Raw genomic sequence first — 225,620 nt, 5'->3', positions numbered from 1 at the left:
GGGGCTGAATTTTAATGCTGGTCCCCATTACAGTGGAAAAGGTATAGGAGGAGAAAAGTAGAAAAGATGTCAGAACTGAGGTCAGAAGGGCTGTGAGCACTTGCATCTCCAAGGCTGGGTAAGAGGATGTTAAATGAGACTTTTTCCCAAGGTCTCGAATTTCAGTTAAGGACAAAAATTGGCAAGCGTCTCTGTATGCTGCAGATTGGTGCAGATCATGAAAGCCTTGCTGAAGAGGGGCCCAAGCTTCTGCAAATGTCCCTCTTCCACAGGAGCCAGGGGTGATGGAGAAATTACTGGAGAGTGTGGCTTTCTTGAAAGGAGCTGTCAGAGCGCTGTGGGTCCTGAGGGAGGTGCACTAACAGACTCGGGGCTTGACGTGGGTCCCCTGGAGCTGGGCGAGCACAAGAGTCTGGGTGCCTGAGTCTCACCTAAAACGTCTCAAGGAGAGGGCCTGGCTGAGCTGCCTACCTGCACAGCCAAGAGAGCAATCTAGAAGGAAATGTGAGCAAGAGTGGATGCCCCTAGAGGCGAGTGGCCTGATGGGCCCACCCGACCAAGAGGAGCTCAGAGGGTGAGAAGGAGCCCGGGGCAAGGGTCTGTTAGAGTGGGCAGTCAGTCTCTGAGAACAGTCCCAAGAACTCACAGAAAAGGTGCCCTGGGAGAGAGCGAGCCAGCCTTCAGGCACAGGCCACTCAGAGGGCCCTGACCCAGATTATGACTTTACCAGCCGCAGAAATAAGACTTTGCCCTTTTCCCGTTTCTACCCCTCAACCCTCCCCGACACTACAAAGGTCATAAACAGCAGTATGGCTGAGTGGGGGCGAAGGGAGCAGAAACCGGAAGAAGAAACAAACCCACCACACCTGCCCCACCACACACGCTACAGGCTTCCACGCTTGGGGCGGGACTGAGCTGGGGCAGGCAGGATAGAGCTTAGTATTTTTATTTTAGACTGAAATGGACTTTTAAATACCTAAAAATTATTTTTTTTATTGTGAAATTTTTGGTGTATATTATTGTTTATCAGTCACCATGTTTAAGTGCATCCCTCCACCCCAGAGCCCCCTAGCCCCTGGTAACCACCAAACAGTTCTATCTGTGTGTGTGTTGGTTTATCTTCCACATATGCATGAAATCATGCACTGTTTGTCTCTCTCTTTCTAGCTTATTTCACTTATAATACCCTCCAGGTCCATCCATGTTGTTGCAAATAGGACGATTTTGTCTTTCTTTAGGGCTGAGTAGTATTCCATGGTATATATATACCACATCTTCTTTATCCAATCATCAGTCGAGGGACACTCGGGTGGCCTCCATGTCTTGGCTATAGTGAATAATGTTGCGGTGAACATAGGGGTGCATAAGCCTCTTTGGATTGTTGATTTCAGGTTCGTTGGGTAGATACCCAGTAGTGGGATAGCTGGATCATAAGGTATTTCTATTTTTAAAAATTAGTTTTTTTAACAGTTTTTAATAGTTATGAGTGACTAGGGAAAACCAAACAAAACCTGGTTATTCTTGAGATATCAACCTGGAGCAGAAAAGGAGGAGTCACCTAATGCATGTGCAGCCCTCTTCAGAAGCTGGTAGAGGTGGCTTGGCTCATCAGGAGAGGAAAAATCAAGGGACGTTCTGCACGAGTTCAGAGGGCCAGGCGTCCGGGTCCTATGTAACTCCATCCTCGTTTATACCACTTGTTAGGTGGCAGGGAGGAGTCTGAGATGGCATTTATTAAGATGAAGTTGGTGGCTGCCTTCACCTAGGGAGCAGCCCTGCTTCTGAGAACTCTGTCAGCTCATTAGAAAACCAGTCACTGCTACTAGTCTTTTCCTCCCATCTCAAGGCCAGGCTCTCTAAATGCAGAGTTTTTCTAAAAAATTTTTTTTTACTACAATCTACATCAAGAAATACATTTTACATCATGACCCAGTAAATACATACTCAGTTGAAACAGAAGTTTCACCCTACTTCTGTTGGGTGAAACAATACATACCCTACTGTGTGTACACACTCTGATATTTTCTCTTCTATTCCACTTTTTAAAAAATACAGGTCCTACTTATGGCCCTAGCACCACAGTTTGAAAAATGTGGTGTATTTCCCTACAATACTAGGGCGAGCAGGCAGTTGGGGGGTGAGGGCATTGGTACCAGCAATACTGGGACTGTGTGCTTATTTCCAACAACCCAAATGATGCTTCTAGCAAATGCTATCTTTCTTCCTGCTCTTAATCATTGTAAACCTGTATTAGGGTTCTCCAGAGAGACAGAACCAATAGGATGTATATATAGAGAGAAAGAGATTTATTATAAGGAAATGGCTCACGCAATTATGGAGGCTGACAAGTCCCAAGATTTGCAGTCAGCAAGCTGGAGACCCATGAGAGCGATGATGTAGTTCCAGTCCAGTCCGAAGGCCTGAGAACCAGGAGAGCTGATGGTGTTGTACAGTCCAAAGGCCAGCAAGCTTGAGACCCAGGAAGAGCCGATGCTTCAGTTTGAGTCCGAAGGCAGGAAAAAGCTGATGTCACAGTTCGAAGACAGGCAGGAAGAATTCTCTCTTACTTGGGAAAGGGTCAGCCTTTTTATTCTATTCAGGCCTTTAATGGACTGGATGAGGTCCACCAACTGGGGAGGGCAATTTGCTCAGTCTACCAATTCACATGTTAATCTCATCCAAGAAGGTCCTCACAGACACACCCAATATAGTGTGTGACCAAATATCTAGGCACCCATGGTCCAGTCAAGTTGACACATAAAATTAACCATCATGACACCCCCACCCCTTCCTCCCTAAATAAGGCACCAATCTTAGCTCCTACAAGACCCAGTTTAATTTAGACTTCAGTAGTAGGGAAACAGAAGAACCAAAAAAGAAATACAATTTCAAGAGCTCCGTAAATGCTTCTATAAAGGGTACAAGGTATATTTCAAAGTGTAGGTCCAACCTCAAAAAACTGTACTGCATTCTCTCAGCAGCAGGTCAGTTGGAGAAAGCACGAACAAAGTTATAGTAGTCGATCTTGTCTTCTCCGTGAGAGCACATCCTGATTAACTGCAGAGAGAGCAGAGAGAGCAGTGAGACAGACACGCAGGGCTGCCCTCTGCTTAACTGCAGCGCGCTTATTAATCATGATCCCCAGCCTTTGTACACCAGCTCCGAGTCTTTATATCCTCAGTTGAATTCTGAAATGATCCTGTGAAATGATCCTGTCAGACATCATCCCCATCTTACACTTTATGAAATCAAAGCTCAGATGGAGTGAGTGGCCTGCCCAGGATTTCAGGACTAACATTTGTATTTATAAGGACATTGTCATTTCCAAAGCACTTTTAATTTTTTTTATATTCAAATACAAGACTTTTCCACCCACTTTGTGCACAGTAAGACTCTTTAAAATAGCACGTTGCTGTTATCACAGCCTAATACCTAGTAGAAGAACCTAGTTATGTCACTGCTCAAACCACGTCCCCTGAAACTCTGCTGTGAGTGGTGGTAGACTGATCTGCTCTGGTGCCTTCATGACATGTGCAAATCCATCCCACCCACGCCTTTCCTTGCCGACTTCCCACTGATGGCAATTCCTCTCTCCCATATCAGGTCACAGATAGTACAAATGACTTAAAAATCAAAATCTGGGCATGCGGTCATTAGAAATTTGGGAAGCTAAATGGGTGTTTGGCCACGTGGACCAATACCTTTCTATCTGCCTCCCCCGCTCCTTGCTAATGTTCTGTCTACAACAAATTCTTGTCTCTACCCTAGTCACTCTAGGCCTACACAAAAGCCTTCTCTACATGAGTCTTAACTTCTGAACATTCTTTCTGCTCCAAGATCTTTAAGAAGGTCTACAGTAGCACCTCAGTGTTCTTAATCGGTGAGAATGTCTCAGTGGTAATAAGCCACAGTCGTTGGCAATTGTGGGAGAAACTTTGTTCTGACTTTTAGGGAAACCCTTTTTATAATAAAAAAGGCATGAAACGCCCTCTTCAACTCATTCAGTGAAAATTCTAGGAGGAGAATGTCTGTGTCGTTCCTCCGTGTGCAGCTGGCCATGTGTCCCTGGGCAGCGGTCATGCCCTCTTCCATGCTGGCCCTACTGATGGGCTGTGACAGGTGTCAAAGGCTGCCCGCCAACATGTTCAATCCAGCTGCCTTTGAGTCCCCCTTGGCAGCTGCCCCTCCATAATCACCTCTGCTGCCCTCCTTCTGCCCCGATATGTTCACCAGCCACTCTGTGCTGTCCAGCCCCACACCCCCTTAAAGAGATGCCCTGCAACAGCAACTAGAGAGGAACACCAGTGCTAGCGTCAAGGGGAAATACTATAATTGGGATAGACTAGGAGATCTGATTTCACCACCCTCGATCTTCCTCTGTTAAAACGAAATACACATGCAACTGCCTTCAGGAGAGAATGAACGGCACTCAGCCTCTGCGATCCACCCAGGAGTAACTCGAACTGACCTCCTTGATCAAGGAATCATCAACTGGGACGTTAAGAGAGTCACAGATTTTAAAGAACATCTCTTTGTCCACATATCCTGAAGCTTCCTTGTCATAAACTTGAAATGCCTCACGAATGCCGTCTTTGCATGGATGATCCTTCAGCTGCTTCTGGATTGTGTCTATTAATGCTTCCAGTTCTTGCACGCCTGGATCCACTTCAGTCTGCTTGCTGTAGAGAAAGGAAGAAAATGACTGGACAAGGTATTTATTCTTGACCTATCTTGGTGACCAAAGTTCTCACTTGGTGAAGTCGGGGAAGCTTCTAATGAGAAACAGCTTTGATGCTGAGCAGCCCAGTAACTGAACACTTGCCTGCAGGGGCTGGCTGATGGCTGACCCCCACATCAGGAAGGCCTGACTAGGGGCAGCTTTTGAACTGAAGCTCAGCCTCCCCTGCTGCCATCTGTTAAATCACTGCACCACAAGGAGCAAAATCCACCACCACCGCCGCCCGAGTTCCTTGTTTGTGGGGTCACACGACTGCCTGGTAATGCCATTGCAGACCTACATCCTCCATGTTACATCGTCTAAAAACAAATGTCTGAGTTTAAAAAATATTTAACTGTAACTCTGCAGTCAGGAATCTCTTGCATTTTTAACATCCCCTCTCCGATTTCACTCTGCATTTTGTGGAAGGCTATCTATGGAAGTTAAGAGACTGCCCCATGTGATGGGCTGAGAAGTTTAGGCCTAGTATTTACTGAAATGAATGGAGACTGGTAACCCCGAGCATTAGGAAGAGGGAGGTCTATCCCTGCAAATCACAACCAAGAGAAGCAGAAGCCTGATCTTTATTTCCTCTGAACATGAAGGTACAATTATAAAATTAAAGAATTTTAGAGCTGGAAAGGATTCTCTCATGTTTCATCCTCATAAATCCATTTGGGAACAAAATGAGGCCCAAATAAACTCAGTAAGCTCTCCTCCCTTTTTCAACGATGAGAAAACAGACTCAGTGACTTATCCCAGATCTCATGTCAGAGGCAAGACCAGAACAGACACCTCACTCGCGTTCTAACGTGTTCTCTCCAGTCCGCCCAACCACCTCTCAATGACCCCTCTCCTTCCATTCGTGCACAATACCAACGCACTAGTGCTTCTTTGTTCCTAGTTTTTCTTATACATAATATTTAAAACAGTTCACTGTTTCAAATAGCCTTTTCACTCATTTCCCTTTTTACCTGCTGGTGATTCTTGCTGGAGGAGGAATAAAGTGGTAACCTTTCAGGAACAATTTGGAAACATGAAGCAAAAGCCCAGCAAAGAATTTCAAATAATTTATCCTAAGGAAATAATCAGAAGTTGTATACAAAGACACATCTATAAAGCTATTTTGAGACAACCTAAATGTCCAAAAAATTGTCCAAAAATCAGGAATTGGTTAAATAATATACACTGCAATCAGGCAATATAATAACACAGCATTGACAATGTTGCAGAAACCGTAGAAAGATAAATTGTTAGTGAGAAAATTAAGGTGCACAACTGTGTGTAGAATGCTACCTTTTGTGTAAAAGTTGTGGAGGGAATGGGAATATCTATTTAAATTTGCTTATATTGTGCAAAGAAACTCTGAGAAGATATTCAAAAACCCATGAAAGAGGTAGTTACCTACAGAGAAGGGAGGATAACAAGTAGGCAGATGGAAGATGAGGTGGGAGCAAAGCTTTTCATTGGTCCCTTCATATATATATATAACCCACGTGAATATAACACCTACTCAAAAATTATCAGTGCCCCATAAAATATTTCACGATATCAGAAATGTTCATGATATACTATACAGTGAACAAAGCTGGTAAAATGTTATTACAGAATTATTTCATTTTATATACATATTAAAACAAAATATTAGAAGTAGTGATCTCTGGGTTATGGGATTTTAAGAAATATTTTTGCTTATTTCTATTTGTATTTCCTAAATTTGTACTCCCTTAATGTTTTTATTCTGGGCATGTATTACTTTTGTAGTAAGACAAAAACAACAAAAATTGTAATAAGACTCTCCAGTGTCAAAATGCTATCTGGCATTATTTATTATAGAAGCAGAATATGTTTATCTGATGGGTATAACTCCAACCATATACACTAAATTATGAATGACTGCCAGGGAGCTATTTTAGTGGCAGAAAGCAGTCAAACCTCAATGTTCCGTATCTCCCCAGGAGTTAGAGCCAGGGAGCATATAAATTTAAAATGTGATCATCCAATCATTTCGTGAAAGAGAAGATAACTCCTGTTCCCTGAAGAAGCCAGATACCCATACTGCTTCATACAACAGGGGACATGCCCGCGGCAATCTGCTGCCTTTGAGTAAGATGGAGTCAATTCAGAGAGAGCTTGCAACAGGTGGTACTAATGGAGACAGAGCTAGTTAAAGTTACAGCCCCCACACTATTGTGAGGCCCAAGCCACAGCCTGTTGTGGGGGAGAGCTGCAAGACCCAGGGTAAGGTTTGTTCCACAGGTTAACAAGGGAACACAGGGGCTGGCTGGTAATCCATAACAGGGACTACCAACTGAGAGAGGTGGCTGGATTCCCAACATGCTAGGTGCAGACTCCGTGAAGGCCCTCTAATGCCCCTCCTTTACTTTCCATAAACGCAAACGTGAATTTTATAGGGTGATTCGTCTCTCACAGGCAAGAGAGACGTCATGGTCTTCAGTCCACTCTTAGAATATTTTCCTACAAGCACTCGGGCAAAGCCCTCCGCTTAGCAAGAACTAAATGGAATTCACATATTTTCTTAAAAAGCAAACAATCTTGTTCTTTCTTTATTACAGTTTTTTTCTTTTGTTTTTGGTGGTGGGCAACTCTTTGATACCAACAATGTGCTAAAACTCTAAAGTGTGGCCATTTCGATCGCAGAGGTTCAGCGTCGACCCCTTGGCCTAACCTTATCCTTGATCCATAATCCAGGGCCTCCCCTTTGCCCCAGTGAAGGTAAAGCCACTCCCAGGACAGGCAGTCATTTGCCTAGAGCGCTTCAGGCAGTCAGGGAGCTGAATAAGAACATCCCCGATTTCTGGGTGCTTTTCTTTGGTGAGGCAGAACAAATTGTAGTTAAGAGTACGGGCTCTAGAATCTACCTGGTTCAAAATCTCAGCTTTGCCACTTAAAGACTGCATGATGTTGAGTAGATTCTTAACTGCTCTGTGCTTCAGCTTCCTTATCTGTAATACATTAGTTTTTAAGGGAAGCCACCTCATAAAGATTGTTGTGAGAATTAAATGAGTTATTACATATAAAGTACTTAATGCCTGACATAGCAGACACACACAAATGTTAGCTTTGAACAAAGTTCATTTGACAGTCCTAGTAGAAATAGTCATTCACTCATCTAACAACTATTAATTGAACATGTATGGCTCAATGCTAGCTTTAGAATAAACTGTTGAGTGTAACAAGGAACCTGTTTTTAGTAAGGATCCCTGCTCTCCAGAAGGGGAGTTAAGACACAGACTTTAAAATCGCTAACAGATGGGAGAAAAATGACCATTACCATTTTTTTTGTGTGTGTGTGAGAGAGATCAGCCCTGAGCTAACATCCATGGTAATCCTCCTCTTTTTTTTTGCTGAGGAAGACTGGCCCTGAGCTAACATCTATTGCCAATCCTCCTCCTTTTTTTTCCCCAAAGCCCCCCAGTAGATAGTTGTATGTCATAGTTGCACATCCTTCTAGTTGCTGTATGTGGGACGCGGCCTCAGCATGGCTGGAGAAGCGGTGCGTCGGTGTGCACCCGGGATCCGAACCCGGGCCGCCAGCCGCGGAGCGCGCGCACCCAACCACTAAGCCACCGGGCCGGCCCGACCATTACCATTTTAAGAGAGGTACAGAGGATGAGAGGATCAGGAAGGGCTGATCTAGGAGGTAGCATTTGACCTAGGCCTTGAAGGATGTGAGGGCTTAGACCTGTAGAACGAAATAAAGGAACTGCAGACAATGGGAACAGCCTGGAAAAGTCATGAAGAAAGGAATGCTTGAGGTTAATATAATAAACCTGTTTGTCTGGAGGGCAGAGTGTGCAGAAAGGTAAGCTAGAACTCTCAGTCAGATGGTCATTTGGAGCCACACTATGGAGGTTCTTGGATATCAGACTAAGAACTTTAGAATTTTGTTTTTAAGTGATGACAACCTCTTAAAAGTAATATAATCAAGAAATCAAAGAGAATCAAAAGGGAAATCAAAAAATATTTTGAAATAAACAAAAATGGAAATACAATATACCAAAACTTATAGGATGTAGCAAACACAGTTCCAAGAGGGAATTTTATAGTGATAAATGCCTACATTAAGAAAACAGATTTCAAATAAACAACCTAACTTTATATTTCAAGAAACTAGAAAAAGAAGGAAAAAACTAAGCCCAAAGTTAGCAGAAAAAAGGAAACAATAAAGATCAGAGCAGAAATAAATGAAATAGAGACAAGCAAAATGATAGAAAAGATCAACAAAACTAAGCTGTTTTTTTAAAAAGATAAACAAAATTGACAAACTTTTAGCTAGACTAATTAAGAAAAAAAGACAGAAGACTCAAAATCGGAAATGAAAGGGGAGACATTACAACTGACACCACAGAAATAGAAGGATCATAAGAGACAACTATGAACAATTATATATCAACAAATTGGATAACCTTGGAAAAAAGGATAAATTCCTAGACATGAACAAACAAAAAATTCCTAGAAACATACAACCTGCCAAGACTGAATCATGAAGAAATAGAAAATTTAAACAAATCAATAACAAGTAAGGAGATTGAATCAGTAATCAAAATTCTAACAACAAAAAAATACCCAGGACCAGATGGCTTCACTGGTGAATTCTACCAAACATTTAAAGAAGAATTAATACCAATCCTTCTCAAACTCTTCCAAAAAACTGAAGAGGAGGGAACACTCCCAAATTCATATTGCAAGGCCAGCACTACCCTGATACTAAAGCCAGACAAAGACACTACAGGCAAAGAAAATTACTGGTCAATATCCCTGGTGAACATAGATGCAAAAATCCTCAACAAAATACTAGCAAACCGAATTCAACAGAACATTAAAAGGATCACACACCACGATCAAGTGGGATTTATCCTTGGTATGCAAGGATGGGTCAACATACACAAACCAATATATGTGATACACCACATTAACAGAATGAAGGATAAAAATCATATAATCTCAATAGATACAGAAAAAGCATTTGACAAAATTCAACATCCTTCATGTAAAACTCTCAACAAATTAGGTATATAAGGAATGTACCTCAACATTATAAAGGCTACATATGACAAGCCCACAGCTAACAGCAAACCCAATAGTGAATAAAACAAGGATGCCCACTCCCGCCACTTCTATTCAACACAGACCTAGCAAGAGCAATTAGGCAAGACAAAGAAATATAAGGCACCCAAATAGGAAAGGAAGAAGTAGAATCATCTCTGTTTGCAGAGGACATGCTCTTATATATAGAAAACCCTAAAAACTCCACCAAAAACTGTTAGAACCAGACAACGAATTCAGTAAGGTTCCAGGATATAAAATCAAGGATATAAAATCAGTTGAAAGAGAAATTACGAAACTATCTGAAACAGAACTTAAGAAAACTTTTATTTGCAATAGCATCAAAAACAATAAAATACTTAGGAATAAATTTAACCCAGGAAGTGAAAGACCTGTACATTGAAAACTATAAGACATTGATGAAAGAAAATGAAGAAGACACAAATAAATCTTGTGTTCTTGGATTGTAAAAATTACTATCGTTAAAATGCACATACTATTCAAAGTGATCTACAATAGTATGTAGATTCAATGCAATCCCTGTCAAAATTCCAATGGCATTTTCCACAGAAATAGAAAAGAAATCCTAAAATTGATCTGGAACCACAGAAGATCCCAAATAGCCAAAGCAATCTTGAGAAAGAAGAACAAAGCTGGGAGTGTCACACTTTCTGATTTCAAATTACATTACAAAGCTACAATGATCAAAACAGGATGGTACCGGCCTAAAAACAGACACATAAACCAATGGAACAGAATAGACAGCCCAAAAATAAACTCACATATTATGGTCAACTAATCTTTGACAAGGTAGCCCAGGATACACAATGGGGACAGTAGAGTCTCTTCGATAAATGGTGCTGGGAAACTGGATATCCACATGCAAAAGAATGAAACTGGATCCCTATTTTATACAATTCACAAAAATTAACTCAAAATGGATTGAGGGCTTAACTGTAATACCTGAAACTGTAAAACTCCTAGAATAAAACATAGCAAAAAAGCTCCTTGACGTGGGTCTTGGCAATGATTTTTTAGATACAACACCCAAAGCACAGGCAACAAAAGCAAAAATAAACAAGTGGAACTATATCAAACTAAAAAGCTTCTGCACAGCAAAGTAAACAATCACCAAAATTAACAGTCAACCTACAGAACAGGAGAAAATATTTACAAACTGTTCTAGTCCATTCGGGCTGCTGTAACAAAACACCAGAGACTGGGTAGCTTATGAACACAGAATTTTATTTCTCACAGTTCTGGAGGCTGGAAAGAGCTCTCTTCCTGCTTCACACCAGCACCTTCTCACTGTGTCCTCACATGGTGGAAGGGGGCTTGCCAACTCTCTGGGGCCTCTTTTATTAAGGCGCTAATCCCATTCATGAGCGAGAGCTATGATCACCTCCCAAGGCCCCACCTCTTAATGCCATCACGTGAGGCATCAGGATTTCAACACATGAATTTTGGAGGTACACAAACATTCAGGCCATAGCCATATATCTGATAAGGGGTTAATATCTAAAATATATAAGGGACTCACACAACTCAACAGCAAAAAAACCCAAACAATCTGATGAAAAAATGGGCAAAACACCTGAGTAGACGTTTTTCCAAAGAGGACACACAAATGGTCAACAGGTACGTAAAAAGGTGCTCAACATCACTAACCATCAGGGAAATGCAAATCAAAACCACAATGAGATGTCACCTCACACCTGTTAGGATGGCTACTATCAAAAAAAACAAGAGAGGGGGCCGGACTGGTGGCGCAGCAGTTAAGTGCGTGTGCTCCGCTGCGGCGGCCCGGGGTTCGCCGGTTCGGATCCCAGGCGCGCACCAACGCACCGCTTGTAGAGCCATGCTGTGGCGGCGTCCTGTATAAAGTAGAGGAAAATGGGCACAGACGTTAGCCCAGGGCCAATCTTCCTCAGCAAAAAGAGGAGGATTGGCAACAGATGTTAGCTCAGGGCTAATCTTCCTCACACACACAAAAAAAAGGCAAGAAATAAGTTGTCCAGGATGTAGAAAAAAGGAACCCTGTACATTCCCACCAACAGTGGGAACTGATGCAACCATTATGGAAAACAGCCAAAAAATTAAAAATAGAGCTAACATATGATCCAGCAATCACACTTCTGAATATACATCTGATGGAAACAAAATTAGTATCTCAGACAGACATCTGCACCGTTCACTGCAGCATTACTCACAATAGCCAAGTATGGAAACAACCTAAATGTCCATCGACAGATGAAAAGATTTAAAAAAATGTGACACACACAGAGGAATATTATTCAGCCATAAAAACGAAGGAAATCCTGCCATTTGTGACGACATGGATGAACCTGAAGGACATTATGTTGAGTGAAATAGCCCAGATAGAGAAAGAGAAATACTGTATGATCTCACTTATATCTAAAAAAAATCAAACTCATAGAAACAGAGTAGAAGGATGGTTACCAGGGGCTAGGGTTTAGGGAAAAAGGGGAGATGTTGGTCAAAGGGTACAAACTTTCAGATATGAGATGAATAAGTTCTGGGGATACAATGTACAGCATGGTGACTACAGTTAATAATACTGTACTGTATACTTGAAATTTGCTAAGACAGTAGCTCTTAAGTTTTCCCTCCATACACACACAAAATTAAATGGTAACTATGTGAGATGATGGATGTGTTAATTAATTAATCATTTCACAAAGTATATCAAATCATCACATCGTACACTTTAAATATATACACTATTTGTCAATTACACCTCAATAAAACTGGGGGAGGAGGGAGTATGATGAATTCGGAGCCAATTTCGAATGGATGGCTGGTCTGGTAACAGTGTGTGACGTGGATTGAGGAGGAAAGAGAGTGGAGGTGGGAAGATGAATTAGGAGGCACTGTGGAAGCCTAGGCAAGCAGGCGTGGGAGTGTGGCAGGCACTGGTGGTTACCTGCCCAATATTCATCCTCTTCTTCTTCCTAATAGAGCCCTTCTTTTGTTTGGAGCAGCAATTAGGAGTGGCTGTGTGACACAGCCCAGACAATGAGATGTAAGCAGAATTTGCTAGGTGGGGCTTCTGGATAAGCCCTTCAAAAACAGGAAAGACATGGTGAGATTGGCTTTTCAGTCTTTTACCCTTTGTCCTTCCCCTTCTTCCCGCCTGGAATACAGACGCAATGCTGGACATGGAACACTCACTTTGTGGGCACAGAGTAAAAAGCATGAGGACAAAAACTACTTGCTAAGGACGTCTGAGGAGAGAGAGAGAAAAAGTCAGGGCTCTGCTGGCATCGTAAAGCCATCTCACCAGCCGGACTGCTTCCCTCCAGACACTGTGTTCCAGGAGAAACATAAAACTCCACTGGGTTGAGCTAATGGAAATTTGTTTCTGTTGTTATTGTTGTTGTTGTTATGTGCAGACAAATGCAACTCCTAACTGATTGAGTGCTTTAAATTAGGAAATGGTGGTGGGAATGAAAAGGAGAAGTCAGAGGCAAGAGATATTGTAGAATAAAGTAAAAGAAATTAGCAGCTTATTGAGTTGATGGAAAATAGAAGAGGTCAAAGGAATCTCCAAGGTTCAAATCAGGGTAAATGGAACTCTGATGTGATTAGGAGAAAGAGGCGCTAACAGTTACTGCTTGTCTCCTGCGTGCCAGACACCGTGCTGGCGCTTTACATATGTTATCACAGCTTGTTGTTACCACAACTCGATGAGGCAGATGAACAGGAAAAAGGAAGAGCAGGGGTGCCAGAAAGATGAAAACGACAATGGTTTCATTTTTAGTTGTGCCAAGTGTGAGGTACTGGTGACACAGCCAACAGGCAGACAGGCATCTAGGAATATTATCAGGAGAATGGTCAGGATGGAGAGCAACTTATTTAGCCACTCTGCAGGTAGATGAGATGAGATTTCAAGAGTTTAGAGAAAGCAAACAAGAGGACCAAAATCAGGACCCTGAGAAACACCAACCTGGGAGACAGAAGTAGGAAGAAGATACAAAACAAAGAACAGGCTTCCGGAGAAGCAGGAGGAGTATGCGAGACTCTGACTATTAGAACTCAAAAGAAAGGGTTTCAAAACGAAGGGGGTAAGGAGTGTTATATTATAGGTAGATCAAAAAGGCTAAACGCTAGGGGCCAGCCCAGTGGCGCAGCCGATAAGTTCACACACTACGCTTCGGTGGCTCAGGGTTTGTGGGTTCGGATCTCGGGCACAGACCTACACATGGCTCATCAAACCACGCTGTGGCGGCATCCCACATACAAGATAGAGGAAGATGGGGACAGATGTTAGCTCAGGGCCAATATTCCTCCAGCAAAAAGAGGAGGATTGGCAATGGATGTTAGCTCAGGGCCAATCTTCCTCACCAAAAAAAAAACCCCAAAAAGGCTAAACACTAGACCAGGGGGTTGGCAAACTTCAGCCCACAGGGCAAAGCCAGGCTGCTGCCTGTTTTTCTAAATAAAAGTTAATTGTAACACAGCCACACCCATTCATTTACACATTGTCTATGGCTGCTTTCACCCTAGGAGGGCAGAGTTGAGTAGTTACAACAGAGATGGTATGGCCCACAAAGCCTAAACTATTTACTACCCACCTCTTTACAAAAAACCTTGCCAACTCCTGCCCTAGACTGTGAGCTCCCTATTCTCTCATCCGTTTGCCTAAGCATTTATTAAGGTCTGGCACATGGTGCAAGCTCAGACGTCTGTTAAATTAATGAATAAATGACATGAGACCATTAGATTTGGAAACAATCGATGACCTTTAAGAAAGCAATTTACGAAGAGTGTTTGGATACGGGAGCGGTCAGAAAGGAGGCGGTTAGACACAAAATAGAAGATTTAGATTTGGAGAAATAGGAGCTACTCTTCTCCGACAAGAAGGTAAAGAGAAGATGAGTGACAGCACAGAAACGTTCTAAGGTGAAGAGTGGAAAACTGAAGCAGCTCGCATTGGACCCTTTGATCTTATATTTGACACCAACAGCAAGGTGAATATGGAGGAGCCCGAGGCTTAAAGGAAATGGAAGAAGAGATGAGAACAGTTGGAAATGTCTACATGGGAAAAGTGGCTGCAAGTGAAAAAGAGAGGATTAAAAGGATCACTGATCGGGGAGGAGGGTCCTCTTGAAGCTGCAGAGCACAAATAAGCTAACAGAACAAGAATAATATATATGAACCCATGCGTGTGTTTATGCTGCTCACATCCGTAGACTCCACGGAGAGGGCTGGATTTATGACCATTTGTTATCTGAAAGCCTGAGTTCAATATATTACAATGAGGACCCAAAAGAACTTCAGATGAAGTCAATACTCAATTACTCATGCACTATTTTAATTTTCTGGCTCAGAGAAAGAAAACAGCTAACCCCAAATTTCATCATCCTGTAATTGACACTTGATATAAAAAGTACTTAGGCCTGACAAGTACTTGGGATCCTCTTTCATTAATCTTAGAAATGATTAGTCAAATAAAGGATTTGTATTTCCTTAGAGTGGGATTCTTACCAGAGGGGAGGAGTTAGAAGCCAAAGACAGAATGGCTAGAAGATGGAAGGCATGACCCTTGGATCCACATCATCTTTGAGCATTTTCTCTCAGTCATCTTCTGACCCATTACAAGAGAGGGAAGGTGAGGATCAAAATAAGAATAGCAGTGGATCTCTTAACCCAGAACTTGAATTTCTCTTTGTTTTATTGGTATCTTATTCTAAGTGCCATAGTGCTATCTTTTCCTCATAACTAAGTCAGGGAAAAAAAAAAAAGATTCTACTGGTAGTATGCCAAAGCAAGCAGCTTTCCAGTGTTGCTGGTATTTGCACACATGGGGGAAAATTACAGGAAAAAAACTTATGAGAAGTACATGAATTAAATGTATGACCACGAATCTCAACTCAGCACTTAATGCTGCCCAGCCACCAAATTATGCTTCTCTAGTCCATTCGTCCTCCCACTTTCTGAGACACTGGCCATATTTAATCAGTCCTGAGACAACATTTTTTACATCTCTGGAATCAGGATGCATTTTTTAATTGATGGTATCAATTATAATTGTTGGTTTTTATTTCTTAGTAGATATAATCTGTATTTATTTTCATTTTATTTCTCTATTCATTTTATTTAATTTACATAGTCAATAGAATAGAGCATTTCACAACGTTTCCTCTCTCCTGAAACTTCCAACATCTCCCGTCTCATTCTTCCCACTGCAAACTTTCAACATCTCCCGTCTCATTCTTCCCACTGCAAACTTCCAACATCTCCCGTCTCATTCTTCCCACTGCACTACTACACTGAAAACAATGAAACAATCAGCAGGACCCCTCAGCCACATCCACCCCTACCAGCATCTGTACCCACACACTCTGCCTTCCTGCCTGTTACCACAGATCAAGGTTTCAAAGAGAAATCCCAGGACCCCTGGAGGTTCCCGAGACTCTTTGGGGGTCTTACAGTCAAAACTATTCTCATAATAATACTAAATCCTTCTTTGCTTTCTCACTTTTATTTTCTCACAAATGCACAGTAGAGTTTTCCAAAAGTTACATGATGAATGATATTGCAGAAGGCTCAGTATAGAAGCAGATGAAAATCCAGCTGTCTTCTATTAATAAAGTCAGCCATTAGAGAGATTTGAAAAATGTAAAACAATGCCACTCTTCTCACTAAATTTTTTTGTTTCGGAAAAAATAGTTATTTTTCATGAAAGTGATATTATTTGTATTAACATGAAATGAGTTTATTATTGCTTTTGAGAACATTAATAAATATTTTTAAATGTCTCACATATAATTTCTAACATGGTAAATATCAATAGATATAAACTACCTAAACAAAAACCCTTGGAGGTCCTCGATAATTTTTAGGAGTATAAAGGTGTCCTGAGATCAAACAGTTTGAGAACTACTGCCCGAGATGAATGACTGGTGCTTCTATCTAAAGCCATTCCTCCATTTGTGTACTAAACTCCATTCTCTCTCACATAGGCCACAAATCTCCCCTCTCTCTCACACATTTATCAACATTTCCCTCTCTACAGAATCATTCCTACTTACATAAAAATATGCTGTTATTTATTCTATCTTAAAAACAAATAAACAAAAAACCCTTCTCTTAACTCCACTTTCTCTGCCAGCTGCTGCCCCATTTTTCTGCTCCCTTTTGCACCAAACTTCCTCAAAAGAGTTGTCGATACATACTTCTGATCTCGAATTCCTCTCCTCCCATTCTCTTTTTTTTTTTTGAGGAAGATTGGCCCTGCGCTCACATCTGTTGCCAATTTTTTTTTTCTTTTTTCTCCCTAAAGCCTCCGTACATAGTTCTGTATCATAGTTCTAGAGTTGTAGCTCTTCTATATGGGATGCCGCCTCAGTATGGTTTGATGAGCTGTGAGTAGGTCCGCACCCAGGATCTGAACTGGCGAACCCTGGGGGCCGAAGCGGAGTGCGCAAACTCAACCACTGCGCCACTGGGCCAGTCCCCCATTCTCTCTTAAATCCACTCCCATCAGATTTTCCTACCCTCCCATTCCACTGAAACTCCTCATTAGGGTCCCCAACGCCCCCTACATTGCTAAATCCCCATTTGACACAATGCCCCATTCTGTCTTCCTTGATATACAGGCACTTCTCGCTTGGCACAGTTCCGACGTGCATGAATTTCAGTTACCACCGTTTGGTTAAATAACCCAGTCCCTCAACAACATGGTTCAAACTTCAGTTACCACAGTTGATTACCCGTGAGTAATTGCATCAAGTACAAATTCACTGTCAGGTTTTCGGTCCACTACCCTCTACATCAGTAACAGACGTGCATCACAATCCGTGACAGTCGTAACACTTCCTTCAAGTCTGTTGGTGATTGGTCGTGGGCGTCTGTTTTTCAGTTCACACAGAGAAAGCAAAGTGTGTAACTATGTTGCCTCCTTGTCTCTCAGTGATAAACTCACATGACATTTTATAAAAATGGATAACTGAATGAGGGAACTGGCCAACAAAGATGCAAGTGCGGCAAAGAAACAAAAAGTGATAACTCTAGAAGTGAAATTCGAATCAAACATAATGGAGTTAGAGAAGAAAGAGCCGACTGTGGGAATGCTGACACGGCTGCCGTCCAAGAGACTCTCGATGTGCAGCCAGAGGAACTCCGTGAAGGCCACTTATTGACATAAATGAGGAAAGGGATAGTAAAGAAAAGGTGAACATATTCCAGATGCCAAGAAAATACTGCCCATTAAAACAACTCTGAGATATTTCACTGTCATAAAGGAACTCGAGAAGACATTTCACAGCACTGAAAGTAAAAATATAAAATGTTGGAAGTTGATCCAAACTTAGAAAGGAATCTGACAGTTTACCAAGGCACAGAAAAGATGTTCACTCTGTATCATAAGTTATACGATGAGAAGAAGGCAAGCGCGGTTCAAACCACTCTTGAGCCGTTTTTTACAAAGAAATAAAACATTTTCATTTTCCATGTTGCCGATGTTTTAAATTACAGTGCACTGAATAAAAATTAGTTTTACTATTTTTTCATTTCCCTATAAATTTATAACCATCAGAGTCTTTTGGGTTTTGACAAAAATTTTTAAAGGTCACAGAACAACAGTAAATGTTCCTATGATTATTAAGATTGTCATTTTTATAGTCCCGCACTTCTGTGCAAAGGGAGGGCTGCCTGCACTCTCCTCATCTGGCTTCCAGGATACCACACCCCTTTGGTTGTCTTCCTGCTTACTAGCTATCCTTCTCGCTCTCCTCTTCTGAGCTCATGGTGTTGGAGGACGCCAGCGCTCAGTCCTTGGAGTTCTTCTCTCCTTTATCTACACTGACTCCCTTAGAGATCTCACCCAGTCCTGTGGCTTAAAATGTCCTCTATATGCCAACAACCCCCACACGTACATCTCCAGCCCAGACCTCTCGCCTGCACTCCAGGTTTATACATCCGACAGCCTGTTTGAGATCTCCACTTGGATGTCTAATAGGTGTGTTAAACCTAGTATATCCAAAACTGAAATCCTCCCCCCTCAAAAAAACCTCCTCTACCCACGATGCACTTCTTCCCCATCTCAGCTGATGGCAACTCCTTTCTTCTAGTTGCTCAGGCCAAAAACCTTGGAGTCATCCTTAACTACTCTCTCTCTCACACCCCCTGTATAAACTGCTGAAGTCTCATTGGCTCTACCTTCAAAACATATCCAAAATCAGACCACTTCTCCCCACCATCACCGATACCACCTGGGTCGACGCACCATCATCTCTTGCCTGGATTACTGCATGTTCTCCTAATGTCCCTCCTAATCTATTCTCAGCACAAAAGCCAGGGTAGTTCTTTAAAAACATGTCAGATCTTGCCACTCCTCTGCTCAGAACCCCCACAGTGGCTCTCCATTTCACTCAGAGAAAAGCCGACATCTTTCCAAAGACCTAGTAGGTCCCAGACAATCTGGCCCCTTGTTAATTTTCTCACTCCATCGCCTGCTCCCCTTCCTCTCACTCACTCCATTCCAGCCACTCTCCTCGGCCTACTTCTTGCCAGTGTTACTTGAGTATTCTAGGCACTACTTCTAGGCACGCTACTAGTCAGGGCCGTAGCAATCACCATTCCCCCTTCGTAGAAAGCTCTTCCTCCAGATATCCACACAGCTAACTACTCTACCTTTAAGTGTTTGCTCAATGTCACCTTCTCAAGTCTGACCACCTCTGCCAATCAACTGCAACCCACCACCACCCTCCAGAAACCCTTATCACCCTTATTTTCCTCCACTGTTCCATAGCACTCATCACCTAATATACTGTTCAATTTACCTGTGCTGTTTATTGGCTATCTCCTGCTCCTTAGAAGGTCAACTCCATGAGGGCGACAACTTGTTGTCTATTTTGTTTACTGATAAAAGCCCAAGGGCCTAGTGATAGTATATGACACATACTAGGCATTTAATAATTATTTGCTAAATAAATGAAGTTGAAAAAGTTCTACGTTGCTAGTTATTATATTGGACCCAGGGAACCTTCTGTATATGACTAATAGCTCCCACTTGGTGAGGGAAATCTGAAAATCTAAAATGTGATTGCCCATTCATTTGATCAAGAACTATTTCCTGAATATCTCATATGTGCCAAAGCCAGAATGGACCCTAGACGGTCAAACATACTTTTCCAATTCTGGTGCGGGAGGTTCTCGCTTTCGAACATGGTTCTGAACTGACAAGAGTGCTTCCGGTGAATACTGGGCAGCATTGCTTTCCATGTATTTCAAAACATAGTCGTCTGTATCAAGGATGACGAACCGGTGGCCAAACACTGAGGAGAGGGTAGAAATACATTTAGCTTGGTTATGTTTTTATCATGCAGTCAGGAGTAAAATAATACTGATCCTCCAATGACAAATTCACAGATATGCACTTGTGACCTAGATTAATGAACTTTCAAAAGCTCTCTAAAGTAATACGTAGTAGTATGCTTAGTGTTTAGGAAGCTCAGGCTCTATATTTATAGCCAACAAATGTGACCAATTTACAGTTTAATTGATAAGGAAGGAGACTAAGACACTGTACCCCTATACAAGATTAGGTTTATCTCAGCTGGAATGCAGCCCAGCTGCCTCCTACAAGGGTTAATTGAATTAAATTCCAAAGAAGAACCCATTCACTTGGCTAATAGGAAAGCCTAACCCGTGATCAGACCTACCCTCAATCACAGCACCAATGAAGAAGTCACTAGGGCTGTAGTAGACGGGGTTTTCCACCAATGAGTATGGTTTGACAACTTTAGTTCTGCCAAGGTACTTGCCCCCAATGATACCAGAATTGCGAACAGGAGGCTCAAAGATACTGATCATGTCGGTGGCCAGAAAATAAGAGAAGACAAATCGACGGTCTTTGTCTTCTGGGATGGGGGATTCCTAGAAAGGTGAAGAAAAGAGGATATTATGAAGGTACATGATCTATCCAGATGCTCCAAACTTAAATACCTACAGGGACTAGGTATATAATATAAACATGATCTATAAAGTATAAGATAAATGAACAGTATGGGGGGCCTCTGGTGGCTTGGAAAGGACATGCCCATCTAAAGGAGGCTGCCCCAATTCAACTCCAGTTGATTGTTGCTCTGCGGGAATGTAGGCCCAATGTTGCTACATCTTCCAATTTTTCATGAGAAGATAGAAATCTGGATTACTATATAAAATCTCTGATTTTAAAATGTTGACTTCAACTCTTTTAAAGCACCAGGTGGCCAAACAAAACACTTAAGTGAGCTACATTCTGCCCACAGGCTGCCAGTCTGAGACCTCTTAGCTGACACCATGTTCAACTTCGTGGACACTAAGATGATTATGCAAAGTTTAGTTCTTTAAACAAATCCATTTATATACATCATTTTAAAAAGGAAATTTAAGAAGGGAGGAATGAGTAATGTAACATTATAGAGTTGAAAGTGATTCTGAGAAACTATCTTGTAGACAAGTCACTTCCTAAATCAAATTACTGAAGAGTGATCACATAACCCTTAAGAAACAAATTCCAGATTGAACAAGTCTACATACAGACATGCTTATTCTTGACTAAAATCCTCTCACATCACAACTTCAGCACATATCTTTTCATTCAGACCATGGAATTATTTGTGTAATAATTTCTCGTTTATTAAAGAAAGTCATTGGGTTTCCTCTTAGCAAAATAATTTCCTCATACCATTCCCTTATCTAATAGTTTCCAAGACTTTTTTGATTGGACACCCTTATAATAAAAAAATTAGCAAAGATCCCCAATATAGTTAATAAAAATCAAATCACATCACTCCTCTGCTCTCAAACTTCCAGAGGATTCCCATCACACTTAGAATAAAACACCAAGTTCTGAGCAGGGCTACGGGCAGGGGTGTACTAAGGGGGTTGGGAGGATGTGGCAACGGCTCACCCTGGTAGGAGGGAGGATTTTAAAACTTAAAAAAATTTTTTTTACCTTTTTATTTTGAACTAAGTTTAGACTTACAGAAAAGTTGCATAAATAACAGAGAATTCTCATATGCCCCTCACCAAGCTTCCCCTAACATTAACGTCTCACATAACCATAGTATAATGATCAAACCCAGGAAAATAACAATAGTTCAATCCTATTAAATAAACTATTGCCCTTATTCAGATTTCACCTGTTTTTCACTTATGTGCTTTTTCTGTTTCAGGGTCCTATACAGGATCCCACACTGCAGTGAGTTGTTATTTCTCTTTAACCTCCTTCATGTGACAGTTCCTCAGTCTGCCCTTGTCTTCCATGACCTTGACACTTTTGAAGAGTACTGGTCAATTATTTTGTTGAATGTCCCTCATGCATCTCATTTTTGCATCTATGGCAATAACACCACAGAAAAAATAGCGTGTCCTTCTGAGTGCACATCAAGGAGTTCATGATATCAGTGTATCTTATTATTGGTACGTTGAGCTTGATCACTTGCCTAAGAAGACGGCTGCTGGGTTTCTCCCCTATAAAGTTACCATCTTTCCCTTTGCAGTTAAGATCTTGAGAGAGATACTCTGAAACTATGAAAATCTTGTTTCTCTTCAAAGGTTTGCCCACTAATCTTAGCATCCACTGATGGATCTTATCTGCAACAGTTATTGCTGTGGTGTGTGCTTAATGGTAGTTTTCTATTGCCCTCTTCTCTTCTACATTTATTAATTGAAATTCTACTATACGGAGGAGCTGTCTCTTTGGGGATGAGTATTTTATCACTGATGTTGTTTAGAATTACAGGCACATGATGACAATAAGAAGCAGATCAACTTTTAGTTGGTTTTATTTTCAAATTCTCTACAGGCTTGTTACCTACACCCCTTGTTACCTGCACCCTGGATGACTGCTCCCACCACCCCACCCCTCCGGCCTTATGCCACTGGCTGCGGCCTGAGCTGGCCTCCGAGCCCGTCTTCATTTCTGCCCCTCTACCCACATTCCTTGTACACCGCCTCTGCCTGGAATGCAGCTGCCTCGGATAGTCCCCTGGCCTGCTCCCTCGGTTATTCATTCTGGTCTCTGCCCGGCTGTGCCCTCCTTGGAGAGGCTCTCCCTGATCTTCCAATGTAAACAAGTCCCCATCCCCATCACTGTCTCCTGCTTTACCCAGCATGTGCTACTACCTGTCCCTTTAGGATCTATCTACTTATTAACTAGAAAGTCCACCATGAAGGCAGAGATTTGTCTGTCTTGTTTTCCACTGTACCCTTGATGCCTAGAATTATGCCAAGCTCAGAGTAGTTCTATAATATTTGTTGAATGAATGAATGCATAATTGAACATACGTTCTTCTATATAAATGTTTTGTGCATTACAAAGCATATATAAAAATATCAGGGCTATAAAATAAATGCACTCCTAATAAAATACAAACAGAGGCTATCATACATTCTTAATAAACCCCATCGATTACACCGTCTCGCATACTCCCTGGAAGGGTGTGCGTGCTGCTATAGAGATCACTGCTCGAGTCACGTTTCTTTTGCTCTTCTAAAGCCTCCTCGAGTTTCTCAGCTGGTGTTCCACTCCGAGCCCCAGATACTTTTACTTGGGCACCAATCGCCTACCTGGGTTTATATACTTTATTTCCTCGCAACACGCCCAGTGTTACCTGAACTTAATTTATATTTGTCTCTGGTCATTCCTCCAGCATATTCCCTTCTTTTGAATTTCCATCTTTTCTTCTGAAGTCCTCACCTTATTCCTAAGCCCTTTCCCCTTATTGTCAGACAACCTTTCTTTCATCCCAGAGCTTTTGTGATGAGCTGAATGAATACACCCTCTATTTCACCAAATAGGTCAGGGAAAAACCTTTGAAAATTACCACTACCAGAATATCACTTCTTTTTTCTTGCCCATAGGAAGATATCCACTGCTTCTTTATTAATAGTTCTATTGGTGTTCTTTTAAATATATCTTTCTACTGTGAACCATAACACACATAGAGAAAACTGCAAAAAAACACAAAATTTACAGTTCAAAGAATTTTCACAAAGCAAACTCATGTAACCACCACCCAGGTCCAGAAACAGAACACTGACGGCACCCAGAAAGCAGCCTCCCAATCATCCTATACCTCCCCCACCAAAAAAGCCATGATCTTGAGTTTCATGGTTTTGTTTAGTTTTACTACAAAGCAGGCATCCCTAAACAGCTTTGTTTTGCCTGTTTTTTTATCTTCATCTAAATGAAATTACATAATATGTATGTATTCTTTTGTGTCTGGATTCTTACATTCAAAACTATGTTTATGCAACTTAGCTTTATTTGTAGCTGTAGTTCCTTAATTTTCATTGCTGAACAGAATTCAAATCATTGCATATATGCCATAATTTATTTATCCAGTCTCCTATGGATGGACATTTTGGTCTATTTTTGGCTATCATGAATTATGCTGCTATGAACATTCTTATCTTTTGGTGCACACACAGTGTACCATTTTGGCACAATTTAGCGTACTTGACTATGCCAAACTGTTTTCCTAAGTGAGTGCGTCACTGAGAGTATGAGATTTCCAATTGTTCCATATTCTCACCAACACATTAATCATCCGGGTGGGTGAGTAGGGGCAATTCACTATGGTTATAATTTGTAGTTCCCTGATCACTAAAGAGGCTGAGCACCTGTTCATACATTTATCAGCCTTTTGGATATCCTCTTTTGTAAAATGCCTTTTCAAGTTTCTTGCTTAGTTTTAAAAATGATTTCAGAGTGTTCTTTACATATTCTTGATATGAGTTCTTGGTTGATTTCCTTAGTAACATCTTCTCCGACTCGGACCTCGCCTTTTTCACTCTCTTAATAGTGTTTTTTAAGGAAAAGAACTTTCCATTTTAATGCAGTCAAATTTACCCATTTTTAAAAGAATTCCTGCTTTTTGTGTCCTACTAAAGAAATCTTTCCCTACTACAAAGTTAAGATTATCTTATCATTAACAAGTTTTACTACTTTGCCTTTCACATGTAAATATTCTATCCACCCAGAATTGATTTTTATTTTTTGTGTGGGGGGTCAAGTTCTCTTCTTTTTTCCCATATGGATATCTAATTGTTCCGATGTCATTTACTGAAAAGACCTTCCTTTCCCAACCCCTCTGCAGTGCCATATTTGTCGTATATCTTAAGTGTGTGGGGGTCTGTTTCTGGGCTATTCTATTCCATTGGCCTAATTATCTATCTTTGCACTCATATGAGATTGTCTTAATTACTTTATGTGACTTTTTAATATACTGTGATATTTGGTTGAGCAAATCCACCAATCTTGTTCTCCAAGAGAGTCTTGGCTATCCTTGGTACTTTACATCCCACATAAATTATAGAATCAGTTTGTCAAGCTCTGCAAAAATAAAAACCCTTTGGGATTTTCACTGTAATTGCTTTGAATCCATAAATCAATTTGGGGCAAATATCTTTATAATACTGAATTTTCTAACCAGTGAACATGGTATGTCCCTTCACTTATTTAGGTCTTCTTTACTTTTCTCTCTATAATGTTTTGGGTATTACACACCTTTTGTTTGATTTATTCCTAGGAATTTAATATTTTTATGTATGGTAAACAGCATTTTTCTAACTTTATTTTCTGTTTGTTGCTGTTCGTACAATGACTCTGCTAACATGTAATGTAGATTCTCTCTGATTTTCTGCATAGAAAAGCATTCATTTTAGATAACGACAGTTTTCTTTCTTCCTTTTCAATCCCTATACCTTTTATTTCCCTTACTGTCTTACTGCTCTAGCTAAGGACCTCCAGGACAACGTTGAACAGAAGGGGTGACGGGGAGCAGTCTTGCTTTGTGCCTGATCTCAGAGGGCACACGTTCAGCACTTTATCACTAAGTATGCTGTCTGCAGATTTTTGGTAGATATCCTGTATCAGACTAAGGAATTTCCCTTTTATCCCCTATTTACTAAGAGTTTTGTTTTAAAACCATAATAGATGAATTTTATCAAATACTTTTCTGCACCTAATTTTTTTCTTTTATTGTTTCTGTTATAATTTTTCAAAACTGAAATAGTTTTGTTTATAGTTCTCTGAAATTCTCAATCTTATCCTTTATCTCCTAAACATAGTAAATATAGTTTTTTTTTAAGTTTGAGTTTGATCACACCAGTATTTGAAGCCCCTATGGATCTATTTCTATTGTCTGTTGTTTCGCCTCAGTTTCCTTCATATCCTCTTGCTCTTCCTCTGGACATTGTATTATTAATATCATGTTTTTGAATGAGTGCCATACATCGTATTTCTTTTCTTTTTTTTTTTGTTTTTTTGCTGAAGAGGAGTCACCCTGAGCTAACATCTGTTGCCAGTCCTCCTCTATTTTGTATGTGGGTCACCACTACAGCATGGCTGCCAATGAATGGTGTAGGTCCACGCCTGGGAATCAAACCCAGGCTGCTGAAGTGGAGTGTGCTGAACTTAACCACTAGGCCACGGGGCCAGCCCCAATACATCATATTTCTTAAATTGTTTGTAGAAGTAATTTGAAGCCTAGGATAATGCAATCTTCAGAGAATTTACATTTGCTTCTGCCAGATACCTGGGGGCATTAGTAATCCAGGATCATCTTAATCTGATTTCAGGAACTGTGATAATTCAGGGTCTAAGATAAATCAAAACCAGATGATAGTCCCTTCAAGGATTAGCCACTTACAGACTAAAGCACAGAGGGTTTACCAGGTGCTTCTGCCTTTGAAAGGCCCTAGATTCCAATGTTTGCCCTCAGAGAATGCCCTCAAACCAATGTTTGCCTTCTAGAAACAGCAAACATTCCCAGGGGAAAATGGCCCCATTTGCCAGGCTCGCCTCTCTGATTGTCAATATTCTCCTGGTTCTTGCTCAGTGATTCTTCACTTCTTTTTAGTTGTTCAGCACATTCCAGCAGTAGCAAATACACACACACACAACAGTTTTTCTAGTTGTCCTCAGCAAGAGGACTGATCCAAATTACCTAGTCTATCATTGCTAGAAATAGAAGTCGTCTACCTACTTTTCAACCTTTTGTGATACACCACATTTGCCTGGGTTATTTGTGAGTATAGAAGACTGCAGTCAATATACATGTATTCTCTCTCCTCATTTAGCAATATCTAACGTTATTCATAGAAATTTTTTTTTCCTCAGGAAGACTGGCTCTGAGCTAACATCTGTTGCCAATCCTTCTCTTTTTGCTGAGGAAGATTGGCCCTGAGCTAACATCTGTGCCCATCTTCCTCTCATAGAAATTTTTATAATCAATTATGTAACAATTTTCCCACGATTTTCAGGTAGGAAAACTAAGCTTATAATTATGTAGTTTACAAACTCATGTGAGTCCTTTTCCCTTTTTTAGCCTAAGCATTATACTGGTTCATGTTCAAAAGAACACTGGGTTGAGGATTCTCAGAGCTGCAGGAATAGGATTTTTTTCCAACTTCCTTCCTTGTGGTCACTCTTCATGTCACCTTCTTGAGGGCTATGGTAACTATTTTTCAGTAGTGAAAACTACTGTGATACTCTTTTCTCTACTGCTTCTCTCACATATAAGATGGCAGTATTAAAATTGCTTACACTGAATGTATTGTCATATTTCCAGAATTATATACACTGTAAAATAAAAATATACTCTTTAAAGACAAACACTGTATGACCTCTCTCATATGTGGAATATAAACTAACACATGGACAGAGATAATAGTTTGGTGGTTACCAGGGGAAAGGGATTTGGGGGGTGGGCTCAAGGGGTGAAGGGGCACATTTATATGGTGACTGACAAATAATAATGTACAACTGGAATCTCACAATGTTATAAACTATTATGACATCAATAAAAAAAAATGAAAAAAATATATATATATACTCTTTAACTTCAAAAAAAATGCTGAGGGGGCCAGCCTGGTGGCATAGCAGTTAAGTTCACGTGTTCCGCTTTCAGCAGCCCAGGGTTTGCTGGTTCGGATCCTAGGCGTGGACCTACTCACTGCTCATCAGGCCATGCTGAGGTGGTGTCCCATATATAAGAGCAACAATTCTACAACTATGATATACAACTATGTACTGGGGCTTTGGGGAGAAAAAGAAAAAAGAGGAAGATTGGCAACAGATCTTAGCGCAGGGCCAATCTTCCTTAAAAATGAAAAAAAAACCAGTGCTGGGTTGAAAGTCAGAAGGTTGAGTTTTAGTCCTGCCTCTGCCTAAGCAGCATTGAGACCTGGGGCAAGCCAATTAGCCTCTCTGATTCCTATGTTTTGAAACATAAAATGGGTATAATATTATATTACCTAATTCATGGATAGTGTATGTGTAAATAAATTCATTTACCCATTCAACCAACAGTTACTGAGTACCTACTAAGTCTAGAAAGACATGATCTCTGCCCTCAAGGAGTTTACAGTTACTACATCATAATTCAACAGGCCTCTTGAATTTTAATAGTAACTCAAAGAACTTAGTAATAATGCAAAACCTTCATTAATCAGAATTCTTATGGTATGGAATGTTCTAGTTGGCCTAGGGTTTGCTACAACTCCCTTTTTTTTTTTTTGTGAGGAGGATCAGCCCTGAGCTAACATCCATGCCAATCCTCCTTGTGCTGAGGAAGACCGGCCGTGAGCTAACATCTATTGCCAATCCTCCTCCTTTTTTTCCCTTTTTCTTCCCAAAGCCCCAGTAGATAGTTGTATGTCATAGCTGCACATCCTGCTAGTTGCTGTATGTGGAATGTCACCTCAGCATGGCCGGACAAGTGGTGTGTCGGTGCGCGCCTGGGATCTGAACCTGGGCCGCCAGTAGCGGAGCGCGTGCACTTAACCGCTAAGCCATGGGGCTGGCCCCTAGAACTTCCTTTTTATTTTAAGCTTTGTTCAACATCTTTCTGAAATTTATGAGTCAATTGTGTTTTCATTTAAGTTTTATTTTTTTCAAATACAAGCATATAGTTTGAAAAATCACCTGACCCACCCCTCCCCACTCCCAATTCCTATTGCCAGAAGGAACGTATTTCAATTTCTGCTGTTTATGTCCATATTTCTCAATAAAATGCTTATATTCCTATTTCTATATTTTTTCCATTTTTAGAGACATCATCCTTTGAACTCCTAGCAGTAATTTGCCTCAGGTAATTCAGCCAGTGAATGGAATACTCAGGATTTGAATTTATGTTTGTTTCTACACCCATGCTCTTAACCACTAGCCATATGACCTCTCAAAGGCAACATCCATTAAATCGGTATGATTCCATTTATTACATTTAATGAATATAAAGTGCATCAAGCTAGATATCACAGATAATGCTAAAAATTAGTAAGACGTCCCTACTGTCAAGGAAATCACAGTACACTGGAAAGGCATACAGCTATACAAATAATTTGAACATAAGTCAGGTTTTCACAACTGATTAATAAAAAAGGCAAAAATCTGTCAAAATTTGAGGGGTAGAGAACAGAGATTAATGATCTAAGGAATATTTTGGGGGGAGACAGGACTTGAGCTAGGTCTTGGTTCGGGGGCACCATACTTAATACTATCCAACCTGCCTCAAGGCTGGGTACTGAATCCAATGGTTAAGTAAATAGTTAACTCTTACAGCTATTATTCTACAGCTTACAGACAAAATAGACAACTGTGCACAGTACTGAGACAGGACAGAATCTTAGTACATAAAATTCATCCTCACCAGTGCAGCAAAGTAACGAAGCACTTTGTTATCATTCACAAGCATTTTAATAACATCTTTTCTCGGAGGTTTTGGAATGAGAGCAAAGCAATTCTGAGCAGAGTCTTCAACTAGTCCATAACCATTATAGGGAGGTAATTCCTGAAGAAATACAGGAAACAATAAGTAAAGCAGATGCTCTTTGTGTTAAACATTACATTAACAGTAACTAAGTTTCCTTTTAAAAAACATCTAGAAAATATTTATTCAAAAGCAATTTCCATATATACAAAGGTAGTCAGGAAAAATAACATACTGCATGTTCCGTTCCTCTTCATTTATAGACTTTACACCATGATCGCTGCTCACAGAAGTGACTAATGCTGCAAATGTAACCCTCAGGGCTACATCGAAACTATTGCTATGTCCACTGACCCCTTACTGCCGAGGCAGGGCCTGGCCCGACTCCCGGTCCCAATCCTGGCCCTTGTGGTCATCTAACATGGTGAAGCCCATGGGTCTGTCTGTGACTTCTTTGTGCTAGGGTGTGGGCCTCAACCTGGGAGATCTGGAAACTGTTTTCTCAGTTCACTCCAAGTGTGTATGTGTGTTGGAGTTGGGGGTGTGGGTCTGGACTTGATTCATGCTACTTTTTTCCTATTTACCTCCATATTTCTAATATTTTTATTTCTTGATTTTTGCCTCACAGAAGAGGGATGACAGCCACACTCCACTGAGAACTCAGGCCCCTTGTCCACCCAGGACTCTCCTTTCCTAGTGAAGGAGTAAACTCAAGGAACCAAATTTCAGATGCGAAGGTTATTTAGTGAGTTAGCAAGAAAGTAAAGGATGAGCTTATATTCTTCATCCAGGTTCCACGAAGAGCTGAAAGCATCACTCTAGGCCACTAGGATTTGTCTGTCTATAAACTTTAGATCAGAAGCTGTTTCCCCTTTCTCATCAATGCTGGGCAGACCGCAGCAGAGTTCTTCTCTGCCTCCTTTTCACCATGCTTTCTCAGCAAACTCAGCTCGCATCATGCTTTTCACTTGTAAATACCTTCCCCAAATCTGTTTATAAATTGTATTCAGGCACTTTAACAAATTAGTCTACACGATCCCTGGTCCATCTGTGACAGGGTACTCCCAGAAAAACCCGTGACTGCCGCGTTCATCCAAGGTGTAATGCTTGGAACACTGACCTTCACCCACTTCCTGGGGCTGTAGTTAATGTGTTCATCAAGGCTGGAACATGACTAGTGGATCCAGTCACTATGGAATATGACTAATTGGCTCCAAGTGCAAAACTACTGCTCAATGAATATACAAATTGCCGTGGACAGAGTGACCTTGGGCGAGACACCAAATACTAAGAAGCATTTGAGTTACTCTGGAGGCTAGGCAGAAATGTGCAGTGGTGGAATCTAAACTTGCTTTGCATCCACATCAATACACAAAGAGAGCAGCCCGGCTGGGGACGGGGGTGGAGGTTGAAGGATTCTGAACTAGGGAGGTAGCTGTAAGCCTCTAGCCTTCCTCTCAAATTCCTTTTGTGTTTCAACAGGCTTCTACTTGTTTTTCCTTAATCACACCTCATACCCCGTTTGAAATGAAGACCTTCCCATATGCCTGGAGTCTTGGCACCATGCTTCTTGTACTCCAAGCTACTGCCTGGGACCTGTTCTAAACTAGCTGAGTCACTCCTCTGACTGTGGACATTATCACTCCTAGATACACCTGCTCATATGACCCCCCAGTCAGAGTCTCTGCCCAGGCTTTCTTAACAAAGCAAGTACCTATGGGGCCTGAGAGCCCCATAATCCTCACGCACTGCTTTTAGGGGCCAGTTCCATAGCAGATAAGCTCTCCTAGTCCTGGCTGCTTCCTCTTCCCTACTAGCATGTCTCCAGATGGAGCCAGCCTGAGACAGAGCGCATCTGGCCATTGGATCCACGTTCATTTATTCCTGATCTAGCAGATCAGCCTGCCCTCTGAGTGTCACGATTCTCGAACTGAATATATCTGCCTCATATCCCCTTCTGTTCCTGACCGTCAGCTTTATCTAGCTGGCTCTAGCTCTGTCCCTCTAGACCCTGCCGCAGCTTCCCATCCCTGCCTTCCAACTGCGTTCTTCAGGGTTTACATGACTAAAGTCTAATGACTAAGGAGAGCTAAAAGGTATCTGCCGTTTGGTAAGTGGAGCTTTCCTACGCATTTCCAACAAAGACTTGCATGGACAGCCAGAGAGAATTTATTTGTAATAGAATTATTTGTTATTGAGAATATACTGAAAATAAACTGACCAAACACTGTCATTAATATGCCATATGTGTAAATGTAGAATTAGTTTTACTATCCAGAGTGACTGAAATAGGGCAAAACAAACAAACCAACACCTACAGCAGCTCTTCAGTTCTCTCTGCCCTCTATTCAAGCTTTCCCTCCTTTTTCTTTCTTTAGAAGACAGGTTAGGAGGAAAAAGATGATAGTAACGAGGATGGGGAACAGAGGTATTCCAGGACTCAAAAGCTTAGGCATAGAGGATAAGTTCGCATGCTCCGCGTCAGTGGACCGGGGTTCACAGGTTCAGATCTTGGGCACAGACCTAGGCACCACTTGTCAAGCCATGCTGTGGCAGGCGTCCCACATATAAAGTAGAGGAAGATGGGCACGGATGTTAGCCCAGGGCCAATCTTCCTCAGCAAAAAGAGGAGGATTGGGGGGCTGGCCCCGTGACGTAGCGGTTAAGTGCGTGTACTCCGCTGCTGGCGGCCTGGGTTCAGATCCTGGGTGCGCACCGAGGCACCGCTTGTCAAGCCATGCTATGGTGGCGTCCCATATAAAGTGGAGAAAGATGGGCACGGATGTTAGGCCAGGGCCAGTGTTCCTCAGCAAAAAGAGGAAGATTGGCATGGATGTTAGCTCAGGGCTGATCTTCCTCACCACAAAAAAAAAAAAAAAAAAAAGAGGAGGATTGGCAACAGATGTTAGCTCAGGGCTAATCTTTATCACTAAAAAGGAAAAAAAAAAAAAAAAAAAGATGGGCCACAGGTATTAACACCCTATTTTACACATGGGCAACAGACAAGGAAGCTGCATGAATTGCTCCTGACCCAAACAGGTATAAGAAGCATCAGTACTGTCAGTCCATGGAACTGTGCTGCCTTAATACTTTAGATACTTCTTGAATTTGCTGTGTAATGTGTAATTTTTTAAAACATGCAATTCTCATGTGAATCTCTCAAATATGTGGCTGAGCCACTCTGAAGACTCAAATTTATCAGATTACTATTTTGGTGCATTAAAAGCACCATAAACTTACTCTCAGATCAGAGTGGACTTTTGGGGTGCACAGAAGCGAAGTTTGTGGTTCGGTGTGACTCTAAGGAAAGCTATGTTGCAAGGAAAGAAAGCCATCTGCCAACATCTTCAATTAATCAGATTTTCTTTTGCTCCCAATCAGTTTTTATTTGAAAGGGTTTGATAAATAGGCAAGGAACAAGGAAATGCCCAAGGGATCTGAAATTTTAAAAGATGTCCTTTTTTTTTAATAAAGATGAAAAAAATTATAAAAGTAATACAAGGCTTGGTATAAAAAGAGAAACTAAAACCACAGAGAGCATAAAAAGAAAGATCCCTTGTCATCTCCCACTCCTCTCCCTACTCCCCACTCCCACACATTGAACTAACCACTGCTAACAGAATGGGCGGATCTTCCTCCGGGTCTCCTCCTCAGTGTGGAGAAGCAGATACTGTACCCAGTCATTTACGAAAGCAGAGACATATCACGTATACACATTCACTTCAAAATGTTATGGACATTTTTCCATGTTAAAATGCATAGACTTACTTCCTCTGTCCTCTAATTGTATGGATGGATATACTATAATTTATTCTGCCAATCTCCTTACACTTTATTATAAATAATGCTACAATACACATCCTCATACAAACCTTTTTATGGTCTCCAAACCAGATCTTCTGGTTCAAGAGATACGTAATATTTTACTTTGAAAAAATTAAAATGATGACAAACTGTCCTTCAGAAAGGTTTTTCTCATTGGCTCTCCTATTAGCAGTACATGAAAATGCCCAGTTCTTCACATCAGGGCAAACACTGGATACTGTGAGTCTTTTTAAATCAAATAGATCCAAAACCTCATTATTTTCACTTCTATTTCTTTGATTATCAGTTAAGTTGGGGGCCTTTTCATATGTTCATTAGCCATTTGTACTTCTTCTTTTGTGAACTGCTCATATGCTTTGTCCATTTTTTATTGGGCATTCAGATAAAAGACTTTTTTTTCCTTTTTCTTAAACTTCTAAATGAAAAGATTAATTCTCTCACTACACTCAGAACTAGTGTTCCATTACCTGTTTTACAGGAGGTGGCTCCTTCTTGCTCACATCAACACGTGGTAAATCGGAGATTCCAAACTTTTCTCTGTAATACTGTCGAGTAAATGGATCACAATCATAAATGAAGAAAGTTCTCCCGAGGATAGTGAGTGGTTTCCCCACGATGAAGTCTTTGGCAGTATACCATTCTGACACCTCTTGATCAGAGATTTCCAGCACACACTGAGGGAAGTTTTCTAACATAAGATAGTGGGGAGAGAGGAAAGAAAAAGGAATGAGGATGGGAAGAAAGACTGACACACAACAGCTGGGAATTCTTGAGAATATGAGGGAGGATGGTCTTTGGCTCTGGTCAAGAGTCAGGGACTCCTCACATTCCCAGCAGAACATAAGGCTGTGTATTTCCATCTGTTGGCAGGACACATGTCCTGTCAAATAATATCCCAGATGGCGTTTGTAAAGTCTCTCTCCCATATTCCGCTCAAACTATCACTACAGGTCACTAATCTTAGTAGAATTAACGCCTAGAAGAAATCATTGCAGGAGGAAACGATAAATGTCTTTCTATCAAGATAGAGTACGAGATCTAGGAGGGATCCAAGTCATTTAGTTCAACCTCCCACCCATTTATTCATTCATCCATCATTGGTGACCACATATACCATGCACTAGGCGTACTGCTAAATACTGAGATTACACTTAACAATATAGATAAAACTCGTGCCTTGATGGAGAAAACATTCTGTTTGGGGTGACAGATACTAAACAATTACACAAATAATGGTTTCCTTTCAATTGTGATCACTGCTCTTAGGACAGTCTGACCTAGTCCTGTGGCAGGAGGTGGGGACAGTCAGTGAGATGATTACAGCAATCCGTTTACTTGCGGAATCAACAGGTTTTCAAATGCAGACTCAACCTTGCATTTTGGAATAAATCCAATTTCGTCACGCTGTTCTATGAGAACCAAGGGTTCACTGGTTAAAGATTGCTTCCCTGCAGCCTGGCCTCCATGGAAACCATGAGGCAGTCAGGCTATTCTGGTAAAGTGTCACATTGTATAGTGATAATCAAAAAGCTTGGCCCCAGAACTCTGATCACAGAGGGCAGGATAGGTAGGCTGGTATTCTAACTGATAATGGCCAGGATGGAAAAATAGGCAAGGAGGCTAAGGTTCTGCTACATCAGACAAAAAGGCTTGAACTCCAGCCCTCGGTCATGCCAAGAGAAGGGCTGGTGTTTTCCTAATCAGGCATCTTAAAAGGCCTACAGACCACGGCTTCCTTCTCCCAGTGTCTAGTGCCTAACCCTGCTAGATCCCTTTGAGTCACTCCAGGCAGCAATGGGCAATGGGGGACACAGCTCGTGACTCCATGGGTTTCCCTCAGGAAACCATGTTCCAGGACATCTGTGTGTGTGTGTGTGTGTGTGTGTGTGTGTGTGTGTGTCAGGACGTGTGTGTGTGTTAGGATGTGTGTGTGTGGGTGTGTCAGGACATCTGTGTGTGTCAGGACATCTGTGTGTGTGTGTGTGTGTGTGTGTGCTGTCCAGCCATTCACTTTTGTTTGCTCAACAACTATGTTTTTCATATACTGCTAGATTTCATTTACTGATATTTTGTTTAGGTTTTTTGCATATATGTTCATGAGTGAGACTATACTTCTTTCTCGTGGTGTCTTTGGTTTTATTGGTCTTTTTTAATGAATGAATTAAATTCTTTTTCTTTTCTACGAAAGAGTTTGTATTGAGCTTGGAATTATCTATTCTTTAAATATTTGGCAAAACTCTGAAAAAATTATCTGGACGTGGTGTTTTCTTTACGGAGAATTTTTAAACTGATTTTATTTTTTATTAAAGACATCCGGTTTCTATTTCTAAAAATTTGCTCATTTCACCAAAGTTTTCAAATTTATTGGCAAAAAGTTGCTGGTATTATTTTCTGTTTAACCCCTATTGCATTTTTAAGTATGCCTCTTTCATTGTTAATATGGTGTATATGTGCCTTCTTTTTTTTCTACCTTGATAAATCTTGTCGATGGTTTGTCATTTTATTAGTCCTTTCAAAGAAACAACTTTTGATTTGACAAATCTTCTAGGTTACTTTTGTTTTCAATTTCACTATTTTCAAGCTCTTATTTTATTATTTCCTTCCTTTTACTTTCTTTAGATTTATTCTGTCATTCCTTTTCTAACTTTTCAAGAAAAATGCTTAGTTTATTTTTTCAGTCTTTCTTCTTTCTTAAATAAGCATTTAAGGCTACAAATCTTCCTCCAAGTACCACTTTATATGTATCTAAAAGAGAGAATTTTTACTATCATTTAGTTCTAAGTATTTTCTGATAGTATTTTTTTCACTCATGGAGTATTTAGAAATGTTTTTCAATTTCCAAATACATGACTTTTTTGATTTATATTTCCAAAATTGAATTCTAACTTTATTGTGTTTAAATCAGATAATATGGTATAAGATGTCCAGTCTTTAAAATTTGTTAAGACTCACCAGTTTTTACAAGTGTTCTATATTTGTGCTTGCAAAAACTGGGAATTCTCCCATTTTTGATGCACATATATCATCATGTATACATCAAAATGTTGACGCATATATATTCATTAAATCAATATTGGTAATTAAATTGTTCAAATTTTATATATATACACACTTATCAATTTATCTTTTTGATCTAACAATTATTAAAACAAAATGTTTTAATAACTCCCACTATTTTAATGGATTTGTCCATTTTCTTTGCATAATAGTGCTAAAAATTTTTGCTTTATATGTTTTGAAGCCATGTAATTAACTGCATTCAAGTTTAGAATTATCACATTTTCCCAGTAAATACAATTCTTGCAATATGTAATGATTCTCTTTATCTCTAGCAATGCTTTTTGCCCTAATGTCTATTTGCATTATGCTAATACAGCTTTCTCAGTCTCTTTTGTTATTTGCTTGTGCATCTTTTTTAACCTTTCTGTGTCCCTATATCTTAAGTATGTACTCAAAAATAACATTTTTCAAAATTTGTTGTTTTTTTAATCCTATCATCCCCTCCTATGCCATTATTGTAAATATATTTTAATTCTACCTTGATATTTTTTTACTCCCACAAATCCAACATTGTTCCTTTAGTTTGTATAGTCAATATGTATTTAGATTTACTCACACTTTGCTATTTTCTTTATTTATCACTTATATTGCAGATCTTACTTCTGGAATCATTTTCTTCCTACTAGAAATACACTCTAGAATTTTCCTGGAAAGGGTCTATTGTTAGTAAAATCTGTTTTGTTTGCCTGGAAATGTATTTCACCTTCTTCTTGAAAGATAGTTTCTCTAGGTATTAAATTCTCCTTTTTCTCAGCACTGTGAAGATATTATTACACTGTCTTCTAGTGACCACGGTTGCTACTGAGAAGTCAGTTGTCACTCTAACTGACATTCTGTCTGGGTAAACTTGTGCCTTGGGGCTGCTTTTATGATCCTTTTGAATTTGGTGTTTTTAACGTTTGACCATGATATCTAGGTATGAATGTATATTTTTACTACTTTATTGAGGTATAATTGACTACAATAAGTTGCACATATTTAGAGTGCACAATTTTGATGTTTGACATATGTATTTACCCAGAAAAAGGCAAGATCAAAGTAGGAAAGCCAGTCTAAAGGATAACTAACAGACTTTCAGAACCTAGTGCCTTGGGTTCAACAGCTGAGTAGAAGGCTTTTGATGAGCCAAATACTCTTCTTTTGACATTACTCATTGTATAGTGGTAACCTGCAATTACCTTCAACAAAGAAAGAACTTTTAGAATTCCTGACATTTTAACTCCATCCATCATAAAATTATCATTTTGATTCAGCTTAACTGCTTAAAACAAGACCCTGGCAGACAGAACTTTTGAAAGATACACCCATAATTTCCTATTACTGTCCAACACAAACTCTCTGCCCAGCCACTGTCTCTTGGATGCCCCCAAACATACCAAACTTGTTTCCAATTCCCAACCCTTGCTCTGGTTCTTCTCCTGAAAGTGCTCTTTCCTTTCGTTCTCTGCCATTCTAAATCTGGGTCCAATCCCGGCTCTGCCACAAGGACTTCTTCAGTCTGTCTAGCTCATCTCTCTTTTTCTGAGCGGTCTACATGACATAACTGATCACATAATCAGACCATGTGGTACACTGTGCTACTGTTTCACAGCTTCGTGTAGTTATATGACTTGTCTCCCCAGTCACTAGAAGTGACTGAAGGACAGGGATTCTTGGTCTGGGACTTACATTTTCATTTTATCCTCCACAGCACTAAGCAAGTGAAATAGCTCCCACAGCAGACATAACTCTTGTTTAACTGAATTTAATAAAAGTAATCCATTGGATAATGCCTTTGAGTCAATTAGATGCCACCTCTCTAACCCCCCAGTTCTAGAAAAAGGAATTACTTAGCTGATGGGAGCTTAGCCTTTTCCATCCTGCTACTGTATGACTAACAATAACTTTCACAAAAAGATGTTTCCTACCTCTTAAAGGACCCTACATGTCACCAGCCTGCCTCTCCATATAATTCCCATGAAAATTTCGTTAAAATCTGAGAAGTTATAGAAGAGGATGATTACATGTTGAAAACTTTGAACACGGGCCACATTGAGAAGGCAGAGACAAACATGGAACCCAAGATTTCAAGAGATTCAGTTTCAGTGACATTTTTTTTGCCACCCTGAATACATGCCCATTTTTTCTCTTAACCTTCTGTAAATCTAATGTTTTACATTTAGGTGGCAGAAATTTCAGGCTCATTTAAGCATTCTGGAAGGCCAACATTCGTTCATTAGTCCCAGTGTCGTGAACTCTAAGAAGGTGCTATAGGAGGCTGAGAGGAGGACATGGGAGTCAGCAGCCAGACCACAGTGAACTAGGGCACAGATCTAGTTGTTGCTATCTGAGAATGCAAGCTGTGTTAGCAATTATTCTCATTTCTCAAAAGAAGATATTTTTAATGTTAACTCTCTTAATTTTAAAATGATGACAATTTTTACTCCCTTTTCTCCTACTCGCCGGTCTCATTCTCCTCTCCATCACGTGCAACCACTCTAATGTGCAGCTTTTTGATGATATGTGTACCATGTATACTGTTTTGTGTGATTTCACTTTATGAAAATGTTATTACATTATACATCTCATTTTACTTATTTTTCCACACAGCACTATGATTCTAAGATGCATCCATTTGCTTTCTTGTACATTTTGCTTATTGCTTCTAAGTACTACATATCTATCAAGATATATCTTCACCACAATTTGTTTATCCACTCTCTCAATGACAGAAATCTCCAACTCCTTGCCCCCATATAGTAACACATTTTTCTTTAACACTGTGCAGGCCAAGCAATACATGTGGTAGGCTGAATTTAGCCTTGAGACCAACAATTTGTTTATAACCTCTAACTCAATTTGTTTATAACCTCTAAGACAAACCTCTTGCTCAATACTTGGAATATTTTATCTCCTAGTTCCAAAAAAATAAGAGTAAAAAGAAAAAAAAAATCAATGAAAGTATTTGCAGAGCTCTGTCAGTCAGCCATCCAAGCATGAGAGATGTCACTACATGCAACCAAGATGACATTTTTGTAACAGAAAATTCTTAAACTACTCAGTCCATAACTAAAGCAAGCCTGTTTCTCCCAGAGAAACACTGGTGGACGGCAGGGCTCAGGTGCACTTTGTTGCATTCGCACTCTCCAATCACTAGATACCAACAAGGAAAGAGCAGGTTGACACAATGGGGCTCCACCTCTGTGAGTCACAGACATGCCTTTTCCAATCTTAGGTTATCTCACAGAGAAACTTCCTATATAGGAAGTAGTTGAGGTGGGAAGCAAAGTCAGGAAGGCACATAAGGAAACGGTAAGCTCTATCTTTGGATGAAAACAAGCTTGTTTTAGAAAAGCATTAAAAATCTGATACTAAATTGCTTCAGTTCAGAAGCCTTGTCTTTCACACTGTAAATGGATCTCCCACTGCTATTTTGGTTTTGTTTCCTTGATTTGGGTATTAGTCATCTCCACCAGACCATTTCAGAGGCAAGCCTGGACTGAGAGACAAGTAAAGAAGGGAAATTATGGGAAAGCCATTTTTTGAGTACCTATAGGAACACAGCCAGAGCCCCCCAAGTGTCAATGGAATGACAACACTGATAAGTAACTCCTTTGAGATCCAGAAAATGTCTCAGTTAACAGAGGATAAACCGAATCAAACATACTTGCATTCTCCACCAAAACCTTGGGCACACGCTGGCGGTTCATCAGGAGTGGGAAGGGATCTCGCCCATTATTCCGTTCGTGGACCTCTCGAATTTCCACCGTATCATCCATAAGATAGTAATGAATGATGTAGGTCCGACATTCACCAAACATGCTATCTGTATCATCCCAGATTGCATAGAATCGAAGAACCTTTGAGGAATGCAAAGTAGTGACTTAAGTAAGAATTCTACAAGGGGAGAGTTTCACTTAGCTCCTTTGGCATTTTTATCAGTCAATGATGAAAAGATTAGCAGGAAATACTATGAAGTAATCTCAGATGGCAAAAAAACCCACAAAAATATCTGAAATTATATACCAGATGCCAATAGCTGGAGAGTATTAAATAATAGACATAAGTTTGTGCAAAGAAAGAAGAATTCACTTTGATCCAAAATATTAGTCACTGAAAGAGAAGCTGAATTAAGAGAATAATGAGTCCTTTATATACAGTGGTTTATACGTATTTATAAAGGCACATGTGAATGGCTTATATATAATTAATATGGAAAGAATTGTCATTTATTAATCAGGCTTTTTTTAGCTCCATCAATACACATCTTCTAGGAACAGTATCAACAACACAATCTTTAAATAAAATAATAACAGATGTATGATTGAAACCATGTCCTTAAAAGACCACATAAAACTTTCTGAACTAAAAGGAATTACATTTCTGAGAGAAGAAGAGCAGCAAAGAAGCATTGAGAGCGATCTCTCCATTTTCTCCTTCCCTTTAGTACAGAAGGGAGAACTCAAATCTGCCTCTACACGCCAGCCCACAAGAGGGAGGACAGGAAGGCTGGACAGATTTGGAAAATAACCAGAACATTCTGTTCTCACACATTAATATAAAATTTAACAAGGAAGCATTTGCAACGGGATTTCTGTGAAATTACTATTTTAATATTAGAAACCTACATATATGCAATAGCTTTGAAATTTCCCCATAATTCATTTAAGGTTTCCCAAAGGATTCTATGAGGTTAACTCATATTTGAGAAAAGAAATAGTCAGTTGGAAATGTAAAGTGAGAAGCAGATGTAGCTCAGAAATAGCTTTAAGACTGCAAGTTTGGTGGAACTCACAAGACTTCACTCCACAGTCTTCTCTGAATCTCTGATAAGAAACTCAGGCATTCCTATAGCTCTAACTGGAGAGGAAACCAGAAGGACAGCACTGGATCCAAACGTTAAGTTATAGATACAATGTTTCAAAACACATCTATCAAAATAGCTTGCTAATAAACACGTGCCACACTTGGAAACAAGGAAACCCACTGAGGTGCCTCGGTCACTTACTTGTTTGTCAAAGGTGAGAAACTGCTTGAGTTGATCAAAGTCCGATGGGGTGACATACTTACGAAGAGGCTGTTTCCGGAGTTCGGTGTAAGGATCGAGAGCCATCGTCTCTGGCGGATTGAGTTCAATTCCTTGACTTTCCAAAAAGACCTAAATAATTCAAAATTAATAAGGATCATCTTTCTTAAGTTTCTTAAAGTATTAACCGATGGTGTAAAAATAAGTGTAATAATAATTCCTATGTCATTGCCCAAGTTAGCCATTAGTTTGCAGCCTGAGCATATCTTAGCAGTACTAAGCCTCCAATTGACCCAACGCTACAATGCAGGTAATAATCAATAGTTACCCTAAGAATTCTATATTATAAAATTGTTAGGCAATGTGCTAAGCTATTGGAACACATAATGGTAACATAACTGGCTCCAAATATGAATTCAAATCAATGAAATTTGGTTAGGTGCCCAAGAACAGAGTGAGTCCTAGAACTGCTTACATACACACATCCAGAACCTAACTATAATTTCAAACAATATGTAATTCATATCAGCTATGGGGGCAAGCTGCACAATGGAAAAGTATAGCTGAAATCAAATTTCCAACTTTCTAACTCATTTAAAACAAGTATATGATCATCTCCCCCCCAAAAAAGAAAAGAAAGCATACCCACTGGTTATTTTAGAGCAGAAAATATTTTAGCAAAATAGAAAAGACAAATCAAGTTCTTGAATCTCACCAGAAAAAGTTAAGGAAAGCAACTGAACTTAACATAATCTTGCATTTTATTTTGCTAATTATGAATACAGTCGCCCCTCGGTATCCACGGGGGATTGGTTCCTGGACCCCAGAGGATACCAAAATCCGAGGACGCTCAAGTCCCTTATATAAAATGATGTACTATTTGCATATAACGTACACATATCCTCCCGTATACTTTAAATCATCTCTAGATTACTTATAATACCTAACACAATGTAAATGTTATGTAAATAGTTGTTATACTGTATATAATGACAACCATGTCATTCTGACATAATATCAGAATGTTAAGACAAGACATATATAAAGACAAGAATGTCATTCTGACATAATAATGACAAGAAAAAAAGTCTGTTCGTGTTCAGTACAGACACAACCATCATAGGCCTTTCAATCTGAGGTTGGTTGAATCCATGGATATAGAGGGCTGACTATAAATATAATATTATTCTCAGAGTCATTATCATCTTTCAATACAACTTCACATTTCTTCTTCTTAAAAGCACCACAATAAACTGTACCTTTTTTGATAATCAGAAAAGAACAGAACAATTTCACGGGATCCGTTTACATTCTGAAACTGGAAATTAACTTGAAATCTGGGTTTCTTTTGGGAATTGTGTGGTTTGCTTTCAGACAATTCAACAGAAAATAGCAGAACTCAGGGCCAAAATATTTGAGTTCTAGTATTAGCTCTGCTGCTAACTACCTTGTACTCTTAGTATTTAAAATTTTATTAGGCAGTCTCCAATATCCTTTCAATATTAAAATATTATGATCTTAACATCTATTAAAATTACCGAGCTAGAGATAATGACTGAAAATAAAATTCTCTTCTCCCTTGAGACGGTGTATTAGTGCAGCAGGATTGTTGACTGAGGTATTTAATGGGTGTTTTACTCCTTTCTGTTGCTTATAGCAGATAACCAGGCCTTTTGTTAACCTTACCTTGGGGATTTGGGCAGGAATGTGGACGCTTCCGGAAGTTGACTGTGCTTCCTGTCTCTTAAAAAAAGCCTAAACTCTTTGAAGAGATTATTCTAAAGTGACCCAGAAGGACAGGAGAGAAAGGAATGTCTTTGAGAGCAAGAAAAGAGAAAGGCGGAAACTTCCCCAGACTGGACTCAGAAGAACTCCACACGCACTCTGGAGGGGTGCTCGGAGCACACGTGCTCCAGTCAGGCACGTTCAGGCTCGGGTACTCAGAGTCCTGGTATCTTACCTAGCACCAAAGCATCAGGGAGGTGCCCTTGGTCACTGGACAACCTGGACCAAGGTTGTCCACTGGACCCTGCCCGTATGACCCCTTTAGGTCGGGAAGTGCCCTGCTTCCTTGTTCTTAGGGCTTGGAATCTTTGGCAAAGCTGAGGGTGAATAGAAAACCAGCCCTGTTGGATTGGGGCTCAAGTAGGTTTTAAGATATTTTTAGAAAACAAAACAATATTTCTTGCACATGTGCATTTGTGGAGTAGGAGTCACATCTGCTCTGCTAGTAGCAATACTTTAACAAACACAATAAATTCTAGATCTCTCATTTCTGGAGCTTTGCTTTTTTAATTCAGTTCCTTCTGTCTATAGGACCAAACATTTACTTGGAGCAGTGAGGAGGGGGTGAAAAGGGATCATGGTGGTGATATATTTGAATAGAGGTGGTTCCTGGTTCAAAACACACCATTAAACAGCTATCTTCCTTATCCACTCAGAGGTCCAGCCCTAAAGAAAACCACTAAATTAGATAAGATGTGTATAACAGTTATAGGAGCCAAGTTCTAACCTAACAATCAATTATTGAAAACATAATGCAATCTAATCATCAGTGCCTGAAATACACAGCTCTAGTCAATTACCAGTTATTAAAATACAGTTAATCATCATTATTCACAAATTCTGTGTTTACAAATTCGCCTGCTTGCTAAAATTTATTTGTAACCCCCAAAATCAATACTCGTGACACTTCTGTGGTCCTTCGCAGACCTGCGCGGAGTGGTGAAAATTTTGAGTTGCCAAGAGGCTGTGACATGTACTTACTGCCACTAAATTGTACACCTAAAAATGGTTAAAATGGTAAATTTTATGTTATATATATATTTTACCACAATAAAAAATTAAAAAGGCAGCTGTGATGTGCCTTAAGGAGAACATATGTGTTAGAGAAGCTTCACTCAGGCATGAGTCACGGTGCTGTTGGCCATGAGTTCAGTCTTAATGAATCAACAAGATATTTTATTTGTGTGTGTGTGTGTGTGTGTGTGTGTGTGTGTGTGAGAGGAAGATCAGCCCTGAGCTAACATCCAATGCCAATCCTCCTCTTTTTGCCAAGGAAGATTGGCCCTGGGCTAACATCTGTGCCCATATTCCTCTACTTTATATGGGACGCCGCCACAGCATGGCTTGACAAGCGGTGCATCGGTGCACACCCAGGATCTGAACCTGCAAACCCTTGGGGTCCCACAGCGGAGGGCGCACACTTAACCGCTGCACCACTGGGCTGGCCTCTCAATGAGACATTTTAAATATGGCATCTTTAAACAGAAACACATAAAACAATGTTATGTATTGATCAGGTGATGAAAATGTTGTGACCAGAGGCTTGTAGGAAACTAACCCTGTATTTCTCCTAGGAACAATGGTTCAGCATTTGCTAATTTGTGTTTGTGGTGACTTTATAGAACACAACTACCATGAATAATGAGAACTGACTGTAACTGGCTTAGATCAACTGCTCAGTGATCAACCTGCAAATCTTCAAATTGTCCCTAAAGACACAATTGTAAAAATAATTGTAATACCTTAAGTTTATATAACATTTTATAATTTCTCATTGTTGGTACAATTCTGAAACTGCCTATGATAACAAGGACCTACAAAACGAGAGATAAAAACATGCTTGAAGGAGATAATAGCTCAAATATGGTCCAGCACCTCTACCTTCTGTATTGTTTTTCTCTGCTGCTGTGGGATGCCATGGATGCTGTGGCTCCTTTCTTCACTTCCTAGAGGTCCCTATTCAAGTGTCATCTGCTCAGTGAGGCCTTCCCTGACCAGCCTTTATATACAGCACCCCCCTCCAACTGCCATCACCTTTATCTGTTTTAGTTTCACGCACAGCTCTTAACAGCATCTGATATATTACACATTTGTTGCTTACTGTTTATCTCCTCCAACCAGAATGTAATAACCTTTGTAAGGGCACGTCTTTATACCTGGCAACTAGAACAATGCCTGGCACGTAGTGACACTCAGTATTTACTAAATAAATTACTAAATGAAAAAAGTAAATGAGTGAGTTCATAGGAGCTCAGTGCATGGTAAAAATTAATCACATTTGGCATTACGTAACATGGGAATAAAGGGCATCAAGTAATTCAGAAACTATTTCTTTGCTTCTAGAAATTTTTTTTAAAGATAAATTTGGAATTGATTTCCTAATGCCTACATTTTGTGCTATAGAAAGGTCACCATCTCCTCTCTATCTCTCAGTATATATATGTACACTTAACTTTAAGAAAAGTTGTCAAAAATCCATATTTATGAAATAAAGAAAGTGGAGGGGTTTTCTCAATATAAAAAAGTGTTTTCCTTTAAAAATGGTTTTATTTCAGGAATTCTTTAGATACAAGTTTCCCTAGAACATAGCAAGTATGATTTACAGAAAAAATATAAATTGCATAAAAAATTTTTAGGCTCTACATAATACATGTGTATATGTGTATAACTTGTTTTGAAGGAATTTCTTAAAGCCAAAGTATGTTGCTAACAGGTAACTGTGATTTTGTAGGTCTGACTTGTATGTTCATACAGTTGAGTTCGACTTTAGTGGAGATTAAAGTTCTCTACTTTCTAAAATTTCTGAAAAAAAAAAATTTAGGCTCTCTCTACTAAGAGAAGTATTACTATTCTGTAAACTCAAACTTCAGATAAATCATCCAGTGCCTCTTCCACGTTACCACCCCATCCAGAGTGCTACCTCCCCTACTCTCTATTTCCACTGGCATGTGAACTGGTTTCTCATCAATTGATTCAGCTATGATGGGAGTTTAATTTTATTTGAATGGATATGTATCAATATCACTGTAAAAAAGATGATGTCACTACATAGTATTGGCACATATCAGTACATATACAAATACTAAATTAACCTACCAGTAATCCATATAGGACAGATTATCAGGGTCCTCCTCTTACCCTAATAAATGAAATGTATCCTTCCATAAATTAGAATGATGCCTCAGACACCACAACTTCTAAAAACATATACTATACCTGTGTGAATCGGTCACAGTCAACAACACGGAAAGTTTTGCCATAAATTGTAATGTCTATTCCTCGATTTAGGTCTTTCCAATGGTAATGGTCTCCCCGGTCATTCTTGGCTAGCCGCTGGCGTTTGATTAACTTGCCTTGAGGGATCCCAGAGTTTTCCACAACAGGCTCGATGACAGACATGCTGTCATCTTCTAGATAGTAGTAAATTTTCACTTGACGGATCCTATAGTGTTCCTCAGTTGACATAGGAACATCTTCTTGGAAATAGGCATCAAATTTCAGCACCTGTAACCCATAAGGGAGGGAGAAATCGCATTGTCTTAGTTTCTCACTCAAAAAATAATCAAGTACCCTCCTGTAAAGAGAACCACTCAGGGAGATTTGAACACTCATCATTCTCATCTTCTAAATTAAAAGTTGCCAAACTATAGTCCATAGGATAAATCTACCCCTGCCACCTGTATTTTTGTGACCTGCAAACTAAGAATGGTTTTGTACAAATTTAAATGGTTAAAAAAATCAAAAGAAGCATAAAATTTCACAACACATGGAAATTATATGAAATTATGTAAATAATTAACACATTTGCTAACGGCTGCTTTCCCATTATAAGGGCAGAGTTGAGTGGTTGTGATAGAGACCCTATGCCCTGCTGCTATGGACTGAATTGTGTCGCCCCAAATTTTATATGTTGAAGCCCTTACTCTCAGTGTGACTATATTTGGAGATGGGGTCTTTAGGAGGCAATTAAGTTTAAATGTGGTCTTAAGGATGGGGCCCTAATCCACTAGAACTGGTAGCTTTATAAGAAGAGGAAGAGAGACTCTCTCAGCACACATGCACCGAGGAAAGGCCATGTGATGACACAACAAGAAGGCAGCTGTCTGCAAACCAGGAAGAGAGCCCTCACCAGAAACCAAATCGGGGCTGGCCCCGTGGCTTAGCGGTTAAGTGCGCGCGCTCCGCTGCTGGCGGCCCGGGTTCGGGTCCCGGGCGCGCACCGACGCACCGCTTCTCCGGCCACGCTGAGGCCGCATCCCACATACAGCAACTGGAAGGATGTGCAGCTATGACATACAACTATCTACTGGGGCTTTGGGGGGAGAATAAATAAATAAAATCTTTAAAAAAAAAAAAAAAAAAAAAAAAGAAACCAAATCAGCAGGAACCTCAATATTGGACTTCTAATAAATCTCTACTGTTTAAGCCACCAGTCTGTGGTATTTTATTATGGCAGCTTGAGCAGACTAAGACAGCTGCAAAGCCCAGAATATTTACTATCTGGCCCTTTACAGAAAAAGTTTGCTGACCTCTGCTCTAAATACTCCGACTATATGTAGACTATTTACTGAAGGTGTTCCTTGATGAGATGGCTTAAAGATCTTAACTCTCTTAGCTTCACTTCCATGTCAAAAATCCCTCTTAGAATTTCTGGAAAGAGTAAGAGATTTGGACAATACTATGACTTCTGGTTTCAAAATGAAAATGAAGGCTCAAGTCCATTTCCTTAGAAGTGGAGTCCCTTGTAAATGCATATTAATGACATATTCATTATTAGAGACTTTATATAAATAACTCTCAAAGCATCAATCCACCACAGAATCTTTGGGTGGCATGTAAATACCCTCATTGTGCTCAGAAACATATATGACAGATAGAGCAAACCCTTGGTCCTCTGAGGTGCATCAGCATCAGCGTGAAGTCAAAATGGCCCATCTGTACATTTTAAAAAACATTTAAAATACCATAAAAAGCTTATGTTGACATGCTTTGGGATTTTTGAATTTCTGTTATTCTGTTTCTATTTTTAATGTTTTTTTTCTGGGAGAGAAAGTATTAGAACGATGTTTTAGGTAGGCAACAGTGTTAACCCAAACCTCTACTAGAATAAGAGGAACAAACCAAGCAGACCCTTTAGTGAAGACACAAATACCACCCAACGATGGGAAGATGAAACAATTTTATACATGAGTGCTGTTGCTAGAAAGGGATAGCGTCTATTGTGGAGGAACAGAATAGTTGCATAGGAGAAATATGAATATAATGGAGTAAAGGCCTTAAAACTCATAATAAAAAGAGAAAATGGATGAATGGAACGTTTAAAGAAGAAAAATAATATGGTAAAAGCAAAAGACAAAGATCATTTTAAAGTAACATTTTAGATCAACCGTCAAGAACTGAAAGTGGGGACATGATCAGTAACTCACATATGAAATGGTCCTTACTTGAGCCACAGGCTTATAAATATACAAAACGTTAGAGCCAAGAGCGATCAGCTAATTGAACCTCCCTCATTTGACAAAGGAGGAAATTGAGATTCAGGACGGTAGAGCGGCCTGCCTGAGGCCAAACAATGGGTCAGGGGCGTAGCCAGGACTGAAACTCAGTCTGTAGACTCACAGCCCAAAGTTCTCTCCACACACTTCACTAATTCTTAGATAACAGGTGCTAGAGTGGTTCAGAAAAGGAATCTGTGTGAATGAAAGCGGTCAGAGAAAGTTTAAGTTGAGGGGATGACAGGGGGTTCCAGGGCAGGGAACAACAGAAGCAGAGGAAGGAATGCCAGCAGCAGTATGCAGGCTATGACAGAGGAGGAAGGTGCTAGGCATGACCATCAGATTGAAAGCCCCTCCAATGGTCCAGGTCTGCGGTGATAAATCAGCAGCAATGGAAAAACAAAGGAAGGTTGACTGGATTAATAGTGAGAAAGTGGGAGCATGGAAGCCAGATGAGGTTTTGAGGAAAACACAGTGCTGGGGATATGGTGGTGATACTCATAGAAATGGAGACATCAAGGGGAAGATAATTTTAGTAGGGCAGATAGTGAGCTCACTTCTAGACTTCCTGAATTTAAGTGACAGCACAAGTTGATATTGCAGGGGGCAATTTGAGATAGAGGGCTGGGTTTTGGGAAAGAAGTCAATATTAGAGAAAAATCAGGATGACTCAAACATTTTGACTCGAGCAACTGAAAGGATGGAACTACTATCAAATTGATTTGGGGGAAACTGTGGTAAGCAGATTTGGGGGATGCGGAGACAAAATTAGGAGTTCGGTTTTGAACACATTTAGTTTGAGATCTCTATTAAACATTCAAGAGGAGATGTCAAATAGGCAATTACATATACCATCTAGATTTCAGGACACAACTCGTCATCATGTAAAGGACACATTTCAGGCCATGAGTTTGGACCAAAGGAGCAAGCAGAGACAGAGAACAAGACCAAAGACTGAGCCTTGGGGCACACTCATGCTCTCGGCTGTCTGTTTTCTAAGACTGGAGGGGATGAAAATGCCTCCAGGCATTGGCCTCAGATTGGGAGGCAGGGAGGAGATACACACACACACACACACACACACACACACACACACATTTTAAAGGCTCAAATAACCAGAATTTTTTGTATGCTATTCTTTTTAATTTAAATGACAATGAGTTACTTAAAAACAAACCTTCTAGACTATGCCATATGACCAGTACAGATGAATCCTAATCTCCTATCTTTGTGCACCTACAGTAGTGAATTGTGACCACATGATCATTTTGTAAAATCCAAAAAATTCCCTTTGAAGCAAAGAAAAATTAAATAATATACAGCTCAGTTTTTGCTTTTATTCACTTTAGTACATTCAGATTGTGTAGGGAAAAGAAGTAACTGATTATATATATGGTATATTTGGTACTTATCAAAGAAACTGACTATTCAATTAACTAGGGCGCTAAATTCTCAAGTTCTCTGATTACTTGGGAGTTTACTGTCTGACATAAACTGTACGTGGCAAAAATTTTGCCATTTAAAAATATAGATCAGTTTGTCCAATAAAGTACCTGGGTTTCCTCTGGCATATGATCTACACATATGGCTAAAACTACATGTTTTCAACATGTCATTCATATTATAGAGAGCCAAGCTAATATGTGAGGTCTCAGGTAAGGAATACTGTAACCCCAAAAGTACTTATTCATTTGATTTTTAATCTAAAAGGCATTTACCTATTTACTTATTAAGAATAGAATTAAGAGTTCTGCGCTCCTCCCACAAAGAAACGACTGGGAAAGAAGTTAATATGGGAAGCTCTTTAGCAAGTAGTTAGGATAACATTAGCTTTCCCAAAGAGAGTAACACCTTAATGTACTATGTAGAAAGAAAGAAAAAAATAATATTTAGATACTGTGCTTAAAACGTATTTTTCATGGAATTTTACAGCTGGATGAACTCCTAGTTATCATGTATCCTAAACTAAGGTTAGAGATGAGGAAACTAGAGATTGTGACTCCCCAAGGTCACAGCACTAGTTGGAAGAAGACTCAGAAATGGAATCCAGGTCTCTTGACCCCCAAGAAGTGCTCAGCATGCCACAACAAACACGGAAATATTCGCAATGACTTCAAGACTGAAGGGGAAGATGCCGGATGAATATTTTCATATCATATACCAGTATAAAAAGCCTAGTCACACTTTTTATTATTTTTTATTTTACTCTGTGTGTATGTGTGTGTTTTGCATGTTCGGCTTGTCATTTTTCAGCAGTGACACTGACAATAATTTTGTTAAGTAATGACTCATCTCATTTTTTCAACTAATGTTTATTGAGCACCAATCACAGAATAAACTAGATGAGTCCGTGCCCTCATGAGGCATGCAGTCAGGTGGGGCAGATAAACACTAAACAAGTCAGCAGTCCAAACTGTAATACAGGGCTATGAAGAAACCACAGAGAGAACAATGGGGAGGAACCTCTTTACAACGGTGGCCAGGAAAAGCTTCATGTAAGCCACCCTGAAAGATGAGACGGAGTCAGCTGCTCAAGGGCATTGGGAAAGCTATTCCAGGGAGGGTGAACAGCATGTGCAAAGGCCCTGAAGGAGGAGGAAAAAGTGCTACAATTTCAAGGAAATTAGGAAAATAAATCTAGTGTGATTGAAACACAGTGGGTGAGGAAAAGAAAGGCTCCAGACGAGGTTGGGGAAGGGAGGCCCAGATCCAGCAGGGCTGTGAGGCACCTGTAGAGTTGGACCTTAGTCCACATAAAATGGGAAAGTCACGGAAGTGTCTTAGGTCAGTATGCGACATAATCTGATATTTATTTTTAAAAGATAAATAGCTATTCTATGGAAAATAAATTAATAGTAATAGTGGAGATGGAAATAAGTGGACAGACGCATTATATATTTTAGAGGTAGAAATGACAGAGCTTGTTAATAAGATTGGATGGGGGTTGTGAGAGAAAAGAAGAATCAAGGATGACTTTCAAATTGGGGTTTGAGCAGGTAGGTAGACAGTGTTAACGTTTACTGTACTGGGCAAGAGAATCTGAAGGCATTTTCCCAGAGAAATGACATAATCAGAACTGTGCTTTGGGGGCTAAACCAAGCAGCAGAGCTGTTATGAGCATAATAAACAAGCATGAGACGAATATAACAGTTGGCAACACGTTAACAATTGACATATTGCTTGTCTGAACTATGGTAGTGGCAGAGGAAATGGAAGTGAGAGATACCTGACTTGACAACTCACTGAATGTGGGGAGCGAAGGGGAGAAAAAGTCAAAAACGGCTCAGGTTTCAAGCCTGGATTATCTGGAGGAACCATACAGACAGAGCGGATCTGTGGGGAAAGGTGATGAGCTGATAGAGACATACAGAACCTAAGGTGCCAACAGCTCATCAGGTGAAGACGTACCCTGGCAGGGGACAGAGGTCTGCAGTTTCACTGAGGTCAGAACTGGAAATAAATACTGATAGCTGTCTACCTTAAAGTGATACCTGAAACCACAAAAGTAGGTGAGCTCTCTCAAGAAGATGGTGTAAAGAATAAGAACAGAACCTTGGAAATGCTTATAGTTAAAAAGTGGGAGAAGGAAGGCAGGCCAGAGCAGGAGCAACCAGATGGAGAGAGAGAGGAAAACCAAGAGAGTGCAGGGGCGTGGGAGCAAAGGAAAAGCAGAGTGTCAAGAAGGAAGGGAGAATCAACAACAGCAGATGTTGCAAATAGGTCCAAGAGAATGCTAGCAAAGAAAACCTCTCTAGATCTGGCAGAAAGGACAACAATGTCCACCTAGGAAAAAGTAGTTTGGGGCTTGAGGGCAGCGATTGTAAGCGATTTGACAGTCGAGTGAGGAACAAAGTGCTGTTGCTTAAACGGGCCACAAGGTAGAAACGTTTTTAAAGACAAGATAACGTGACCCTAGGTAGAGAAGTAGTCACTAGAGTGTTTGAAATGGAAGTTAAAGATGAACAAGACAAAAGAAGAACCATATCAGGAACACAGACTGGGCAGTTAGCCTGGGAAACAGAATACAGTGGGTGACGATGAAGAGAACCAGATGTGAGCAAAGAGAAAAGACAAGGGCACTCACAGTAGATGTCCAGGTCTTTATCACCTGTGCAAGAAATGAAGTTATATTCTAAGGATGAAGAACAGTACAAAGAATGTCCAAATATGGACAAATATGTTGACAATTAAGTGGACCTCTGGGTATTCCTAAAAAATTTAAACTCTGATTTAATTCAGAAAAGCCATAATTCCTTTATTGCAAATAAAAAGCTTAGTTTCAAAACCATGCATTTAACTGCTCTCTGCCTCATTACCTATGGTAAGGATCATTTATCTAGAAATTGTGATGATACAAGTAAAATGAATAGGAAAATAAACATGTAAATATTCTTCTTCATGCCCACTATTCTTTAAAGAAACGAATTATGAATAATATTTTAAAAGTACAAATTAAGTAATAACAATTAGCACAAAATAATATAGGAAAACAAAAGATAGGAAGCCTATTTCCTATTGATGCACAATTTCTCCCTCTCTGAATTTCACTAATACTTTCTCACGGCACACACTACTGTCACTTTCTAGCTTATAATAGTTATTTGCTATTCTTTTCAGTAAACATTGAACCTACCAGGATTTATATCTTGATAAACTGTTAAATGCCTACCCTACTCCTGTCTTGTATTTTCACCCTTCTCTCTTATCTACTGATTTTGCAGTGCCTGTCACAGCTGTGAATAAACAAGAGAAACAAGAAAAAGGTAAAGAAACACTCAATCATGGAACTGATACCGTTTAGTGGAAGTTTAGGTTCAGCCTATGAATGGATATGCGAACGTGTTCCTATCAGATGAATTAACTGAGATGGGGAAGGGGGGATTATATGGATTCCACCTGAGACATTTAAAAATTTTAAAAATTAAGTGATTATTAATGTAAATGGCATAGTTCCACCAACAGATTATTTTGTACCTTCTAGCCTTTAGCTTCAATAGGTACTCAATAAAAGTTGACTAGCTGGATGAAAATGGTATAGACATTTAAAAAAATAATAAAATGAAAAGAGAAAGAAAATAGGCAAGGAGCAAATTAAGAAAGCTAACTTATAAAAACTGGTCAGTAGTTCTCAAGACCCAGTCATACAGAAAAATCATGTGGAAATTAGAATCGATGAGGGTTGGGGTGACACCTAAGTTTCTTAAAAGTCCCCCTAGGAATTCTGCTGCACGGCCAGGGTTAGGACTACCTCACCTTAGTGAAAAGAGGAGGCTTCTTGACAAGGAAAATCGAGCACCATGTGGAAATGTCAACAGAGGGAAATAAGGCGACTCACATCACAAAAGCATGGGGTAAATGAGACCCAAACAAAACGTTCCACTACCCTTTGGTCACGTGGTGCCAAACCGGAAATGTTCCCTGAAAAACAAAAACTTGTGGGGACAGCCTGGAGAAAACTGACAACAGATGGAGTTGTTGTCATGATGACATTCTGCATTTCTTAGAGATTAGGATCTGTCATCAATACAGGACATAGGACTTTCAAAAAGTAGAAGACACAGAGCAAGTAAACATAGAGTAATATGAACTCGAGAATTCAGAATTCATCCAATTTTGCTTTAAATGTATTTGGAAAATTTTTCAGTGAAGTCTATAGGGAATTGTTTACTGTAATTGGCTTCCTGACTAAAGAAAGCCTCTTTCAATCCTGAGTTCAGCTGTCTGTGACTAAGGGTTGAGGCATTTGAACAATTTTCTCCTCAGAGCACCATGGAAAACCTATGGTTTTCTGTTGACTTTTCTACAAAACAGTTGGCTCTCAGAAATCTGAATTCAAGGGGCACCCTAAAATCCCAGAAGATACCTTTTTGTCAAAAGCCACGTGAGCAGGAATGAACTCTGCAGGTGGGGCCTGCTTTGGTTGGCCATATGTCAGAACGGGGGCCTTATTGGCCAGCTCATCCAGCTCAGCCTGGGACAGCTGGTTGACTTGGAGCCGGTCCCCACCGATCCCAACTGTCGGACGTCGAACAACTGCATAGCCGTTCCTGTAGCTCAGTGTCTGGCTTCTATGAAATGCAGTTTTCTGAAGGAGAAAAGAAGTATGTCGATAATATTTTACAAATATTTGTCAGGCAAAAAAGCTAACTCTCAAAAATATTACAACTTAAATCTTTGCTTATAAACATCACAAACCTGATATGAAAAAGTTCACCTTAGACGGTTCTTGTATTTTAAACTAAAACACTTGGCTAGGAGCAAAGAGGGAAGCAACGGCCTGAGCTTAAAACAAAACTTAGAGCCCCGCTCCAGAATGCCCAACTGAATTACCAGCTCACTTTTCACGAGAAACTAAAATATTATCTCATCTAAACACTTAATTTTTCACTAGTCTTCCCATGTTTTTCATGTTATCTGGTGATCACAAACCATGGAACCTAGAAGATCTGGTTTTGTGAAATGAATTTCTACCTGAAATGAAAGGCCCTTCTTGTTACAGTGACCCTGATACATTCATACAACTCTTTGGAAAGCAAGTGGATGTTATATATTTAAAGTCTTAAACTCTGTAATTCCACCCCTGATCCTTTATTTTAAGGATATAATCCAAAATTATGAGAAAGAACAATACGCCTAAAGCCGACCATTATAATGTTAATTACAATAGTAAAACATGGGAAACAACGCAAAAGACAAACATACGAGTAAATGATGGAAAATTTACTCAAAGGATTATTATGCAGCCATTAAAATATTGGTTTTAAAGACCATGTGGCAATCTGGGGAAAATGTTCATGATTTAATAGGCCCAAAAAAGCAGCATATAAAATTATATGTGTACTATAATTACAAGCAAACATGTGCATGAAAAGAGATTAGATTTGGAGAATGTTCTCTGTCTGTATTACACATTTCTGAATTATGCTTTGTTTTTTTTTGTTTTTTTGTTTTTTTTACAATGAACATACTTTTATTGGTAATTGGAAAAAACAAAAGATTAAAAAAGTGGAAAGGAAATATTTTTGAGGGCTGAGGAGACTAAAATGGTGACATAGGAGACCCCAGCCTCCTCATCCCTCCACAAAGATCAATGATTGGACTGCTACCCATGAACAAAAACAGCTCTGGAAGAGCTCTAGAGGCCACTTTTAGAAGGTTTTAGCCACTCAAAGAAACAAAAAATCTGAGAATAATCCCACAAGGAGAGAAGGAAAACAGCTTCACTTGGCTTGCATCATCCCATCCCCCAAGCCAGCACTGTGCAGTGCCAACAGGAACTTCCCAGCTAGAAAGGGCTCCCCTTGCCCAGAAAGGAAAAGCAGGGTGAGCAACCCTCTTCTCCAGTCTTTTGGGGCACTGCACGAAGGTCCCACTTCAATTTCACCCCACCCAGATGGGCGAAGCTTAGGTGTCTAAAGCCAGCTGGGAACAAGGAAGAAAAGCAGGGGCTACTGGCAGCAGCCACTTAGTGGGAGTGACTGCGGTTCACAGAGACCTGGTCGGCAAACAAATCCAGCAGATTTTGCCACTGACCCAAAGCCAATGGCCATCATAGCCACAGCCACCGCACACCCCCCGCAGATTTCATCAGCTTTCGACCTAGAGGTATTCATGTTTGCCAACACCAGCCACCTGAGTCCCTCCTCACTCCCTCCCCTACCCTTGTCCCAGAGCCTGGGAACTCAGCCAGCTCAGGCCTTTGCAGCTGCTCAAGTGCAAGATACCAGCATAGATGCCCTCGCCCTGGCTGACCCCTACTGCTATGTGTGCACTTGGATCTAGCCCCTCCAGCTGTGCAACTGCACACAACCAGCCCAACCCCCATCACGGGCCTCCACTGCAGTGTGCATGCCCCGGGGGAGAGTGTGCAGCCACAGGAGAGCACACCGACAGCCAGGGCCTCTGCAGCTGCCAGTGAGCCCATAGTTGGCTCCAGCCCTTGCTGCCTGTTCTGGCCCCCACCATTATGAGTGTGTCTGCAATAGGCCCCCGTCATTACACAGGTAGCTGCAGCTGGCCGCTACAGCCAAATATGTGCATGCCACTGGCTCCAGTCACCACTACTGCTTGCCCTGGTCCCTAGCCGCTGGACTGGAGGTACAGCTGAAGACCTTAACAGCCCTTGCAATCACTGTGGATTCCACATAGTACTTGCCAAGGACCACACAGCTGTCAATGCTGTAGACCCCAGCAGTCTGAGCTGAAGAGACCTCATGGCCCCCACCCCCAACCCAGTGCTGCCACACACCGCTATACTTGGTGCCCTGCACCACTAGACCCAGGGTCACAGCACACTTCAGCGTGCTCCCACCCACAAGTGAAAGTCTTCCCTTACTGAAGGCAGTCTATAGAGTCTGGAAGAGGCGATGCTTCTTCAAATGCAAAGACACCTAAGCAAGAGATCACAAAGAATCAGGGAAACATGACTCCACTAAAAGAATACAGTAAACCTATAGTAACTGGCCCCAAAGAAATGGAGAATCAGGAATTGCTTGATAAAAAAATTCAAAGTAACTGTCCTATAGATGCTCAGGGAGCTGCAAGAGAACACAGATAAACAATTTAGTGATATCATGAAAATGATACAAGAACAAAAAGAGAAGTTCAACAAAGAGATAGAAAACATAAAAAAGAGTCAAACAGAAATTTTAGAGCTGAAGAATACAATGATTGAAGAATTCAATAGCAGCTTCAACAGAAAACTTGAACAAGCAGAAGAAAGAATCAGTGAGCCAGAAGACAAATCAATTGAAGTTATCCAAGCAGAGAAGCAAAAAGGAAAAGGAATGAAGAAAGCCTACAGGATTTACGGAATGCCAAGAAGAGAAATAATGTACGTATCATTGAAGTCTCAGAAGGAGCAAAGAGGGAGAAAGGAGTAGAATGCTTATTTAAAGAAATAATGGCTAAGAACTTCTGAAACCTGGGGAGGGATTTGGACATCCAAGTTCATGAAGCTAACAGGTCACCCCAAGATTTCAACCCAAAATGATCTTCTCCAAGACACATAATAATAAAACTGTCTAAAAATCAAAGACAGAGAGAAATTTAAAAGCAGTAAAAGGAAAAAAAAATTCTCTCACGCAAGGGAACCTCCTAAGGCTATCAGCGGATTTCTCAGCAGAGGCCTTGCAGGCCAAGAGAGAATGGGGCGACCTATTCCAAGTGCTGAAAGAAAGAAACTGCCAACAAAGAATACTTTACCCAGAAAAGCTGTCCTTCAGAAATGAAGGCAAGATAAAGACTTTCCCTAATAAACAAAAGCTAAAGGAATTCATCACCACTAACCCTGCCCTACAAGAAATGCTGAAAGAAGTTCTTCAAGCTGAAAGAAAAAGGTGTTAATTATTAACATGAAAATATACAACACACTGGTAAACATAAGCATAAAGTCAGATTCAGAACACCCTAATCCTGTAATACGGTGATGTGTTAACTACTTAGCTCTAGTGTAAAGCTTAAAGGACCAAAGTATTAAAAACAGCTACAGGGCCGGCCCTGTGGCTTGGTGGTTAAGTGCACGTGCTGCGATGCTGGTGGCCCGGGTTCGGATCCCGGGTGCGCATCGAGGCACCACTTCTCCGTCCATCCTGAGGCCGAGTCCCACATACAGCAACTAGAAGGATGTGCAGCTATGACATACAACTATCTACTGGGGCTTTGGGGGGAAAAAATAAAATAAATAAAAAAATAAAAAAAAATAAAAATAAAAATAAAAAAATAAAAATAAAAATAAAAACAGCTATAGCTTCAACAATTTGTTAATGGATACACAATATTAAAATATGGAAACGATGACATAAAAAACATACAGGGAGGGGAGTACAAGACCAGTTTTTGAATTGTTATCAGTGTAAAATACACACACACACACACACATGTTTTATGTAAGCCTCATCGTAACCATAAAGAAAAACCTACAGTAGTTTCACAAAAGATGAAGAGAAGAGAATCCAAGCATACCACTATGGAAAATTTATTCACAAAGGAAAGCAGCAAGAGAGGAAGAAAGAAACAAGGTAACTACAAAACAGCCAGAAAAACAATAAGATGGCATTAGGAAGTCCTTTATCTATCAATAATTACTCTAAATGTAAATGGATTGAATTCTCCAATCAAAATGCAAGCTGGATGGATTAAAAAAAACAAGACCCAAGTGTATGCTGCTTACAAGGGACTCACTTCAGGTTTAAGGACACACAGGCTGAAAGTGAAGGGATAGCAAAAGATATTCCATGCAAGTGGAAACAAAAAGAGAGCAGCAGTAGCTATACTTACATTAGACAAGATAGACTTTAAGCCAAAAACAATAAGAAGACACAAAGATGATCATTATATAATGATAAAGGGGTCAATTCATCAAGAAGATATAACAGTCATAATATATATGCACCCAACATCACAGCACCTAAATATATTAAGGAAATAGTAACAGATCAGAAGGGAAAAACAGACAACAAAATAATAATAGAAGGAGACTTCTGTACCCACTTTTAACAACGGATATCTCAGCCAGATAGAAAAGCAACAAGGAAACACTGAACTTGAACCATACTTTAGATCAAACAGACCTAACAGTCAAATATAGAATAATCCATCCAACAGCAGCAAAATACACATTCTTCTCTAGTACACACAGAACATTCTCCAAGATAGACCATATGATAGGTCACAAAACAAGTCTTAACAAATTTAATAAGACTGAAATCTTGTACCAAGTATCTTTTCTGACCACAGTGGTATGAAAACAGATATCAATAACAGGAATAAAGCTGGAAAATTCACAAATAAGTTAAAATTAAACAACACACTTGTGAACAACCAACAGGTCAAAGAAGAAATCAAAAGGGAAAAAAAAAATCTTGAAACAAACAAAAATGGAAGCACAACATACGAAAACCTATAGGATGCTGCAAAAGCAGTTCTAAGGGGGAATTTTAAGGTAATAAATGAGTGCATTAAGAAACAAGAAAGACCTTAAATAAACCACCGCACTTCAGACCTCAAAGAACTAGAAAAAGAACTAAGCCTAAAGTTAGGAGAAGGAAGAAAATAACAAAGATCAGAGCAGAAATAAATGAAATATAGACTAGAAAAATGATATAAAAGATCAATGAAACTAAGAGCTGGTGTTTTGAAAAGAAACAAAATTGACAAAACTTTAGCTAGACTATTTAAGAAAAAAAGAGAGAGGACTCAAAAAAAAAACAGAAATGAAAGAGGAGACATTACAATTGATACCACAGAAATACAAAGAATCAAGAGAGATTACTATGAACAAGTATATGCCAACAAACTGGATAACTTAGAAGAAATGGATAAATTCCTAGAAACATACAACCTACCAAGACTGAATCATGAAGAAACAGAAAATCTGCACAGATCAATAATGAGAAAAGAGACTGAATCAGTAACCAAAAACCTCCCAACAGAGAAAAGCCCAGGACCAGATAGTTTCACTGGTCAAATCTACCAAACATTTAAAGAACAATTAATGCCACTCCTTCTCAAACTTTTCCAAAAAACTGAAGAGGAGGGAATACTCCCAAACTCATTTTATGAGGCCACCATTACCCTGATATTAAAACCAGATAAGGACACAACCAGAAAAGAAAATCACCGACCAATATCCCTGATGAATATAGATGCAAAAATTATCAACAAAATATTAGCCAACTGAATTCCACAGCTCATTAAAAGGATCATACATCATGATCAAGTGGGATTTATCCCTAAGATGCAAGGATGGTTCAACATACATGAATCAATAAATGTAATATACCTATGTGTATGGTGATGGATGGTAATTAATCTTTGGGTGGTGAACATGATGTAATCTACACAGAAAACAAAATAAAATGATGTACATCTGAAATTTATATAATGTTATAAATCAATGTTACCTCAATAAAATAAAATAAATATGATATACCATATCAACAGAATGAAAGAAAAAAATCATATGATCATCTCAATAGATGCAGAAAAAGCATTTGACAAAATACAACATCCATTCATGATCAAAACTCTCAACAAATTGAGTACAGAAGGAACATATCTCAACATAGTAAAGGCCATATATGATAAGCCCACAGCTAACATCATACTCAGTGGTGAAAGGGTGAAAACTTTTCCTCTAAGATCAGGAATAAGACAAAGATGCCCACTGTCACCATTCCTATTCTACACAGTACTGGAATTCCTAGCCAGAGCAATAGGGCTAGAAAAAGAAATAAAAGACATGCAAATAGGAAGAGAAGAAGTAAAACTCTCTTTGTTTGCAGATATGATCCTACATTTAGAAAACTCTAGAGACTCCACCAAAGAACTGTTAGAACTAACCAACAAATTCAGAAAAGGTGCAAGATACAAAATCAACATACAGAAATTGGTTGCATTTCTATACCCTAACAATGAAATATCTGAAAAAGAAATAAAGAAAACAATCTCATTTACAATGGCATTGGAAATATAAATACTTTGGAATAAATTTAACCCAGGAGGTGAAAGACCTGTACACCAAAAACTACAAGACTTGGATGAAAGAAATTGAAGAGGACACAAACAAATGGAAAGATATCCCATGTTCATTGACTGGAAGAATTAATATTATTAAAATGTCCATACTACCCAAAGCCATCTATAGATTCAATGCAATCCCACCAAAATTCCAATGGCATTTTTCACAGAAAAAGAAAAAAAAAATCCTAAAATTTGTATGGAGCCACAAAAGACCCCAAATAGCCAAAGCAATCCTGAGGGAAAAAAAAAAACAAAGCTGGAGGCCTCAAACTTCGTGATTGCAAACTATACTATAAAGCTATAGCAATCAAAACGGTATGGTACTGGCATAAAAATAGACACATAGACCAATGGAACACAATCAAGAGGCCAGAAATAAACTCTTGCATATACAGTCAACTAATCTTCGACGAGTGAGCTAAAAATACACAACAGGGAAAGGATAGTCTCTTCAATAAATGGTGCTGGGAAAACTGGATAATCACATGTAGAAGAATGAAATTGGACCCCTATCTTATACCACTCACAAAAATTAACTCAAAATGAATTGGACTTAAACATAAAACCTGAAACTAAAACTCTTAGAAGAAAACATAGGGGAAGAGCTCCTTGACACGGTTCTCGGCAACAATTTTTTGGATATGACATCAAAAGCATATGAAAAAAAGCAAAAATAAATAAGTGGGACTATATCAAACTAAAAAGCTTCTGTACAGCAAAACAAATAATCAAGGGGCCAGCCTGGTGGCATAGCGGTTAAGTTGGCACGTTCCACTTCGGCGGCCCAGGGTTCGCCAGTTCGGATCCTAGGCGTGGACCTACTTACTGCTCATCAAGCCGTGCTGAGGTGGCGTCCCACACAGAAGAGCTACAACTCTACAACTATGATACACAACTATGTACTGGGGCTTTGGGGAGAAAAAAAAAACGAGGAAGATTGGCAACAGATGTTAGCCCAGGGCCAATCTTCATCAAACAAAACAAACAAACAAACAAACAATCAACAAAATGAAAAGGCAACCGATGGAATGGGAGAAAATATTTGCAAATGATATATCTGATAAGGGGTTAATATCCAAAATATATAAAGAACTCATACGACCCAACAGCAAAAAAACACAAACAATTCAATTGAAAAATGGGCAGAGGAACTAAATAGATATTTTTCCAAAGAAGACATATAAATGGCCAATAGGTACGTGAAAAGGTGTTTGACATCACTAATCATCAGGGCTGAGGTGACTTCTTCACTGGGTAACCTGGGTCACTTCAAGCTCCTTTTCTTCCACCTCTAAAGACAGAAGCAACATCAGCTGCTTCGTTTGCCTTCCTCGTTTTAGACAGAGATCTCTACCAACACTCAGCTATATGATCTTTATTGGTGGACCCTCATGAGCACCCAGGCAAGGCAACCTCAGGCCCCCATCCCCTTAGTCATTATGGTTCACCTTCTGAATGCCTTGAGAGTTATACATACCTAAGCTTTCAGTGACCATGATTTTCAAATTACAAATAAGGCAAATTGGTTAGCACTTGCCAGTGTATTTAAAATACGAGGGCCGGACCTGTGGTTTAGCGGTTGGGTGCACGCGCTCCGCTGCTGGCGGCCCGGGTTCGGATCCCGGGTGCGCACCGACGCACAGCTTCTCTGGCCATGCTGAGGCTGCGTCCCACATACAGCAACTAGAAGGATGTGAAGCTATGACATACAACTATCTACTGGGGCTTTGGGGGGAAAAAGATAAGTACATAAAATCTTTAACAAAAAATAAATAAATAAAATACGAAATATGTCCAATGCACAGTTCACCTTACTTGTAGTACAGCAATATATATTCTCAGAGACTGGCACTTCCAGTCCACACCTCTGTAACCCCTAAATCAACTCAACCCTGCCTTGTGGGTAACCCACACTCACCACCACCCAATGCTTAGGTTGCTCCTGCACAGGGCAGAAATGTGCCTACAACATTTTCTAAATTACATAAAACGGAAAAGTCCACTGAAGTGAAAAACCGATGATGCTGTGTTTTAATACAGGAATAACTATGAAGAAGAGATACAGAATCCAAATTCCCTCCCCAAACTTTGAATTTCAATTCATTCTCCCAAAGAAGATAAATTGACTACGTATTTTATCCTACCCTAAGGACCATGGAGAGAAACCTATAATTTAAATTATCAAACTATATAAATATCAATTATTATTGCCTCATCTATGATAATCAGCCTACTGAATCTCAATACTGATCTTCCAACATATATTTCAATACTCCGTTAGAATTAAAACAAATACTAAATAATTTTGTCAAGGGCTAAACTATGTCAGGAGAAAAAAAAAACAAGCATTTTTTTCCTCTTCCATTTTGTCTAGAGAACACAATTAAGAACACTTAAGGCAGGGCAGGAGCAAAACAAAATCTAAACAGGAATCTTTTACAAAAATGTTAGCGCGAAAAGAAGAGAGCTACGGGAAGGAAAAAAAAAACTCGTCAATCGTGGTTGAAGGAACTGGACGTAATTATTTCCTACAAAGCAGGGAAGGCTGGTTTCAGAGGAAGATGGGCAAGCGATGAAAGTCTAACTTTTGGAGAAACAGCAATTGAGACAAAAGATAAAACAAGAATGGGGAGAAAGTGGGACTAGATTGTAGAAAAGGCAGAAGTGCGGGACAGAAAAGGGATGGGGTTGGGCAGAAGCATAAACGAGAAGAGCGGAGACTGCGGGAAAGGACCTGGCAGGAAAGAAGAGAATGAGTGGAAATGATATGTAAGGCAGGAAAGGGAGCTGGGAAGGGGAAAGATTACCGGGTCCAGGAGTCAGAAGAGGAAGGAGGAGGGTGGGAACGATGGGCCGCCGGAGAGTGAGTGAGGTGGGGTTGTGGGAATGAGGATGAAGGTGCAGAGAGGCTGAGTGGGAGAAGGGGACGAAGATAGGGGCGGGGGTAGGGTTAAGGATGGAGCTGGGCAGAGAGGGGTAGGGTGTGGGAGACTGAGCTAGGGAGAGGACCTAGACAGTGCTTGGGAGTAAGGTGGGGAAAAGTGGTCTAGAGGGAGCAGAGGCAGGAGCTATAGGAGCAGAGGAGTAAGGAAGAACGCGGCTCGGAGGACGAGAAAGAGGTCAAAAGACTGCCCGGGTGGAGTGGAAACACTAGAGAGGGATGGAGTGGTGGGCAAAGGATGGGAGAGAGAGGATGAGGCTGGGTGGGGAGGACGACAGATGCGGCGGCGAAGAGAGAACAGGGTCGGGGCAGGGCGCGGGTTTGAAGGGAGCGAGGACAATCTCGGGTGCAGGAGAATGGAGGTGCACCGGCGGCCAGCCCTCCGAGGCCGCCCGGGCGTGGGGACAGGCGGGGGCTGGGCAGACAAGTCCTCACCGTGGAGTCCTTAAAGGACATGCCCGGGAGAAAGGGCAGGCCATGCACGGGGTTGGACACCATCGCAGCCGCTATAGCCGCCGCCACCTGGGCCGGGTTTAGTCCTCCGCGGTTGCCCGGGCGACGAGCCGCGTCCGCCGGCGCCCTGAAGCTCCATGGTAATACCAAACATCAGGAGGGCCCGCCAGGGGGCGGGGCCTGAGGCGCAGGCGTGACGAGTCTGCGCGTGCGCCGCCTGCGGGACTCCGCGTTCTCGCGGTAAGTGGCCCCCGGGAAAGGGGCGCGGCTAGTGGGCGTTGCGGGGCTGGCCCCGCCCTCCCCGCTCCAGTCGCTGGGACGGAGGAGCTCGTGGGCGGGGCGGGAGGAGGTGAAGGGAAAAGACTGCAGTCCTGGGGTCTGAGCGCGCCTTTAGACGAGTGGAGGTGGAGGGGACTTAGCTTCCTTCCCACCCCAGTCCTCGTCGCGCCCGGGCGGCGCCGTGAGCTCAGGCACGCTTCTCCCGGCTCTGGGAAGAAGGCCCCTGTCCCCGTTCACACTGAAGTGTGAATGGTTGATGTCTGTTAAAAGTGTGACCTGCCCGGGACCCGTGCGTTTTGGGGGCAGCGTCTGCGGGTTATTCCTGGTTGTATCTCCGTGGCTCAAGGATGTTCAATGAACTGATGCAACCATCTTGTCCCTAATGCTCCCACAGGCCCATTATGTTTTTTTCCACCTTCACCCTTTATTCTACGGGGAGTCGCTGCAGTTCTGCACCCTCTCAGTTCCTGTAGGCCGGGCCTTGCATATTGGCCTTAGGACGCTCAGTGTTTGTTGACTGAAGAGCTGCAGGGTGCTCATCGGAGTTCTCCTGCTCTCTAGTTTACACCTATCTGCAGCTGCCATGAAAAGATCTGCACCACAAGAGGAAACGCATCTCCTTCAAAGAGAGAAATAAGTCATAAGAAAGAACTAAATAAGTGAAGTGAAATATTGTCAGGATCATAGATATTCTCGCCTTTGGTGCTTTTTACAAAACTTGTTTAAATTATTATTACTTAAAAGAAATGTAATGCTGTTCCTGAAACATTTTCAGGGAAGAAATAAAAATGCTATCCATCAGCACTGAGGAACTTAAAAAGCAAGCAAAACCGAGGTGCCCCGACACTGGATTCGTTAGATCTGAAATGGGGCCCAGGAATCTGATTTTTGCTACAGCTGCTTCTGATGAGCCAGCTTAGGAACATGAGCGTAGCTGAGCCTGACACAGAAGGCAGATCTCGGTGTTGTGGGTCGTTTACTGCCAACACAGACAGCAGCTTTAGTTTTAGCGCTGCTTGTCAGAGCAAATCCCCCTGTTGGATTTCCCTAGTGGGCGTGGAGCTCAGGGGGCCCAGGACGGGAATCCACTGTTGGCATCTGAAGCAGTTATTGGTTGTCTGCCTACTGCACTCTGCCCAAAGTTTATTTTCTACTAACTCTTCCTCCCCCCTTACTACTTCTATTTCCCATTCTTGTCCATTTTATTATGTTTTTTACCTTTTTGAATTTTCTTTTTCTATTGGTATGTTACCTTAATGCAGGCATTGAATACATTTTTTTTTAAATCAATGAATTGATTCTAAATTGTTGAAGTTACTGAAAACTTTAAAAGTATCTGTCCATTGCATTATCTCTTAGCCACTGACCTAGGGTGGAAGCCAGCCACTGGGAGAATATTTCAAGATGGCAAGTTCAACTTTCGAAGAGAAGATGCTTCTCCCACTTCCCTCCACCTCATTGATGATGAGTACCCAGAATCACTGATGACTATAATCTTTGCTGACTCTTCATGATAACCTTAAACTCTTACCAGTTATATGATCCCTCCCTCCCCTCTCTCTTAATAAACGTAAATCCATGGCATTAGGATACACTTTGAAGAGCCCTCTGGACTAACTACATGGCTGCACTTGGATCTGTGTTGCCTGGGCTGGGTAGGGAAGGAGCCCACGGAGGCTGGTAAGGGTGAGTCACGCGTAAGCCTATTGTCCATCGTGGCATCTGTTTTTATTTGAGGAGTGCCCTCTGCTCAAATGCCTTTCTTTCCCAGAAGAGCACACTAGTTAAATGGTTAACAGAGTGTATTTTAACTACTTTCGGACCCTAGAAATGCATAGTGAAGAAAACTTCTCTTGTCTGTGGCCTCGTAAAAATGCCATCACGTCTAAGAAGGGGAAGCCAGGCAGTGTTGCATCAGTGCTAAAAAGCACAGGGACAGGTCTGCGAAGGAGGAGGAAAAAAAAAGGCAGGGCTTTGGAAAACTTCTTGGACCCTGAGAAGGTTTGGTGTAAGAAAAGAGTTTATATCCCATTTCTCCCAAACGTGACCGCTGTCGGAGGAAGAGGGAGAATCCCCCTCTGCCCTTTCCCTTAAGGTTCTTATGGCTGGCCAAATAATCAACAAGACAGGTTAGCAGGAGAAAATAATACCAAGTTTAATAACATGTATACATGGGAGAAAACTCAGAAATGAGCAGCTCGTCCCTCTGTCTAAGCTGAAAGTATTGTAGTTAAAGGGGTGGAAGGTGTTGGGGGTGGGTAGTGGTCTGGGATTTCAGAGGGGAATAAGACAATTCACATGGAGATAGAAATGCAAATGTTTGTCTAACAATTCTTTTCAGGGCCATCTATAGAGAATGTGGCCAGGGAGAGAGAGTTTTGATAAAAGGGGCTTGTTGCCTTTCCTGTTGTAACATCTATTTTACATTATCATTACAGCCATCATGATAATAACTCCTTCCTGAAACAGATCTTTTGTTTTAAATTCTTTAGGCAGTTTGGGAGGGGAAACTCAAATATTCTTCCTGAGTTTTCTGAGTCTTTATTGTCTTCAGCTCGAAATAATCCGCATACCAGAGTGGTGCTTCCTGGGGTAACTTGCCCTGAGCACCATCACCGCTCAGCATAGATTGCACCTCAGTCTGTCCTCACCATTTCCCACTTTGTGGAATATGTAAGAGAGAGCTGGAACGTGACCATCCCTGGCAGCTGAAGCAGAAAGTGCTATGGTTTGAAGGCTGTGCATTAAGCCTGGACTCAGAAGACCACAGAGACATTGCATGACCTTGGCGGATGTTTCAAAGCTTGAGGAATGGAAAAAATAGAAAGATCAGACTGCCCGCAGGCAAAGCCCAAAAGAGGGGGCCTCGTCGTGGATGAGGGCTCCCAGGGACTCCTGATGGGAGATGTCAGACAGTCTCCAAAAAGAAACGTCTCCTTTTTCAGCATTTTGCCCACATCTGGCTTTACCCAGAATTTGTTTTCAGTCCTGTGACATTCTTATTCTTCAGTGCCTAAAATCACAGGACAAATACCAAGCGGACGTGTGTCTCCTGGCTATTTCTGCAGTGATCTTGGTGCTCTGCTTCCCTCTGCTGGGTAAAAATGGTACAGCATGGTTTCTGGAAAACAAACCCAGTTAATATGCACTTGTAGGTTTGAAAGGGCTGGGGTGTGGCTAGCGTGGGAATATGGAGAGAAGACCCTGCAGGGGAGTGTTCCTCCGTCAGGGTGCTCTCTGCCATTCATTTTCATCACTGCTTGGTCTCTGGAATCTCTTTTCTAAGAAGAATGCGTGGTCAACCACTTTGATCTTTGTAAACTATGGAAAAAGGCGGGAGAAGTGTCCACAGTGGTTTCCAAGCAGATTCCAGAGCAGATTTAGGACCCACAGGAAATCTTCATTTGAAACAAAATCACACAATTTGGAATCAGACTATTTTAGTCTTGCCTTGGGCTCCTGCTAGGGCATTGAGAAAACTTGTGTTTCTGCTGCTTTTTCCTCCCTTAAGTGAGACCCATTCTGTGACTTGAGCTGATTCAGTTGGAATTCCCTTCCTCTGAAAAAGCCTATCAAACATTACTTCACAGAATTAGAGATTCCACAGGATGTAAGCTTCAGAGATAGGTTCATTGTTTTGTTCACTGCCATTTCCTAGCTTCCATCACGGTGCCTGGCACCTCATTAATACTCAGTGAACAGTTGTAAAATGACTGACCAAGTAAATGAATGAATGATGACTTGGAAATCACCCGGTAAAGTATTTTTCAAACTGCTAGTGGATCCCCATTAGTAGGTCTTAAAATCAACTAAATGGATTGTGACACCAATCAGAATTTAAAAAAAAAAAAAAGAAAGAAATAGAATATAAATTATCAGGATGCATCCCATGTTGTATGGGTAAAAATAATTTAGTGAGAAAATTTTCAAGACATATACATACACACCCACTCAAATTTCTTATCGTGGTCAGAGTCAAAAAACTTGGAAAGTGCTTGACACAATCCAGCCCACTCATTTTATTGATGAGAAATCCCCAGACCAAAAGAGATTAAAAAACCATCAGTTACTGACTGGTTCTCAGTGGAGTGCCTCAATCCTCCCACAGCTGGGAAGGATTTTCCTCCTTCAGCAGGTGAGGGATCATTGATCTCGGCATCCTGCTTGTCAGACATCTCTGGCCTAATAAGGCTTTTAACAGTATGGAGAAAGAGAAGTGTGACAGCGATGTGGCAGTAATATTGATTACAAATGTAGACAGGAAGTGAATCCATTAATTCAAGTAGTGGCAACCTTGAAACAATAAGGAAATGCCTTTGATACCTCCTTTCCTATCCCACATCTCAAACCTCTCTTCCTTCTCCCCTTTCATGTATGCGGCAGGGAACAGAAAATGAATTATCAGATTGGGGGACTTGACAGCCATATTCGTGTCCTTACTGTGTTATGAATATTTGTGTGAGCTTGGACGACTTACCTTCCTGAGCCTCTGTTTTTTTCATCTCTAAAATGAGAAGCCTGGGCTGGAATGAATGATCATTAATTGTTTTGGGGTCATGGGATCATTTTGAAAACCCAGTGAAAGCTATAGATCCTGTCTCCCCAAAATGCACATATTCACATGTAGAGATTTTTACTTATAATTTCATGGAGTTAGTGAGTGAGCTCCAGTGGGCCTAGGGTCTGAGGTCTAGAGGTCTGCCCTCTCTGAAATCTTATGGAATGAGAAGTCCATATCACAGTTCCCCAGAGGCAGAGCAATGTAGTGGTTGAGAGTATGGACTGTAGGAAGCTCTTCAGGACAGATGACCCTTTTTTCCCAACAAATGAATTGCAATTGGGGGTGGGGAGGAGTGAAGTGGTAGGGGAACCTACAAATTAAAAGAGACTTAAATAACAGGTCAACCAGTTGCAATGTGTGGGGCCTGTTGGGATCCTGAATCAAACAAATACACTTTAAAAATAGTGATGACATTTATGATGGGCCGGCCTGGTGGTGTAGTGGTTGGGTTCGCACGCCCAGCTTTGGGGCCCTGGGGTTCACGAGTTTGGATCCCGGGGACAGACCTACGCACCGCTTATCAAGCCATGCTGTGGCAGCGTCCCATATAAAGTAGAGGAAAATGGGCACAGATGTTAGCCCAGGGCAGTCTTCCTCAGCAGAAAAAGAGGAGGATTGGCAATAGATGTTAGCTCAGGGCTAATCTTCCTCACCAAAAAAAATTAATGATAATAATGATGCCACTTATGAGACCACTGGGAATTTGAACACTGGACATTTGATGATGTTATGGAATTGTTCTTCAATTTTTTAGATGTGGTAATGGTATTATGGTTTTGCAAAAAAAGTTTTCAGCTTTTAAAGATACATACCCAAGCGTGTATTAAGGAGAAAATGATAAGATACCTCAGATTTACTTCAAAATAATATGGGAAGGAGCAAATGAGTAGAGTTGTCGATGAAACTAGATTGCCCATGAGTAGATCATTGTTGACACGTTTACGTGGGAGTTCATTATACAATTCAGTCTACTGTTGTATATATTTGAAGTTTTCCATAATAAAAAAGTTAAAATTTTTTTAAAAGTGTGGACTCTGGAGCCAGATGGCCTAAGTGCAAGTCCCAATTTTATCACTGACCAGCTCTGTGACCCTGTGGAAGTGTCTTATCCTTTCCTTAGCTATAAACAGCGATCATAACCGCCAGTTCCTAAGGTTGTTGTGAGCATTAAATGAGTTAACATATATGAGCACTTACAATAGTGCCTGGTACATAGTGAGCGTCAATGACTGTTTGCTATTAGCATTGTCCGGGGGACCATTCTGAATGGACAGTTTGGAGTGCGACTGCGGACTGGAAAAATTATGGATGCTTACTTAGAGACAGAATAAGGAAAAAGAAGAGAGGTGGGGAGTGTGTTGGGCATTTTAAAGCCTGTGTAACGTCTAGAAAGTTTGGCATCTGTGACTTAAGTTTTTCTTCTTTACCCCTCCACCCCCCAAACTCTCTATAAACATCTCACACAGACACAGATATACACACAGACACACACACACACCCGAGATCCTTTTAGAGGGTAGGAGGGCCTCTAGACTCTCTTTGAGGTCTCTGTTACAGAAAATCACAAGGGTCCTCCTGGGTGCTATGGAAGATGCTGGGGGACTGGAGCTTCCCACGGAGCCACGGAGTTCTCCCCTGTTCCTTTGGGTCATCATCTCCTTTTTATCACCACTGGGATGAGAGAGCAGACAGTGAATTTGAAGCCTTTGCACCCAAGGGTGAAGGTGCTTGCAGATAGACGAGCCAGCTGTGAGGGCTGAGGAGTGGAGGCAAGGCCCTGGGTGGGAAGTTGGCAAGGCGGCCCAGGAGCACCTGCTTCAGCAGGGTAGCATCAGTGGGAAGCACATTTAACCACACTGAAACTGGCCATGCTGAATTTTTCCTCTGTATTTAACTTCCTACCACATTCATGCATGTGATAAGCTTCCCATCAGTATTTCCAATGAGTTTCCGCTAGAGACCAGCAAATCCCATTTCTCCCTTTAATGGAGTGCAGGTGGGGGGAGGATGGGGTCTTCATGTTCCATCTCTACCTGTGCTTGCCCAGCTGAGAGACTAAGAGCCACTGGTTAGGGCAAATTGTGTCAATTGAACAGAGAGGTAAAAACTGAGATTGGCCTAGGGTGGTGTATTAATTTCCTAGGGCTGCCATAACACAGTAGCACACCTGGGTGGCTTAAAACAACAGAAATTTATACTCTAACAGTTCTGGGGGCTAGAAGTCAGAAATCAATGTATGGATGAAGTCACACTCTCTCTCCTCGCTTCTGGTTGTTACCAGCAATCCTTGGCATTCCTTGGCTTGCAGTTGCCTAACTCCAGTCCCCACCTCCATTGTCACATGGTGTTCTTTCCTGTGTGTGTCTCTCTGCCTTTGAGTGGCCATATGTCTTCACATTCCCTCTGTGTCTCTCTCCTCTTCTCATGGGGACACCAGTCACATGGGATTAAGGGTCCACCCTACTCCAGTGCGACCTCCTAACTACTTACTCTGCAACGACCATTTCCAAATAAGGTCACTTTCTGAGGAACTGGGGGTTAGGACACCAAAATGTCTTTTTTGGAGACATAATTCAAGTCACAACAGATGGGAATCAAGAAGTAAAATAATGGGTGAGTGGAGTAGTGGGGCTTCTTCCGTAGGCTGAGAACACATGGGGACCATAGTGAAAAAGGACGGCACTGCCAGCCTATCTGGGTGGTCTGGATGCTGCGGGAAGGGTCTCTGCTGATGCCTCTGATAGTCTGTGACATGCAGACAGAGTGTGCCAGAGGGAATGTGGAGGAGAGCAAGAAATTCCCCCACCAAAACACACGCAGAACCTTGGGAAAATACAGCGCATCTTAATCTGTTATGAATGGAGAGAAATCCCTTCCAAGAGCAGAGACTCCCACCCTGGTGAGAAGCTTCTGGGAGCCCACGGAGAGGGAGGAGGCGTTTGTATAGAACCCACAGCACCCTGCTCAGCATTAAGTGATAGAACTAATAAAAACAACAATGATTGCCACTAGCACTTACTGAACACAAACTTTATGCTGAGGTGTTTTTTTCCACAGTAAAATTAGTCAGATTCCAAGATAATTTGTTCTTGTTTGAAAAAGAAAAAAACACTGAGTGGTGATGTTTTGCATGTTGCCATAGTTGTCTTTAAGAAATTGCTTTAGCCCAGAATAGTGCTCAAATTCACATTAATGGGGAATAGAGATATATTGAAGTCCTGAAGTTGAGGACAGATTCACTAGAGAAGTGTAGGGGAGTAATTTAAAGACAGTCAGTGGTTCTGAAAGCTGGTTTGAGCCCCTGGAGGTCTTTCGGGTGGTCACAGATGGCCTGAGTCTACCATTTGTAACATGACTAGGCCCACATTGGATTCTAGCATAAAATACATTTAAGAACCTCACCATTGGTACCACTTCCAGGCAACACCCTAAGGACTTTTGCTTGGCTGAAGTGTCTAGAAATGAAACAGGAACTGCATCTTTAGGTTTATTTCATTTATCAGGGGGAAAAAAATCCACATTACATTTCTCTCTCAATTCTATACTTCTTCTGGTTCACACAATTGGCAATGGGGAAGTTAGACCGAAGGACTTTCTACTTTCACTTTATTTTGGTGGTTAAGAATATAGACCCTGGATTCAAAGGCATGAGTTTCTGTGAGATTCCATTATTTAATAGCCAGGTAGTCTTGGGCAAATTTTCTTAATCTATCTACCGGTTTCCTCATTTATAAAATGGAGCAATAACGGTACCTACCTCACAGGGAATAATTTCACGATAACCTGGTTTCGTGTAGATCACAGGGAACGGAATTTGCTCTATTTTCTATAAGCAAGGTAATGTGCAATTGGGAAGTAGTCCATATAGATAAACAGCTGCCCTGAATTTCCCTGGGCAGAAATCTTCCCAGGCATGTTCCTTCCTGAAGTCACAGTAAAAGCCAAAGTCCTTACAAGGCTCTCACAATCTGTCATCTCCCACTGTCCCCTCTCTGTTTGTGCTGGCTTCCTGCTCTTCCTGCCATGCTCTGGCCTCAGGGCCTTGCACTTGTCACCTCCGCCTGGGAGAGGGACAGAGCTGGCTCCCTCACCTCTTTTGGGGGTCTTCCCCGATCCCGTTTAAAATTGCACACTCACTCCACCCCTCCGGCCTATCATTCTTCCTTGCTCTCCTTCTCTTTAGCACCATCACCTTCTAACATACGATATAATTTATTTGGCTCATTGTTTGTCCCACCCCCAACCTCCACCACCCAAATGTAAGCTCCCTAACGGCACGGACTTGTGTGTTTTGTCCATTGCTGTATCCCTGGTGCCTAGACCAGGGCCTGGCACCTGGTGGTGTTCAGTGTTTGTGGAGTGACTGTGGATGAATCTACATACTCACCAGTTCAACAGGCTAGGCCCTGCCTCCAGTGAAGGTCTTCCACAGTACTCTGAGAGGGCTTGATTCAGGAGAGGAATCTCAAAGAATTCTTTCAGCACCAGATAATGTATCACTGGCTTTGTTTCATGAGCCAGTATCTCAGCCACAGCATCATCAAATTACCCACATAATGTAATGTCAGAAGAGAGTGTAGTGTAACTATCTTGGTATTCCTGCAAACTGAGCCGAAGAGTGTTGATTTGGTACTTTATAGAATGAAAGTATCAGGTTGCTTAAAATTCCTAGTTCCCACTTTCTGGTTTTCAGGAAGCTTTATATGACACTGCTAATTTACCTATCATTGACAACATTTTGACATAGCCTTATTTTTCCCCCGAAGGCATTTATTTTAGTGATGGGTCCATGGATTATCTTTTCCCCTATTTTTCTGCCTTTTCTTTAATAAGCATATGTTACTTCAAAATGAGAAATAATCAGTGACATTTTTTGGACTTGCTACTAAGTCTGCATAAGTCTTTCATAAGGCAGAGAACCATTTTTTTTTAAATCCCATGTTCAAAGTCATATGACGTCAAAATCACTGGGAAAGCCAATTATTTGAAGAACAGACAATCCCACTGAAAGATGAGAGTGAGGGCTTACATGACCTTGGCAAGATTATCAATCCTAGATGAGTTTCTCATCCAAGGACTCAAAGGTATTTTCAAGAAGCCATGACTGGAGAGTGACATTTGACTTTATAATCCAGGCCACAAAGGGCCTGTAGCCAATGGAACTTTCGGGCTTCTGAGAAGACTATGAGGTGCAAAGAATGCTTTACTGGACATCCAAGGACATGGCAAGGTCACTTTAACCAGAAAAGAGAAGACACAACCCTGGCTATTCATGAGGTATTTAGGATCAAAAGTTTAAATGAGATTAGGTTAAAGTATACACAATGTGGAAAAGGGCTTCCCACGCTGTGAAGAGCTCTGCAAATATTTGTTGATTAGCTGAGCCCTGAATTTATCTGAAGGAAAAATGAATTTGAGTTTAAACATTACAACTAATTGTGTGACTCAGTCATTCTACTTTCTTAGTGTTTTTTCTAGTTTAATGGAGACCTTTTTGGCCCTGCCTCACACGATTATTTAGAAGCTCAAATGGATGTGGAAATGTTTGGAAAGCACAATGCACGATAAGATCTAAGGTGTTATCCTGTGGCCTTTGAGTTGGTCACGGCCTCCTGGAGTCTCCAATACAGCGCCTACCTCTTCCTATGAGAGTTATGTCAGGGAAGAAAAGCCCTTACCTTAGATAGATAGGATCCCGAAGTTAATATTTAAATTCTCTTTCTAATGCAATGATTTTCCTTCCACATTAAATTATTTCCATAAAAATTCCTTAAAGGATAAGATGGTTATTTTTTTGAAAAGGAGGCAGCCAGTGTGTGGCATGCCATTTCCAATTTACCAAATCAGGAACCTGTACTCAGGTTGGAACCCTACATCCCCTTCCCAGAAGGATGGGACTTTATGTACCTGGGCAGTCTATACTGCCTGTGGCAATACAGGGCTGCTGTGTCTGGATGTGTCAAGGATAGCCAAGACTGAATTAAAACACTAGAGGACATTGAAGATGGCTGGAGAAGCAGCAGCAGTAACCAGAAGGGTCAAGGAGCCGGCCCTAAGGTGACAGCCTTGCTGGTGGGGGAGATGTTTCTAGCCTGGGGGGAAGAGGGAGAACGCTCAATCCTTTGAAAATGTTCTAGCCCGAAGCAGGTCCCAGCCTCCCGTGGGTTTGGCAGGCCATCTGGCCCTCAGGCTGTGATTGGGACCAAGACCTGGAGAGGGGCACCTGTCCTGGCCCAAAGTGGGAAGATGTTGTCCTCGTTTGGCAGACTGCAGACTCTCCACGTCAGGTCCCTGTTTTTTTCCTTCACTGTGGCATCTCCAGATGCCAACATGGTGCCGGCCATAAATACTTGGTGCTCATCAATATTTGCTGAATCAATAACTGAAGAGTGGTTAAACTATTAACACTGACAACAGAAGCATGTGCCAACTGCCTAGGGCCAGTGCTGCCCATTAAAAAAAGGGTATGGGCAAGAGGGACATCCACAATCCTACCAGTGGAGCCTCAAGCCAGAGAAATGCTGTTTTCTTACATTATTGTGATAATATGATAGCCTGATGCTGGAGTAGCCCAGAGAATCACCTTTTTCACAGCTATTTAAATCTAACAGTTAAGGCTACAAAATTCTTTAGTTGATTGGCACCAAATCCTTTGGTCTATGACACTAGGAGTATTTATTCAACTAGATTGAAATCCTCAGAGAAATCAACTCCAGCTTTTGGGGGGGGGGCAATTTGATCTACGCACAAGTGGGAATTTGGGGGGGGTGTATTTTGGGGGTTTGGGTATGGAGATTTTTTAAGCTTTTATACTTTCCTACTTCTAGGTGGATATATCAAGTGTTCTGACCTCCTCCTCCTCCTGGCAACGTCTATCTAGATAAAACCTTTCTTTAAGATGAGCCTTGTCCAAGTAGCACTTGTCAAGGGCCTTGTCAAAGAAACAAGGTAGCTGTTGACAGTACAAGAATGCGTATACAAAATCTGTTTAATAGTCTTTCATGTAAGTAGATTTATATACACAGAAAATAGTTCCATTTTTTCTTTGCCAAGCCATCAAGCAAAACACTGGGACCAACACAATCGGTAGGCTGAGGCCTTGTGGACAATGGCTGCGCCCACTCTGAGGAAGACATGAGCGCCCTCTGGAGGGCCCACGTGAAACTACAGTGCAGCAACAGAAGAACCTGATGTTTTGAAGCATTAAGGTACAATTTGTGAACAAGTGGACAACAGTGGCGGGAATGAACTACCTTCATTCCGTGGCGTGAGCTCCTACGATTTCAAGCTTCCAGTAGAGGATTGAGATTATTGTTACTGACTGAGGTACTTTCAGCGGAGGTGGGAAATGACACTCTAACATCTGAAGAGTATTAACATCGGCTTGTTAGTAAGTACAGGGCAGGAAGTACTAGGCAAGAGGGGAAACAGGCAAATGTGTCCCCAGTCTGCTGTGTCCTGCTGTCCCCTCTCCCTACCCGGAACAGGGCCTCATACAAATCCATCAGAATCTGTATTCTCAAGAAGTAAATGACTGATAGTTTAGTTTTTTACAGAGGCATTTACATTTCAACAGATTGAAAGTCTTCTTTTAAAAAAAAGAGAGCGTGGGGCCAGCCCAGTGGCGTAGTGGTTAAATTCGTGCACTCTGCTTTAGCGCCCCAGGGTTCAGCGGTTCGGATCCCCAGCGTGGACCTATACACCACTCATCAAGCCATGCTGTGGTGGTGTCCCACATACAAAATAGAGGAAGATTGGCACAGATGTTAGCTCAGGGCTAATCCTCCTCACTAAAAATAAATAAATAAAAAATAAAAAGAAAGAGAGAGAACCAGCAGAATTTCCAGTAGATGTCAACTGTTGGAGGGGCTGTGGTGGAGTAAGATAATCATCTCCTTTATCAAAGACTTCATTATTCCTTTTAAACAAACTAGGTCTGTTCGTTACTGATACACTCATTTTAATGAAAATGTTTTAAAAGGAGTATGTGAGCTCTCAAAAGTCTGAGTAGTTAAAAATCTCTGCATCTCCTGTTCACATATCTCTAATGAGATACGGGTGTTTCTAGTGAGACAGTCTCCTACCTCAATGTCTCTCAAATACCTCTGGTGAAAAAACTTTTAAAAAAATTTCCAGTCACTTGAGGGACCAATACTTGTCTAAATTAAAATGAAAGTTTTATGGCAACATCTAACAGTTTGGTCTCTCTGTCAGTACTTGTCTTGTCACAGACCGTTGACAGCATGCAGGTTGGCATTGGTCTGTGGACTGCATTTGGGGATCACTGTCCTACTTCCTGTTTGCTCTCTTAAAAAACACCTGCCTTTGGCCTAAAGATCTCTGCCCACCATGACTACTATGGTTATATCCAAGAGCTTGACTTACATCTTCCTTCCAAGTTTTCCAAGAATATGATCTTTCAATCCACGATGATGAACATTTCAAAGACTTTCTAGTCCCCGTTTTACACTGACCCTCAACTTGCAATGTGTTTGCACAACTCCCCCATTCCCTTGTTTAGTTCGACCCAGTTCAGTTTTGCTGACTTTATTTGTGGTGAATTTGGCCTAGACACCAGAAGCTTGTGTAAGACACTTGGGTAGCACAGAAGTTCAGGTATTTGAGGATTAACAGCAGAAATCCATCTAGGAAAACTACGTAGCTGACAAGACATACACTTTCTCAATATAAAGATTATAGGAAAACTCCAGTTGAATATCTTTTTTTTTTGGCCAAAATACAGGCTGAAAGAGTCTTTCGGTTGACAAGCAATTCTGATTTTCTGAAATTTCTTTCATCCACTGGTTGGAAAGCTTTTTTCCTTATCCCAATAACCCAAAACTGAAAATCCCACATGGCCACATGTTAAGTAAAGTGTTTATATGTTTCCATTTATAAGGCACAAAACACACAAATCTCTCAGAGAATGCGAAAACAAATATTTGAAGACAATAAAGTACCGTGGTAAGAGAAGAGGTTCATCAAACTGGAGTGAAAACAAACCACTTCCCATTTTGGTCGATAGGGACCTTATACTGATAGGAAACGTGGCCTCTGAAAAGGCTTCCACGGTCCTTCTGTCAATGCAGCCCCCTTCACTGGATAGTGTGGAAGTCACTCCTCAGAGCAGGCTGCGTGGCCGGAAGACATCAATCGTTAAGTACCTCCTATCCCACAGAAGCTGCTGGACAATGATGTTCCAAGCAGACTATTCCACCTACAGCGTGCCCAGTTCACCATTTTACCCAAAGGAGCCTTCAGGGACCAACCCGCAGTGAGCACACAAGCTCGCCTGTCCTGGGGGTTGAGTATTTTAAGGGTTCTGCTCCAAGTTGAGGCACAACAGCCTGCCTGAGGACCCTGAACTGGGGTGGTTACAAGAGTCCTGCGTGGGGCAGCATCTATTTAAGAGGCTGGACCTTGGGTTCTTCTTGAAATAATCAGATCCCTAGAGGGACTTTCAGAACCAATTCACTCTACCAGGGGCTTTCTGAACATGCTGGTCAAAATCTGGAGAAGATTCCCTGGAGCCAGCCCCCAATCTCTTGGCCTGTGAGGCAGCCCTAAGAGATCTCAAGCAATCCCACAGTCCACAGCTATAAAAACAGAAGGGTCCCATGACACCAAACAGGGTCCACGCTTGTTGGTTGGGCCTCCTGGTGGCTCCTGGCATTGAACTTTCTAGTACCGTTTACATCAGTATTACATGAGAATAAGCTTCCTGAATGTCCATGTGGGTCCAAGCATTTCCTGGAAGTATGACTGCTCCATGGTCCTCTACATTACCAGGCAAGGTACAGATGGGAGTGAACAGCACTTTAGAGAAACAGCCAGGCAGACATCATCCTGAGAAAAGGGTCAGTGTTAGAGTGGGTGAGAGAGGAGGGATCAGAAATCAGGTGAACAGAGTAGTTCATCACGTCTAAGGGTTTCACTGAATCATCTTGAAGATTCTGACTTCTCCACCCTGGACAATATGAAATCCAAATGAAATATGGTCCTTGGGTCAATTTATTCAATTACCAAAGACCAGCATAGTAAGATGGCCATTCCAATATGGTGTGAACCAGCCATCTACCTACTTTTCAGTCCAATTCAGAATCCTACTAAATCTTCCGGCATGAAGATGGTTCTCCTTACTTCAGTGTTCCATGACTCTTAGCCAGGTCCTTTCCATTCCTGTGCCTTATAAGGCTAGGACCCAGAGGGAAAAGGAATACTCCTTTCATTAACAACAATAACAACAACAAAACTCTTGAATCCTTTGGCTTTCCAACGCCATAGTTCCAGCATATCCTTGGAAAAACGTATTAATTTAAAAGCCAACTCTTAAAAACAAAAAGTCAACTCCTATAGTCGTATCGAGTTTTCCCAAATCACGATGGGCTACCTCCACACCTTGTCCCACCTCCCAGCCTCAGGAATCTTTCTTGGTCAGTCTGGCCTTGACTTTGTGCCTCAGGAGGGCTGCGGTGGCAGCGCTGCAGGCAGCCAGAAAGAAGAAAGAGAGGCAGGCCATGTAGATGGACAGGGGACTGTGGCGCTGCAGGAAGATCTCCTGCCGCCCCTGGTAGTCCAGGAGGATGGCCTCCAGCTGGGAGAGTGTGCAGACAGACAGAAAGGCGTGGAAGATCTGATGCCCATGGCCCACAATGTCACAGGAACCCGGGAAGTACTTCTCAGGGACCGGGCAGGAGAAGAAGTAGGCGCTGACCAGGAAGAAGAGGATCTGGAGGGTGTGGTACCAGGCAGCTTGCTCCTGACAGCCAGCCAGGTGGCACAGGGCCACTCGGTGTGCCACAGGGCTGATGTCTAGGATGAAGGCCAGCCCTGCAGGCACCACTTGACAGATCTTCCTCATGACTGGGTAAGGCCTCCGGTAACGATACTTGGCATAGCAACAGCCAGCACAAGATAACCAGCCACAGAAGGCGGCTGCTGGCAAGAAGAAAAGCCAGAAGCGCTCGTACCAGGCCTGATCAGAGCTGTAGAAGAAGTGCACCAAGGCACTGCCGTACTGGTACACGCTCACGCCAATGTAGTCCACAAAGTAGAAGGTGTAGTGGGAGAGCTCTGACTTGGACTGCAGCAGGTGGGCCAGGAGGCTAAACGTGAGGTAAGTGATGGAGGACAGGATGTAGAGGAGCAGGGGCAGGGCGTGGGGAGAGGCCCACGGCAAGGCCTCAGCCTCAGCAAAGGCCCAGAATCGCAAGAGGACAGCCAGGGCCGCCAGCAAGTGGGTCCAGACATTGACCACCTCGTTGTGCTTCTGAAAGAGGCTGAAGAAGTAGTAGCGCCACTCGTGTCCCGTGGGGCGGTAGCCGGTGTGGATGTAAGGCTCCCGGAAGAGCTGCGGCACGTCTGTCTCCCGGACGGTGCAAGGCATCTTGGGAAGCCCATCCTCCAGGATCTTGGGCAGGCGGCGCAGCTGCTGCCCACTTACAGACAGCGTGCTCAGGCGCTCGAGGATGGCGGTGGTCATGGCTGAACAGCACGGCCAGACGGGGATGCAACCTACAGGAAGGAAAGTAACATGGGCAAAAATGCAGTGAGAGAGGGATGAGCTAAGACAGTGAAGGGGCTGTGGGTTTTTTTTTGTTTTTTTCTCATGAGGAAGATTGTCCCTGAGCTAACACCTGTGCCCATCTTCCTCTATTTTGTGTATGGGACGCCGCCATAGCATGGCTTGATGAGCAGTGTGTAGGTCTGTGCCCGGGATCCGAACCCTCAAACCCTGGGCTGCGGAATCAGAACACACTTAATCACTGCACCACCAGGCCGGCCCTGAGGGTTTTCTTAATGGAAAGTGGCTTTCCAGTGCATTAGGGGAGGCAGGGAGCTGCAGACAGCTTCTTTGAGCCTCATTTTGTTTTTCATCTGCAGAAAGATAGAGTTGGATCAAGATTCCTTACTACCCTAACATTCTGATTTTGTCTCCACTACCCACTACAGAGTGAGGCGGTCATAGCTTATAAAATGGGAATGTTAGCCACTCTCTTTTAATGATATCGAGAAGGTAAGTAAGGTTACCTTTAAAGCCTGTGGAGTTTTCTGGATGTTATCAAAATGTAATCATCAGACAGGCTCTAATAGTATGAAATATTATATTGAAATATAAAAATTATAAATATTGATATTACTAATGGTAGCCTACATTTCTTGAGCACCTCATCTTAAATTATCCACTAGTTTAACTGGTAACTTGAAAATCTGAGATAAGCAATGGTAACTTGAACCTCAAAGTAAAGACAGGCAAATGAGTCATCAGTTAGGTTGGTGTGAAGGAACTTTTGGGCCCCTCTCCCTGGTCTAACAGGTGAATCTAGCAGGAAAGCTGCATAGGCTTAAAGTCAGGACAGAAATCCATGCTGTCCTGTGAAGCAGCCATGCAGGCCATCCTAAGCCTGTGTAAGAATGACCCTGCAACCCCTCACCTCATGACTGAAGACGCCAAGTGGACAGATCCACAACAGGAAGAGACAAAGGGTACCTCCCTCTCACATTTCCTGGCTGCATTTCTTGGAGGTTGAGGGAAAAAGTAATGACCCTGGTTGTTGCCTCCTTCCACACATAGATAACACCAACATTACAAGTCTTGTTTGATATATAACCAAAAAGCTCTTGTTTATGTTATCTTTAAAGTATATGAATATTAGATGTGTAAGCTCTTTTTCTGCACATATACTGCTTTGTTAAAAAAAAGTATATAAACTGCATTCAGATCTGTAGACCTTAGAGCATTTCCTCAGAATAACTCTGTTGGACTGTTTCCCAGGACTTGAGTTCCTCACCTTGATTATTTGAATAAACTCCATTTAACCTTTATCCAGACTCTTTTTTTCAGTTGACACTGGTAAAGACCAATGCATATTCTGGGATATATTTTAAGAGTTAAACAAAATTAACATGTGGCCTAAATTTAACATAAAGTCTAATTGCAAAGATTGTGGCTTTCTGTTTGTTTGGTTTTGTTTTTAAATCATGCTCTAGAAAGTAAGTAGTTTTGGACTTGTTTCTCCTAGGTACCTAAATCTGTAATCAATGAATTTCAGGCCTCAAATGTTTAACTTACACTTGGAATTTGTGGATGACAGATGAGCCAGATGAGCACAGTGATTATTTTATAAAATAGCTGCAAAATTTCATGTGAAGTTACTGGGTAAAGGAATGGATTTTCCGCATATCTCCAGTTACCTTTTCTACTTCATACTTCGCAAACTCTTTTCCTCAAAAAGGTTCAAAACCTGATTTATCTAAATGGCCGCCTTCCTTCAGAGCCCTTCTGCTGGGAGAGAGATAGCAAGTGCTTCTCAGGGCACTGCTAATCTTAGTGAAGAAAATTTCACCTTCCTACCCACCCTGCTTAATCAATATTGAAAGAGAAAAAATACCTAATTACGTCTAAAATGTAGGGCATGAAAATTTTAAAAATGTGAAAAAAGTTCAGGGCGATCTGGAGTCAAGCCTGGTTTGCGCCATTTATGGGGTAACCTTTGGGAAGTTATAGAACTCGCTAAGCTTCAGTTCCTTCACCTGTAAAATGGGAGTAACAATTCCACCTATCATATGGGTGTTTGTGATGGTTAAATGAGAGAATCTAACATATAAAGTGCTTAGCACACTGCCTGGCCCAAGATAGGGGCTCAGTCAATGTTAAGCTCTGCTGTTATTTTTATTACTAGGAGGTGGGCCCTGTGCCGGGGGCACAAACACCGACAAGATATGCTCCCTGCCTTCCAGGAGGTCAGAGTCGACTGGCAGAGACAGACACGTGGGGAAATCATAACAAAAACGTGGGATGAGTGCTCCGTGGGAGGCGAGCACTGGTTCACAGGCAGGGTCTCTGCAAACACAACCAAAATAGAAGGTAGGGAAGGAGGGGTGTGCACGCCTCTCCAAGTGACTCCTGAACTGAGTCTTGAAGGAAAAGTCAGAATTCCTGAAAGAAGATGAGGGGGAAAGAGATCTCTAGGCAGACAGCAAGGCCAAAGAACACATGCCAAGATAAGGCCCTGGAAAGCCCGGAGCGCCGGAGGAGGTCGCACTGTGTGGTTCCAAGTAGAACACTGGCACCGGAGACATGAGCTCCAACCCTGAGCCCCACCATCGACAAGCCGAGGAACTCCAGCCTAGGCTTTGTCATCTGAGAAACAGACCCAATGATAAAGAGAAGCTGCCTCATGCGGCTGATGAGAGGACTCTAGAACGTAATGCCTGTAAAGTGTTTAACGAAGTCCTTGGTTTCATGTCTGCAGAATCATCTGCCACTATTAGGACCACCACTGGCGCGAGAGGTGGGGGTGGTTCCTGATTGGAGGATCTACTACCCTCTGCACCATGGACCTACGAGGTGGCTCCGGTAACAGCATATTGAGTCATTTGTTTAGCAAGCACCGACCAGTGGTTCCCGACCAGGAACGGGCCAGAGACTGGTGCTCAATGTAGGAATTAAAGACCCAAGAGAAATTTATTAAAGATTACAGAGTCAGTCAGAAAGACAGAATGAAGGAAGATGGGAGAGAAAGAAAATGGTCCTCAGAACATCTTAATTCATTTAGAAACAAACAAAAAGAAAAAGCTAAGCAGTGCTTCTGCAGTCAGCCAGCAGAGGGATCTGAGCGCCTGGGAGTTAAGCTCTGGATGGAGATTCCTCCACCTGACCTGCTGGCAGTTGGTGACCGAGCACAGCAGGGGTAAGGGGGTGGGGTGGGAACAGCTGGGGTAACTGGACCTAGGAACAGGTGGACCACTGCAGGGCTGGGCCTGGAACATGGGATGACGTTTCAAGTTGCCCTGTTGCTGTTGACTGAGAAGCATATAATCTGGGGGAGCTGGGCCTGTCAGAGTTCTGGGGAATTAAAGGGCTCCGTTCTTTAGATACAGACTTCTACCAACTCTTGTGAAGCAGAGAGAGAATCAGATGAAAATATCAGTCTGATTTTGTGGTTAGGGGAAACAGAGGTCAGTCCCTCGGGACATGAGCTATAGAAGAAGGAATCCCTAAAGACACTCCCCAGTGGGCCCCACCTGCATTGCATCTAAGATCAAGGGTGTTTCCATCCTCTCCGGGCACCTGAACCAATGAAGACAATTCTGCATCCAGAGTTAAATAACACATGACTGCACAATTTCTGCTCATCTTTATAGCCTCTAAAATAGGGTGCCTGGCACAATAGTAGGCTCTTATAAACCAACGACACAATTGAATTTCTAAAGACTAAAACCTTGGGTTTTGGTTGTCTAATGGTTGGAACTGAGCACAATTCAGACCTGGGGACCAACTGGCATCTGCCTGTTCTGAGGGAAAAAGGATAAATCATGACGCTGCCTTATTGTCAGTTTCCAGAAAACCCACGTCTGCGGAGCTCTGACCCCAGAGTTCCTCCAGTCCTCATGGCACCAACCTAATCTCAGGGCTTTATGTTGACAAGTCCTTTTCAGAAAATTATTTCCACTTCTCTCCTACTTATGGAAAATAAACTAGGAAGAGGTTTATAGAAGTAAGAAGCAGAGAGGGACAAGACCACAAGGATATTAACTTGAACTTCAATGGAAAAGGTGCACAGTAAAAAAAAAATGGCAGAATCATCATTTCTCCCGCAAACGAGGCCTCCTTTTTCAAGGACCTTTAAAATGCAGCCACACCAGTCTCAGAGTCTCCTTAATAACTCCATCCTCTGGAGTGTGTAGCCCGACACCCACAAAGGGACCTGGCAGTTCCAGGGATGTGACCACCATGGCCCCCAACTCACCCCCCTCAGCAATGAGGGGGCTGCAAAGACCTAGTTCCTCTATCTATGGGTGAAACGGACCTACATTTATTTCCCTTTGGAAGTGCAGGGTCATGGAAAATTCTAAACTAATGGTCAGAAAGAGAGGGGATTATTTCTCTGTCCTTTGCTTAGTAACTTCTCTTCCCCTGCCATAAAATTCTCCCTTCGTCCACGAGCAGCCACCATAGCCACAGCGATGATAATAAGTTATAATTCCGTTATCATCCTTAACTTCAGAAGTCGCTGTCTAGTGGGGTCCATCCCCCTAGACAGATCTTACTTTCTCCAAGTCAGAGTGGGCATTGCTTCCAGAAATCAGCTTCAAAGGGCCAGCTGTAAAGTCTGAAAGCCTGTTTTGGAGGAAACCACATATTGGCATCATGATGTTGGTGCAGGCACACACCTCCCAGTCCTCCCGGTGGCCGCTCTGAGTATGGGCCCCTCCGTCATTCCTGGCCTCTGTCCCCGTGCACTGCTCTATCAGCTGACAAAGATGGTATCTTAGAATGAGCTCCCTTGTACAGGGTACACTCCAACTCCCCTGCTGGGACAGCTGAAATGTAAATCTTCCTTAAGAATCCTCAAGAACTGGATAAGCTCAAGACAATAATTTTGATCAACGAGAGAGTTTTCAGAGCAAGGATTATCTTCTCAACAATATTCCAGGTCACAAAAGGCCACAGAGGAAAAATGAAATACGACTCCTTACCTCAAACAGCTTACAAGAAGCAGCAAACTTCATGAATCAACAGCCAACACCACCAGTCTGCACATAAAGTGTTAAGTAGAATGAAATACAAACAGGTCCCTACAGAGCAGAGCACGCTCAGGGCATGCTGGGGTAGCCGTGGGGAAAACAGGACTTGTGCTGGGCCTGGAAGGCCGGATGGGACTTAGACAAGTGAAGGAATGAGGAGTGGGGCATTCCAGGAAAGGGGCAAAGTATGAGCGTAGGAATGGTGTGGCCTCCTTGTGGGCCCCTGAGCAGAGGTGCTGTTGGGGAGGAATGAGGAAGCAAGTGGGGTGGGTGCCCGCAGCATTAGATAAGGAGTTTAGAATTTTTGATGTTGCAGAAGGAAGATGGGAGTCATTTCTCATCCCTGAAGCTTCAGCTCGTTCAATCCTTCTGTCACCTGAGCCCTGGGGGATTCACACCGCTGACCAATGCCTCCTTTCTTGGCTTAAGTGACACTACCCTCTCTGGTCTAGCCTGTTTTCTTCTCCCACCCCTCGTCAACTGTGGTGTGCCCGGGGTTCCACCACCTGCCCCCTTTTCTGCATCCATGATACCTCACACACGGGTACTTCTCCCATGCCCTTGGGTTCAGCTAGCATCTATATCAGATGATTCCTAAACATATGCCTCCAGACAGATCTTTCCAGGGGTTTGGATTCAAATATCCAACGGCTCTGGATTTGTCCAACCGAATATCCCACGGGCACTTGAAACTCAACATCTTTACACTTCTCCTCGGGCCCAGACTTAGCCTTCCCTGACATCTAATCAGTCATCTAGGCCTGCTGATTTTATCTCAACCTTTCTGGAATCCATTTGTCCTTTTCATTCCCACTGCTCTCCCTTAACTCAGGGCTTCAAAGTGACCTTATGTAGATGACGAAAACAGCAGTCTCATGACTGACGCTTCTTGCTCAAGTGATGGTTCCCCTGCCTCCCATGTCCCAGACCCTCACTTCATTCTCCAAACAACTTCAGGGGGTAGTTTAAAAATGGAAATCTGGGGGCTGGCCTGGTGGTGTAGAGGTTAAGTTTGCATGCTCCGCTTCGGTGGCCTGGAGTTCACGGGTTTGGATCCCAGGCACAGACCTACACACTACTTATTAAGCCATGCTGTGGTGGCATCCCATATACAAAATAGAGGAAGACTGGCAGAGATGTTAGCTCAGGGACAATCTTCCTCAAGCAAAAAGAGGAAGATTGGCAACAGATGGTAGCTCAGGGCCAATCTTCTACACACACACACACAAAAAAGGAAATCTGATCACCACTTCCCTCCTCAAATCCCTCAGTAGCTCACCATTATTTGTTTACAACACAAACTCTAAGTGCTTAACATGCAAACAGGCCCTTCTGTTGACCTCCTTCCTCTTCCAGCCTCCTCTCCCAGAGAGGTCTCATGCCCCCAGGTCACTTAGACGGCCTAGATTATAATACTGGGAGTTTTTCACAAGTGTCATACTCTCTATCTCCAGTGCAACCTCAGTACCCTCTGGCCCTGCAACCCCAGGTCATCAACACTCTGCCCAGGAGCCAGCTCTGCCAGGTAGCCTTTCTTACCCACAGACCAGGATTAGGGCTCTGCTCTTCGACCACCTACCCCGGCTTGCCTTCCCCAGCACACTTCTCTCCTGGGGCCCCATCACTGGTCTCCTCTGCTCATTTCCCCATTCCATTCGCAGCCAGCCCCTTTAGGGGCAAGGACAGTGCAGTGTGCAAGCTCCCAGGTCTAAAACGGTATGTGGCCTATAAAATAATCATACACCTAATAATTATTTACTGAATGAATAGTTCTCTGGGCCTGGACATATGGCACCAATTTCCTTCTGTTCAGCAAAGTCTGGCTGTTCACATTTGCCCTACTCAACTAGCTGTGTGGCTAGGCCCAAGACATTCAACTACTCAGTGTCATTTTCCCTATGGGAGGAGGTAACTTCCTGTCTCTCCACCTTTCAAGGAAAAAAGAGGATCGGGCTGGCCCTGTGGCTTAGCGGTTAAGTGCTGGCTCTCCGCTACTGGCGGCCCGGGTTCGGATCCCGGGTGCGCACTGGTGCACCGCTTCTCCAGCCATGCTGAGGCCGCGTCCCACAGATAGCAACTAGAAGGATGTGCAACTATGGCATACAACTATCTACTGGGGCTTTGGGGGGGAAAATAAATAAATAAAAAATTAAAAAAAAAAAGAGGATAAATAATAATAAAATGGGCAGTAGTTGGAAAGTACTTTGAAGAGGCAAAACATGCACAGTGCGGTACTAGTAATATCCGAACTAAACTCACAGAAGGATTATAACTTAGTAATATGTATATATATATTTTTTCTGCCTTATAATTTATGTTAATGCAATCTTTGAAAACCAAAAAGGAGTTTAACCATTTTTGGTTACGTTTCTGGGAATCCTCATAATACCTCCCCCAACTGCCTTGTAGAGAGTTTTAATTAGACTCAGATTATAATGGAATTGGAATTAAAAGTTCTATTTTAATATGAACTATTATTTAACTCTATTTTAATAACCTGAGTATGATATCTATACCATGAATTCAGTTAACGTTTGTAAGAAAGTGTTTTAAAATGTTACATCAGGCTTTGGATTATTTAGGGGTCTAATCTTAAAGTTTCATCTCAGGTGCTCCTTTAAAACTATTTAGAAAAAAATTAAAGATAATTACTCTAAGAAAAAATGGAGAGAGAAAAGCAGGGTAAAACCTATGTTCACGGCAATAATTTGACATTTTAGCCAAAAATTGTGTATTTAGATTTTCTTTTTAAAAAGAAATCACAACTAAAGTACTCATTTTTAAGGTTTGGCTTTGTTTACCTAGTTTTGACTGAGGAAAACTACCCAGAGTGCATTTCCTTTTCAGTAACGTTAAATAAAACAATGAAATGACATGTTTCTGGTGACTGTTGTGGTCCCCTGAAAACATAGTAAAAACTCATGTCACCTACCTATAAATAACCATTTAACTTGCCGAGAGGAGCTGTGTGGACGAGCAGAGCAGCATCTGGGCGTCTCCAGTCTCCCAGGAACAGATCTAACCGCGTATACCAGGTCTGCCCCTGCCCTCATGGCCCCTCGCAACCTCCTCCACCTGCTGGCTTCTCTCTCAGTGGGGGGCTGGGGTGAGGCGGCCACTGTTCCACTTTGAGTCCTCATTATCCCCTACAGGAACCTCTGTAGGATGGCAGAGGCCCTTCCTCTGGTCTCTACCTGTGTGTCTCCATGACCGTCCCCAACCATCCCCACCCTGGCCACTTTTATTTTGTGTTCCAGTAATTCTGCCATCCTCTTAGGCCTTTGTGCTTGTGTACGTGCCCACACCACTGATGCCCACTGGCCAACTCCTATTCATCCTTTATGTCCCAGCTCAAATTTCCCCTGTTGAAGCCTTCCCCCCAGGTTCTCCTTTGTCTATACTGCCATGGCACTAGTCCTCCATTACCGCACTCTCCTTACTGTATAGCTACAATGTCCTGGTTTATGTTATATGTCTCTCTGCTCACTAAGCTGTAAGATCCTTTGTCACCTACCACTGTGCCTAGCTCATAGGAGATGTTCCAATAAATGGTTGAATAAATAAGTAAATGGAATGAAAATGTCAGAATAATAATAACAACAAACACTTATATAGTATTTATCACATGCCCGACAGTGTTCTAGGTACTTTGCAAATATTAACTCATTTAAACTTCCCAACACCTGTCTGGCATTGGTACTATTATCATCATTCCCATTTTACAGGTGAGGAAACAGAAGCACAGAGAGATTAAGTAACTTGCCCAAGGCTACACAGTAAATCACAGAGCCAGGAGGTAACCCGAAGCAGTTGGCCCTAGAGCCTGGGCTCTTACCCATTATGCCCTCAAAAAATGCACTCTAAGACTAAACTCAAATATTTTTCGATGATATGCAACTTCAGATATGCCACTGCACCAACTGCTTTGCTCCATTAACAAAGATAATTTGCAACTGGCTTTACAAAAGCAATCAGGACTGCAAAGCTTCTCAGTTCTCTACCACGGAGTTTATCTGTCAATCAGATTCCAGTACTTTCCAAGAGAAGAAAACATGACTGCTACAAAATCTGAGTGGAATCTATCAGATAACCCAAGTGGGTCTGTAACCCAGATAAAAGTGATCATAAGCCCTAAGGGCCTCTTTCATTTTAAAGAGACATGTGAATCATTGTGGCCGGCTTTGCAGAAGTGGTGTGTTTCAGTCATAAACCTATAGGCTGAGGTCGCTTACCAGGGTGTTGGAGGAAAGCACACTGACACTGAGAAGAGTCACTGAATTCTGCTACACCTAAAGCATGCTATCTAATGTTAGCTCAGAGCCGGTCTTCCTCAGCAAAAAGAGGAGGATTAGCATGGATGTTAGCTCAGGGCTGATCTTCCTCACAAACAAAAAATAAAAATAAAAATAAAATAAAGCATGCTATCTAAAAAGCCTTTCCCTGATTAAAAAAGTAGAGAATTAAATAAAAAGCTCCATATTTGGGAAATGGACATAGTTTGGTACTGACGACATTTTATCTGGTGGCCGAACACAAGGTCTCCAGAGCAATGGTGTTCCCTGGTCTATTACAAGGACTCTGCTTGAACAGACCACAAACTTGGAAAAGCTGATTCCCAGGAAAAGCACTGGACCAGGAATTAGAAGTCCCCACTTGTAGTTCTAGCTCTACCACTAATTACAGCGTCAAGCCTCAGTGTCTTGTCCATAAAATCGGGGGTATAATCTCTACAAGCTCTAATACTGTGAAATTCTATAATTCATCTGGGTTATGTCTGCTTTGTACGGAAGATCACGCAGTGTGCTGAAATCACCAACAGGCAGGTCATGTGACATCACCTCGTGTCACTGTGTGTGGGGCTCACACAGATGGCAGGAAGGTGGCCTGCTGGTTGTTGGACAGAGAACAAACGAACAGCAGTTTCCATCAAAGAGGGCAAAAGAAATGCTTCCAGAATCCACAGAAACACAGCCTCACACATCACTGCATAACCGTAAATGGCTGAGAAGGAAGAGGGGCCAAAATGCCAACTCGGTGTCCAGTTATAGTTAAAGACTGGAACCGTGCTTTGAGCAGCCCTTGGTCTAACCAGAGACAGAGGTGGAGCTGCAAACAGCCTCCGATGCCTCCAGGGTCTCCACAGTCATCCATCAAGCGAGAGGCCGCTGGGCCTACACCGACCTTTGTAGCTACATCTGCCAACTATCTGACCACTGTTTATAAAATCATATTTTAAGGAGTAGCACTACCAGCAGAATCCTATTACTAGCAGAGATCATTTTAACATGAATTCAGATTTACCAACAGTCAACACATATCCTCCTCATATTCAAGAAAACCTAACAAGTATAAATAGCATCTCCATATCCAGAAATAGGAGATCTGATATAATAAATTATGATGAATCTATACAATAGATTACTATGCACCTATTTAAAATAATTATGTAGATATATTTACACATTGTTAAAGATGCACATGAAATATTCATGGGCTCCATTGTTTTTTTTTTGTTTTTTTTTTTAAAGATTTTATTTATTTTATTTTTTCCCCCCAAAGCCCCAGTAGATAGTTGTATGTCATAGCTGCACATCCTTCTAGTTGCTGTATGTGGGACTCGGCCTCAGGATGGACAGAGAAGTGGTGCCTCGATGCGCGCCCCGGATCAGAACTCGGGCCTCCAGCATCGCAGCGCGCGCACTTAACCACCAAGCCACAGGGCCGGCCCTCCATTGTTTTTTAACAATAGTCTCCCCTGCGCTTAGAACAGTGACTGACTAGCACATAGTAAATGCTTGACAAAGATTTGTTGAATAAATAAATAAAGATATTGTTACAAGGAAGAAGCAAATTACAAGTATGCATCCCATTTTTGTAAACATATACATATGGCACAGAAAAAGTATAGAATTCCACATCATCAAAACATTAATACAGATATTGCTAAGTGGTGGGATTATGGGGAAATTTTACTTTTTTTCTAGGTAGATACTATCATTTTAGTACTTTTTAACAATGAACATTTACTACTTTTCTAACTGGAAAAATGAAGTTATTGCTATTCTACAAATAGGAATGTTTGAGATAAATATGTAAAAATCAGTAAAACATGATTAATTAGTACAATGGATATTAAGATGCCCTCCCCCTCCAAAACACCCCAGCGTTATCAAGGAATACATACTTCTTTGCAATATTCTGTGGATTTTGAGCTCAACTAGTTAGCTAACCATACTAATAAAATTATTATTAGGAGTAACCTAGCTATATTTGCCATAATGTAAGCAAATGGGCATGGGTGGGGGTGAGTGGGGAAGGGGAAAAAAATACTTAACATCTACTGTTAAGGCAGCAGTCATGTTCTCTTAGATTGGGAAAGCCAGTCTACACAATATTGTCAAAAGACTTTCCCCACAGCACACAAACCCAAATGGCCTTAATAAGTGAGTCAATCCTTGACTATGTGCATACCTGGTGTGGCTGAACACTGCCTATAAAAGGGGTGAGGTACACCTGTGTGCCACAGATGTGCCAGGAGCACATGTCACCTTCTGGGCTCAGTGACCTCTCCACCTCTGCGGCTCCCCACCATATCGATAGAAGGAGAAAGAAGAGACAACCTTAATTTGCTGCTGTGCCCTGGGGAAGATGAGCAAAGCACACTTCCTCCAAATGCCTTTTTCTCTTTCTCCAGCTGGAACTCCCTAGCTGGGATTCCTGAATTTTCTTTGTTACTTCCAATACCTCCCACATCTCAACTTGAGCAAGACTGTTTTCAAAATGCATCATTGCAGACACAGAATGCACCTTCCACATGCAATAAAGAGGATCTGTGTTTAATTCTAGTGGGAGAATTCGGAGGAGCTGGGGACAGTTTAGAACACACTGAGCAGTCTGAGGTCAATCAATATGTTAGCTGGGTGTGATGATCATTTTTCTTCAGAGACTTCTTGTTTGGGTCAAGGTAATCTCTGCTGTCTGAAAGCCTGTTAATTAAAGCCTAGGCACAGAAGCCTCCCAGCAGTTCCCTTAAGAGCGTAACTACTGGCTTCATTAGCCGTGGTTTGGCTTCAGTTATGCAGCCTCCCAGCTTGATCCAGCCTTGCGCCTGCAGGAAGCTCCATCACCCATCCACAAACCTGCTGGGACCCGGGCCAGCCCAGGTGAACCCTGAAGAGAGCAGCAGATTTCCACTGGCAGGAAATCAATCTTGGAAATATACTTTGCAGAGCGGAAGAATCTGATAACAAATGAAGCCCGGGCTGGAGTACTATGTAAGGAATGCAGTTTCCCTAGCTATTAAAAGTTAACCCTTTTGCAGCTAATGCAAATACACTCTCCTGGTGTTCCCAAGACCCGGACTTTTTATTTGCTACCAAGAATCAAACAAGTCACTTCATTCTCAGTTTCTCTTTGGACCAGGCCTTAGTTCAATTCCACATTGGCCAGGAAGCCTTCTCTAGGCCATCTTGATTTCTTTTCTCCCTGAATGTTTATCTACCCATTCCACACACTTGGTGAGCAGAACATCTGGACTCATGTGTGTAGGGCCTTGTCTCTCCTACGTACTGGGTTGCCAGCTCCTTGAGACAGGAGCAGTGACTTACCCATCCTTTATTTCTCTCATCAGCAGCTACCAGAGTAAAGGTGCCCCAGAATGTGTCAACAGATACTTGTTCAAAGACAATGAAATAAGACTCTCCTTTGCTTTTAAAGGTAAAAGCGGTGCGATCTTAGATAATGAAAATGTGAGATATTTTTCAAAAGGAAACATTTGAGTTGGATGTTGTTTTCTGTGGGTGGTTGAGCTACATGATAGGTGTCCATAACAGTATTTAAATTGTTAATTGGATTTTCAATCACCAGCTCACTTTTGGTCTATCTCCTCCTACCATCGGTACTTTGTGCCCAAGAATGCCTAACAAAGATGCAGGAAATAGAGAGGCCAGGCAGAAGAAAAATAAAGTAAAATAACAGTGGAGCAGGAATTAGGAGACCTAGTTTTTTATTCTTGTTGCATAGACGAAGGCAGAACAGACTGTCCTGGGCCTCTGAATGAGCCACACACTTTGCATCGCCAATGTTAATTGACCCCTCCATGCCTGGCAAAGCCTGCTTCTCTCTCACATTCAGGCTCAGATATAACCTCCTCTGTGAAGTTTAGCAACAGCCTCAAGCAGAATTAATCATGTCCTGTTACACCTTCTTAGCATTATGTTGTAACTGGTTGTACATGCATCTTTCTTTGCATTAAATTGTGAAATTCATTGAGTTGCACAAGGAAATTGCTCAAGACATTTTTTAAAAACATTTTACTTTGTGTTACCTGATTGATTGTAAGAAGAATTAATGCATACAGAATTTCAGTGACCTATTCGAAGCCCTAAACCAAATCAGCCCTAAGGTATGGGCAGACCCAAGTGCTTCTGACATTCGTGTCCCAAGAGCCCAGCCACCTGTGTCTCAGAAAAAGAAAGTCCATCTAACATGAATGGAAAAGGGAGAGCGAGATGAGAAGTGAGTGCCTGTCTGCCTCTGAGCTGATGATGGACTAGGAGTTCCGGCTCACTGTAACATCCCAGTTATGTTATCCAGAGCCTCATCTCCCAGGACATTCCATGAGGGCTCTCCTAAGGGTACCCCTGAAGGCCCCTCTCTACTTCCCAGTGTGGCCTTTTCTACAATTTGGTTTTTTTTTGGTTTTAATTTTATTTATTTTTTCCCCCAAAGCCCCAGTAGATAGTTGTACGTCATAGCTCCACATCCTTCTAGTTGCTGCATGTGGGACGCGGCCTCAGCATGGCCGGAGAAGCGGTGCGTCGGTGCCCGCCCGGGATCCGAACCAGTGCCGCCAGCAGCAGAGCACGTGCACCTAACCGTGCACCTAACCGCTAAGCCACGGGGCCGGCCCCTTTTCTACAATTTGAAGTAGTAATTCCTAATCAGTAGCTGGTTTGGTTAAAAATCCTTAGTTTTTCCATAGAGGAGTTTCATTTGAGGAGCTAATCTACTCAGCTGAGATTAGTAACTGTGAGCTGCCACACAGCTCCCGCTATCATCTCCATACAGGACAACTGCCCACCGGCCTAGCCTGCAAGTCCTGCAAGGCAGTGATTATTTCTCTCTCAGGATTACTCTAGCTCCACGATCTCAGATTTGAAGTTCCCCTTCCTGATCACAACACTCCCGACCGCCACCTGTTCTATTTCCTCACCTCTGCTCCCACCTTCTGGGCTCCTCATATCCTCCGCTCCTCCAACTCTTCTTCTCTCTTAGTCCACCTGCCTCATTTGGCCCCACTGCCATCCCCAAACAAACCAGACTCAGTCCAGCCATCTCATTTCTACCCTGGCCAGCTCTCCTCACCCTCCACCCCGTCACTGGGTCGGCCCCCCTAGCCCCACCTTGATTACACCTAATTTCTCTTTTTTCTTCACAGGTACTACGTACTGCTTTGGAAAATCATAAAACATTATGAAGCCATTATGAATTCATGCCTTTTAACCCTCAACCAAGACTTCACTAGATCCATCTGGATGTCCCATCAGCAAGCCGGAATTCCTAGTCCATCATCAGCTCAGAGGCAGACAGGCACTCACTTCTCATCTCACTCTCCCTTTTCCATTCATGTTAGATGGACTTTCTTTTTCTGAGACACTTAAGCACTGTGTGTATAACCAGACTTCTCCCGCGGTACCTGGTTCTGTTACCGGTGTGACTAATCTCCCAGTCCCTAAGCCTTGAAATCAAAGTGGAATTTCTCCTTTTCTTCCTGCTTCTCTCAAATCCCAGGCATCAAACCCTTTTTTTTTCTTTTAATGGCAGCATATCCAAAGTCTATTCCTTCTTTTCACCTCCCCTGTAGGCTTATATACTGTCCCCGTTATACACAGTGGTAACCTCCTAATCGACTTTGCATCCTCCAATCTCTGGCTCCAGTTCCATCTTATTTGATTTGGCTGAAGTTCAGCTCTGATGATGACATGCTTCAAAGCTGCCAGGAGCCCTCTCCTCTCTGCCAACTAAAGCTCACACTCCTCAGACTCGTGGAGCCTTCCATGTCCTGGTCCTAATCTGCATCCTCAAACATCACCCACTGCTTGCTTTCACATGGAACAAAACAGAGTGAATAGAACAGAATACATCAGGGTGCGCCCCACACGTTAAGCAGAAGTGCTGTCATGAAACTCCTGGTTCCTAAATAAAATATATTTCTTACCAAGGGTCGTGTTAAAGCTTGAAAACCCCCGATCTGTACCATTTGCTATTCCTGAACTTGCCTTGTGACTTTCTGTTTCATTTTGAAATTATGAAATTCAAGTATACAGAAAAGTATAGAGGATTATACAACAAACAATTGTCATCTCTTAACATGTCATATTTACTTTAGATTTACAAATCTATATGTATATATATGTGTGTGTATTTGTGTATATATGAGTGTCTGTCTGTCTGTCTGTCAAACAGATACAATTGCAACCAAGCCTCCTGTGTCCATCCATTTCCTTCCCTCCCTCCCAGTAGCCGTCACTATACACTGAATTTGGTGTTTTTCATTCCCACTAATGTTTTCACGTGAAAACATTATGACACTATAAAATTATATAACTAAATGTAATGATATAATAAAAACATCATGAAATTAAGTAGGCATAAACAATATATATTGTTTTGTATATTTTTAACCTATATATAAAGTTTGTACCTAACATTCTGCAGCCTCCTTTCTTTCATTTAAGACACGTGTTGTGTTTTTTCCACATTAATTGTGACATGGTTCTCTAGTTGATTCAATTCTTTGCTGAATATTTTCCAAATTCCACAATTTATTTGTTCCTCCTCCTATGGTGGACACACAGGTCGTTTCCAGTTGTCTGCTGTGACAAACAAGGCTGCTGGGTAGTTCGTACACGTCTTCTTGGGTATATACCTGGAAGGGGATTCCTCTTTAGGTCTTTGTCCGGGCTGCTCCCTTTACCTGGAATGGCCTCCTCCCTATCTCTACCTCGGAAAACTTTATCCATCCCTGAAGGCAACTCTCAGATGCTGGTTCCTCCATGCCTTCCAATTCACCAGTCAAAGCAATATCCTCCATCCATCCTGCAACCTTCAGTTTGCACCACTTAAATGACACCGTCACTTATAACTCTGTCCTGTAGTTGTTTGCGTCCTTTTCTTATACCACTAGCAGCATATAAGTTTCTTACGGGCAAATACTACGTCATGTGGCATTAATTCCCTCTCCCTCCAACTTAGAGCCTAGCATATATATTTGCCCAGGCGACCCTCAATGAATGTCAGTTGAATCCATTGAGCTTTCGTTTTTTGGCTACTAAGTCCTGCTCTCACCATCTAATGACATATATCTGAGGACAACAGGATACACTTAATGGCTGCTACATTCCCAGGTGTTATCCCTTGGCCATGGGAGGAAAGAGAAGACTGTCTATCGTTGGCACTGTATGTTGGGAGAAACTGGAGGTCCCAGGGGATACCTTGAGCTTGATAAGCAGCCAGGGCTAAATGACCATCGGCAGCTGCTTATGCATAAAGATCAAGGAAAATATTCTTCCTCCTCTCTTTATTGCCAGAGCACCCAAGATATTACATTTATGCCAAAAATTTCATAAGAATTTTGTTAAGAACTAAAAGAAATCAAACATTGGGCAGATAAGGACGTTACCAAAGAATGGCGTGGGGTGGGGGTGTGGGGGTGTGATTTTTGAGATTGGTGTCGTGCTTTTTAAGTCAGCCAACGCTTATTGCCGTTAGCCTGGAAAGAACTCACAGAGGGAATCCGTTGCTCCTCCCACCCAGTCCCCAGGACCTTAGCAATTACTGTACAACTTGAGCCTGGGGAGAGGGGCACAAGCAGGCATGTGTGTTTTGAATGGCTGCTAGTATAGCTTCAGAATCCTTGGCCAGGACAGAATCATACAGGGGCACAGGTGCCTGTCCACCCACAGATGCCCATCTCCCCTCCAAGTTCAGTGTGGGGGGGTGGGGGTGGGGGATGGTGAGGGACTTCTTCCTGATTCCCAAGTACAGATGCATGCTCATTATACATCTTTTTTATTAGACATGGAAAAAGTTAAAAAATGAGATGTGGAAAAGTCTGTTCAAGAATCCAGCGCTGCAAACTTTTTTCAATTTTTTCATGAGTACGAAGTATTGGCTTAAAGTGATAGCAAGTTGATCCCTGTTTATCCCAGCCTCATAAATTAGTAATAAAACAGGGCCCAGTCACAGGAGTTTTATAAGCAGCTCACCATTCCCTGCCATATGACCTACCAGAGAGAGAATAACTGATATAAGTACTCTTGGGCTGCCCTCTCTAGTATTAGGTTGACAGAAAGGTCACATGAAGCCCTGAAAATCCTCGTCTTATGAAGGAGTTTCAAACTTACACTGGAAATGGCCTAAACAATTACTTGCAAATTTAGGAGTAACTGAAGACTCAAACTCCTGATGGTTGTTTCTAGGTCATAGTTTGATTTTAGAAAAGGCCACGAATAAGAACACCCATTTCTCTTTACTGCATGTAACATAACCCCAAGTCTCAGCAGACGTCTGATTATAATCTGTGCAAGTGCTACCTGAGGGCCTGGATTGTTTTTTCATCAGAGTTGAAATGCCCATGGCCCCAGTTTCTGAGTCAGCAGCCAACAATATAAACTTTACAGATAAAGGCCACTTGATCATTGTCTCGGCATTGCCACACACCACACACCACCTGCGGGCCCTCGAAGATTGAGACGCTGATTATAACAGAGGCCAAGAGACAAACAACTCCTTCGAGGCCTTGTTTAAATCCCACCTCCTCAAGGAGCCTTCCCCACTGCCCTATGGATTGAATAGTGCATTTGCACCCTCCCCAGCAAGTCGGAGCCCCCTCACTCTGCTTAACGTTTTCCTTGTTCTCTGTAGTACTTTTCATCTTGTGCTTTAATATATTATTTTCTTTCTCTATTTAAAAAAAAATTTTGGTAAAATACACTTAAAATTTATCATCTCAACTATTTTTAAAAGTACAGTTCAGTAGTGTTAAATACATTCACATTGTTGTGCCATCAATCTCTAGAACTCTCTTCATCTTACAAAACTAAAATTCTATACCTATTAAACAACAATACCCCATTCCTCACTTCCTCCAACCCCTGGCAAACACCCTTCTACTTTCCGTCTCTATGAATTTGACTACTCTAGATACCTCGTATAAGTGGAATCAGACAGCATTTGTCCTTTCGTGACTGGCTTATTTCATTTAGCATAATGTCCTCCAGCTTATCCATGTTGTAGCATGTGTCAGAATTTCCTTCCTTTTGAAAACTGAACAATATTCCATTGTGTGTATACACTACATTTTGTTCATCCATTCCTCTGTCAATGGATACTTGGGTTGCTTCCATTGTGGCTATGTGAATAACACTGCTATGAACATAGGTGTACAAGTATTTTCAGTTCTTATGGGTATATACTCAGAAGTAGAACTGTTGGATCATCAGTCATTCTACTTTTAAATTTCTTGAGAAACTGCCATACTGTTTTCTACAGTGGCTGCACCATTTTACATTCCCGCCAACAGTGTATAAGAGTTCCAATCTCTGCATTCTTGTCAACACTTGTTATTTTCCGAGTTTTTTAAAATTGTAGCCATCCTAATGGGTGTGATGTTAATATATTATTTTTATTTATTATGTGTATTGCCTGTCCTCTCTGGCCCCACTGCTTGCCCAGAATATAAGCCCCATTAGCAGAGGGATCTTTGTCTATTTTGTCCACTGCTGTATACCTGCACCTAGAACAGTACTTGGTATACGGTAAATGCTCAGTAAATATTCATTATAAGAATGAATAAATGAATGGGTGAAATGCAGACACACCGAAAGTGTACTGGCCTTTACATTCCTTGGAGAGGAATGTAAATATACATATACCCACACACTACCTTTACCCAAGTTACTTAGGACCTTTGGAAAGCAATTATCCCTTTAACAAATATTTGCTGAATGTCTACTGTGTGCCATTATTATGTTCAATATTATTCAGATGGAAATTCTGAAGCACATGGGATTTAGTTTTTTTGGAGAGCTCACAAGAAATCCATAAGAAAACCAAGGAGAGAATCTGTAGTCCACAGAAAGCTTAGTTATTACCTGGCACAGGGTACATCCAATGTCCATTTGATATCTCTGCTCAGCTGTAACAAAGATATCTCAAAAAACTCAACCAAAAGAGATTGGAGCTTCCTCAGTTAACCTGCTTCTGTCCTGTACTCTTTGTTCCTATCTCAGTAAATGGCTGCAGCCAGGTGCTCAAGCCAGAGACCAGGGATATATTTTTCCCTCACCTTAACCTGGTACACCGAAATAATAATAATTATTATAATGACTCACATATGTTGAGCACTTATTCTATGCTAGGGACAGTTCTAAGTTCTTTGCATATTATTATTTATTCCTCACAACCCTAAGAAATGCAATACAGATGAGGAAACAGGTTAAGTACCTCGCCCAGGGTCACCCAGCCAGGAAGTGGTGGAGCCAGAATGTGTACCCAGGTAGTCTCGGTCCAGAGGCCATGCCCTGAACTTCTACAATATTCAGGAAATGCTTTCTGTTTCAACCTCATTTATTGAAAATCATTCTAAAACATATTAGTTCACTTTCACACATGAATACAATTTTAGTAATTCAGAACTCTCCAGGTCCTTCATCTCCTTCTGGATACCAGTGATCACTATGCAGCTTGGATAGTGGAGGCACCAATTGTCAACAAGATTGGATGGTGTCTATGGCGAGCCTAAGCCCTTACTGGGAAGTTGCTCTTAAAAGTTTTTTTTTTTTTTTTTGAGGAAGATTGGCCCTGAGCTAACATCTGTTGCCAATCTTCCTCTTTTCTTCTTTTTTCTCCCCAAAGCCCTCAGTACATAGTTGTAGGTCCTTCTAGGTCTTCTATGTGGGATGCTGCCTCAGCACGGCTTGATGAGCGGTGAATAGGTCCGTGCCCAGGATCTGAACCGGCAAACCTGGGGCCGCCGAAGCAGAATGCGTGAACTTCACCACTGCACCACTGGGCTGGCCCCTAAAAGTTCTAATAGGACTTTATTTTCCTGTGTTTTGATGTTTTTTCTACAAAGTGGAATATGTCAGTGAAAAGCAGTTTAACTGAAGACTTTGATTAATCAAATCTATGTTGAAGTAGAGACACTGTCATTAATATCAACTAGGTACATCCATTATAAACACCATTTAAAAATGGACAACTTTTTCTTCTTTGAGGTTGTATTGATCTTGGAGGCAAAGTGAGCTGGAAGGCAGAAGGCCCAAGCCTACTCTCATCAGATTAAATGAATCACATACTTAAAAATAAACCACAATCCTTCTGGCACCAGCAGTGCCATCTGTAAACTGAGAATAATAAAGGCCAACAACTTGAGATTTCTAAATTAATGGTGGGGGAAAAAAAAAAAAAGAATGCTGTTACAAGCCTAAGACAACATGACTGCAGGTCCAGAAAGTGTCACTTCCAAGCTTATTCAGTGTCTAATAGCCAACATTATGTAAGTTTACCATCAAGTTAACATTCAAATAAGATGCTTTTAAATAAGATGATTTTAACCCAAAGAGTGAATTTTAAAGTCCCCAGGGTGCCTTTAGAAAACAAAAGATGCAGTACCAGCCAGAAGCTATTCCTGCAGATCATATGGTCCTGGGAAGACAAGCACTTATTGTTACCAGAAAATTCAAGGTCAGTGCTGGCAGTTTCATATGCTCCCTCCAACAAAGGACTGTAGTATCTACTGAAAAGTCGCAATTATTCCCCAGCTGGCCATTTCAGCCTCACTGGCTACTCTTCCCTCCGGAGAATTCAATTATTTTGGACATTCCCAAATCATAACAGCAAACCATGTTTTCTGGCCTTTTTTTCTATGACATCCAGAAAGATGGAGAAAGTAAATAATAATCGTAAACCAGAAGTGATTTCAGCTTAAGTGTGATTTTTAGATAAGCATTGCTACATAGGAGTACATGCTTAAGGGGAGGGTGGCTCTAAATTTAACCTGATTTTTTTTTTTTTTTTTTTTTTGGTGAGGAAGATTGGCCTTGAGCTGACATCTGTGCCACTCTTCTTCTATTTTGTATGTGGGACACCACCACAGCATGGCTTGATGAACAGTGTGTAGGTCCGCATCCAGGAACCTCGGGCTGCCGAAGAAGAACACGTGAACTTAACCACTACACCACCAGGCTGGCCCCTAACCTGATTTTTTAAAAATACTTGGCCAGTCTAATGTTTTGACCTGTATGGTTTGTTACCTCCCTCTCCCTCCCACTACCTCCAATATCCAGTTGAGACTTCTGAAATGGAAAAGTACCTCTGTTGGTCCTTGCTGTTAATGCAGAGCATTCCAAATGAGCCTTGGTTTGACTTTTTTTTGCAAAAGAATATACTGTTGATTAATCCAGCAAGAGAAAACCACACTCGTGCACACACAGCCTGATCTTCACCGCCCAGACGGCAGCCGGTATCTTCTGTCAATCTTCCCGGAGACAGCCAGGCCTCAAGCAGCCCGCACAGCTTCTGCCTGCACAGCTGGTCAGATGTTCATGATTTCTGGTGGCTACAGAGTGGCCTAAGCCATTCCTACAGCCCAGGACATTATCTATAACATGGTCATGAATACTTAAAACATCTTCTGTCAGGGAAGTCCTCTTGCTTCACAGGCATTATCTTAATACCCTCCAAATTTCTTCAAAAGTAAAAACAATTGTTAGTCAACTGAGAGTGAGTGAATTATAACCAGGCACTAAGTTTCTTGCTCTTGCATCTCATTAAACTACACTGAATCTAAATTCAACATAATACAACTGCTATACCAGATTAGGAACTCCTTAAGGACAGGCTCTGGGCTTCCATTTCCTTTGCATTCCCCTTGGGCATTAAGCATTCTGTTTCTCCCATAAAAAGAATGACTTCAATTAGTCTTACTGACTAACAAATCTACAAACCACTGAAGGACCCACTAGGGGTTGAAAAGAGAGTCACAACCTCCAAACCCTCCATGAACTATCAGCATTTAAAACATTTCCCCCTGTCATCTGCTTTCCAGAAAGGGTTTAGCATTCTCCCGTGGTAAAATTTCCTCACCCTTCGATCTGATTGTTGGTGAAAGAGGAGCGCTGGCCTCTAGCTGTTAGTGACCTCACGTGACCCCCCCACAGAAAGGCTCAGGGATTTTAGTGTGGGAAGGGCTCTAAAGACCACGTACATAGGAAATGGCCAATAGATTTCAACCCTGTGCCAGCCCTGTTGATAACGCTTCCTGGAGTCCAGTATTGAGAGGCATTCCAGGGAGGTGCTGTGATCAATTTATAGTGACTGCCACTAGCTCCTGAGGGAGACCAGGCTCAGGAGGGAGCTGCGGCACAGAGCACATATGTGCCATCCCTGAGGGTCTCTACTATGAAGAGCTAAGTGACTTGCAGTTCACTGCATTCCTTACTTGAGGGTTTTTAAAAGCAGAAGTGCATCAATCATAAAAAACTATGTCAAAATACTTGTGACAACAAATGTTTAAAGAAAATACATGTTCCCTGAAAAAGACACCAGCTGAGGTCCTCGCTGGCATGTCCCAGTGGGAGCTTAAGGTGGAATTGCTAAGCTCTTCCTCAACGGCACCCTGAGAAGTACCACCTTTTGGTGCTCCACAGGTGAGAGGGTTAAGGAGCTGGGTGGTTCTCTAACAGTTACCTGGCTTCTGTGATGGGACTGCGTGGGGAAGGAGGAAGGAAAAGAAACAGAGGTTTGAGAATCAAGCGAATGTCAGGGATCCCAAAGATAAGGAAAGTATTAAACAGAAAAGTCAATGTGATGTTTGTTTTTATAGGAAAAATAGAGAATCGGTTTCTTGAATTTGAACTCGCAAAGCTCTGTTAATCAATCAATCAAGAGTTCACTTGCTTTCTGCTTGGTTCTTAACACTGATGGACCGAGTGGATGCATACAAGGCAAACATGGTTCTTTTCATACCAGCTTATATAATCTCTCTCCCTCCCCCTGAGGTGGGCTGGGATGCCAGGGGCCAGGTCAGCTCTCCGGAGAGACAGAATTGGCCTCCCAACATCTACTCTATGTTGTCAGCCAACTGGCTCCCAGGTGAGGAGAACGTTCTTGGCAGTAACCGTAGTACACAGCAGGCAAGAGACCTTAAGAAAAGGCAAGGGAGAGGAGGCAGCCATGTGATTCCGGAGACAAATAAACACAATTAGCTGTGCTAGAAACAAACTGAAAACACTCAGTGGGAAGACAGTGATTCCTTCTGCCAAGACAGAAAACCAAAGGAAAATTCATTTTAAAAGAAACCTTGTACTTCCCTTGGCAGCCATGGCCCAATGACAGTGATATTTTCTGTCAAGTCCTTTTCATTGTGGGTTTCTCCGACGTTTCAAACACTATTACGATAACGGTGCTTTATCAGTTTTGCTGCCCAAATAGAATCCACTAATATTTCAGGCTTGTCCTTTCATTCCCAGAGATGACAATTCTAAGCCTTTCACAGACATTCTGTCCCTGTGTACGTAAACAGACCAAATGTGCAGCAATGGCCCAGTGGTTGAATTCACAGAAATCAATAGTTATGTCCTTGGGAGTTTGCTCTGCTACTCCCAGGATCCATTTCCATAATGTAGCTAGCATTAGCTACAGCAGAAAGGTCTAGTGGCTTCCATACAGAAATGGGGTTAACAGGACGGGCTCTGGAGTTAGCCAACTGGGTTTGAAGTCTGACTCTGCCACTTACAAGTTGGGTGACCTTGGGCAAATAATTTAATCTCTTGTGTCTCACTGTCTTCATCTATAAAAGAAAGATATACTGGTACCTGACTAATAGGGTTGCTGTGAAGCTTAAAGCATTATAATAAAAGAGTTCTTATCTTTTAGAAATACATTCTGAAATGCTAACAAATACTGATATGATTTCTGGATTTGCTTCAAAATCATCTGGAGGTAAGGTATATACAAAGAAGTTGGCCATGAGTTGGTAAATGCTGAAGTTGGGGGATGGGCATGCGGGGGCTTATTATACCATTCTGTCCACATGTCTATTTGAAATCTCCTGTAATAGAAAGTTTGAGAGAGGGCCGGCCCCGTGGCTTAGCAGTTAAGTGTGCACACTCCGCTACTGGCGGCCCGGGTTCGGATCCCAGGCGCGCACTGAGGCACCGCTTCTCCGGCCATGCTGAGGCCGCGTCCCACATACAGCAACCACAAGGACGTGCAACTACGACGTACAGCTATCTACTGGGGCTGTGGGGGGGGAGGTGCGGAATAAAAAAGGAGGAGGATTGACAATAGATGTTAGCTCAGAGCCGGTCTTCCTCAGCAAAAAGAGGAGGATTAGCATGGATGTTAGCTCAGGGCTGATCTTCCTCACAAAAAAAAAAAAAAAGAAAGTTTGAGAGAGAGAATATAACACATGTAAAACTGCTGTGTATGTAACCTGTGATAGCTCAGATAGCTCAATGCCTTGAAGGCCTTGTTTCTAGGTCAAAGAGGCACCGTGAGAGCAGCCTGCCCCTCTAGAGACATGGGTGGGTTCTGGGGCCAGCAATGGGGGGAGGGGGGTACAGACACCCACTGAGAACTTCACTGTCACTCTAGGCCATCCATTATTGCCCAACCTTTTCACCATCAAACCTATTTTAAATTAATTATTTTTGGTTCTCTATGCTTTGAACGTTTACTGAATCAACCACATCCACTAAATATTCATTACCCACATCTTTTAGTCAGATACACATCATCACAAGTCAGAGTTTCAAGTCAGCTTTAGAGGAGTTGGCAGATGGCACCAAACAGCTGCTATCACCCAGCGGAAAGCAAAGCATTTCCAAGTTTTAACGGCCTGAGTAGCTGTTTGACGCACATATATACACTTTTACAGGCATGTGAAATAATGATAAAATGCTCAATGCACACCACCATCATCACCACCACCACCACGACCTCCCACCCTGTGCTACCAGAGTCTATGCCTCCAGTAGGTGCAGGGAATCACATATATAAATTCAGAGTCAGTACCAGACACTCTCAGCTTCTGGAATCCCTTAGATAGGGTGATGAGCTGGAAAGACAGAAAACCCCACTCTGGATCAATTCCAGGCTAGATATGCACTTAAGGGAGCCCTTAATTAAACCCAAACTTGTCTGCCCCACGCCCTCTCACAAACAAGGAATCTGCCATCCCAGCTCTGCCACTTACTAACTATAATGGCCTTGGGCGAGCCACTTCATCTCTGTTTTCTCATTGGTAAACCGGGATATCTCCCTCCTAAGATTGTTTCAGTGAATAGAGATAATATAAATAAAGTGCAGTGCACAATGCCTGGCACAGAGTAATTGCTCAGTACATTGTCGCTATTTTATGTCTTATATGCCTTTATGTACACATGGATGTATTATTACCTCCTTTGGCATTCGGTTAATATATTTAGACACAGTGGTTCTCCAGGCCACGAGACATCTCAAAGCCACATCATTACAAATGGTTTAATATTTTTTTTCTCTTTCATGTGACAAAATTTTGATGCAGGTGCGCTCAATCTTGCCCTCCACAGAGCTCATGTATAGGTAACTGTTACTGTTGTCAATACCTACGTGTCCTTTCCTGTGGGATTCTTCCCTCTCTCCTTCCATAAATGTTTTAGGACGATATCTTTTAAATTAATAGAAAAATTATAAAAAAGTAAAAAGTAAGGAGAAAATTGTGGTCCAATTCAAGTCTAGCAAGGCCATTCTTATTACTACTATGAAATGCTTGCTGAACGTCCACCATATACACACTGTGGAGTGGGGCCGATGGATGACATGAGTGTGAATAATAAAGCTGGACTCCATCAGCACAGACTGTAGTGGTGATTCAGTGGTAACCAGGCTTCTCTAGGGAAGTTCAGGGCCAATCTAAAATCTTTATATTATCCTTACTCTTAACCTTACAAACCAGCATTCTCTTTCCCCTTATCCTGATTTATTTTTCTTCATAGCATTTTCACTACCTAAAATTATATATTTCCTGACTGTCTGGTTTATTGTCTGCCGCCCCCCAAGAGAACATATGTTACACAAAAGCAGGGATCTTGATCATCTCTTTATCTCTGACACCTGGAACGGTGCCAAGCACAGAGTAGGCCTTTGAAAAATCTTTTTTCATGAATTGATTTAATTTCCTTTTCCTTTCTCCAAACACTTAACTGCAGAAAGGAATCTAGATCTGAAATCCTGCCCTATCTATCCCTTACACAGCTGACCACTGTGACCCAGTGCAGAAGACAGAGGATAAACAAATAAACACATAATATGCGGAGTGGTGCCACGTGATCTGAAGAAAAATGAAGTGGAATGAAGTGATTTCCTCAGGCCTCACATACACATATACCATTCTGATGTGGCCCTCTGTGCTGTTTCTCCTGTCAGAAATGCCCACTTCTCCATCTAAATGTTACCTCAGCTCTCTCTTGGGTTGTTCGTCCTGAATTATACTCCGACTGTAAGAGCTCACACTGACTTTGCCTTTTCTAAGCCAAATGGCACAACCTACCACCAGTGCTTCACAGCCCAGCACTTAACGGTAAACGTCTAAAGTTTTCTTTCTCTTTCATATGAGAAAAATGTGATGCTCTGAACGTATTATAGGCTCCTTAAGCACAGAAATCATGTTTCATGTTTCTCCTGTATCCCTCAAAGTATCCAGCACAGTGTCAAGCACTTATTAAGTGGTCAAAAAACCCCTATAGATGAACTGACAGATTTCCCATTTGAACCCCACCTCTGCTGCTATGGCATGATTCCACTTACACCCCAAGAACATCTATTTGCCTTTTCTCCCTCTTCCTCTCAAGTGCTCCTCTGTCATAATGACTTTTCGGCTGCAAAGATCTAAAATAGGCACATCCCAGATGAGAGAGACAATTGTCAGGGACCCTGCGAATCGACAGCAGCGACTCAGAAGGTGGCATTACTTCCGGGGATGTAAACCCTAAACAACAAGTCATCATTCAGGATGTTTTAAAGAGGAAAAAAAAGAAAAGGCCACGCAATTCAAGAAATACCTCTAGCACTTTGTGAAATAACTGAACCTTCTAAACCAAACCGAGATTTGATGACTCAGTTTCTACCTTCCTGAAGTGCTGCCCAGTTTCAATGACATTCTTGGAGCTTTACCTGAACCTGTCTGGATGACATTCTAGTACTGCAGCCAATTCCAGCCTCAGCATTGGCCCATGCATGCAACGGACTAATCCCACTTTCTAAAGTGCTCAGGGTTCCTGGCAACTCAAGACAATAATATCAATGCCTTTATCTCGCTTGAGTGCAGGAATAGAAAAGCTAAGATGAGATTCCTGGAATAAATTCTTTGGACAGAGTTACATACACCATGGAGAACATAAATTTTCTCATTCAAGAGCCATTTCACTCCAACATTGATCTTATATCATCCTCCCTTTTCTTCCATATTTTATACAACTTTACCAATCCTCTTTAGAATGAGTCTAAAAAGAAAACGAGAAGATAGTTTTCACCAACAAAAAGTTTCATTTCTCACAAAAGTATGATCTACAGGCAATATTCAGCAGAGTATACGTATTTTACGTCCACCTTCAACTGGTTTGGGTAAGTGTAGCCCTCCTCCAGTTTCCAGACTGTAGACTTATCTTTACCTTCTTGGGTATTCTCTTAGACTCCAAAGAGGAGGTGCTAAGGATGGAGCAAATGCAGAGTTTCAAGCTACTGATGAAGACAACAAACTCTCTATTCCTTGAGAACAGAGAATTTTTTTCTTCTTTGCTTTTCTTAATCTTGGGCTACATCACCTAGAAGGATAAATGTCACTGCCCTTAATGCTAGCTATATCTCAAGACCAACAAAAAATCTTAAATCAATAACCCTAGCTCTGATCTCCTTCAAATTCTTACAGTCCTAGGAACTGGGGATTGGTTCAAGTCAGGAAGCAGCTCAGCCTGGAAAGGGAGAGAGCTAGCCTTGGTTCTTCTCTGGGTGTACTTCTCTCGAAATCTTGAAGTCTCCCATTCCCTCTATTATACATTAACATTCATCATAATTATTATTAATTCACTCATTCAACAAATACTGTTCCGGCTGTCCTCACATAAGAAAACTGGGATAGTTTATTAGCCATCTAGACAGCTTGTACCCTCCCAGACACACAGAGAAGAAAAGTCTTCCTTAAGCCCCAGGCTTAATTCAACCCGATCATCCAACCCAGTTGACTTACAGTAGAGAGCGGTTCCCCACCTTTGGTGAAGTGTGGTTTCTGAATGTCCCGTGAGATAATGTGAAGTCTAATTCTTCCGCTCTAAGCTCCTGAGTAGGTAACCAACCAGCTCCCTCCTATTTACACGCGTCCTGAGCTTTGCTTTGGCCTGGTGATTTTCGCCCCGTGTACAGGTATTAGAGAGCCATGATGCACAATTTCCCCACCCATCTTTGAAGTGGAGTGTCATCTCTAAAACTCGCCTCCAAACTGTAACCTCCAAAAGGGCAGGGATTGCATTTTTGCTCATCATTCTAGCCCGTGTTTGGTACGGACCCTGGCCCTTCATATTTGATGAATGAATGAACGAACAAGATATCCTTTCGTAATTCGGTACATGTGTGTGGTGATGGGTTGTAATTAGTATTTTGGTGGTGAACATGATGTAATCTATGCAGAAATAGAAGTACAATGATGTACACCTGAAATTTATACAATGTTATAAACCAATGTTACTGCAATAAACAAAAAATTTAAAAAAAAAAAGAAACCACTGTCTGACCAAAGGCTAACGTTATGAATAAATGGTTACAAAAAGCAAAAAAAAAAAAAAAAAAAGATATCCTTTCGTTCCCAGACCACTGAGAAGTCCATCAAGATCTCACTCCACAAGGGTTAGTGTTCAGGTTCCTTCTCAGCCAGGACTATCTAAGCCACACCCCGAATTTCAGCAACTCATGGCATTAAGTGTCACAAAGTGACACTCTAAGTGTCAGCCTGGACAAGGATCCACAAAGCCTGGGCAGCAGAGCGGGCTTTCCTCCCTTAATCACTGGTGGATGGAGGGTTCCAGCCATACACACAAGGAAAGCTGAGTGGAAACTACAAGTACAAGGGTGTTATGGACTGAATGTTTGTGCCCCCCCCAATTCTTATGTTGAAGCTCTAACCACCAACATGATGGTAGTGGAATGTGGGGCCTTTGGGAAGTAATTAGGTTTAGATGAGTCATTGGGGCTGGGTCCCCATGATGGGTTTAGTGCCCTTATAAGTAGAAGAAGAGAGAGAGAGCACATAATCTCTTGCTCTCTCGTGCTCCCCCCGCCCCCACCAAGAAGGTAGCCATCTGTAAACCAGGTAGAGGGCCCCCTCACAAGGAACTGAATCTGCTGGCATCTTGATCTTGGACTTCTTAATCTCCAGAAATGTGAGAAATAAATGTCTGTTGTTTAAGCCACCCAGTCTATGGTATTTTGTTATGGCAGCCCAAGCAGACTTAAGACATAGGGCCATTTCCCTGCTATTTAAACTGCCCCTAGAGAGAGGAGTCTACAAGCTAGAGAAATGCCAACAAATTAGTACTAACGCAATAGAGAGCACAAATAAAGAATTTGGGCTTGCTGTGCAGGCCCAGCTCTACTCCTTGGGCAAGTCACAACCTCTCTATGCCTCAGTTTCCCCATCTCTGAAATGGAGCTAATAATAGTACCTGTCTCCTAGGATTGTTCTGAGAATTACATGAGATACTATAAACACATTTCCTGACACCAGAAAGTGCTTAGTCAATAGTTTTCTTTTTTTTTTTTGTAAGGAAGAACGGCCCTGAGCTAACATCCATGCCAATCCTCCTTTTTTTGCTGAGGAAGACTGGCCCTGGGCTAACATCCGTGCCCATCTTCCTCCACTTTATATGGGACGCCGCCACAGTGTGGCCTGACAAGCGGTGCATCAGTGCGCGCCCAGGATGCGAACCCGGGCCGCCAGCAGCAGAGCTTGTGCACTTAACCGCTATGCCACGGGGCCGGCCCCTCAATAGTTATTATTTTCATGATGCTGAAGCCAGACTCCTGCTCTAGTTGCAGTTCCTTTTTCAAACGGTCTACTAGTCAGAAGACAGACAGATGAGCTGGACAGAGCCCTGTACAGTAATCAGAAGCCCTGGGTTTGAGTCCCTGATTTTGCCATTTTCTCATTATGACTTTGACAAATTTCTTACCCTCTCCAACTCCAAGTTTCCTTCATCTGTGAAAAAAATCAACATGATGATATCTGCTCTCTATGCTCATAGGATGGTTGCAAGAGTTGTATTTGACAAGGTAAATAAAAGCCCTTTGAAATCCGTCCAGCAGATGTTCACACAGAAATACTGAAGGAGGTAAATTTGTCAATATTAATTAAATACTGCCAAGGCACTAAAACAATGTTTTTCAAACTTTTTTGACTACAATCCATTAGAAGAAACATATTTTACATTGCAAACAGGCATACATTCATCACTAAAACAAAAGCTTAACAAAATAATACTTCTATTACTTTGATATTTTTAATTTGGTTCTCTTCGTTTTCTTTTTTTTAATGCAGGTTATTAATTTCACAAGGCATGGTCCTGACCTTCAGCTCTCACCAGGGATCAGAATCATCCGAGGAGCATTTAAAAAATCTGATGGGCCAGGCCCTACCCTCGGAGATTCTGAATGAGTGGTTTGGGGTGGGGCCGGAGCATCAGCATTCGTAGCCCCAGGTGATTCTACTGTACAGCCAGGACTGAGATCCACAGAACTAATGGTTTCTGGCTCACAGCTAAAAAACCACTGTTATTTACATCCCAGTCTGCTAAACACTCTCCACACCGGGAATGTTGCCCCACCCCCAGCCTGCTGAAGCTCTGCTGGTTACTGCGAGTGGATTACTCCCTCCTGTGGCTCCAGTGTGCAGGAGGAAAACACAGAGAGGCATAAAGATCAAAGTCTGGGCTTTATGGGAGGCTTCCTCTCTCCTCCCAGATGGCCGGTAACGCCAACAGAGCAAAAACTGCAGTGGATTTGGAGGATCTTATTAAAAGTGAAGGGACGCCTACAAGAACTCTTTGCTTGAGTAGGAGGGGCTAAGGAAAAGTAAAGGGAAACTGCCAGACTTCCTTGCCTGCTCACGCAGCAGAGGCCACCCTGACAATGCATGGACAGGGGTCTTGGGAGAGGCTGGAGATAAGCTCAATTAGATGGGGCTTCCTGGCCTGGCCATCTCCTCCTTCCCAGCGTATCCCAGATCAAAGAGAAACTTCCTCCACCCTCAGCTCATCTCTGCTTTACCCAAGAGAGGTCTGAGGGACGGCCCTGCCTACCTGGTTGGAGTGATCTGTGGCCCACACTTAGCCGCCTAGCAGAATCAGGGCAGAACCTGGGCCAGAATGCAGAAGGAACCACAGATGCTGGAGGCCATAAGGCTATGTGCCTGCCCTACTCTTGGACACCTGGAAGGGATCAAGAAACTTGGATTGGTTCTGTACACAATGGGTTAAAAGACCAAAGCTGTCTGAAGCATAGCCCCTGGATTTACTAACCAGACATAATACCAAGAGTTACCAATTACCGGGCACCTTCTGTGTGCTAAGCACTTTATACACCCTCATTTAATTCCACAATCTCTCTCTTCAGACATGCATTTCATTATAGAATCTCAGGTCTAAGGAACTCACCTAGGGTCGCGCCAGGATGTGACGTTGATTGATCCCCACTCCAGATCCCACGTTGTAGGCCAGGGTTTTTCAGCACTACTGACATTTGGGGCTGGATAATTCTTTGTCATGAGGGGCTGTCCTGTGCCTTATATGAGGCTTAGCAGCATCTCTGGCCTCTATCCATTAGATGCTAGTAACATCCTTCCCCCTCTAGCTGTGACAATCAAAAATGTCTCCAGAATTGCCAAATGTCCTGAGTGGGTGCAAAATCCCCCCCATCCCATTAAAAACCACTGCTCTGGTGTAAACCACCACACTGTACTGTTTCCTGATACTTTATAAGTACATAATCTACTACTCAGAAGAAAGACAGAGCAAGAACCAAACACTGCTATAGTGGTGATCATCAGAACACTCCCGGAACATACGGCACAATAGTAATAATACCCCCCTATCCTATGGTTTAGTATCACTTCCAATTCACAAGTACTTTTATAGCCATTATCTCCTTTCATGGCATCTGAGTGCATAGAGGGATCTAATGCCAAAAGAGTTAATCAACCTCAAAAATATGAACACTATTGAGTGATGAATATATTTAGCTTTCTCCAAGAAATTGAGGGAAAAGAACATGTAGGGAAATCCATATGAATCCTTAGCCCCATAAGCCATTAGGAGAAAAAACTTTTACTAATGCGTCATCCTAAGAGAGTAACTTATGTGAACTTCTGGAGGACAAAGTCTGTTTCTTGTACCTCTCTCTATCTCCTGCACAAACTTGCCTAAATCACAGAGAATTCTCACTAAATGTCAAACAGTTCATGAAACATCTATTTCACAGCAACTCCTAACCATCTGATTAAAACTAAGATAAAATTACATTCCCACATTTCTGTATCTTCCTAATTTATATATATTTTAATAAAATTCATAAATATGAAAAAAAATTAAGGTCAATATTTATGGAAGAGCTGAGAGCTTAGTGCCAGGTGATTCTTCTCTGTCACTTAAAAAAAAACGCAGAGCAAAACTCAAGTTTAACTGAAACAAGTGTTCGCCAGAATCATCTCTTTCAATACAGGCCAATAGAACTGCAGATATTTCATTAGAATAATATTTTATTGGATCAAGGAAAAAAAATTACAGGAGAAGCTTTTAAAGTTTTTGCCTTCAGGTGTTCACCAAACCGTTATACCTAATACACAATTAAAACAGGAATGTTCATTTTTAAAAACATTTGAATTCAAAATAAAGTAGCTAGCTACAGTTGCTTTTAAGGTCACTCTTTAAAAACTCCTAAGAGGCCAGAGAGTAAAAACAAAATGTTCTCATTCACATATTTATTTGCCAAGCCCAGCCAAAGGGAATATCATTACCTGGGAAATGGTAAATTTGTACATGGCTTCAAAGGAATTTTAATAAGAAACTATCAATAAACAATGTTAATAACAAAATAGCTAGACTCTACTAAGCACTTACTGTGTCAGGCACCAAACTCAATGTTCTACACGCATAAATCTTATTTAATCTTCATCCCAGCCCAGTGAGCTACATACTCATTAGCATCTTCATTTTAAGGTAAGAAAACTGAGGCCAAAAGAGATGAAATAACTTGCCCAGGATTATGGCTAGATCAAGATTCAAGTGATGGCTGTATGAAGCTTTATGTTAGATAACCTGAAAAAAATTGGGAATTCAGGGAAACAACAGAAGAAAAGGGATACGTTAAGTTAATTTTTCACACTGTGTGCCATGGAATCCCAAAACCGAAATGGATTTTCAGAAATCATTCTCTTCCTCTTGCCTCTAGATAGATCCTTTCACATAAAAACTCAAGTACCGGGCATTCATTACATATGGAGTAAGTGACTTTCTTTTCTTTTCTTTCTTTTCAGAAAAGGTACCTTTTCTGGTGAGAAAAGAAATCTTTTGTTTGTTTTGTTTTCTGTAAAAATGCACAGTGATGGAAACTGCCTGGTAAATGGTACCCGGAAAGGGGACAGAAAGGCTTATTTTCTCCAGCCCAATAGGCTATAAGGTATGACAATAAGGTGATAAGATCAACTTACATACAGACTCAGAGCATAAACACCCAAATGAAGGCTGCACCTCGGTTACTTCCCAATCCCAACCACGTACACATACCTTCATTGGATGTCCCCTTTAGAGCGCCAGTCCTTCAAGAGGACTCATTACTTTAATGGGCATCCTTCCTATTGCAACCTCAACTCCCCCCCTCAGAAGCTAAAGTCGGCCCCACACGCTGTTTGGCTCTTTCCCAACGGAGGAAGGTCTGCCATCAAGGAGGCAATTCCGTAAATGCATTGCAAACTCTGAAGGCAACCACAAAGCAGGAGCTCCAAAATTATTCTCAGCAATGACAGCATCGCTAGAATTAATACACAGCGTGCCAAGAGAAGGCTTCTGAAGGGGAGAAATACTCATTTGAATGTATAAATACTGGCATATTTATTTTAACATTTGGATAAAGAATTGGAAGAATCGGCTAGCTTTACATCCAAGTGAATAATGTGCTGCTGAGATAATGATAATGCAGGTTTTGGTGAAAGGTTCTAACGAGCACCCCGTTAATGAAATAAAAGCTTGTCCTGAAATGATACTCATAAAGTGAATAAATTGCTTTCCCGTTAACTTGCCTAATTACTGAAGAGATTTCCTTTTTGTGAAGAAAAAAAAGGGGCCCAGCAAATGCTAGCTGCCAACACAGTCCTTGATCTTCCCAGGAAGCTCAGTCCCAGCATGTGCCAGAAGATGGACCTATATGCAGAGCACAGAAGGAAGGGAGTGGGGAGCATCTCTCTCTCCTTGTCCCCCAAAGCCCAGGAACTTTCCAATGGAGAAATCCACAGAATAGGATTCCCCGGGCCCTAGGTCTTCCTGAATTAGCTGTTATACCACATAATTAAACTAATTACCATACATAATTAACAATATAGGATAAGTTAATATGTCAATAGTATTTAACTAATTAAAAGGAGGCAGGGAACCCAAGACAAACAACAGAAAAAAAAAAACAGACAATGCACAGGTCATTTGTTTATCTTTAGACACAAACTCGGATGCCCATCCACTGAGGTCCTAAGCAGCCTAGCTCCCTGCGGGGTGACCTGGTCAGAAGAGCAGCACAGGGGTGGGTACAGAATGTGGACATCTTAGGCGGGCAGTCCAGGGCAGCCCACCTTCCATGTAGGTAACTTCCTGTTAACTTCAGTAGAAAGGGCCCACCAACACAAACCATCCAAACCTTACAATACTCCCCCTGTTTACTCGGCTGTGGAATGCTGTGCATTTGTGGGCGTGTGTGTGTGTGTGCGTGCGCGCTGATGATTTTCCTCCAGTTTTTACTCAGAAACAGCCTCTCACAGAGCACAGGAGGGTGGGGAGCAAGGAGCACATATGGATCTAAAAATGGCACACACCTTTATTAATGAGTTATGCCTAAGGCGCACACACAGGTAGATCTTACCTGTACATTTGAAATCTCACTTCATAACTATTCTTTTAAGCCCAGACACTTCTCATCGGGGCCCTGGGCAAAATAACTTCTAACCCAGCTCAGAAATACAGGATGCCACAAAGAGCCCGTCCCCCTTACCGGTCTGTGCCTGAGGGCGCAAGTTGCACCGGATGCTGCGATTCCCCCCTACGCCGTGCCTTCAGGTCCCTGCACAGGTCCGCCAGGGGCGCCCCTCCCGAGTCTCCCCCGCTCAAGTTCCCATCACTCCCCGAGCTCGCCGGGTTTAGAGTCCCCACCTGTCCCCGTCTGGGGTTGCCTAGTCTTGCTCTCACGGTGAGTGCCTTCTCGAGGTGTCCATGGCCTCATTCCACCGAGGAGGCTGCGTTCCCTTGGCCGAGACAGTCCCCGAGTCCCCAGCACCCACCCAGCCACCTCGGATCCCCGCCGCGGCGTTCCACCCCTCCAGCCCCCTATCCTCCATAACACAACCAGCCGCCCCCCGACTCTCCCCTTCCCGCGCCCACCCTCTCGAAGCCCCCTCGACCTTTCCCCGGAGAAGCCATGCGCCTCGCCGCACCCTACACTTTCGGGGGCTCCCGTCCCTCGGGCTCCCCCCCCTGCCCCGCCCGCCTCGGGCTTCCTCTCCCCAGCACTCCCCTCCGGGTGCTGTTCCCCTCCGCCCTGCGGAGGGCGCCCCAAGAATGCTGAGAGGACACCCCTCGTTCCGTCCCCCCCGGCTCCCGCACAGGAGTTTCCCAACGTCGCGGTCCTGACTCTCCCGCCCTCCGGGCTCGGGCTCCCCAACATCGCGGTCCTGAACCCTCAATCCTGCAAGCAAGGGCTCCAGGTCTCCCCAACATCGCAGTCCTGACCCGCCGCCTCGCCCTCAGGGCTCCGATTCTGGGAGTCCCCAACATCGGGGCACCGACCCCTCGCTCCCGGGCTCGGGTTCCTCGACATCGCGATTCTGAACGCCCCTCCCGGCTCGCGCCCCGGGGCTCCCCAACGTCGCGGTCCCGATGCCCCGCCCGACACTCCGCGCGCCTCCCCGGCGGGACTCACCGGCAGGGGCGGCGGCCGAGCCCGTGCGCGCAGCCCAGCCCGGCCCAGCCCGCGCTGCCGGCTCGGGTTCCCGGCTCCGAGCTTCCCGCAGGCTGCTGGGACCGCGGCCGGCGCAGCAGGGGGAGCGGCCGGGAGGAGGGGACCGCCGGGGGCGGGCCCCGCCCGGCTCCGCCCCTTCCCGGCCCGGGGGCGGGATGCGCAGGCCCGCGCACCCCCGCGGCCGCCGGTGCCGCCGCCGCCGCCGAGGAAGTTGCCTGACGCCTCTTCCTTCCACCCAGGGCTCGGACCTGCACGGCCCCCTTTCGGCTGGTCCAGTCCCGAGGGCTTGAGAGAGAAAGAGACTCATTAACCGCTGTCCTGCTCTTTCCGAGAACCCCCCCCCGAGGGGCCGTTTCCCAAGTCTTTCACGAGGGGGAAAAACAACAGCAAACTTCATCTTCCATCTCAAGACTGATGCAAATCCTGGCGTTCTCTCGCTACCCGCATCTGCGCAGTCAGGGTCATTCTGCTATGAAATCATGTTATAACACCAGGGAGGGCCGTGGCAGACACGCACACTTTCGCATCCCTGAAATACACCCGTGAAGGCCTCTCCCATGACTTATGCACAACAAACACACCTCTTACACTGACATGCTGGGAACCCGTGTCTATACCGGTATATCCTCAACCACAACCCTAGCCATTCTTTATATAACAATGACCTACACATACAAGCAGTAGGGGGAAGAGGAAATTCCATGTCTGGTGCCAGACTTGCTCCTCACCCACCATGCTGTCTATATTTTACCACGAGAAAAACACACTTAACATGAAGGAGCGTCAATTAACAAGTCAAATTGGCTTTGCTATTACAAAGCCATCTTCATTATCTGGAAAAAGAAAAACCAATCAGAACCCATCAGATCCTGGAAAGATGGTCTGCACCAATGCCACTGTGAGAGGTTCATTTAATTCATTTCATTACTTTTCTGAGACCATCAGGCCCAATTTCGGTCTGTTGACACCCGGCACTTTTCCATTATACCGCTGGCATCAGTGACATGCCAACAACAGCTCACATATGTACAGTGTTTTCACTTTTCAAAACATTTTAAAATCCATTATTTAATTTATCCTCAGCAAAACATCATGAAACAAAGATAGTAGGTTATCCAATGGGAGTTATTTTAGTTCCATAATGAAGACATTTAGACTCTGAGCAGTCAAATGGCAGGTTTGCAGCAGTCAGGACTAGGAAAGAGTCAAGAGCTTGGTCTTCAGAGCCACTGCTCTTCCCACAGAATCACCAAAGATGTCAGGGAATTCTCCTATATTCACAAAAAGTTGAGCCAGAAATATAACAGGCATTTATTTTTCAGCCTGAGATCATCATTGTACAACAGCTGATTGAGAGGAGATGAAAAGTCCCTTTTCTTCCTCTCTAGAAACAAAATTACAGGTCAGCAAATATGCAGGTCCAATCACAGGCTCCATCCACTGAAGTGAGCTGTTGGGTAAGAGCTGATGAATCTGTGAAATTCGTGCTGATTATTCTTAACAGCTTTTTTTCTCCCTGAGAGTTCCTCTGCCTGGAGTGTGAAGAAGGGTTTTCTTGTCTTAAAAGAAGGCCAACAAGTCCTTTAATGGTTTCTCAACTTCAAAGTAAGAAGATGGTAAATGCTCCTTTCTTCTGAACCTTTATCTAGGGGGCAGGTGTGAAAGTGCATCATAAAGTGTAATGGGTGTTAGGTGTTTTTATCTGTGGGAGAGGGGGTTCTGATTACAGGTGGTGCTGTCCAGAGCCACTAGATAAGAGTGGTGGTTTCTCATCCTTCGTGTTTTGGTTTTTTTTTAAGTGTGGTAAAATCACATAACATAAATTTTACAATCTTAACCTTTTAAAAAATTTAATTGGGGTAAAATATGCATAATATAAAATTTACCACCTTAACCATTTTTTAAATGTACACTTCAGTAGTATTAAATACATTTACATCCTTCATGTCTTTTAAAGCTACTTGGATCTCACACGAGCTTCTTCCATTTTCTACTCTGAGATGAAAGTGGCCCACTTCAGTTTGGGCAGTACAAGTGATGTTTTGGTAACTCTGGAAAAAAAGAGTCCTCAAGTGACCTTACTATTTTTGAATCATAATAAAAGTCTTTTGGATTTTTCATAAAGGAGAGTCAGGATGGCCTTTAGTATCCATCCTGAAATTCACAGCCAACCCCTCTCCATATAACACTCTCATCTGGCAACAAAATTTTGACTTGTGGTTTTTCCAAAAGCTGGAAATAGGCAAGATCTTGGATATTTCAATATTTCCTCTAAAAGGAGAATGCTCATCTGCTAATCCAATCAACACTCTATCAGACACATATCCCTTTCAGATTGTCCTTGAAAGCCACAGACACAGGCACTATGCAACATGATTAAAAAATAGATATGCAAGATTAAGGGGCTATTTTTGTCCCAAACTTTAACAAAATCATTTGGTCCATTTTGTGTTGTATACATACCACACTGACACTGTTTTTCTGTCGCTTCTACTGTGTGTTTACATAGCATCTCTTTTCCAAGAAGCTCAAAGTGCGTGTGATGACATCACATAACTAAACTTCATATATTTTCTGTGAAGCAGGAAAGGGCTGGAACGGTTAGCCTTACTCTAACATGAAGAAACGGAAGTGTGATGTAGTTAAACCATTTGCCTGGAACATCCTGGTATACTGGTTTATACTAGTCTATCCTCCAAGAAGACCTACTCGTGAAAACTCATACGAGAAACAGAGTTGTTTGAAAGTCCTAGTCACTATTGTTTTCTTTTTACGACTTACGGAAAGACTGAAGGCCATTAATTTCTTCACCATCTTGGCAGAGAAAAGGAGAGGCACTGTGCACTGTGGTTAACAGTGTGGGCTTAGACGTCAGACCCTCCTGAGTCTGAGCTCCAGAACCACCACTTAGAGCCTTTGTTAAGTTACTTAGCTTTTCTGTGCTTCAGTCCTTATCTATAAAATGGAAATAATAGTCATACCCGCTTCATACAGTTATTGCTAGGATTAAATTAAATAATACACATTAAGCATTCACATAATGAGGGCTTGATAAATGTGGGTAAAAAGGCACTGGCTTCATGTAAGTGATGGCTTATAGGATTCTTGTTCTGATATTTTCTGCTTGAAGAAAAGATGTGCTATGCCAGCAGACTACATGGGAAGAATTTGGAGAAGCTTGAAGATCTATATTTTTAACCCTTAAGTCAAATCTGTCCATTCCTTGACATTCCATCATCAGATAGCCACCCATAATTAGCTTTTCTATTTGGATCCCTTGCCAGCTGGCCAGCTGGGAAAGCAACCATGACACTAATTTCACCAATTTCACACACAGGATGCTAATGAGCTGTGGTTGAATCAGATTAAAAATAAGAATAACGGTTTTCTTGTATTGTATGTCTATGTTATCTCGTTTAATTGTGGAATGGTAGGGGTTTATTAAAGGCTAATTTGATTTCATCTGGAGTGGATCATTCCTTTTGATTTTTTTCCATTTTATTTCTTAATAATAATAATTAATTAATTTAGGGAGCAAACCAATTAACACATGTAGGCAAGAGAGACAAGATGCAGAAATTGCTCCCAGGCCTTCAGTCAACCTGGGCACGTTTGAGGTTATGTGGCCTACGTTTGATCTCTTGTGCTCGGAGGTACCTAGTTCCTGGTTGAAGAGTTTCAGATGGCAAACTCCAAGGATGAATGATAAAGTGACCAACCAGGAATCCTTTCTGTTATTAATAAAATTATATGAATTCCTGAATTCCATGTGTAAAAGTGTTAATTTTAACACTTGTTCCTAAACAAGACCTAAATTTAGGGAATACCGTATATAGTTGGATCATAGTAATTTAAGGGCAAATAAAAGTGTGGGTATTAAAACATGAGGCCTTTCCTTATTCTTCAGCAGAAATTTGCAACTAAAAAACCTCGAAGTAAATGGCTTGGATTGCTCCCCTCTTCAAAGGTCCTGACAATTTTGTTTCTTCCATTCACTTTGCTCCTGATTCTTAGTCATTATATCCTGGGGGAGGAATGGGCGTGGGCAATCCCCAGGCATGGAGAAAATTAGAAGAATTGAACTTCAAAGACTGATGTCAAAAATGTTGAGAAGTAAACATTTTTTAGTCTGCCCAACTCCAATTCCATCTGGACTGTGTTCTAAAGGAAGATCTTGGAGGGAAATTTCTCAGATTTAGGACTAGAGAAGGAGAGCCCTTTGAACTTACCCAGGGTGGAAAACTGAGACTTGAACCTCTGGGTTTCACCATACCACCTGCTCGTGTGTTGCTAGGCGGAGCACTCAACACCTGACAGTTGGTTTCAGTCTGTCACCTATCATCTAAGGTAGGCTAATGATCAAAGGCACGGACCATCCTCCATTGAACACCTGGGAGTCAGATGCCCCTGCAGTGGCAGAGTGTTCTGTCCATAGTTTTTTAGTTGATGTTTGTCTGGAGGAGACTAATCTTGCCTCTCAGTTCTTTAAATAGGATGGAAAGATGAAAATGGCCATCTTGGACAAGATGAGTAACAACTGCATTATTCATGCTTGATCCTGACTTGGTTTTAGGGTTTTAATTATTTAAAAAGAAAAAAAAATCAATGCAAGATTGACCAGTTTAATTCAGCTGGTGTTTACTGAGTCTGTTTTCACTGCATAAGCGTGAGCTAGGGGGCTAGGACTGGCCTGTGCATGTGACGATCTGGCAGGCCTCTCAGAATAGATGAGACCTTGGCTATACACCAGCCCAGACCTCAGGACTGGGGCAGATAAATTGGAGTCTTCTGTAGTTCATGTATGTACCTCTATGAATGAGCCCAGGGATCCGGATGTTGAGCCAGATTTAAAGTTATAAGTTTGGCCAAAGGTGACCTTTGATCTATTGAGACCTAGTACCTTGAACTGACCTCTCTTACATCATTGCATCATTTTATAATTCCCTATTTACTTCTTTGGCTCCTCCACTAGGCCGTAAGCTCCTAAGGAGCAAGGTTTGTGTACATGCTATTCGTTGCCATCCATATGACCTAACATAGTATGTGCTGGAAAAAATTGCCAAATGAATGAACCAAATGATGTGAATGATTAGCATATTTGGAATCCGGTTAGCCCAGGATCCACCATCATTTACTCTAGATCTCTTAGAGGATGCTAGAATGATCTAGAAATGGACTAGAAGAGAATATGCCCCAGTGGTGGAAACAATGAGGACAAGAAAAAGCAATTGAGGAGAAGCATGTTTTCCCATCTCTCCCAGAAAGGAGGAGAAAAGGGAAAAGAATGAGCTGGGGTAATTCCAGGTCCCCAGCAGAATGCGCTACAGAAATAGACCACTCAATTTTTTTAAGTGTCACACTCCATTGAACTGAAGTAAATTGAGTTGCAGGAATTCAGCCTACTGAAGGGGCATCCTGAAGAGTTCAAACTAAAGTAAAATTCTTCTCATCCTTCATTCTTCCTCTCAATTAAATTTCTCTGATTACCCTTCCCACCACAGGCTGGATCTTTCAGCCTTGAGGACATCCAGGGAGGACCCTGGAAGCCACTCTGGATGTGGAGACCCAACTTGATTGCGTCCTTCTCCGCAAATGTTCCTGAGGGCCTCCAATAATTACCTAACAGCCTGTGGCTTTTGACCAGAGGCTTAGAATCCTGGCAATGCCAACTGGAAGTTCCAGCAGAAGCTTACAAAACAAGTAGTCCCTCGGGTGAGATATGATGACTGAAGCCTGACCAAATTAACTAGGGTCCATGCATGAGATGGGATACTGTACAGTCTTCAAAAACCGCAGAGATCACATGGCATAGAGAAACATGCAGTCTGCAGTTCTGTGGCTCTGTAAAACAGACTGGGATCTAATTCTTTAAAAAAGATATATATGCATTGCAAAAAAAAAAAAAAAGAAGAAAGAAAGAAAACTCTACACTCATAATGATTATTTCTAGATGCGGCTATTTGAGGAGAATTTAATTTTCTTTTTTATAATTTTCAATATTTTTCAAAATATCCTTAACATATACATAAACGAATGGCTGTTGTTCATTGTTCTGTACCTAAGCATAGTTCTAATGGACTATAACTAATTGTAGATTATTACAGGACAAAAATATAATGAAGTTAATTACAGCAATTGTGATGTGTGGGGTGCTTTGTGAGCACCTTGTGTTTCTGAGCTCATAACAACAACAAACAAGAATCTTTATTCTCTTTTTAAAGTAGGTATTAAAGGTGGTAATTTGCTCAAGGCAACCATAAGTTGTGTCAGAGTCCCTCCATCATCGGTGGTACCTCGGATGCAGGTGGCAGGGAGGTCAGACTCGATGTGCTCAGATTCCAGGAACCCGAGGTTCTTGGAGGGGACCCTGAGTGTAATAGACAAGGTGCCCCCTCTCTTAGCAGCCACTAATGGGCAAGATTGGCTCCTTCGACTAGCTCCTTCGGATCTGAGCAGTCTCCCTTCCTCCCATGCTACCCTTTAATGGTGCATTCAACATCTCTTGTTGCCTCTATTAAATCAGGGCTGGAGGAGAACTGCGCCAGCAGATCCAATTTTATTGAGATTGAATCCAGTAAATTTTGCAACAAGATGAGGCCTGGCTGCTTTAAGTCTCTTTCTCTCTTCCTTTTTAGACAAATCCAATTAGCCCTGATCCCTCTGCATTTCTGACAAGGAGGTCAGAAAATGGTTTAGGTCAGAAGGGAAGCACCGTATTAGGAGGCTGTGAGGACACTAAATAAGATTCAGTCCGGGGACAAAGGGACATATGGCTAGTATTCAACATGCAGTATTCTATTATTAATTCTTTCATCCATTTAGAAAATATTTATTGAAAATGACCTGGGTGCTAAGAGCACTTTGCTAAGACCTGAGGATAAAGAGATAAACCTGATACAATCCTCACCCTCCCATCTAGTGGAGAAGACATATTTATACAAATAATTATTATTATTATTATTTTTTTTAAAGATTTTTTTATTTATTTATTTTTCCCCCAAAGCCCCAGTAGATAGTTGTATGTCGTAGTTGCACATCCATTCTGGTTGCTGTATGTGGGACGCAGCCTCAGCATGGCCGGAGAAGCGGTGTGTCAGTGCTCGCCCGGGATCCGAACCCGGGCCGCCAGCAGCAGAGCGCGCGCACTTAACCGCTAAGCCACGGGGCCGGCCCCTATACAAATAATTATAATGCAGTGTTACAAGAGCTGTAAGACAGGTACGCTGGATGTTATGGAAAAACAGAAGAGGGGCACCTAGCTCCCTAAGCACCTCGCTTTTTAGTTGGGAAGCTCAGCAAAAGCTCCAAGGTGAACAATGAAGGATGAGGATAAGCAGACAAGAGAGGAGGGGAGCATCGAGGCTGAGGGAACAGCAGATGTGAAAGCTCAGAGGCGCACAACAGCACAACACTTGCAGGGAATGACAATGGTTAGTGTGTGGAGCGCATATGGGTGCAACCCCGGCTTAACAGCCCTCAACATGGAAGGAAGAGATGGTACAGTCCGTAACCAAGTAGTTTTACTGTTAGTCACGTAATCACACACAAAGTATAAAAGAAAGTAGAAGCAATCCTTTACTTTGGGTTCCAATGGCACGTTCCGACTCATATAAAATCTTCAGGGGAATAAATATTCTGGAGCAGCTCCTCTTACCGCACCAGTTCCTCTAACTAGCACCAAGACTTAAAATCAATATTCGCACCCTGAATGGTCTGCAGCCTGAGAAAGCAAGGGCAGGAGAGTCATCTCTCCTCTTTGGGCTCTCTCTCTGTCTCCTGTCTCCTGCCTCATTTCTTTGATCCATTTAAACTCTTTCGTTCCCTCCACTGCCTGCTCTGTCCAACATCCCACCTCTTCTTGTGTTCATTCTTAGGGGGATTGTCAGTCACTCAGTTCCATCCACTTCTGCCGCTGGACTGGGTTGGGGGCTTCAAATCGAGTGGGTGGGAGATAGAGCCCATGAACTGGCCTCAGAGGCAAATATCTAAAAGATCTTCAGATCTTTCATGTGGCCTAATTTAGCTGGTTTAGCTTCCTGCTAGCAAAGCACTGGTGAATTGTTAGATTAAGTCTGTCAACTTCTCTGCCCCAGGAAGCCTTCTCAGCTTGGTGATGTGTAGACCATGCACACTGGGGAAAGTTGGAGAAAGAAAATCCATCCAACCACAAGGGAGGAAGCATGGCAAGGAGTGAGATTGGAGAATTAAGCAGGGGTCACATTATGAAGGACTTTGCATGTCCTAGGAAAGAACTTGAACTACACGATTCGATTCTCCACCAGACTTGGGAATGAGGGGCAAACTCCCCGCATGTCATCAATCACTGCAGTCATGGATTGCATGGGAGCATGTTATAGCCCTCAGGGGTGTTGGGTCACTATAGGAGATAAAAAATTATAAACAAAAAAATCGCATGAGGAGATGTTTTGGTTTTGAAAGATCTTTCTAGCAGCAGTGTGGGAGAAGGATTTGAGACTAGCAAGGCTGGAGGCGTGAGAAACTGGGACGAAGAGTACCTAACAGACAACAACTGTTTCCCAACAGAAACAGTTGTAGTCATTTGGGCGAGAGTTGATGAAGGCTTGAAAGAAGGCAAGGGTATTGTGGATGAAGAGCAAACACCAGATTCTGGAGGTATTTAGAAGGCAAAGTCAGTAGCTTTGGTGACTAGTTGGAAGTAGGAGGTTGGATTCCCGTGCTGTGTGCTTGCACAGATCTCTGTATTTCCCATGTCATAGTTCACATCTCTCACTCTGTTGGAATTCTTGATTAAACAGTCTTCCCAGTGTCCTCCACAAAGGCCGAAACCAAGTGTGTCTTGTTCCCAGCTATGTTTCCAGCACATAGCACAGCGCCTGATATAGAACAGGTCTTTAAAAAAGATTAGCTGAATGGATAAACAAACAAATGGATGAAAGACATAAAGAACAACCCACACACGGATGGCTTAAAGGACTGGATGGTCAGGGGAGCTATCGACAAAGGGAGGGAGTGGAGGTGGAAAGGGAGGTTTGAGTCTAAAATTGCAATTTTATTTTGGTCCCGTAGGGTTTGAGGTGCTTATGGGATTTCCAGGGAAGATGTCCGGCTGCAATTGGAGCCCAGAGGAGAGTTCTTGTCTGGCGTTATAGATTAGGTAGTTGTCAGTGAATAGATAGACATTCGCAGCACAGGTGTAGGTAGGACAAGTATACAGAGTGAAGCAAAGAGGATAAAGGACAAAGAAGGTATTTCTAACCAGAAAGTTGGTATTTTTTTGTTTTTGTTATTGTTTGTGTTTTAATGAGATATAATTCACACACCATAAATTTCACCATTTTAAAGTGTACAGTCAAGTGGGTTTTAGTACATTCACCAAGTTGTACAACCATCACCACTGTCTAATTCCAGAATATTTTCATCATTCTCAAAAGAAACCCTGTACCCCTTAGCAGTCACTCCCAATTCCCTGTTCCCTGCAGCCTCTGGCAACCACAAACCATCTTTCTGTTTCTGTGGATTTGCCTATCCTGGATATTTCATATAAATGAAATCATACACTATGTGGCTTTGGTGTCTGACTTCTTTCACTTAGCATAATGTTTTCAAGGTTCATCCATGTTGTAGCACGGATCAGTACTTCATTCAGAAGGTTGGTGATTAATCTTGTGCAAGGTTCCTTGCAATCCCATCCTTGACTTATAAGGCTCTCTCCAACCTTTTGAGTACCTCCCTCAAGTCCAGATGGTGGGTCCCTTCGTTAATCTATAGAATCTGGAAAATCTTTATGCTGAAAAGAGCCATAGAAAGCACCCTCAGCCACTCCCCGAAGGCGTCCCTGACTTCTCTGGTGCACGAGGATCTCTTCTTTCTCTGACTCTTAGGGCACTCTCTGTGTGAGCTACTCAATTAAATGTCTGGTTCTGTAGATGTTCCCTAGGTCTTCCTTCTCAAGTCAGAGTGAGAGCTCCTGAGGGCAGAGGGTAGGGGTGTCCTGTGCTATATTTTTCTTTTATTGTTTGCAACACTTAGCACATTGTTGTATGGAATTCTCACCTACAATCAAATAGAAAACAAAATGGCACTTAAATAATCCTTCTAATTGGTAAAAACTTTCCAGGAACACTATTATTTTGTTTTTAAAATGGGTTTGACTATTTTTTCCTTAGACTCTCTAACAAGTCACTCTTGGATTAACTGCCCAATCCATGATTATTCACCATTATCTGGGAACTGGTCCTCTTCTTTCCGCATCCCAGGCTGATATCCTGCTAGAATGCCCTGGTTCAGTTGGACTGGTTATTTATGGCTGGTGTCCATTCTCAATGGTTGATGCCTATCCCATCCCAACTATTAAATATTTTCAATAACTCTCCTGCGCTGCCACCCACATTGTAGCAGCAACAGGCTCCCAGCAGTTATTTTTTTCCAATATGACTATCCCCCGCTGGTCACAGCTAGGTGGTCCAGGAAAAGGCACCTACCCAAGTTCTGCCAATTAGACCACCTTCATGAACTTGGTTTATCCTTAGTCTATGTGATATTTTGAACAACAACAAAAATGTACACGCAGGAGACATTGGCAGCATGCAAACTGGAAAACCAGACGAAGCCAGTCAGAGCAGACAAGAGAAAGAAAACAGTGAGCGAGTCCTACACAGGAAGGCCTGTGAGAGACAGATCTAGAGTCTGCCATTCAAGCCCCTGAGCCCAATTCAGTCCTGCAGGCTGGCGGCATCTCTGCCCTTAATTTCCATTAAACGCCTATGGATCTTTATGTGTTGAGTTAATTTATTGAGGTACTAATATTCTTGCTTTGGGGAAAAAGAATCAGATAGGAGAAGAGCTACTTGTGTTTTATTCTTTTTCCCTCACTGACCCCGACTTCCCCAACATCAATACCCAACACCTTTCACCCGGGCTGATGTTCAGCTAGTATGCACCACCATGGCTGCAGCAGTTGTTAAATATTTTTAATATCATCCCTGCTTCTCCAAGCCCTGTCCCTGCACCTGCACACGCCCTATCCTGCACATTCTTGCCCGCACAAGGGGATGGAGGATCAGAATCAGATTTTGTTTGAGTTAAAGGAAATTTATATTGCACACTAGTTTCTAGTTAATGTCTCTTTTCAGCTTTATCTAGCTCAAGTGAGTTTCGGTTATTGATAACCAAAAGAGTTCTAATTCAGAACGCTTTTAATTTAGACATTAAGATTTTTTAAACAATAGAATTGGAAGAGACTTTAGAAATCACTCCACCATTTGACAGGTGAGAAAACTGAGATCCAGAAAACTAAAGAAACTTGCCTGATATCACACAGATATGTCAGAGTGGAGACTGTAGGTCTTCCTAAAGTCACTCCAGGTGTCTTTCCCTTCAACATTCTCTCTGCTTCTCGGTCTCATACCCCTGGCATCATAAAAATATGGAGGATGCTTGCGTTATTTAATGGCAGGAGAAATATTAATTAGTGCTTGTATTACTTATCCTGATAAGGAGAGTATAACTGCATTTTAGGGAGGGTGTGTGGCCACTTTGAATCTATCTTTGCTGAATTGCTAGATTTGGACTGTGGCTGATAAGCAGGAATTGATGCTCATTGTGATATGGTGGTTTAATTCAAGATTTGTCAAATAAAGACAACATTGAACTGTCTAGGACACATTAAGAGGATTTCCTGCTCTTTGCTTTGTTATTGCCAAGCCCTCTGACCATCCCCATCTGATAACTCTGTGATATTATAACACACCCAGCAACTATCTTCTCTTTTCATTATGATTTCCACTTCCACTTTCTGCACCCTCTGTCCTAGTCTAAACTTGGCAAAGGAAAGTGAGAAAACCTAGAATGTCATGAGTCATCAAGGATGTCCTGTATCACTGGTTGTGAAATGATTCTTTGACTGGCTGAGTCCCAGCCAGGCTGCAGGTAGCACGCATGCGTACCTCCAGGCACAGTAAAATGCCTCATGTCTAGCCAGATGCTTTGAGCCAGCCAAGGTGAAACATGATCACAGTCTGTAGACACTCGTCATGTCTGCCAGGATGGAGTACCCTTCCTCTAAGGGCAGAGTCTAAAACACCAAGCTGGAGGGATTCAGGAGGTTTATTCGACCCTCCCAAGGTAACAATCCTGTATTTTGACCCCATTTTGGTGACTACCTTCAGTGCATCTGTAGATCCATCATTTAAATCTTCTCCATTTCAGTTTGTTTACACAAAAGTACACAATTGACTTACCTCTGAGTCTCTGTTATTCAGAAGCTCATGGCTTTGTGCTATACATTTTGTTAAACATTTTTTTTTGCTTGTTACCAAAAGAATTATATTTAGCCAAATAACCATTGTCTACCCCAGGCTGTAAATACCTTGAGGGCAAATGTTATTAATTGTTTGTATACTGCCCAGAATGCTGCCAGGATAGCAGCACTTAAAAATATATTAAAACCTTGAGTATAACTACTCTATAATCATACTTGAATTCAATTTAGCAGCAATGCATTGACTGCCTTCTGTAGCGGATATGTTTCTGCTGGCATCTTTTCCTTTAGCAACTCACCCTCCCTTACATGGCAGTGCTAATAATCATATTGCCCCATTTCTCCTGGCCTGTGGGTCAGGAATGGACCCAAATTGGCCAATCAGAGTTTCCTGACCCATTGGCAGCGGGGATGAATATGTAACCCAAGCTGGACCATTTTTGTTGTTTCCAGGGCTGGCAGGAATCATTAATAAAGAGACACACTTTTTCTCTGCATCATCTGCTTAGTGAGGCTCTTGTAAACCCAGTGCCGCCATTGGGATACTGACCATCATTTTGAAAGACTCAGCCTGAGAATGAAACCATGGACCTGGTTCCAGCCTATGCAACTTAAAGAAAATCTACTGGACTTGTCTCTGGAAAAACTTCTGTTAGTAAGGAGTTAGTCAAGGTCCCATTTATTTTTCCTCCCTCCTGACTTGAATGCACATGTTATGGTTGGAGCTGAAGCAGCCATCTTGAGACCATGAGGGAAAGACAAAGAGAATCACAAAGACATAAGTTCTGATATCTAAGCCACCCAAACAATATCTAGCAATTACCTTACTCTAGTCTAGGGTTGGCAAACTACAGCTCTCAGGCCAAATTTGTGTCTGTATGCTTCAGGGGCACTGCCTGAGAAGGCTAGCACTGTGAGGGGTGAAGACCAAGCCAGGGCATCCTCCTCTGCCCCTACTTCTCCCTCTGCTCCCAGTATTTGGCTCCCAGGCCAGGGGGCAGCTATGCATCACCAGTGCCTAGGGTCCAGCTGGTTACCACCAACATGTTGGGGACTCCACTGTTGACAACGGATAGGCAATGAGTGGTGGACTCTCATTCTGGGGGTTGGCAACCACAGAAGTTGCCTTGCCTCTAGCCAGCTGCCCAAGTCGATGAGCTGGGCTTGCCAGGAGTATAGGATGTATAGGATTCTGAATGTCACTGGGGCAGAGAGTGAAATTGACCACGGAGGTTGCGGTTCCCAGCATCCACCTGGCCAGGCTCCACCCCTTCGGGCTGGTGCTCTTTCTCCCGAGAATGTCTGAAGCGGGAGACAACCGGATGCAAAGCATGCCCACCACCCAGATGGCTCACCTCAAGCAAGTGGAGTAGGCACTTTTCTCTCCTGTTTTATAAATGCCAACATAATATCTTCGATTTTGCCTCTCATCCCACAAAATCTAAAATGTTTACTCTTATTATTATAGAAAAAGTTTGTCAACTTTTCCTATAATATTATTATTTTTTTTTCTTGCTATTGCTCTAGGCAATACCTGTTTATGGCAGAAAAGAAAAACTTTTTTTTTTAAGATACTATAGTCAAATTTCCTGTAATTTGTAGCCAAACACATTTCTAGCTTATCCATAAGTAGGACTTCACTAGACAAAGATGTTTCAGAGAGAGCATTTTTGGCACAAAGGATAGCATAAACAGGAGTGGAGATACAGGAGCTTATGAGCCATGTGTGAGGAAAGCAAGACGTCTAGCGTGGCTTGAGAACAAGGTTAGTAGGGCCAAGTAACTGAAGACTTCTTTTAAAATTGTCTGCTATAACCCATTAGTGGATCATGAAATCAATTCAGTGGGCTGCAACCAGCCATTTGTTTAGTTTCGTTTTGTTTTTTATGCACATGTTCATAGCAGTTTTATTCATAATAGACAAAAACTGGTAACAACTCAAATGTCTTTCAACTAAGGAATGGCTAAACAAGCTGTTGTACATCTATTTCATGGAGTACCCCTCAGCAACAAAAAGGAATGAACCACTGATACAGGCAACAGCTTGAATGGATCCCAAAGGAAGTATGCTGAGTGAAAAAAAGGCAATCTCAAAAGGTAACACACTAAATGATTCCATTTATATAACATTATTGAAATGACAAAATAATAGAAATGGAGAACAGATTAGTAGGTGCCACATAGATTAGGGCAGGAGAAAGGGCAGGAGGTGGCTGTAGCTATAAAAGGGTAGCACGAAGAATCCCCATGTTGGGACTGCTCTGTATCTTGACTGTGATGGTGGCCACATGATCTACACCTGTGATAAATTGTGTAGCACTGAATGCACACACACACAAATGGTTGCGTACAGAACTGGTGAAATTTGAGTAAGGTGGGTAGTTTATATTCATGTTAATTTCCTGGTTGTGATATTGTACTCTAGTTATGCAAGATATTATCATTGGGAGAAACTGGATAAAGAGAATATGAGATCTCTGTAGTATTTCTTACAATTGCATGTGAATCTATAACCATTTCAGAATAAAAAGCCAAAAATATATTAAAAAAGAGGATGGTAGCTTGAGCTTGGCAGGGTCTATGGGAAAAGCATACAAGACATTAAAGAAAGATGGAGGAATGTGTTCATATCAGAGGTTGGGGTGCTGAGAATCTGGATATGTGGCAAGACAACTCATTTCAACTGGAGCTTGTACCGACACTATTACAAATTTCCTTCATATTCACTTAATTCTATTTCAAGTATTCGAGGACCTGTTATATTTTGGGCAACTTTGCAGAACATTTTCTACTGGCTTCCCTTGAATTAAATTATAAAATGAGCTCTTCTGGGGGAAAACTTTGAACCTACAAGTACATTGATTTATATTGAATATGCTAATTTTATTTCCTGTTTATGTATGTAAAACACAAAAAAAGAGATTTTTCAAAAAACATTCAGTATAAGTCATGAAACAACTGATTCTTGGAATTAAAGACAAAAGAGAACTCACATTACTATCATGTTGCTCAAGGTTCTCTTAATGTTTTTGTAACAATCGAACATAAAAGTTTAAAATGCTGGCACTAATCAATCATAAAAAGTAGCCCTGTCTAAGGGCCTTTTTTACTTGAAGCTGAAGTTTTTGCATTTTTTTCTACCTTAGTGACCTAAAATATTGCCTGCATAGGGAATACTGATAATTTTAAAGATTACAATATTTATTTGTGGTCTATATGATGGCTTTCTTATGAACTTCCAAAATTTCCTATTATTCTACACCATGATTAATTATAAAATAACGATTTACAGAATGTTAAATATCAGCTTAAATTGTCCCCATTAAGATAGTGGGGGAGAGGTTTATATGTAAAGACATATTTTCATGATTATTATCTTATCTTGAAAATAAAAAAATTCAAGCAACACATAAAACACTCTCTTTGCTAACTGAAGGTACTGACTATGTTTTGTTTTATATGCTTTGCAAAGGTTCTGCATTTTCATCTTCATCTTTATTCAATAATTCGCTGAGTCATTTTTTTGCTCTCACTTGTGATTATTGTACATGTTATTTTTCTGTCTTCCAAACTTGCTTTCTGTTTCAAATGGATGTCCCCATCCAGTTGAAAGCACAGCTGTCCCACTGGAACCTCCTTAAGAAGCCATCAAGGAGCAGAGGATGGAGGGTAGGGTAGATGCGTATTGAGGTGAGGTCAAGTTCTCTTCTGCTTTGGAAACTAGACCTTCGGGAGTAGATGCCTAAAGATCTCTCTCTCTCTGAACTCTTTTTACCCTGAATTGTTAGGAGGCTCTCAAGGAGTAGTGGTTCAATGTTTGAGCATCTTGGTGTGACCCAGGGGGACTGTCCAAGAGAAGCTGCTCATCTTAGTCCATCTCTGAACCATCAGGGCTCACCGAGTTCCTGACAAAGGCCCAGCCTCATCCATAGTGGCAAACTTCCTAAATCTAGTGGAAGAAAATCTGGCCTGCAGATTCATTCCCTATAAGAAAAGCTCTGGGGAGCCGGCTTGATGGCGTAGTAGTTAAGTTCACATGCTCTGCTTCAGTGGCCCAGGGTTCACAGGTTCAGATCCTGGGCACAGACCTAGGCACCGCTTATCAAGTCACGCTGTGGCAGGCGTCCTACATATAAAGTAGAGGAAGATGGGCATGGATGTTAGCTCAGGGCCAATGTTCCTCAGTAAAAAGAGGAGGATTGGCAACAGATGTTAGCTCAGGGCTAATTTTCCTCACCCCAAAAAATAAAAATAAAAATAATAAAAGCCCCTCGTCATGGCACAGAACTTCTCAAAACCCCTATAGCTATAGTGACCACAACTCAGAGTAGCAAAGCAATTGCATGTCTCACTCTTGTGAGGAGAGAAACATTTTGGCTGCCAACTAGCATTTTTTAAAAAAATCAATGGAATAGAAAAGAAGAAAAGACAATGTATTGTACATAGTAAGGTCAAGTATTGTTTTGTAAAACGTTTGTTTTAGTTATATGTTTGTATATATATAGGATCAAAATGTAAAAAATACAAAATAAAAATATATACTATGTAATTATAAATTATAAATATACATATAATATATATTGTAGTATATGTAGTATATAATTTTATAGCATATGTAATATTATATATAATATATATCTATTGTAATATATAAATATATATTACAATAGATGTATTTTTTACATTTTGACCCTATATATATATACACACATATAACTAAAACAAAGGTTTTACCAAACAATACTTACCCTCACTATGTACTATACACTATCTTTTTCTTCTTTTATATATTATATATATAATTTATATAATTATATAAATTATATTTATATTTATAATATAAATTAATATAATACAATATAAATTATATATATAATTAAATATATAATAAATTATATATAATTTATAATATTATATATTATATATAATATTTCTTATTGTGAGTGATGGTAAAAAGTGAGAAGTTTAAGAAGTACTAGAAGATGGTGAAAAGATAGGCTGGGGCTAGACTGTGAATGTCAGTCTGAGGAATTCTGGCTTAAAGCTGCCTTCCATGTGGTGACCTGGGGGCTTCTTAGAAGGAAAGTGGCATAACCAGATACATAGAAGGAACAGATTGAGGAGAGCAGTCGAGTAGCAGGCAGTAAATTAGGCAGGGTTACTGCAGGTTCAAGAAGGGCAGAGGAGAGAGGGTATTAGTTGGGATTCTTTCAGTGTGAGTGATAGACATTCAACTCAAACCCAAGTAGGCAAGGGTTTAATTATTGGCTGGCATAGCTAGGAAGAACGGGAGGTTATTTTAGAGAACCAAATAACAGAAGCCACAGGAAACCAGACCTTTGGTGACAGTATGGGGACTCGTGACTGCCATGTCTCTCTGTCTCTCTCTGAGTCTGGCCTCATTGTGTCCTGCACAGAGGCCCTCTGAATGTGGGGGTAAAGACAGCTTCCAGCAGGCGGGACTCATTTCCTCCCCCAGTTTAGCAAGCCTACTGGACTCGGCCCAGAATCAGGATCAATCCCGATAAATGACTCTGAGAAGCCCTGCTTTGGTCACATGCCCGTTTCTTGTTCTGAACCTTTTATAAGGTTTCAGTTAGAGTACTTTTGGCTGGGAGCTGCAAAATACCCATTTAAAAGTGGTTTAAATACTGAGGATAATATAATATTTTACTTACAAGAAGTTCTGAGGCAGCTTACTGATCGTTTAGACAGTGATTTGATGACATCAGGGTCCCAGGTGGGCTTCTCTGCTATTCTCTTGACTTTTCTTCAAGGGTAAGATGGCTGCTGCATTTCTAAGAATCATCTCCTCACAGAACAGGAAGAAGCAAGTCCTTGACTTGCATCCATATTTAGGATGAGGAAAGCTTCCCAGGAAATTTCCTCTTAAGTTTCATTGGTCAGGATTGTGTCATATACCCATGTTAAGCCAATCATTAGTGAGGCAAACAGGATAAACAAGAGTGGCTTAGACGGATTGACCTACATCTCGTAGGGTGGAGAGGTACCCATGAAGCACATGGGTGCCTAATATCGAAAACACAATTAGTGTCTGACAGAAAGAACATAGGGGAAAACAGCCAGTAGAGAAGCAGCTAACATATCTGCCATGCAATGAGAATGGTCAAGGTATTAGTTGTCTATGGCTGCATAACAATTTACCACTAACTTAGAGGCTCAAAATAAGACACATCTCTTGTCTCATGGTTTCTATAGGTCAATAATTTGGGTACAGCATAATGGGGTTCTCTGCAAGGCTACAATCAAGGGGTCGGACAGCACTAGGTTTTCGTCTAGAGGCTAAACTGAGACAGAGCCTACTTCTAAACTCACTCAGGTTGTTGGCAGAATTTATTTTCTTGCTGCTGTAGAACTGAGGTCCCTGGCTTCTGGCCAGTTGTTGGCTGGAGACTGCCCTCAGCTCCTAGAGGCCACCCACAGTTCCCTACCTAGTGGGCTTCCCCAACCTGGGCACTTACTTCATCAAACCAGTAAGAATCTCTAGAGCAAGCCTTCTAGCAAGATGGGTCTTATGTAATGTAACATAAACATGGGTGTGACATCCCATCACCTTTGCCATAGTCTCTCGGGTAAAAGCAAGTCAGAGGTCCCATTCACACTCAAAGCAAAGGGAACACACAGAGGCACATCAGGAAGTGGGGATCACGAGGGGCCACCCTAGCATCTGTGTGTCACAGACACCATGAGTAGCCAGGCCTGCACATACCCAGCACAATTACCAGAAGAAGGGAGATGGGAAAGCTTTCTGGGAAATTGAAAATATAAGATCCTTCAGTTCTCATGAAAATGAAAAGAGACATTCTGAAAAAAGAATTGTTGGGATTTGGCAACCGTGGAGTATAGTGCAGGAAATGAAAGAGAGAAAGGTGACTCAGTGCTTTACAGCCAGTGACTGGAAAGAGGACAATGCTATTACTGAATCTGGGGACTCAAGCAGAATGAACAAGAAGGGAGGAGGATGAAGAGATTCATTTGAAGTTCCCATAGGATGTCCATGTGGAGTTGTGTATCTGGAGCTCAGGACAGAGGCCTGAGACATAGACATGGATATCGTCACCCTAGAAATAGATGACATTTGCAGCCGTGGGAACGGATGGGACGTTTGTATATGTAGCCACGTTGTCCACATTCTCCCCTGCTAAAAGCATTTCATGTTTCCACTCAAGCTCCTTAAGTGGGCAAGGTCCTTCATGGTTTAGCTCTTGCTTACCTCTCTACTCTCTTGACAGACCCTCTCCCTAGAACTCTACTCCACTCCTTACAGGTCTCCAAAATGGCCTGTGCTATTTTCTCTGAGCCTTTGCTTACCGTTTTCCCACTGCGTGAAACACTCTTCATCCCTCCTCCTGTTATTTCCCAGCTATGTATCCTTTGAGTCTCTGTGCAGATTATTCCCCCTAGAAACCCTTCCATGATTCCCTGAGACAAGTTAGGTGTCCCCTCTTTGTGCTTCCGGAGCAAGCTATACAATCTCTTTCCGTAGTTCCAATGGCACTGTACTTTCATTACCTACTCACCTGTCTCTTACTAGACTACAAGCTTCTTGAAGGCAGAGATGGGGTCTAGCCCACAATTGTATCTCCAGTTTCTAGCACAGTCCTTAGCGCACAGAAGATGCTTGATCAGCATTTGTTAATGAATGAGAAGTGAATATTAACGTAGTTCTTTCTCAGTTAAAATTCATTTGCTTTTTTTTTGTTGTTGGTGAGGAAGATTCGCCTTGAGCTAACACGTTTTGCCAATCTTCCTCGTTTTGCTTGAGGAAGAGTGGCCCTGAGCTAACATCTGTGCCCATCTTCCTCTATTTTGTACGTGGGTCACTGCCACAGCATGACTTGATGAGTAGTATAGGTCCACGCCTGGGGTCGAAACCTACGAACCCAGGCTGCCAAAGTGGAACGTGCCAAAATTAACCACTGTGCCACTGGGCCAGCCCCAAAATTCATTTGCTTTTCAGTATTAGAAAACTCAGTTCAAAAAGGGATTAATGCTTAAGCAGAAAGGGGACTTAATGGCGCATGTAAAGTCCAGAAGTTATGTTGCTTTTAGGTGTGATGTGATGCAGAGGGCCAAATGATGTCACGGCACCCAGGTTTTCTTTCCACATCCTTTGGCTCAGCTTCCTTGGGCTTGGCTCCATTCACGGGTTGGGTCTCCCTCATGGTAGCAGGATGGCCACATTTGCATCTGGTCTTACATCCTCCTACATTCAAGCCCAGTGGGAAAAAGTGTCTTACTCCCAGAAGCCTCAGTAGAGGTCTCATGGAATCTCAGTGATTCTGAGGGGAGTCTCCTGCTCATTTCTGAACCAATCACTACTTGTCCAGGAGAATTCAAGACTCTGATTGGCCAGGCCTGGATCACATACCATGCCCAGATCTGCTCCACCAAAACCACTCAGGATGGAGCTGGAGGTTGGGAAGGTGGAGACTCTCCAGACGGAAATCTTGGACTTGTCCTGGAATTTTGGTGAGGGAAAATTTGCCCCAAAAGAGCAAATTTCCATTAAGCAATGCCTGCAACTCAGGGGAATAGGGAAGATAATGATCCAGCAAAGAAATTTCAAGTAAGAGAGAAAGGCAAAGAACTAAAAAGACTATAAAATGTCACCAAAGAAAAGGAGATTGATACTTGTTTAGCATCTACCACGTGACAGGAACTTTTCATATGATATCTCATTTAATCCCCACAATAACCCTGATACATGGGCTACTTAAATTCCCAGTTGACAGAGTATCAGGGTAAACTGAGTCTCAGAGAGGATGTGTGACACCCAGGCCACACAGCTAGTAAGTGGTGTAGCTGGAACAGGAGCTCTCTGTCTGCAGAACCATGTTGTGACAAGAGTTCAGCAAGATGTCAACTCCGGCAAGGGGGCTGGGATGAGCAAGCGCTGAGATGAAGACAGGACATTTGGAAATAGGAAGTCCCAGCTGACTTTCCTGAAGGCTTTTTCAGAGCTGTGTGGGCCACAGAGACTGAGTAATGAATAGGTGGTTACTCTTCCAGGAATTTTGACAGTGATAAGAAGGAGAAAGGTGCCACCAATAGATACCTGTTTGAATGTCTCCTCAACCACAAAGTGGGCTCCTGAAACACAAGGACCTTATTTGTTTCTATGTCTCCAGCCTAGGAGAGGCCTTACCCATAGTGTCATCACTTCGCATTTGTTCAATTAATGAGTAAATGATAGCATGAATGGGAGAAGAAAAATTATATCCCAAGAGGAAGGGAAGACAGATAAAGAAATGTAAAGATGGATTAGATTTGGACATGTTTCTAGGGCAAGTGCAAAGAGGTTGACAATAAAAGAGAAAGCTGATGAATGAAACAAAGTCTCCCGTGAGGTTCAAATCCCATAGAGGAATAAGCCTTGGATAAAGATCTCCATTTTTCTTCCCCAGAGAAACAGGGAGGGAGGAAAGAACAGGCTATGGTCTTCAGAAGGTCTATGGTGAAGGGGAGGAAACCTAAAGCACTTGAATCTACTGGCCTCAGTCATCGCTGTGAAATGGTAAAGGTGCTTATTTCTCTAACTCTGTCGGATGTACCTTCAAGGCAGCCCCAATATTGTAATTCATGCCTCACCCTCACAGTGCCAGACATAGAATAGATGCTAAAATAAATGTATAAACTCAATGGGTTGATTTGAATAAAATTAAATCATCTTTTATAAAAATGGGAGCACAGCCTACAGAAAGGACAGCCACAATATCATCCTAATTTGGTGGCTTGTGGGGACTTTGTAGGGTGCTGTGGGAAGATGGAGGAAGGCAGTACAATGTGTACATGGGACCTGCTCTACAGAATGTCTTTGCTGGGCAAATAGCTCCTTATCGTTTTCTTTTTAAATACAAGCTTACACCCACTTCTTCAGAACACCTGGGTTTGGGCAGTGATTAGTAGGTTGGGCGTTTGTAATCACAGGTCTGTCTGGGGAAATTATAGGAAGTGAGGTCTCAGAGGTTAGCAATCAGCAGGGATTTACTAAGCCTCTCCTGGGCCAGCGCCAGGGCTGTCCCTCTTCGCGGAATGACTCAGACAGCACTGACACCTGTTCAGCAGGTGGTGGAGCTGGTCACATCGCCTCTGCCCACTTGCCCATTCCGCCCATTCCCTAAGGGTCCCCGACAGCAGCCAGATGAGTAAAGCTAGGGCTTTGGGGGGTGCCTCCAGCTGCAGAAGGCAGCCTGACCTTGAACTCTAACACAGTTTTAAATTCTTGACCTTATAGAATGAGGTAACCGGGAAGACGGATGACTGCTGATTAGAACAACAATGAGCGGAAAAAATAAAATAATCCACGGTGAGAACTCTCTCCCTTGACTGTGTTTAGTCTCTAACAAGTATAAGGATAAAGTGATGGTTGGAGTAGGGGGTGGATCAGGGGGTAAGGGGGTGGCATCAGAGGGCCACCTTTGGCTACCAGTAGGTACCTTTATGGATGTGTTTCCAGGAGGAGGAACAAAGAAAGGGGCCTGGGGAGAAGGGAGTTTAATTCCACTTTGTGGTAGCGGAGCACCAAGGGCAGGGCTGGGCTCGGCAGGGGAGCAGGAGAATCTCACTCACTCACCTCCAGGGATTTCTGGGCTTCCTATTTGTACGAGAGCGGGTGGTTTATCTCCGAGTAAGCTACTTTGTATTCTTACTTTGTACACAGTTGGTGTGTGCTTTCTGCAGAGGCCCAGAAAGAGGCAGGGAGAGGAGGGAAGTGTGGCATTGAAGCCAGCCAGAATGAGGTTCTTTTTTTTTTTGAAGAGGACTAGCCCTGAGCTAACATCCAATGCCAATCCTCCCCTTTTTCTCTGAGGAAGATTGGCCCTGGGCTAACATCTGTGCCCATCTTCCTCTACTTTATATGGGACGCGGCCACAGCATGGCTTAACAAGCGGTGCGTCAGTGTGCACCCGGGATCCAAACCCGCGAACCCTGGGCCGCGGAAGCGGAGCGTGCACACCCAGCCGCTGCGCCACCCGGCCGGCCCCCTGAGATTCTTGGTACATAAATCCTTTACCCAATTTCAAGCAAATGTATCTGCTCCTTTTGCCCTCCCACTTACCCAGCTCTCCCAGGCACAGAGTTTCTGTCTTTACCAACAAGTATGTATTAATCAACTGCCCTTTTGCGGCAGAGTGTCTGTTATTCCAAGAAGGGCCAGCCCTGGGAAAAACTGTAAAACAATTGAAGTTTCTCTTCAATTCCTCTTTCTCCTGGCCCTGCCCTCCCCACGCTCTCCTCAGTACAATCTAGTTGTCAAGGAACTTGGTCAATTTCTAGTTTAGGGGTGACCTTCTCATGGTCTACTTTCATTCTAATAATAGACCTTATATTCTGCTTTCTTTATATTATCTCATTTGGCCAGCAACCCTTGTGAAGAAGGCAGTAATGGTCATTATTTCCCAAAAGGTATTTTTGACCACTTATAAAATGAACCATTTACTGGGTACTTTTTACTTGTCAGCCCCTATGCCAAATGCCTTAAATACCTCAATTAATCATCATAACCACTCTTGGAGGTTGATAACATTATCCCTATTTGACAGAGGAGAAAGCTAGGTGTAGGTAACTTGCCAAAGGACTAGTGGCAAACCAGGACTAAGGCGTCGGTCTAGCCAAGTCCAGATCCTGTGATTTTCTCTCCTACGCCATTATGCCTGTGCAGAAGGCAGGCTACATGTCACTACATCCATTTTCTAAAGGATCTTTCTCTCTTTTAAAAACGGAAGTTCAGAGAACTATTTTACAGAATTAACAGAGCTACGGCTAGAGACTCCTTTAATAAAGGATGCCAGAAGAAAAATTCCTACATCTAGGGGATTGGCCCGCCATGTTGTATTTTCAGGCACAGTCATAAGCATTGAATAATCTTCCACCATATGGTAATACCTGACTATAACACCTCACTCTTACTTCATAAATTGAGTCTAAATAAAACGGAAGAGTTTCCTAAACCTCCTGCAATCAGACTTCTTCCCCTACTATTTCACGGAAATTGCTCCTGTCAGGACCACCCGTGACCCCTGGCTGCGTTATTTTGCTTTACATTTGTCTTGGCCTCTCTGCAGCATTTAATCACTGACTGCTTACTGAAACTCTCCCCTCCCCTGATTCTGGGGCAGCAGTGTGTCCTGGTTTTAGTGTTATTTCTCTGTCCTTTCCTTCGCAACCTCTTTCAAAGGCTCAGGTTTCTCTGACTTACCCGTCATGGTTTAGGGGCAAAGGGCAGAACCCACCCTGGCTAGTTTGAGCAGAAAGGGATAATTATAAGCTATCAATTGACTTACAGAATCCATGGGAGAGAGAAGTCTGGGAAATGTCATTTTTAGCTTTCCAACTCTGCAGTACAGGAAGGCACACTAAAAGGAGATTGAAATAGACATTGAGTCACATAGTCTCTTAAATTTGGGTGTTCTTCAGAATTATGTTCTTAGCCCTTTTCTTTCCTGGTGCTAAGACTATCTCTCATCAACTCATGGCTTCAACCACCACCTGGGTTATCTCTAACCCTGAGTTCCAGATTTGAATATTCAGCTGGTAACTAGATAGCTCCATTTCCTCTGAAGCCAGCATCCTCCTCCTGTATTTTCTATATCAACGAAAGACACCACTATCTATCCAGTAATCTAAGCCAGAAACCAGGGGCGTTGTTCATCTGCCTCATGCAAATGGTTGCAGTTGGTCTATATTTTCCAGTCTTCCTGCAGTTAGGTGTGGCCATCTGACTGCATCCCGGCCACAGTAATCTGAACATAGGTAATGGGAGCAAAGTCCAGGTGAAAGCCATGGAAACCTTTCATACATCATCTGTGTTCTCTTTCCCTATCTGCCAACTGAATGGAGAGAACTTCAGGAACCTAGAGGAGGGCAGAACCATAGATATAATGAGCCTGGATCCCTGAACCACTCAATGGAGCTCTGCAACTCCCAGAACTAATCTGCATTGTACTCTGATATGGGGGTGTGCGGTCATTAAAGTGTGCCATTCTGAGCTCCTGCTGGGGAGCAAGATTTACCATGGCCCCAGCTGCTGCCCCACTGGACTATCACTGTGTTTGAGCCAAGGCTACACTTCCCCTGGGCTGCTCCCAGCCAATGACTGAGCGTGGTGGGAGCACAAATTCAAACTCATTCCTGTAAGAAACGGGATTCCTCCAGCAGGTGACTTTGACTCATGGGTTCTCCACTGGCCTGGCTGAATCTTTCTTGGGACTCTTCCTACCCAATCCTCCTTCCTTGCCCCTCTCCTTTGCAGATATCAGACTTGCATTGTGGTCTGAAAGCTCTCCTTGCCTCCCTTGGCATCCTCCTAGTTATCCTTCACAGGTGTTTTCCCCAATAAATCTCTTGCATGTCTAATGTCATCCTGGCATCTGCTTCTCAGACGACCTGAACTAACTCAGGGGAAAAATAAACCTTTATTTTATCATATCATGGAGATTGGGGGAGTTGTGGGTTAAAGTAGTTAGCCTACACTAATACAACCATCAAGTTTTTAATATTTCTAAAAGTTATTCTCTCTCCCCTTTGCAAATGCCTTAGTTTAGGCCTCCTGGGCTAACTGCCTATCTGCCTGAGGGAGTCTTCTGCATCTAGTCTTGGTAAGTAACCCAGCCTCAGAGTCCACCTCCACATCACCTTCACAGTGATCTCTCTACTATTAACCACCACTTTTTTTTTTGTGAAGAAGATCAGCCCTGAGCTAACATCCGTGCTAATCCTCCTCTTTTTGCTGAGGAAGACCGGCTCTGAGCTAACATCTATTGCCAATCCTCCTCCTTTTTTTTTCCCCAAAGCCCCAGCAGATAGTTGTATGTCATAGCTACACATCCTTCTAGTTGCTGTATGTGGGACGTGGCCTCAGCATGGCTGGAGAAGCGGTGCGTCGGTGCGCACCCGGGATCCGAAGCCGGGCCGCCAGTAGTGGAGCACGTGCACTTAACTGCTAAGCCACGGGGCCGGCCCTTAACCACCACTTTTTAAGCACCTATAAACGCACTGAGTACATGTTCTTTCACTTATCCCAACAATCTTGCAAGGAAATTACTGTTAGAGCTATTTTACATAAAGGGAACTAAGATTTAGAAGGGTTAAATATCCTGCCCAATGTTACACGACTGGTAACTAACAGAATTGGGATTTGCACCCAGATCTGTCTGTTACCAAAATTTGTGTTCTTTTTACTACCCCAGCATTGCTTGGATTTTAAAAATTGTCTTCCTGCTACAACAAATGACATGCACAGGCATTACCTAGTCCCTTGAGTTTATCTAAGTTCTAATGCAAATTTAGCTGGAAAGTAAAGCAGATAGACCACAGACTACTGAGGGAAGGGGTATTATATTCGTAAAAGAGTATTATAAATATACGAGTAAGTAAAGTATCCATTGAATAATATTAATCTTCTATGCATGTTTTCTTCATTTATATTTTCTCTCCTTTTTAAACTAAAAATATAATCAGTGGGAAAAATAAAAAGAAAGTGGAAATAAACATAAAATTATAAAGAAACACTATTTTAATCTCCACTGGTATTAGAGGTTCTATCAGGTGTCTCTCTAAAAGCTGGAGCGAAGATAAGCTGGGACGTGAGAAATGCCCTGGTGATAGCTCCATTTAAAATAACATTTAAAAGCAAGTGGCTCAGAGAGCTGTTGTATAAAGGTATAACCAAGTATCTGCTTTAATTTATTAAGAGCAAGTCATTTACAATTTCAATTATTTATTATTATTTTCAAACGTTAAATGCAACTGATAACAGAAGCAATCTCCGTGCATGGGTGTGAGCCCCACCACCTGCCCCCCCATGCTCTGTGCAGGTCTGATTCTGTCATGCCCTGCGAAATGGCTTCCAGAGGCTCCCTATCCCGCCGAGGGTAAGGGGTAAATGCCTCCGAGCAGCATTCCAGGCCCTCTGTGACCTGGCCCTTGCTGCACCTCTTGCACAGTTTCCATATCCACACCCAGCGCCAGCCCTAGCAAACCAGTGACAGCCCTCCAGTGCACCAGGCTCCCTCCTGCCTCTGGGGCTCTGCAAACGCTATCCCTTCTGGAGGGAATATTTTTCTTCCACTCATGTCTTCTGAAAACTCAAGAATTTCCCAAGATACAGTTTGTGTGCCACCTTGTCCAAAAAGCTCTCCCTGAAACCCCTCTCAGCCATACCCAACTCCCAAGCTGAATTAGGCGCCCTGCCCACTGCTGCCCTCCCTTCACGCCTGTCTTCCCTGAGGCTCCTACAGCCTGCTCTGTCACAGCACGCCATTGTAATTGTCTATTTACATATCGCTTCTCCCCTAACTAGTTTGATTCTTAAAGTTGGAGATTGATTTTATATAAATGTATTACTCCAAACGAGTAAGTACTTAGCAAACAATATTTGTTAAATGAATGAGTGAATAAGAAACAGAGGAAGGAATGAATGAATTAAAAAGTCGGCTTTGCTAGTACACAATTTATGTGTGCTTTATGTAATTTATAAGGACGATTCGTTTGCCAATATAAAAAAATGAATTTTGCATCCTGTCGTGGTATCTAAGTACGTTATTAGTTTAGCTAAAATTTTGGGGTCAAGATTTCAGGAAGTGAAATTAGGCAAGGAAACTAATTAAGCGGTTATTAACTGAGACTTATTCAGGGGTCCATGAACTCACCGAAATTATACGCAAAATTGTGTTTGTGTATATGTAGAAGCCTGCACCTCACATGCGTGTGTTCTCCCCATCAGGCAAAGATGAGTGTTCTTTGAAAGGATAAGTGGGAGGCAGCCAGGTCTGTTCCAGACAAAGCACCATGGAAACACTGATGGACAAGGAGGGGACTGAGGAGAGGACAGGTGGTCATAGAGTAATAAGATGGCAGCTCTAAAGAAGGAACGGTTCCCACATGTTAATTTATTGTTGGGTTCTTCTCCTCTGGTGAAGTGTGTCACCATGAACATAGCATTAAAAATATATAACATTTTTACCAGTTCAAGCGTGATAGGGTCAAATTTTACATCCCCTCCTCTGTTCAGGAGTCTGTGTTTGCCCTTTGCACGCTGTTAAGGGTGATGAGAACAGGAGAATTGAAAAGTGCAGAGAGAGGCTGAGCTGACTGATATACATAAAATTAATTTGCATATATACTTGTGAAAGAAAGGACTAAATCCACAGGTGGAGGAAAGGGTCTTTGGAGTTTTGCCGGCAGTAGAAAAGAAAGGTTTGGAAAGCAGCAGCTTGAATGAATGGAAGTTAGGAATGAGCTGTCCAAATAGGATTTTTAGGAAGTATGATTTTTTTTTTTTTTTTTTGGCGAGGAAGATTAGCTCTGAGCTAGCATCCGTTGCCAATCCCCCTCTTTTTGCTGAGGAAGATCGGCCCTGGGCCAACATCTGTGCCCATCTTCCTCTGCTTTATATGTGGGATGCTGCCACAGCATGGCTTGATAAGTGGTGCGTAGGTCTGCACCCGGGATCCGAACCTGTGAACCCCGGGCCACTGAAGTGGAGCACACGAACTTAACCACTACGCCACCAGGCTGGCCCCCAGGGAGGTATAATTTTTTTTTTAGGAAGTGTGATAAAACGTCCCTGCCACATTTTCACCAGACTTCAGTAAAGACATACATTATTTTTCAAGGTCTTAGGTGTCAGATTATGTTTCTTTTTAGTGTGGGTGCCAGGTGGCAATAGGTGTCCGAGCAGAAGCATGCAGGCCTTGATTAATTGGTTCAGGTTACACAGGTTGCCTGCCAGTTCTGCTATGCAGCAGCCCACAGTCTACACCTGACCCACCTCTTTGTGGCCTGGGTTGGGTAGGGTGGGAGAGGTGAGTCAGGCTAGGGTCACTGACCCCCTATCAGTAGGTTCACTGGCCAAGCCGTTCCCAAGTTTCTGTTTGTTTTGTGGGAGGTCTGAGCCATTCTTCAGGTGGGGAAACATCCCCAGGACCAAAGTCTCTGGACCAAAGAACACAAAGCGTGTCACCATTTTCTCCTCAGCAATTTTTTTTAAGTAATTTGACTTCTTTTACTATTAAAATACAATTACAACAACTTTAAAGTGTTTGTAGAGGACACTGCAGTGTTGCCTAGACCCAGGCCCTCCTTTCAGGCTTGTCTTCATCCAGCTGCTGCAAGACTGGATGGCTGACAGATCCCAACTAAGACCTTCTTCCTGTGATTATCCTCTGCTGAAGGGAGCTAAGCCCCTCACCTATAACCCACCAGCCTATAAAACTGCTGTAAGATTTTGTGCCCCCCTAGATGGTTCTTTCAGACATGAGTCGGCCATTTTCCCTCTTGCTAATGTGGGAGATCAAGATTTGGCCACCCTGAAATCTATCTCTTTACCTTGGTTGTTTTCTCTAGGGACATTTGACCTCCCCCACTAACTGCCTAAAGAATTTGACATGGTGGCTCCTTCCTGGAACAGATCTATCATGATGGCTGTAAAGATAACGTAGGGTAAATGTTACAATGGGAAAGGCACCAACAAGCCCCTCTTATCAGAAGTTCTGTCTCTCTGGCCACATTCTCTGGATGACCCTGCGAAGAGTTGCCAGACAATCATTTACATTTATAAGGGGAATCTCCATTTGTAAAGGTATCTCCCTCTCTGTTTGGAGAAGAGAGGGGGATGAGCTCATTTCTAGTGACTTATCAATGTGGAAGGTGAGGCCTTGAGCTACATAATAAACCTTACTCTTGTTTACTGTGCTTTAGTGGTAATCTCCTGTAACTGACTCCCCCCACCCCCAAAATCCTCCTATGTCATTGGCTGAAAATGATATTTAAGACGAGAATTTCTGCTATTGTGTTGAGAAACGCAGTGTCCCTGCTTTCTCCCATGTATACATGTTATTAAACTTGGTATTATTTTCTCCTGCTAACCTGTCTTGTTGATTATTTGGCCAGCCAGAAGAACCTTAAGGGAAAGGGCAGAGGGAGATTCACTCTCTTCCCCCTACACTAACAAGCTATAATAAAAAGTCCTTTTTCTCCTACCACCTTGCCTCTTGACTATTGGCGTGTCTTGCCACGGGCAGACGAACCCCCTTTTGGGCGGTTATACAATGACTGCTCAACGTTCTCAGTTGGAGGACAACGCATCAGAGCCATCCCAGTTCCAGAGACCCTTATGGCATCTGATGAGGCCCATGTTGTGACGGTGTCACAGCCAAACATCTCTCTGCTCAATCCTTGCTCCTTCACACTCCTACAGATGTCGGTCCCAGAGCGCTCTCTAACAAGCCTCCCGCGTGTTCATCTCCACTGCAGAGTCTGCCTCCCAGGAAACCCAGCTTGTGACAGTTGGTGGCAGGAGTGGTGTAAGAGAGCAGATGCTAAAGCTGGGTCACCCACCAGCTGGCTGGAAATAAGGGCCCCATTGTGGGTGGGAGGTAGAGCACGGATAAAGCTGGGCCCCAGCAGCAGTGTGGATTGTTGACACTCTGGGGTGGCGTGGCTTTGAAAGGGAATGTACCAGCTGGAGCACTGGAACCAGTATTTGAGAAGCAGGAGGGAATTCATAATTAGAAAGATAATGGTATCAGAAGGTGGTTGCTGGGGGCAAAAGATGTTCGGGAGATAAACAAGGAAAGGCTGAGGTGATTAATCAGCAATTAAAAGCTAAACATAAAAGCCAGAGGGCCTCCTTGGCAGAGTACAATGAGACTCATCCCCTGTAGCTGGAGGGCAGATAAAACTGAAGGTCAGGCTCAGGGCTTTAGCATAAAAGCAGCAGAACTCCAGAAAAGACTGAGTTCTCACTGGCAGGTCGGCTACAGGGAACTCTAAGCTCTGCCTGGGAAAGAGTGGGGCCCTGATAAATGGGATGTGGGTGTTTGGGTTGATACAATGAAAATCTTGAATCTGCATATTCCCCTGAAGCCTCTAGGCCTGCAGAAAGGGCCTGACCCTTCCCGTCAAAGGCTAGTGCTCATCACTCACTTGAGGATGGTGCTGAGGCCTCTGACTTGCAAGGCACATGTGTCCCCATCAGAATCTGCCACCACTTTCCTTCTTGTCACTAGACCTTTTATAACCCATTATAGCTGATAACATAGCCCATTAAGTCACAATAAACCCAGTCAGGGATGCAATAATTCTGCTCAGGAGGAAAGGGACCATACTATTACCACACAAAGTTGGGGTTCTCTTGCCCAATGTGCATAAATGGCCAATTAATTATGGTATCAGCCTTTGGCAAAAGAGATCAGCTATATTCTGCCAGATTGACCTGAAGGGAGAGAGGGGGGTGTGTGCCATCAGATCTGTCTCCCCGATTCAGGATTTGCGGCAAAATTTAAGAGGTTAGGGAGAACAGGCTGGCATGTGGAAACACAGGCAGGACAAGTTTTGATTGGTGGGCTCCAAAGATTTATGGTAATGTTTTAAACATTTATGATAGGGTTCTAAACATTTATGATGAGGTTCTAAACTTTTGTGATACGGTTCTAAACATTTTTGATGAGGTAGGGATGGAATTTTAACACTGGATCTTCCTGAATGAGGGACCCCTCGCTTCCAATAAGAGTCCGACTTTCAAGTTCCGGTTGTGTACCAGTCCTTGGGTTCTAAGAGGAGGAGGATCTTTGGTTCTGCAGTCATTTCAGGTCAAGATTTCTCCTGTGCATGCTCTGGCTATGTTACTTTGCAGTTTTTCTGAAAGACAATTCTTAATCACTCTGTTGATAAGAGATGGGGTCAGTTGAACTGGTCCTAGCGGGCCCGTGGTTACAATACCTTGAAGGAGGTGCAGGACCTGGCCGGGATGTACCAGCATGGTACAGCATGTATGGGATTGGATTCTGAGGGTGTGGGATCAAGTGGAAGTAGAACATAAAGTTGGCTATGGGAGTCTTGATTGATATGGGAGCATCCTCCTGAGCTATATGATTATTAGACCCTGGCAGGGACCTCAGCACATGCTGCTAGGATGGCTCTCAGACACTTGGAGAAAGTGATGCTCACACTCAATAAGGAGTTAATTCCAGAACTTCTTTGGCAGACAATGGAAAAAGGAACCAAATATCTCATAGAAGAGCGCCTGCTTGAGTGGATTTGTAATGTGAGGCTGGAAACCTCACCAGATGACTATTTTCCATGTGAAGGCTCAGAGGACGTTCCATTTACTAAAGCAACAAGGAAGGACCTGGTAAGAGGGACATCAGATTCACTGAGAAATGCACTGGTGGCTCTCTTGTATAGTCCAGAGCTCATGGTAAGAGATGTCATTACAAAATTAAGCTCCTTGATAACAATGGGGATGATAATAGCCTGAAATATTAGAGATCATGGCAGTGCTTGACCATTAGAGGCTAGGTGGGTTCAATTATTGTAGTGAGAGGCAAGGTTGGAGAGGTGGCAAGAGCAGCCTGCCCCACTGAAAGCTATGGTAATAGAACAGAGCATCCTTACAGGCAAGATAGATGGCCAGCCAACAAGAGTTTGATTCCATGTACCCAATCAAAATAATCAAAGATGAATGATCAAGAGGCTGAGGGCAGCTGTCCCAATAAAAACTCATGATCCCTTGCTCAGTTTCCTGATCAGTCTGTTTTCACACCAAGAACTCTTGACTGAACCACGGAAGAGACTAAGGTCTAAGTAGACAGAATGACTCAGCCAGTTGATGTCAGCCAACCTCTGCGTTGTGCCTCGATGTTGGCACAACAGCATAGCCATGGTGGCAGGGATGGAGGATATGCATGGGCTTGACAGCATGGGCTCCCACGCAGCAAGACTGCTTGAGCAACGGCTGCTCCCAAAGCTACTGCTCCAACCTGCCAGCAGTAGAGACAAGCTCTATGTCCCTAATACACACCATCTCTTGGGGGAGGCCAACCAGCCATTTAGTGGCAAGTTAACTTCATTGCACTCCTTCCACTGTGGAAGGGGCAACAATTCATCTTGACTAGAATCCACAAATATTCCAGCTCTGAGTTTGCCTTTGCTGTTTACAGGGCCCAAGACAGCACCATTATTCAAAGGCTTACGGAGAGTTTGATCCATATAGAGGGGATCCTACAAAAGATCACACTGGAATAAGGGACACACTTTATAGCAAATAAGGTATGGTAGTGGGTACCCGACCGTGAGAATTACTGGCCCTATCCCAAACTACGTCACACAGATAGAGCAATGGAATGGCTTGTTGAGACGCAATGGAAAGGCCAGCTTGGAGGTGATACCTTACAGTACGTACCCTAAATCAACAACCATGATACGGTGCAGTGTCCCTAATAGTTAGATTAGACGGGTCTGAAAACCAAGGGGCGGAAGCAGGAGTGGCCCAGGTTCCCCGCACTCCCAGAGACCCACTGGGAGAATTTTTGCTTCTGTTCCTGCATCTCTGGGCTCTGAGAGTTTAGATATCTTGAGTCCCAGGAAGAAGATGTGGAACATCCGAGAGTACATAGCAAGAATTCCATTCAAGCTTCGTCTGCTGCCTAGTCGCTTCGGCTTCCTCAAGCCAAGAACTCAGCAGGCATGGAAAGAAGTCATTTGCCTGAATGGGTAATTGGCCTAATCATCATCTGGAGGGGTAGGACTGTTGTTCTATAGCAGGGGGCATGGAGAATATATTTGACGCCAGATGATCTACTTGGTACTGCCTTGCAGCAGCCTTAGCCTGAGAAGGGCAAAGTGATCAGGAGCTCAGGCCCCTAAGGCATAAGAGTCTGGGTCATCCCACTTAGGAAAGCCTAGGACCTAGACCAGCAACAGTGCTGGCTAAGGGCGAGGGCACTCTCTCACAGATAGCGGAAGATGGAGGTAATGAGTATTAGGTGGGGCCTCGAGGTCAGCCGTAGTCTCCAGTTTGCAGGCGGAGACTCTAGTTTTTCCCGTTAACCTTCCTCTTATAAGTTTCCCCCAGGGAAAGATGGCCGCCGGGCGGGAGAGAGCTGCTTCACCCAAAGTCACTCCTGCTACCCATGGCTGGTCCAGCTTCAGAGCTCCTCTAGGGAATCCACTGCAGCCCAACTCCCCCCCACCGCCCATTCTGCTGCCGTCACTCCCCACGGGTGCTGATCCTGAGGGATAGAGACGTAAAAAAAACCTCTTGCATTCACATCTCCATCTCAGAGTCTGCTTTCTGGGGTGTCCAACTTGTGACAGTTTTTAATTGTATCAATCTCACCTCCTTAATACATCTACTTTATTTTTTTTCTGTTTCTCCCTAGTCGATATATGTATATATATTGCTTGATTATTATCTTTGTGTACATGTACTTTTGTGTTTATTTTTTAACTTAACACTATGTCATAAAGCACTCTTTTCACCTATTATTACATAGTAGTCATAATTACAACTTTAATTTCACTATAACATTCCCTTCAGTTGATGTAGCATTTTTTAAAATCATCCTTCTGTTGTTGAACATTTAGGTTTATTTTTATTATTATAGAGTATGTCTTACATAAAATTATTATCTTTCTTCAGATGGCTTTCATCTTCAATTGAATTAACTCCTTATATGAATTCTGTGTAGTAGGATGATCGAGTAAAAGTGTTTGAACATCTCTCTTGAGGTCTCTTGGTATCTGTTACCAAATTGCTTTCCAAAAAAATTATAGCAATTCATACTGCAGCATGAAGGAGCAGTTCAGCATAATCTCCCATCATTAGAAATTATCACTATAGAATTTGTTGGTAGTTTAATACATGTAAAATAGTACCTCAGAATTAAATTACTTGGTACTTTGTATCCTTTCTGCAAATTGTGGCTGAGATTTTAATGTTTATTGTTACTTGAATTTCCTCTTGTGTGTTAATGTTCCTGGGAATATTGACACCATTGTAATAAATTGGAAGGCACTCTCTCACCACCATCACCAAAGTAGAAAAGAACTGAAAGGGTTTCTGATGAGTAAAATTCAAGTAGAAGTGACTTCATCATCTATTGGAAAGAGCACTAGACTTAGAGTCAGTAGACGTAGCCTCAAGTTCTGGCTGAGTCAGTTACTCCTTGTGCAATTTTGAGAATGTTTTAGACCACCAATAAAACTCGAAGACCTCAAATTAGGCCAGACCGTATTTGGATTCTCTCTCTCTTTTTTTTTTTTTGGCAAAGAAGGTTGGAAATGACAGAAAACAAAAATAGAAACTGTTGAGAAGGATTTCAGTCTCCCTTTATGCCCTACAAAATGCTGTATCAGCAATACCGGAGGCACCCACGTTACTTCTGTCTTCCACCTGGAAGTTGAAATCTTCAGCTCTCCAGGTTGTCCAGGGCGCTGGAGCTGACCAGCATAGTTCACTTAGTCTCGGGCAGACGGTGTCTGGTGATAGAGAGGTCGGTGGGCATCTGAAGCCGACACTTGGTTGGCAGAACAGAGAACCAGGCCATGGTGGGAAGGTGTTCTGACCTAAAAACATTATGTTCATTGGTCTCAAAAAGTTTAAGAGAAATAGGGCTAGTTGACATTAATGCCAGTTGACACTGACAGACACTTTGCAAACGACGGTTATTTTAACTTATTTAAGATTGGATTATTGGTTTTTCTTTAATTTTTCAACAAACATTTATTGAGGCACTAGGTTTAGGGCTGGGGATATATAAGTGAATAAAACAGTTTCTGCCCTCAAGGAAGATCATAATTTAACAATGGAGACAGCCACCCAAAAGATTAGAATGACAATACATAATTATAACTATAAGACAGTGTGGTAACCACAGCTGTAAAAGTATACACAACAGCTCTCTTCTCTTGTCAATTATGCGTTTTAGAGTTTTAAAATATCTTGTACTTTTGATTATTAAGCAAAATAAAGAAGTTAAAGGCTGAAAAATTGGAAAAGAGACAGCAAAAATGTCATTATCTAAAAGTGATAAAACTGTATGTCTGAAAACCCCAAGAGAACAAACCAAAAAACCACTATGAACAGTAAAAGAACATAGTAAAGTGGTTGCATTCAAATTCAATATACAGAAATAACTAACCTTCATAGAGACAACCAGTCAAAAATACACAGAAAAGACCCCAATTACCAAAAAAATTTTTAAAGATAAAATAGCTAGATATAAATTTAATAATAGATGCATAATACCTGTATAAAGAAAATTTTAGAACACCAGTGAGGAACCCAAAAGATAATTTGAACAAATGCAAAGTCAAAGCATATTCTTGTAGAGGATGATGACTCAACATCATAAATATGTCTGTTCTCTCTAAATTAGTCCATGAATTTAATTCGGTCATCCCTCCCTCAAATTTAATTAGCAAGCTGATCTAAAGTTTATAAAAGAAAGATAAGAAAGCAAGAATAACCAGGAAAATTTTGAAGTTAGTAAGAAGGGACTTATTATTGTTGTTGTTAGTGCTAAGTCAATTCCAACTCCTAGTGACCCTGTGTACAGTAGGGCAGAACCCTGCCTGGTCTTTTTGTGTCATCCTCTCACCTTCCAGTGCTGTATCAGACAATGCTCTGCTGCTAGTCATAGGGTTTTCATGGCCAACTTATTTGGAAGTGGGTTGCAAGGTCCTTCTTCCTAGTCTATATTAGTCTGGAAGCTGAAACCTGTCCACCATGGGTGACGCTGCTGGTATTTGAAATCCTAGTGGCATAGCTTTCAGCATCCCAGCAACACACAGCCACAACAGTATGACAACGAAAGATGGGTGGTGTGGTTCCCTGAATGGGAAACGAACCTGGGCCGTGGCCATGAGAGTGACAAATTTTGACCACTAGACCGCCAGAGAAGGAACTAGCCCTAGCATACATTAAAATATATTATAAAAGTATAATTTTTTTGGGGGGGTTAAGGAAGATTGGTCGTGACCTAATATCCACTGCCAATCTTCCTCTTTTACTGAGGAAGATCGACCCTGAGCTAACATCTGTGCCCATCTTCCTCCATTTTGTACATGGGACACCGCCACAGCATGGCTTGACTAGCGGTGTGTAGGTCCGTGCCTGGGATCTGAACCTGAGAACCCCGGGCCGCTGAAGTGGAGTGTGCAAACTTAGCCACTATGCCACTGGGCTAGCCCCAAAACTATAATTTTTTAAACAGTATACTACTGATATATGAAGAAATAGATCAAGGGAGTAGAATAGAGAAGTCCAGGAATGGATCCAAATACATGTGGAATTGTGTATATAATAAAGGTGGCAAAGAGATGCATTAATTAACAGGTGGTGTTAGGAAGGCGGTGCAGAGGATGCTGTGGTGTGCCATAGGTATCCCCCTTTCAAGACCAAGGCACTGTCTCCCCCAGCTGCTGGGAGTGTTGTCTGCTGAAAGCTCCTGGCAGAGTCCCTCCCCAGGAATTGCTCTCAGCCAAAGGGAGCTGCCTCATCCAAACTTACAGCCCTGGGGTCCGTCATAGCCACTGACCAGTTGATGTGGGAATACGAATGCCTGGCCATCTTCCCTCAATTTAAGACGGCTCTGAAAGGCCCTTCCAGGTCCAGAGCTCATGGAATTGGCTGAAGCTTTGTTGCCACTGCATCTCAACTCAACTTCCCCCTCTGCCCAGTTTTGCCTCCTTCACTCCCTTATAGGTGTATTCCTGAGCGCACTCCACTGCAAACTTCTTGCCCTCAAATCTCTGTCCCAGAATCTGTCTCTTGGGATCCCAGTCTTCAAAATGGCTTTCTTCCTTTGTTGGATGCAAACTTCACATATTCAACAAGAATAAATTTCCCTGAAGCCAAGCTTAAAATGTAAAATTAAAAAAAAATTAAACCAGGGGCCAGGCTGGGGGCACAGCAGTTAAGTTCACGTGTTCCGCTTCGGTGTGGTGGGGTCCGCAGGTTTGGATCCTGGGTGCAGACCTACTCACTGCTCATCAAGCCATGCTGAGGTGGCATCCCATATAGAAGAAGTAGAAGGACATACAACTAGGATATACAATTATGTACTGGGGGGTTTGAGGAGAAAAAAGAAAAAAAAAAAAAGGAGGAAGATTGGCAACAAGTGTTAGCTGAGGGCCAATCTTCCTCAAAAAAAAAAAAATTAAACTATAAATGTAGTAGAAGAAACTAGAGGAGAATTTTTTTATACCCTTGATTGGTCTAAGTATCAGAAGTCATTAAAAAAAAAGATGGATTCTTCCCACACTATATAAAATTTTCATGAATGGATAAACAAAATGTGGCATGTACATACAATGGAATATTATTCAGCTTTAAAAAGGAAGGGAATTCTGATCCGTGCTACAATATGGATGAACCTGGACGACATTATGCTAAATGAAATAAGCCAGTCACAAATACAGACAAATACTGTCCGATTCCACTTACATGAGGTACCTAGAGTAGTCAAATTCCTAGAGACAGAAAGTGGAATGTTGGTTACCAGGACTATGGGGAGGGAGGAATGGGGAGTTATTATTTAATAGTATAGAGTTTCTGTTTGGGATTTCTGTTCTAGAAATGGATAATGGCAATGGTTGCACTACATGGTGACTGTACTTAATGCCACTTAATTGTACACTTTGTTAAAAAAGAAATAGAAGGCCCAAAATGGAGCCATCTACCCCCACAACAGCAAACCAAGGCTTAATTACAGTTTCAACCCGGCCCGGGAATGTGACCTTTTTAACAGCCAATCTGAAATTTCCTGATTAGCACTGGTGAGGTCATCTGTGTGATAAAACTCCTGAGTTCCCAGCCCCCTAAAATAATACACCCTGGCCTGAAACAATCCTTTCTTTTCTTTTGCTAATAACTTCCTTCTGCCTATAAATCTTTCCATTTTGTACAACTCCTTGGAGCGCCCTTCTCTTTGCTAGATGGAATGCTGCCTGAGTCATGAATCATTTAATAAAGCCAATTAAATCTTCAAATTTACTGGGTTAATTTTGTTTCTTCACAACTTAAAAATGGTTAAAAGGGTAAATTTTATGTTATATATGTTTTACCACAATAAAAAAATAAATAAATAAAATTCTGTCTGGCAAAACCCACCAAAACGCAAAGAAACAAGATATTTGCCACTTCTATTGGAACAAAGGGTTAATTTCCCTACAAAGCAGTAAGGAAAAGACCCAAAGCATGACAGAAAAATGGGAAAGTGACAGGAACAGAGAATTTAGAGAAGAAATAACAATGGTTCTTAATATATAAATTATGCTCAACTTCACTCATAAAAAGAGAAATACAAGTCAAATCACACTGAGATACCACCTTACATCTATTAGGTTAGCTAAGATCAAAAAGTTAGGATTTAAAGAGCCAATGAAGGTATGAGGAAACACACATACATTGCCACTTCATTGAAGAAAAGTTTGCCAATATCTATGCAAATTATAAGCGCATGTGCCTTTGACCCAGAAATTCTACTCCCAGGAATTTATTCTATAGACGTCCTGTACTTATGACGTATTACAAGATTATTCATTGCAGTACTTTTTGTAATTATGAGTTTGCATACAATCAGAAAATCCATCAATGGAAAATTTGTTAAAACTTTTTTAAAAAGGAAAACCATCTTGGACTGAAGAAATATGTGTCAGGGGATTTGTTAGGAGTTCCACTTTCTCCAGGTGGAACCTGAGTCTCTGAGAAGTTCGGACAGAATTTGGGTTAATAGATGAAGCTAGTGATCTGAACTATGATCGTGTGATCACTCCTTGGCTCGGGAGTTTGAGTCCCCTCTGCTCTCCAAATGAGCCAAGGGCTAGAGAGTGGTTTCCAAAAGAAATATAGGAACTTGACCATTAGGACTAGGAAAACCAAAAAGACATGAGTGAAAGCAATTAATGCCTATTAATTCTGAAAAAGGTTCCAGTGATCCACACAAAAACTTGCACACAAATGTTTGCAGCAGCATTATTCATAATAGCCCCAAATTGGAAACAACCTAAATGCTTATCAAAGCTTGTGAATGGTAAAGAAACTGTGGTGGGGCTGGCCCAGTGGTGTAGTGGTTAAGTTCGCGTGCTCCTCTTCGGCAGCCCAGGGTTTGCAGGTTCGGATCCTGGGCATGGACCACACACCGCTTATCAAACCATGCTGTGGCAGGCGTCCCACATAAAATAGAGGAAGATGGGCATGGATGTTAGCCCAGGGCCAGTCTTCCTCAGCAAAAAGAGGGGGATTGGCAGTGGATGTTAGCTCAGGGCTAATCTTCCTCACACACACACACAAAAAGAACCTGTGGTATATCCACACAATGGAAAACTACTCTGCACTAAAAAAGAATAAACTATAGATGAACCTCAAAAACTTATGCTCAGTGAAAGAAGCCAGGCACAAGAGACCACATAGTGGCTGATCAGATTTATAGGAAACGTCCACAGAGAGCAAAGCTATAGAGACGGAAATTAGATTTGTGGTTTTGCAGGGTAGGGGGTGGGGAGAGAGCACAGCGATTAACAGCAAATGTGCATGAGGGATCTTATTGGGGTGATGAAAATGTTCTAAAGCAGGTTTATGCTGATGATTGCACCATTTGATAAATTTTTTTAAAAATCACTGAATTGCACTCTTGACATGCAAAACACCTCAGTAAAATCATTTTGAAAAAGTTCCAGTGGAAGATGGTGTGCACTCTGGTGGACTGCAGACTTCTAGAGTGAGGAGGCTCAGCTGGAACCCCTTCCTTACTCACCTACCTCATAGTTGGCTTTTTGCCAGCAGAAAGTAGCTCTAACAAGGCCTCGGGGCAGAGGATAAGCCTTCAAGAACCTGGAATGTCAGAGACGCTCTTGTTCCAGAAGGAGACAATAGGAAAAGGCTGGCTTAGCGCAGGATGGCCTGAGCCCGAGTGGGGAATCTGAGGGAGTTTGAGAAGAAAGACCCTTCCTTTGCCAGGACTCAGGGCTGGAGCAGCATGCAGAGACTGAGGGCCCAGAGGGGAAATACAAACTGAAGCTGAGGCCAGAGGGGAGCACCTTCTGCCAGATAAGCAAGGAAATGGATACGCCTTACAGTTGGCGAGCTTTCCAGCCTAGATGGGTCTTCCTGGTGGCCAGGCGTGGTTGGGGGGGGGGCAGGCAGCTCAGGTCCCGAGCCTGCAGAGGTAATGCTGCAATAGACAGCGCTGCTAATGATACATGCCATGTGGGAGACACAAACTCAGAGTGGGTGGAGCGGGAGATGAACAGAGGCCTCTAAGATGGTGCTTATGATACCGGCTCAACACAAGGTCGAATAAGGGAAACCATATTGTAGAAAAGAAACCCTATTGTAACTTTGAATGACCTCTGACAAACTAATCCAGACATACTCTGTGGATTTTATGGCCCCTCCCAGCTGCTATAAGTTGATAACTTTGTTCTTTTGAGTTCCTTAGGAATGTGATGGCCCCCGGGCAGAGAGTCTGTGCTGATAGCCATCATCAATGACAACTGACAGATCAGGGTAAAGGGCATTGCTCTGGTCTCTGATGCATATCAAGTAAAACAAAAGACTATAAGGAACTAAGACCAGATGGATGCCCCTACCCGGACACCAGCTGCCTCCCCCACCTGGAGACCAGCCCCTTATATAACTGGCCTGTAGTCTTTGTTCTGGAAGATGGTTCTTTCCAACATTAGTTGGCCCCCTTCCCTCTTGCTAGCAAGCTGTAATAAAGAGTCTTTCTCTCCTACCACCTTGCCTCTTGAATATTGGCACATCTTGCAGTGGGCAGATGAGTCCCCTTTTTGGGCGGTAACACTTAGTTGGTTAATTTCATCATTCTGTGGCTGATTCTATGAGGTTTCAGCATGAACATAGAGGCTCACCCGTGAGCCATGCTAATATAATTACACTCCCAGGGCATTGCACTGGGACTAACAGTGAGAGACAGCGATGCAAAGGGGAGAGGAGGGTGTTGAGAGACTGCAGTCCTTATTAGGAAAAATGCTAAGAAGGAAAAGGGTCAGGATCGCGTGGCGTGGTGGCTCGGGTCCCCAGCTTTGCCATCACCCAGACTGGATTCTAATCCAGGCGGCCTCTCACTTGATGCATTTTCCCTTGAAAAGTTGCACTACTTTTCAGATCTTCAGTTTCCTCATTTGTAAAACAGAGATGTAGCCGCGCCTTCCGCCCAGAATTCTCACGGGGATGAAAGGATATAAAGCATCTGAGTGTTTGGCCAAATCCCAGGAACATAGCGTCTGCTCAAAAAGTGCTAGAAGTTTTTACTGTTATGACTATTCTCTCTTTTCTTGTCTTAAAAGAAGTGCGATAGTGAAATGGGGGAACACCAGAGGGGCATTTCCTCTTTCACAAGCAGCAAATAACACTCAAACCACACTTGTAGGTGGTCTTACAATCCTCACAGATAACCTGAGAAGTTGGCAAGTTAGAGCTGAGGGGCATGACCAAAACCAAGACTTGTCCCTCTGTCTCTCTAACCCTGAAGCCAGCCAAAGTGAAGGCATCTTGGTAACTTACAACAACCATCTGCAGAAAGGACAAAGGTGCTTTCTGCTCTGGTCGCAGGAAGAATTAATGAGCTGTTTTGTACTGCAACCTTCTCAGAATGCCAGGACTGGCTCCTCGCCTTTGCCTGAACTGTCGCCAATAATCCATTTTAATCCCTCTTAAATCTTCGTAGTGGCTTCAATGACTGAGAGTTTGGGGGCAACTTTTTGAGCCTTAAATATGCACAAATAAATAAGGTAGCCATTTAATATAGGGCGTTTCAGTCTGTATTTGTAATACAACAGATACAATGTATGCATTATTTACAATGTCTGGTGGATTCAATTTTGTAAGATTTATGAGATGGTAGATGTGTGTGTGTACTTGAGTTAAATTAGAAATAGTGGTCATCATCTATCATGTAAACTTAATTTAAACCTCAAGGCCATAATTTCCCATTTTTATAGCCAAGTATGCCTTTCTCCCTCAAGATCATGCCAAGGTCACCAAACTGTGCCCTTGCTCAGCCAGGACGTTTTGTTTCCACTAGGTGGTACCACTTGGCAGGCCACCAAATGTAAATTTCATCAGGCATGTCAGTTCTGCATTGTAGCCTCTAAGCCTGGTTTTCTCACCCTGGGCAATTCTATGACCTTCCCAATATTTACAAAATAAATACCTTTTACGCTTAAATTAGCCAGAGTTGGTTTCTGTTGCTTCCCACAGAGAATCCTGACTGATATATACTTCTCATACATCAGTTTTTTCATGTAAAATGTAAGTAGCGTTAATTATACATTACTAACCCTAAATTGGGTATTAAAATGTTAAATGCGGGGGACGGCCCCGTGGCGTAGCGCTTAAGTGCTCATGCGCTCCGCTGCTGGCGGCCCCGGGTTCAGATTCCGGGCGTGCACCGACGCATCGCTTGGCAGGCCATGCTGTGGCGGCGTCCCATATAAAGTGGAGGAAAATGGGCACGGATGTTAGCTCAGGGCCCGTCTTCCTCAGCAAAAAAAGAGGAGGATTGGCATGGATGTTAGCTCAGGGCTGATCTTCCTTACCAAAAAAAAAAAAAATGTTAAATGGGTAGTCTAATTACCTTTCTTGCAAATAACTACTAAGAAAATTATTTCACATTTAAAAATGAAATTTTACCCCTTGCTTCTTGCTTCATTATTCTATTTTCTTTCAAAGAAATTTATAGGTATTAAATGAGAAAAAATAATGTCCTCAAGTCGGTTGGAAAGTCATGATGTAAAGTATTTTGGTAATAAAAATATTATAACACCTTGAACACTATGGATATTTAAATTTTGATTAATGAAACAGGTAATATTTTTAAAAACTTTTGAAAAGCTTTGATATTGTAGAAAGAAAGATGATATAAACTATAAGATATTCTTATTTAAAGATGTTACAAGGAACATATGAAGGACTTAGACACGTGTCCATACCCAGCTGCAAGAGATAGTAGGAAATGTACTCTTTGATCCAAGCGGCCGTGTGACCAGCTATCACCAAGGGGTCTACTATATGGACAAAGTGGAGAAGGGGCATGTGGGTCTCAGCTGCGTGGCTTTCTTCCATGTTGAAAAATACCAACAATGCTGCTGTTTTTAACAAATGCATAGACATTTATATTTCACATTCTCTTTTAATTCAAGGCCATTTTAGTATCAGCTTTATGTTTTACACGGGGTAAGCATTTTTCTCACCTCATCAGAGCTCTGTTTCAAAGAGGAATTTGGAAGGAACTAGACCAGATGAGGAAATATATGGAGATGCCCAGTCACAGAAGTCAATGGTAAATCCAGCCACCGGATTAGTGGTTCTAATTAGTGATTTGTGCTCAGTAGGCAGACCATGCTGTATGTCTTAGGTAGCACAAGGCAAATGGTAGCAATATTTGGGCAAGAAACACAAAATATAGTCCTGATTTTCTCCCTCTCTGCCCCTGTTTTCCATCTATGCCACAGAGATTGAATAACTATTTCCTGATTTAGAGAGAAAAAATGTAAATTCATTCTCTAATTACCTCAGATCTTGATGATAAAATATAAAACAAAATAAACCCATGGTTCAAATTGTTTCAAAGTTTCATAGGAAATGTATGCTTATGTTTTCACACTGTTTTCCAATTATAGACTATTTAGTGTATTCATGTCAGATTATCTCTTTTCTTAGTTTTCTCAGCTATGGTTTAAACCTTGAATATTTAGATTTTAATGAGGTGTAGTGATGGATATAAAAGTATAAAAAAATAGGATCCCTGCTTTCAAAGAGCCCTTAGAATCTCAACCATGGCTAAGCACAAGGGTCTTCTGGTCCATCTCCCCAAACCCCATCTCTGTTCTCTGCCCAGTTCACTGTCTGCCCTGCAGTTCATCTCCCACTGCTTTCCTCATGTGTCACCACTGTTGTCAATGGCTCCCCATTAGTCTTTTTTTTTTTTTTAATTATTTTATTGAGGTCATATTGGCTTATAACATTGTATAATTTCAGGTGTACATTATTGTCCATCAGTTTCTGTATAGACTGCATTGTGTTCACCACCAATAGTCTAGTTTTTACCCATCACCATACATATGTGTCCTTTTATCCCTTTTGCCCTCCCCATTACGCTTAGAATAGCTTTCAAGGCCCTCCACAATATGGCCTGAACCTGCCTGTCTAATTTGGTCTTGCATCAGTTCCAAGAGGGAATCAGGTAGCTAGGCTAGTGTTTCAACTGTTCTGAGCCCAGCAAACCTGTCTTTACACCCCGGCTTCTCCTCAAGCTACTCCCCCAACTCAGAGGGCTCAGCTCCTGAGCCCACTCTTCATCTATCCAAATCTTGTCCATCCTGCCTTTTCCTTGAAAGTCTCTCAACGCCTCCCTTATAGGTCCATGTCTCTTTTCTAATTTTCTTTTTTTTTTTAAGACATTTTTTTAGGGCCGGCCCCGTGGCTTGGCGGTTAAGTGCTCACGCTCCGCTGCTGGCGGCCCGGGTTCGGATCCCGGGCGTGCACCGATGCACTGCTTCTCCGGCCATGCTGAGGCCGTGTCCCACATACAGCAACTAGAAGGATGTGCAGCTGTGACATGCAACTATCTACGGGGGCTTTGGGGGAAAAAATTAAATAAATAAAAATTATAAAAAAAAAAAAGAAAAGACTTATTTTTTTAGATCTCAGCAAAATTGTGAGGAAGGTACAGAGATTTCCTGTATACCTCATCCTTACATAAGCATAGCCTCACCTATTATCAACATCCCTCACTAGAGTGAAACAATTGTTACAACTGATGAACCTACATTGACATGTCATTATCACTCACAAGTCCATTGTTGACATCAGGGTTCACTCCTGGTGTTGTACATTCTACCAGTTTGGACCAAAGTATAATGACGTGTATCCACCATTATAGTATCATACAGAGTATTGTGATTTCCTTTTAATTCTGGGCATTTTCACATTGCTATTTAACTGCTTTAGGAGGGTGGGCCTTCCTCTCTCATTTATTAAACAAACGCTTAATGAACACTTTTTGTCTGTCAGACAATGTGATTGGCACTGGATATACAGCAACAAACAATATAGACTCGGTTTCTACACTCCTAGAGTTTATAATTAAATGAGGCAAGATAGACTGCAAGTAAATAAACAAACATAAAGTAATTTCAAATGATAAGTGCTGTAAAGGCAAAACCAAAAACACAAAAAACATTAGTAAGTTATAAAAGAATAACAGAAGGGATCTAAATTAGATAGAGTGGATGGGGGGGCAGGGTGTAGGCAGGGAAGGTCTCCAAGGAAGTGATGTTTAAACAGATAAATATCTGCTTCATAAATGGATAGCAGTTGGGAAGCCAGGAGAAGGGTGGCAGGAAGAATAGTCTAAGGAACAGTGTGTGCAAAGGCCTTGAGGTGGGAAGGAAGGAGATCAGTGAATTTGAGGAACCGAAAGAAGCCAGGAGAGGCAAAGGAAAATTGGGACAGATGAACCCCTTCTAACCAACTAGACCTTCAACTCCTTAAGCGTAGGGACTCCATTTTATCTTTTGTATATCACCCCTCACTCCCACGCTGAGTAATGAGCATAGCACTTAACTCATAGTAGAAACACCAATATGTTGAGGGATTTGACTATTGAATCACAGTCTTACTAAGGCATCAAGAGAGCCATGGGCAATTAGAATAAAGTATGAAAGAATGCATAATCAAGCAGAGCTGATTGAAGACTCTGGTAGGTCCCAGGATCTCTTACTCTCAGAGGCCCTACTACCCCCACATCATTTAAAACATGTTCAAATAAACCCACAGTTTACATCAAACATTATTTATATTTTGCTATACTATATACTATATAGCATTATTTATATGCTACTAAGAGTAGAAATTGAGTGCAGTAAATCGCTTTCAATAATGTTAAGTTTGTGGACATTTAAAGATACATATATTAATTTTAATTTTGAAGTTTTTTTAAGTCAGTTTTTTTTCCAGGTCCCAAACAGGAATAAGAGGGCACTGCCAGACTGGGCCTAACTTGGACCCAAGCAGAGACTAGCAGATCACTTTGAGGCACTAGGAGTCTTGGTGAGAAGGAACCATGTCTTTTTAAAATTTGGAGTACCCAAGAACAGACAGTCAGATTTTATGAAGGCAAACGTCAAATCATTCAGGAGAGAAATACAGGTCTGATTACCTGGCCAGAGACACTGAACAGGAAGACGTCCCCAGAGGCTAAGAAAACTGTCAAAAACCAACACTGAGGATACAATGCACAATGGGAAGGCAGGAAGCTGAGAGCTGGAGAGACTGAGTAGGCTGACACTCAAGCTCGTTAATTCGTCAGATTTGAAAAAGGCCACGGTGGGAAAGGAGGGCATAGATACAATGAAAGTGTCTTAGTGTATTCAGCCTCCCAGAACAAAATACCGTAGACTGGGTGGCTTAAACAACAGAAATCTGTTTCTCACAGTTCTGGAGGCTGGAAATCCAAGATGAAGGTGCTGGCAAGGTAGGTTCCACTCTGAGACCTCATGTTTCGGCTCATAGGCCGCCATCTCACTGTGTGCTCGCTTGATCTCTTCTTAGTGGGCATGCGGGTAGCGATGGGTTGGAGAGCAAGCTCTCCGGTGCCTCTTCTTATAAGGGCACTAATCCCATCACAAGGGCTCCACCCTCTCGACCTCCTCTAACCCTAAGTACCTCCCGAAGGCCCCATCCCCAAGTGCTACCACACTGGGGGTTAGGGCTTGAACATATGAATTTTGAGGGGACATCATTCAGTCCATTGCAGAGGAACAAGGGAATGAGCTGAGACTTGAGAAAAATAGGCACAATTCTTTTTTCAAAAGACTGTTTAATAGTGCAGAACAGAGCAGGGGCTTCAGATTCAGACAGACATGCTGAATCCCATTTACTAACCGTGTAAGCTAGGACAAGATGCTTAACATCTCTGAGCTTCAGTTTCCACAGCTGTAAAATGGAGATGAAAATGTGTGCATTATAGGTTGTTGTAAGAATTAATGTGATAGAGGGTTATAAGTACCTGGCACAGAGAAGAGGTCTTTTTTTTGTGAGGAAGATTAGCCCCGAGCTAACATCTGTTGCCAATCCTCTTTTTGCTGAGGAAGATTGGCCCTGGGCTAACATCCATGCCCATCTTCCTCAACTTTATATGTGGGATGCCTGCCCCAGCATGGTTTGACCAGCAGTGCGTAGGTCTGCGCCCAGGATCTGAACCTGTGAACCCCGGGCCGCCAAAGCGGAGCATGCAAACGTAACCACTACGCCACCGGGCCAGCCCTGAGAAAAAGCCTTTCAAAGGTTTTGATGGAGCATGGAAAGCATGGGTCTGTTGCTCAGGAGTAGAAGTTGTGATGGAAACGTGAGAGAGAAGCTGTTCAGTGCTGAAATTCGCTGTTTCATGAGTACTGGTCTCATTGAGTGGGAGGTAGGACTGGGCACGTTCTCTAATACCTTCCAACTCTGAAGTCCCATTAATCCACATATCTATGAGGAAGCAGATCTATTCATCTCATTTGCTTTGTGGTTACTATCAATTCATGCTCAGCACTCTTACAAATATTATTTCATTCAATTTTCACTACAATCTGACAACTTGATAATAATAATAATAGCTATTATTATTCCCATTTTACAGATGTGCAAACTGAAGCTCAAAGGATTGGATAACTTAGCTCAAGGTCATACTGCGAGACGATGATGGAATCTGGATTGGCAGCCCAGGAAGTCCTCAGAACACCAGCTTCCCTGCTCCCACTTTTGTGAAGTGAATACTCTTCATACAAATATTAGTAGGAAGACACTGAGGCACAAAATGAGTGGAGTATTGTAAGTGAACGCCTGGCTTTGAATGAGCTTATGTCTCCAAGCTTGGACACATTCCACCTGGGGTACCAATAGAGTTTATATATGAGAAGACTGTTGGCAGTTTTTCAGGGACTTGGAGCCAGGGAGGGAGGCCAGGAGACGGTAGATGGGTACATGCTGTTCCAATTTGTGAAAAGGGGAAGAAAGTTGATTCTGCAAACCATAGATGTCAGTCCTGGGCAAAGTTCTTGAAGGGCAATTTGTGAACATAAAAAAAAGGGGAAGGAAGTAATTACTAGGTGCCAGCAAGTTTTCACTGAGAAGAAATTATTTCAGATGACCCTCACTTCCCTTTTTGATAAGGTAAAAGACTGGTGTGTTTTTATCTAGACAATGCATTTTGTTCATTTTTTTTTTTTAATTTTATTTATTTATTTTTGTTGCCCCAAAGCCCCAGCAGATAGTTGTATGTCATAGCTGCACATCCTTCTAGTTGCTGTATGTGGGACGCAGCCTCAGCATGGCCGGAGAAGCCGTGCGTCGGTGCGCGCCTGGGATCCGAACCCGGGCCGCCAGCAGCGGAGCGTGCACACTTAACCGCTAAGCCACGGGGCCAGCCCCATTTTGCTCATTATAATGAGCAAGTTAGAAACGTGTAGACTAAATTATAGATGGGTGGTCATAACAAGTTGAAAATCTATTTTTTTCAAATTAATAAAATAACTTAAATGTCATTGTTTCCATGAAAAATAGAAAATTTTTCGGTTATTCAATTTAAAAAATTGAGACAGTTATAGATTTAAATGCGGTTGTAAGACATAATACAGAGAGATCCATGTACACTTGGCCCAGTTTCCCCCAGTGGTTATATTTAGCAAAACTACAGCATAATAGGACAATCAGGATGTTGACATTGATACAATCCACTGATCTTGTACTCATTTGTGTGTGTGTGTCTTTAGGTCTACACAATTTTATCACCTATGTAGTATTGCCTATCTACCACCAGCAGCCCAGGTACTGAACAGCTCCAACTGAAGAATCATTTTTAACAAAGGAGATGGAATTTTAACAGATCTTTGAAGGACAAAGGAGGGGAAAGAATATTTCAAGAAGAACAAGAGAGAAAAATCAGAGGCATGGATGAATATTGGATTGGGGAAAGGCATCAGCTCTATTGAAGGGAAAGATCGCCAGTTACAGAAAAGGTAATTAGATTAGTTAGATAAGATGCATAGCCACATCATAAATGGCCTTGAACATCGGGGACCATATCACTTACATTAAAAATAATATACCACCCAAGTCTTAGAAGATATTCAGATATTCATCCCTGTGACCAATGGCACAAAGAGGCATCAGTGGTTTTGCACTTGCTGTTCCCTCTGCACAGAATGCTCTTCTCCAGATACTGAGGTCTGGCTCTATCTCATTATTCAGGTCTCAGCTTAAAGGTCACCTCCACAGGGAAGCCTTCCCTGATCACTCATCCTAGAGTGCCCGTCCTGCCCACTTTCTACCCCAGTTCCCTGCTTTACTTCTTTCATAGCACTTGTTATTTTTAAAAAATCCTATGTGTTTGTTTACTTCTTTATTATTCTCTCCCCCTACTAACATATAAGTTTTATGAGAAAAGAAATCTTGACTTTTTTTGCTTACTGCCATACCCCATTGCAGAGCACAGGCTCAGCACACACTGGTTGCTTAATAGTTGTTGAATGAATAAACAGGCTACCTGTGGAAGTTGTGGCATATACCACTTTGAAGCTGCCTTGGTCTTGCATCCCTCTTTCTATTTTTCCTTCCTATTCTCTATGACTTTGTGGGTTCAGAACAGACAAATATAAAATGGGGAGATCCATCATCACTCCTATGTAGGCTTCCCAAATTTCACTTCAAACCATAAAAAAAGCAAGTGCTGAGTAGTGAAAAGATAGAAGAGTATTATTTGTTAATATGTGGTCAGGCTCCAAAAGAAGGCCATTCATTGATTTGCAGACTTCGTGTCCATATTAGGTACCAGGCAGTAACCTGGAGACCCCGTCTTCAAAGAGCTCAGAGCCTAGTGAGGGAGACAGGCACGTGAAATTACAGTAAGTGTGGAAAGCACAGGAGTGGAGGCATGAACGAGGTGCAATGTGGACACCACTTAACATCGGAGTCAGAAAATGATTCATAGAGGGGGTACCATTGAGATTGGGACTGGAAATAAGTGTAGCTATTTACTGGTAACAAATCAGAACTAGAAAATCACTGAAACGTAGGGCAGCTTCACATATTCTGGAAAATCACTCTACCTGTCTCCCCACCAGTATTCTTTCTCTCTCTCTCTCTCCCTTCCCCACTCCTTCCCTTCCCCTCCCTCCCTCCCTCCCCCCTTCTTTCCTTCCTTCCTTCCTTCCTTCCTTCCTTCCTTCCTTCCTTCCTTCCTTCCTTCCTTCCTCCCTCCCTCCCTCCCTCCCTCCCTCCCTTCCTTCCCTTCTGTTAATAGTTTTTGAGCATCCATGTCTATCTGGAGAGATACAAAAATGTACGCTCAGTTCCTTGACCCTAAGGGGTTCCTAATCCAGTTGGAAAGGCGCGGACACCAGAGTTCCCACTCTGGAATCAGACCTTGGGTTCAAATCCCAGTTGCACCAGCTCACTAGCTTTGTGACCTGTGGAAGTAACCTAACCTATCTAAGGCTCAGCGTCCTCATCCATATAACGGAATAGTAACAGTATTAACCACATGGGACTGCCTGGCGAACAGTCAGTATTCAATAGATACAGCTGTTACTATTTTTCAATAAACTATTAAGAGTCATGAGACTAGAGAATAGAGAAAGAACGTAGCATGGGATTGCAACGTTATTCACAACCATATCCTTTCATAGGTCTTGTGATACTCTTTTATCAGCTGCTTTTGTTTCTTTTTTTTTTGGGTGAGGAAGATTGCCCCTGAGCTGACATCTGTTGCCAATCCTTCTCTTTTTGCTGAGGGAGATTGGCCCTGAGCTAACATCTGTGCCAATCTTCCTCTCTTTTGTATGTGGGACACCGCCACAGCATGGCTTGATGAGTGGTGTGTTCCACACCCGGGATCCGAACCTACGAACCCTTGGCCGCTGAAGCGGAGCGTGTGAACTTAACCACTACACCACCGGACCAGCCTCATCAGCTCCTCTTCATTTGTGTTGATGAAGGCATTTGTTTAGTTTTCTCTGGCCAAACTCACTTCCTTTTCTGGCCATCACTTTCCATACATTTTATATCAATTGAGGGCTCAACTCAGCTTCTCAAAATATTTTCTCATGCTTAGAGGAGGCAGATCCAGGCCCCAAAGAGTCCCCATAAGGTATGAGAGTAGACTACGTGGAGAAGAGGAGGGGCAGTCTTCTGGGACGGAGCCCTACCAGGGAGTTAGACCTGAGCCAGAGCAGAGCCCACACTCAAATACCCACAGGGACCTGGCTGGTAGCAATGTGAGGATCTGGCTTGGAAAGGACTGTATCTAACGTATCTTATAACTGTCTTTTACTGATATGTGGGAAATACAGATCCAGTGTTGATGGAAAGTCTGAATCTTTTTGTTTTCCCAAAAGCTGGAAATCCAGATTTTTATAAGAAATCTTCTATTTTAATGTTAGCACTAACTAAAAAAAATTAAAACAAAAGAGGTCTACAGGCAGGATTCAGCCCATGGGCCATGAGCTGGGCCTCTGAGTGTCCAATTTTCCAGGTGCAAACAGCCTCCTAGTCCACACCTTCCCTTACGGAGGAGGAAACTGACTCTGGAAGCCACACAGCTGGTTGTAGAAACAACAGGACTAGAACCGTGCTGACAAAGCCAGAGTCGTCTTAACAGGTGTTAAGCACCTATTTCTCCAACAGTTCAAGTCCTCCAGTGACCAACTTCTTGCACCAAGGACTATCACTTCTGTGAACTTAGTTTTGTAATCACTGGTGGAAATCTTTACCGCAAAGAGAGGAAGTGGGAAGCCAGAACTTGTAGGTTTTTTGTTTAGGTTTTGGTTTGTTTGTTTTTTAGTTTGAGTGCTTTTTAATTTCTTTCTTGCTTTTCTCTATCTTTTTTATTCTAGCTTTCCTTTGGTGAGAGCCCAGTTCCTAAACTGCAGAATCCAACTCAGGTGGTCCCTGCCAGGTGACACGCACAGCCTCGCCCTGTCCCTGCAGACCAACGTTCCTTTATCGCAAGGATCTGCTTTCAGCTAAGAGTCAGCTCGGATGGAACAAGTTCGATGAACTCACTCATGTCAAGTGTTAACAGCAGCGAGGTCACTGGCCCAGGTCTCTGAGGTTTAAGAATGATACCCCACAGTCACCTGTTACTTCCTCAGGAGGGTATTTGCAGTTTAACATGCTTTAACATCAAAGTCAACTGTCCGTGTCTGGAAGTGCAGGTCCCTCAACAGATGGCTGGGAGAGATCCCTGGGGTGGTCTGGGGAGTGAGAGAGGGGCAGTCCCACCGAGGTTAAAGTGCCCCAAACCAGGCAAAAGGAAACAATATGTGAATCTGGGTAAGTGGCAGATGGGAGCTCCTCTGACTCTTTTTGAAACTTTTCCATAAGCTTAAAATTAAAAAAAAAAAAAGTTACTTCAAAAAAGTACCTAAAGGAGGCATTCATTTGTTATGCTAAGTGAAATAAGTCAGATAGAGAAAGACAAATACCATATGATGTCTCTTATATGTGGAATCTAAAAAAAAACATACCAAGTTCAGAGACACACAGAACAGATTGGTGGTGGCCAGAGGCTGGGGGCGAAGGGGTCAAAAGGTACAAACTTCCAGGTATAAAATGAATGAGTCATGGGGATGTAATGTACAGCACGGCGACTGTAGCTAATACTACCTATTGCATATTTTTTTTTTTTAAAGATTTTATTTATTTATTTTTCCCCCAAAGCCCCAGTACATAGTTGTCTGTCATAGCTGCACATCCTTCTAGTTGCTGTATGTGGGACGCGGCCTCAGCATGGCTGGAGGAGTGGTGCCTCGGCGCGCACCCGGGATCCGAACCCGGGCCGCCGGCAGCGGAGCGCACGCACCCAACCGCTAAGCCACGGGGCCGGCCCCCCTATTGCATATTTGAAAGTTGCTAAGAGAGTGGACCTTAAAAGTTCTCATCACAAGAAAATTTTTGTAACTATGTATGCTGACGGAGGTTAACTGGACTTATTGCGGTGACCATTTTGAAATATATACAAGTACTGAATCATTATGTTGTACACCGGACACCAATATAATGTTATATGTCAATTAATTACACCTCAATAAAAAAATTACTTAAAGGCCTACAGGAGGCTTGGAGGAAGAGAGGAGGAAGAAGAGGAAGAAAAGAGTGAGCGGCCTTAGTGGTTAAGTGTGCGCGCTCGGCTGCTGGCGGCCAGGGTTCGGACCCCGGGCGTGCACTGATGCACCGCTTCTTCCGCCGCGCTGAGGCCGCGTCCCACATGCAGCAACTTGAAGGATGTGCAGCTATGACATACAACTACCTACTGGGGCTTTGGGGGAAATAAATAAATTTAAAAAAAAATTAAAAAAAGCAAAAAAAAAGAGTGAGCGGCAGGAGGGCGAGCAGACGGCAGGGCGGTTCCCCCGGGGGCGGTGGGGACAAGCCGGGCTCCTGGCTCCCCCCCACCCCCCCACCGTGGGCGCCGAGTCTCGGTCTGAGCTTTTGCGGGGGTGGGGGGCACAGGATGCGCGCGGGGGGGGGGCACAGGATGCGCGCGGGCTGGGGCGGTCACCTCGCGCATCGCAGGCCCCATGAACCCCAGGGGCCCGGGGCGGGGCGGGGCGGGTTCTCACCCGCCTCCCCGGGGTACCGCACTTCAAGTTCGGTAAACCAAAGCCGCTCTCTAGGGGAACCAGGGAGTCAGGTAAGCGAGGCGTTTTAGGTCAGTTCTCCGTTCGTCTGCGTCTGCGCTGCAAAGACGTTGTGCACGTTTTCAAGTTTAAACACCTTTTTCTTTAGCAACCCCCCGGGTGCAGGGTAACGTGGGTGGGGGCGGGGAGGGAGAGCAAACTGTTGGGAGAACAGAGAGATTAGAGCAGTTAGTAAAGGTGGTCTGGGGACCAGTTTCTGTGCGAGAAGCGTCAAACCTAAATGGGAAAAATAAAGTTTTTAAACTGCCTTCATCCATTTTTCTGCTTTTTCCTTAAGGTTTGTGTGTATGTTGGGGGGCAGATGGGGGGGTAAGAGTCCTCATTTTTCTCACTTTTTTCACCAACCAAGTGATAGATACAAAGTGGCTTTTTAGCAGCAGAAGCACTTGCTTGTAGGTAGGCTATGGGATCAGGAGAAAATCAGCTGGAAACTCTCCTTCCCCTCCATGTCTCCTCATGGGGTCCAGTGAGGCCAGTCTGGGGCTACTTAGAGGAACTTTAAATCATTCGTGAAAAGACCCGACATCTGAGATGGGAACTTGAGTTAATAATAACTAGGAGGAAGCCAACTCACCAGACACGGAGTTGTGAACATGTTCGGAGTTGTTACTAAAGACTGATCATGAGGATGTCTTACATCGAAGGAAATCATAAGGCAAAGAAAGCAGAACGTTTCCTCTAGATCAGTGGGGGTTGGCTAAGTTGTCATTTCCCAGTGGAAGATGCCAAAAGTTTAGTAGGAGAGTAATTTTCCAAACAAGTGGGAGGGAATATGCTATTACCATGAGGATACAGTAAGCCCCAAGGTCGTGGCAATGACAAACTCTTTCCCACCCAGATAGAGTTTTAGGAAATATGTTTAATTACTGCGTGAAAGGATTCATCGACATCATTAAAAGCTAAGTGCCAGAATATTCGGTCCTGCCTGTCAAGAGTCAGCCACTCATAGCAAGCGCAGACTTTCCAGTTACAAACGGCCACCTAGAAAGGGATGACTAAATACTGTACATACTTTCTCCAAGCTGCTGATCCAACAACCAACATAAAATTTAGTGTCTATGATGGCTATTTCACTTTATCCCCAGGCCTATTGTAATTCCTGGCACATAAGGCAGCTCAGTAAATATGTGTGGAATGCATTGTTGAGTTCATAATGTTTACCACGTTCTCTTTATTAGACTACTGTAGAAACAAGCTCTCAGATGTAGAGTTTCAGCCATCTTCTCAGCTGACATCCTGAGGGATCTGGCCTTTTAAATTAACCTGAGGCTGTTAGGACAGCAAAGGACCTTAGGGTTAGGTGAGTCCAACCTATTTGTTTTACAAGAAGAACACTTGAAAAGCAAAGAGGGAAGGTAACTTTTCCAAGGTCACACAGCCTATGGAGCTAGGATACGAACACATCATCTGACTCCTCGTCCTGCCTAGGATGGATACCAGCTTTTAGAGAAAGAGCAGCCTAAAGGACACATAATGTTATGGGAGTCGATTTTCATTAGAAAAAAGCATCAAGAAAGGCTTTGCAGTGGTATGTGGAGAAGTCCTTTGTAGCTTCTTAGTTCTAGCATTAGGCAACTCATGAGGGCATTGCAAGTGACCTGGCAATGCCAGATCTCTCGGATCTAGAAATAGCCAGTGCTGATGTCAGAGTCTCTTCTTCCTTGTGGTTATTCATTCTGAAAACTCTTCAGGAATGATTGATCTGTCCTTTTTTTTGCACTCCTGTGGAGCAGGTCCCCCATAATAAAGAGGTTGAGACCCAGACTGAAAATTTTAACTAAAAGCCAGGAGCCTGAAATTAAAAAGGATCTCGCCTTTTTGTCCAAAAAACTACTAACAGACCATCTCTTCACCAGGCACCAGATGATTAGGGCAAGTAAAAGTGATGGTGAAGTAGTTTGGCTTTCCTTGATTTTAGTGTGTGTGTGGGGACTTTCCAAAGAATTTTACCAATGTGTTTGCTTAGTGAGGAGAGTCAGAAGGCTAGGAGAAATTAAAAGTCCTTTCGAAGGAGTCATTAAGGAGAGGAAGTCTGTCTGAAGAGAAGAAGGCAAACTGAAATCCACGGTAAGAGCCTAGTCTTATTTGCTCTGAGCCATTTTATCCTGGCTCTTGTATCGTTGGCTGAGTCTGTAAGAAAATGGATGGAAAATGCTGATGTGTGGTTACACAGATGTAATTACATACATAACCTCAGCCAGTTCATAAGGGCAGGCCTGATCTTTATCAGCTAACTCAACTCTGAGCTTCCTGGTGTCCACACCTACCTGAGGGATAAGCATTTCATTGACCCTCATTAGGAAAGACTTACACACCCACACACCGCTCTGCCCAACTCGGCTCAATGGTACCCACAACCCCAAAGCACGCTGCATGGATCCAGCTCGGGAGGGGCTGCAGCTTCTTGCACAAGCCCCCCTGCAAATGGGAGCCACTGCTGCCCTGCTTGTGGCTGAGAATGAGGAGGCTGAGAAGGTGGCTGCCCTGGCCCAGGCCATGCAGGTCCACCTGAATCAAGCCATCTTCCATACCTGGAGGACCCAAGTGGTCATCCACACTCTGCTTATAGATCCACAGATGTCTGCTGTATCCCACTCCCTTGGTGGAAGAGCCACAGGACCAGGGCTCTCCCCACACTGTCTCATCTTTGGCAGGACCTCAGAGCCAGTAGATTTAGCCCCCACAGATGGAAGCAAGCCTTCCAGATGTCTCAGGAGACATTTTACTATATCTGCAAAAAGCTGGCTCTGCATCTTCAAAGCAAAGGCACCCACATAAGATTGCCTCTCTCTGTGCCTCAGAAAGTAGCCATTGGACTGTATCGGCTGGCCTCCCTGGTGCCTCTGTGCCATGTGGCCAAGGTCTTTGGGGTGGGCAGATCTAGTGCTAGGCGTGCCTTCCATGAGGTTGGGGATGCCACCTGTGCTACCTTCCAGGACTTCCAGGAAAGCCAGCCTGACCTAGAGGAGGTTCTGGACCAAATATGGCTTCCCGATGTGTGCTGGAGCTATTAGAGGCACACATGTTGAGGTGTCCTGCCCCAAACGGCAGGGAAACAACTATCTGAACTGTTGTCAGTACTTTTCAGTAGTTCTCAGTTTCAGTAGTTCAGTAGTTCCTGGCTCGTCCTGACCTTTGCTCCAGCCAAGTGTTTGTTGGCTGCCCAGAATCTAAACAAGTTGGAGGCAAGTAGGCTTTGCCATAGGGGAGATGCAGGCACTCTCTTACCCCCATCCAAAAAGAAATAGGGGGCATGCCATAAGGCCTGTCCTTGTGGTTGATGGAGCACACCCTCTCCATCAGTGGCTGATAGCCCCATACCACCAACCCATAACCCCTGAGGAGCTGCGTTTCAACGAGAGGCTCTTGGCTGTCTGGGGCACTGTTGAGCAGGCATTTAGGCAGTAGAGAGGCTGGTGGCAGTGTCTCCAGGGTAAGGCACTGTGTCCAGCAGAGCACTTCTGTCAGGTGGTCAGTGGCTGCTGCTTGCTCCACAACCTGTGTATCGACTAAGGTGAGGTCTTCTGCCTGGAGTGGGACCAGAGGCTCTACCCTTGCCATGACCTGGAGCAGAAGCAGCCGGCAGAGAAACATGCAAAGGATGAGCACAAAGGCAGATGGGGTTCCAGGTGCGCCAAGCCATCAGTCGATACCTGGCATTCCAGGCCCAGCCAACTCCTGATGACGACGATCCATCTTGCTTTTTCACTTGAATTTCTCCTTCAGGCCCTCTTTCCTCCTTCCACGTGAACCCTCCCCTCTCCCTTCCTGAGACTAAAGCCCCGTCGTTAATATTTGGAACCCTCCAAGGGTGCTGTATCTTTTTATAAAGTGCCTGGAAAGGGCTTGCGGGCTGGTCATCTCCAGCAGACGGGGAACAAATTGTCTGCAATGTCTAAGGGGCCTGTAAGAAACGTGTTCCAGGTGTGTGGCTGCTTTAGAGCCCGAGCAGTATAGTAGCAGCTGTGCTCATCTGCTGGTCCTACTTTAAATTTACTGAGCATGGCTTTTATCACCCGTGAAGGCATATACATTTTTATATACATCTACCTTTGCACTTGGACACACACGCATGCCCTTCTCTGAACCAACCCTGTTCAGATAACGTAATCAGTATTCATTTCCTATTGCTGCTGTAACAAATTGCTATGAACTTAGTGGCTTAAAACAACACAAGTTTATTATCTTATAGTTCTGGAGGTCAGAAGTCCAAAGTCAGTCTCAGTGTGCTAACGTCAAGGTGTAGGCAGGGCCACGTTCCTTCTAAAGGCTCTAATTTGTTCCTTGCCTTTTTCAGCTTCTAATCACAACTTACATTCCTTGGCTCATGGCTCCTTTCTCCATCCTCAAAACCAGCTTCACAGCATCTTGTCTCCTTTCTGACTTCTGCTTCTGTTGTCACATCCCCTTCTCCATCTTGCTTCTCTTGAGCTCTGAAGTCCCTTCCATCTCTGACAGTCGATGATCCCATGTTCCCAAGGTCAGATAAAGTGTTTAACAACTAGGAGGGGATATAGGTATGCAGAAGCAGCCCAGCAATCCTTCAAGGCATGAAGTCATCTCCCGACCTCTCCTTCCTGGGCAATGCATATGCTCTTGAGATGGTTCATTCACTAAACATTTTATGTGCCCGCTATGTACTAGGCACTAATTGTACAAAGGTGAAAAAGATACAGTCCTTGCCTTCAAGAATTCCAGTAGGGGAAAAAGCCAAGCAAATTGACAGTTAAAACACAGTAGGAGAGCTGTTGTGATGAGGTGAGTGCTGGGCATATGGCTGTCTAGAAGAGGGGCACCAAACTGAGCAGACCTGTGAGAGTTTACCCTCGAGCTGAGTGGTCAAGGATAGGTTTGGTGGAATGAGCATCAGGAAGCGGGACCTGCAGAAGGCACAGCGGTGAAGGCGGTGTGGGCCTTGGGGAGAACTGCAGGTACTCCTGCAAGCTGGAGGCCAGGGTGAGGGGGAAGTGTGGGGCTGCAGAGGCAGGCAGGGGCACGCGTCCCATGCTAAGGAGGTTGAATCGCTTCCCTTGAGCCATAAGGAATTGCTGATGGAATTAAGCACCGGGTGACATGATCACGTTGGCCTTTTAAAAAGATAACCCTTAGTAGTACAGAGGGGTGAATTGGAGGGGGAAGAAAGGGAGGAAGCTGGGGGCAGAAGGGCCAGCTAGGAGGTGTAGACAGATTTTGGGCCCCTTCTCCCTGGTCTAACAGATGAATCTAGCAAGAAAACTGCATAGGCTTTAAGTCAGTACAATAAAATCCAGGCTGTCCTGTGAAGCAGCCCTGCAGGCCATCTTCAGCCTGTGTCAAATGGCCTTGCAACCCCACGTCTCATAACTGAAGACACCAGCTGGACAGATCCACAGCAGGAAGAGATAAAGGAGTACATCGCTCTCACATTTCCCAGCTGCATTTCTTAGAGATTGAGGGAATAATTAACGACCCTGGTCTTTGCCTCCCTCCACACATAGATAACATCAGCATCTCTGAACTTGTTTGATGTACAACCAAGGAATTCTTGTTTATGTTACCTTCAGTGTATAATCTAGAAAAAAGCCCGGATGTACTCTATCCTGTTTTTTTTTTAAATATATGAACTCTAATTGTAAGGTTTTTTTCTCTTGTCCTCTTCCTTGAATGTGCACTGTTTGTGAAAGAGACATAAGCTGCACTTAAACTTGCACCCCTTGGAGCAGTTCCATCAGAGCGCTCTGTTAAACTGTTTTCCTGGGGTACGAACTCCTCAGGCCGATTACTGAATAAACTCCTTCACTAATATCACCTGGACTCTATTTCAGTCGACAGAGGTCAGCGGGGGAATACCTGACAGCTGGAGGCTGAACTATACAGCCTGCGTGTGTAGGGGGGGTGGCGGGTACTCCCTCAGAACAGCCAGAAAGCTCCGCCTTGTTAAGCACCCACCCTCTTCTACTTGTGATTGGCCATTGTAGGGGAGTCCCGTAGCTTATTGGGCGGTGGAGCCGTCCGTTCTCCGGGTTGGGTTAGGTTGAGGGAACTCCTTCCAGGAAACTACTCCTGGAAGGTGTAGTTTCTGCGGCTGCCCTGCCCTTTCCAGCAGTTTCCTAAAGGCAAGTACCTCTGCTCGCCTCTGCAGCCTTCCTCCCGGCCCTCCCTCACCCCCTCAGCTGAGGCCCCAGCTTGTGAGAGTAAGAGGCAAATCGTGGACTGGAATTCTGTCGGGCTGGAGGAGGAGCCCCGGCTTCTCCATCTTTAAGAATGTAGCCAGACAATCCCAAACCCAGCTGGGATGTTCCTTGTGTTTACCCACTGCCTTTCCCCTTCCCAGTTTTCTCTCCTTCTCTTACACAATTTCCTGGAAGTGAAAAACCTCACCAGGGTGTGTATGTGTATGTGGGGGGGGGCGGGGGGCGGGGGGAGGAGGTGAGGAAGGGGAGTGGGGAGGATTTTAGGGTGAATGACTATACCAAAATGAGAAAGCTCTACTAGTTAAAAAGTGTAATTAAAAAAAAAGTTTGGTTAGTTTTTATCCCTTTAAGATTTATGGGTCACCTGGGGGGAGGTGATAGGTAATTTATAAGTGCTTTTTAATGTGAAAGATGACAACAAGGCAGAGAAGGTAGCCTTTATTTTGGTTAAGTCACACTGTTGAGATGGGGCAGTTGTTGAATTATTTGCTAATTTGGGGGAGAGAAGAAAGAGGAATAAGCCTTGTTACTGACCTGTTTCAGGCTTGAGGTGAGAGGAAGGCTGGTCTTAGGGTCTCAAGAATCCTAAGCAGCTGGAATCTGTGACCAGTGGAGAGGGCGCGGCACCCAAACCTTGGATCAGAAGAGTAAAACCTCACCTCAGGCCCATCTTTCACTTGCCCCGCACTCTGCCAAAGGATAACAGCCAGCATGATGGTGGGTGGGGGTCTGTTGAGATTAAGGTAAACTTTGCGTGAACTCCAAACTTGGAAAAGCCAGCCCTAGTGGTCTGGTGGTTAAGATTTGGTGCTCTCAGTGCCACAGGCATGGTTTCATTTCCTGCTCAGGGAACCACACCACTCATCTGTCTGTCAGTTGTCACACTGTGGCAGCTGCTGGGATGCTGAAAGCTATGCCACCGGGATTTCAAATACCAGCAGGATCACCCGTGGTGGACAGGTTTCAGCAGAGCTTCCAGACTAAGACAGACTAGGAAGAAGGACCTGATCACCCACTTCTGAAAAAATTGGCCATGAAAACCCTACGAATAGCAGGGGAGCATTGTCTGACACAGCGCCAGAAGGTGAGAGGATGGCACAGAAAGACTGGGCAGGGTTCCACCGTGCTCTACACAGGGTCGCCAGGAGTTGGAATCAACTCAATGGCACTAACAACATTAAAAACTTAGAAAAGTTCTGGACTGGGAAGTCCATCTCCTAGGACCCCAAGGTCCTGAGACCTCTCCAGGTCTCATTCTTTCTCTGTAACGTGAGAGAGCCCTACTAAAGTCACCAAGTCTGCTGCTAGCTCTAGCGTTGCATGACTTCTAGTGGGATAATGTTGTCATTGTGCTTGCTCATTATAGACCCAATAGCACTCTCCAAGACCTCAGACAAGTTTGAATGATGATCAGAATTGGTCTCAGTTCCTGGGTAGAGACTTATGAGATGGGTGCAGTGGAAAGGAAGGGGGAAGGGGCCCTGCTTCTCCTGTCCCCTGCCATTCTTAACCTTCTGGAACCACAGAAGGCAGGTGCCTACCCAAAGGCCTGGGTCATGGCTCCAGCAAGGCCTTGGGCTGAGGGGGAAGTTGAGCCATTGAGCAGAGGTTGAGAGAGCCAAAGTACGGAAGGAGAGAAGCCTCACCAATGGCTTCACCATCATTTGGTGAGACAGCATCAGAGGTAACCCACTTCCCTCCATGAAGAAGGACATATCCTTTCAGGGAGTTTGAAAATATCCACTAAAACACCTACCTCCAAGGATTAGTTGGAGATGAGCATTTATGAGGCAAGCGTGTGTGTGTGGAACTCCTATTCTCTGTGCAATAACTGTAAATGAGATATCAAGGATGCTTTGAGACCCTCAGGCCTACAATAGGCAGTATCCATGCTTACAAAGACTAAAAAAATTCATACACAAAAGGCTTACCACAATACCAAACACACACACATAAACAATGCTCTGGTGTAGGCAATTGTCACCCTCAGCCCACTCTGTGTTTCAGGGAGTCCAGGGAGGAAGAAGAGCTGGGGTATGTTTGCTGTATAAGGAGACTCGCTACCACCGCCATTATTACTGCAGTGACCAGAGCAGGGGCTGCAATTGAGTTGTTGGAGACTCATTTCCAGGACTGCTTTACATTTGGACAAGGGACTGGCGAGCTTGGCTTTCTCTGAGGAGCCTATTGATGGCTAACTTGCGCCACAGTCAGAGAGGCCTTCCTGCACCACATCCCTAGCCTCACCTGATCCTCTTCCTGTTCATTTTCTCTATAGTGCTCATCATTTACTTGCAGATTTATTTAATGACTATCTTCCCCTTTAAATTGTAAGGCCCATGAGGGCAAAGATGATGTGAATTTTTTGTATTCTGGTTAAAAAAATCATAAAATTTCCCACCTTAACCATTTTAAGTGTACAGTTCAGTAGTGTTAAGTATATTTACATTGTTGTGAAGCAGATCTCCAGAACCTTTATATCTTGCAGAACTGAAACTCTATACTCATTAAACAGTAACTCCCCTTTGTCCCCCCAACCCCCCAGCCCCTGGTAACCACCATTCTACTTTCTGTATCTATGAATTTGACTACTTTAGATAGCTCATATAAGTAGAATCATACGGTATTTGTCCTTTGGTGACTGACTGACTTCACTTAGCACAGTGTCCTCAAGGTTCATCCATGTTGTAGCATGTGACAGGATTTCCTTCCTTTTTAAGGCTGCATAGTATTCCATTGTATGGATAGACCAGATTTTGTTTATCCATTCATCCATCATGGACATGATGTTGCTTCTACCTCTTGGCTACTGTGAATAATGCTGCAATGAACATGGGCATGCAAATCTCTCTTTGACATCCTGCTTCCAATTCTTTTGGATATATACCCAGAAGTGGGATTGTTGCATCATATGGTAGTTCTTTTTTAAATCTTTTTAAACTGCCATACTGTTTTCCAAAGATGATGTGCATTTTTATCACTAATGAATACCATACCCTGTACTCAATATAATGTCTGGGCATAAAGTAGACCTTCAAGTGTTTCTTAAGTGTATGAATGATAACAAAAAGGACTTGGAGGTAACTAGAGGACAGACCTAGGCCTTTCCACCATGGCTTCCCTTGGCTAAGGCCTGATTATAATCATTAGAAGCCCTGATCCAGAGACTGGTCCATCCGTTGCTGTGGGGCTGAGACACAATGAAACATAAGGAAAAAACCCAAAACACTACCTGCTTTCATATCAAGATCTTTTTATTAAAATCCTAAGTTCCCTTGCCTTTTGTTCACCTTGTTATCTACCCCTTTCCTCACTTAATTTTCAAATTTCTCCTAAAAGAAAAAGGAGGAGAAAAGAGAAGCAAGAATCGAAGTCTCAGTGGAGAAATCTCCCCAAGTCCTGGGGTAGCTGGGTAAGGCAGAGGCTGTGGTCTGCAGGCCTCACCCTGGCTAAAGTGGCCCAGAGATGACCATGAGGAGGGCCACCCCCTCATGGACATCATCAGCAACATCCTGAAGAACAGCCACCACCTCTTGGTACTGGGCGTAACTGTCTCTGGCCACCTGGACCAGGGCTGCCAGGTGGGCACTGTGCTGGTCTAGGTGGCGCTGCAGCTGGGCAGCTGATTCCTGGGCTGCACAGGCACCTGTTCTCTGCCATCTCAGCTGCAATCATGGCAGCAATGGTCTGGTGGCACCTGAGGGTCCAGGCTCTGGGCTAGGGCTGGAGCACTTTGCCCACCCGTGCTGCAGGGGACACTGTAGACACCCCTGGAGCCTTTAGGGCTGATGATGGAGTCTATCTCTGAAGCTGGTTTCTGTCTGGAGACTCTGGCCTTCTCTGGACTTCTGTTGGAGAAGAAAGAGAGAAATTCTAGCTGCTCTCCTCATCCTGTTCTTTCCAGGCTCCAGTTTTAAGACTGGGAAAGATTACCACGATGACCAGTTAGCAACTACATTTAAGGCAAGGGCCAGTTATAAGCCAGTGGAAGGATCCCTGGGCTTGGGTTCTAGCTGACACCCTGAGCATTGATTGTCAGTGTCACCTTCTGTGAAATTACTTTCGTCTGACTTAGTTTCCTCATCTGTAAAATGCAAGGGTTGAAGATGGTCTCCAGCTGTCCCTCCCAGCTTTAATATCCAAACACCTGCAGTGAAACCATGCTTTCTTCAATTTTCAGGAGCTCCAGCTCCTTTGAAGGGATCCGGACATTGGTTTTATCACTTATGACCTCCTTCTCCACCCAGTCCCATGGCATCAGGGCTTCGGTGGAACAGATTTGGCCACTTACCTGCCCCAGTCCCTTGGGCATCCTGGTTAATCTCCACTCAGTTGTTTTGTCGGTCTGGGTACCAGCTGGGCTTTCAGAACTGAGGTCACTGGACAGCTCTAACACTCCTTCCAGCTTAAACTGATACACTGTCTCTATCTCCATCTCTGGTTCTGGTGCCTCCTGAGGGTGCTGCTGCTGGGGAGAGTTTTCTTCTGCTCATCCATCTTTTTGCTCATTACTTTTTTACTTCCCTGGATCAGCTGGTGGTGGTGGTCGAGATCTCACGGCTAGGTCTGCTCCCTGAGGTTGTCTGGGGTGCTGCTGCCAGTCATCTGCAGCACCACGCCATCACTGAGGGGCTGCCCCACAGTGCAGGATGGCCATGTGGGTCTTCTTGTAGGCCACCTTGAGGGCCTTGAACTTGGTACAGCACTGGTATGCATGCCGGACATAGCCCTGCTCCTGAAGGCGCGTGGCCACATCTTCATAGACTGAAGTGTTGGGGTGAACTGTCTTCAGGCACCTCCTGGTGGCAGGCTCCTCCATGATGGTGAGCAGGCACTGGATCTCTGCTGGAGCCAGTGGACTCCAGATGGATCCTGCTGTGGTGCCTGTGCTGCTGACTCCTGGCCTGGGAGCACGAGGGCTGAGGCCATCAGTGGAAGTCCTGGGCTGGTCCTGTCAAAGAGAAACAGCACTGGACACTTGTTAAAGGTGGCAAGACAGATTTAATTCAGACTACTGCAGTAGGGAAGAGGGAAAAGGGACTCCAGTATAAACTGAGCTCAACGCCAACTAAGACCGAGGTGACTGAGGTTTCATAAGGGGCTAAAGGGAGTTTGCTCCTTAGAGGTAACTAAAAGGGGCTATAGGGGGATGAAAAAGGGGGAACAGGAAGGGGCTAGGGAAGACTCTGGGGAACTGAAAAGGGGCTATGGGGACATGGAGAATTACAGAAGGGGGGTGAGTGGAAACTGACTGGAAATGGTTTGGCAAGGTGGGTTGGGACAAAGTACATTTTGCAGTTTGGCAGAACTGCATTTTCTTGAGCAGAGACTCAGTATGGGCTGGGGTCACCTTTAGGGACACAGCCTAATGCAGGCAGAAGCCAGGCTAAAATCTGATCAAGTCTCTTGGCACAGTGTTCAGGCAAGTCCTCTGTGCCGCGTGGGAGTTCACAGTTCACAGCTCCTTCCTGGTGCATCGTCTCCCCATTGGAGTGGTCTGGAGGCTGTGAGGCAGTAAGTCTGGGACTCCTCTTCTTTCTTTACAACCCCCGGTGGGTGATGGGATGGTCAGGGTGGACCACACCTAGGGCAGCTCAATGTGAAAGGCCCTGCACTATGTTTCAACCTTTATTGCAGAGTGGAATGGCAATAGGTGAGGGACACTGTTATCAAGGAAGGATTCCCAGAGAAGCCCCCACTGCGGCAGAATTTGCTGTGACTGCTGCTTTTTGTGTTCCTTTAGCTGCTGGAGATTGTCAAGGCTGTGCCTGGCACAACAGATGATGCTTTGGAGGTTCCAAGATAGTAGAGCTTGCTAATGTCCCAGGCCCTTGTGCTCTGCCCTGCTTTGCTCGAGTTAGAGCCTATGGCAGGGAGGGACACAACCAGAGAGTTGTGGGTTCATCCACCCAGAGACCCCAGGTCTGGCCAGGAATCAACAAGACTGGCTAGCAGGTGAGGAGTTTCCTTGGCCAACCACAGCCACAGCCACCCCAGTCTGTTGACAGGGAGAGGTGAGGATGCATCTGCTGTCTTGTCCCCTCTTGAAGCAAACAGCAGGCTTCCTCTAGGTAAGCCACAAGCGGCTCTGCCCACACGTGTCTGCCTCGCTGCAGTGTGCAAATATCCGAGCTACCTTCAGCCTTCCTGCTTACTTGCCTCCACTTCAGCATGAATATCTGCACAGCTCACTGCTGAAAGGCCAGTGGGTCTAGCACTCTGGCTGGCCAATGAGCGAGCAGCCTCAAGGCGGGGCCGGTCACCCTCCAACAGACCATTTACACAAATGTCTTTGTTGGAAAATCCCTTCAATGGCAACCGAACAGAACAGACCGGTTCCCACAGTACAGATGACAGAAATATCCTGCAGGGCCAGACTGCTGTCTAGGTTAAGACAGTACCACCCACAGCTGTAAGCGCCAGCTGACGTCTCTTGAAAAGAGAGCATTGTTATCATGAAGACCAGGGCTGGCTTTGGAAGGCCAGGGCTGGGTGTGAGAAGGTGGTTGGGGGTCCTACTTCAGCCTGGGACACAGGGGAGGACAGACAAGACCACTAGGTGACAGGAACTGCCACATCCCTCTCCTCTACCCTCTTGACCATGGCTCCCTGCCATGGCTCCCATAAAGTAAAAAAAGTCAGGTTCAGGATTCTGTGGCACTCCTGGGGCCCCCCAGGAAGTTCCCATTTCCAGACACTGCCCCCAGTCTATCTCCCTTGTCTTACTGACAAAGCACTCTGCGGGCCATCTAGAGGCTGGTTTGAGTGTCCCAGCTCAGAGCTGGAGATAGAAAGGACTTAAAGGTTTCAAATCTTAAGGGCTTGAGAGAGGACCCAAGAAGGCAGTAAAGCAAAAAAGAAAGGTTTGGAGAGCTTAAGCAAGAGGCCAGGAAATCATTCAAGATGTGAAGTTGTGTAACCAATGTTAATTCAACAGACATTTGTTAAGGCCTCCTCTATGTCAGGCATTGTGCTAAGCACTTGGGATGAGAAGTGGAATAAGACATGGTCCAGTGGGGGAGACAGGTATGTAAACAGTAACTGCAATACAGTAAAAGGAGCACTGATAGAAAAATGTCAAAGGGATGAGATGAGGTCATTCCATCCCAGTTTCTTCTTCAGGGGTATGTTGTGAGCCAAGTCAATTGGTAGCCCTCTAGCATAACTCTCCTTCTCTCCCTCCCTCTTCCCCCTACTCTTTTCCTTTTCTTCTCCCTCTTCTTTCTTCCTCCCCCAGAGCCATCCAATGGCACACAAGAGCATTCACTCGTCCCACTAATAGAACACAGGCTTAAAGGAGTTGCTGACCCCTGTCCTAGGGAAAGAGAACTTCCGGGTGGAATTGGGCCGTCCAGCTCCCTTAGTCCTCTGCTGCGGGGAGGACTCATTATGTTAGATTATTATTTTGTGGACAGAAGTTTGCTAAGTGACAAGAAATCAAGTTCAAATCCTAAGATCTAAACTAGTTGGACTACTAGAAATAGTCCAACACAGAGAAAAGAGGAAAGTATCTGGATGGATGGTTTGGCCTAATGTGTTTCTTTTGAATTTGAATTTTTATTTATGAAAGATAATATTTATGAAAGATAATTTATGAAAGATAGTAGTTTGAAACTACTATCAGTTAAACAATACAATCAGTTAAACTGTCTGTTCAAACAATATAGTTTGAAACCCAAGTACTCGCCACCCAGGTTTTATATGTTAACATTTTTGTAATATTTGCTTCCAACCTTTTTTTAAAAATATTTAGATTCAGCTAAAGATGAACTCCCCTCCCACTGTCCCTCATCCAGAAGAAATCACTATCCTGAAGTCGGATTCTGTCATTCATTCTCATGCATATTGTTATAGTTGATATATTTGTGTGTTAAAAATAAATAGTAATAGTTTAAATGTTTGAAACTTTATATAAAAGGTTTAATACTGTACCTATCTTTTGCTACCTGATTTTTTCACTCAGTCTTTTCTTGACATGTGAGGCTCCATTAAACTTCTGTATTCCATTTTAAGAATAAACCAGTTTTTAATTTATTTCTATCATATTTCTCAAGCTTTCTATTTTATTTCTTTTCTCCACCTCTTTTCCTGTCTTCTGTGTATTGGAAGTGTTTTCTTTATTCTTCTTTTCCCTCTTCTACTTGAGAAATGATACATTCCATTTCAATTTTTCTAGTCTTTATCCTTAAATTTTCAACATGAATAACTGCCTTCAAAATGTTCATTCTCCTTCCAAGTAAAGACCTTAGAATCTTTAACTTTGATCTGCTCTAGCCATTTGCCATGTTATTGTCTGAAGCTGTGCTGTTTAATAAGGTAGCCGCCACTAGCCACATGTGGCTACTTAATTAATGTTAAATAAAATTAAGAATTCATTTTCTTGGCTGCTTAGCCACAGTTTAAGTGCTTAATAGCCACATGTGGCTAATGGCTACCATATTGGACAGAGCAGATAGAGACCATTTCCATCATTGTCAAAAGTACTATTGAATAATGCTAGTTGTTTCCATCTAGTTTTTATCCTCCTCCAAATTCGTCATTATTGTTAGTATTGATATTTAGAGTCAACACTTCTCTAGATTTACCTTCGTGTTTACCAATTTCTTTGCTCATCGTTGTTTTTTTCTTACTCTGTATTCAATGTCCTTCTTCCTGAAATGTATCCTTTAGGAGTCTGCTATGGACTGAATTGTGTCCCCCCAAAATTCATGTTGAAGCCCTAACCCCCAAAAGTGATTGCATTTGGAGAAGGTGTCTGTCGGAGGTAATTAAGGTTAAATGAGACCCTAAGGTGAGGCCCTAATCCAATAGCACTGGTGGCCTCATTAGAAGAGGAAGAGAGATCGCTCTCTCTTTCTCTCTCTGTGCACGTGCTCAGAGGAAAGGCCATGTGAGGACTCAGCAAGAAGGTGGACATCTGCAAGCCAGGAAGAGAGCTCTCTCCAGAAACTGAACATTGCCAACACCTTGATCTGGGACTTCCAGCCTCCAGAACCAGGAGAAATAAATTTCTGTTGTTTAAGGCCCCCAGCCTGTGGTATTTTGTTATGGCAGTCCGAGCAGACAATTACAGAGCCCATTCAACAAAGGTCTGGAGTGTTATTCTGAAAATCTTTCTTTTGCCCTAACTCTTTAATAGTTCAGCAAGGTATAGAGTTCTAGCTTGTCAGTTATTTCCTTTGGGCCTTTGAAAATATTATTCATAGTTTTCTGGCCTTTGTTGTTGCAGTTGAGAAATGTGCTGTCAGTCTAAAATTTTGTTCCTCTTTTCTTTTGGATTGCTTTTAATATTTTTCCCATATTCCTGGTGCTTTGAGTTTCATTACTGTGTGTCTAAGTGAAGGTTTAATTTTATATTCCTTGCTTAGGATTCACTGTGATTCTTTAATCTGAGGATTCTTGTCTTTGATCAATTCTGGAAAATTCTCAGCTACTATGTCTTTTATGTCCTTTATTTTTCTCCATCTGGAATTCCCAGTAGATATATTTGAACCTTTTCATTCTACCATTCATTTCTCCTAACTTCTCTTTGTATTCTTCATTTTCTCCACTCTGCTGCATTATGGCAATCTCCTCAGCTCCATCTTCTAGTTTACTAGTTCTTTTTTCAAATGTGTCTGTTTTGCTTTTAACCCGTCCATTAATTTGCTTTTAACCCATCCATTAATTTATTCTTTCAGTAACTGTACTTTTCAATTCTAAAAGTTTGATTTGCTCACATCCACCTTTCTTTCAGAGTCTAGTTGTGTCTTGAATATTTCTTTACCTTTTTTTTTTAAAAAACCCTTTAATTTATTTTAAATATATGGGTTTTAAGATCTAATTCAATTTCTCTGGTCTTCAGTTGTTTAGATTATGAAATGGAGCTTCAGACTAAATGGCCTCTAAGGTGACTTCCAGCTCTGAAATTCTAGTATGCACTCTGATATTCACTTATTTTTTTATAAACATTGTTGGCATACTTTGCATTTCCAATTAATGAAGGTGGCATTGGAGCATGGCAGTGAATAAAGAATGATTATTTTACAAGGCACCTTCCCCAGACCTCCAGGGCTCTGAGCCAACACCTTCCGTTTTCTCATATCCCCTTCCTGTATTAGCAGAGAGAAGCAGGTGGCTAACGATGAACACAGGCCAGGAAAAATATCCATCTGGCTTTGGTTTCAGATTAGAGATATTTTTTGGAGATGCATCAAAGAATCCAGTGAAAGGCTGGGGAGATGAGGTAAACACTAAACTGCTCAGCTTCTCAGAGATTTTTGTTCTGATCGTTGTAGCACTTAAAACGTAAAATTAGAGTGTTAACGGTTTTCTGTGCTCTCTAAAACCAACAGAATATTGGAGGGCTGGAAGAAGGATAATGAAAGGCTATATTTCTTTTTGTCTCAAGATTCCCACCACTGAGCTAGAAGAATGTAGGAAGGTGCTGGAAGTGAACTGCGGGTATGAGCTGGGGTGGGGAATAGAGGAGGTGACTTAGTATATTTCCATAAAGGGCAAGGGAGTGGTCAATACGACCATTTCTGCAGCTTGTGTCCCAAGTGCCTCATAAGCATCTTTCAAATTCTGCTCCTATGTTGTCAGATGTTCAGTGAGTACAGGATGCAATGAGATTCAGTCTTCCCAAACCCTGGCTTCTCGTCTATCCAACTGATTGTGAACACTGCGGACAGGAACTGTAGCTTCTTAGTCAAGTGGCATGGAGCCAATTAAAACTAATATTCAGTTTACTTCAAAGAACACTGGCTCTTCCCTCCTCCCCCCCTTGCCGTGCCAGCTGACCAGATGCAGTCATGGTGCTTTTACGATTTATTTTCTTTGCTTAGATTCTTAGTATAGACTTGATTGAGGCAAAATTTATATACACTTTGCTTTATTGGGGTATAGTTTATATATACTTTGTTTTAAAATTCAACAACAAAAAAATTTCTTTCCTTTTTCATACTGTCCTAGACAAAGTTTTGGGACTAAATGTCAAAGTTGTATTCCTCTCCTGACTACAGTGTTTTGAGAGACTTGGTTATCTCTTAAATTTTTTCCTCTGTATCTTAACTGCAAAACAATTGTTCATTCTAAATTTAGATCCAAATAGAGATCATTAACATCTACATGCATTTTGTAAGCCCTTGGTGCACTCACATGTGCGTGAGGCACATGTATTTATTCTACATATATGCAATTTTTATCCTGCTCTTTCCCTCATTCCTACTTCCATCCAAATAGCTTTTAGGTCTGTCTGTTTTCCCTAAAATGTCTCACTGCCATCCTTTTCTTTCTGTCCCTTCTTTGAATCCCCTTTCCAGGCCTCATTTCTTTTTATCTGATTTAAAGAATCCATTCCACACAGCCTCTGGCCAGATTAATCTTCCTAAAGCACAACTTTGATACTGTCTCTCCTTTGCTCAAAAGCCATCAATGGCTCCCTTTTGCCTACGAAATCCAGCACGGTCTTCTTACTTCCTGGTCAGCGTCCTCTACAGTCAGGCCAGATGCACCGGTCGCTTCCAGTTCCACCCTGCACCCCCCTCTCCCGCTGACCCTTCATTCCAGCCACCTTAGTTTCTCCCAAGGCTTGGTCATCGCTGCCTTTACGTTTGGCTTAGAATGTCACTGCTGCCACATCTCCCCTAGAGAAAATATGGCCCACCTTTTGATCCTTAAATCGAATACTACTTCCTTTCTTTAGCTTTCCCTCATCACTCCTGTGCAAATTTATATCTGCCATTTTTAATGCACATGGCACTTTGTACCATGCCTAGAACACGCTGCATCTTCTTATGGTTATTCGTGTTTGTACCTTATTTTCTGTACTAGATTGTAAACTTTTGATCTTTGTATCCCCCTAAATACCTTGCATATAATATAAGAAAACACAAGCAGTATTATTTGTAGTGTGAGTAAATATCAGCATCTCAAAGCCCTCTTGGCTGAATAAATACAGGCATTTTAAATATTTTGAAACTTCAAAATGATGATGTACACTTTACTTGAAGGATCAAATAAAAACTGATTATAAATATCTAATTTACTGTCTCATACACAGCTCATGCATAATTGATTAAATGAATGAATAAACAAATGTTACCAGGCACATACAGATGCTAGCCCATCTGTAAACTAACAGAAGGCATTCATGATGCCCAGAGAAAGGTCTCCATACTTTAAACAGTAAAATGAGTAAGAAAAACTACAATGCACTAAGGTAAAAATACAATACACTTTTTAAGTCAATTATTCTAAAATATAAAATATCTGTTCACTTAATATTTAAGTAACTTCCACTGAGTCTTATGGGTCAGATTCTGCATTTGGATATTAACATACTCATTTGTTCTTAAATGCTATTCAATATAGCCATATAGGCCTGGGTTCAGATGCTGCCTCTGTCCCTTACTAGTATGGGATTCTGGGATCTTTTAAGATTTAGTCTCCTTACCTGCAAAATGAGGATTAAAAATAACCACATCACAAGGTATTATAAAGATTAAATGAGATATACGGTAAAGTGCTCAGCATCATGTTTGGCATATAGTACGTGTTCAATAAATGGTTGCTATTATTTCAAGTTAAATCAAAGCTATTTCAAGAGAGAGATTTTTTTTTTGGTGGGGAAGATTGGCCTTGAGCTAACATCTGTTGCCAATGTTCCTCTTTTTGCTGAGGAATATTGGCTCCGAGCTAACATCTGTGCCCCTTTTCCTCTATTTTGTATATGGGATGCCACCACAGCATGGCTTATGAGCAGTGCGTCTGTCTGCACCCAGGATTCGAACCCGTGAATCCCGGGCTGCTGAAGTGGAGCACACTAACTTAACCACTACGCCACCAGGCTGGCCCCAAGAGACAGATTTTTATACTTTAAAGCTGTACTGTCTAATATGGTAGCCACTAGCCACATGGTGATTGAGCACTTGAAATGTGGCTAGTCTGAATCAAGATGTGGCTTAGTATAAAAAACATTCTAGATTTTTAAGACTTACTACAAAGGAAGGTAAAATATCTCAATACTTTTTAAAATATTGATTACATGTTGAAATGATATTTTCGATAAATCGGGTTAAATAAAATATTAAATTAATTTCACGTTTTTCTTTTTAAAATGTAGGTACTAGAAAATTTAAAATTATATATGTGTCTTGCATTATAATTCTATTGGGCAGCGCTGATCTAGAGTCTCTCGCCAGGGACAGACTTAGGTATACAGATGCTCAACTCATATTTGATTGGAATGGCTAAATGTCTTCATCATTTCATTACATTGGCACAATTTAAAGCATTGAGGGACTATATTTTTTTAAAATGCACACTTAAACCTAGACATATTTACAGAGTGGAGTTATTATTAGAGAATTTCATATGCCATATTCATATTTACTCAGTAAGTTTTTGTAATTTCCTCCTGCAAATCTGTGGTTCTAAGTAGGGAAGCAAAGCTCTTCAAACAGCCGCGTGAAATTTGTGCAACTAAGAATGGGGATGACTTTTCAAAGATGAAGAAACCCAATTGCTCAAATTAACCCTGGCAAATGACAATGAATCACAAATTGTTGGCAGGCCCAACCGTGATGTCAAATTTAATGGGCAAATCAGGATCATGCATGCTCCCTGGCTTCTGGATTTTCCTCCTCTTTGTAGCATATCTAACCCAAGGAATTCCAGGAAGCAAAAGTTGGAGGGGCAGAGGCTATGGGACTCTCCTGTCTTTACAGGGCACACCGGCTAACTCCAGGGACCATTTGCTCTTCCATAATGGTCCTTAAGCATGGAGCAAATGCCTCTGATGGCTTTCAACACTGGCCAAATCAAAGGCAAACAGTATCCTGTCTGTGAATGTGATACTCCTTTAGCCAATTGGATTTGCAGCAAACAAGGTCTCACTCAAAGAAGTATCTGGATTGGTTCTATTGTAAGCTTTTGGTGGGAGTGGAAAGGGGGCTTGAATTTGCTTGTCTAATTGTTCCAGAATACACCAGGGTGCTTCCTCCCCATTCTTCCCAGCATCTCTTGACCCCTCACCAACCACTAATACCACCACCACTGGAACATTCACTCACTGTGAATGTTCTTACTACATGCCAGGCACTTTTCTCAAAATCGTACATCTGTTATTACCTCACTGAATACTCAAACCATTCTTTGAACTAGATACTACTTCTGTCCTAATTTTAAAGGAGAGAAAACTGAGGTATAGGGTGGTTAAGTAAGTCGCTCAGTCACACAACTAGTAAGTAGAGCAGCCAGAAAGAGAAAGGAAGTCTGCTTGTCGTAGTGCTCGTGACCCTGGACTGCAGCACCAGGAGAAGATTCTGACTAGTCCATATCACAGAAGAGAACAGATCTGCTTCGCCAGGGCAAGCCTGGGCCTGCAGGTTATTCGTTAAGCTGTGCTGGCACCTAGAGGTGTAGAGTTTTTTACATTGAAGCTTTTGCGGCCTTTGAGGGAGTGTCAAAGGACTATAAGGGATTATGGCACCTTCCTGAGTGCCTAAAGCTAGTGATTAATCACAGGGTATTGTTTGAAAAGTTTTGCGACATATAATATTGTTCATTGGTTTGAACAAGGATATATATATCATTTAGTAAGCATAAATAGTATGTACTAAATATTTTTTAGTTGAACTGAGTCTTTGGGTACTGTTTGGTCCCTGAGGACATGGAAAAGTGGAAGCGTTATGTACACTTTTGCAGTCTTTGTTTTCCACTGTCTTCCTGCATATTTCTGCTCTCCAGGGAGCCCCCTAGTGTTTATTTAGCCTTGGAGATTGGCTTAGGTCCATGGAGGCCTAGGGTGGAGAGAAAATGGATACAGAGGGAAAGCAAGAATGTGAGCAAAAATGGAACTTCACCAGGTTACCTGTGCTTCTTCATTTTGAGTAAGAATCAGAGGAGAGCCATTGGCTAAGCTTGGCTGGACTCTGTAGGAGATATGTACAAATGCCCTTAACTTGATTATAGCAGCATCTGATTGATGATTCTCTCTGCAGTTGGAGGAGCAGGAGATAACAAAGGAAACATCCTTCCTCTGCTCAAAGATCTCATGCCCTAATGAAAGAAGGGGAAACACTAATTAAATATCCGCATGACCTTCATGGCCGAAGACAATGACATTAAAGCAAATCAAGTCCTTATTGAGGAACATGGCATAATTAATTCTAAATGGAATTGTCTTTACATAGTTTACAAATTCGCGATAGGCTCACGAATGTTACAGCGGGATAGCTATTAGAGGTTTTCTAATTTCCTTATCTTTTATATGAGGAAACTGAAGCCCAGAGAAAAGTGTGTTAGCGTCACAGATTGGGTTTTCATACTCCCACTCCTTTGGACTTTTCACTGCAAATGACTTGATTTTTTTTTGCTTATTTGAACTAAGCTTCCTGGTTATTTTAGTGTTAATTTCAAGTTGTTTCCAGAGCAGAGAATATTGTCAATGTTGCCTTCAATACATTCATAAAATGATAGTTACCATCAAGTGATAAAGGTACACTAGAGTTAAAAGTAATTTTCTCTTACTGTATAATTGCAAACAGGATCCTCATCCTAGAATCTCTTTTTCTTTTTCTTTTTGCCTGTTAATATAAACAAAAACAAGATGACTGGCATTTTTTCTTGGACTAAGGATTGATTTATCTGCCCACTAGGATGACACCAAACATATAGCAACTATAAACTGTATAATAACTAAAAATATATATACACATACAAATAAATGGCATATATGTTTTGTTTAGGTAGATTATACCGAGAATATTTATCAGGGCTCAGTGAGTCCTAGAGACCTTTGAACATAAACTAATAATTAGTTGGCCGCAATTTCTGCTGTAGAATTACCAGGTGTCTAGTATTAGGCAATCTGGTATTTTAGCTTCCCATTCAGTAAAATCAAAAACACACACTGGGGCAGTGAGACTGTTCTTTATTGTGCACCGGGTGGTTACATGGATGTATACATAATAAAAATTCATTGAGCTGCACCCTTACGATTTGTGCATTTTACTGTATATAAATTATACCTCAAAAATGAAACTAAAAAATCTAAACAAACCACAAAAGACTAAAAGCAAGCAAAAAAACACTTGGACATGCAATTGATCTTTTAATTATTTATAATTTCAGATTTGCTATATCTTAATTACTGATTGATACTGGAGTGGCTTGAAACACTTTTTTTGTTTCTCCTTGTGTTTGTCTTTCAATAAACTAAGTTTTTAAAAAAGGTCCTGTGATCTTCCTACAAGGCGAGAAAGCCTTTAACTTACCCATCTGCAAGTAAGATGGTGCAGTAATTTTGTGCAAAGTTTGTTCAACACATGAGGCCATCTCTAGGGGGCGGGGTACATGCCGAAAATTTTTTTCACTTCACCCTCCTCCGCGGTCTGATATTTTTATGGGGTACTTCAGGCAACAGTATTCAGAGAGCAAATGGGTCGCTGAACTAAACAACCCTTCCCAAAGAAGCTATGATTCTATTTTCCATTCCACGGATTGTCAAAATTCACTTTTTTTTCCCCTGGAGGCCAGTTGAGGATAGTTGCTTGAGAAACATATCTAGCACGCCAGATCTGAATATATTTTAAAATAAAATTGCTTTTATGTTTTCATCTCCCTGCATTATGGACCCCCATTCTCTGACTTTCAGCCTGTTCTCAGTACAACCGCCGCGCTGAGTTCATTCACTCTGCGGCAGGTCAGGGGACAGAATATCAAGACTACGACTCCCAGAATGCATCCGGCGCCTTGGGCCGCCCAATGATCAGGCTCCGCGAGCCTCCCTTCGGCCCCATTGGTCAGCTTTCCCGTCAGTGAGCGCGGAGCGGGGAGGGGAGAAACAGAAGGCCCCGGATGGCACATTTCCCGCCACAGCGGGGCGCCGATCGGAAAACGCTAAGCAGCAGCAGCTCTCGATTGGATACTCACTATCCTGGCGTCAGAGGAGTCAGCCAATCAGAATGTTTATACGCTTCCAGAGCCCCCGCCCCTTCCTCGAGGTAACCCCTGGTGGCGGGAAAAGTTCGGAAGTTTTCGCGCCGGGGCGGGGTCATCCAGCGACCCTCCGCGCGGCTCTGGAGGAGGCAGTTCCGAGGCGGCAAGCATGGCGGGGACCGTGGTGCTGGACGATGTGGAGCTGCGGGAGGCGCAGCGAGATTACCTGGACTTCTTGGATGACGAGGTGAGGGAGGCGCCAGGTCGCGAGACTCTGGCGCTTGGGGCCCTTGGGGACGCGGACGGGCCGAGGGAGGCCACGCAGGACGCCGCTCCACGCCAGAGCCGCAGGGCCGGGAGCGGGAGGACCGCCGGGACTCGGCTCAGGAGCCCTCCACCCCGATCTGGTCACTGTTCCAGCGGAGGAGTCCGTCGTTAGCGGTTTTCCGTAGGGGAACTCTTAGAGAGCGGTCCTGTGACTTTCTCCCAAGTACAGATGATGGCCGGGGCTCGCAAAGGACGACAGGTTTCCTTTAAGTGCAAATAAAATGGCAAAGCTCCCTTTGACCTTTTAGAAGTCGCTCCCTGCTCTCATAATTTGGAGGGAGGGAGGGGGAGGTAGGGCTGTAGAGCGGTGGTGACCCGCCGCGTTTCAGGGTCCCCAGATTTTAGTGACTGACTTCCTAATTTGGCCGCGTTCTTTTTCAGTACCAGGTGAGATGCAGAAAGTGTCTGGTATGCAGGTAAAGGGGGTTTTGTACACAACCCAGTTTGAAAGCCATAGAATGTTGGTAAGGCATCTTGAAGAGTTGATAATGCTGTGTCTGTAAACAAATAGCTGAGGGTCCCAACTCCTTTAGGTCTGGATATGAGAACTCTTTCTGTATTATATACATGATTGGAAAATAAAATATTTTAATTCTGTACATGTGTTAAAAGTCATTTTAATGTGAATATTAAAAGCCCGTTTATTAACATTTTAACAAGCTTTTTACTTATTGTCCTTCTTATTAGTTCGTTTTAATTGCCCATTAAAGGTTGAGAAATGACTGCATACAGAAAAGCCGATAATGATAAAAGGAATAATAGCATGGACTTTAAGGAAGTCATTATAATTCCTACGCTGTCCTCTTAGGGTGTGTTTGGAATCTGAAGCTAGTGAGTGAAAATATGGGAGAAATTGGGGTTCTGCTCTGCCGCAGAGATTGACTTATTTATCTTGCTGCGAGAGTTGCCTCTGTTTAAAAACATCTTATTTTTGAGTGTGTGGCTGCTGTTATATGTAGTGGCTATTTTGCAGGAAGACCAGGGAATTTATCAGAGCAAAGTTCGGGAGCTGATTAGTGACAACCAAGCCCGGTTGATTGTCAACGTGAATGACCTGCGCAGGAAAAATGAGAAGAGGGCTAACCGGTGAGTGGCAAAGGTTTCCAAGGGGATGTCCTGGCTCTGGGTGAGAATGGCTCCCCTCTCTCTCCCCCCAGAGTGGAACAGGCTTCCCAGGAAAGGACCTGGATGAAATGTTTTTGACTTAGGAGCCCTCTTTTCCTCACCTGTTCCTATGTTTTTATCTTCTTCCAAAAGTAGGTGGTGGGCATTTTCCTCTCAAGAGCTCCTTTTTCCGTGTTTAGCTGAGTATCATTTCTAAATCTTTGATGAGTTGAATTCAAGTTGGCCCTTGGTTCTGGTCTGTTTTACTGAGTCTTGTAGGATGGCAGGAGAAAGTAGGAGCTACATTTTTCACTCCTTGGCCTTGATCACCTAAGAATGTTCACTTCTGTTTTGAGGGTCAGTTTTTTTGAGCTCTGCCATCTCCGCCTAATTATTCTTTCTCTTGCTCATGTTTAGCCTCCTGAGCAATGCCTTTGAGGAGCTGGTTGCTTTCCAGCGGGCCTTAAAGGATTTTGTGGCCTCCATTGATGCTACCTATGCCAAGCAGTATGAGGAGTTCTACATTGGATTGGAGGGCAGCTTTGGCTCCAAGCACGTATCTCCCCGGACTCTTACCTCCTGCTTCCTGAGCTGTGTAGTCTGTGTGGAGGGCATTGTCACTAAGTGTGAGTGGGTTAGAGTGGGGTCTAAGGGAATGGAGGTGGGATAGAGTTGGGGGTGTGGGAAAGCAGGAGAGGCGGAGTAGAGCTGTGTAGCTTGTGCTGCACAGCTTCGGAAAGGAGGAGCGTTGAAATTACAGAGTGAAACTCGGAGGAGCTCTGAGTGGCCACAATGATTAGGGGGACTTGAGTGACTGCTTGTGCTAACAGAATGATGAATTCTACTGAGAGTGGAGGAGTCTTGGCTTTTGGCAGTCTTCTCATTCTAACCCTGAACTCCTGCTGTTTCTCAGTTGGGATCGATTGTACTTAAAGTTTTACATGGACCTGGTAATGTTCTATATGTAGATATAAAAATGAATAAATGACAAGTATTATTGAAATAGCTTAAACTAGACGGAAGAATACAGTATTTGGAGTCATTGTAGGCTTGCCTGGGCTAGATCCCACCTCTGTAACCGTCTAGTTGGATGACTTCATATGCACGTTTTCCATCCCCAGGCTCTCTAGTTCGTCCCAAAGTTGTCCGCAGTGTCCACTACTGTCCTGCCACCAAGAAGACCATAGAGCGACGTTATTCTGATCTCACCACCCTGGTGGCTTTTCCCTCCAGCTCTGTCTATCCTACTAAGGTGAGGGGGTTGGATTGATTGGGCCTTTTTGGAGGTTGGAGTCAAAGAAGAATGTTTATTGCAAGTAATTGGGTAATATCTGAAGTCTTTTCTGAAAGTAGATAGGGTGAAAAGTAAGGATTAATCTAAAGGAAAGATTGCTAGTCAGAGTTTAGTATGGAAAGTCCACAATTCTTAATTTTTTAGAAAAGAACAAATATTAATGTTAGAAAATTTGGAAAATTATGGAAGAGTTGAAAGAAGGAAAAAAGTCATCTAATGTACATCAATATTTTAACAGTTATATGTATAATTTTATAATTTACTTAAAGTAATATGAAAAAAGACTTATCCTATAATGTTACTATGTAATCTTTGCAAATATTTTACTGTGGGTTTGAGAAAAGTTTGGTATATAGGAAATGGCTTTATTCTCAGTGTTCAGATTGATCCGAATTGAGGACAATGTGAGGCTTTACTTAATGAGACGAAAGAAGATGATTAATATTGATTACTTGATGTCTGAACTCATCCTGTCAAAGAATATCTGTCCCCACCATCAAATTTTAATTGAGAGCTCCTGTAGCCAGAGAATTGTTAGGCACTGTGGAGGACACAGATATAAAGAAGATCCAGTCTTTGTCTTAAGTTTTATCAACTGGGGGAGGAATCTTAACATAAACAGCTAAAACAAGAGTGAGTATCTTAGAACTGTAACTGAAACTTACTTTAGAATCATTTAGTCTGCCTCTGCATGGAATGCTGAGGTCCGGAGAGGTTAAATGACTTGCTTGTGGTCCCAGTTAGTGATGGCCCTAAGGACTAGGACCCGTGTATTTCTACTTCAGGCCAGTTGCGTTTTCTAAGTCACCCTGCTCTCTTCATTAAGAATCCTACTTTCTAGCATTTCTTCTCCAGGAAGTACTCAGGGAGTACTCGTCTGCTGATTACTGTGGCCAAGTGTCCTTGTCTGAGCCCTGAGATACATGGGGCCAGGTCTCCTGGAGGTTGCCCATGTGGTGCTTAAGAGCAGGGGCTGTGGAGTTCCACTGGCCTCAAGTCCTGGCTCTGCCACTTACTGTGTGGCCTGGGGGAATTTATTTAACCTCTCCCAGCCTCAGTTTCTTTATCTATAAAATGTGAAAAATACCTGCTAGTTGTTATGATGATTACATGAGACAATTTCATGAAATAACAGCATAGTACCTTGCACATGATAAGCACTTAATAAGTGATAGCTATTGTGTTTTTAGAAAATTCAAATGGCAAGGAAGTAAAAGTTTAAAAATGTCTCTACTGAAGTTTGATATACGTACAGGAAAGCTCGTCTAAGTGTACAGCTCGATGAAATTTCATGAGCTGAGTATACTTGTAAAGTCAGCATCCAAACCAGGGAACAGAGTCCCATCCATACTCAGAAGTCTCTCTTGAGGGCCCACACTGCCCAAGGATAACCCTTTCCTGATATCTAACAGTGTAGATTACTTTTGCCTATTTTTAATATTTTATCTAAATACTCTTGTGTTGGCTTCTGTTTGTGAGATTCATCCATGTTTTGTGTAGGTGTATTTCATACATTTTCATTGCTGTATAGGATTCATTGGTGTGAACATACCACATTCCTTTACCATTCTGTTGATGGCATTTGGATATTTTCTAATTTTTGGCTGTTAGGAGTAGTGCTGCTGTGAACATTGTAGTACGTGGCTTTGGGTGAACGTTTCTGTTGGGTATTACCTCGGAGTGGATATGCTGCATCATAGTGTAAGCATATAGTCAGCTTTAGTAGGGGAGGTGAGAATCTTAATTTAGATGTTAATACAGCCACGGACCCTTCAGACTGTAGATTGACCCTTCCATTAGATGGTTTGTTTCTAGAACAGATAGGGATGGGAAAAGCTGAGAAGATATTGGTCTTATTTTTGTTCCTGGATACTAAAATCTCATGAGGTCGTCTGCAAGTGATATTTGTTTCCTACAAGTGAGTGTGACATTTCTAAGACAGAGCTGAGATAACTCTGCTTCCGTGTGCCTTTTCCAGGATGAGGAAAACAATCCCCTTGAGACAGAATATGGCCTTTCTGTCTACAAGGACCACCAGACCATCACCATCCAGGAGATGCCAGAGAAGGCCCCAGCCGGCCAGCTTCCCCGCTCTGTGGACGTCATTCTGGATGATGACTTGGTGGACAAAGTGAAGCCTGGTGACCGAGTCCAGGTGGTGGGGACCTACCGTTGCCTTCCTGGAAAGAAGGGAGGCTACACCTCAGGGACCTTCAGGTAAGGGGTCAGTCGTGAGGCGTCTGGAATGCTGACAGCTTGCGTTTCTGGTAGTATTCCTTCTCCAGTTTGCCATATTCTGGAGAGTTCTGTTAGACAAGTGGAACACTCTACCTGGGAGATGGGATACTTCTTTTCTGTCAGATAAAACTGGCGATACTATCTTATGCTAAAAGTGGGAGTCACTGTGACGTGGTATAGCCTCATGGCTCACCCGGGAGTTTCTCACAGATTCCTGCCTCCTTCCCACACACACGTCTGTCTGAAGCTCTGGGGCTCAGTGGAGATAATTTCCTCAGATGAGGCGTCATCAGCGTATTTGTGTCCTAGCCTAAGGGAGAGTCAGTTGTTGAATTCAGAAGTGCCTTTCTTTTTTCCCAATTTGCTGTTTGGATTAATAGCCTAAAAAGGCTCTGATGTTAGGAGTTGAAAATAGTCAGCTTCCTCTTCTCCTCTTTGTCCCAGGACGGTCCTGATTGCCTGTAATGTGAAGCAGATGAGCAAGGACATGCAGCCTTCGTTCTCTGCGGAGGATATAGCCAAGATCAAGAAGTTCAGTAAAACCCGTTCCAAGGTCTGGCCTCCTTTAGGGACTTGCCGGTGGGGATGGATTCGTATGGGTTGTGTTTGGGCCTGGCCGTCTTTGTACTGGATCAGGAGGAAGGTCAAGGTTTTTCCTCTGAAATATTTGGTGCTAGCTTCTAGTTTGGACCCAGTCAGCAAGTAAAAGGGTGTCTTTGCTGTTTGTTCTTTAGTATTTCTGTTGTGCTACCTGCTGGGCTGCTAAGTGAACCTGATACAAACATTAGACTAGGAGTTAGAATATCCGTGTGCCAGTGAGTCTGTACTGAGCACATCAGTGATGCATTGCTGCTTCAAATAGTATGCTAGTTTTGTTTTAGTTCTCCAGTTTTTCTTTTTTTTCTCTTTGAAGACAGAATATCCACATTTAGAGCTGAACAAAATATATGTATGTTTGATAAAAGTTAGTGCTAAAGTAGATTCACATTCTTTTTTTTTTTTTTGTGAGGAGGACTAGCCCTGAGCTAACATCCGATGCCAATCCTCCTCTTGTTGCTGAGGAAGATTGGCCCTGGGTAACATCCGTGCCCATTTTCGTCTACTTTATATGGGACACCGCCACAGCATGGCTTAACAAGCGGTGCATCGGTGCACGCCTGGGATCTGAACCTGCAAACCCCTGGCCACCAAAGCAGAGCACTTAACTGCTGCGGCACCGGGCCGGCCCCTACACGTTCTTATTAAACCTAAAACCTTATTGAACCTGGAAACACTTTTTTTTTGGCTTAAAAATTTAGATAATTTGTTGATTGGTATCTATGTAAAGTATAAGGATAAACAGATTTCAGTTTTGATCAGGGGTCACTTTTTTTCTTAAAGATTAAACTGCTAAGCAGTTTTGGAACCTAGGCTTCCTCTGTGTCTGTTCTGATCATGGTTTGATCAATGTGCTTTGTCTTAGAGAGAAGCTTTTACAATTAGAAACAGGGTCTATATTTGTGTGTTTCTTCAAGCATTTTCTGTAGGCTAAAGTGTCAAGTGGAGTTCAGCCAAGCCCCGTTGAATCTCATTAGGCTTTTCACTCTGTTGGTTATTCTTCCTGTAGGATATCTTTGACCAGCTGGCCAGGTCGTTGGCCCCTAGTATCCATGGGCATGACTATGTCAAGAAGGCAATCCTCTGCCTGCTCCTGGGAGGGGTGGAACGAGACTTAGAAAATGGCAGCCACATCCGTGGGGACATCAACATTCTTCTAATAGGTATGGTGTTGGGGGTTTGCTTTGGACTCTTGGTCTTCCCTCGTGGAGTGTGGTTGTGGGCATCTATAGCCTTTGAGATGGTGTATTCTGTACCTCTCTGTATTTCAGTCCCATGAAAGGGCAGAAGGCTAAAATGAATGTTTTTTTTCATTATTATCATTTCTGGGTTTCCTGATTTATAATATCTAAAATATATTCTTCCATGAATGGTAACAGGAAAGTGGAGGAAATAATATTAACAGCCAATTACTGTATATTTCTGTTACGCCAAGAGCTGAGCTAGAAAAGCAGAACTTGTAGGAGGGCAGGGGGAGTTTCCTAGTGAGTCACCACTGCCCCTGTCCAATTACAGGAGACCCATCAGTTGCTAAGTCGCAGCTTCTGCGGTATGTGCTTTGCACTGCACCCCGGGCCATCCCCACCACTGGCCGGGGCTCCTCTGGAGTGGGTCTGACGGCTGCTGTCACCACAGACCAGGAAACAGGTAAAGATGGATGGGTCATTGGCAGAGGTCCAGCAGTGAGACGGAGTGTAGTTCTCTGAGCTTGCTCTAGGCACTGGCTTGTGTTGGGAAGATACACTCGAGAGGTTAGACTGGGCCTGAGTTTAGAAGACTGAGTATCTGGCATTAGTGGGTGAATTATTAAGTCTTTTGGTGGGGCTCTGTTGACAAGAATGTCTCTTAGAAGGCTATTTGAAAGAGTTTCGAAGGAGAATGCTTAGCAAATTGGAAGGGAAATAAAAATGAAGATTGTACTATTTTATGAATTTGAGGAAGGGATTGAAGACTAGCAAAAAGGGAATGGAGATCTAGTTGGGAAATCATTTAAGGATGAGGATGAAGAGAGAAAAATACATGAAGGAAGTTTGTTGGAGGCTTGCTGCTTAGGGGTCAAAGTGGGACAAGGAGGCACTGCTCAGGTTGGAGCTTGAAATGGTGACCCACCAGATTTCCTCCAAGTCCCTAGGTGCTGCCTTCACTATGTTCTCACGTGCAGCAGTGAGAGGTGCCTAGGAGGAGATTGAAATCTCTCCCCTCTGTCCCCTACAACCTGGATGGCAGCATGTGCTTTTATCTCCCCACTTCCCAGGGGAGCGCCGTCTGGAAGCGGGGGCCATGGTCCTGGCTGACCGAGGTGTGGTTTGCATCGATGAATTTGACAAGATGTCTGACATGGACCGCACGGCCATCCACGAAGTAATGGAGCAGGGTCGAGTCACCATCGCCAAGGCTGGCATCCATGCGCGACTGAATGCACGCTGCAGTGTTTTGGCAGCTGCCAACCCCGTCTACGGCAGGGTGAGTAGAGTCAGGCCCTTAACCATTGTCCTTGCCTTCATTGAGTTTTGTTGAATAACCGGGCCGAGAAGTTTATTCTAGGTGACCCAGGGGAATAACAGGCACAGTAAGCTCGTCATCTTGTTACTGTCCTTGGTTTAGGGCCATCTCACCCACTCATACACATCAGAATGCCCTAGAAAGTTACTCATTTAAAATAACTTTATAAAAATACAAAGAAGAAAGCAGAAATGATCTGCAGTCTCACAACCCAGGTAACCTGTATGGACATTAAAAAAAGTACTATATGCACACGGTAGGAGAACTTATAAACAGAATGGAGAGAGAGAACATGGAAGTTAAAAGCCTTCCTTCTCCTCTCCCTTTCCCCAGGGATAGCCACTAACAACTCTTGAGTGTTTCAGGAAACAGCAACTTAAGCACATACCAGAAAACACACATTTATCCTGTGTGGGGTTTGCTGAGTTTTGCCTTTTTTTAAAAACAGGTGTCTAGTATTCCATTGTATGGATTTATAGTAATTTGTTTCATTAGTCTCTATTTGACGGGCATTTGGTATTTTCCGTTTTTCCCTCTGCTATTATGAATGAAGCTGCAGTGAACATCCCCTGTAGGTGTGTTTTGTTACACATTTGGGAATGTATCTAGCAATGGCATTACTGGATTAAGAGTTATATTCATTTTTATTTTGGTAGATGTTGCCAAATTGCCCTCTTCAAAGATTGTACTGTAATAATACTAATTACAAATATTTACAAATGCTTTGTATTTATCAACTTCTTTCATCCTTACAATAACCCTGTGAGGTAGGTGGTTATTATTCTCATTTTATAGATGAGAAAGTGGAGGCATAAAAGTTTAAGTAACTTGCTCAAGAGTCACAAACTAGAAAATGGCAGAGCCAGGATTTGAACCCAGAGCCCATGCTGTGCTCTGGCAATTTATGATCCCACAATGTATGGGACTACCTGTTTTGGTGGCATTGTTTTTGTTTTGTTTTGTGAGGAAGATTAGCCCTGAGCTAACATCCGCTGCCAATCCTCCTCTTTTTGCTGAGGAAGATTGGCCCTGGGCTAACATCTGTGCCCATCTTCCTCTACTTTATATGGGACGCCGCCACAGCATGGCTTGACAAGCGGTGGGTCACTGTGCACTGGGATCCGAACCTGCGGTTCCTGGGCTGTCGCAGCGGAGCGGGCGCACTTAACTGCTGTGCCACGGGCCTGGCCCCTTGGTGGTGTTTTTTAAACATACAGGTACCTGGTCCCCAGCCCAGAGTTTCTGAATCTAAATCTCTGGGTTGGGGCTCTTGGTAACTATGGTTTAGAAAGGCTCCACAGGTTGGTGATAATGCATAGCCTGGGTTGAGAACTATAGGTTTTTAGATTAATGGTAACATGTTTATGTCATTCTGAAGAATTATATTGGGAAATGTATGGAGAAAATGGCAAGTCCTGAAGTGTGAACATAGCCAGAATCATTACTAATGTTACCCACTGGTGGTTAGGGCCTCTGCATAAAAGGTATTTGGGTTGGCAGGCATCAGCCTAGTAGGCCCCTAATTGGAAGATGAGAGCATAAGCGTTCTTGAGTCCCAGGGAAAAACTCCCATGATCCTCAAGACATTATGATTTATAGATAATTGACCATTTTCATTGAGATTTTACTCAGTACCTTCTGAGTAAGGGACTCCAAAGTTTCCAAGTGTTTCTGGCTCGGCCTGCTTGTCTTGTCTTTATCACAGGCAGGGGAGAGGGAAGCATCTTTCAGGGTTGGTCCTGCCTTGGGAATGAAAGGGGCATTGGGAAGGAGGAGGCTGGTTTTGAGACCCGCACTCAGCCTAAGCGAGGAGGTAGGGCTCTGAGTTTGCTCAGGTCGCCTGAGCTTCGGTTCGGGAAGGGCTGCAGGTGGAAGAGGTGAATGAGGTATTTTAGTAGCTTTGAAGTATGTTACTTCACTGCTTGTCTGTTTTTTCTTTAAGGCCTGGTCTTCCGTTCTCACTCCCAGAATCTATCCAGCCTCCTGTCCTTTCTTCCCATTGATATCCCTCCACTGTCCTTTTCTCTTATGTTTCCCAGTATGATCAGTACAAGACCCCTATGGAGAACATTGGGCTGCAGGACTCGCTGCTCTCCCGATTTGACTTACTCTTCATCATGCTGGATCAGATGGATCCTGAGCAGGATCGGGAGATCTCGGACCATGTCCTCAGGATGCACCGTTACAGGGCACCCGGGGAGCAGGATGGCGATGGTGAGGCCATGAAAAGAGTAAGAAAGGGAAGGGGATCCTGTCAGTTGCCGTTATCTTGGGCCCAGCCCAGCTGGTGGTAGGCGTTTCAGTGTCTGGGTTGGTGTTGAAGATGCCCTTGCCTGCCCGGCCACCTCCCCTTCTTGCTCACTAGAGGTTATCCTGAGGTGTGTCTTTTGTCCATTTCTGGCTCTGGCAACACCTCTGAGTGTCTTCTGTGGGCCAGGTGGTTCCACCTGCCTTATTTGTGGGCTCCACATGTCTGTTTCCTTCTGAGTCCTTGCTTCGTGAGTTTTGTCTCTTTTTCTCTTCCTGTGCTATAGAAGAAGCAGTTTCCCCTGGGTTAAGCTCTTTCTTACTCTCCTTTCTCTCAACTTGGATTTTCTAGCTATGCCTTTGGGTAGTGCTGTGGATATCCTGGCCACAGACGATCCCAACTTTAACCAGGAAGACCAGCAGGACACCCAGATTTATGAGAAGCATGACAACCTTCTGCATGGGACCAAGAAGAAAAAGTGAGCATTCCTCACACCTCTCCCTCGAGGGAACCTGAGATTTGTGTCATATTAGAGCACACGTATATCTAATGTTGTGTTATATCAGAGCGTGTGTATATATAATGTGTCATATTAGAGCACGTGTATATCTGATGTCGTGCCATATTAGAGCATGTGTAAAAATGCTGCCCAGGCCAAGATCATTCTTAGAGTCATAACCGTATGGGCCTGTTTTCTTTTCTGGATCCACAGATACACCCTTTTTCCTGGCCAGTTGCCTTGTAAATGTTTGTGGATGATTAAGCTTAGGTTCTGATCTTTGCCTAAAATAGAAGGCTTGATGGCATGCCTAACTGGTGGTGGGTGTGTGATGTCACCCTCATGTGAAGGTCTGCACGAGTCATGTAGCCATTTGTGTTGAGTTTATGGTGAAGGGTCAGTCGATAGCAAGCAGTGGGGGCTTTGCAAGTGGATTTGGAAAGAGGGGACTTGTGATCAGGTACTCAAACCATGAAATGGTGCAGTAGGAAGCATAACACAATCTTCAAACCTTTTGGTGTAAGAACACAATTTGGAGTCAGAAGACTGAATTTGTGTCCACTTGAGTTTCTCTGAGCCATAGTTTTCCCACCTGTAAAATAGGGGAAATAATACCTAAACCTCCTGCCTCACAAATAATACCTAAGTAGTACCTGTAGAATTAAATAAAAATGTGTGAGAGGCCCTTGTACATGTTCCAGCTACATGGGATTTATGATAATGGGTTCTAGGCCGTCTCTGTGCTTTGCCACTTGACCTTGACTTCTCTGAGGAGAGGCAAAGCACTGCCCACAGGCAGGTGCTGAGGTGTGGCAGGGAAGTGAAATCACTGTGTGTGGGTCCAGGGAGAAGATGGTGAATGCAGCTTTCATGAAGAAGTACATCCACGTGGCCAAAATCATCAAGCCCGTCCTGACACAGGAGTCAGCTGCCTACATCGCAGAAGAGTACTCACGCCTGCGCAGCCAAGACAGCATGAGCTCCGACACCGCCAGGGTGAGTCCCAGGGGAAGACGGGCCTGGGAGTCCCTTAAATATATGGCTGGGGAAGGAGTCCCTGCCATCTGGGAGCTCTGAAAGCATTTTAGCATAGTGATTCCTTACCTTTTTCTTTCTGGTCCGAAGAGCTTCCTGTTACACAATTTTAATCATTTCCTTTTACAAAGGAAAATGAAATGAGAACCCCAGAAATAACATGTATCTGATTATTTCAAATGACACTGGCCTCCAGAAGCTGTGAAAAAATTCGTTCAGCAAATATATGAGCAACATCTGGGAACTGAACTAGTCCCTATTCTTCCATGCAGTGTTACAATAAGAGCTGTCCTCAGAGAGCTCAGATCCGGATGGGGAGGCAGAAAGGTAGATAGAAAGATCAGATATACATATTAGTGTGGTACCTAAAAAGGACTAAATGTTGAAGACTATTGGAGTACAGATAAAGAAGCTAGTAGTTTTTCTTTTAGACTTTCCAGAAGGGGTATGAATGTCAGGAAGGGATTCCCAGAGAGTATGATATTTGAGCTGGACTTTGACAAGTGATTAGGAATTGGGCAACCATGATAATCCAAAGCTGTTTCTAGAAACCGAATATACCTGCCCATGAATTTATCTAAATCTTTTGAGGCTATGTAGTTCATATACGATTCATAGCAGAAAGACCCAAGTCCAGAAACCTCGTTATGTAATATAGACATAGACTTTTGGATTTGGACATGATCACAGATCATCTACTCCAGCCTCACACCCAGGGCAGGAATTCTATCTTCTGGAATTCCTGCTAGGACTTCCTTGACCCTCCAGGGACAGTATGCCTGTAATATCACTGCATTCAAATGTTAGAATAGTCTTCTATTTATTGAGCTTCAACCTGCTTTCCCATGACTTCTACCCATGGGTCTTAATTTTGTTTTCTGGAGATTGTGTATCACTTGTCTTCTTCAGGTTAAACCACGCCCTTTCTTTTTAACTGTTTCTCCTCTCACGTGAACATGTTCCAGTGTGTCAAAGCCCCTCTCACTGAATAGAATACACTATTTTAGTTGTGGTCTTAGTGGGATTGGTAAATCCCTCAATTTGGATTCTGTTGTTCTGCTGGGGCAGGCTAGGATTTCACTAGCTTTTTAGGTGACTCAAGAATTGGAGCTTATAATGGAGTCTATAACTTTTAAACTCTGGTGGCTTTCTGAGTCATTAACTGAGAAGCTTGGGTGATGTCAGGGATGCTTAAATAGGAGGGCGCGTCAGAATCACCGGAAACTTAAAAAGTGCATGTGCCCAGTCTGCACACAGACATCCTGCTTCACTGGGCTGGGGACGCCATTCAGACAACAGCATTGAGAAAGATGCAAGTGCCCCAGTTTGGTATACACCCACCCCCACCCCTGTGAGAACCACCTGACGAGAGCATGTCAGAGTTGTGCTCTTCTACTTGACCTAAGTGAGTTTACGCATTTTCAAGATTTGTCCTCAGATGACCTCTTTCACACCCTCCCTTAGGGTGACCTGGGACAGATTACTTGAAGCTCTTTGAGCCCCATTTTCCTCATGTCTAAAACTTCTCCAAGTTATTAAGAGCATTAAATGACATGACAAATATGAAAGCAATGCTCTTGGTGCATTGTAGGATGCACCTGCAGAAAGGATGAGTTTTCCTCCTTCGCTGTTGTGCTCTTTCTAGCCTTTTATCTTCCCAGCTGTGAGATGCCTAATTTTCTTCTTCCCTGTCACCTACTCCTCCTTCCCTCAGCACTCTCACGTATACTTGATCGTTTTTATCTTTCTGGATTTTCTATGGTATTTCTAGAGAACACAGAGCTCTGAATCCTTTGCTTGGACTCCAACAGCTTTACTGGTGGTGTCTTGACTCCCTTTTCCGGGCAGTGGGAATGATGGGCTTGCCTAAGGCATTCTGGAGACATGATCTGCCCTTGTTTTCTATCCCCCAGACATCTCCAGTTACAGCCCGGACACTGGAAACTCTGATTCGCTTGGCCACGGCCCACGCCAAGGCCCGCATGAGCAAGACTGTGGACCTGCAGGATGCGGAGGAAGCTGTGGAGCTGGTCCAGTACGCTTACTTCAAGAAGGTGAGGGTTCAGACGCTTGGACGGGAGAGCTCTTCTGAGTATACCACGCTGCTCAGGCTTCACAGCCCTCCATGGCTCACCTGCTTTAGACCATCGACAGGAAGCAGCGTCTGTCTGCAGTGTTCAGTCGGCCTCTCTCGTTTCTCTGGGACCTGCAGCACCTGTGGTTCTCAATCCTCGCGACCTGTGAGAACCAACTGGAAAGCTTTAAAATACTGACGCCGGAGCCCTTAGAGGCCCCAGAGATTCTGGTTTAATTGATGTGTTACACCTTCAGTCGACTGCTTCTCTTTCTCCTCCTGCTTCCTTTGCCTCTTAAAAAGTAGGTGTTTCCAAAGGATTGACCTTGATAGTCCTCCTTTTCCCTCTGTACCTTTCCCCTTGGCAGTCTTTTCAGGCGTCCCATTGGCACCTCAGAAGCTCACGTCAAAAGTTGACCTCAAACTTGGCGCGTCCTGCTTCCCTATTTCTGCTTGTGACATTGCGTCTGTCATTTAAGACATCAAGCCTTGAGGCCTTGACTCCCGTTTCCTCGTTGCCCACCCTCTCCCTGATCTGGTGAAATATAGCCCTTCGGGGTTTAGTTGTGGGTCTGCTAAGCTTTTCCTGGCATTTTCTCTTTACTTGGAAGGGCGTTGTCTTAAATTTAAATTAAACACCTGATTTACAAAAACGTGAGTTGTTTTCCACTTAACCATTATGGGCTGGATTTCTTTTTTCATTCGTTTCTCTAGTCAGTAAACACTTGATTTAGTACCCACTATGTGAAAGGCATTGAACATACCTCCCAGCATTTTTAGAGATGGGTGGCAGCCTATTCACCTGGTCCTGGGACTCTGGGACAAGTGAGGCTAGGTGAGTCATTAGACCCATGGAAGTCATTTCTGCTGATGGTGCAGAAAGGACCATAATTCAGAGTTCTTTATTCAGTTCCCTGGCATCAGTGACCCCTCTTTCTCACCTATATTGGGCTTGGTCCTAGGTTCTAGAGAAGGAGAAGAAACGTAAGAAGCGAAATGAGGATGAATCAGAGACAGAAGATGAAGACGAGAAAAGCCAGGAGGACCGAGAGCAGAGGAGGAAGAGGTAAGGTGGGGCAGAGAGAAATGAGATAAAAAGATTCCAGTTAGGGCTGGGGAGAGGGGTGGAGGGCAGATCAGGTGCTGCTGGCTGACATCAGGTTCTGCCTAGACCCGCAGGGTTTGAGGGTGGAGGTGACCTGGGCAAGGGAGAAAGTGAGCGAGCCCCTCCATTTGATGGGTTTGACCCCTTTTTGCTAAAGAAATGCTAAGTAGCAGAAGCAGTAACCCACTCAGGTTTTTGGATATACATTTCAAAAGCCTTTCCTCAAGGTTATGTTTTCCTCTCAGGTTTGGGTTGAATTTATAAGGGTGGCTGATAGGGAAAATGAGCATTGGGAAGCAGGGCCTGTTTGTGTTCCAGTCTGAAGACTTTGGTCTGTTTCAGAAGAAGTAAGTTTGTACAGGCCTGGGCCTCGTGTTGCACTTTGATTGTAGATGGTTCTAATTCCTTTTTTCTGTGGTCAGAGGCACGGGATGGGTCTCCCCAAAGCCTTTCTCTTAACTGCTGTGGGTATTGTAGGAGGAAGACTCGTCACTCGGATACCAAGGATGGGGAATCCTATGACCCCTATGACTTCAGTGACACAGAGGAGGAAATGCCTCAGGGTGAGTGAGCGTCCCCTACTGACAAAGAGGTGGTTCCTTTGACTCTGGACTTTTGTAGTTGCTCTGTGCCCCGCATTTGCTGGTGGGGCCCCATTTGGCTCCCTGTGTCTAAGAGGTTTGTCCCAGGAGAACCTCAGGGGAAACCCACAGTAAAAGCTTTGGAGAAGAAGCTTTGCTCAGTTGTTCCCTTTCTCCTTAGTGCACTGTGCTCTTGGCCAAGCCTGGCGTGGGCATCCCAGATAACGTCTGTTGAGGGTCTCCTGCCTGACTCAAGTCCTTTATCCTATGTCCTCCCTGGCCCCATGAGAGCCCTAGGAAATGAGTGTTCAGCAGGCTCATGAGGGGTGGGGAGTGGAGAAGATCACTTTCTGGTGTTTAGGGCTTCACCTCATTGTCTTCTCTCTGCAACCGTTTATCCTCTGAAGTGCACACTCCAAAGACGGTGGACTCACAGGAGACCAAGGAGTCCCAGAAGGTGGAGTTGAGCGAATCCAGGTGAGGAGGGAAGTGGATTCTGCATGCTGCTGGGGCGAGGACTTCTCCAGGGAGAGGGTATGAAGCAGCTGGTTATCAACGGAGCTCAAAACTAGAGGTCCAAGGATTTTAAAACATTTAGTATTCTGATTATAATTTCAAACTTGAAGAAAGTTGCAAAAATAGTGTAAAGAACTCTTGTATACTCTTTACCCAGAATCCCCAGTTGTTTACATTTTACCATTTGCCTTATAAATAATTCTGTCTGTGGGCATTTTAAATATAATGTCCTTGTGAGGTCAGGAGAAGAGTCTTAGAGCAAGGGCAAAATTTGTGTCTCACTGTAACCTTAGGTTCTTCTCAGTAGGAGATATCTATCTATCTATCTATATTTTTTCTCTTACTAAATTATTGTCATTTGTTTTGAGATGAAGAATTTTTACCACTAGCATTTCAGAAACAGTATTATCTATAACTTCCATGTTTATTGGACACCAAAGAAACTCCATGTCTAAGGTTTGCTTTTTTCTTAAAACCTTAAATACACACACAACACAATATGTTAACTGAAGACATTTGAAAACATTGAGCAGCGTTTAGGAAGAAACATGAAAATCAATTGTAATTCCACCCCCAAGAGACAACCATTGAACTATATCTGAAAGCACTTTCGGAATCAGCTCGCATGGCTCTCTTGTTAGTGACTGCAGGGTTTCCATATATGGATGTGTACAATTTTATTTGCATTTTTGAATGATGGACATTTAGGTTCCGTAAATTTTCTGTTTACAGGAAAACATATTTATCATGATGCCCTCATACAAGTGTAGCTGTGAAGTTCATTTCTAGAAATGGATTCCCTGGGTCAAAGGATATGTACTTTAAAATTTTAGTATGCATTGGGGCCGCCTCGTGGCGTAGCGGTTAAGTGCGCGTGCTCCGCTGCTGGCAGCTTGGGTTCGGATCCCGGGCGTGCACCGATGCACCACTTCTCAGGCCATGCTGTGGCCACGTCCCGCATAAAGTGGAGGAAGATGGGCACGGATGTTAGCTCAGGGCCAGTCTTCCTCAGCAAAAAGAGGAGGATTGGCATGGATGTTAGCTCAGGGCTGATCTTCCTCACACACAAAAAATTTTAGTATGTGTTGCTAAATTACCTCCTAAAGATGTTGTCCCAGTTTACTTTTCTACCAACAGTGTGTATGGGAACGCCAATTCTCACCCCCTCAGGCCTCTGATTTTTAAAATGCTATTGTTTCTCAATGTTCAGGGAACTCTAGATGCAACATTTTAGTTTCAAAGGGGGAAACTTGGGCGTGGAGCAGCCATCAGGGGCAGGGGTGTGCGTGTGCGTGTGTGTGTGTGTGTGTGAGTGTGTGATGGAATACTGGGGGATGCCTACTGTATTGACACTCGGGTTTTCCCAGCGTAGATATTGCCTGAAGGCGTTGGGGTTTGTTTACTCCTCCTTCACCCTTTTTTTCCTTTCTTGGACAGGTTGAAGGCATTCAAGATGGCCCTCTTAGAGGTGTTCCGGGAAGCTCATGCGCAGTCGGTGGGCATGAGTCGCCTCACAGAATCCATCAACCAGGACAAAGAAGAGCCCTTCTCTTCAGCAGAGATCCAGGCTGCACTGAGCAAGATGCAGGACGACAACCAGGTCATGGTCTCTGAGGGCATCGTCTTCCTCATCTGAGGAGGCCTCACCTCTGAACTTTGGCGTTTAGCCAAGAAAGTTTCTCCCGTGTTTCCTCCCCTCGCTGCGCACCCCCTGCCCCCCAGTCTTTGCCTTCATTCCCTGAATAACAGTGTTGAGTTGAACTGAAGTGGAGTGACCCGTGATGAAGCTGAATCAGGAGCCGGTGGAAGCTTTGGGAACGGGTAACAAAGCTGCCGCGAGGTCAAGAGAAGAAGGTGGGGAAGGACTGAGACTGTTGCTTCTGCGTTGCAAAAGACTGGATCACACTGCCCACTTCCCATCCCCAAACAAACCAAACTCTTGCTTGCTGTAAATAACATATGACTTCTGATTAGTCTGGGGGGCACAGCTGGTTTCTGTTTATCCTTTCTGTGTTGGTTGGCTGTTTTTTTTCTCCCGAGCACTTTGGTCTGGAACAGGCTCTAGGTTGTTTTATGCTGGTGGAGAGAAGCTCTGAGGGAAGTCATGGAGGCCAAGAGAGCTTTCTGTGCAGTAGCGTCAGTTAAGACTAATACATACTTTTGACCTGACTGTCCAAGACATTGAATAAACTTACCCATTTTTATACTATCCGCATGGCCTGAGTACTGTGTGCTTTTACAGACACATTCAATTTTGTGTTCCTTGAAAGCTCTGCCCTGCAGGATTCACTCCTCCCACATTTGCACCAAGCCACCACAAGGTGGCAGCAGGCTACTGTGCTCTGAGGGGGTTAGGCCTTCAGGTGGTTTTCTTGCTCAGTGACATCGCTTAAAATTGTGCAAACCAAACCTTGCTGATTTGAAGTAGCTAAATGGCCACAGGAGGCCAGTGAGTGAAAGTCCAGGAGAAGAACTGACTGCCTGGCTTTTCTGAGCCTGAATCAAAGCCCTTTCATGGAGAAATAATACCTGATATATCAGGCACTTCAAAATCCTGAGAGTTTTGCCCATGAGGAGATCCCCTTACAGGATTCTTGTGAAACCACTTATACCTGAGTAGTCGGCCCTGGGGATTTGTTAGTCTGTTTGCACAGAAGTTTGTGGAGGGCCGGGGCAGTACTTTTCTTCTGTTGTGTGGTTTGAATAGCTTCCAAAGAAGAATATTTAAACTTACGTAAGAAGAAAAACAAAACACGTCACTTTAAGGGTGGCCTGGGTCACGTGGGTTGGAAGCCTCTCTGAAAATAAGAGGTTGTGCTAGTTCTTGGCCATAAGATTGGGAAGGTACTTCCTTCTTCCTTTCTGCTGGGAGGAGCCCCTCATCTTGAAGATTCTCTGGTTCCTCATGGCATAAGGCTGGTTTGCTTTTTTTGAAGGAAAGGCAAAATTGTTGGGGAGTTCACTTTCATCTTTGTGACTTATTGTCACAGATGTGCAATCCAAATCCTACTGGAAGTGATCTAGAGAGCTTAGTTCCAAAGGAGAGGGCAGGAGTACCAGAAGGAGGAACTTGACATTAATTGAGCACTGGCAATGAGTCTGATGTGCTGGGTGCAGCAGTGGGCGCAAAAAAAGGACTTTATGTTCTCGAGGCCTGCAGGCTGAGAATGTGTGTGTCTCGTGTCAGTGAAAATTCTGAAAATATGAAGTATAATTAGGTACCAAATGAGGACACAAAATAAGAGCTCTAGGAACTGAGGGGGCTGTGAGAGTGTTGGGAGGAGGGTGGAAGCTGCTGGAGGGTATTGGTGTGAAGAAAAGCTAGGGGTTCTCAGGGGTCCCCTCAGTCTGTTCCAGAAAGGCCAAACATTTTGTCAGTAGGACAAGCTTTGTATCTTGCTTTCTATCTTTCACTCCCGAGGAAACTGAGGCACAGGGGGAGAGTAACTAGGTGCACTCAGCGTTTTGGTCATGCCTGTAATATCGTCTGCCGTGTTGACAGTTAAGCTCTCTGCAAGCTAACAAGAAGGTGTTTAGCAGCCACAATAGATAGTAACTGTATTAAAATAACTTACTCTTGGGAACTCAGAGCAGAGTTTTCAAAAACTTGTGTGTATAGTTTCCCAGTTTATAGCAACATGAAAGAAGTTGGTAAGCATTTCAACAATAGGTTCTTACTCATTGTCAAGAGGTCTGCTATTCTCGCTGCCGGACCCTGAAAGAGGCAGTGCAGGCAGGGGCTTAGGGACCTGCAGGTCGGTTGCCCCTGAGGCCATCGCTGTTGCCACACAAGTGCCGAAATGGCACTAATGAGATTCATCAGAAAAGAAATACATGCTCCATTCCAACAGAGAAGTCTGTTTGCGTTAGGTTTGCCATCTGAAATAGTTAAAATAATTTGCGGGGCTTAGAGAAATAAACTGTATCTAGAAAAATTATGCTACCTTTTTCCTTAACTCTCCTGGATAAATGAAATGTCACTAGGAAAGGAGAGTTTTCCAAAAAGACAATTTGGTAAGTGTCGCAGGAATTGAGTCTTTGTCACCAGATAACTTTGGTTAAGTTTTGAACTACTTGTTATTTCATCTGTAGAATGGGGATAATTACTGCCTTGTAGGGTGTGTGTGAGACATAACTGAGAGCAGGTGGTAAGTGCCTGCTAGCATGGAGCGACTCCATGATACTTCCATGAGGACTGCAAATTCCAAGTTTCACTAAAACAAAGTGATTCATTGTCATTCATTTATTTATTTTTATTGAGGTAACATTGGTTTATAACTATATAAATTTCAGGTGTACATAATTATATTTCAATTTCTGTGTAGACTACATCATGTTCGCCAACCAAAGTTTAAGACCATCTGTCACCATACACATGTGCCCTGTTACCCATTTCGCCCTCCCTCAATGTCCTTCCCCTCTGATAACCACCAGTCTATTCTTTATGTCTGTGTGTTTGTTTGTTGTTGTTGTTTTTATCTTCCACATATGAGTGAAATCATGGTATTGGGCTTTCTCCATCTGAACTTTCTCCAACTTCACTTAGCATAATACCTTCAAGGTCCATCCATGTTGTTGCAAATGGCAAGACTTCATCTTTTTTATGGCTGAGTAGTATTCCATCGTCTGTGTGTGTGTGTGTGTGTGTGTGTGTGTGTGTGTGTGTCTATACACCCCATCTTCTTTGTTCATTCATCCATTGATGGGCACTTAGGTTGTTTCCAAGTCTTGGCTATTGTGAATAATGCTGCAATGAACGTAGGGGTGCAAATATCTTTTCGAATTAGTGTTTTTGTGTTCTTTGGATAAATACCTAGAAGTGGAATAGCTGAATTATAATGGTAGTTCTATTCTTAGTTTTTTGAGGACTCTCCATACCTGTTTTCCATAGTGGCTGCACCAGTTTACATTCCCACCAGCAGTGTATGAGGATTCCCTTTTCTCCACACCTTCTCCGACACTTGTTATTTCTTGTCTTTTTAATAATAGCCATTCTGATGGGCATGAGATGGTATTTCATTGTAGTTTTGATTTGCATTTCCCTAATAATTTGTGATGTTGAACATCTTTTCGTGTGCCTATTGGCCATCTGTATATCTTCTTTGGAAAAATGTCTCTTTAGATCATCTGCCCATTTTTTAATCAGATTGTTTGTTTTTTTGTTGTTGCTTTTATGCGTTCTTTATATATTTTGGATATTAACCCCTCATCAGATATTAATTTGCAAATATCTTCTCCCAATTGTTAGGTTGTCCTTTCGTTTTGTTGATGGTTTCCTTTGCCTTGCAGAAGCTTTTTAGTTTGATGTAGTCCCATTTGTTTATTTTTTCTTTTGTTTCCATCGCCTGAGGAGACATGGTATTCAAAATGATACTGCTAAGACTGATGTCAAAGAGTGTACTGCCTATGTTTTCTTCTAGGAGTTTTATGGTTTCAGGTCTTACAGTCAAGTCTTCAATCCATTTTGAGTTAATTTTTGTGTATGGTGTAAGATAATAGTCTACTTTCATTTTTGTGCATGTGGCTGTCGTGTTTTCCCAACACCATTTATTGAAGAGACTTTCCTTTCTTCATTGTATATTCTTGGCCCCCTTGTTGAAAATTAGCTGTCCATAGATGTGCGGGTTTATTTCTGGGCTCTTGATTCTGTTCCATTGATCTGCATATCTTTTTCTGCCAGTACTATGCTGTTTTGATTACTATAGCTTTGTAGTGTATTTTGAAATCAGGGAGTGTGATACGTCCAGCTTTGTTCTTTTTTCTCAGGATTCCTTTGGCTCTTCAGGATCTTTTGTGGTTCCATATAAATTTTAGGATTCTTTGTTCTGTTTCCATGAAAAATATCATTGGGACTTAGGAAGTGCTTTGGGAAGTATGGACATTTTAACTATGTTAATTCTTCTAATCCATTAGCACAGAATATCTTTCCATTACTTTGTGCCTTCTTTGATTTCTTTCAACAATGTTTTGTAGTTTTAAGTGTACAGGTCTTGCACCTCTTTGGTTAAATTTATTCCTAGATATTTTATTCTTTTTGTTGCGATTGTAAATGGGATTGTGTTCTTCATTTCTCTTTCTATTTCGTTGTTAATGTATAGAAACACAACTGATTTCTGTATGTTGATTTTGTATGCTGCAACTTTACTGTATTCATTTATTATTTCTAATAATTTTTTGGTGGATTCTTTAGGGTTTTCTAAATATAAAATCATGTCATCTGCAAATAGTGACAGTTTTATTTCCTTTCCAGTTTGGATCCCTTTTATTTCTTTTTCTTGCCTGGTTGCTCTGGCTAGGACTTCCAATTCCTTGTTAAATTAACAAGAGTGGCAAACGTGGGCATCCTTGTCTGATTCTTGTTCTTAGAGGGATACGTTTCAGTTTTTCACCGTTGAATATGATTTTAGCTGTGGGTTTGTCATATATGGCATTTATTATGTTGAGATACTTTCCTTCTATACCCATTTTATTCAGAGTTTTTATCATAAATGGATGCTGTATCTTGTCAAATGCTTTCTCTGCATCTATTGAGATGATCATGTGATTTTTAGTCTTCATTTTGTTAATGTGGTGTATCACATTGATTGATTTGCAGATGTTGAACCATCCCTGCATACCTGGAATAAATCCCACTTGATCATAGTGTATGATCCTTTTAATGTATTGTATTCGATTTGCTAGTATTTTGTTGAGGATTTTTGCATCTACGTTCATCAGTGATATTGGCCTGTAATTTTCTTTTTTTCTGTTGTCCTTGTCTGGTTTTGGTATCAGGGTAATGTTGGCCTTGTAGAATAAATTAGGAAGCATCCCCTCCTCTTCAATTTTTTGGAAGAGTTTGAGAAGGATAGGTATTAAGTCTTCTTTGAATATTTGGTAGAATTCACCAGGAAAACCGTCTGGTCCTGGACTTTTGTTTTTTGGGAGGTTTTTGATTACTGTTTCAATCTCCTTACTAGTGATTTGTCTAAGATTCTCTGTTTCTTCTTGATTCAGTTTTGGAAGGTTGTATGATTCTAGGAAGTTACCATTTCTTCTAGATTATCCCATTTATTGGCGTATAGCTTTATGTAGTATTCTCTTATAATCCTTTGTATTTTTGAGACGTCCATTGTAATTTCTCCTTTTTTGCCTCTGATTTTATTTATTTGAACCTTCTATCTTTTTTTCTTGGTGAGTCTAGCTAAAGGTTTGTCAATTTTGTTTATCTTTCCAAAGAACCAGGTCTTAGTTTCATTGATCTTTTGTCTTTTTAGTCTCTATTTCATTTACTTTTGCTCTGATTTTTATTATTTCCTTCTTTCTACTGATTTTGGGCTTTGTTTATTCTTCTTTTTCTAGTTCCTTTAAAGGTATTGTTAGATTGTTTATTTGAGATTTCTCTTATTGCTTGAGGTAGGCCCGTATTGCTATAAACTCCCCTCTTAGTTCCACTTTTGCTGTGTCTCGCAGATTTTGGTATGTCATATTTTCATTTGTCTCCAGGTATTTTTTGATTTCTCCTTTAATTTCTCCATTGATCTAGTAGTTGTTCAGTAGCATTTAGTTTAATCTCCACATAATTTGTGACTTTTCCAGTTTTCTTCTTATAGTTGATTTCTAATTTCATACCATTGTGGTAGAAAAGATGCTTGACACTATTTCAATCTTAAATTTATGGAGACTTGTTTTGTGGCCTAATATGTGATCTGTCTTGGAGAATGTTCCATGTGCATTTGAAAAGAATGTCTAGTCTGCAGTTTTTGCGTGGAATGTTCTGTGTATATCTATTAAGTCCATCTGGTCTAATGTGTTGTTTAAGGCCAATCTTTCCTTATTGATCTTCTGTCTGGATGATCTAGCCATTGATTTAAGTGGAGTGTTCAAGTCCCCTACAATTATTGTGTTACTGTCAATTTCTCCTTTTATGTCTGTTAATATTTGCTTTATGTATTTAGGTGCTCCTATGTTGGAATGTTGATTGTTGTTGGATTGTTCCCTTTATCCTTATGTAATGCCTTTCTTTGTGTCTTGTTACAGTTTTTAAGTCTATTTTGTCTGATATAAGTATTGCTACCCCAGCTTTCTTTTCGTTTCCATTTGCGTGGAATATCTTTTTCCACACCTTCACTTTCAGTTTGTGAGTGTCTGTAGATCTGAAGTGTGTCTCTAGTATATAGCATTTATATAGGTCTTGTTTTTTTAATCCACTCAGTGTCTTTTGATTGGAGAATTTAGTCCATTTACATTTAAAGTAACTATTGGTATGTACTTATTGCCATTTTGTTACGTTTTTTCTGGATATTTTTGTAGTTCTCTGTTCCTTTCTTCTTCTTTTGCTCTCTCTTCTTGTGATTTAATGGTTTTCTTTAGTGTTATGTTTGTATTCCTTTCTATTTTTTGTGTATTTACTATAGGTTTTTGGTTTGTGGTTACCATAAGGCTCATATATAATAACCTATGCAAACAGCAATCTACATTAAGTTGATGGTCTCTTGAGTTTGACCTCTTACTAAAAGCTCTACACTTTTACTCCCCCCCCCCACATTTTACGTTTTTGATATCATATTTTACCTCTTTTATTTTTGTGTATCCTTTAACCTATTACCATAGATATACATGATTTTAGTACTTTTGTCTTTTAACCTTCCTACTAGCTTTATAGGGGGTTGATCCACTACCTTTCCTGTATATTTGCCTTTACCAGTGGTATTTTTTCTTTGATCATTTTCTTTTTTCTATTTGTGACTTTTTCTTTTCCACTTAAATAAGTCCCTTTAACATTTCTTGTAAGGCTGGTTTAGTGGTGATGAACTGCTTTAGTGTCTGTTTGTTCGGAAAGCTCTTTATTTTTCCTTCCATTCTGAAGGATAACCTTGTTGAGTAGAGTATTCTTGGTTGTAGGTTTTTCCCTTTCAGCAGTTTGAATATATCATGCCACTCCTTTCTAGCCTGTAAGGTTTCTGTTGAAAAGTCAGCTGATAGCCATATTGGGTTTCCTTTGTATGTAACTTGCCTTTCTCTTGTAGCTTTTAAGAGTCTCTCTCTATCTTTAATTCTTGACATTTTAATTATAATGTGTCTTGGTGTGGGCCTCTTTGAGTTCATCTTGTTTGGTGCTCTCTGTGCTTCCTATACCTGGATATCTGTTTCCTTCCCCAGATTAGGGAAGTTTTCAGCTATTATTTCTCCAAATAATTTCTCTGCCCCTTTGTCTCTTCTCCTGGGACACCTATAATGTGGATGTTAGTAGACTTGATGTTGTCTCAGAGGTCCTTTAGACTATCCTCTTTAATTCTTTTTTTCTTTTTTCTTTTCAGCTTGGGTAATTTCCTCTACTCTTTCATCTAGATCGTTGATCCATTCTTCTGTGTCAATCAGCTAGAGATTGATTCCCTCTAGTGAATTTTTCATTTCCATTATTGTATTCTTCAGCTCTGATTGGTTCTTTTCTATATTTTCTAATTCTTTGTTGAAGTTCTCACTGTGTTCATCTATTCTTCTCCCCAGATCATTGACCATCCTTATGACTATTAGTTTATACTTTTTATTAGGTAGATTGTTTATCTCTGTTTCATTTAGTTCTTCTTCTGAGGATTTGTTCTGTTCCCTTATTTGGAACATGTCTCCTCATTTTGCCTACTTCTTTGTATTGGGTATATCAGCTATGTTCCCTGATCTTGGAAATGTGGCCTTATGTAAGAGATGTCTTATGGGGCCCAGCAGCATGCTCCCCTCTCATCACCTGTGCCAAATGCTCCAAGGGTGTCTCCTGTGTGGGCTGCGTGTGCCCTTCTATCGTGGTGGGGTTGCTACTGCTGCAGGCACACTGGTAGGCTAGGCTGGCCCTTCTGGTTGTGAGACTTGGCTATGTGTGGCTGCTGTGGGCACTTTATTGGGTGTGGCAAGGCCCTGGCATGGCTGGTTGCAAGGTCAGTAGCACACAACTACTGCAGTTTTGCTGGTAAGTGAATCAGACCCCCATTGTGGCTGGTTACTAGGCCTGGGGGCACACAATTGCTGCAGTTCCCCTCCCCGCCCCCATGATAGCCGGCAGCACAAGTCAGCTGCAGGCTCACGTGTCTGCCACAGGCCCACATGTCCACAGCAGGGCCCCATGTCTGCTGCGGGCCCACACGCCCCGCTGTGGGCTTGCTGGAGGCCAGAGCTGGTCCCTGGGGCGGGCCGCCTGCTGCCTGGCTGAGATTGATTGCCTTGGGCACTGTAGTGGGTGGGGCAGACCCCTGCACTAACATACTAAAGAAAGGATTCCAAATGGTGCCTGCCATCACCTGTATCAGCACAACTGGGCTAGATCACGGTAATGGATGCCACCAGTGTCTCCATCCCTAGGTCATGGCCCCAGCTGCCTCCTGCCTCTTTAGGACGTGCTCTGAGCTTAGTAAGTGAATCTCTTTTACCAATGGACTATGCAGTTTTCTATCTGGTGTTTTTGTGCTGGTTTCTGGGTTGAGTGAGTCTGTGTATGGGCTCTTTAAGAGCAGGTTTAAGATTCATTTTGATACATGTTTTTAAAAAAATGATCCTTTGATCAAAACCATTTAAAATGATTTCCCCCTTGTTGAGTTCCCAAACTCTGTTCCCTTCCCTGCTGTTCCTGTCCTCTGCTCAGTGTGGATCTCAATCAAGCTCTTCTCACAAGGAGGACCTTTACCTTCAGCTGTGGCAGTGGGTTCTTAAGCCTTCTCGCAAGGACTGAAATCTTCTGCCCGGTGTGGGTAGTGTTACCTCAATCCTCACAACAGCTCTGTGAGGTAGGGTCAGTAGGACAACATGGAGGAGGAAGGTAAAGAGGAGAAAGGCTCCCAGAAACCAAAGAATCCATAGGTTCTCCCCTTCTCATTTTCCATGAGTTTTCAAACTATACCAGTTGCCCTAATAATTCCAGACTTTTTCTGAGGTGACATCTACTCAAAGGGTTTGGCCAGTGGAATAAGGCAGGTGCAAGAGTCACCTGTGTTGGCTGCCTGGGCTACTCAGTTCTAACAACAGCTCTGTATGCAGTCTTCCCCTTCTCTGCCATCTTCTTCCCTCCCCTCCTCAGGAGCCAGGTATCACACTTCTACTTTACAGGTAGGGAAGTGGGGAGGTGGAGTGTTTTGCACCGGTTGCACAGGAAATCTCTCCAGAGAGCTAAAAGTTGGCAGAGGGAAATGAGCCCTGCACTGGGAAGCAAGGTCACTGTGTTCATTTGAGTTCCTTGTCTGACAGTTACGTGGCTGAGTTAACGTGCCAGCCTGGGCGAGCCACTTCCTTAGAGGGAAGTGCTTGGTTTCTTTACCTGGAAAAGGAGGTGGTTGAACTAGGCGATCTCTGAGGTCCCTTCTGGTAATGCATGTGACTCTTACCCCCAGTGTCAGTTCTACCCACAAGACACGTTAGCTCTGGCACCACTTGGCAGCAGGTCAGAATGAGTCTTCTATCATCTTGTTAAATCCCTTTTTAAGGGTAATGATGTCTGTGCTGCTTTATTTTGTGGGTAGAACTCCAGGATGTCTCCAATTATCTCAAGGGATTTTATTTAATTCCTAGAAAAATTTTAGAACAAAATGAATTTTTGTTTAACTCCATTTTAATTTGCTGAAATATAAACCTAGTACACTTCCTTTTTTAGATCTGATGCCTCAGTGATGAGTACTGGTTTCTGTCTGGTCCATTATTAACCAGCATCTAATCCTAGCTCATTCTCTTCAGTCTTTCCTCAAGGGAGAGAATTAAGATTCTCAATGCTTTTTCTAAATATTTTTTACTATTAAATCCTGAGTATGTTCCCACAGCCTGTAGGAGGATATAAGCCTCTGCTGAGATTACCATTCTGATAATAGTTCTCCCAGCAGGTGCTTTTCGTCTAAGCCTTCCTATCTTTAAGTACCAACATTTAACCTTGACATAGAAAGGTCAGCTCATGCCATCTTGCATATGTGTGCTGCTGTTCTTTTCATTTAGCAGATGGAGTCCTGAATGAGAGCTATAATAACGCTGGATAAAATCTCCAAAAATGTAGCCTGAAGTTGGAATTTAACTATATGCATAGGTTCTTTTTTTTTTTTTTTTTTGCTAAGATTCACCCTGAGCTAACATCTGTTGCCAATCTTCCTCTTTTTTTTTTTCTTGAGGAAGATTAGCCCTGAGCTAACATCTGTGCCAGTCTTTCTTCTCTTTATATGTGGGTCACCATCAAAGCATGGCTGACGAGTGGGGTATGTCTGCGCGCGGGATCTGAACCAGTGAACTCAGGCCACCAAAGTGGAGCGTGCTGAACTTAACCACTAGGCCATAAAACATAACATGGATTGTTTAGGAAAACAGGACAAAAATTATCTTCTACCCTAATATAACTACTATAATTTATATTTGGTGAACTTTAACACCAGTTTTAAATGTGACACCTCACAATATATCCAGTGGTGTCAGTAAGTTACAGGTTAGGCATTTGAGATAGAGATTAATAAATAATAGTCTGCAGGAGGTTAGGGACTAAGAATGTTTTTGAAATTGTAAACTTAAAGTCATATTTTTGAAAATCCATCCTGCAGAAGAAATGCAAGTGTTCACATGTCACATTTAACTCGAATGGATGATAAAAACTAAGCAGATTAGAGTTAACACAGAGATGTTGTACAGTCATGTGCTGCATAACAACGTTTCTGTCAATGACAGACTGCATATATGACAATGGTCCCATAAGATTAGTACTATATAGTCTAGATGTGCAGTAGGCTATACCATCTAGGTTTGTGTAAGTACACTCTATGTTTGCGCAATGATGAAGTCGTTTAATGATGCATTTCTCAGAAGGTATCCCTGTTGTTAAGCGACACATGTCTGCATACGGGTTCCAAGCTCCCAAGCAAACTGACTCCCAGAAACAGCTTCTTCATGCACCCTTGGGGCAGGTGAGAAGGAGTGGCCTGCTAATAGCTATCATTTGTTAAGTGCTAAGCACCATATAGACTATCTCATTAAATCTTCCCTGTAATCTTGTGAGGTGGGTTTTATTATCCCAATTGTAGAGAAGAGGAAGTAGGCTTAGAGAGGGTAGATAATTTGTCCAAGGTCTCATAACTAGTAGGTGGTGGCCTCTAGATTCAAACTCAGGGCTGTCTGGATTCTTAACTACCGTGTTCTCACCACCATACTGTGCTGTTCCCTTAAAAGGGCTTCAAAGGACTGAGAGTGTTCTGGGGAGCTGGAGGTGGTCAGAGATACATCTATGAGTAAACCCGGTGTGGCAAGGTCTGTGGGTGCCAGTGTACAGAGATGAAATTGAAGACTCTGCATGGCTGGTAACGCTCTCGGAGCAATCTCGGCTATCTGCCACAAAAGCAAGGAAGCTTATTTGGCAGTGATTGCTGTTTGCTGTTTCACATCATCTCACAAATCTTGTGCTATGATGCTACTCCACTCTTATGAAACCTGTTTAAAATTTTTTTAACTCAAATATAATTTTTTCTTATTATAAAAATGGTATCTTTTCATTAGAGAAATACTAGAAAATAACCATAAGAAGTAAATAGAAACATTTATAATCTAGTTACCCAGAGAAAATGTATCCTGTTTTTTTTTTCCGGATACATCTGTTTTTATGTCTATATAGTTGGCACCTGCTTAGCATAATTTAGGATATTTTCTTAGGGTAATTTCCTAGAAGTGTAATTGCTGGACCAAAAATATGAACATTATTAAAGTTTTACATATATTTCACTAAATTACCAGTATTTATCCCCATATGTACATAGGAAGTAAGCCCTTTGTCCTACACCCTTGCTGACACTTGATATCATCTGCATCTCTATCTTTTAAAAAATTGCTAAATTTAGTCTGATAAAGATTTTTAAGTCTATTTTTAAGATCTTACCATGCACTTCTAACTCAATACCTTCAGTGATACTTGCAATTCAGAGTTACGGAAGCAGTTTAAAAGTTCTTCCTACTGTTAACATACAGCAAGTACAGAAAAGGCAACTTTCCACCACTACATAATCTTTGAGATCTGGAGGTGAAAATTTGTCATTGAAGTCAGCTGGCCTGGTCTTGTTTCCATTTATCTTGTTAATACACAGATAAATGTGTATAAGATAATGTGCAAAGGCTAAAAAAGGATGCAGCATCAGAAAATCAAAGACTAGGTTCATTTGTCATGATCTTCAGAACAGGCAGAGTCGCTCAGGTGTCCCGACTCAAGTGCAGACATCACTTAGAAGGCTGCTGACTCTGCAAGTCTGGTCCTCTAACATCCCCTCCCCTTTCCACCACGTCCCGGGCATCGTTTTTCACATATTCTCCAGCCTGCATCTGGGGAAAGTTTTTTTTTCCTTCTCTGGGCTTGGAATCAGAAGCCCTGGGTTTGCATTTCAGCTCTGCTGTTT

The 225,620-nt window shown here is 42.7% G+C and overlaps 3 protein-coding genes across 8 annotated transcripts; 1 reads left to right on the top strand and 2 right to left on the bottom strand.

Annotated features, from left to right (window-relative positions):
* Positions 1 to 2,243: 2,243 nt before the first annotated feature.
* On the bottom strand, positions 2,244 to 64,728 carry EFHC1 (EF-hand domain containing 1). The gene is made up of 11 exons (XM_004424025.3): positions 64,583 to 64,728; positions 54,548 to 54,769; positions 46,406 to 46,693; positions 41,387 to 41,536; positions 40,046 to 40,238; positions 33,807 to 34,027; positions 29,455 to 29,595; positions 20,476 to 20,689; positions 19,941 to 20,088; positions 4,469 to 4,679; positions 2,244 to 3,057 (listed from the first exon to the last, which is right to left on the bottom strand). Exons 1-11 carry the CDS (start codon positions 64,643 to 64,645, stop codon positions 2,986 to 2,988), a joined length of 1,923 nt encoding a protein of 640 aa, XP_004424082.1. The 5' UTR covers positions 64,646 to 64,728; the 3' UTR covers positions 2,244 to 2,985.
* Positions 64,729 to 76,395: 11,667 nt separating this feature from the next.
* PAQR8 (progestin and adipoQ receptor family member 8) lies at positions 76,396 to 117,357 on the bottom strand. Of its 5 annotated transcripts, XM_087438706.1 has the most exons (3): positions 117,240 to 117,338; positions 102,349 to 102,723; positions 76,396 to 80,954 (listed from the first exon to the last, which is right to left on the bottom strand). In XM_087438706.1, the coding sequence occupies exon 3, from the start codon at positions 80,920 to 80,922 to the stop codon at positions 79,858 to 79,860; it is 1,065 nt and encodes a 354-aa protein (XP_087294832.1). In that variant the 5' UTR covers positions 80,923 to 80,954; positions 102,349 to 102,723; positions 117,240 to 117,338; the 3' UTR covers positions 76,396 to 79,857. The 5 variants fall into 5 exon arrangements, 4 of the variants coding, with proteins under 4 accessions (XP_087294832.1, XP_087294834.1, XP_087294831.1 ...); XM_087438708.1 differs by lacking the exon at positions 102,349 to 102,723 and having other exon boundaries at positions 117,240 to 117,357; XM_087438705.1 differs by lacking the exons at positions 102,349 to 102,723; positions 117,240 to 117,338 and adding an exon at positions 116,474 to 116,528.
* A 77,863-nt stretch (positions 117,358 to 195,220) lies between these two features.
* On the top strand, positions 195,221 to 213,462 carry MCM3 (minichromosome maintenance complex component 3). 2 transcript variants are annotated; one of them, XM_004424028.3, is made up of 17 exons: positions 195,221 to 195,378; positions 196,432 to 196,544; positions 196,980 to 197,188; positions 197,684 to 197,814; positions 199,835 to 200,073; positions 200,539 to 200,647; positions 201,701 to 201,854; positions 202,207 to 202,338; positions 202,946 to 203,154; positions 205,233 to 205,407; positions 205,793 to 205,919; positions 206,786 to 206,936; positions 208,889 to 209,029; positions 210,012 to 210,115; positions 210,632 to 210,717; positions 211,143 to 211,212; positions 212,689 to 213,462. In XM_004424028.3, the coding sequence occupies exons 1-17, from the start codon at positions 195,301 to 195,303 to the stop codon at positions 212,885 to 212,887; spliced, it is 2,427 nt and encodes an 808-aa protein (XP_004424085.2). In that variant the 5' UTR covers positions 195,221 to 195,300; the 3' UTR covers positions 212,888 to 213,462. The 2 variants fall into 2 exon arrangements, with proteins under 2 accessions (XP_004424085.2, XP_004424084.2); XM_004424027.3 differs by lacking the exon at positions 196,432 to 196,544 and having other exon boundaries at positions 195,235 to 195,378.
* Positions 213,463 to 225,620: the final 12,158 nt, after the last annotated feature.

This window comes from Ceratotherium simum, chromosome 13 (genome assembly GCF_057802395.1).
Source record: "Ceratotherium simum simum isolate JZ-2026a chromosome 13, ASM5780239v1, whole genome shotgun sequence".
Taxonomy (NCBI): domain Eukaryota; kingdom Metazoa; phylum Chordata; class Mammalia; order Perissodactyla; family Rhinocerotidae; genus Ceratotherium; species Ceratotherium simum.
This window is presented reverse-complemented; position numbering and strand designations above follow the sequence as displayed.

Bases quoted from the DNA above. Each gene is read 5' to 3' on its own strand.
- EFHC1 (XM_004424025.3), bottom strand. From the start codon at position 64,645: ATGGTGTCCAACCCCGTGCATGGCCTGCCCTTTCTCCCGGGCATGTCC. The intron at 46,694-54,547 runs GTATCTTCTGGG...TATGGGTTACAG, and splicing joins ACGTGGCTTTTGACAAAAAG to GTGCTGAAATTTGATGCCTA. The intron at 4,680-19,940 runs GTATGTTTGACC...CTTTCTCTACAG, and splicing joins CCCGCACCAGAATTGGAAAA to CAAGCAGACTGAAGTGGATC.
- PAQR8 (XM_087438708.1), bottom strand. From the start codon at position 80,922: ATGACCACCGCCATCCTCGAGCGCCTGAGCACGCTGTCTGTAAGTGGG.
- MCM3 (XM_004424028.3), top strand. From the start codon at position 195,301: ATGGCGGGGACCGTGGTGCTGGACGATGTGGAGCTGCGGGAGGCGCAG. The intron at 197,815-199,834 runs GTGAGGGGGTTG...TGCCTTTTCCAG, and splicing joins GCTCTGTCTATCCTACTAAG to GATGAGGAAAACAATCCCCT. The intron at 206,937-208,888 runs GTGAGTCCCAGG...TCTATCCCCCAG, and splicing joins TGAGCTCCGACACCGCCAGG to ACATCTCCAGTTACAGCCCG.